Here is a 288358-nt window from a genome sequence, read left to right on the forward strand (position 1 = left end):
AACCCAAGAGATTTACTTCCAGCCTGAAATGCACATGGAGCCCATCCACAGGGTATGCATCTCATCCTACATGCATACAAATGCAACATTTCATGTCCTGAAGAAAGTAAGAGACGTACCTCAAAGTGGACATGGGGTATTCTCTGTTTGCCATTCAGGAATCAGACTCAGCCACCTTTCCAGCATTGCCCCTTGCAGCTGAGACCCATTCTGTTTTTGTCTGGGCTTAAGAGTCTGGGCAGCTCAATCTACTTTGAGCCTTGGTGTGCACATTTCTTTTTCCTATGCCCTTCCTCATTTCAGAGTAGAGAACTCCCTTCTCTGAAGTTGTCAATGCCATTTGGTCACTCATCAACTGCTGCAATACTCCTATAGAAGCAGGATCTACATAAAGAAATGCTCCTTTCAGTGAGACGCAAAAGCCATTAGCTGATGTTTAAAACACTACAGCTATAATAGAGCAACTGGAAGAGGGGAAAAAAAAGAATTAGCAAAGAAAAGCTAGACCTGTAGCAGCTTCACCAAAGAAGCTATCTCCTGACTAGTGGAAATAAAACACTGAGCCAGACACTGTGGGGTGGTGGTGGTTTTTTGGCTTTTTTTTTTTTTTTTTTTTTTTAAGGACAATTGCAAAGGCTTCTGGGAGCTTGCCAGGCTATAAAAACCTGGTGATTGCAAACTGAGGGCAGCTGAAGGAAGGGTGTAGAGGAGCTTTCTAATATGGGCTGTAAAAGTTATACTGCTAAAGTCTGCAATAGTGCAACCAGAGTAGAGGAAAAAGCTGAAGGGAGCCCAGGATAGAGTCTCATGCTAAAGGATAGTTCTACAAAGGGGACTTAGGCTCAGCATTGCAACATCCAACATTTGGCTGCCCTACTACCTCGTAGACTCCACAGCCCAAAGTTAGGTGCCATGTATAAGGCATGGGGGAGACCTAGGGGGCCTCAGAAAAGGATTCACAGATACCAGCAAGCTGATCAGGGAGCAATAGGAAATGCTGAGAAGAGGGGGGTGGCCTAAGTCACAGCCTTCAAAAAGACTTAGGCAACTAAATCTAGGTTGGAGCGAGGCACCTATTTGGTTTGGGAGTCAACCTTGTAAACCCTCTCTTAAGCCCATCCTTGCTGTGGCTGGTGCTGTTGCCTCCCCTTTAGCCCAGTGGTTGGTGCCCTCTCCTAGACTGTAGGAGAATGAGGTTCAATACTCCCCCTTCCTGATTGTAGCTGATGTAGGGCAGTGATTGGAATGTGCATTTCTTACCTCTCTGGAGTGTGCACTAGTTGTTGGGCTGTGGGGTATGCCAGTGGGACACAATCTCTCCTGTTGAAGCTGCTCCTCTTTGTACTGGGTCAGCTGAAGTGTGAGAATGTCTTTGCAGCTCAGGGGTTAGGGCATTCACTTGGGATGGAGGAGACACAAGTTCAAGTCCTTTTCCTATACATCAGATTACCAGCCCAGGTTCTGCAAGACAAAGAACCAACATGAGGTAACAGAGACATAACCCTGATAAAGCAATTTTAACTCTCTTATTGTGCCTGCAAAGCTAGCTTATGAGATAACTTTGAAGAGAAAAAATCAGGGGAAGAGTCTTGCATAATTTTGGGGCTTATCAGTGGGGTAAGATGGGACTTGAATGACACCGATGTTCATATTTCGTCATGTTTATATCATAACTTGGACCACCAAATTCAGAAATAAACAGAAAGATTAATTTATGTGTGTACTGTCCACTGCCAAGGTTGCTTAATTTGTGATAGCATCCTAGCTCTGATGACATAGCTCCTTGGGGTGGAGAGTAGCTCACTTGCCAAGATATGACTGATATCACCATCATCTGAACACACTCCTTGAGCTTTACTACTGGGAAATACTTAAATCCAAGAGGAAAAAAAACACTTCAGGGAGGAAGCCACCCATCACTCTGTATGTTTTTCCCCAAATGATTGAGTAAATTAAGTTAATGTGTAAAATAATAATAACAACAGTAGTTAATAATTTATGTTAATTTAATATGTTCCTGCCAAAATGCTAGGGGTGCACTACAACAGTATAAAAAGTAATATACTATAAGAAAAACATAATGAAATACCACCTGCTTTAAATACAAACACTTAGAAATTAATGGATTGGAAAGGAAGATAATAAATATAGGTCGTCAGCTGTGGTCATTCTGCAAACATACTTGAATAGAAAATTGTGTGTGTGTGTGTGTGTGTGTTTAAAGTGGGAAGGGAAGGGTGCAATTAGAGTAGAGAGAGTCTCATACTGGACTGCTCAATCTGTCAACCCCTAAACTATGAGTGGTGTTTGAGCATAGATATTCATCAGTACAAGGCTTAAATCTCAAATGTAGCCAAGACAAGCACCATTAAGGACTTTAACAGCCAATAATGAAGTTGGTCGATTGCTTTGTAAGACACCAACAAGAACACGGGATGGGTGTAAAATGACCATCCTAGCTCAGACCAGGGAGGAATCATTCCACTACAACCAGAGCAAGTAGCAAGCTTTTTTGTCCCTAGGGGTGTGTTGCTATGCAGGTCATTATGGGATAATTAAAGGTGCAGGTGACACAAACTGCACAACTCAAAAAATCCTGGGTACTGTGTCCAGTATATAATTTTCCATGGAAAGGGCAGAGTCAGAAAAGGATACTAAGATTCCTTTGTCATTTATTAAAAAAAAAAAAAATTAATGGAGATATCCTATCTCCTAGAACTGGAAGGGACCTTGAAAGGTCATTGAGTCCAGCCTCCTGCCTTCACTAGCAGGACCAAGTACTGATTTTGCCCCAGATCCCTAAGTGCCCCCCTCAAGGATTGAATTCACAACCCTGGGTTTAGCAGGCCAATGCTCAAACCACTGAGCTATCCCTCCCCCCATATTCTGATCATATGTGATAGCTAATAATATGTATGTGATTCATCAGCAGATCTCTAAGCATTTCACAATCTTTACTGTATTTATCCTCACAATACCCTTGTGAGGTAGGTAAGTATTATTATCCCCATTTCACAGATGGGAACTGAAGCAGAGAGACTAAGTGACTTGTCCACAGTCATCTTGTGTCAGAGTGGGGAATTCAACCCAGGTATCCCAAGTCTTAAGTTAATGTTCTAGGCACTAGGCAATCTTTCCTAGCCTATATTTAAAATCTGGAATGTGGTCTAGCATATCAGCAAACATTTCTAATATCCAGTGATGTAAGAAAATATGCAATGGGGTAGCCACAGAGTCAGGATTAAGCATAACGTCGTGATTTAAAAAAAAGCACTGACACCAAAATTGGGAGCAGCAGTTCAGTAAGCACACAAGGCAGCATCTAGCATGTTATCAGAGCAAGGAAATCTGCAACAAAGAACAAAATGGTGTCCCAGCATAGTAACGACGACAAGGTCTGCAAGTCCCAGTGCTCACAAAGACCACAACAGTAATCTTGGCGCAACACGACCAATCAGCAGCAGCTTACTTGCAGAATTCAACAGGAAACCCTTACATTTATCAACTCACCTCCCTCATCAGTAAATGTCAGTGCACCCATAGAAGTTAGCACAGTGTTAATTTATCAGCAAATCGAAAGCAGAATAAAAATACAACTTCTATCTTCTTTTGAGTCATTTGTTTCCTTCATCTTTTTTTTTTTTTTTTTACGCTCAGTGATAAAATGCAAAAGTTTATAGCTTGAAATACTATAAGGAAGAAAAAAAGAGACATTCACTGGATAAACTCCAACTAAATTCATATTTGGAAAGAGCATTTAGGCCCTGATCTTGCAATCGATCCAGTCAGGCAGACTTTTGCACCTACACAGTGCCGTATTAACTTCAGTGGTGCTCTATATGGGCACAGGTATCTGCCCATGAAGATCTGATTGCAGGATTGGGGCCTTGGTATTCTTATCTGAACACAGACAATGTAATACTTCTTATCTTGGGCTAAGAGGGCTGTCTCCAAAGCATTTGGGCCTGATTCTACCTCCCTTGTTTACACTGAGAAGCACTTTCATGAGTAGATCGAAACTCAACAGGATTTAAATGCTACTCAACATGAATATTCATCTCAGAATCAGACCCTAGATTTGGGAGGATTGCCCCCCCCCCCAGCCTTTATGTTTCCACTATCTAGTTTTCATTGATCAGTTTCTTAAATTGTATTTCCTTAAATGTGTGCTGATACAAATAAATCAGTGTAGTTCCATGGAAGTCAGATCATTCAGGATCTGGCCCTATCTGTTAAATATGTTCATACTTTAAAAGTAAATATAATTATAAATTGATCTGGTTTTGCACTCAAAACAAAAGAGATTAACTAAATTTAATAAAATAAAGAAAATTAATAATGCCTTGTATTTCTATAGTGATTTTCATCAGAGGATCTCAAAGTAGGTTAATTAAATATTAATTAATTACTCCTCTCAACATCCTTATGAGGTGGATAATATATAGGCAACACTTAATCCACCATTGAAATTCAGCCCATATGGATTGGTATGCAGAAGGTGATTAATAAGTGCATTAAAATACTGCAAAAGAGTTTAGAGCAGAGTGAAGAACACATATCTAAATGAATCTACAGGAGGTGGCATGCAGTGTAAGTACCACATGGTAATCAAGTAGTGTAATTAGGTCTTTAATAAACACAAGCGGTCAGAATGTTGGCTTTGCATCTCATCTGAAAAGCATCTGCCCTGGAGCCAATGCCCCTAACACTAGACTGGTTTAGTGTTAATACAAAGGGAAAGGTGTCCCCTGCAAAGTCACCAACACCACATCTTGCTGCAGCACATCTAGACATTCAGTAGAAGTCTCTTCTTCAAGATTGATCTGATCCTGCTTGTGAGACATGCTGGAATCATTGATATGCATAAGATGTTCTGAGAGATTCAGAACAAAAAGTGAAAGGAAAAAGAGAAGCACAACTTCATGGCTAAATATTCTTCATGAGCCAGAAGTCAAAATTGTTCTTGATGCTGGTTATTAATGGAATACTTTTATGTTATGGAAAATGGAGATACATTTATGTTATTCTTGTGTGTTTTAAGTGTTCTAAAAGAGGGCAGTGGTCTCTTTTGGTGTTTTACTTTATAATAATTTTAAAAAATCAAAAATATTTACATTAAAGTGCATAACTAATTCAGGACACCATTGCTGATTATTTAAATAGCATGACTGTTTTTCAGCACCCAGAAGAAAATCACCAAGACAATTCATTGCATCCTAGAAATCTAATGCAAACTCTGTCTGGAGAACATGTGAAATATGACATGCGAACATTTGCTCTGCTTGAGCATACTGTACTTCAAGTCAGACCTGTGCAGGAAACAAAGATCAGAGCACCATTCTGCATGCTTGTTACCTATGGGTCTTGCAAAAAATAAGAACCGACTGTCAAGAGTGAATCATCAAAGAGCAGATATAACTCAAACTGCTGTACTCAAATCATGCCTAAATAGTTTGCCTATGAGGGTAACATCAGACAGATAAAGAATGAACAGTTAGCTTCATTCAATCCAATTAAAAATGTTGTGTAGGACAGTAACTATACATAAAACAAAAGGTCCTGGTGATAAAGTTGTGCTCTTTAATAAAGACCATTGAGTCAATTAATGTTTACTTAAATACTTGTCAATTGAAGAAGGAGCTGAGAAAACGATCAACATAACCAAAAGCTTGTGACACCAATTTGCATCCAGTTCCAAGTGCATGTTTTATTTATTTTCAATCAGGACCAATCAGGAAAGAAAATAATCAATGAAGTCGCAGTCATGAGTGGTATTCAGCCATCTGGGGGCCCCAGTATCTCTCGGCCTGCATCGGAGGCAAGGGAAATTTTTTTTTCAAGAGCACGGAGGAGCTCCATATGGTTGAGATCAAAGGTGTTGCTGGGTGCATGGTTCTGCTTTATTGCCAGGCACTGCTGTTAATTAGAAAACAAGATCAGAGGCAGTATTAAAATCCAATTAAATTGATATGAACAGATTGCCAAGTGATGTTCACTAATGTATAATTGAGCACCATGCAAATTTCGGTGGCTGCCTTTTGTTTTTTCCCCCCTCACTCTGGAATGAATGATGAAGCTATGAAGTTTTTCCTCGTTGTAAAAGATAAACAAGTTAATGCACTGATCTAGGGGGTATTGCTTCAGTGATTGATGAAAATGAGAGTGGAATATTAAAGTGTGACTTTTGGGGGCTTCTTTTATAATTTTATTTTCTTCTTCAGTCTTTTCTTTTATTATTATTATTGTTGTATCCAAGAACATGCGCAGATTCCTCAGCATTCCATCATTTCTGATACAGGGAAAGTTCTTTTGTAGATGGAGATTTGATTTAAACAATTACAAAACCATGAATATTTCAAGTGACAGGCCTGCTACTGCTGGAAATTAACTTTTTCCAAGAACTATATGGACTGTATACAGTATATCTTTGTTTAGAAGCCTCAGCTTCTATTAAATGTAATTACTTCCCTATGCAGCTTTATATAGAGGGTGACTTCAAAACGAGGGCAGCAGCTATTAAATTTAATTACATTCCCCTGCGGCTAGCATAGTAAAGGTGCATGGTTAAGGTGCAGCTACTAAATGAAGGTAGCTGCTAAATAAAGATATACAATATTTATACTGTATATATTTCTCCTCTCTCTCTATTTAATATATGTGTAGTGTGTGTATATGTATGTATAATTTTCAGTACAGGTGCATAGTTAAATTAAATGCTAAATGAAGTGAGCTTCTCAACAAAGATATACTATATTTAAACTGTATATATCTAGCAATCTATTTCTATCTCTATAGATAACCCTAAATATTTTAACACCTAAAGATTTTGTGTCATAATGCACAGATCATTCAGAAATCATAGTATCATTCTTGAAAGGGCTAATCTTTTAGATTATAAAATTCATTAAAATCTTAAAGAAATTTTAAAAGTACTTTGGAAAATGCATCTTTGGAAAATACATAGACTATAATCACAGGTAACTGCAACCCCACAAATAAGTGGAAACTAACACCCTTGCTATACCCAAAGAATTAATATTGCGGTGAGTTAGCTAATCAATTATTTGTTAACTGATATGAAGGTACATTGAACTAAACGCTGGTTTTCACATGTGACTAAGGTAAAAATGCATAAAAGACAATATCTGATGTACTGTTTATGGGATGCCTGTGGAATTTTAGGAAACAGTTTAAATTCTCTTTAAAAGGAGAAAATATGTCCAATGAAATAATTCTTACATCTGAACAGTTAAACATTGAAATGTAACCTATTGCTAAATGTGTGCTTGCTTTGGGATGTGAAATGTTTTGTTTATCTATGCTCATCAGTGCAATGAGGACAACACAAGGAATGTTACAGCTGTAGGCAGAAGAAAACGTGGGCATTTATGAAACAGTTAGATTTTTCATCCTCTAGTGAGGGTTCCATTTTAGATAAACACCACAGAATGTTAAGCAGCCTCAAGATGCTGTCAATTCAGTCCCATCCCAATAGGTCACTTACCATTTATGACTCATTGTGATGCATCATATGTCCACATAAGTAACAAAATAGATTAGTGGTGGGTTTTGTGTAGCATCTTTCATAATAAAGGTAATTTAAAGTCCTTTACTAAGTAGCGCTAAATAATAAACACCGGAAATTCTGGTACAGAATAGGCAAATGGAATAGCCATTAACAACTGTTCCAATACAGCCTTAGATACTAAGGACCCAATCCTGCAGCCATTCAGGTCACTGGCACCCATACCTTTGACTATAATGATAGCAGGATTATGTCCCAGTTTTTCAAAAAGCAGCCTTCTGGGACCTGGACACTACTTGGTTTTCATGCACAAATGTCTTTTTTACATGCAAATAAGGGTGATTGTCACATGTTTAAAAAAAGGGTGGCTCATAATTGTGGGTCCAAACAAAGAAATGGAAGCCGATAGAAATGTATTGTTTAAAAAATTTTTTAATTAAAAAATTGCCTTTTAAAATATATATATATATATATATATATATTGGGCAGATAATTTTCCTTTATTTCAAAATGTTCTTAATTCTCCACCACAACAAAAATTAAATTGAATAAATGATATTTTGTTTTTGTTTTGCTTTCAGTTTTCAGGAGGGGTTTTCTTTTCTTTTCTCTGCTCTCTTTTCCAGCCAGAAAATGAAAAAAAAAGGGGGGGGGGAATAGAGTGGGAGGGAGAAAATGAGGAAAAAAGCAAAAAAGGGAAAAAAGTGAGAAACAATTATTTAAAAATTAATTTTTTCATCAAAAATACAAATCAGAATTTTTCATGAAACATTCTTACCATTTTTCAAAAAGCTCTGACAAAGACCACATTCACCCTTGTTGAAATTTTTGCTCTAAAATACACTTGTTTTATGGAGAAGGAGGATTTTGGTCAAAATGAGATCTTTCAGTCATACCACGTCCAATGCCTAAATTAAGCTAAAGGACTTTTGAGTTGATATCTAATCTAATCAACAATTTTTTCCTATAAATGACTGTATACGTCTAAGTCCTGATCCAGAATACATTACTATCTGTCGCACCAAGGCACAATGAAATACAAATACTGTATGACACCTGACATTTAAAGAAAGGTACAGTCCTTTCTGAGGATACCTTTCATCTGTTCTAAGTCTTTGGGGAAAAGACTGGTTATCATATGTTTGTACAGCTTCTTGCACAATGGGATCCTGATCCCCGATTGGGGGAAGAAGAATAGTCACTACTGGAAAATAAAGCAAAAACATGTTAGCCAGCATTGTTCTTCACATATTAACCCACAGTGATACATGAGATACCATGGTACGCACCTGTACCTCCAAAAGCGATGGCTGTTGCAGGTGTGACTGGATTCTGTAGTATCGCAGGTACCACACACTGCATTTTAAAATACGTGCAAATGATGATTTTTTAATAGTGACCACTGAATTTGATTAGCATGTAAAATTGGGAATAGAGAGACGATTTTAGGCACAAGCTGAGGGTGGGATAAAAGCAATATTCATAAGCAAAACAGCATGATAGTTTTTCTAATTCTCTTGCCTCTAGGAAGAGCAAGTAGATATCCTGTTGAATGAGGGCATGATTTACAGTCCACTGAAATTAATGGGAACCTTTCCATTGAGTTCAATGGGCTTTGGATCAGGCTCTAACTGTTCCTTTCCTAACAGCATTTTCTGCAGCCAGCAGGACTCATTTTACTTTTGCATGAAAGTACCTGTCTAGACTTGATTTCACTTTTCTGTTCACAAAGTAAGCATCAGCCACTAGTTCCTTGGCAACATTTAGCTTTACAGTACCTTCTTCCATATCTACAGGCAAACATACAGACTACATTTAAAAGGAAATGAAGTTCATTTCTTCATAGCTAGTCAACATTATAATTGGTGTAGTTATGTATCAGCTCTTTCTCACTTCCTTAGCGCAGCCCTTCCCTTTGAATTCTAAGCTTCATTATCTCCCCAATTTTACATATTGAATGACATGGATAATTTAATATTACGCTGTCAGGGACTCAGTGTAAAGTTTGCTTTTGAGAGAAGGCTAACTGCTGATATTCATAGCCGGAGCCCAGGTAGCTATCAGCAGAGTTCAAAATTGGTTGTGGTCTTGTGGCCTGAGGCCACGCTGGTAACTAATAGCAATTTTAAAATCATTAGTTTTTGCCTGTCGGGCCAGTAGTAAGTGTAACCATGATTATGGCCCAAAATCTAAGAGAAAGGCCTCCAGGCCCAGCTTTTTTGTTAGGATTACAGTTTTACTTACCTAAGCCAGTGTTATGTTATTACAATTTCTAAGCTGAGGTAAGCTTGATACAGCTAGGATAGTAGCAAAAGATTGACCTAAGCTTAGTGTGGCATCAATCATAAAGGTTGCCTGGAAGGACTTGAATTATAAATCATATGATAAGGGCAAGCCACCCAGGCTCACTCTGGTCAGTGCTCTATGGTCCAAAGGCTTTGGTCCAATTTTGACCTGCAGCACCAGTTTGGAAACTGAAATACAGTACAAGTATGACACTAGCTTTCTCTTCTGAGGCCAAATTGCTCAGTTAAATACCTGCCAGGTTATGTATTTTCCTACAAGGATGTGTTAAAATGTTCAGCTACAAGATAAAAGTTAAAAAAAAAAAAAAAAACTCCAAAGAGCTGGCCTTGTATACTGCGGGAATAATTTCACATCTTGAACTGAAAGTTTCAACATGTGTAGAAAGATTTTAGCAGACAGATTTGCTTTGGGGAAAATTTGATGAATATTGTGCTGCAGAAATAAACATCAAATGGAAATTTCCTTTGCCTTATATTTTAAGAATACTTTGAACAAACTTCTTCAAACACGGATTGGCCATCAGTAAATGGAGTGCCATATTTAGCTGGCAACTTCTATGACATTCAGATCCTAGCATCTGAACGATCTGGAACAGCAGATATATTTGCATTCATTTGGCTGGTAGTCAGCAAAATGCCAGGATATTAAAGGGTTTGATTTTAGTAGGCCTGGGAAAAAGTAGTGTGTTATAGGAACCAGATTGCGATACCCTCATTCATGTTGAAATAAATGGGGATAATAGCAGAATAAGGTACTGCTCATCAGGAGAAATACTATAAAAATCTGGCCCAGTAAACAAACTCCACAACAGGGAAGTGTGTGAGTATACGCATAGTGTGATTATATGTATATGTATAAAATATAGGTTAACAGTGTGTGTCTGTGTTCGTCCATGTGTATATGTTCACCCACTTTTATGTGTACAATAGAACCTCAACGGTACGAACATCTTAGGAATGGAGGTTGTTTGCACATCTGAAATGTTCGTAACTCTGAACAAAGAGTTGTTCTTTCAAAAGTTTACAACTGAAAATTGACTTACCACAGCTTTGAAACTTTACTATGCAGAAGAAAAATGCTGCTTTTAACCATCTTAATTTAAATGAAACAAGCACAGAAACAGTTTCCTTACCTTATCAAATCTTTTTTTAAAACTTTCCCTTTATATTTTTGTAGCTTAAGTTTAACACAATACTGTACTCTATTGCCCTTTTTTTTTTTTTTTTTTTTGTCTCTGCCACTGCCTGCTTGCGTACTTCTGGTTCCAAATGAGGTGTGTGGTTAACCGGTCAGTTCTTAACTTGTGTTTGTACCTTTAAGGTTCTACTGTTTATAAACCCTAATGGACAGAAATGTAAAGGAAAATTAAGTAAACTGGAAAAATGAAATAATAATGAAACTGCCTCAGCTGCAATGAATACACAAAAGGTTAAAATCATTAACAAGGAAGGTGCATAGAGGAACTTTATAATGAAAAGAGAGAAACTTAACTAGTTCTGTTTATGTAACCTATAACAATAAGCCACTTTTTTTTTCCAGTTGTCCCCTTTGTCAGGACTGGATCCAAACCTCACTGAAATCTTTCCATCAACTTAAATTGGAATTGGACTGGACCCATTCGGACTAAAAACAAAGGTCTAATTTTGTTCTCATCTATCATTTTCACATACCACAAGCAAATCTCAGTTTTGCTTTAAAAAGTTGCCAGTTGGGTGACATTTGGTTCAGTCCTAAAAAGTACAGCATTTGTCTGATCCTCATGACTTTAATTACCCATTGAAATGAATGAGACTGCTTGAAAAATTAAACTGGAGAACAGCAAAGCTGTGCTCTGATCAAAGTTAAGAACACAGGACATACTGGAATGTGTAAAATGGGAAAGTGAGAGAATGTGAGAATATTCTAAGGGTTGAATGAGGGGTTAATAAACATAATAGAAGAAGAAATTGCATTAATCTTATATTAAAAGTAATTGGAGTAAAAGAGATCTATTTGAAAGGGGCTGGGGTATTTTAGGTTGGAATGAGTTATTATTTATTAATAATAATAACAAATTAATAATAATTATTTAATACTCATTATAATATAAGGTCCAGAGACCCTGATCAGAATCCAGACCCTATCACACTAGGCTCTGTTGTGTGCTCAGAGCTGGACACAGTCCCTGCTCTATATATCTTGCAATCTAAGAAGATACAAAAGATGGAGGAGAAGAATGCAATCAAATATATGCAATGTTATATACTTATACACATGTGCTTTATATATAATATGGTTTAACATACATGTAAATAAATACTAATATATAGGACTTATACTGATAAGGTGTGATTTTCAAAAGCCTTCAGTGTTGAGCTAATTTGGCTCTTATTGACTTCAATAGGAACAGAGTAAGGTCCACTGAACACATTTGAAAATCCCACACATAGTATAGTAAAATAGAGTAGAATAAAATAATATAATACAAAAGCATAGTATTTCTAGTATAGTCCAATACTTATACAATAAATAACAATATACTTTTTTATATATATAAAATAGCTTTTTTTGAGAAAAGGTAGGAGTACATCTTTCAGACACTCATGGTAGAAGTCATCCTAAACTCATGGGATTCTGGCAATCAAACACGGGGCGGGAACCTAAAATGGAATGAGATTCCCATATTCAATATTAGATTCCAGTGTCACCCTTTGATCAATTATCTCCTGTGTTACTGTCCCAAATGGTGGTATCCTTGCAACTTTGTGTTGTTGGTGCAATTTAACAATTTTGGCTGGTAAAAAAGAATCAAAACATGCAAATATTGCATCAAATATTAACATTTACTGTAGGGTGGAAATAATGCAATCTTACTAAAGAGAGAGAGACGTGGCCTGTTGCCACTATCTCTCTTTCCTCCAGGGCTGCTCATTAACACCTATCTAAGGGCGGTAGAAGCTGAGGAAGCTTTCACAAACGTTAACTGCTGCGCACACATCTACTCAGAAATCCACCATTTATCAAGGAGCATTCACTTTCAGTAGCTGCTTTCTGGTTTTGCCCCTCTGCCTATCCCAACATACCACGGAGAGTAGCTACCTCCCAGCTCTGACCTCTGCCGCTTCCAACAAGCCACACTCCCAAACCTGCTGAGTTCTACCTCACCCCATTTTGGATGTACGTTGGAGAATCAGCCTGATCCAGCATGGTGGTGAACTCTACCCACTAGGTGCCAAACTCCCTTTGCCTTCCCAGAGGGCACTCAGGCTGGAATTTGCAAAGGAGCCTAAATAAGTTAGAAACTCAACCTTCACTCACTTTCAATTGAGTTTAGGTGCTCAACAGCCTCAGGCTCCTTTGAAAATACTGACCTCATCACCTAGCAGAAGCCGGCCCTAAGGGTTTGATCCAGCACTCGATGGAGTCAATGGAAAGACTCCATTCAGCTGGGTCAGGACCCAAGTGCCCAATAAAACAGCCCCCAATGATCAAATGATGCTTCTTGAATGAAAAGATTTTAGCTGCTTAAAGGATAAATAAAAATGAAACTGAACAAATTAACAGAAAAGGTGGAGGGCATCTTCTTTATCAGAAGCTTCAAAAAGTTCCCAACGTTATTCTTAGCAGTCGCACTATAAATTATTGACTTTTTGCATAATGTTAAGTTCTGTTACAATGTTGTTTACCCCTCCAGTTATCTGCTTTGAAAGTGTCTGAATCTGCTTATTGAAAATTAAATATAAATATCTATGTATTTTATATATTTATTAACAAACACACACACGAACATGTACAGTGTATTTGCATTGTTGCCTGGGAACCAAAAGCCTATTTTTAGTTAAGATCAGGTGATTTTAATTTATTTGAGTTGCCTCGCCTCTCCGTATTTTAAAGAGCATACACAGAGGCACCTGCATGCTTCCAGCATTTGATGTATCATTAAATATGCCTTCTTACATTTGGCACAGAAACCCTGATAAAGTTTCACCTTTTAACGAAATAAATGACTCAATTAACAAGATGAAAAACAGCAGTGTGGTGGCAGACCCTCTTGGTGGCAAAAAAAAAGGATAAAAAAGAATTATCCCAGCAGGGTGTTAATTCAGGGAGCGCCACAACACACAGCGGGTACCTGATTTGACTGACAGCCACCCAGCAAAGCTGACAGATTTGTCAGCTCGCTGACCGCTGGCTCGAGTCCCTCGCACCACCCTAGGGATAAATTGTTGCTCAAGAATGGCTGGGCAAGCAGTCACTTGTCTCTGTTAATTTAATTGATTTTTTTAAAAGTTGTTTTCATTTTTATCTGTTGCTATGTAAAAATGCTCTTTCCGGGAGCAGCAAATTTTTTGGCATCCGTAGATAGTGAACTTCCTCCCAATGCTGCAGTGCTACAATGGGCATTTTTAAAGAATGTGTAGATGTGAAGGCTGAACCAAATTCTCTCCGCTACCTTCATGTAGCCCCATTGATTTTGAGGAGGCTGAATGGATGTAATGTGGGCAGAATTAGGCCCACTGAATGGAAATATGATCTTGTGGCTAAGGTGTTGGGACTGGTATTCTGGAGAACTGGATTCCCAGCTCTGCCACAAGTTCCTTGTACTGGAGCCAGTATTGTTCAACATAGTCATCATTGATCTGGAAAAGCAGGTGAACAATGAAGTGGCAAAGTTTTCAGACAATACAAAATTATTCAGGTTAATTAAGTCCAAGGCAGACTGCAAGGAGTTCGAGGGAGCTGACAAAACTGGATGACTGGGCAACAAAACGGCAGATGAAATTCAATGCTGAAAAGTGCAAAGTAATGCACATGGGGAAAAATAATCCCAACTACACTATGCAATGATGAGTTCTAAATTAGCTGTTAACACCCAAGAAAGAGATCTGGGGTCACCATGGATAGTTCTCTGAAAACTTCCACTCAATACACAGCAGCAGTCAAAAAGGCTAACAATATGCTCGGAACCATTAGGAAAAGGATAGAAAATAAAACAGAAAATATCATAATGCCACGACTTAAATGTATGGTTCACCCATACCTTAAATACTGTGTTCATTTCTGCTCTCCCCATCTCAAAAAGGATACTGTGAAATTGGAAAAGGTTCAGAGAAGGGCAACAAAGATGATTAGTGGTATGGAACAGCTTCCATATAAGAAGAGACTAAAAAGATTTGGACTGTTCATATTAGAAAAGAGATGACTAAGGGGGAATGGTGGGGAAAAAGTAAAAAAAGTAAGTAAAGAAGTGTTATTTACATTTCAAACAATACAAAAACCAGAGGTCACCCAATGAAATTAATAGGCAGCAGGTTTACTGCAAACAAGATGAAGTACTTTTTCATACAGCACACAACTAACATGTGGAACTCATTGCCAGGGGATGTTGTGAAGGCCAAAACTATAACTGGGTTCAAAAAAGAACGGGACAAATTCATAGAGGATAGGTCCACAAATGGCTATTAGCCAAGATGGTTTAGGGTCACCGTGTTTGGGGTGACCCTAAATCTCTGACTACCAAAAGCTAGGAGTGGAAGACAGGCGTGGATCACTCCATAATCGCCCTATTCTGCACATTTCCCTGAAGCTCTGGTATGAGCCATTGTTGAAGATGGACCACAGTCTGACACAGTATGGCAGCTCTTATGTTCTTATGTTCCCTGTGTGACCCTGGGTGAGTCATTTATTCCCTCTGACCCTCAATTTGTCACCCATAGAATGGAGACAACAATACTTTCCTTCTCATACCTTTTGCTCTGTTAGATCGTAAATCTTAAGGTTTGGGACTAGAGCTATGCATTTTTAGGGGGCGAACAAATTATTTGTTATGAATGACCATGAACAGTCATTGGGCCAGGGGGAAAGAATGAGAATGATGATAGCCTGCAGCTTACAGGCACTAATGTTGGCACAGTGAGGCCAGAGCTGGGCAGAAATGGTACCACTGTGCCCTCTACTCCTGGGGAGGCCTCCTGGTAGTCCCCCCCTGAAGCTGCTTTGGAAATGAGCCACCCTGGGTAAATAAGCTTCATGTCCCCAGGCCCCATACACTCTGACCTGGACACCGAGAGACTGCAAGCCAAAAAATCCATTGTTCACCCAGTTCCACCCAGGTATTGCCTCTCGCTATGTGATTGTACAATGGAACCCCGATCTCAGTTGGGGACTCTAGCTGCTATCATAATACATTGGGGCATTATTATTATTTGTAACACATATACACTGTACTGGGCACATAGTGATCTTAGCTATACAGGTGTCTATCTGGAGTAACTTAATTGACGTCAGTGTCTGATCATATCATGGAGCTAGGGAACTATGTACATCCCAAAAATGATAGGAAAACAGTGGTTTTGTTACTAATTAAGAGCCCAGTTCTGCTACCTTTAAGTACCACCCCATGACCTGCAGTCACTATGCTGCTGTAAATAACCTAGCTGTTGATCACAAATTGTCATTGTAGGCACTATTCTGTAACCCTCACTCATATTCAGCACTTACTATTCTCATGCGTAACTGCTACTCAGTTTAAGCGTTGAGATTTAGACCTTTAATGTGTGACAAATTGAAATCTCCCATTTTCTCATAACTGTTGTAACTGGTCCTAGGGCCAGATTCTATTCTCTGTTACACCACTGTAAATCCCAGTCACCTACAGTACCAGTGCTGGAGATTTTCATATTAGCTGGAGTCATCAGTATGTGTTTGATCTGTATGTCCACTTCAGAGGGGACTGGATACGAGGGACTGATCAGAGAAGGGAGTGATATAGGGAGTGAATGTGTTTGCAGTTGACTGCCTGGTACTCTCTCTCCAGAAGACAACATGTGTGACATACTCTGTACAATTCCCAGCTTAGTCTAAGGAGGCAATCAGACAACAATTCAGTTTGATACTGGGGAGCTCTCTGTTGTAACTCCCACAGTGATTTCTGACTGGAGCAATACAGAGGTAGAGTCAGAGAGCAAGAAATTCCAGCTGCAGCTTGGACTGGTGGCACCAGACTTCCAGAAGGCTGGCAAGGAGGCACTTGAAGCCAGGCCCTCAACACAAACTGAACAATGGATATCCCTTTCCCTTGAAGCTGGAAGTCTTTCTGAAAGAAGCTTCCAACAGCACATTAACAAAGCATTATGGGTTCATTCAGAGTCAACTGGAATTTTTAATCAATGATGGTCCAGCAACTTCATGTTTTGAAGAATCTGTCAATAAATTGAAAATCCGGCCACGAAGTTATAGCCTCAATGGTAGAGGCAATGATCAGGGCATTGCATAAAATCAGTCTGTTGGCTGTCAGAATTTTTGAGGATAGGAGAGGGAAAATTGCCACAGATGTATTGGGCATGTGTTTGAGTGAGTCATGTACTCTTGGTGACACTTTTTTCAGCTATAAATGGTGTCTTCAAATGATACACAGCTTTTCCATGTGAGGTTGTATCATTAAGCACTGACAATACATCTGTTAACACTGAGTCTAGGAACTATAGTTTTACAAAATTATAAAGAGATATGGTATATAAAGCCATATATGTTCTTGACTGACACCATAGTACCTTTCACATTCTCTACAAAGCTATTAAGAAAAAACCATGTCACTTTTAGTAAGCCATTAGTATTCAATGTAGGAGACATGATGGATTTATTCTGATGCGTTAAATGCCATGAGACAAAAAAGAAGCGACTTAAATAATTTTGTGATGTATTTAGTTGTGTGAGACAATTACACCTATGTCTATGCGGCAGGAAAACATTAAAACACTACAATGCTGTAAAGTTCATTTAATTTCAAATGAAGATGCCTCTGGTCACTGGAGAAGGCCCCAAGACAGGTTCTCAGATACTACAAATGAAGAGTGCCAATTTATTTTCAATTACTCTTCTCACGTTGCTTCAGTCCAACCAGACTTTACTTGAAATTTTCCCACAAGACCTTGACAAGTTGAACAGCAGATTCTGACAACCCTACCCATGTTAGATAGCACTATACTCCACAAGTACCCTGTTCTATCGATCAATCTTGGGGTTTTATATTGCCACCCACCATGGTAGTATCTGAGCACTTTTCTCATAAAATCAGTAGGAATAGTGAAGTCCCTAGTGGTCTTCTTTGAGTGTTCCTATTAAAGTCATTGGGACTATTTGCTGAGTAAGTTGTTACTGAAACAGAATAAAGGTATCAAAACCTGGCATTCAGTGAGCAAACTTTTGTGATTGTTAGGCAGACATGTAGTTATTACTAAAATAGATTAGGTTTCTCAGAGTGACTTATCAAGAAATGCCTACCATAATAAATGGAGACTATATATTTATATTTCATAATTTCATAGAGTTTTAAGGCCAAAAGGGACCATTAGATCATCTAGTCTGACCTCCTGCCTATCACAGACTATTCATTTCCACCCAGATACCCTAAAGCCCAAATACTTTAATTAAACCAAAGTGTTTCAGTCCTCAGAAGACTAAACTGTGTGCCACAGGTAGAGAACAGGAGAGATCAAAGTGCCACCATTGCCCAAGGCAAGGAACTGATTAACGTAGTTTTTCCTTTTATTTATTTAATTTATTCATTCATTTATTTATTTGCACAACTCTAGCAAGGAGCACAACTCCCCATTTCCACAGAGGAGACAAGCGGTCTTTCCCTACACTTGGCTTACTCTTCCACATGTTCTCCTGTTCTCCTTAACTGTCCCATTCCTGTCCTGAAGCAAAGTCACTTCCACACCATTTCCTCCTAACCCCTGTGTGCCCCAAACAAGCCCATATTCCCACCCTCTCAAAGTATAGCACTCTGGTTCAAATTCCTTCTTTGGACAATACTACTCCCATTTCCTTAATTTAATTTTTTGTCTGGTATGAACAAGTTATGGGGAGTAGTATCAAAAATCTTCTGCCTCCTTCTCCATTGTCCGCAAAGTAAAAGCCTTTTCTTCAAGACAAGTAAATCATTTGTATTCTGGAGCAAATGTATTCTAATTTGCTTGAAAACCTCCTTTTAGCTACTATCAGGTTTTGAAACATGCCATCATCAATATATACTGAGAGAGAATCTGGTAACACTTTCTCATCTTCAGTACAGTACCTTCTCAAAAAGGTACACAGACATCTGCTGCTTCATATGCAGAGAGAATGATATTCTATAGGATGAGTTTAAGGACTATTTTAAATTTCACATTAGTATTGAAAATGAATCCAGAGATGAAATACAGAACAAGAAGAATGGAAAGCACTTATTTCCATGAATTATCAAGAAGATCATTCATTTCTAGCATTTTCCAGCATTTCCTATAATGTCTGGGAAGGGAGGATATTCAGAGGAAAAGCATGGCTCTTTTGCTCCTAACCTAGGTTTCTTATACTTTTTGTTATTTTCCTTGGTGGCAGTCTTCTTTGGAGCGAATCAAAAATAAGAGAGAATAAACAGACACAGACTGTAGTTAGCCTCTTCTCAGGGAGAACAAAGCAATGGGATGCAGACTCCAACTACTAAAATATCACAATCAGCATTTTACATTGACCTTTCCGTGTGTATAAGATGTTTGCTTGTGTTAATTATTAGCTATATATATATATATATGACGGGGACAATGCCACATGAAACAACATCAGTTCATCCCTCCCCTCCCTCCAGTAATCTCTTTTTGAAAGAAAACATGCACCCATTCAAGTTCTTCAATTATCAGTTCTACCTGCTTTGTACACACTTTCTACCAATCAGCCTCTGAATACCTGACACAGCACCTGTGATAAAATGAGGTGATGACAGAACATGGCTTGAGACAACAAAACATTATGCAAATACTGCGAAGAAATCTACATGCTATGCTTTTTGAAATAGAACATGCAGAAGCAAAAAGAGCTAGTCAGAGAACACACTGTCCAAGGTTGTCTGAGAATTTAGGATATCTTTACTTAAGTAAAAGCACAGAAAGCAGGTATTTGATTGTTGACCTTTGGCAGACATTTTTATCCTGACATCCCTATCAAGTAGATACTCTATCCAGATAAGTTCAGTAGTTAAAAGGGGACATGACTAACTACATCTATGGAGTGATATCCTGGCTTCGCTGAAGTCAATGGTAAAACTTCCATTGACTTCAAAAGAGCCAAGCTTACATCTAGGGAACCCAGAATGGCTCTGTGGGTATTCAGGTTTATAGTCCACTTGATTTTTTTTCCTGTCCAAATATCAACACAAATATTAGGCTTGATTCACCATTGTATTATTTCAGTTTTACACAGGAAATCGAAGGAATGGATTTACACTGAGGGCACGTCTTCACTACCCGCCGGATCGGCGGGTAGCAATCGGTCTATCGGGGATCGACTTATCGCGTCTAGTGAAGACGCGATAAAATCGATCCCTGATGGCTCTGCCGTCGACTCCAGAAATCCACCGCGGCAAGAGGCGGTAGCGGAGTCGACGGCGGCGCGGCAGCGGTCAACTTGCCACCGTCCTCACAGCCAGGTAAGTCGACCTAAAATACGCCACTTCAGCTACGCTATTCACGTAGTTGAAGTTGCGTATCTTAGGTCGACCCCCCGCTGTAGTGTAGACCTAGCCTCAGGTATAGCTGGAGTTACTCCACATTAAATAAGTCTCATTGCGTCTGCAATAAATGAATAATTTTAAAGTAAGATATTTTATCACTTTTCCTCTCTTTCTATAGTTCTATCTATAGTAACCAAATTCAGACCCCAGCAGGTAGAACTGGAACAAATGCAGGCTAACAGGCCTAAATCATCTCACTTCATTGAAACTGTGCCTTCTTACTACAGGACTGAATATGGTCCAGTGTGTGTATCTTGTATTTTTATTTTCTTCTTCCCCTCTATGAACTTCACTGAACAATCAGCTCAATGTTGTTTCATAATGCAAAATACTTCATACTTCAAGCTCTTGCCCTGATAATCCAATCAGGGTACAGAAACAACACCAGGTGACTTACGTGATCAATCACAACTAACCAAGACGGCTCAAATTTTGAATGTAAAATATCAAATGCTTGCAGTGAACCTTGGATAATCAATCCATAGATTGGGGGTGGGGGGGGGGGAATCACAAAAACATTGTGATTGGGTTGCAGAAACTCTACCAGCAGAAAAGAGGGTAAATTCATTGAGTAAATTATTTCCTGTTAATTATTTGCCAAGCTCTATTAGTATTAAAGTATTAAATAGTCTGGCTATTTTCTTACGATAAACCTGGAATGCTTCAGATATTTTGCCTTTCTAATTTGGCTAAAACTTGGTTTAAAGGCAATGTTAGGGGGCTTATTCCTTCACCCTCTCACTTCCCTGGTCCTTCTCACATGAACAGAGAGCAACAATACCCGAAGTCCGAAGGTGCAAACAATTTGATGTTTATTGGGGTGAACTTCCAGCAAGCATGATTCCAGTTTCCTTCCTCAGTGTCTCCCTTCCCAGCTCTGACACCACAGAGCCTTGCCTATGTCCCTGTTCCCATTCCCTGTTCCCTTTACTTCCTGATTGACTGCAGACTATATAGTAAAACTTGAGTTCTGCTTAGCTATACCTTAACCAATCATTTTACTGAAATTTAACCAATCCTAACATATTGTAACATGATTATTTAACCAATTATATCCCACCACCTTAATTGGTTTACACCCAACAAAATTAATTATACAGCAGACAGAAACAATCACAGAAACAGACAGAGATTATACAGACAAACAATAGAGAAGTGGAGACTACAGTGATGGAACAATACAGAAATGAGTATTTCACATCCCAGCTATTGATAAGTGAGTTCTTGCCAGACAGGATGCTATCAAACTAAGTTTCTTTTTACATCTTCTAGGCTCTTCCCTTTCTCTGGAGGTGATAGGAATATCAGGACAGGATTATATTCCTAACAGCCCAATAGCACCTTATTTCAATGTGACTAGTTTGGAATGTAAGGATGTGACCATACACTTCCCAGTTTATGGCTGCCTCTGCTGCTTAGCCGAAGGCCTTAGCCTAAGAACAGGGCTCAGACTGTCACAGTAAGAGAAGGCTCTTACACAGACAGACAGTGATTTTGATTCTTTCTTTTATACCTCTATAATTAGCTTAGTGATAAGAATACACCTAAATTCTTAAAGTATAGGCCTTTGCAGACAGGCCTGAATATCTATATCCTAACAGGCAATAGAATACACACCAGTATTTAGAAGAGTCCCACAGAAGCATGCTTAAGGATCTCATGCTCTCTTTCCACTTTGCCTGCAAGAGAAGAGAAAAAGGCAATGAACTTCAGCACATAGTTGCATAAAACCATGATTTATTAAATCACTTTTGCACTTTTGCTAAGGGAATAGTTTAAAGAAAAGAGGTCAGATGCACTACACGATTGATGAAATCTTTGAACACATATTGATACATTTTTATTACATTTTCAAACCCTCATCTGTGAATAATTCCTAATAATACAATAACTGGAGTAAATATAATTTGCTGTTCTTAACCATGGTAGATATCCTTTCCCTCTAAAGATCATCACCAAAGACCTATTTACATCCAATATACAATGCAAATGTACAGTAGATTGAATTTTATACACTGTTCTCTTTTCCGCTTTCATTTCTTAGAGCATTTCACGTCTGTATTTGACACTATCTGGACTAACACATTTTAGTCACATATGGAATCCCCAACAAACTTCCCTGACAATATAAATTGTTACTGCAAAATAGTATAATGATGTGTTAGACCTCTAACCCCCAAAAAACCTTCACTGCCTTATTCATTACTTAAATAAAAAGAAAAAGCCAAGTTAACTGTCAGGAGTTTTTTCTCAGAGCTGTAGAATTTCACAAGGAATTCAATCTACAGGGAAAATAGAGGATAGTTGGTCGCCAAGACAGGCCTGCCAGGAGAAAGTCTTTCTGCTGCTTCTGTTTGACACAGCTTGAGGCAAAGCAGGTTGTATAGGCCTTGACCCAGCAAGGTCATCATTTTGTGAGGAATTCTGAGGTCTGACATCTGCTGCCTGGCTTTGAGTAAAAACCAAGCCCTGTTAGCCAAAACAGAGGCCTGTGTAAAATAACCCCTCAGCAAGCATCCTAGACTTCAGTGAAAAGGTTAAATGGCCCTCTTTTTGTCTCGGTGTCCAGGCTTTTTAGTCCTTCCTCATCAGGTAGTACAGAAGTTCAGAACAAATCCATTCCCAGGACACAGAAAAAGCCCATCTTCTTTGAACTCCATGCCAATACTCCTTCACCTCATGTGAGACCTTCATTTAAGTTCTGGGCACTTTGCTATACAAATACAAAGGGAAGCACATATACACTAGCTTAAAGATGGACAAGCTTTATTCTAAAAATGTATTTGAAAGGGTTCCTTTTCTTTATACAGTTTTTAGGAAGAAAAAGTACTATGTTTGAATAAAGCAGGCGATGTACAGATACAGTTTAAAAATCATCAGAACCACACACTAGAACTGTGCTTGGAGCAGGGAACTGGGGGGAGGGGTCAAGTGAGCCAGGGAAAGATGGTTTTAAATCATCTTTGCACTCCCTCTGCCTGATTTTGAATTACACTGAAGCCATTTTACACCACTCTGGAAGCATAAAGGGACCTTAAAGAGGGCATGAATGGCCCCCTGAGAATATCCCCTTTACAAGAAGTCTCCCTGGTTAGTGCAGAATTGGTATAAGGACTCTGAAGTGGCATCAACATATGGGACAGAACCAGGGTGCTATGACTATTCTCAGCTTCCTAGGGCCAGGCCAGGAAATGCAGAGTGCGTGTTAAAGCAGCCCTGATGCTGATGTAATTTACACTGATGACTGGGCAAGCCCTGCACGATCCCAGAATACAGGGCGTGCAAAAGTGTCTCAATGCTACTTTGGCCCCTACCACTCCATCCTTGCCCCAAGGACAAGAACAGAGTAATTCAGTTCCATAGTAGTGGAGTAATCAAGGATCAAAATGGTCACATTTGTGGAGGAGATGGCAAAAAATGTTTTTACAACTTAGTGCAAAATGCTCAGCCTGGGCCTCCTTGTTAAAATATTCTGCCTTCTCTATATATGCCCACAATTGCCACCCTCACAACCATCACCATCTGCTGCAATAAGTCCCTTCCTGTATCCTCCATTACAGCCTACAGGTGAGTATGTCTGTACCCTCCATCCACTCCACCCGCCCCCCTCAGCCATGCCAGCAGAATACAAGGAAAGAGGAGAGGAGGTAGGGCCAAGTTACTGTTGCACGAAGTGGAAGTCCTATCACCAGTTTAGCCCCTCTCTCTTTTCTGGTGCTTGGAACCCAGTCCCCTACCAACTAGTCTGTGAAGATCATACCCCACGCTAGCCTGAGGCATCCACTCCACCTTTCCACAGACCTACCCACAGAACCATTGAAGATCCATTGACCAGCTAACCAATCATTTTGCAGGCAGACCACCTCCCTGCCACCAATTATGCTTCTGCTGTGAAGAATTTTTTTATTAAAAAACTAGAACAATATCAAATCAATATGGGATACATTATATGGAATACATGCTGGATAGCTAATAGGTCTAATAATGTAACTGTAAATGGGGAATATCATTGAGCAGGTGTGTTACTAGTGGGGTCCCCCAAGGACCACTATTTAACATTTTAATCAATGACCTGGAAGAAAACATAAAACCATCAGTGATAAAGTTTGCAGATGACACAAAAATTGGGGGTGTGATAAATAATGAAGAGGACACATCACTGATTTAGAGCACTCTGGATTGCTTGGTTAGCTGGCTATGCGTTTTAATATGACTAAATGTGATTATATATATTTAGGAAGAAAGAACATGGGCCATACTTACAGAATGGGGGAAGCAGTGACTCTGAAAAAGATTTGAGGGTCGTGGTGGATAATCAGCTGAATGTGAATTCCCAGCGCAATGCTGTGGCCAAAAGAGCAAATGAGATCCTTACATGCATAAACAGGAACATTTCGAATAGGAGTAGAGATATCATTTTACTTCTATATCTTGCACTAGTGTGCTGGAAAACTCTCCATTTCTGGTATTCACAGTTCAAGAAGGATGTTGATAAATTGGAGAGGGTTCAGAGAAGAGCCACAAGAATGATTAAAGGATTAAAAAACCCGCCTTATTGTGATAGACTGAGAGACTCAATCTATTTAGTTTAACAAAGAGAAGGTAAAGGGGTGACTTGATTACAATCTATAAGTACCTACATAGGGAACAAATATTTTATAATATGCTCTTCATTCTAGCAGTGAAAAGTATAGCACAATCCAATGATGGAAACAGAAATTAGACAAATTCTGACTGGAAATAAGGTGTAGCTTTTTAACAGTGAGAGTAATTAACCATTGCAACAATTTACCAAAAGTTATGGTGACGTCTCTATTACTGGCCATTTTTAAATCAAGATGAGATAATTTTTTTCTAAAAGTTATGCTCTAAGAATTTTTCAGGGAAATTCTATGGCCTGTGTTACACCAGTAATCAAACTAGATGACCACAATGGTCCCTTCTGGCTGTGGAATCTATGAGGAGCTGCCTGGTAAGATAGTGACCTAGAATACCTTCGGTGAAGTACAGGAGTTGGGATGCATAGTGGGTCAACAGGTAGTGGGCTGGAGGCTGAGGATTGGGATGGAAGGATTGATAGATTTCAGAAGCGAAAAGTGCCAGAGTGGAAGAATCTGGGGTGGAGGGAAGGAAAGTATGGAATTCAGTGGCACTGGTGGAGGCAAACCCTTTCCCCCGCAAAGTTTTTGCACTAGTTCAAAGTTCTATATGCCACAGAGCTCGGGGAGTTGGGGAGAGCACATGGCCCGATCACTTTTAAGCAGTGGTCCGTTACTAAATCAGCATGGCTGCTGCCAGAGAGGTCTGGAGTGTTGCTCTGTCTGTGCAGTTTGCAATGTCACTGGAATTTGACTTGGCCAGCCCTCTATACAGATTGAGGGGTGGGTGGGGTAAATCGAAGAGTGGCATTGCAACCTGGTGCATGGGGTCCTAATACCATTCAAATTTGGTTTGACTGCATCTCCGTCCAGATGGCGGGGAAGCCACACCAAATGGTGTTGCAACCAGGTGCACAGGGAGTCAGTTCCTATATGGGAAAGCCCAGGGGAGTCCTCCGAGAACGCGACTCCTGGTGGCACCAACTTATGCACTGTGTGGGTAAGAGAGAAGGAAGATTCTCCAGCTGAGGGAGACCCAGGATCCCTGTGGGAGGAGAGAAGGAGCAAACAGAGTCCAGAATGAGGTCCCTGTTCAGGGGAGAAGGAAGGGGGAAGGGCAGAAACTGGAATTTGCTCCCTAACCCCTCCCAAGAAATATCTGAAATGGTGCCACTGAATTGCTGGATATTTTTGTTCAGGGTGAAGAGAGGGAGGGAGAAAGAATCTCACACGGATCACTGACTGAAAAGTTCTGAGGAGCTCCATGTTAAAATGAATGAGACAAAGTGATATGGGATTGATGGGAATGATATTATTTAATTCTGGCCATCTTTATGGAGAGCCACCAAGAGACCTCACTCAAATATCTGAGCAAGAAGGGAAAGCATCTCCCTGCTAAACCACAGCAGCAGTTGTGAAATACAATCCCACGGCTTGTTATACCATATGACTTGAACTCACATCTCACCACTCTAGTAACAGACATACTACCTGCCAAGCCACACTAGGAGAGAGCAAGACATACAGAGAAAATGCAGAGGCTAAGGGATGACTTTTGACAATTCTGGGCTTCAGAGGGAGCTCTGCCTGAGGAAGGACTATGGGGCAAATTATGAAAAGTTTGCAGTGTGGGCAGTATATCGGGGGGTTTCTTCCTGTTGAGTGTCACACCCAAGAGTCTGTCACAGACACAGCGGTGTATTGGTCTACAAAGGACTGAGCATGTGTAGGGTAAAAAAAGAGAATAAGCATAAAAAGAGGAACAGAGAGAGGCTTCTCTTTGAGTTTCTTTGAATTTCTTTGAGTTCTGTGCTGTCCAGTATCAGGAATGTAGTGTTCACAATCTAATTCTTAAATTTTATGAATCACTATCAACTTGGATAGTTGAAGAGCTTAATATAAATAAGTTGTTCTGTAGACCGTGGGCCTGAGCTCTTATGGGGAATGTCTAGAATCTTCTACATCCCTTACAATATTTCAAGCATTGAGTCTACCATGTGCACTTAAACCCTCACCCTCCATCAGTTGCTTCCTATTTACTCTCAGATTTTTATTAACACAGAATATGCTTTTTGAATCATTAGTTTCAAAGAAGCAAAAGCTGGGAAGGAACTCAGCTTCCCTGCTTTTCAAGAACAGGACTTAAGAATGGCAAAATCTTTCACAATATTATTCTTGCACTGCAATAAAAGGCTCAGATGTAGTCAGGCAAACAGGTAAAAATCTATTCACCTGGTTCACTTTCAGGAAACCTTGCCAATCCAAATGGCAACTCATTCTGTCAACATATTAGCCATGCTGGCGACACAGGCCATGGAACAGTTCTTAAACTGCGATGACTTGATGTCACAAAACTTACGTCCAGGGGGGAAATGCAGTCATATTGCTGGATGCAGCAGAATTCCAAACCAAAGCAAATGCGTTCCAGCGGTCTTTCTTGGCCTAGCAAGGAGCTGCAGACCCTTAAGGTACCGTATCTGAGCCTGTGCCCCTTCTCCCAAGGTACAATCACTAATCTCAGTCTTCTTTTTTTTCCCAAGGATGCAACCTACTTACCTAGCACATAAAATGCAGAAACTCGTATTATCACAGTTCAGCTTTAGAGATTTACATTAGAATCAGAGAACCTTATTTTAGCACAATATATATGGTGAGCAATACAGTGAGAGAAGACTGGGTTTATTCCCCAGATAAGTCATTTATTTCTTACCTCAAAGAAAAATCCAATATCCTGAGATCAGATGCATATTGAAGCTTTGGTGGAAGAAAAAAAACTGACTTAGGCTGGATTAACGTGTTCAAATTGGACATTCACCATCTGTATTCTCTGCAGAGCTGACTTTGTACATATTGCATACAGTATACAAATGCATGAGCCTGGCTTTAACATTTTTCTCCAGGAGGCTATGGAACCATGAAATTATTTACCTAGCAAATAATTTATGAAAGCCTCATGTTTCTTTTCGTGTCAATGTTTTATTGTCTTATTGTTTAATGCATTTGTCAACTATGAATTTTAGAGATTCAGGCAATAAAATGGATGTATGCAGGAAGGCTGTATGCAAACAAACTCTTCTCACTAAAGTGGGAATTCATATTTTAAAGAGTTAAAACCTGAGAATAGAGAGTTCAGGAGATTGATAGGAATTACGGAGCCTTTTGCTTTTAGGTTACTGGTGTGTTTCTGGTCCCTGATCAGTGATAACTAAAAATCACTACCATCTTTTTTTGGGCGGAAGGTTTGTTAAATAGAGTGGGTCAAAACAACTATGCAACTAAAAAAAAATTTCCAAAAAGTTTCTGTTTTCCACAGAAAAATTTCAGTTTTCATCAAAAACATGAAAACCAAAACAGTTTTGGCTGAAACAAAAACATTTCCAGCCAAAAGCCAAAATTTTTCAGTTTTCATTTTTTCAATGACAAGTTGCCGTGTGGGTGAACAAAAAATTTCTGACCATTATAACGTTAAATGTTCTGTCAGGTCTCAGTCTAGTTTCTGAGAAATCATTACTGCAATTTGTATTCCTGTTGACAGTCTGAGTAGAGAGGCCATGGATTGAACTAGATTGGAAACTGAATTAATCTTTCATTTCTAGAGATGATCAGTCTCTTAAGGGCCAAACTGATGCTTGTTAGAGGGCTTTCCCTGCACCCCTCTCCCCTGGTTCTTGTCATGCAGACAGAAAGCAGAAGACCAGAAGTCCGAAGTGCAGCAAAGCCATGTTTATTTGGGTTAGTTCCAAGCAAGCATATCCATAGCTCTACATGCCAGCAGAGTCTGCCTCCTAGTCTTCCGTTCCCAGTTCAGGTGCCACAGAGTATTTACCATATGTCCCCCTTCCCAACTATGACGCCGCAGAGCCTTGCCTGTTCCCACCTCCTCTTTCTTAGCAGGCCCAAATATACCTGCAGTACACACCCCTTGTCCCACCCCTTACAACTTATGGTCATGTTCCGTTTTGGAGAGTTGTGAGTCTGGGGTCTTGGTCCCACCTCTTTTGTATCCCATGGGAGGGGTAAGAGGTGAGGTTGTGCTCTGGTCAAGGCCAGGCTTTTCTTTGGCTTTTAGTGTTTCTTATGCCTCTTGCCCCATTTCCCCTTGCTCCTCCTAACTGGTTGCTTGATCTTGGCTTAAGAGAAGAGCCAAGCAGCCTTTCAGTGTGTGCTCATATATTACACTCCCACCACGCCCCGTAACACTTTAACTGTTCCTATCTGTTCCTATTATACTAACAAACCCATCTGGCCAGGCAGAAACAACACACACAGTTTCTTTGCTCTTTGTTCACACACATTAGTATAAGATATAAGAGTATCAAAAAGTCAAACCCAAAATTCTATCCCAGGCTAACAAACAGGCCTATATACTAACAATGCTCACTGGTGTAAAGAAAAGAGGGTTGGGGGGGAGGTAAAGGGGTGTGTGTGTGTGTGAGAGAGAGAGAGAGAGAGAGCACACAGCTCTCTTAGTTTGCCCTCAATACAGTGGAATCTCAGAGCTACACACATTGGGAATAGGTTGTTTGTAACTCTGAAATGTTTGTAACACTGAACAAAACTTTCTGGTTGTTCTTTCAAAAGTTTACAACTGAACATTGACTTACTACAGCTTTGAAACTTTACTATGCAGAAGAAAATGCTGCTTTTAACCGTCTTAATTTAAATGAAATAAGCACAGGAACAATTTCCTTGTCAAATCTTTTTTTTTTCCAAAAACTTTCCCTTTATTGTTTTAGTAGTTTACATTTAACACAGTACTGTAGAGTATGTGCTGCTTCTTTTTTTGTCTCTGCTGCATGAAGAAAGTTCCAGATGGGATATGTAGTTGATGGATCAGTTTGTAACTCTGGTGTTCATAACTCTGAGGTTCTATTGTACTTCTTTCTGTGCTGGGATATTGAGAGCTGAAGCAGTTGTAGTTAAAGCTCATGTTCAGGGCCAGGGCTCAGGAAATGCTGGTTCTGCCAGACTTCCTGTATGATGTCAAATAAGTCACTTTAGCCTCTCTGTGCTTCTGTTCCCCATATGTAACCTGGGGGGTGGGGAGGAGAGGCCAGAATAGTGCCTACCTCCCTCACATGGATATTCAAATTTCCCAATTAGAAAAAGTTGAGAAAAATGTTTCAGAATTGTCAAAGTGAAACATTTCTAGCTAACTAGATGTTTAAAAATGCTAGGGGGAAAAAAAACCAAAAGATTGAAATGGAAACAAAGTGTTTCAAAATTAACAATACAAACATTTTGATTAACCTGAAATGGTCAAAAAATGGGTTTTGGTTTGTGAATATTTTGGGATTTTTGGCCTGATTTGAGATAGGAAAAAAACTGAAACTTTAAAAAATATTCACAGGACAGGAAAACTGTTTCCCACCTAGCTCTAGCCAGGATAGAGTTAACCACGAGTTCGCTTACCCAGAGGTCAGGTACTGAAGTTGCACTGTAAAATAAAGTACAAAAGTTAAGACTCAAATTCTTGACTTTAACCATCAAAAAAATATTTCTAACACATCAGCCAACCAAGTGCTGGCCTTGGGGAGCACTCCAGAATGAAATGGTTGTATGGGGTACCACGGACACGGAGAGGTGTAAACTCTCCCACCTCTAACCCCACAGGGGACAGCAGGAACTGTTCTCGCTCAGGAAAGCAGCAGCAGCTCTCGGGCCACCTAGCTATAGTAGGACATGACCTTAAAGGACTTTTCTTTTCTGGTCTTGAAAAAAAGCTTTGGAAGCTGGGGATGGAAAAGAGGAGATGCATGCTGGAATCCAAGCTGCAGGTGTTTCATTGAGGTCACTGTCTTGCTGTATCAATGCTAGTTACAGTCAGACCCCTGTGCTCAGTGCTTTAATTTATAAATAATTATCCGGGTGGGGAGAGAGGGAAGAGTATTTCAGCACATATGGCATGCCAAATCCCCTACTGTTTGGAGACCCCTACAATACATGGGTACAACAGGGCAGGAGAAGGGCTCTTTTGTCAGTTTAAGCTAGTCCCTTAAATTTGTTTTAATTGAGTTGTTTTGTATTTAATTATGCATCTGCTCTGTAATACACTTACAATAAATACTTCTAGTTATTGTTCCTAACAATCCCTTTCTTTCCAATATTGACTGCTCTAATTTACTTTTATGCAAACAGCCTAGTCAGATTTAATAAAATGTCTTAGTAGCATGTTTAATGACATCATTCCCCTTAGGGACAGTTGGGAAAATGACCTTCCATTTTACAAAAGAAGAGGATTAATTTTTATTGTCTGCCCCAGTTAATGCGTGTTTAGACATAAAGGACCGATCAATATGACGGAGAGTATAGTGATTTTACTCACAGTAGTTTCTAAAAGGACATTTCTTACTAATCCATTTTTATAAATCACTTTAAAGGCCTTATTGATCTTTAATTGGGAGTTACACCTAATCACTCTAGTGCAGTGTCTGACTAGCATGAGACACTGTTAACCCTTTCCACACAACTTTTTAAACGCAAATCCTGAGTGGACATTTGGTTCTGTTCTCCCCTTCCATACACACACTGTAACAGTCTTTAGTCTTAATGCTTTAAAACTCCAACCCAGATCATCCTACACCATGTGTAAAGTATTATGCAGAGAGTTACATTCAAGAATAATAATGAGATTGGTGTGACGCATGCATATCAAAAGGAGATCAGCTGCCATCACAGAGAAGGCCCCATCTCTTAGGGCTTTAAAAGCAGAATGGACAAATTATTAAGACACGCAATGTGGGGAGAGCACTCCTACAGTAACAGTAAGGAAGACTAGAAGACTGAATTCTTTTCCCTCTCTAGTTTCTATGAAACTCTGATCATCAGAGTGGTGACATCTCTCTTGTTCTTATTAAGAGTCAAGAAATGTATTAAAATGGTTGGTTGGCTTGTATGAACATGTTCAGCCTTACTAAAAAGGTGACATGAACTTTAGAAACTTGGGAGTTGATACTTGAAAATTTTGTGCCATCTGTACAGTAGTTAGAACTTAAAAAGTTAGGCCAACTGATTACAGTCCTACAAGCTGTCACTCCATCAATACAATTCAGTGTTGTTCTTTTCTACAGTGGCCTTGTCATTCCGGAATAATTGTGCTAAAATCAATGAAGTTAAAGGTCCTTGATCCTGATTGGAGCCTTTGGTTGCTACATTAATATAAACACTAAATAATAATAATTAATAATAGACAAGTGTAAATCTGATGAAAGTTAGAGGTGAAATAGACTTTTGAATATTAAATCCAATAGCCATCACTTGCAAAATACTGTAGCAATGCCTTTAGTCTCTCATCACTTGTGTATGTACCACTGAATGTCCAAGAAGCTCCGTGTGCATAGAAATAAGGGAAATTCTCTTTAGTATATTGCTTATTGTGTCTAGTGTTTTGTGAATGTTTTTTTTTTAAAGAACCGTAGAAGTTACAGACGAGATAGCAATGGATTGGAACCTATTTTTAATCTCTTCTTTCATTACACAAATGCAAAACATCATCATAAAATGCTAAACTTCCATGGTTACTGTACTCATACAGATCACCTTGTAATGGTCAGATTACTTTAGGAAATAATTAAGAAAATGTGTTCCTGGCATAGAAAACCTCAGTCAAATCAAACCCACAACTACAGTATTTTTCTATATTTACATTGTTATCAAGTCAGTGATATGAAATATGACCCTTTCTTAGGACAATCAAACATAAACTTGGGAGGAAGGATTAATAAGAAACTAATTAAGAAACTAATTAAGAGATAATAACTGTGATTAGATGTTTGGCTGCGTGTATATGTTCTCCCAGTATGCTTTCCCAGCTCTGCGCAGACAGTTGGCACAACAGACGTCAAGCAAACCGCCCAATGACCACAAGATCTGTTAAGGTACGAAGGCACCCAGCCAGGTTTATTGTCAACGAAGCATGGTAATAGCACCTGGCAGACTCTACGAGGATACTAAGATATGTAATCCCATGACAATGGATGCAGCTCAGTGAGTGGTGGGACTTTCCACTGCCCCCTAGGCTGGCCAAAGATACTCCCTTTATACCCTGATATAAACAAGTTACATACTGTCATCCTGACCTTATCTTTTAGGAAGGGTCAGTGTGTTTCTGTTATCCTTGGGGAATGTTTCTGTACCATCCTTGATATAGGGATGTTCTGGTACCATTTGATATCGGGGTGTGTTTGCGTGAGTACTCTGTACTTAGCACTTCTTAGGAATGTGTATTTCTGCAATATCAGCCCTGTTCTTGCCAGATTCTGTGAGCAGGTCCTGCCTCATACTAGACCTCTGATACAAGGGCTTATGTCTCAGGCTCTCTTCCTACTACAATTACTAAAGTTCTATGGGAAAAAGGAACCCATATTTCATCTACTCTGTTCCTCTAAGTCACCACAAAGTACACTTGTACAGAATCTTCTATTCATTTTAGAAGTACTACAGCAGGAGAAAGATTAACGGACCATACCTACCTAAGGCTTTTTTAAATAATGGAACCAACCTAATACTACAGTGTACTTTCAACAAGTTCTTTCAAACAGCTGCCAAAAGGGTAAATGGAAAAATCACAGCAAAAACCAATATTGGTAAAGATGGTTCTGATATTTCCAATGACTCACTGAGCAAACAATCCTGTAGTATGCACTCTGATCCCATTTCAGGTGAACACGGCCATATGCCAATAAAATCTACATAATGCAGTATGCAGATAAACGTGTGTAAAGGGAATATCTTCATCTCACTTACATAACACATCAGTTATTTCTCTGGTTTCTCTACTGCATTGTAATCAGGATTAGAGGGACTGGGCAGTTTTAGCCTTTGATTGCTACTGGAGGTATGTTTCTTTATTCTGCATTCTTTGCCATTTGGACTTACGCAGTCTGGCTCCACCCTTCTGTGCCAGCAAATGAAGACAAGCTGCTGCTTCCTCTTCCTCAAGATATATTTGGGGGGCTACTCAGCAGAAGTAGCTAACCAGGCATCTAAGTGCAAAATGGCTAATATGAAACAGGTTCTCACATGTGCAAAAAATTCCCAATGATCATTTGTTTCTCATTTTCTCTTTGGTGTTTGTTTGTTTGTTTGTTTGTTTAGAAGCAGATGGGGCACAACAAGACTGAGACAGCTCAGAGAGAGGTGTGGAGAACTAACAGAAATATATTTCATTCTGCAGTGCAGCCTCAAGTCCAGCTGTTCTCCAAAACTAAATGAGGACTGGACTACTTTTGCAAAGATAAAAACAAGAATGGGAGAGACTTGCCACCAGTCCAAGAAGCTTCCCTGGAGCTACAGTGTGATAAGGGGTACAGGCGATGTTTGGTGGTGACTGAAGAGAGTGGAATATTTGGTTCTGGATAGACTTCACTTGCTAAAAAGTTGATATGCAAGGGTGAAACATTTCTGGATGTGTTCAGTGAATTAAATGGGAGCTCTAGAAAAGGTTGGCTGGTTCTGGAATAGAAAAAGACATGGCCTGTTTCCAGTTGTATTTGTAAAATCCACTCCAGTCCAGAGGACAAGCACAAGACCTATGCGACACTTCAGTCCTACTTTAGCTCTCAAAGGTTTAAGCTGGATGTAAGTGGTGAATATCCCTTCTGTTGACCCCCTGGAAACAGATGAATTTCACCCTGAGGACACAAGCAGTTTGAAGATCAGGCCAGTTCTAGCTAGTTTCATGTTGCTGAAGGGTTTTGGGGATGGACTCCAAATAACGCAGAATGCTCAAAGGCTGCCCAACAGGGTGGGAAGTTAATAACTCTGTAAGATGGAAGGGTATGGAGGGTGACTGGTTCAGCAGATAACATACGACAAAACCAGGAGGTTTGCTCTTTTTGTTTGATGGCACTAAAGAAAGTTCACCTGTGTGGTGAGCACAACCAGTGACTGACACTTAAATAGTGTAATCAATAGCAGGATAGAAGAGGTAGGCTTTGCCTTCCCTGTTTTGAATAAGTTACAATCTTTACCTACTGAGAACAGCATCTCTTTTGTCATTTTTGCTTATGGTGGAAGCATGATTCACTGGCCAAAGGTGCCCCTCGTGGTGGGCACGGTGTAGCAGGCTCTATTCCTCTGGCACTGCTCCGGCCCTGCAATGGACTGCCTCTTCTATGACTCAGCCCTCCAGCCAGGTCAGGTTAAAGCTCACCCCTTCCCAAGCATCAATGTCCCATACAAACAGTGTCCATCAACAGAGCCCATCCTGGGTTCCTTTGCAGTCCCAGTCTTCTCACAGTGTGGCAAGCTCCCAGGCTTCCCACGCCACGTCCCTCTCTCCCCTCACCCCCAGCACCCTGCAACAGAACACAGAAAACCCCAAACAAACCAAACCCTGCTAAAGCAACCTCTACTTATCTGGGCGTGAGTTTTTAATCCCACCAGGTTCTCCCCAATCCCTGTTCCTGTTGCAGAACACTGACCCCCTGGAGCCTTGCCCCTTTCTCAGGGGGTCGGTGTTTCCCAGCAAAGCTAGCTCCGCTGCAATGGCTTTCCTGTTTTCCCATACCCAGAGTAAGGGAGATCTAGCCCTCTCCTTCCTGGGTCGCTCTCCTAGACCTCCCCTATAGCTTTCACTTCCTTCCTTTATAAAGAAGACCCAGCTCCTTCCCAACTGGTTCTAATAACAAATCAAGCCTGACACACCCTCCAGGTGCTTACTGAGTAAGCTGGGCTTACTGAGCTCTCAGATGCATGTTAACTCTTTGTTCACCTGTGTGGGGTTTACATCCCATCATACCTGTCCAGCCTCACTCCATAGGATAGGAAAAGCACCAAGAAACCTCGCTGCAAAGGGAGGACAGATACTGTTGCTTCTGCTGCAGACAGAGCTTCTGAGTTGGGTGAGAAGAAATGTGTCCAAGAGGAAGGCATGGAATGGAAATGCTCATTGTTGCCATCTGCTGGTAGAAAACAGCCTCACCTGAGTGTTCAGACTTCTCTAGAGAATAATGTTGAAATAAAATTGTTCAATAGCTTCCCAACTTTCTGTATTACTTACATTTAGTCGCTTACAAGTCTTTACTATTAATTATTATTATTGCACTTGGGGTTGTAGTTTGGTCATTACCATGTTGACTAGAGAGAGGTCTACAGGTGTTTTTTTTCTGTCCTAGACATTGAATTGTAAATAACTAAAAAGTAACATGAGGATACAGGAAAGCATCCTGGTCATTGTGGGTCAGTGTAACTGTAATACAATGGTGAAATATCATCTATATAATAAACATTAAATAATGAAATCTAGAGGACTAAATCCATTTCACAGCACCTTGATTATGAAGCAACATATCCTAATGCCCAGGGCTATCTTTCCCTTTGCCAGGGGTATCATTTCTGTTTAAGTAACTTATGAAATAGTTCATCTTTTAAACCCCTGTAAAAACAAGTGATATTGTCAAAATGACAAATGGATGCCATGTTCTTGTTTATTTAGCTTTCGTTTTATGTTACCTCAGGTTACTGGTCTCATAGTCCCTATGGGAATCAACCAAGTTCTTTTTCAAATGTCCTGCATGCATCTGCTTTATACCTCGATAGGAACAATCATCAGCTCTGACTATCGGCGAACCTGGTTAGTGATGGTTTATAAACCAAGAGAAAAGATAACATCCAGAGCTGAAACTGCAGTTCTGACAGTGGGGAGAAAATTAAAGCATAACAAAGGTGTTGGAGAGGAAGGACAGAGAGACAGAGAGAAAATGAGAGGGAGAGAGACGGAGAGTACCTGTGTGCATATATGTATAGAGAGGATTTCATGCTGATGAGCGAACATAATAATGAGCAGTATTTTGATCATTGATTGTCATTCTGTGGGATACAGAAAGTGTAGTTATGTCATTAGGTGGCAATCTATAATTAACTTATTCAAGTATCTGTGAAGGACACAATTGAACCAAGGACAGAAACAGCTATTCCACCCACATGTTCAAAAAAAAAAAAACCACCAAAAGTTATTGCTGCCTTTTATGACAGTCAGAAACTTCAGTGAAGATTGCTGGTATGTAGCTAGTATTCCATTACTGGCTAGGCCCCGACTGGACATTAGCCCTCATTAAAGGATCTACTGGGTAAACCTTTATTTCATTACATGAAATATTTAGTATATTACTAAAGAGAGCGAGTATGGTGACTAGGTAGTAAAAATACCTTTGCAGAGTGAAATCTTCCTTACTGTGAGAGCAGGGCTGGCTCCAGCTTTTTTGCCGCCCCAAGCGGGGAAGCAAAAAAAAAAAGATAAATCCAATCAGCGGCACTTCGGTGGGAGCTCAACCATGCCGCTTCATTCTTCAGCGGCAATTCAGCGGTGGGTCCTTCGCTCCCTCTCTTCCTCTTCAGTGGCACTTCGGCGGCAGCTCTCAGAGGAAGAGAGGGACTGAGGGACCCGCCGCCGAGTTGCCGCCAAAGACCCGGACATGCCGCCCCTTTCCATTGGCCGCCCCAAGCACCTGCTTCCTTCTCTGGTGCCTGGAGCCGGCCCTGTGTGAGAGTCATAAGTTGAAACCATTTTAGTGGTCTTAGCTTACCTTCTTGGGGAAGGCACTCAAAAAAAAAAAAGGAACAGAGTTAGATGGCAACATTCATAGTACTTTATACTTGCAATGTGGTGTAGATCCCCAGGATTATTTTATTCACTTTGTCAAAATGTATAATGTGGAACATGGACAGGAGACGGAAAGAAGCCTGTAGCTTGGTAACTTTGAACATCTAGAAATATACACATCATGCAGTAGTTCACTGACATGATGAAGCATTAATCTCCCTTCCCTACCCCCCTCCCTGCTTCTTTTTAAATCTTTGAGGATTTTAGGGGTGTTTTTAACTAACTACATTCCCAATTTCTGTTGAAGGATTTCCTCTTTTAACCAGTAGGAGAAGGGAAGTGAAAGTGAAGAAATTAGGGCCATATATTTTAGAAACCTTCACTGCAGTTTTGGGTACCCAAGACACCTTGTATCTAGTTTTCAGAGGTGCTGAGAGTCTGCATCTCCAACTGAAGTTAATAAGACAATGGGACTCATAATAGACTTGTAAGGTGCTGCCCTGTCACTAAAGGACTCCAATAAATAATTTCAACCTGGGCCAGATTCTCCATTCAGTTAGAGCAGTTTAGGCCAACCTGTACAAACCTTCCCCAATGCTAGCAGTTCCAACCAATGAAGGATTTCCCTTTACAGGGAAATCCTCAGGTGACATAGAGGCACTATAGCAGCTTGTAAACCAATCTCTCCTACCCTGTGTCTTGAGGGGAGTATCCAGGGGAAAGGAGGCATGACTGGAGTGTCCCTGAATCACCCACAATCCCAGCTGCCAGAATAGCCCACTGGGGCTATGAGCAGCCAGTATTCTTTAGAGCAGCTTGAAGGTTTATCTAATATGTGCCAGGAGCCTAATCCAGTGCTGAACCAGCTTTGCCCTCCTCCAGTCTTCTCCTGAATGCAGCTCAACTAGACCAAAGACTCTGTCCCACTGTTTCTAAGATCATAAAGTATCAAAATCAAAAGGCTGCTTCTGAAGCAACCCTGTAGTTATTTTGCAATTTAAACATCCTCATCAATTAAAGACAAAGTTTCAAATAGATAAATGTCTATCAGGGATGGTCTAGACAGTATTTGGTCCTGCCATGCGGGCAGGGGACTGGACTCGATGACCTCTCGAGGTCCCTTCCAGTCCTAGAATCTATGAATCTATGAAATCTATAAAATTCGGCTCAAATTTACACTGAAGTAAATTGGAATTATCCATTGATTTCAATAAAATTACTTCAGATCTGGATTAGGCTCCTGGCACATATTAGATCTACACCAGTGTCACTAAAAGCAAAATTTGGCCCCAATTATTACTCTTACAGCATCATTGACCTATGGGATTGTCAAAATGTGAATAAGAACAGAATTTAGCCCAAGCTATGAAATTAAGGATAGTAATTCCTATAGGGCATCTCTTGATTTTAGGGCAGTTAATTCCAAGTGACTCTCACTATTCTGGTACCATGAAATATGCGGTCAAGGAGAAGAGAGAGAAAATACATGAAAGAAAGAAAGAAAGAAAGAAAGAAAGAAAGAAAGAAAGAAAGAAAAGCTCACAACAAAGATCTCTAACATTACTAGTTAAAAACCAATTTCACTGTAAACTTTAATTCATCTACTAAATGTCAAGCACTGTAGGATATACCAGCAGTTTCCTTACCTCTCATGTTATTAATACATGCTTAGCTACAGTGGAAATTAGAAGGTCTGTAATAATACCCTTCCAAAAACACTTCAGATGAAAATTTCGGGTTGAAATTTACTGAGAATTCTATTACTGTAGTAACAAGTTATATAAAAGGCAAACGTTAGGATAGAAGCTTTTCATTTAGATCAGCTTATTTCTGACATTATATGCGAGCTAGATTTTTTAGGAGCGTTAGAGTCATTGAATTTGACCTGTATGCAATCCACAGCTAAAGAACACATTACCCAGGGGTTTCCTTTATTTTAAAACCATTTAATTTCCTTAATACCCAGAATCTTTGTATGGCACTTGCCATAAGCTTTGTCACATCAGTGCTTTGTCAAGCATAAGCCAAACAGTACTATGGGCATAGCTTCCTCTGAGGTACATACTTGTAACCCTGCATAGCTTAGTTTTTCTGAAAATGTAATTGAAAGTCATTTAAATTATACTACATTCATTACATTCTCCTGTCCAAAAATGGCATTGTAAGCTCTGCAGGCACAAAGCCAGGGATCGATGGGTGTGGGTGTGGGGGTATGTGTGTAGAGCATAGAAAATGGGTAGGGACAGAGGAAAAGGTATGGCTGGAATGTCATTTGTCTCTGTTTCTAACCTCTTTTCCTCACACAAAGCATTTTTGGACCAATTTGGCTGTATAATTTAAAGGTAACTGTCAGCTTTTAACCTATAACTTCAGGAGTTTCGAGACGAGAGCAAAAAGCACACTAGACAAGGACTGAATGGAGTGGTCAAGGAATAGGGAATATTAATCACAACATGAAAGCTCTGAGTCACTGACAGATGGCTCTAGAATAAGAGGAAAAATTCCTCTACCCAGCTGATAGGTAAACAACTCATTGTTTATAGTATCAAAGGGGTAGCCGTGTTAGTCTGGATCTGTAAAAGCAGCAAAGAGTCCTGTGGCACCTTATAGACTAACAGACTTATTGAAGCATGAGCTTTCATGGGTGAATACCCACTTCTTCGGATGCATGTAGTGGACATTTCCAGAGGCAAGACGGTGTCAAATTTGCAGATGAATTTAAAGGTAGCCATCCTGCAGCAAAAAAACTTCAGGACCAGACTTCAAAGAGAAACTGCTGAGCTTCAGTTCATCTGCAAATTTGACACCATCCGTTCAGGATTAAACAAAGACTGTGAATGGCTAACCAACTAGAAAAGCAGTTTCTCCTCCCTTGGTGTTCACACCTCAACTGCTAGAAGAGGTCCTCATCCTCCCTGATTGAACTAACCTCGTTATCTCTAGCCTGACTCACTCTTGCTTGCATATTTATACCTGCCTCTGGAAATTTCCACTACATGCATCCGAAGAAGTGGGTATTCACTCACAAAAGCTCATGCTCCAATACGTCTGTTAGTCTATAAGGTGCCACAGGACTCTTTGCTGCTTTTACATTGTTTATAATAATTCAGGCATGAGGAAACCAAAAGAGAGTTTCACAACCTTACTTTCAGCAAGGTAGCCTACCAAAAATCTTGTCTTACATCCCCAAAATAGAAATTCATGTAGGACTTGTAGGAGTTATCCTGATTCATGCAAGTGGTTTCAATGGTACTTGTGTGAATAGGTTTTACAGGATTCGGCCCTTGATTTCTTTTCTTTCAGATTGTTTTAAGGGGTTAGAAGATAGGTCAGTTGAATATCTCTCAAGGTTAAATACTTCAGATATAATGCAATGAAAATATATTAACATATTTTGTGCGTTACATGCATCTCTACACTCGTATTATTATATAGCAAAACTCACACTGATTTCAGCAAAGCTTAAAAGGTAAGGACTTCAAGGTTTCCCTTATTAAAAGCAAATAATAATAATAATAATTAATTCATCCTTCATCCCAAAAGATCTTGAATCTCCTTGCAAACATCACCATTTCTACATAACACCATAGTTGCATCAGCAGTTGGAGTGCTGCTACCTTTGGGCCATTACTTGACAACTGCTGCACAGAGGATTGTGTTCTCAGTTGCCCATGGTAACAAAAGTCCAACTCAGCCCACTAAATAAAATTGTTTTTAAATGTAAGATAAAAGTTGGAGATGGGAATATTGGGACAAACTGAATTTATTAAATTAAAGGAACTGTGTGAAGGGGTTTTCAAGGCTCCTGGTAAAGTCACAGGTTGGTTTGACAGCAGGCTGAAAGATTCTAGAAATAGGAGGAAAGGGTTATAGTTGAAATCACCAAAATATGTTTTGATTCATTCATTTTAATGGGATGAAGTTGACACCCCTTGCTGAGCAATGTTTATCTGGTGATCCCTGAAGAGAAGAATGGGACAGACAGACCATCTACTTGGACCCACAGTCCGCCATGACTGTTGGGCCTTAATCGTCATAATCCTGAAAGAGGTCCTGACCAGAACAAATCAGAGAAAGGAACCAGATGACATTACCATCTCCACTGGCTTCAGCTAAATCCTGAACACCAGGTGGGATGCGAGCCTTGAGTTCCTGCTGCCTCCTCCTCACTAATGTCTCACTTTCCTACCTCAACATATTTCCCCTCTGTCATGTCTTTCTTTTTTTGCCTTCTTTGTGATGAGAGCCTCTGGCCAAGACAACACCATCTTTTGTAACACAGTTGTGGGCCTGTGAACAGAGAGTCAACTAAAACACACAAACTTTAAACTGGTAAAAGTGTCCCAAGTCTCAGAGTGGCTGTTATGTCCATGTGCTATGTCTGTAGTTTCTGCAAGTAAAAGTAAGGCTTGGTCTACACTTGAAAGTTATGTCAGTGAGGGGTACAAAAAAATCACATCCCTGATCAACGTAGCTAAGCCCACATAACCCCCAGGGTAGATGCAGCTATGGCAATGAAAGAATGCTTCCATCAATATAGCTAATGTCATTTGGGGAAGTGGAGTTCCTGCACAGACAGAAAAACCCCTTCTGTCCCTTTAGGCTGCATCTCCACTACAGTGCTAAATTGGCAGCTATGCCAGAATAGTCTCTGTAATGCAGACATACCCTAAGTATCAGAGAGAGAAGCTGCATTTTTTAATCTTTGCTATTATTTTCTCTCCTTTTTTTGTGTTTGTTTTGTTTTGTCTTAAAGGAAACAGGATTGAACTCCAGCAATAGCAACAACAACAGCTCAAGGCCATTTAAAGTTACTTTTTCGGTTTTCCTCCAAAAATGACAGTTAATGCCATTAGAGCTGGCTAGAAGACAATATTTCCAATTTGTGAAGGATTTCAAAATTTGGCTTTGTTTCAAATTGGATCAAACCTCCAAAATTTCACCATTCTCCACAAAAAGTCAGAAAAATGTTGTTTTGGGTTAATCAAAATATTTTGTTTTGACACCATCAAAATGTTTTATTTCAATTTCAACTTTTTTATTTTAGAATATACAACATAAAATAAATAACATTCTAAATGAAAAGTTGTTTCAAAACAAAAAATCAAAACGTTTCATTCCAAAAATGTTGAAACATGATCAACACGTGTGGGGGGGGGGGGAGGTTGTTTTTCTCCAAAACAAAATTTCAGTAAAACTGGCACCATTTCGCAAAGTATTTCAATTTTGATGGAATTGCACTTTCTGTTGAAAAATGGATCCATCAAAGTTTAACTTTAAATGTTACCTTTAATACTATCTATAACATTGTGAAGAAGGGATTTTCTTCTGTAAAGCTATACAGCCAAAGGGATGGGAAATAGGGAAATTGTTAAAAATAAAGCCTTAATTCTTAATGTGACTTAATTCTTTAAGTCTCAAATGTTTTAGTTGATTTATTTCCTTTTCTGTGTCTTTAATAAAGGGTTTTATACATTTTTATGGTGGTTGTTACAATGGGAAATCAGCCATAATTTGACACAAAACCCCAAACTACACTTAAACTGACTGAGGTTGTAACAGTAAACAAAGGTTTTATTAACATCTTATCCCCTGTTGTGTCCAAGATACGCCCTCATTAACACAACAGAACCCAATAACATCACAAAACAATTAGGACAGAAAATGTTGAAAAATACTGTACTTTTTGAAATGGCAAGGGAAGAAGTGTAGCTTTTCTTTTATGGAGAATCCAATCCATCATTACTACTTTAAAAAAAGTCATGAATCTCTTGCCAAAATTATGGCTTTTCATTTTTTGTTTAAATCCTTTCACACCATTTGCAAGACAATCCCTCTGTTCCGCAAAGTAGTGGCATGTCATTCGAAAGTAGAATTGGAAAAATAATTGGTGTAATGACCATAACCTTGAAAACACTTATTCCTGAGTATAAAAAATGAGAAATGTACTGAAAATGAGGAAACATAAGTTACTGCTGGGCTGTGGTTGCAATAACTTATCTTTGCCAACCGTTTATGTGCAAAATTACTGGAGCATTTTCAATGATAGCATAAATTGTACAGCTACACTCTGAACAGTAACATTCATCTGAAAAAAATTACATTCATTCCCACAATGTAGTCATCTCCAATATACCTACACAGATGTATGTGTGAGTTAGGGTTAGAGTTCCTTATTATGGGGGAAGCAGCAGTGACTCTCATTTAGGATGTCCAACACTTTCCATTGTAAATATCTCCTGGCCATTGCATTGAAGGGCTGTAATGCTGCCATGGTTTGTAGCAGGACTGTGAAATTTGGCATGGTTTTAGCCCTTGGGGCAGGGAGATGCCTTTTGCTTGCCCCATACAGGTCTGTTTAAATTGTAAATTGGGTATTGTAGTTTTAAAAACTACCCACCTGCTGAAGTGAAAAAACAGATTGACAGAGCCAGACGAGTACCCAGAAGTCACCTCCTACAAGACAGGGCCAACAAAGAAAATAACAGAACACCACTAGCTGTCACCTTCAGCCCCCAACTAAAACCTCTCCAGCGCATCATCAGAGATCTACAACCTATCCTGAAAGATGATCCTTTACTCTCACAGATCTTGGGAGACAGACCTGTCCTCGCTTACAGACATCCCCCCAACCTAAAGCAAATACTCACCAGCAACCACACATCACTGAACAAAAACACTGACCCAGGAACCTATCCTTGTAACAAAGCCCGATGCCAACTCTGTCCACATATCTATTCAAGTGACATCATAATAGGGCCTAATCACATCAGCCATACCATCAGGGGCTCGTTCACCTGCACATCTACCAATGTGATATATGCCATCATGTGCCAGCAATGCCCCTCTGCCATGTACATTGGCCAAACCGGACAGTCTCTACGCAAAAGAATTAATGGACACAAATCTGACATCAGGAATCATAATACTCAAAAACCAGTGGGAGAACACTTTAACCTGTCTGGCCATTCTATGACAGACCTGCGGGTGGCTATCTTAAAACAGAAAAACTTCAAAAGCAGACTCCAACGAGAGACTGCTGAGCTGGAATTGATATGCAAACTAGACACAATCAACTCAGGATTAAATAAAGACTGGGAATGGCTGAGCCATTACAAACATTGAATCTATCTCTCCTTGTAAGTATTTTCACACTTGCTTCTTATCAAACTGTCTGTACTGAGCTATCTTGATTATCACTTCAAAAGTTTTTTTCTCTTATTTAATTGGCCTCTCAGAGTTGGTAAGACAACTCCCACCTGTTCATGCTCTCTATATGTGTGTATATATATCTCCTCAATATATGTTTCACTCACTATGCATCCGAAGAAGTGGGTTGTAGCCCACGAAAGCTTATGCTCTAATAAATTTGTTAGTCTCTAAGGTGCCACAAGTACTCCTGTTCTTTTTGCGGATACAGACTAACACGGCTGCTACTCTGAAAATAGTTTTTTGGTTGAGTAGAAAGTAAACTGGGCTGGGAACCAGGATATTGTGCTCTCAAACTTCTGCTAACTCATGCTAATATTTTTGTGCCCTTCTCATCTCTTTTTATTGAGCAAAGCCACCTGCCTCTCTGAGAGATTACACAAGCTGGAATGGAGCTCAGATCTCTATTATGGTAGACTCAAGTCTCCTACAGACCACAGACTATCCCACTGCACAATCTTGATTCATTCCCCGAGCAATGTCCATCCTTATGCATTAATGAGGAAAGGGCCTGTAGAAAAAATAATGTGACAGAGATAGCAATTTCCTGCAACATCGTTGAAAATGAAATTAAGTATATTTGGAGTCTATTGTATTAAATTCAATTATTATGGGCCTGGATGATCAAAGGATTATATTGAACAATGTGGCAGACCCAAATGATGTTTTGGGACTATGCATGCAAAGTGGATTTCCTGGGAGACATCTAGAGGCAGGTGAATGCAACTTTCTCACCCCTCATTATGCAAAAACCCAGACCTTTGAAGCTATGCGCTGAGGAGTAGGTCTTTGTTCACTGATCGCCCGTTACATGAGGCCAAAATCAAAAGCCCAAGCTGTATAAGAGAAAGACTGAACTATTCACACACATGCCTATTCTGAGCTAAGGTTATTATGAACTTATAACCACAGAAGAAACCCCTTAGCAGGGTTTGAAAGACTGATTCCTACCAGAGCCCTTGTTGGAGTTGTGGGGGTGATCTCCAATAAGCTTATTAGCATGAGTGTAGGTTGTTTTATGGTTTTTGAATATGTTTTCCCTGTAATGCTTTCACGATTAGAATAAAAGTGCTTGCTTATAAAGAGCTGCATAGTAAATTATGACTGCTGGCAAGTATAGTTGTTCATAGCCTTCAAAGAGAAAGTGCAGATACTGACCTGTTTAGGCAGTCTAGCTTGCTGGGAATGTCACAGTACAGGCAGGGAGCTGTGCGGCCTGGAAAAAAAGCCCATCAGGAGGGAGAGAGACATGAATCTTCACCCAAGAGAGGTGACAACTGATGAGCTAGGAGCCTAGAGTGGGTCCCCTTGGGGGACCATGGAGAAGGAATACAGCTAAAGTTGACCTGAACAGTGAGAAATAGCTCATGTAATTTATTTATTTTTAAAGATCATGTGATCATGTCATTAACGATTCTATTTTAATGCCTCTGCACAAGGGGCCAAATTTAAGTTGCATGGAAAACCTAAATATAGCATTTCCTAACTTCGGGATGCTAACTGCAACCTTAATACCATTCTTTTAATGTCTTTTTTGTATTTAATCCATTATATATACACTATATATTATATATGTGTATGTACAATTGTACACAAGTATTTGTGTCTAGCTACAGACTACATTTTGATATATATATATATATATCTAACATGCATACTAACATGCATACTTCAACTTTTGCCTTAGCCTAGATCTGATGTTTATATTTAACTCTAAATTTCTTGGAAAGAATTTGGATCAGATATAACATGGTGATCATATCCCTCTTGTGTCACCAGTGACTGAGTTGGTAATCAGATAATAACTCAAGTCCCTAATAACTCTTATAGAGACCAATCCAATGTCTGGCATTGGGATCAGACTCAGAATCAGGAAGAAGGCTTTAAAAACAGGGAATTTGGATCTGAAATGGAGAGAGAGAAAGCAGTTTATGGGCCCTGTCATGCAAACATTTATTCATATGATTGTTTATTCACACAAGTAGTTCTACTGTATGTGATGGAGACAACAGAACATTTAACTTTTCCATAGCCATCGGAATTTCTGGACATTTAATATCAAAATCTACAACACAATCATCAATTACAAACACAACTACAATACAGTCATGAGGTATATATGCTGTTGTGGAACCACAATACATCATCACGATTACCTACTGCTTTTTAATATATTGAATAAGCACATTACAGCTCATAAACCTAAAACCACACTGACTTTCATATTTATGGAGTGCATAGCCTTGGAAATTGAAGTCCAACAAAAGAAAACAATACTAAGAGAATATAGACATGATTTCAAATTAATGGAGTTACTGTGGACTTAGACCTGTTTAACTGAGATCAGATTTTGGTCCTGTACATTTTACAGAGATACTAGATTAATGACTACTAATGTCCCAGTAGTCAAGGGATTAACAGTTTCCACTGCACGCTCCTGTTTTCAGAGGTTAATATCTCAGCCTATAACAATTTGCTATGAACTGAGACTTGGCACCCAAGGTCTCAGCACAGGAGAAACTCATTTTTGCAAAATATGGTTTAAATCACTTGGATATATTTTGGGTTACAAGAGAGCAAAAAAACAGAGAAGGTTTGTGTTTTCACACTGGGTGTTTTATGGTCCTAAAAATTAAAAACTAGCTTTGATTTAAGGAATGCAATTTTGCATAATGTTGGCTATTTTCTCTGTGTTAAATGGCCATGCTAAATTCTGCCATTTCAAGTTCATGAACATCCCCCTCCCACTCCCAATTTTGGCTGACATTTGCTTGAGTTTATGGTTCAAATGAATGCAAGATTCATAGTGAAACTCAGCAGAAACCAACTATTTTTTCATGGTTTCACATCACACTTACAGCAAAACATCAAATTTCACAAGTTTCTATTCAAAACCATGATATTTATCTAAGGCTCCCTCAAAACCTAATCTGAGATCCTTCAAAATTTGAGCTGGCTTCCTCAAACTCACCTAAACCTTCTTAGTAGTATTAACATAATCTTAACCACAGCGGTGGGAGCAGTGCCTCTGTAACAAATTGTAGGAGGTTACATTTTTAACAGTCAAGGTACACTCTTAGTGAAACACTTACCAGTGAATGTACTCTGCTTAGCAGATGTTTCATTTTTTGCTTAGAAGAAATGAAGTTTATTTATCTTAGTTGTTCAGCTGTGCTCTTTAGGCCAAATTTTTGCATTCCTTACAGGGTCCTTACTGAGGCAAAACTGATACCTGTGTTAAATGGAGTATACTTGCTTGACTGGACTGCACAATGTGTATCAACGCTGTAGCTACCCTTTTACAACATGGATTCTTTAATTCCATTACAGTCTTCCATTCACATAATTATGGCTAAGTTTATGTTGCCACTACTTAAGAGATTTATTATTCAGCCTTAAAAATATGTTCTATCTGGAAACTTGGCCCAAGTGTTTGAAAATTAATTAACAAAATTCAAAAATACAAGAAGGTTATATCTTAAGTACATATAAACCCCATGCAATTTGAACTATCTGACTTTTTTTCATTCCAGAAATTCAAAAATAACTACTTTGTTGACTTTTAATATTCCTTATACAAAAAAAAATTCCTACAGAAGCAAAAAAGTAAAGTCACTTACTTGTTTTGCTAGTGTAAGGAGAAGAGTTGGGTCTTATTAGAGAGTAATGGACTTCTTATTAACACCGTGGGTAGCTGGGATAGGAAGGGAGCCCTACAAATTAGTTTATTTTGTATCTTCACATCCACATCCTTGCTCACTTTCTTAGTGGGCATGTTTAGTATACCAACTCAGTCTATGCACTTCTGCTGCTATGTAACACAATACATTGTTGTGGTCTGTGGAATCAAAATCTGACTTAAACTAATACATATTTTGACTTTTTTTAATCCCATAAAGAGTAAAGAAAATGTGGCTTTCCAAAATGATCATTCAGACCAAACTAAGAGGCTGGTCCTGCATCCCTTGTACACTCATAACTCCCATTGAAGTCAAAGAAGAATCAGGCCTTATATTTACCTGGGAGATCTAAAGAAACTTTTACCTCTTTAGGCAAATGTTTAATGCATCCAAAATGTACAATGTACAGCCAAGTCAGTGACCAAACCTTGGCAGGTGTCTATAAACAGGAGCAAAGCTTTCCCCCTCACTAATTTGCTGTATCCTACTGGAGGCCACCTTTAACAGACCAATCCAGAAATATTCTGTTACTTTTAAGTATATGAATAATTTGCATGGAGAGACCATATGTAGAGGCCTTTGCTTGGCTGGGGCAGCTACATAGGTTTACACGCTAAGACATGCAGAATAGAGCTGCATTGGAAATCATTTGTTCAGCCGAGGTACAGTAGGGGGAAAAGATTCAGGTCAATTGAAATGTTTTGTAACATTTTTTTAAAAATATATATTTTACTAAATTAGCCTAAATTTTAAAACAAAGCCATTTTGAAGTGAAAAAATGAATTTTCGATTTCAAAAAGGTCAAAATGGGACATTTCAACAATTTCATCATTTTTCTAAAAACGCTTTGAATTTAGAAATTTCTTGAAACTCAACCAGTTTCAGTTTCAACAAATCAACATTTTGTTGAAAAATTCCCCATCAGTTCTAATATAGTACATAGCCCATCCCCTTAATTGGACTCCATTATAACTCATCACGAAGGACTTGGACAGTGGCCTCTTTATTACATTTTTGAAAGAGGAATAACCTGAGCAGTGCACTTCCACCCTGTGTTCCACGGTTGGCTGTGGGTTTGGTTTTTTTGCATATGCCTATGTACGTCTTTAGTTACAATTTAATCCCATATGTTTAACCAAATAAATAATATACACCTGGAAATCACAGAGATGATTACAAACAGAAACTTGAGATTCAAACACCCTTGTACTTTTAGGGCCTTAGCTACACTAGGAAATAGTAGACACATATTTCACCGTTAGTGCAATTCCATTACTGCTCACAATAGTGGAAGCAATAGCATAGACCAGGTTGCACCACTTTCCCCACCATATCGCTTGAGCCCTGTCTAGCCTTTCATTTCCACCAATGCCAACACTGGCGGAGAATTATCAGCCAAATTTTGCTGATATAAATGCAACCTGTTAGTGCTAGAAATCTAAACTAGGATCTAGATATGAATTTTTCAAATGACCCATTTTTCTGTAATGGGTCAAACCAATATCCCATATCCAAACAATCCCACACTTGAGGATATTCAGCATCTAGAACTGGATCCAAGTGTTGTCTTGAGCTGACCACTGGTGAAGATGCCTCTTTCTAGGTTTAGCCTGTCCTGCATGTATTGCAAGTAATAATATTAGGCCAAATTCTAAAATCGTGACTCTTACCTCCATGGATTTTTCTTCTGAATAAGAGCTCAGTAAAAACCAGATAAGAACCTCAGGGTTTAGTCTGTGCATTTTAGAACCTCAGTGAATGCCTTCTCCTTGTTGTTTGTTACTTTTTTTTACCCTACTCTCAAAATATTAAAAATCAAGAATAGTCAGAAATGGGTCTAAAATAACGTAATTGTTGATGGACAATTAGGAATCAGATATATACTTCATATTTTTAAACCTTTTTTTTAAACAGCCATGCTTGTATGTTGTATCTCTTTGTTCCTTAAGGTCTTGTTAGAGTGCAGGCATAACATGCTAGCTAAAGCTGCAATACTGTGACTTGTACACCTGCATCTACATGGAGCCTAGCTGGCTTCAGTAGGGTTCTGCCTGGGTTCTGGGGTTTACCCTTGTGCAACATGTTGTGTTCACCTCTAATAGCTAATTAAGATAAGAGCCTATTACTGCCACTAACTGATGACATTACTCCTTCAGACCCTGAGACAGCAGAGTACTTGAGCACACATGTAATTTAATTTGAGTAGTCCCATCAAAGAGAACAGGACTATGTGTGCGCTTAAAGTTATGCATGTGCTGGATCAAGGTCTTTGTGATGAAGGCCCCAGTGCGTAAAATGGAAGAGGCCAGAAGGGGTTGCACACTTGGGGGGGGGGGAATTGTTTTAATTGAGCTGGGTTACTGCAGGGCACGTTTTAAGAACTGTCTTACCAAAGTTGCTGATCCCAAATTATGATATAGCAGCTAGCACATCCAGGACACTACTGTAATATAAATGGTAACCATTAATAGACGAGGTTGTCACTCTGCTCCGAACTCACACCATGAAGCATTCTGTTTTGCTTTCGCCCCGGAGGCAGAAATAAAGAGTGACGTATCCCACACGACTATGAATTCCTTGACTTTTCTCTCAGTCACATTAATACTATTAAAACATGTATACTTTTTTTTTTTTTGCCTTCTTTGGATTGTAACTTTGTTTTGTCTCCTTATTCTACCCCAATCCATTGTCTTCAATTATTACCCACGCCACGAACAATCACCAATGAAGCAGCAAAAATCCTGTGCAATTGTCTGGAAAGCGGCTGTAATCCCATAATGCTGCCAGTCTCTAAGCACAGTGTACTGGCTGCAACATGCAAGGTTATCGACAACGGTCTGAAAGAGCTCTAACTTGCATCTTACATTTACATTTACATTTTTTTTTAAAAAGCACATGAAGGAAAAGGTCAAAAATTAAGAAAGGTACCTGAGGGTATCCCACAGAGAGGAACCTGCACTGAACGTTAGGAGGTGTACACCTTCTTTTCTTGCTCTCTTTAAATCGTCATATAGCTGCATAGTGCACAAAACATTACTAGAGCAGATGACTTTTAAAGTATCTGTAGGAAAAATCTAAAAAAACCACCCCTACTATTCGATAAGTTAACATTCAAAATAACAAAAAAAGAAAAACGATTGTTATTAATAATCATTTAGATTTAAATAATAAAAAGATGCCTATACAAGGCACTCGGCATCGTAACACATCATCCCAAAAGAATTAAAATAATCATTCAGACAGGAAGCCAGTCAGCTAGCCACTTAAAGGTAACTTTCCCAATCCTTCATTACTCTGGGAAGCATACCCTAAGCCCTCTCAAAAAACTCTATCAAACATATGCAGCTTACTCAGACGATCACCAAATTTGTGATATTAGTAGTAGGCATAGTATTTAAAATCACTGTTTGTTTTTTAAATGACCCATTTCATGTAGAGAAAAAATATATTTACTGTGATGTTACTTGTATTTTAAACTCTTAAATGGTCTGCTTCTTTTTCAGATGGTAAACTCATCAGGGCACGGACTATCTTTATTTTCCTGTTCTGTACAACACTGAGCATTGTTGGTGCGAAGCAAATTATTAATAAAATGAATGTACTAATAACATTATGTATTTTGTAATATATTTGTAGGTTGACAATAGGTACAAGGAGGAGTAGAATTGCTTAGAAATTCTTTACTGGTCCTGTGACTTGAACAATGTAGTTTTTTCTGATGTTAATGTTCCAAAGAAAGATATGAAGCACATAGGAAGTCTCAATGTTTTTTAATTAAAGATCACAATTTTAAAAGACCTGCATAAGGAAAAATAAACAATTCTTTTGCATTTATTCTCTGAAAAACTACATATTTCAAGATGAAGATAGAAGAACCAGAACATATAGATAATTAGATTACAGTAGATTAGATAAGCATGAACAACAATAACAGTGATTAAACTTGAAACCACCATATCTAACTGCTGAGGAGAGTTATTTTTATTATCAATGATTTAGTAGCAGTTCTCAGACTTTAATTTAAATAGGGAAATGTGAATTTATTGGGGAAAAGTTTTATTAATATGACAATAATATATTTTTCTTGCTGGTTTTTAGCCAATGTGAAGCATATTTTGGATTTTGAAAAGGAATTAGAATCTCCAGATCAGCCTTTTAAGCTAGTTAAATATGGACCGTGGAGCTCTTACTAGTGTCTCTCCCACTCACTGCTGAATTGTAACAAATTAAGTTATGTTAATTGCCTTTTCCAGCCTTGCCAAATTTCTCCTTGTACCTGTCTCTTCTCCAGAAGAGTTCCAGGCATCAATTTTACTTGTATTTATAATTTTTTGCCACCCAACAGGCCCCAAAGAATTTAGCACCAGCCCTTTCAAAATGTTGAGCTGACTGGCTGGCTCGGAGGTAACATACCTTATATTGACCTCCCCACTTTCTAAATCTTCTGGAGATCACTCCTATTGGTTTAGCTGTAAATATTTTCTAGTTGCTATGAAAGTACCATAGCAAGATTTCGTTTCTTTTTTTCCATTGTGCATTTTAGACAGTTTATGCTTTCATTCTCAAAACAGATTTTATCCTAATAAAGGCTTTTATTACTATTATTCACCTGTCATTACACAGTATTAGACTATTATGTAGCATAGACTGACTTTCATAGTGAGAAACCTCCCTTTTGGTATAAAATGGAGGGGGGAAAGGAACCCAATATAAACAGAACAGTTCATTAAAAAATAGAGATGCAGCTTTAATTTTTTTAAGCATTGCCAAGGCTGCCACCTACGCTTTTTAAAAGTTTGTTATGAAAAGTCACTGGCATGAGGAAAAAGAAAAAAAATATGGGCATGAAACAGTCTCCAGTCACATTTTGATTGCCAGACGATTGACAAAATAATTTGTACCCGTCGATTTTCATGAAGGAAATTTTTACAATGGATTTGCCAAGCAGATTTTTAATTTTAATCAGTAATGAAAAAATGACAACATGGATCACAACAAGACATCAGCCGTTAAATGGGCTTTCGCAATTGCTGTCAGGACGACTCCATTAGGGAGCCGTACCTTTGTGGGCATCAATCACATTCTTCAAACTCTTGTACATCTTCGAGATTTAATTAGACAGTTAAGTTCTTTACTAGCAATTTGCAAAACTGTCATTTACTAAAAGTGCAAGACACTAAAAAAAAAGAAAGAGATTTCTTACAAGCCCTAAGAGAATGTTTATCTCATTCCTGGGAGAGGTTTTAAAGTTAACATTAACCCTCACTAAATGTCTGACCAGTGACTTTGAAGATTAATTCCTTCTGCAGACCAAAATCTAACAAAGCAGTGTCTCAGATGCAACTGTGAGCCTTAAATCATCATGTGACAGCAAAAAACTGCAGAAGAAGGTTGCATTTTTGTTCATGTATATTGCCTTTTGCAATTGTGTGTGTGTTTGTGTGTGTGTGTGTAGCACTGTTCAGCTTTCTAAAATAATTGATATACTTGGTTTGGAGACAGATAATGAACTTTCAAAGGTGTTTCCATTTAGGAGGTGTATGAAATCACCTGTTTTGTTTTACCCAGCACACTGCTCGCTAAAATCTGTAATTTGAATGTGGATGTCAGACAGGAAACTCTGAGGCTGACATTACTGCATGGTAAAGGATCTGTCCTACTAGTGCTCTGAACTCCTGAACTCTGCTGATGGTTGAGTAGCAGCTTCAACACAAGCAGCTAGACGCTGCACTTAGTTCTCTGTTGGCTTTGGATTTTCATCGAACATCTTTGAATTTCTTGGGGGGGGGGGGGGGCTGGGCTATTTCTTTTTTTACACTGTCTTTGCTTGCTTGCTTGCTTGGACACTTTGGGCCTGATTGGGCATTATTGAAATCAAGTGGAGTCTTTCCATTGCCTTCAACAGGTTTTGGATCTGTTTTTATTTTTAGCTAGCAAATATTCAAAGCTTTCACAGGACTTCAGATAAAAGCACTTAGTAATTGTTTTAGACAAATTGTACCTCTTTTCCTTACAAAGATTTCCAAAAATAAATACTGTAGTCTCCTTTAAATGAACTTTGGCATACTATTTAGCATATGCATATAATGCATATAAAAGGTGGATTGTGAAAAAGAGATTACTCACCAATGAAAAATGTGCCCTGGGCAAAGATGCACCGTACAGAGTTATTTTCAGGCTGAAGTTTCCTTGAAGTGATTTTTTTTCTCTTTGGTGGTGGTGGCAGTAGTGGAGTGAGGGAGTGGGAACTCTCAATATTCTTACAAGTCTTTGGCACACTGAAATAGTGCATCAAACTCCAGGCATTAGAAGAGTAGAGCTATTTATTAGTCACCACCAATCTGAACTGACATAGGAACATTTTCGTATTTTGCAATTACGCCCTCACAAAGATTACCTGTTCTCACCTGTACAAAATCCTTATTGCTTTACCAAAGGAGACAGATGACTGTGTCTCATTATTCAGGCAACATTAACTTTTTGCCTTCCCAAGCAACCACAATGATTATCATGACAATATCAGGACCCTTCTGGATGAATGTAAGACTCATTTCATGTAAGCAGGATGTGAAGCTTTATGCTTTGCACCTCTCCACCATGTAACAATGTGTTGGAGATGAGGAGAATGGATGGCACGTAACGTTATGAGGAAGTGGAGACAAAAACAAATGCAGCACAGCAATCTGTGAGTGAAAAACATTGGCCATGGGCTGCATTCATTAAAACAGCCTCTGGGAACTTTGGTATGTGGCCACCAGAACTTCCTTGGAGCACTATAAGCGAAATTACTCCCATATTCAGCACATGGCTTTTGAGTTAGGGCATATACATGCATTGTGTATCTACATTTACACTAGCATTCCTCGTAACAGCGCAGAGGCAATCAAAAAGGAGTAAATAGCAACAACGTGAAACGGTCCTTTTCATCTGCAATGAGCTTCCTAAACATTAGTTAGTTAATCCCTTCATCACCCATATGTGTAAGTATCAATATTAGTAATGTCAGTATTAATGATTTTACAAATGAGGATATTGAGGCAAATGGGAAAGTCTGCACCAGAGGTGGCATTAGTGCACAGGTCCTACTGGCTCCTAACCTGCGTTGATGTCGTTAGACCACACCCTTCTCGTAATTGCTTTACCTTTAAAAGGAAAAGGCTCTTTGTTTAAGAAGAAGGGGTTTTTACTATACAAATTTATTCTAACCATTTGAAAACTATTCTGACTGTACATTAAAACTCCAATCTCTCCCAATTACAGAGTCATATAGGGCCAAAATGTGGAGTCCTTTCCCATCCACAGAAGAGGTAGCTGTAATATGGCTGTAGGGAGCAGAGCCACCCAGCATTGCAGATAGCACTAGCAGCCCCTGAGAGGGCATAGCTGTGTGGGCTGGAGACATAGTCATGACCCTGCTCCCTGCCTATCTATGCTAGATGTACTTTCTTACTGATGAAGCAAGAGAAAGAATTATGATACTCAAAGACCTAATGCCTCTAGGCACCACCGCTTGAGCATTGTGCTTCCTCCCCCTTCCCAGTATACCACAGACTCCTCTCAGGCATATTTTTGCCTATTAAAGTTAGAGATGGAAAAGACCTATTAAGTCATCCAATCTATCTCCCTGAATGTGCATTGCTCAATAGCCTTACTCAAGTGCTACTCAGACAAAATTTCCAGTGACTCATAGGGCGTTTCATCTAAGTCTTATGTAAAGACTGCTGGATTTAGCCATATGATTGTTGGTCCAACACAATGCATGAAGAAATACCTCTAGTTACAGGAGATAAGCCAGCAAGCTAGAATGGGAAACCCCTAGGAGTATTCTGTGAATCAGTTCGCTCCGCTTATACAAAGGCTGCAGCAGAGACATTCCAAAGTCTAGCTGGCCACGCCTCTTCCCCAGTCACTACTGCCAATTTTTCACTCTATTGGCTCCCTGAAGAATCCCTAACAGATTGGAGGTTGCAGTCACAATCTGCCTCTGCGACCTTCCACCTTGGTGGACTTCCCATCCCCAACAGCATTTCTTCCTGTTTACCCCCAACAGAAGTCACCATAAAGCAGAGTGGATTTAAACCATTCATGTGTACAAAGCACTTTGAGATCTCCCTCAGTGCACAATATGAAATTTACATTTAGATCTATGCAAAGCCTGGTCCTTTCAGCCTCAAGCCCCTGAATATTTCCAATATCTAAATGTTTTATAGAGAGCTCACTCAGCCAGCAACAAAGCAGATTTGAGAGAAGATTATAGTCTCTATGAAAGATGCCCTTACAGCCTGAATGTGTCATTCCCTATTGATCTAAGAACCTCCCAAATTTCATAATGCAAAAATATTTGTGGCTATCCTGACGGGATGGAATGTTGCCTAGGACAAGGCCTTGGTTAAGAATTGCATCCATGGCTAAAAGCCTTGAGCTGATTGGAAAATAGGCCTGATCTGGAAATAATCCATTTAAAGAGATACTGTGAAAGTTGGTAAGGCCAAAATTTGCTTTAATTTCTTTTCTCATAGTGTCTCACCCAAAGCCCATTGAAGTCAACAGGTGTCTTTTCATTGACTTTAGTGGACTTTTGTTCAGGCCCATGTTCTTTTGAAGAATCTAAATAAATCTTTTTACATTTCATTTTTCCCAAGCCAACTATTTTCTTTTCTTAAAACATGCACAAATACACACTCCTGCTATAGTGCTGCTGCTTCTCCCAAGGGTGGCATCCCCAAAAAGATACAGGTTTAGCAGGAGAAGAGCCTAGCTATAAGGCCCTGGCAATCATGCTGACCAATATTATCTCATTGTTCACCTCTCACTCCCCCATCTGTCTATAGCCATCTGTCCCTTGTTTTGTGCTTACATTGTAAGCTCTTTAGAGCAGGAATTGTCCTTTCGTTCAGTGTTTGTACTGCGCCTAGCACAACAGGATCCTGGCTCCTTGTCTGGGGCTCCTAGCCACTATGGTAATATAAATAAAATAACAATAAAAATAACAAAGTGTGACAGAATTCACCATTTCTCATGTGTTCATCTGGAGTTTCAGGTTCATGTGAATCCAGAACTGTAAGTGAAACTGAGAGGTTTGAAGGACTTGTAAACAAACCCCTGGTTTGTGAGACAGACTCATCGGCTTTCCATTGAAGGACTAATACTGCAAGCAGTGCTGAAATATGGAAAAAAGGATGGGAAACAATGGATACAAAATAGACCCCTATCCTCAGTTGGTGTACATCAGCATAGCTGCATTAAAGTCAGTGGAGCTGTGCCATTTTATATCAACTAAGGATCTAGACCCTTATGTTTTCCTTGGATGTAGCAACATTTCATACAAAGAGCCATTCTGCTTGGTTTCTTTTCTGTATTCTTTTACCCTGATTATCTGACTAGCTACCAAAACAAATAAATGAAAATAACCCAACACCAATGTCTATTGTATCATATCCACAAAGGATCCTGTTATTACATATGCAGAAGTGGAACATCTAGAAAATAAAACACGAAGCAGTTTGAGTCTCTAAGGTCAATTACAACTGCTCTGATTTAAAAGGATTACAGTGAAGCAGGCTCTGTGCAATAATTTCCAGTCTAATTACAATTTAGAAAGAATCTTCATTGTTGTAAAAAATATTTAATGTGCCTTGGCATTTAGCAAATAATCTAAACCGATTTTTTTTTGTCACACAACATGATCACATACAATTCTCTGCGCTGTTTACAGTGAGCAAAATTACACTCACAGCCACCTAGTTAGATCGTTCTGAATTGGTAATCAAAAGTGATTCTGATTGTGCTGAATTTCAGTGCCTCCACGAGTGTGCCCTTACTAATCGCAGGCCACAAGAATATCTGCAAACTCCTAAGCTTTATGAATAAAAATCCAGGAAGACAGCGAGAATGACCAGTCTTTAGTAGGATTATTTGCTGTCTAATGGAGGTCAGCACCCCAATACAGTTTAACAATATAACAGGAATACACCTAAATGAATATGTCAGTTTTTACAGTATTAAATTATTTAGAAGTAATTACCCCAGCATGTAGATACTTTAAATGTAGATGTTATAAGTATGGGAAAATAATCCGCTTTGTTCATTCAAATTGATGGTTTGCTGACCACCTATAAAATTAGTGACAGTTGCCAGCATTTTACATTATGTGTGCAAGTAAGAGGTTGGTGCAGGTCATTTTTAGGTGTAGGAAATTTTAAAATAAAGTTTAGTGCTTATGAAGAATGTAGGCTTAATAGCAACACTAGGCTGAAGCAGTGCAATGGAGACTGAACGGACCCGCCCACACACACATCCACCACAACTCTCCAAAGGGACTCAGTCCTGACCTAGCAAGAGTGTAATTCAGTCTCCATGCCCAGGGTAATGATCCATTCTACATTGGCCTTGCTGCTGAGATTTCCAGTAAGGTTGCCAGTTATGATCATGGGTTTTGTGGTGTGTAGACACCTGTCTTGTAGAAAGATAGTCTGAAACTACCAGCTGTTTTGACATAGGACACTGATCAATCTAGGCTGGATTCAAACCAGTGATGTAGGGTAAAGTTCCATAGGCCATTGCCAGCACTCAGCCATCTTGGTCAACACCCCATATACTTGGTGGCAAGCTAAACCGAAATTCTGCAGCAAGGTCCCTGAATTTAGCAGTCAGCAAATTGAAAGGTTTGCAGCAACTTCATTTAATACTTTAAAACTGAAAATTTTAATGAATTAGATATAAAAATGAAAAATACAATCATTACAGTCGCCATGTTATTTTGATATTAAATTCCCAATTAGGGAAGGTATGTGAGGCAATTTTGGATTGTGCAATCAGCACACTTGCAGCTTGTTTGAGTTAAAAGGACCAGAGGTGAAATAGCGTGGACATTTAAACTCCTAGCTTTACATTACAGCATTGATAGCACATTGAAAAGAATTGCAGACTTCACATGTCTCAGTTAGTATTTCAGGCTGCCTGCAGATCCAGGAAGGCAACGCTGCCTCATTTTACACTAAACTCACATTTTCCAGGTTATCTTCACAAACATGAGGGCTAGAAACATGATTTTTTTTAAATGAACAGTTAGATTCTGCTGTGCAATTCTGAGGAGGGCTCTGTGATAAACAACGTAGCTGCAAAATTGCAGAATCCTGAGCTTTTAAAAATATATAAAAATAAAACTAAAAAAAGTAGATATGTTCTTTCATCAAACAAAGGAAGACTATTTGTTGGCAGACTGAGGTGGAGGCACGCATTGCATTACAAAATGGAAAATAAGGAACACTGATCTAGTCATTTTGCCATGTTAGCATAGTCCTCCTTTTACTCAATATCGTGATATTTGCCTGCTTTACAAAACTTCTGCATTGGGGCTGCAGATGCTTAAATTATCTATGAAGAGTTTATAACCCAAAGAGCTCCATTTCCTTTACTAAGACTGGGTACAGATTTCTCCATTTTTTTAAATAAAAAGCATTACAAAATAGATACCAGGCATTTTTGTTGTTATGACAATTTGGCATCTTCTGAGCAAATGTATTTACTTACTATATATACACATCTTCAAGCTGTCAAGTAATTGGACAACCACTGCCCTTTCCTCATGTTACAAGTTTGATTGAAATGGCATAGGCCAGATGCCCAGCTCTCTCACAGATTCTTTAATTAGAGGGTCTCCTGAACCTCCGAACCACTAGAATTTAAAAAAAAGAGCAATTAACACTTTTCTAGGGCCCCTTTCGTCCATCTGTCACAGCACAGGTGAAAAAAATATGATAATGGATCCTTTCTAAACAAAATGCTGGACTCTGTGTGTGCTCTCTTCCATTCAGTACATCAATAACATCCCCTCCTCCTCCTACCAGAAGAAAAGCCTCTAGGTTTTCTAATATGCTAACTACATAGTACATTGTCTTGGGGAGAAAATCATGTGAAAGCTACACAGACGGGCACAACATGTTTTTAATCACCCCTATTTCCATCAGGCAGGAAAGCCTCACAATTCTATAGCTCAGTTTGCCAGATACAAGGGCTTGACATGTGAGGGCATTCCATTCCCCACCCCCGCCCCCCCCAGCCACACTCAGTATCAAATAAGATCTGTTATCAGCCTTAGTTAGATCATAATGAAATAATTGCAGGACTCAACTGAGGGTGACTGCAGCGTAGCGAGATGAATTAATTTTCCCACCACGGCAGAGCATGTCAGATGTGGCCATGAGCAGGTCAATCCGTATTTTTTTTTTTTTTTTTTGTGAATGTGTGAAAGAAGTTGACTAGATTTCAGTACAAAATTGCAGAGGGTATTGGGATTGCTTATGAAGAAAAGATGGTGTTTGTGTCTCAATAATTCTGTAACATTTAAAAAGTAGACAAAAAAATAAAGTAAAATGGGAATAACTTACATGCGTAGGGGATGGAAAAAAATGCCAAAGCACTTTAGAAACTTCAACAGGGATCCACACCATACACAGTCAAATTCATGCCACAGAGAAGGCTGAATGTTTTTAATTAGGGCCCAGGGGCGAGGGCTAGAAAGTTAGAGGCATATGCTTCTCTTGATCTACAATGGAACTTCAACCCACATCAATGAGAGCTTTGCACAAAGATCAAATATGGCTCAAGGAGGCATTTTGGATCCAGACCAGCTTTATGGTTCAAGGTTTTGATGTGAGGCTAAATCAAGGCTAAATTTAGGGGTTATCAAAAAAATCCAGTTATTTTTCACAGGAAATTTTGGGGGGTTATTTTTTCAAAATTTCCTTTGAATGTTTTCGCTTGTTTTGTTTTTGATGGAAAACAAAAACTGAAGAAAAAAAAGTTTTAAAGCCAATATTGATTTAAAAATGGTTTCAATAAAATATTTTCAGTTTTCAAAAACTAAAAACTGAACTTTATCAAAATGCAATAATTTGTAATGTAAAATTTTAAGTTTACAGTTTGATTTTTCATGGAAAAATAATTTCAACCAAAATAAAAAAATTCCATGGAAAAATTTCTACTGGTGCTACTCCATGGCACCAAATTCTTATACTTTGTTCTCACAGTATTTATCTACACGTAGAATGGGAAATGAATACGGTATCTCCAATACTATGATGCAGCAATATTTGGTAAAGGTTAAATTTTTGAACAGCTGCTGCAGAAAAAAAATATCGTCTCTGCACTAAGCAGTCTAGAGCTAGTTAGCACTTTACAATCCGGGTATGATGGCTTGAAAAAAGTCATTTGAGCTGAGGGAGCCTCACAACTTTCTTCAACTCACAGAAATTCTATGCCAAAGTCCATTGTAGTCATGAAGACGAAATAATGCCTTGCCTCAAGAAATGGAAAATACTGGTGAAAAAGGTCACCAGCTATTGCAAACTATTAAAAGGGAAAAAAAGAAAACTATGGGGGTACCAGCAGAATCACAGGGTCGGGATGAGATTAGATACTTAACCATGGTGATTCTAACTCAACATGCACAGGATTGCAGTGATTACCAAAAATTGGAATTAGGAAGAAACTTTGCCTACCCTATACTATGGAAAGGACATTGGGGGTTTCCCCCCATTTTCCTCCTGAGTCTAGAACAAGGATGACCTCTTAGGATCAATTGGGTGATGCGTGCTGTATCAATTGCCTGTGAGTGGGAGATGGTGGCAGGACATAGTACCACTAGTGGTGTATTTTCCTTCCCATCTTCTCTTTCCTTGTTCCCATAGAAATTAGAGCACTGGAGAGGGTGCTTAGAAAGAAGAGGGCTTGGGGGTGGAACAGTATTCTGGCTTCTCTTATTTAGGGGAAAATGTGATTAGGTCAAATCAATGCATATTTTATTTTCTCTATTTATACAGGTTTTTACCAGTAAAAGTAAGTTTGAACCCAAAGCTGGAAGCTCTTAATTAGAGAGCAAGCAGACTCAAGTACCTAAAACATCCTTAATTATTCATCTATCATTTTTCTTTAGCAACATTCCCAGTCCAGTCACCTGAGAGGATCCAAACAGCCACTTAACCAGCTGGGATGAGGATAAGTGATAATCAGGCACCCTTGCCTCAATCCCCATCCTTAGTATCACGCATTGGGGATGCTCTTCTCATGTACATCCTCACTGGTAGCCCTACAGAGAGCAGGATCCTTCTTCACACTGGTAAGGGCTCTTCAGACTCCAGAAGTACGTTCAATCTGCACACTCCACAGCATACCAGTGAATCTTTAAATAAACTTTAAGATTAACATCCGTCGGTTTATTTCAGTCATAGACGGTTGGCTCATCGGGGTGCTGCCATTAAGTTTATTTTTTTCAGACACAGGACTATCCTTATCTATCTAATCACAGATCCTCCTCCTGGAACTAGGGTCTGATAATATTGAGGCACATCGGTAGAGAGAAAGATCAGGAAACAAGTCAGTCTGCATATGATATTCATTAACACGACTTTACCTTGTGAGCCAGGCTAGCATGAGAGGCACTGACAGCTCTCCCTTCATGAAGAAGGAGAGGAGGAAGAGAGGATAGTGAAGGAAACTCTTATCCTTCCTACCCCCCATATGGTACCAGGTCCTTCCCACTCTCTATCCACCATGTGATTTGACTCAGCCTAAGATGCTGGCTTCTTCCTGCTACACACTACTCCAGCTTTTCAGGGAGAACAGACAGCACAGTCTGAGGCAACATGTAGTGATGCCTCATGGAAAACACTGATTCAGACTATTTTTAGAGTCAGTTCTATCTCCTGTATATTTTCAGGTTGTTCTCTTCTATGTCTCATCATTTGAGAAGCCTATTAGCTCTGGTAGATTCTGTTAACCCTGGGGCCTGCCTCTCACTTCAATCTTCCAGGCATTGTGGGCCTCCCTCTCAGTGCATGTTGCTGACAGGGAAAGATACAAAGTGTCAGATTCTCATCCCTGACTCCCCCAGAAAGCTTCTGAGGACGCCCCCAGCAGCTCTATGACAGAACTGGGGATGGGGAGGTGTGGGACAGAAGTAGCAAGGTTTGGAGGGCATGGAATGCACAATGTGATCTGATCTCCAGCTGTCACAGCAGTCCCTGTTGGCATAACTCAAAGCAACCTCTAGGGTGCTTTAAATTACACGAAGGGCCATTTTCCCCCCGGGGCACTCCAGAATCAGGGGAGCAGAAAGGTGGCTGAGTCACCATTTCCTCCTGCTGTTCTCCATTGACTCTCTGGGCAAAGTTCAGTTCTTCTGGCTTGTTTTCCATTACTCCCACCTGCCACTCCCATGCCTGACCATAACAGAGAGAGACAGAGAGAGAGAAACCTTAAAAAGAGTAAAAATAAGACTATTCAGTTATAGTAACTCACTGGCAAAGGACAACACAGAAACATTGCTCTCTGTAGCTCTCCTTCTCCATAGTTTTATCATCCCACTCTTCCATCCTTCCCTCCCAGTGCCACGTTGTGATGTCTTACACATGATTCTCTCTGATTTAGACTGTAAGACCTTCTGGGCAGAGACTTTGTCTTCCAATGCAAAGTGCTTCTCTTCACAATATAGCTCAGTCTGTCTCCTTGTTACTTACCGTTCTCCCTCCTCTCTGACTAACTCAGCCTCTTAATTTTCTATCTGACATATAAATCCTCCCTTCAAAAATGATTTACATTGTTGGAGGGCTTGAAGCTACAGTAGCTGGAATGTGAAGTTTTCTATAAATGGCACGAATGCTGATTGCTAATACGTGTTAATTGGTAATATCTGTGTTCGGTAGGTTCCTGCACTATGTGCTATATCACATTAACTAGCTATGATCCCATGATACCAGATATTAACTATTTGTGGGAGAAGTTAGTGTTCCTCAAGAAAGTATCATTTGTTTAATTAGCCTTTATGAACTGTCTAAATCTGGGGAGTGAAGAGAGCATCCATCCAATGTGACAGGCTGTCAAAAACAGGCAAAGCAAGTATCGTCTCTCCTGTTGTAAATTCCCCTTGCAATCAGTCTCATTAGATAATAATCTGAACAATATCAAACTAAAGGGAATTCTGGACCTGATCCAAAGTCCACTGAAGGCAATGGGAGTATTTCCATTGACTTCTGCGGTCTTTGCAGCAGGTTCTCTGCTAGGATTAGGACATAATGTTGCCCCTTTGGCCCAATAGTTAGACAATAGTCAAGGCCATGTAAGGTTGTTTCGGTTAGGAAGAGAAATCCATGTTACTAGTCAGGTGTATTGTTTGGTGTAATCTGGTTTATTTACAGTCAGTTATGCACGGTCCTGTTTCCCTGTACACTGTAAGAACAAACAATTTCCATGCAGTTTCCTAGCTTAGAAATCTCAAAGCCACTCCCATGAGCTCTGTGCCCAGGAAGCTCTGTGCCTCTGCTTCCTCTCGGGGTCACGCTCACAACTGCTTCTCCAGGCTTCCTGCTAGTTTCTATTACTAACACACAGGAAAAAACGCTATCCTAGCCCCTGCATTTGCAACTAGGGAAACCTCTCAGCCCACATGACTTATCTCTGACCTGCCATGTGCAGCCCCTCCATTGTTTGCAGCTCCTTGCCTTTGATATAAAGGGGCTTGACTGTTTCTTCTGTTGAGCCCAACACAGAGTCCTTAGGACACCCATTGTCTTTAATGAGCTCTGCCCCTGTCTTTGGACCAAAGACTCTTGATGGTAGCCATTATTGCCTTTCAGCCTAACAGAGAGCCAAGGTGGGTGAGGAAATATCTTTTATTGGACCAACTTCTGTTGGTGTTAGCCTAACAGTAATTTAGAAGTGACCACAGGCAGCTTCTGTTTACTCCTTGTGATACCAACAGTCTAGCTTCTGCACAGCTTTTAGAGGGCTACGGATATATATGAACTTGGGCTATGTCTTCACAACCAAAATAGGCACGTTTTCACATTGAGATAACAAATGTGTGTTAGCTGGTTTGCTTTGAAATCCCCATGGAGACAAGACACAGAGAGTTTTTAACCACGATGTAGCTAGGCGAGGTCAACACTAAACCCCCTACCCACAGTTGAACTCACCTAGCTACATTGTGGTACACACTACAGAGCCTTGCCTGCACTGGAGTTTTACACACAGATTGCTCAAACACATTAATGATGGCTCTGTAAAAACATTCCTTTTTTGGAGTGAAAACATAGCCTTGGTCTGACTAAGCGGCCATCTCCACTCTAAGGGTGTCCGCCCACTCCCTTTGCCTCTTCTTCCCCCACCCTCCAGCACCATTAGCAGGTTGTATGCTAAGTCCTAGAAAAATACTGCAAAAATGTTCTTATAACAACTTATGGTTTAAATTAGGCGATTAAAAATGTGACGGGAACTCCTGAGATCAAGGACAGACTGGGGACTAGTAAACTTTATTCAGTGCAGGACTGAATTGCCAATTTGCAATGCCTGAGGCCATACCTAATTTGTTTAATATGCAGCAGCTACCTATGGGCTAGATTCTCTGCTGTGTCCAGATATGCAGGAAGCTGCCAGGGCTCTGGATACTGGTCAGTTATGGCAAACCAATTTTATGTTCCTCTCAGCCTTCAGTATAGTGTGTTTGTAGAAGGTAGACTTGCTGCTGGTGCTCCCCTTTGTGGCAGGGTATGGTGTAGCAGCACTGTCTTCTCTAGTTTGAGCTAGTGACACTACCACACCCTGCCAATGGTTGCTCCAGTCCTGTGGTCTCTCTTCTCATGACTCAGCCCTCCTGCCAGGTCATGTTTTAGTCCCATGCCTTCCAGGGTCACAGAAAACCCAAAAAATAACAGTCCAATTTCCTTACAAAAGGTCTTTATCCCTGACTTTGGGGGCTATGTTCCACACACCCTTCTCTCAGGATTCTCAGTCATCCTTATTCCCTTCTCAGGGTCCTCATGCCACCTTACCAGTGGCTGGTAGGGTAACTGAGGTCTACTCTCTGCCCTGGGTTCCAGTCCAAGGACTCTAGAACAGGCAGTCAAATTTTTGCAACCTTCTCCCTCAACTTCTTCCTACCAAGCCTGTCATCAGGCCTGTCCCACGGCCTCTCTAAATTCACCTTTCTTTCAGGGCCAGGACTCACAGGGCTCCCACCTTGAATTTCCCAATAAAGCCCAAAACAAAAATGCAAACTTAAACCCACTTCTACCCACCTCGGGCTTGACCTTTCTTCCCGCTCTGTACCTCAGCTGAATGCCTCCAGAGCCCTCCTCTTGATGTCCAGATCCTGCCCTATTATCTGGGCTTATCACCACGAAAGCCTGCTCCACCTCCGGTGGCTGCTTTGTATCTCTCCTGGCCTCCTGCTAGACTTTTTCACCTAGGAGAAGGTTCCAGGGCCAACTCTCCCCCTGGGCTTCCTCCTTGACCCTCTATACTATTTAGTCCCAGAGGATGAATGCAGAGTTCCATTCTTCCTGAAATCACCCTTGTGGTCCAGACATCCTGCCTTTATAGCAATCATCCATTTCCTCTCCCAGATGGGATTCATCTTTAATTGGTGCTGGCTCCCCCTCCAGGGGCAGCCAGGTGAGTTAATTGGCCTCTCAGGCCCACTTCAACCCTATTAAAGCCACGATGGGGTATATACCCTATTACAATGTTCTGCAAGTCCTGTAGATTAAAATTGTTTAATACCTGCTAAATGCTGTCTTTGAAGAGCTGTAAGCAGTGTTGTTGTAGCCATGTTCATCCCAGGTTATTAGAAAGACAAGGTTCTTTTAACAGAAGCTTGTCTCTCTCACCGGGAAAAATTGGTCCAATGAAGGGTATTACCTCCACCACCTCCTCTGTCTTTCAAAAGTCTTTTTTTGTGTCAGGTACAGCCACATTTGGTTAAATCTATCAACCTTTGCAAGGTATTAACATTTCATATAACTGCTGTTTGTGATAGAACTACAAAAGATGAAATAAAGGAAGATGAAACACTTGCTTTGCCATCATGAGTTAAGGTTCTGTGCTGCCATAAGTCCTATTTGCATAAAGATATTCTATACAGAGACTTCATATAGCTATGCTTGTCAGTCATCTTGCCACAGCTTTTTTGTGTAGTTCTACCTTCCATTCATTGTACTTACAATCAATATTGCCACCCTTAAAGCTATGAAAGCAACACACTTAGTTCCAAACTCTTTGTTTTTACTATTATACATACATATTTTCCATGTTCATTGAACTACCCCATATGCAATATATTTTTATAATGGTTTCCAATTAAATATCACTAGCTCAATCTTACCATCTAATTTTTTACTTAACTTCAAAGGCAATGAAGCAACTTCTACACCAAATTAATTACGTCTATTATCACTTAAAGAAATCCACTTAATTCTGTCAAGCCTGGCAAATGACATAAAAATGTTGGTTTGATAACATTAACATCAACAACTTAAACTGTATTTAAAATGGGAGGGAAAGTAGAAATAATTAATTGTGCAGCACAAATCTGCCCAATATGAAGTGCCGTGCACGTCTGGTTTTCCAATAAACGGATCTGTTTTCGTGGTCACATTATTCTTGATGTCACCGTACGTCAGGGTGTTGCAAAAGGAGCATAGTGAAAAATTAACAATGGGACAATATGAAAAGTTAAGTGAGCGGAGACAGGAGAATACCACCAAAAGTTAGGAAAACTAATGTGGGCCATTGAAGAGAAAGTGAGATTTTATCTTTGTGTCTAGAGGGAGCAGGAGTGGGCTGATTGAAAAGTATTATAATATTTTTTCCCTGTAAAAATGTGTTAATGGTGTTATTAAAAAAAATAAACAAAAGAGGGAGAAAACCAGGGGAAATAAATGGGGTATTGGCCGGTATTTACATGTTAAAAAATAAGAGAGAGAGAGATTCCCCGTCTGTAAAAATAGGGATAATAATACTGACCTCCTATGTAAAGTGTTTTGAGATCTGCTGATGAAAAGTGCCATATAGTAGCTAGGTTTTATTTATTTGTTTGTTTATGTAAACCAGGGACTCAGCCCAAATCAGGAGACCCTTACACTGCCCTGATGACACCAGGGCTCTGCTTGGGATAAGGGATATACCTGCACCAATGTGGCTGCAAGACTGAGGCCCAAATTACTTTTTCTTATATTACAAATTGGGGGGAAATAGGTGGTGGTATTCTCTTATCTGCGCTCATTACTCAAACTCCACTCACTAACGCTCTGCCCATCAATAGGCTCAGATAATACAGGAGTGGGCAGATGTCACCAGGATGAACACACAGAACAGGAGAGAAGCAAATCTCACCCATTGGAGAGTAGATAGCAAATTAAAGTAGCCCTCTCTTTGGTGGAAATCTGCAAGGGATGGTGATGATCTCAGACCTGCTGATTCTGATGATGCCTCTGCCAGCTGCCCACCTAATGCTGGTCAGCAGCACCCATGGTGATGGCTGGTGGCAAAAGCACTATCTGAGTGGAGGCCTTCATGCACAGTCTCACCAGCAGTGCTTTTGATTGTTGGTGCTGCAGGCTCTGATCAGCTTGTGACACACAATGGGAACAGATAGGAGCAGGGCCGGCTCCAGGCACCAGCTTACCAAGCAGGTGCTCGGGGCGGCCACTTCGGAGAGGGGCAGCACGTCCAGCCGTTCGGCGGCAATTCAGCGGACGGTCCCTCACTCCTGCTTGGAGCGAAGGACCTCCCGCCAAATTGCCGCCGCAGATCGTGATCGCGGCTTCTTTGTTGTTGTTGTTGTTTTTGTTTGGCTGCTTGGGGCGGCCAAAACCCTGGAGCCGGCCCTGGATAGGAGACAAGATAAGATCATGGTCAGAAGTGCACCACTACACCTTCTGGGTGCATTACAAGTGGCTGTACACCAATATAGCTCTACGCTAATCAAGAAACAAGGCCCAAATCCCACCTAAATCTGAGGCCTGATTCTGCAAATACTTACCAAGCATGCATCCAGATCCTCGCCTGGTGTCAATCCGCGTTACTTTCTTTACTTCAACTGAGCTATAGGGATTTACATCAGCTGGGGATCTGGAGCATAGTGTTGACTCCAGAGGGGCAGACCCATTAAAGTGAATGGGACTACCCCAGGTAGTAAGCGCTACTCCTGGTAGGAAGTATTTGCAGGATTTGGCTCCATTTATGTTTTTTCATCTTTCAGGCAATATGCAATCCTCCACCGATGTGCCCATACTTACTCATTTTTACCTTTATACCTTTCAGGAATATTTAAACCCAATGCAAATAGAACCCACCTGCTGAGTGTGTGTTACATCCCCCTCTCTGTGAGGGTTCCACAGAGGATATTAATCTGCTACAGCCCCAGTCTTGAGCTCAAGTTGTAGCACCTTCTGCTTCTAGCTCTGGAGGCCCCTGGTTCAAGCCCTGTATGTCAGCTAAGATCACAGCTATCACACAAATTTCTCTCTTCTCTATGTATTGTACATACCTGATCTCAAGTCCTTTTGAAGTCAATGGGAGTTTTTCCATTGGCTGCCTTAGTGCACGTACAATGAAAAGGAATATATCACTTAAACAATATGGGCCAGGCTTTCTCCCCCAGTTCCATCCCCTTTGCACTGCCTGAATGGCAGAAAGAGGATGCAGTCTGGCCACAACTGGCCCGTGGAGAATTCTCCTGGCAGAAGGGAATTCTCAAATAGCACAAAACTAGCAGAGCTAGCTCTTATGCCTACTGATCCCCATTCCCTTCCTGGCATGACAGTCATGATGTGGAAAGATGGGAAGGCATGCTGGGGGCAGAGAGGGTGAGAGAATGGGTTCTACTCTATCATGCCAGCTCCCCACTTGTGTATGTTCCCCTAGCTAGCTGTTGCAAATTAGATAACAAGAAGTTCTCTAGCTTATGTCACTGCAGCTGGAGAATCAGGGAGATTTGAATTCCAGATCCGAAGTCCACTCCTGGAAAATGCCCTGGAAGCAGCCCTTTCTGACTTGTTTGGGCAAATCCCATTTGTGCATGCAATGCAAATACAAAATGTTTCCAAAATTGGCCCTTGTAGATTTAAAATAATGCAATTGTTAGGAAGGGTACAGTGTGTCATACAGCTCTTTCCCAGCACCACAGTGCATTTCTGACCAGAGCATATTTTATCACAAAGTCCTAAATGGTATCAAAATTATTAATTCAGCCACCTCTAAACAAAGAAAAACAGATTCTGCAATAGGAAAAAGGTTGCCATATATAAATTGATGCATAAAACATTTCTCTTTCAGAAATAAGAGATGTTCTCTTCTTTCATCTGTTTTGAATTTGTTCATTTGGTTTTATTAATTTACAAGAGTTTTCTTTATCTAAGGAAAGAAATGTTGATGTTATCTCACTTTGTCCCTTCACAGTAAGGCCCCAATCCTGCAAGCAAGTACTTAGCTTTACACATATGAGTAGTCCATTAAAGTCAATGGCATTATACACATATGTAAACTTAAATATGTGATTAAGTCTTTGCAAGATTAAGGCCTAAGATATGTATCCACTGCAATTCTCTGAATAATCATGTTTGGTAAATAATTACTATCTTTCCTTATACTTAATCTATAACACTCACAAATATTATTATTTTTTAAATCAACTCAAAGCTATTAGAAGAGCTAAAGAGGCAGCGTCCAATCTGATTTCCAGTCTGCCAGGCATGCGGCCCTTCATTATAATAAATAATAATAATATTATTAAATAAAAGATAAGGACCACTGTCAAAAATTTCATCATCAAAAGCTGGAAAATCACATAGTGAATCCGTCAGTCATCCGTGGTGGACAGGGTCATGTAAATGAAAGGGAAAAGAATATACAGCATATAGGCTATGCTTACATGCTAATAAAAACCAGCCAGGCACAAACGTATATGCACAAGACTGAGTAATTTGTCACTCTGGACTATCATGGTTGCCCCCCTACTAGGGTGACCAGATGTCCCGATTTTATAGGGACAGTCCCGATTTTTGGGTCTTTTTCTTATATAGGCTTCTATTACCCCCCACCCCCGTCCCGATTTTTCACATTTGCTGTCTGGTCACCCTACCCCCTACCTACTGTGACAATGCCAGTGTTCAAAATAGTCAGAAAGGAGTTCACAGGAGCTATATGCAAGCACATGGAGCTGAGTTTAGGACCAGCTTCTGAATTCTAGTTTAAGTTCCTTGCTGTTTCACTAGAACAGGAAAATATAACATGATGCAAAACCTGAAAAACTGAAATAAAAAAGTTGAAGGGAAATTAATGTTGGAAAGAAACCTAGAAAATGAAGCAGAGAATTTGAAGGTGTTATTGAATCTATTCTGCTGCACTCACTCCTTCTTTTCCATATTTGCCTCTTCTGCACTTTGCTCCCCACCAGTGAAGCTCTGCAAGTGTCCCCAGGATTTCTCTGCCTCCCCATTATGTGCTGTCCCATCTCACACCTACAATGCAACATTACCCAGGTCCCCCTGCTTTTTCTCTTTCCCCTATGATCCATCTCCCAGCTCTGAGCTTCGGCTTGGTACGAGTTCCGTTACTTGTTTTCCTCACCTTCACACTTTGTGCACTGTGTACTGCTGAAATTTTCTAAATGCTCTGCATCACTTCAGCCTTTTGACCGCACTGTTTTAACTGAGCCTTCTCTCTTCAAATCTAATAGTTCAATATTGTGCAAGTGCTTATTTAAAAAAAATAGTTTGAATCCCTCTCCAAAGTTTACAGCCATCTACTCGATGCATAATCATTTCAAACACTGCAGCACTTCACATTTGGTTAAAACCACTTCAGTTTAGAAGTGATTAGAGGTTGAAGATTTGTAGTTTAAAATTTAAATTAAACTATTTAAAATTATTGGAGTACTTCACACATTTAAAGCAAATAATTTTTCTTTTTACATACAGATCAGGATTCTCAGTAGATGTCTGGCAGAGCTGAGACAGATAGTGTAAAATAATCAGGAACCAGGATTCAGATTTAAGGCTTTCAAACCACAATACCTGGTAAAAGAATGTTTGTTAAACATTTTCACAACATCAAGGACTGCAAAAATATCCATAAGACATGTAAAGAAAGAGATGCAGGAACGCATAATAATCGTGCATGGTTTAAGCTTTATGCTAAAATATTAACCCATAGATCATCTGTAGCCAAAGTCATAAATTTATAAAATGCACTGCCTACAGCAAGAAGCAAATAAACATCATGTAAACTTCACTTTAGTTTCACTTCAAACTTTCTGGAATTTAATGCTCAAGATAGGTAAGGCACGAGAACAATAAATCCTGCTTTCTGTCTTGGGTTTTATTCCGCCTCCCAACCCACACACACCCTTCTGTTGCCCTCCCAAAATTACACAATGCATCCCCACTATCAATAATGCTGTGAATTTACACTGCACAACCCCTTAGCTGTAGCTGCCCTGTAAACCAACCTGCTATCTATTTTTGTAGAAGTGCATCCTTCATTCTTCCGAAATCAATGTGTGTTTGAGTGCCAAACTGCAGACCACAGTTAAAACAAAACAAACAAAAGGAAACACAGTTAAAGGAAAAAGAGACCCCCACCTGCAATACCACACACACTCACACAAACATCACTAATAGCAGTAATGAACCGACGGCTGCTGTGTAGCATGGGCTTGTGTTTTTGGCCTGATAGATCTGACAAAGCAAGCTGAAAAATAAAATACTTCAGAGTCTACATCACTAATAAAAACAGGCAATTCCAAGTTTGAAATCAGTTGGGAGGGATAGGAGGCAAAAGCTCCTCAGATATATCAAAAACAAATCTTTGTTCCAGTTTTCCATCTCCCCAGGCAGGGTGCTCCACCCTATTAAAGAACAGGCAAGTCTGCAAAAACAGTCCAGGTTCATTCCTCCTGAAACCTTTTGTTGTTGTTCTTCCTCTGAATCAAGACATACCCTTCCCATTCTGCTCGTCTGAAACGTGTTTTGAGATGTCTTGGCTTTTTATTTAAATGACCATTATGTAGTAACTAGAAGCCTTTTTTTTTTTCTTGACAATGGAAGATTGAGAGGAGAAAAGGCAGCTTTCAGATAAATCTTTTACAAATTCCTTTAAAAAATCTGTTGCAAATTACCACCTGCAATCAATCTATCGATACTCTTCTGTCGTCCAAGACAGATGAAGAGCCGAATTCTCATTTACAATGAGTTTTCTTTACACTCCTTTGACCCTCTTTCAGGCATCTTTATGCTGCCAAAGTGGTGTAAAGGAACGGTAATGCAAATGAGAATCAGGCCCACAATATATAGCACAATGTTTTTCCATACCCATTCACAACATTTCCTGAAAAGGAAACTAGCTAAGGCAGAACCCAGCGAACTACACATCCCTCAAGTGATCATCACCAAACACACCGTGTTTCCCCAACAAATTCATCAGCCTCCACACACATCAATGACAGATTGTAATTTGGCCTTCGCTTCAAACCCCAGACCAGCTTCTTTGTAGATGGGAGTGTCCATTCAAAGCTAAACAAAACCGGAGAAACTTTTTCCAAGTATCTGTGTGCGTGATGTACACTCAGCACTTGCTATTCAAATCATTTATGATCTTTATATTAAAACGCCCTATTTGCCAAGTGCCTTGTTAAGCAGTGCTAGTCTTTGACACACACACTGAAATCTACCCCATATGTTAAAGTTATTGAACTGCAGTGAGCTTCCTGACAGCAGTGCTCTGCTAATGCTAGTTTTGATTCCCCTGACATTAATCTTGGTAGGGCTGAGATGCTGTTAATACTTACTTCCTAAGCGAGGTAACCCCTTCAAAGGCTGACACACACCACCTCGCCTTGTTCATCAAATATATAATCTTACTAAATGCTGTAATCTTAAATCCCAACCTAGAGTAACTAGCAGTGCTTACATTATCATTTTTCTTTAAAGTTCATCTAAAAGAAAAAAAAAACTATGATCTATTAAGAATTCCTGATTTCAAAGACTGCACAATCAGAATTTGGGACCAATATCTTCTAGATAAACCACAACAAACTGCTTATTAAGCTCTAACATTGACACAATCTAAGATTACTTGCTCCTTTCTCCCACTCCACCCACACACATGTGCACACAAACAAACACACACATGCAGCTTTCAAAGGGTCCCATTGAAATTTTAAAGCGTTCTGTCTAATTTTTTTCCCACTTGACAACTTTGCATCCACAAAACAAAACCAAAAAATTAAATAAATAAAAACGAGGGGACCGTGGCTACAGCAATGCAATGTAGGAGGAATTATAAAAATGGCCCTTCGTTGCCAGTGCTACTCAATGACAGCTCATTTTCTTGTGCCAATTGGAAGAACAAGATTAGAAGTGACTCTAATTCTTACCCAGACTTCAGGCCGGTGAAAGTCAAGTTAAAGAAGTAATGCTCTCAGTCTCTGGAGGGCAAGGGTACCAGTCACTTATTCCTTATGAACACTTGCTGACATGTGCACTAAGCATAATAATAATAATATTTATAAAGTGCTCCCCCGCCGAAGTGCTCGGGGCACTATGCAGTATCATCAAAGCAATTTAAAATGCATTTTAAAACATAGAAAATAATGGACCACCCTCTAATAATAATAATTTTTGTTTATAAAATCATGGCAAGAACACTGGCCTAGTGCAAGCCACTCCCATACAGTGCAGTGGAGAGATAAGGAGAAAGAAAGGAAGAAAGAATTCTCCTCCCTGGTTCTCGGTTCACAAATCTCATGGCCCCCTAATGCTTGTTGGTTTAAAAAATACATAACGTATTTTTAACATAAAAGACTATTTCCTGCAATTCCAATCATGGGTATATTAAAATGATGCTAGGACAATATAACTAACAAATTCCAGGCAGGTAATTAATTCCTATGTCTGTTCTGAACACTTGTTAGTCAATCTTAATGCTCTAATTTTCAAGACTTATTTTCCTAGCTTTTTCTACTCTATGTGAAATTTTGTATATAACGGTAATGTAGCAGTGGATTGGTTGGTTGGTTATTTTTTTATTTCCTTTCTCATTCTGTATGTTTGTGAAATTTCTAATTAACTTTTATTTAGGGATAAACAAAAAGAGTCTTTATAACTCTGTAAAGGCCAAAATTATCCCCGGTGTAGCTCTGTTAGTGTCAGCAGAGTTACATCAGGGAAAATATTGTCTCTATTTGTTTTAAAAAACACTATGATATATAACTATATTGCCATGTAGCTCTTGTGGTATAAGAGAGCTCTTTTACAAGTGGTATCAGTTAGAGAACTGGGAAGTTATACTAAGCATAATGCAACATAAGAAAACATTCTTATATCAGGGCAATACATAAGAAGGGCTATACTAGGTCACACCAATGGTTCATCTATCCCAGTATCCTGTCTTCCAATAGTGGCCAATGCCAGGACAGGCAACCATCGGGTGATCCATCCCCTGTCATCCACTCCCAGCTTCTGGCAGTCAAAGGCTAGGGACACCCAGTGCATGGGGTTGCATACCTGACCATCTTAGCTAAAAGCCATCAATGGACCTGTTCTCCATAAACTTATCTAATTCTTTTTTGAACTCCATTATTAGTTTTGACCTTCACAGAATCCCCTGGCAACGAGTTCCACTGGTTGATTGTACACTGTGTGAATAAGTACTTCCTTTTGTTTGTTTTAAACTTGCTGCCTATTAATTTCATTGGATGACCTCTGGTTCTTGTGTTATGTGAAAGAGTAATTAGCACTTCCCTATTCACTTTCTCCACACCATTCACGATTTTATAGACCTCTATCGTATTCCCCCTTAGTCGTCTCTTTTCCAAGCTGAAAAGGCCCAGTCTTTTTAATCTCTCCTCACATGGAAGCTGTACCATAGCCTTACTCAGCTTTGTTGCCCTTCTCTGTACCTTTTCCAATCCTAATATATCTTTTTTGAGATGGGGTGACCAGAACTGCATTCAGTATTCAAGGTGCATGTAGTTACTTACTATAAATCCTATATACTGTTGTTGATTTTAGGAAAAATTTTGGCCCGACACTCTATACAGGCAAATTCCTCCCTCCGCCAAACATATATATGTGCTGCAGTGACGTAATGTGTGGAAAGTTAAGCATGTGTGTAAGTCTTTGCAGGATCTCGGCCAAAAGTAACATTCTTTGTACAAACTATTCCTTCTCAAAATAGGAACTAGTTGCTCAGAGAGATGTTACAGATAGGCCAAAGCTAAATCAACATGGATCTGCACACAGCCTAGTGGGCCACACTCTACTGTGCCCCTTCATAGCACCCATAATAGACGCTTTGAGGGCTAGGCTCACCATATATTTCCGAGAGAGGCATCTTCTGCCATGTACCCTGTCAAGAGCATCAGTTTATGTGCTTTTCCTCCAGCATGTGTGTATGGGTCTGATTAGCCAGAATTGGCTTTTATCAGTACTAGTGATGGGCCAAAGGAATAATGTCCAGATCTGAATCCTGAACGAAGTTAGGGAAGCTAGAAGTTTGAGGCTGAACCAGAGCTAAGGTTTCGGTTTTGATTCGATGGTGTCAAATCCTCACAAGCTGTTCTCAGGAGATTTCATGCATTGTCAACTCTCCTTGTGAGTTTGCCTTGCATCCAAACTTGATTCAGAAAAACAGGCTTTTTATGGGTTTGGGTTTACCCCAAACTCAGAACCACTGAAAGCACAGGTAGGGTGGATTTCAGAGTTCTGATACCAATATATACTTGCCATAATACAGAAAGGATACATCTGAAGTCCTAATTTGGACCCATCTCTAATTAATATTGAAAGAATAATAGATGTTCGAAGATAGACACTTCTGCTGGGTCTCCGGGTGAGTTCCATGTTTTCTGTTCCATCTCAGTTTTTATATCTTTCCTATTGACATTGATTTAAAAAGCGGACTAAGGAGGTTTAGCCACACAAATGCCATTCTTGTCAATGGGAGCTGTGTGGCCAAATGCCCTAATTTGCTCTGTTAATCTCAACCCAAGTGTCTGAGCATCTGTTTATTTAGATTGTTAACTCCCCAGAGACGGGACTATGTCTTCTCCTGTGCTTTGGACAACCCTGAGCACATTCTCAGCACTTAACAAATACATATATAATGGTTTATGATTGAGTGATTGGCTGATTGATTGACTGATTGATTTAGCACCATTAACTGTACATATGCTATACAGCAGGCAAACTGTTCTGTTCAGGAATAGAACTGAAATTATTGTAATTAACTCACCACATATTTTAAAGCCTTTTTTCTATAAAGAGTGCACCTTTTCAATTAGTAGATCTACTTTGGTCCTTAAATTGTATTTTCCTCATTGAATTGCCTGGTTGTGTGCTCCCTTGCGCCTTTCATTGCTTATCATTATCATTCATTAATGTCTCGGTTGCTTTCTTTTGTCTGCTGCCCTTCTCCTGTTCACAACAAGTTTCTTTGCTAGTCAAATAAGTTATCCCACTTATTTTATAATGTCTTGGTTTAGGCTTTACAAAAATAAAACGAGGAGGAAACCATATCTTCAAATGGCTTATTATAATTCAGTATGACTGGCAAGTGTCATTTAAGAAAGATATACTGCATCTTTAATAAATTTAATCCATGTCTGATTACAGAGGAAGAAAGCTCTTTTTTAATCTTATAGGGTTGGAATATTGCAATAACTGTTCCATCTGATTTTAAAAATAAGATTTGCTAAAGGTCAGCGTATCTCCTGGCCACATACGCAGCAACATTGAAATTTCCTTGGCCAGGGAATAAAAAGATTCTATCATTAAAAATGAAAGCGCGAGGACATCTTGCAAGCCCATAGGGTTTTTAGAAAGAGGAGACATTTCGTTATCAACTAGCAATCATAAGATTTTTAAGCAATATCTCTAATCTGCTTCTCCCCCACCCCCCGCTCCCCACAACCCCCCTTTCCTTTTCACATCAAGGTCTTTTTATCTTCCAATTTTGCATCTAAAGATGAGGTGAATGCCATTAGCTCAATTCAACCTCAAGTGTAGTCAGATGTGCCTGTGATTTCTGAAAAGCACTGTCTAAGGTCACATTAAAATGTATAAGAGCTTTTCTATTCCTGAGAAGGGGGCTTATTATCCATCCATGGTGTAAGGGAGTAATGTCAGTGGCCACAGACTTGGGTGAAAACAAAAGAGATACCAAGGTTTCCGTCTTTTGTCAGTGAGCCTCTCTGGCTTCCTTTCATTGCTGTCTGAAGCCTTGCAGATAGTGCCACAGGCTGTAAACTTAGGCAGCTTTGGGGGAGAGAAAAACAAGTTCAACGGGTTTCTCCTTTTCTTAACCCTCAGCTTTCAATATTTAACCCTTTACATGAAAATTAAAAAAGAAAACATTGCTCCATGTTTAAATACATTTTTGTAATATTCATTTCAGTGCTGGAAAAGATTTGGACTTTAGTCATCCCGACCTTGATCCTGGAAAGACTCACGCTTGCATGCTTAACTTTGAGCATGAGTAGTCCCTTTGACTATTCACATTAGGGTGACCAAATGTCCCGTTTTTAAAGGGACAGTCTCTTTTTGGGGACTTTTTCTTATATAGGCGCCTACTACTCTCCACTCCCTGTCCCGTTTTTTAACAGTTGCTGTCTGGTAACCCTAATTCACATGCTTAAACTCAGTGCAGGATTGGGGCACCAGCAAGTACCAAAATAAACAGGGACTTAGAGTGCAGCTTTCACTTAACGTGTCATCGTGGGTAAGTGTTTGTCAAATTAATGGGCATAATGTACATATTTTTCTGCAGTTCAAATAAGGAGCCAGCCTTCACAGACAGCACAATTCAACAGTAAAAAAAAAAAATTTTAGCATTGACTGTTCTGTTTATCTTTGATTTAAAAAATTAGTAATGGTAGTAATGGAAAATCACTTAAACAATGGCCTGGTTAACTGACACAGCTTTCAAACGTATTCATATCTTATTTAAAAATGCATTTCAGGTGCTGGCTGTATATTTTAGACAAGGTTCCTGTCTCAGACCATTGTGAGGGAATATTATAGTTTTAAGAACATTTCCCTTCAGGGCCAAGTGCATGGCTGACTTACAGAAGTCTGATGTCTTTAAGAGACTTCAGGCATGCTCTTTCTACTGTACAACTCTGAACTGAACTCCCGTGACCTGGTACAGAAGATACGCTCTCCCAGTGATCACACTGCTGAAGTTGCAGGTAGGCCCTTTTCTGGTAAAGCAAGAGATTATTTTCACAACTTTAACAGCCACATGCCCTAAGGAATGGGCAAACCAAAAGAATGAGGCAGGGTTTTTTTGTTTGTTTGTTTTATTTTAAAACTAGGCTGCGGTTCATCTCACCGAAGCACATTAAACACAGTCTAATTTACGAAGGTTGGGCCAAATATATTTTTGGCATAAACTCTTTGAATGTTTCACCAGGAGTTAATCTAGTCCATAATTTTCCAGGCTGGTAAATTTTCTCATCTTGCAACTGTAATGCCAGTTAAGTGACTCACTGTGATGAGATAATGTATTGACCTAATTATCATTGTAAACAATGAAGTTACCATGCAATTGGTGTATCTTGAAATGGCACACAAATTGGAGGGATAATTCCTGTCACCGGTATGTGGATTGGATTTATTCAAAGGATAGCAGGTAGACATTTTGAATTTTGCAGGGTTGATAGTTTCTGGGATGCCAAATGTTCAACCCTTGTCTCTTAATTTGTGCACCCATTTTTGTACAGATGCCTGACGAGCCAGGAAAAGCAAGCGTGTGCCTGCTTGTAGCATACAAGCAACTATTTGCATCTGCAAGTACAAATTTGCATTTGCAACAAATACATGTGCAAAAGTGGGCTGCAAAACCAGAGAACTAGAGGCTGGTTGAAATGTGACCCTGGGCAGGCACGTCTCTATTTTTAGTAACTCTGTGGTTGATAACTGAATGTTGCTCTCTCTGGTGCCTCAACACTATGCCATTCGGATGCCATTACTGGAAATCACACACACACACACACACACATCTTCCTCTGCAGAGGAACTTCGGCTTGTTTGGGAACTGAAGGATGAGGTACATAAACTCAGGTAAGGTCAAAGGCGCTGTAGGCCAAGGGTTGGTTTTCACACCCCGTGTGCCAAATAGATCATATAAATCGCTTCCCTACTTGTCATTTATGTATTTTTGAATTGTAATGAATGGTTCTATCTTTCTTTGCCAAATTTCTATATTCATAGAAAGCTGGCATTTCACAAATATCAGAGTGCTGCTCTGTGAGCCAGGCTTCCAGAAATTCAGTAATCATCACTAGACCTTCCTGTTAAAACATGAAAACAGATAAATGCCATTTAGCTGTTAAGATTTAAAAATACCTTCTTGTTATTCCTTTGATAACCCTGTAACACAGTACATTTTTTGTGTTCCTCCACAACCTATGAACAATTCCTGAAGTGCTGGGGCTACCGTACTGTTTTGACGTTCTTAGAAAAATTCAGTTAGATGAATCAGACTGGGCTTTCAGGCTTCTGGTTCTTCTTTTTAATAGGAAACCTCATAAAAAAAGTGACTGCTCTGTTTTATGACAGCAATTCGACAGTAAATCATGTTTCTTTTAGTAAGCGAAGTCTGTCCAAAGTAGTACTATAGAACAGGCAGCGGTCCCTGAGATTTCCCTGACACAGTTTAGGAAGGCAACAAGCCAATCCCTGATATCAAAAAGGTTGAGAAACACTGCTATATAATATGGACATAGGATTACCATATGGGTATCTGCAGTAGATGAAATCATTTGTTTAATAGTCTTCTAATTTTATACCTCCCTTCTTCAGGGAAGAGAAGAGACCTCTTCAGAGATCCAGGGAAAAAAATCTAAGCTAAGATCAACCCAAGTGAACATTTCTGAGAGTTTTCTAGTGCTACGTACCAGTGGAAAAAGAGACTAAAACTAGAGACTAATCAGTGGCATAGAGAAAAAGGTTTTAGAAGCAAACAGCATTCAAATGTCTTCTGTGATGAGAGTGACTGTTTTGATTAGATGCTCTCCATTCAAATTGATGGGGTGACAACTTCTTAGTTTTAGAATTGCCTTGTTACATGGGCTTTAAATTAAGCTGAAAAGGAGAAAAGGAGATGTTATTGCTTAATGTGAAGAATAAAAAATGTACTCCTAACACACAAAATAAGAGAGAGGATGAAGTTCTGAAGTAGAAGATGAAGAAGAAGAAAAATGTTAAAGCCATATATCGTTCCTACAGGAATGGAAATTCTATGGGAAATAAGCAAGAACTAGAAGTTTAACTAAATAATGGAAACTATGAGCATAAGTGAAACCTTGTAAAATGATTATCCTAACCAGAATATCAGCATGGACGGGTAAAATTTATATAGAAGTCATAGAGAGGGAAGAGACAGAAGAGGCATTGCTTTGTACGTCAAAAGCCTCTACAATGCCAGAAAACTAGAATATGAAAATGGAGAGTGGGGTAGCGAAATTCTTGGATAAGGACAAAAGGAATGAAAATCAAAGAAGAATCAACAGGGGGCAACTGCTACAGATCACCAGAACTGGAGGAAAGCAAGAATAAATAATTCTTGGACCAACTCTCAAGACACTTATAACCACAGGATGCCCTCACCATGAGGGGATTTAAATTTCCCAGGTATTTGCTGTGGAGATAAAGCTAAATATATGCTAAATCAGAGAGGTTTTTAAACTGTGTGGGACACAACTTTCTGATCCAGAAAGGAGACATTCCAAGCACTGAAGAAGTAACTCTTATTGATAGGTTGGAATTGTGAGGAGAACAGTAAGGAAGCTTAGAACTAATGACCATGATCTTCTCACGTTCAGCAGAATGGGTTCCCAGCAAGCATCACACACAGAGCATCAGATTTTTAAGATGGCACATGCTGTGAAATACAATCATTTAAAACCCAATCCTACTGTCATTGAAAACTACTACTGAATTTCAATGTAAGCAGGAGTGGGACCTTAGCAAGAAAAGTGCAATTGTAAGATATGTTAAAATTCACTGGTATAGAAGAAGGCAGAGAAATCTCAAAGGATATCATAATGGCTTGTCTTTGATGGGGTGATGTGTGCATCAAGTTTTGGCTTATCCAAGGCACTGTTTGACCAATGGCTGGCTCTCTAGACAATATTAATATTTTTTTCATACAAGCCTGAAGGTAACCTGCTCAATGGAAGGACAGGAACAGAATGCATATTTCTTGAAGCATGATAGCAGATTGTTTAGAGTAGTATTCAAGCTTTTTTTATAAAGCTGACATCCTTTCTCCTTGAATCATTGGCCAAGGAACAGTGGCCGTCCATCCTGACATAGTCTCTTTATGAGGTGAAGGCCTAGTAACCAAGGTAGAATTGTATCTGTAACCTGCTGCAAAGAAGATAATATTTCTTATTAGAGTAAGAGTGATCATTTAATCAGTGATCAGCAAGGAACGATGTGGGAAGAGTCGCCATGGGTGTCCATCTTCCTTGGACGCAAAGAAAGCAAGTTTGCACAAGGTCCAATTGATCCCCACTATTTTTACTGCCCTTTCAACCTCTGCCCCCTTCATCCAAGGTTCTTAAGGTTATAGAGAAAAATCCCCCAGAGAGACTGATCAAAATATTGCTTTGAAATGGGCTGGTAGAGTTCCATGCAAAATCATGCTGAAGCTGATTAGGCAAGCAGCAAGAAAGCTAAGGTTGTTTCAAAATCAGATTGTGGCCATTGTTCTGGCAGCTGTATACCATTTTGCGGGAGTGAGAAAAAGCTAGAAAGTTGATTTTTTCTTATGTGGGACAAAGCCATATCCATTGCCCCATACCAATGCTCCTACACTGAGCAGAACTTGTCTGAGCGAGGCAATATGGACATGGTCTCTTGTATCATTGGACCAGCCCCCATACTTTTGTTTTAAAACCACACAGAGTATTTTTCCTAATATCTTTATTGTATGTAAAATATTTCACATGAATCCTGTCATTGCTTGCAATAGGCATAGGAAATATGATTGCATTCCAAAGGGTAGGGGCATTTATAAAGGTGACCCTGTTAAAATCTACTCATGCAGCATTTAGCTGTTGGATGGGGTGTAAGTTAATAGAGCAGGCTATAGAGAATAGTCAGGCTCCTAAAGAAAGAGCAGTCCTTTATAATTTAATCACCTATTGCCAAGTCTAGAAAGAAGAAATCTGCTTCTCGTCCCCTTGCATCAAGGGTAGAGACAGAAGGACAAATTTGGCAACTGGATGAATATTATCCTATTAAGTAATGCACTGGGATCGAGCACTATTTAATATCTCATTTAACTACTGAATTTGTAGTTCTGCAAAAGAACAGTGACTCTTTTGGGAGACACAGCGTCCATTTTACAGTGTTTGCCCCACCTCCAGAATTTCTTGCAGCCTGAAATCGAGTACTGCTTGCAGTGCACAGAATCTAAGAGCCAAATCTTCAGATTTCAATTTTTTACACAAGGCTCTGGCCCAAAATCTCTAGCACATGTTATAATTTAGTTTAGTTAATAAGGATGGAAATCATGTTACTATAATTATTTTGAAGTTCTGGCATTATTACCCAGGAAACACCTAGGAACAAGGAATGTTGCTCAAAGAACAAGCAAAACAAATTAAAACCTCAAATTCATTTGAGGAATTTTTCCAATATTGGCATCAATTTCTGGGCTATAGTAGATTTGAGGTGCTAAGTGTACTGGTGATTTTCAATTATACAATCAAATTTAATGGAAAATATTAATGTGATGATCTAAATTAAAACCTCTCCTACTGTGCTTTGAAAATATATTTCATATTCCAGAGCATCAAGAGCCCAGTACAAATATAGTATATTCCTGAGCTTATGGTTTACAAAAGTTAGCTTTTGCAGGTGGAAAAAAGAAAACGAGTAGGACCCAGAGCATCAACATACATTGCAGAATTTTGTGACATTGTACCAGAAAAGTATATGAACATATTTTAAATCAGGGGCTGATTTTGCAAGGTGCTCAATGCCTCTTGCAGGGTTCTGAGTGCTCTTAACTCCCACTGAAGTCCCACTAAATTCAGGGCACTCAGCACCTCGCTGGATTATCCTCAAGACAGCTTTGGATAAGCCTCATATTTAGTAGAGACAGCTCATGGTGTCTGACACCATCAGGTGGTCCAGAGACATCTATACGGAACACATCACAGGACACCGTCAATACCATGTTGAGTAATCAAGACCACCGACCAGGGAAATAACCCACTTCCTTCCCTGACGAACCAAGGGACGCACTCCACCCATGTACTTATTCGCAACACTGATACTGACTTGGACTCTTTATACATTCCATGGGTGGCGTACCTGAGTCTACTTATCCACTGATGCTTTAAAAACCCCCGCGCCCCAATCTGGGTCTATGCTGGTTATGTGATATGTATGTATCTCTTCATCCTTGTAACTGATACCTGTATTCCCTCATAACTCAAGCCGGACCCCAGATGTACAGTACCTTCCCTCTTAACTTGTGTATATTTAATTTTAAACATTAACTTTAATAAAAATTTTAAATCTAAGATGGAACCAATTCCTGGTTTCTGGAGATGAGGGAAATACACACTTCCATTTATTGGAAAGAGTACTCTGAAATACTATTTTAGTCTATGCAATATTCCAGTCTATGTATATGTACTTCAATATACAGTTTTCTAAATACAGAAAGTGAAATCCTGGCTCTACTGAAGTCAATGAGAGTTTTGCCATTGACTTCAATGGTGCCACGATTTCAGCCTATATATACAAATTTATTCCAGGCTCTACCACTGACCTACTGTATAACTAAGGGCATCTTTGGTGTTTCTGTTTCCCCTCCCACATTTTGTGCCTGTATAGTGCCTAACAGAATGGGGCCCTGGTTTCCGTTGTGGCCTCAAGGCATTACAGTAAATAATCATAGTAATAATATGATTCTACTGCAAGCCAAGATTTCCCAGCACTGGAATGAGAGCTATCATAGCACTATTAAATTAATGCTAGTTAGAAAGTTAATTTTAATAGATGAAACTGTTAATCATTTTCCCTTACACTAATTAGCACTATGGTAACCAAGTCAACCAAGTTATCGAGCAGTCTGACAGTGTGACAAAGTCTTTCTTGAGTTCCCTTTTAATATCAGAGATAATACTGATGATACAATAGATCCTACTGTTGCAGTCTTATAGGAACATGTGTCTGTTTCTACACACAGTACATTACACTAGAAGATGCAGTTGATGCTCCATGTGGCAATTACAGAGTTCAGCTGTACCACTTCGGTTGAATACTTGTATCATCTCCTAATTAAATGATTCCACTTCACAGGCCAGCCAGATATTCATTTGAGTTAGTAAATAAAGGACCTTACCAGTTTCCATCATCTTAGGCATCTTTGTTTTTTGCATGGTCCTTTTCCTTCTACATATATCATAAAGCCCAAAACATAAAATAGAAAACAATTTCAAAATTACTAGAGCAAATAACAAAATATTACAGAACTTTGTGTCTCTGTGACACATATACTTAAGAACTGCCCTTCAGGAATTAATTATAACCTTAATTAATTATACAGTAAATGCCTCTAACTTCAGATCAATGAAAGCCACAGCTCTACCCTGAAGATTAACACATTCTAGTATATACATCCAGCATAACTCCAGGAAGAGCAACAGTGTAGGAATCTAACAGAGCACGTCACAGATCCACCAGCTTCCTAGCTGAGTTGGTATATGTGCTGTCAAACCAAATACTAGTGTTGTTATGATTATGGCCCTACCAAATTCACTGTCCATTTTGGTTGATTTCACAGTCATAGGATTTTTAAAATCATAAATTTCATGATTTCAGCTATTTAAGTCTGAAAGTTTATGGTGTTATAATTGTAGAGGAGTTCAGGGGGGTCAGAGGTTATTGTAGGGGGGTTACAGTACTGCAACCCTTACTTCTGCACTGCTGCTGGCGGTGGCACTGCCTTCAGAGCTGGGCAGCTGGAGAGTGGAGGCTGCTGGCTGGGAGCCCAGCTCTGAAGGCAGAGCCACCACCAGCACAGAAGTAAGGATGGCATGGTATGGTATTACCATCCTTACTTCTGTGCTGCTGCTGGTGGGGCGCTGCCTTCAGAAGTGGGTGCCTGGCCAACAGCCGCCACTCTCTGGCTGCCCAGCTCTGAAGGCAGCGCAGAAGTAAGGGTGGCAATACTGCAACCCCCCTAAAATAACCTTGTGCCCCCCCCAGCAACTCCCTTTTGGGTCAGGACCCCCAATTTGAGAATCGCTGGTCTCCCCCGTGAAATCTGTATAGTATAGGGTAAAAGACCAGATTTCATGGGTGGAGATCAGATTTCACGGTCCATGACATATTTTCATGGCTGTGAATTTGGTAGGGCCCTAGTTATGATTTATCACCCTGGGAAACTTCAGCACTAATGCAGTTGGCTCCTCCAAAACATTAGCTTGAGATCTCATGTCCACTGCAACTACCTTGCACTTCTTCCAGACAATCTTGAAGCTACTCACACAGCAAAACATGCTGAACTAACTCACATAGCCAGATGAATTGACCTTCTGCTAAGAGACTGACCAAGTGGGGGTGGAGGATAATAATCATACGTTTGTCTTAGTCTAATCAACACTTCCTTCAAGAAATCTGGGGTGAAATCATGGCCATATTGCAGTCAACTGGAGTTTTGTCATTGATTTCAGCAGGGCCACCATTTCACCATGTCTTTTCCACATCCCTGGAGACTTATGGACTCAGTTTTCTTCTGGAGCACCTAGAGGAGAATGCTGTCCTGCCATGGAACCAACGTGTGTGCACAGTTTGGCAGAAAAGTACAACTATGTGCATTCTAACGGCTGATAGGCATTGCTATACTGCAGTTTGATGGGGACAGCTGACCAGTAGAACTTGGTGATAATATAAAAAAAATCCATAATATTTTCGTTGGCATACTCCCTACTACAAGTGTTATTTATTTTTGTTCTTATTAGTTTATAATATTTGTATGGGTATGTGTATAAATGTAATATATTTACACCTAAGAGACTAAATGAATTATGCCCATGATGACTTGTTATCTAATAATTTGATATTATACATGTCAAATATACAGTGAATGGAAAAGCATAAAGGGATCATAAATTTTAAATTATTATGAATCTATGAATCACTTTTAATATTCCATACTTGTAATATGTGACTTCCAGGTACTGTGGGAAATATGGTGGATCAAATTCATCCCTGGTGTAACATCTGGACTTCAATGGTGTTGAACCAAGGATGAATTTGTCCTAACAGCCTTAACACTACCCTCCTACGTCAAGGCACTGCATACTTTAAAGTTTGCTATTATCAAAATTCTCATATTAAAATGTGCCTCATGAACCATTTAAACTACATCTGTAATTTCACATTACAATTTTTATTGCGTAATCTGGGATTGTTAGCATCACTGCTTCCTCACAAACTTGAAGATCCTTATAATGAGGCTTTCCCAGTCTGCTTACAGTGGAGAGATGACACATTTCATTACAGACTGTTTCCCCTGAAGGAGAGCCATAAACATATGAGCGGCATGCAAGATTTACAAACTAAAGTCTACTAAAATGGTTTTCCAAGAGTAGAGATGATTAATACAAACCTTCAGAGATTTATTTATTGTGCAGCTTAGCCCTGCCAACTCCAGTCACTGAGCTGGAGGAGTGTGCATGTGCGCACACGTGCACACACACACACACACACTTGTGTTGCAACTTGCCCTTAAGTTTTCCCTTCCCTCTATTTAGCAATCATTATAGGAAATTAACCCTCCACTCCTTTCCTTCCCTGCACATTGTGATCCTATCTACAAATTCCTGTAGCTCTCAATATCTTCCTATGAAAGGAGGTTTCACCAACTCTGTACAGATCAAATGCAAACAGAAAGAAATGAAATTATGCCTGGATGCTCATTGTACAATGCAAGGACCGCTTTATTTTTAAGTTATGCAGATGACTCCTTCACAAAAGTAACAATGTCTAGGAACTTGGAAGAAGTAGCTGTGGTCCCAGTTGCTGTGACCTAAATAGAGTGCCTCTGTAATTGCCTTGAAAGAGGGTTGCCAAAACATCATTTTAGACTGTTCAAATGCATTTCACTGTGAAAGGATGGAAGTCTGAGGTGGCAAGCAAAGTACATTTTATTTCTCTGCAAATTGCAAAAGTAATAACAATAATTAGGATAATATCTTGCACATTTAAACAGTGTGCAATTGTCCATCCCAAAGGATCCCAAATAGACTTGTCTGAAGTTCACATTTTTTGTTCCACAGAATATCATGTCAACATCTGGCCATTTTGTTCCATGCAATATTATCCATCGTAGCAGCCCTACCCATATTTCACTATATGCAAATTTGGGGACATACATGGATTCGTGTATGGTTTGGATACTTCTCTTGTAAATCTTTTTCCTTTTAGTAGTTTTCATTTGGCCATGAAATTTTACATACCTCTAATCCAAATGTTAGAGATGTTGGGAAATTTTATTTTTTGCCACAAAAAAAATGTTGAAAAATTTGCAGAGGTTGAAGGGGAAAAAAAAACCCAAAATGATTGTGAATTTTCATTTTTGATGAAAATTTTGTTAAAAATGGACATTTCCTACCGCAATTGCCATTTTACACTGGAAAATCTTTTGGATGGAAATTTTTTCACCACCTTGATGTAACGAGCTGTACAAGGTGATTTAAGAATTAAACACCATAACTTTTTTATCTATCATAGAGATGCAGCCACCTGTGAGGTAAAAGTCATCAACAGTGTAGAACTGGAGTTGCTTGAAACACAAGGGGGGAAATCACAAATAAAATTTCAAAATATTTCCACATTTTTCATCAAAATTTACAATTCAAGTTTGATCAAAATTTGAAAAATTAAGACTAGCTTTCAGGTTGATCAAAAAAATGAGGACAAAAGTCTCAAAAATGTTCTCAAAATTTTCCTCATTTTTTTCAATCCATGTTTTAAAATTTAAAACATTAAACCCAATTCTACTGAGGATACGTCTATTTAGAACTTCAAGGCGGATTCACATTGTCAGAAAATAATTCCTTTAGTTGGAAGTTAGCCAGGATGCTGAGAAAAGCACACCTACTCTTGCAAAAAGTGATATGGTAAAGGGATAAGGGTCGTTATGGTCCAATTTATTAGCATAATGCTCATCCCAAACATCTGGGCAGATGCAGAGGGAAAAGTGGGGCAGGCATCCTCCTCCTGAGCTTGTAAAGTAGTTACCTCAGCTTAATGCCAGAAGCAGCCCTGCAGTCCTTTAATGTGCTCTCTTCAAGGGGATGGAGGCCAGTAAGACCAACTTGTCATAGCATCACACCTTCTGTCCTGGGCCCAGCTCCCACAACCCCTATCCCCACCCCACCTCCCAGCACCATGGATTCCATGTCCCTGTGTGACCCACCTCCCTTCCATCCAGTATACCCTTGCTCAGTGGAATCCCAGCAGTTCCTTTGGGGATTCTGGAGGAGGGGCCTGGACAATGACTCAGAGATTTATTCTTTTCAGTTTTTCTCTCATTTTGTGATCTTGTTCTGACCCTGATCCTGAGATGCAGCTGAGCTTCCCATAGTTGGGAAGGTGGGGGATACAAAGCCAAGGAGCCATTCATAACTTGGTCCAGTGAACAGAGCATTAGCTTTGTCATCAGGAGGCCTAAGTTCTGCTCCTGGCTCTGGCTCTGACCATGGGCATGTAATCTCCCTATGCATCAGTTTTCTTATCTATAAATTGAGATAATGGTACTTAGCTTCCTTCACAAAGTGCTTTGAGATTTATGGAATAAGAGGTAAGCAACTGAAATTGTGAGGGAATAATGGAGCCTCTGCCACATCCCCTGTGCCAGAAATAGGGAGGGCTGTGTCATACAAGTGTGTTTGGTCAGTTACATTTGCTTTAGGGCCACTTTGCCCCATCAATGTGGTGTACAGCTCTCTTAATCTGCCCAAGTGTTGTTATAAATAGTTTCCCCATATGGGACATTATGCTATGATAACAAGAAGGGACTCAAAGTATGAAAACTTGCATGTATATGACATTAATGAAGTGCAAAATAGCAAAAATAAATTATAATATTACTAGGCCAATGTCAATTATAAGCAAAATACCAAGGAAGAGTATACAGACTTTCAGCAAAAACAAATTAGTGACACTAACCCTGAGACAAACAATTCATAAACTAGACACACAATCAAAAAATAGTCATTTTACTTCTGGAAATAGATAAAAACAATTCAGTCTATACATTGCCTGCTTCTCAGAATACCCATTGCATTAAAAGAAAATATAATTCCATTGAGAAACCAGATAAACTGTGCGGTTGGATAGACCGAAGCAATTTAAACAAGGCACTAAAACAAGATCACTACCAAATGCCTACAACTGCAAAATACCGGTACTACCTGACTTGGAAAAAGCAAAAATATTATCAGTACCTGATGCCAAATGAAACTATTGGCAAGTGCTACTGTATAAGGAAAGCAGCTACCTCACCATATTCTGGACACACATACAGATACAGATGGTGGAGTATGCCATTTGGGATCAAAACTGCAGTGGAAGACTATGAGTGCTGCCAGCAAGATGTACTAACAAGATTCACAGGGATCAGCATTGTAACTGATGACATACTGATGTACAGATGCAGAGAGATATGGTAGAAGCTGTGGAAGATCAGGACCACATCATCTGTGTGCTAGAATGATTCAGGGAAATAAATCTAAAATTGAATAAAAACAAGATGAAATTGCAGTTGAATGAAGATGCCTTCATGGGATGCCTGCTGACCTCCCAAGAGCCAACTGATAGGTCTCAACATGTAACTATAAATGGGGAATCATCATCAAGCAGGTCTGTTTCCAGTGGGGTCTGGCAGGGATCAATTCTCGACCCTACGCTATTTAACATCTTTATCAATGACCTGGAAGAAAATATAAAATCATCACTGATAAAGTTTACAGATGACACAAAAATTGGGGGAGTGATAAATAACAAAGAGATCAGGTCTTTGAGATTGCTTGGTAAACTGTACACAAGCAAACAATATGCATTTTAATATGCCTAAATGTAGATGTATACACCTGGGAACAAAGAATATAGGCAATATTGACAGGATGGGTGACACTATCCTGGGAAGCAGTGACTCTGAAAAATATTTGGGGGGTTGTGGTGAATAATCAGCTGAACATGATCTCCCAACGTGATGCTTTGGCCAAATGAGCTAATACAATCCTGGGATGCATAAACAGGGGAATCTAGGGAAGGAGTAGAGAGGTTATTTTATCTCCATATTTGGCACTGGTGTGACTGTTGCTGGAATACGGTGTCCAGTTTTGGTGCTCACAATTCAAGAAGGAAGTTGATAAATTGGAGAGGGTTCAGAGAAAGTCTATGAGAATGATTAAAGGATTAGAAAACATGCTTTATAGTGACTGACTCAAGGAGCTCACTCTATTTAGCTTAATAAAGTGATGGGTATAGGGTGGCTTGATTACAGTCTATAAGTATCTACATGGGGAAAATATTTAATAATGGGCTCTTCAGTCTGGCAGAGAAAGGTATAACACGGTGCAATGGCTGGAAGTTGAAGATAGACCAGTTGAGACTGGAAATAAGGCTTAATTTTTTAACGGTGAGAGTAATTAACCATTGGAACAATGTACCCAGGATTGAAGTGGATTCTCAATCATTGACAATTTTTAAATCAAGACTGGATGTTTTACTAAAAGATCTGTTCTAGGAATTATTTGGGGGAAGTTCTATGGCCTGTGCAATACAGGCGGTCACAATGGTCCCTTTTGGCCTTAGAATCTATGAATCTATGACCTGGCCCAGACGGTAACAGCAATATAGCAAATGCCCACATCTAAAGATATAAAGTAAGTTCAGAGACTATTGGGATTTGTGAACAATCTGACAGAATTTCTTCCAAGCCCCTTTGATGTGTGCAAACCCCTGAACCAACTATTGGATGAAGACACAGTTTGGGGTTACTTCAACATGATGTAGCCATCACATATATCAAGGACCAACTACCCATCCTGAAATACTGTCATGGGCATGAAGAGGCAATCATAAAACATGATGCCAGTGAAATGAGGCTTGGGGCAAGACTCCTATAAAAGGGAAATATGGTAGCTTTAGGTCACCAATGGAACCAATGCACCAAATTGAAAAGGAATGTCTTGCAACAGTGTTCACATGTGAAAAATTTAACTAATATGTTCAAGGACTGGAAGCCATTTGAATAGAAAGTGACCATAAACTATTAGAGAGCATTTTTTAAAACCACTGGTAGAGAGGCACCAAAATGCCTTCAGTACATGCTACTGAAACTGCAGTGCTATAGTTTAGATGTACACTAAAAGAATGGGATTGTGATGTACATAGCTGACTTCTTCAGAGGAGTTTTGCATCTTGAAAATATATCAACAGAACCAGAATATGAGATCTTCAACCTGATAGAAATCCAGAAAACACAGAAAGATATAGAGAGCATCTACCAAGCCAGTTCTGTGCCACTTTCAAGCAGGGACTGGAAAAAAAATCAGAAAATAACCCATACAAGACAAAGATTTACAAATGCTCATATCCATCTTCCTGTCTGAATGGCCAGACACCAGGGGAGAAGTCCCACCTGCACCTCAAAAATACTGGCACTGTTGAGACAAGCTTACTATACAAGAGAGCATTATATTAAAAAGGCCGTTGAACAATAATGCCCAGATCAGTTAGAACAGAAACTCTCTCAAGAATACATTGGAACTATTTTAGAATAGAAGTATGTATCTAGAAAGCCAGAGACACCATACACTAGCCATACATGACCACGGATATTAGAGATCTGGTGAGAAGATGTAATACATGTGGGGAAATGCATGCCAAGCAGCAAAAAGAGACAATACAAGTACACAGCATCCCCATCTGACCTTGGATCAAAATACAAATGGACCTTTTCATCACAAACTACCTCATTACTATAGATTATTAAGACTTCTGGGAACTAGAGGAGCTGTCAGGCACTACTGCAGTGACCATTGCACACAAAGCAATGAATCATATCTAGAAAAGAGTGTGAACAGTGAGGTGGCAAAATATGCAGATGATACAAAAATACTTAGGATAGTTAAGTCCAAAGTTGACCATGAAGAGCTACAAAGGGATCTTACAAAACTGGGTGACTGTGCAACAAAATAGCAGATGAAATTCCATGTTGATAAGTGCAAGGTAGTGCACATTGGAAAACATAATCCCAATCTTAAATACAGAAATGATGGGGTCTAAATTAGCTGTTGCCACTCAAGAAAGAGATCTTGGAGTCATCATGTATAGTTCTTTGAAAAAAAGCTGCTCAATGTGCAGTCAAAAAAGCTAACAGACTGTTAGGAACCATTAGGAAAGGAATAGATAATAAAGCAGAAAATATCATAATGCGGATATATAAAGCCATGGTATGCCCACACTTTGAATACAGTATGCAGTTCTGGTTGTCCCATCTCAAAAAAGATACATTAGAATGGGAAAAGGTGCAGAAAGGGGCAATGAAAATGAGTAGGGGTATGGAACAGCTTCCATATAAAGGGACATTAAAAAGATTAGGACTGAGAAAAGACTTCCACTTCCACTTCAAAAGAGACAACTAAGGAGCAATATGAAAGAGGTCTATAAAATCATGACTGGTGTGGATAAAGTGAATAGGGAAGTGTTACTTACCCCTTCACATAACACAAGAACTAGGGGTCACCCAATGAAATTAATAGGCAGCGGTTTAAAACAAACAAAAGGAAGTACTTCTTCACACAATGCACAGCCAACCTGTGGATCTCATTGCCATGTGATGCTGTGAAGGCCAAAAGTATAAATGGGTTTAAAAAAGAATTAGATAAGTTTATGGAGGATAGATCTCTCAATGGCTCTTAGCTAAGATGGTCAGGGATGCTACCCTATGCTCTGGGTGTCCCTAAGCCTCCAACTATCAGACACAGGGATACTGGGCCAGATGGACCATTGATCTGACCCAATATGGCCATTCTTATGTTCAGCAGGCAAAGTATCCCAAATTGTGTAGTTTCAGACAATGGACACCAGTTTATTTGCAGTGAGTTTGTGCAATTTACCTAGGAATGGGAATTCAGTCATATCACATCATCACCACACCCAGCCAAACGGCAAAGGTAAATCAGCAGTTAAAATTGCTAAGACTATTACAGAATGATGAAAAAATCAAAGAAAATACCTGATAAGCCATTCTAGAATGGAGAAATACTCCCACAGAGGGTCTCAATAGCGGCCTGGTACAGGGCTTGATGTCAAGACACACATATACCTTGGTGCCTCTCACCTGAGCATTTCTACAACTGGCAGAGGGGGAAAGAGTAACAAACAAAAAGGCAGCGAGACAAACAAAGCCAAAACCTACAACAACCAACAAGCTAAAGATCTCTCAGATCTATAAACTGGAGACCCCATTAGGATCAAATCATTTCCTCAGGATAAATCATGCATTTAGAAGCAAGCTACATGTGTTGAGCAGATAAATCCTCATTCATATAACATAGGCTGGCATATATTTCACAAAACTCACAAATACATTGCCCATTAGGAACACAAGACATAAACATGGACATGGAAGATGGTAAGATTTGCACTCTGCTGAGACTTGATCCACAGGACATGGAAAGACCATAGGCCAATAAGCAACCAATAGCTATCGGAATAGACTCACAAAACACCACCACCCCACCAGAAGAACCAAGTGCCAGACAGTCTGCTTTCATCATGAGAAAGCCTTGCACTCGCTCCTACATCAAACCACCTGCAAGGCACACACAAGACTTCGTACAATATTATGTCATGAAAGAAAAATCCTTCCAAGCCCAGAGGAAAATACCTTGGTTCCCAAGAAGGTTAAGTGTTAGTTTAAAAAAAAACTAATAATAATCTGGCGTTAAGTAGCGTTAAGTTAATATATATGGTGAGATAGATTTTAAGGGAATGTAATAGAATGTTAAATATGTAAGCCGGTTACGGTATTCATGTTTAATTTTTCTATCTCAAATTTGACAAAAGGGTTGTTACGAAAGATGGCTTCCCAATAGGGAGCGTTATAGTATGACACTATGCTTATGTATCAGGTAATGTCTAGAAACTTAAGAGTACTCTCCTTTCAGGAAATGCTTGAAGAGAGAGGACAGTATATATGGAGGAAGAAATGAAGCCTGAATATTGTTCTGGCTTGTCTCTCTCTCATTTTAACACCAAGGACATCATTTCACTTTTAGTGTGCCTGCTTCAACTTATCCTATAACCTCTAACACTTACATTCACGGAGGAATAATTTCTAGGTATTGCCTCTTCTCATTTCTTCCTATGAGTACAGTAAGAGTGAAGTTACTAATGTCTTTCAAATGAAGTGACAACAACTGTGAAGGAGCAGGCATTGTCTGGGGTTCTGAAGAAACCCGTTACCTTTCACCTTATATGCTACTAGTTAGTGCCATGCTGACTTCATTTCTTTCTTTTTTTAAGTGTTTCACATTTTTCTTTAAAAGTTTCCTTGGCTTCTGAGGGGTTTTGTTTTGTTTTCCTTCTCCTCCTCCTTCATTTTGTTATTATCTACAGGGACAATGCACATCCTTTTATCCCATAGTTCTCGTTCACAATGATCCAATAGTTAAATCCTTCCATTTCTGATTATGCACAATGGACTAAGCCTTTTGATATTTTGAATCACTTTGACAAAGTGAGGGCCAAATCCTGCCTGGTGTGTGAACATATATGTTACACCCAAGGCCTGATCCTACAAGGTGCTTGTTGCAATATTGTGAGTTCTCCTAACACTCACTGAATTCCTACTGAATTGAAGGTTCCTCTCTAGGTGGACCCCATGGTAGCTTTTGATAGAACTTTTGCATTTTTGTCATTGCTGGGGAGGCAGTGGCCAAAGCCTTTGTCCCTGTAATAGGAGGATAGGAACTGGAGGAAGAAGGTCAGGTTGCAGATGGGACCTAGTTTGTTAGGCACCATGGGGATCAGGAATTTAAAATGAGTGCAGACTGCCCACTCTCCAACTGTAGTGCCTTAAAGCATTCATATAGCACAGCATATTTAATAAAGATCCCTTTCCTAGAACTCTACCTGCTATATCACTTATTACTAATGAAACAGTTCCCCCTCCCAGTACATTCATGCAGTAGTGGGCCAGGTTACTGTCTAAATCCTGAGAGTGATGGGAGGGAGGAGGGGGTGGCTGTCCCCAATGCCCACTAGTGTGCCATGATCTGCTTGCTAAGTGCCAGAGTCTGTGCACAATGTAATTGGCAGACAACGTTAGCCAGGATTATATGGTATTCACTTTCACAGCAGCAGCAAAGTGCACCTAGTAGCATGCATCACGGCTCTTTGCTCTTACACAGTTACTACCCTTACCTGCATGTCTGTGACCGTCACATAATTTGAATAACAAACTGGTGCCACAACAGCTTCTTTCATTCAAAGTGACATTTGCTCTGCTAGAATGCAGGGGTACTTCTCAGAAAACTTACCATTTCATGCAAGAGAGGTATACTTGTTCCAGGGGGCTAAATAGATTAAAAATAAATGTGTGGAAGACCCAAACCAAAGTAGCAAGGTAAACACAGTGAGCCAAATTCTGTTATGCATGACGTGAGGAGAGTGCCAGAATGACTGAGTGCAGGGCCTCTGATGCAGATACAGAGCAGTGAAATGGCAATGGTCATGTAGGGCAATGGATGGGCCAAGGGAGCCAGATGCGCACATCTGGAGATTGGAATTTGCCCCATCTCACCTACTGCATGCAGGACATCTGATTGACATACACTCAAATGGGAGCTGGCCATCTGCACCCACAGTCTGAATTTTGGTTCTGTTTCTTTAAAACAATTTCAATCTAGGGGAAAAATCAGATAAATAAGTTAAAGGAGTCCAGAAGCAGCTCTTATTCTAGCTAATAAGTCTGACAGGCACTTACGTTACAGATCATCCCAAACCTAGCTGACTGAGGCAATGCTGAAAGGGTGAAATTTTTTCACAGATTTTTCCAATGTATTTGTCAAAATCATCTTCATTTCAACAAGCACATCTCTCCTATATTCTCTTTAAAACTCAGTGGACCTGATTCTCAGCTGCTATAAATCAGTATCGCTCTACTGACGCTATGCTTGTCTGCTCAGGATCTCACAGACTCATAAACTTTAAGGCCAGAAAGGACCATTATGATCACCTTGTCTGACCTCCTGAATGCTGCAGGCCACAGAACCTAACCCATCCACTCTTGTAATAGACTCCCTAACCTCTGGCTGAGTTACTGAAGTCCTCAAATCATGATTTAAAGACTTCAAGTTACAGAGAATCCACCATTTACATTAGATCTGACCCAGTGTTTATTGTGGCAATTGCTCAGAAAATCCAAGTCTCCTTTATCCTTTGAGTTCTCCCACAGTTCCTCTTGCAGTGATGGAATCCTGAATTAAATGATGGATGTTGGGTTATTTTGGGTTTATTTTAATTTTTTGATGGATTTTTTTCAAACTCACTACGTTTGTTGCTCTTCTCCAAAACGAGTTCCATATTTCAGGAAGTATTTAAATTGATTATTATTATCCTTGTATTAGAATCTCATCTCCCACTGGTGAGCAGTCACACCGGTTGAAGAGAATATGCAGGCAACAGCTATCTACAGCTTTCCCTGCAGGGAAAATAACACTTGCTGGCTCAGCCTCACTATGTAAGCTAAAAACATGCCATCTCCTTTACATGATTACAGGCAGGATTTGAACTATGATAGTCTATGAGCAAATGTTGAGGAACTTGGGCCAACGGTTGCAAAACAGTTTTCCTGGAAATTAGCCAGCAGACCAGCAGTCAACTTAGGACAACAGCAAAACACATTATTTTAATAAAGCAAGGAATGCTATGACATGTCCAGAGGAATACATGTCTATACTAGCCACTTTGGTGATCCATGAACATTCCATGCAAGCCCAGTAAAATGACACTTGTTTACTCCCCCAACATCTTTACTTTCCACGGTAGCCTCATAAATGAATGCACGTATTGCAGGAAACTTCATTCTATTCTCTTTGTGTTCTTATACCATACTTATCATCATAGTATCTGAACACCTTCTGGTAGTGCATTAGGTGACTTGACTAAAATCTGTCACATGTTGTTCATTCTTTCATCCTTTTCCCCAGGGGAGAAGTGTGTAGTGGAGTTTCTTGCTTGGTAGGGTTTAGGATTTGAAACTTTTTGTATACACATGTTGCTATGTATTTATGTCAAAAAAGGCAAAGTCAAACAAATGTGCTTTGCACTTGCAGTGGAAGGTGGCATGGTTTATGGTGGTCCTCAATTCCTGGAAGACTTCCTTCCGCAGTCTCGGCCCAGTTCCCCCAAAGGTGCTGTCTCCTGCCCAAACAAGCATTACCCTCATTGTAGAAAGTTCCACTGAGCCAGAGGAGCAAACCTGTCATAACCCCTAAGTACTCACAATGTTATTTGTGTAAAATCAGCAATGTCTTTCCCCTGCCCCACACTGCAAAGCTAAGATGGACATTTGAATTTCCCCAGGGAGAATTCAGACTGAGTTTTGTTTCAGGACCATTTCTAATCAGGGTTCAATAGACCCTGTAAGTAACTACATTGAAGTCAGTGGGGTTACTCATGGTGCGTAAAGTTAGGATCATGCTTTGCTGCATCAGGACCAGAACACTATGTAAAATCCAGAGGGATGACATCTTAAAATTGTGAACACTAGGAAGCTGAGAGCCTGGGCTAAATTGTGGCATCTACTTGAGGGAAGGAGAGGGTGGGAAATAAGAAGTCAGACATACAGAAAATGAGGAGTGGTGTCCAAGTGCTTGTCCAGGATGCAATCAGAGAGGTTAGCAGGAGGGAAGGAGGACAGGTTTGAATATTCATCAGGGAAATTGCAGGTGGATTAAACAGTGGCTCCATGTGGGAGACTGAGCCAGTTGGGGAAAAAACGGGGATTGTGAAAATGCTGGTCATGACTGGAGATGAGATTATGAGGGAATATACCCATCTACCATAGGTATTTTAATGGTTAAAGAACAGACAGAGACAATCCATCATTTACAGGTACAGCACTGGAGCCTGTGGCTATATGGCATGAAGGCATCTTGGTTTGTTTTTGCTTTGCTTCTTTTCTATTCTTTTGCCAGTTACCCCAATTGACTAATACATTTGAAGATTCCGATGGCTGAGGCACCCAGTGTAGTGTTGCCAATGTATTATTATGAGAGCAGTTAAGTAAGAGAATTGGAGGAATAGTTGTTGTTTTTTAATTATCCTATTAATTCCTTTGTGGACCTCCTAGAATTTGAATCAAGAAAGCTGACAATTAAGACAATGAAAACAATGTCAGGCCATGGCAGTACAATACTGAATAAGATTTGTAGCATGCATATCAAGGTTTTTAATGTTATCAGAAGGGAAATTCTATCAAGAAATATAAAGTAACCTCATTTTCCTCATACACAAATTTTCCTTTAGAAATGCTAATGGGATAGCTGAAGATCTACAAAGAATATTTTCCTAGATCTGGACAAAACAGGGATAGTTTGATGATATAACACATGTTCCCCAAATAAGGACTCGGTCTAGTATCTTTTATAGCTGTTGCATTATCAGTGAAACCATCTGCCCTGCATTTTTCATTAGTACAGGTGCAAGCTCTTTGCTATACATTACTAGGAAGATCAGTTCAAAGCATCATATTTATGTTGTGCGGCAAAATGTGTGTAGATGTTGTTTGGACAGGGCAATAGGGGTTAATTGGAACCTTACCAGTTATATATTACAAACAAAACATTGACAATAAAACAAGAGACAGAAAATCAATATGGTGTCAGACAAATTAATTATCAATGGGGTATGGAGTTAAAAATAATGGAATGAGATCATCCACTTATTTTCAATGGACTGCATCTCTATGAGCCTCTTTTCAGTTTAGAAAATTCTCTGTAAGTCTCTGAAACTAGAATAATTACCTGTTCAATCAACATCCTTTCTGTTACCATCTTTGTGATGTAAACTCTCAAATTCACCTTGTCAATCCTGACCTCTAGTCCACTGTTCAGGCTCACTTCACCTCCTGTCTCTCCAGTGCCTCCTAGTGGGTGCCCCATTGCTTCCTTAAACTAAACATGCCAATAACTGAACTTCAAATATTTCCTCCAGATGCTTCTTCCCTTTCCAGTTTCCCCCTAAAGCTCACAGCTTTAACTCCCCGCTAACTGACTCTTCTCAAATCTGGGTTCTCACAACATTTTATTCTTTCTAAAAACTTTTCTCTCTGCCAAAAGCCTGGCTCACACCACAGTCTCTCTCACTGGACTACTATAATCCTCTTCTTCTCCAGCCTTCCTGAGTCTCCCCTCTCCTTCAGTCATCTATCCCATATTCAACAGCTAGAACAGACCTTTACTCTTGCTATGTATGTCACCCATCTCTTCAAGTCCCTTCACTGGATCCTTCTCTCTTTCTGCATAAAGTTCATAGTCTCCAGTCTTAAGGCTCTGCAAATCTAGAACTTGTCTCCCATTATTCCCTTCTGCATGCCCTACACGCTGACCGCACATCTCAAAGCCTGTGGGCTAGATTTCCAGCTGGAGTGGCACAACTATACACTGGCCCTTACTCCGGGCAACACGTAATGTCTCAAGGTCAGATGCACAGCTAGTGTAAATCAGCAGGGCTCCAACAATGTTGATTTAGATCAGGTGAGGATCTGATACTTAGTCTTGCCCTTAGGTATCATTGTGGCACATCACTGACATCAGTTTAAGAGCAGAATTCCCCACTGATTACACTGGGTAGACCTATTTAAAAACCAATGATACAAAATGATTTATGTTTTTAAAGTGGTGGGTCATTCACCATTTTGACAGACACATAATAACCAGATTCCTATAACATAACTGATGCCCAGCTCTCACCTATTCCTGCATGCCTGAACCCAATGTCTCAAAGGACCCCATGGAGAGATATGAAGAGGGTTTTGACCCCCTTGCATGGGCATGTAGAGTCCAAGTCACACTCTAGTCCCGTAAGATTTCCCTTCCCTGCTTTAAAATTGACTGAAATGTTCTACGCATAATGGCTTTGAATAAGGGAAATCAAATTAACAAGACCCAGATCCTCAGCTGGGATAAGTCAACATATTTCCATTAAAGTCAATGGAGCTATGCCAGTTGACACCAGGAAGTGGATTTGGCCCAAAGATTTTCATATTTATTTTCAAGAGCGAAGCCATTGTCCAGCAGATGTTTAGGGCATAAAACTCTGGCGAGGAAGCTATTACTTTGGCAGTCCTTTTTTTTTCCAGAATCCTCTCCTTATTCTACATTTTGACCAGATCTGTTTTAAATACAAAACATTATGTGTACATAATATTAAGGCTGTGATGCTAACTGGCAAAAGCCAGGAAATCGCAAGCTCAGACTAATCCCAATATCAGTGCCATGAATGAAGAAATAGCAGAGGTTTTGCAGACAGTTGCCAAGAGAGGCTGAAATGAAGATGCCAGATAAAAGCCAAGGTTGTATCTGAGGAAACAAGGAAAGTGCTACAGATAAGGAGTGAAATATAAAGAGATTTAAACATGAGAAACGAGGCAGATTTTTGTAAATCTGTATAAAGCTATAAAAGCAAAGATGAGAGAGGAAACCAGGAAGAACATATTGAACTTCTCAAGACAACAATGAACAAACAAAACAAAAACTTGAAAATACAATAGTCGGAAAAAAGCACAAGAAAGGGACATACCATTTTATTACAGTGCCAGAAAAATAATGGAACTGAATCAATGACATCATTAGAAAGACTGAAGAATTCTATGGAGAGTTAGAGTCCTGTGTTTAGTGCCAAAGGCCATCAAAAAAAGCACCTCTGAAATCACAACCGAATAAACTACATGGCCTACACCAAGCATCAGGAGCTGCCTTCCATGTTCTATAGAACATTCAATTGATAGTAGAGAACCTCTTCTGATGCATGTTTGGTGTCTTCTGTAAGAGGAGTTGTTGGTCCCAGTCCCCAAAGGAAGTTTGTCTATCTCACAAAAATCAGCACAGTTGGTACGAATTGGTTCGCTAAACAGACAGGACAAGAACTACCTCACGTAATGAAGAGAAACAGGGACTAAGATACCCTCCAGGGATGAATGAACATGGAAACTGCACTATGCTTTCATCCCTAACAATGGTCTCCCCAGGCCAGGGTTGAGGTACTTTGGTGAGCCGTGTGAGGAAGCATGTACTGCCTGGATTGTACCTACTCTATGGACAAATGGAAGGTGGCTTCATTTTTCAGAGCAGCCAATCTGGCATCTTCCAGTAAGTGCACTGACATTTTGGGTTTGTTTTTGTTTTGCTTTATGAGGGGGGTTGGGAGGGGGTCAGGATGAGAGGGAGGGAGGAGACTGGAAATGACTTGCTTAGTGCCAGATCGTTCTTGGCCCTTCTGCAAGTGTGCAATGAGGGGCTTAAGGAGTAGGAGGGAGGGAACTTGCACGGTCAGTATAAGGTCCAGGCAGGAGCACAGGGACAGCTTTGTCCTAATCCTTTGGGGGTGCATGGTGCCCTAATGGGGCATAGAGGGGCAAAGAGGAGGTGCAGGCCCACCATCCCACCCCTCTTCTACACTAACCCACAGAACAAGACCAGCATGCGGGTGAAGACTAAGCTACACCCCCTGAAGGGGTGTAGTAGCATACACATCCCTCATAATGTACCAAAAAGCTCAGTGAAGTATTTCCAAGCTACCCTAGGGCCAGGCAGCTCCACCCAGCCCCTTACTCTGGGCTGTGCCTAACAGATATGATCTAGCCTTAAGTCATTCACTAAGGAGCCAATGCTGCTATGCATATTCCTATTAAGTAGTTCTTGTCTCTGCAATCCCCACTGCATTACTCAGGATGCATACGGATGGCACAATCTGGCCCGACCTGCCCAATTTCCTTTTAAGAAGCAAAGCCAGTGTGGAATATTTCACAACAGGTGCTTTCTCACTCCACCCCATTACTTTTTAAAAGGCCAAATGGTGTGTTTGAAAGCAGATTATGTGAGCAAATTTGTTCCCAGACTAAGCGCTGGAGTGCCAAGCTTCCACCCGGAGAACACAACAACACTGGCACAGCCTTAATGATCGGATGCATTTATAGCGACAAAAAATGCTTGTAAATTCATAAACCCTCTACTAACCTTACCTGTAACACGCTCCTGCAAATTTTGCAGTAATTACTAATACTGTAGGTATGAACTGTAATTAGACAATTTGAAGCAGTAAAAACTTGCAACAGATTTTGGAGCTCTGCTGAGTTCACCAGCCAAAGAGCTGGCCTGTGATCTGTAGTTTACCAGTGACAAAGGAGAAACAAAGTATATTTCCTGTACTTTCCGTTAGCATTTGAGCAAACATTGTGTTTAATATTAGAAAGCAGTAGGCATGTGGTTGCTTAGGAATGAAAAACATTCCTGATGCCCTCTGATATGCACCAGGTTGCTGTGGGATGCTTTTGTGCATTCTACTTGAGCAGTTACTAGGGTCTGGAGTCCACAGGAACATGACATTGTAATCTTGGTCATGTTTTATTTATGGGGAACAGTGCAGCAGATAGGGTGTGTTAACAAACAAAGATGATTGCTTCAGGGGCACTCTCTCGTCCTGAGGTAATTAAGACAAAGTAGTTTCACTGGTTGGGGGATTCATACTGCAGACAACCTTTTCCTTGCTAAAATGATCTGCAGCAACCAGGCCAAAAGGGCTAAATCAAAAGCAACACGGGTAGTGTTTCATCTTTGGTTAAAGGTGCATCATTAAATGGAGCTGGCATAAATTATACTTCTTAAAAACCCATATAACATTAAAAACTACTGAATAGAAAATGTCAGCTTAGAGATGTGTGGATTTGAGGCTGAGGAAATATACAAAAGAGCTTTGCAGTGGCCCTACATCTCTTTTATAACCTAAATTTAAAATATTGTCTGTAACTAAAACAACCCTAAATTGCACTAGGCTGGCCCCTGCGAGGTGTTATACAGCCCATTGGCTTTCTGAAAAACCTAAACTACGAATCAAGCTCAGATGACAAAGAAGCTCCACATCTCAGGAAAAAAAAATACATCACTGAAAGGTCACGATTCATAGACAATAGGCTGTTCAAATGTGTTGGTTATTTGCAAAATACACAGCTGTGATCACTGCTGAGTGTTACTTGTCTGGTGACTTTACAATAGCATGGTAAAGACATAGTAGGTATTAACTTGGAAAATACACTAGGACAGCAGTTCTCAAACTGTGGGTTGAGTCCCCAAAGAGGGTCATGGGGTTGCCAGGGCTGGCATTAGACTTGCTGGGGCTCAGGGCAGAAAACAAAGCCCAAGCCCCACCACCCAGGGCTCAGGTTACAAGCTCCCTGGCCAGGGCTGAAGCTGCCGTTCGGCCTCGGCTTTGTCTTTGGCCCCTTCACCCAGGGCATCTGGGGTTCAGGCAGGCTCAGTCTTCGGTCCCCGCTCCTGGGGTCATGTAGTAATTTTTGTTATCAGAAGAGGATCGCAGTGCAACGAAGTTTGAGAACCGCTGTACAAGGATCATCTTCCTTCCATGTCCCTCTGATCCCCTCCCCCAACAGGCTCATCCCCTTTCATCACAGCAAGTTGAAGCTTCAAGGTGCCTCACAAATTGGCCTTTCCCTCTCTTTTGTCTCCCAGCTTGTCACCCCCCCCCCTGCACCTGCTCTGGTCTGTCAATAATGGCAGCTTCATGCCCCATTTTTCAGCCTCTTCCCCAACTGTCTCTATGCCATCTTTCACGCTGCCCTTATGTATAGAATATCCTCCCTGAATTAATCCATAAGATCTTCTCCTCCTTCAAATCCCTCTTCAAGACCAACCTTTGCTTTGATGCCTACAACACACCATCCAGCCAGTGATGGTTTGGTTCTGTGTCAGCAGGGCAGAGTGGATTTTAATTCCTGTTTTTAAAGTGATCTGGTATCTTAGGAAGCAAAACCTGCTTGTGCAATTGTGTGACCTTATTTGTGTTACACTTCTCCTTCCCCTCTTCCCTCCTCTTATTTATCATGCTCTTTTGTTGCATAGTCTCGAGTTAGACCATAAGCTCTTCGGGCAAGGAATGCCCCTTCCCATGAGTTTGTAGAGTGCTCAGCACAATGGGGCCAGCACTCAGACCTGTAGCTGCTACCACACTATAAACAGAATGAAACTCACCTATGATAATAAAGGGCTCAAGGTTGCCTTTGCTGCAGGCCCCATAGATCGGGTAGTGCATGGTTACCCTGCCCCAGGAGCAAACTGGAAAGGAGCTAGTATCTGAGAGAGCCACAGTCTGCCTCCAAGTTTCCTACCATGCTTTGTGGAGGGGTAGGATCCTATCTCAGCCCTAGATTTGGTGCAGCCTAATTTCCTGGTGCATCAGCACAGCTGTGCTGAATGCTGTGCTGAGGGCATGGAGACAAAGCTTTTCCCAATCCCCGCCCCTTCCCATCCACATTTGTGGGCAAGGGACAGAGCAGCCCCACAAAAGCTGCTTCCCTCCTTCCCTCACAGAATCCATGGTATGGGTAGCCAGGACAGGAGAGTAAGGTGATTCCCCTGCCAGGCCACAATCAGGTCCCAAATACAGATCTAAGGCCTGGTCTACACTACAACTTTAATTCGGATTTAGCTGCATTAATCCGAATTAACCCTTCACCCGTCCACACTACAGAGCCAGTTAATTCGAATTAAAGGGCACTTAAAATCGATTTCTGTACTCCACCTCGACGAGCGGAGTAGAGCCTAAATCGATTTTGTTAATTCGAATTAGGGTTAGTGTGGCCGCACACCACCGAATTAATGTGGTTAAAAATCGAATTAAGGTGCTTAGTGTGGCCGCGCACAATCGAATTTATACAACCTGTTTCCCAAATTCGAATTATCTAAATTCAGATTAATCCTGTAGTGTAGACATACCCTAATACTATACCTAGATTCATGGCTTTTGGCACAGAGAGGTACAAATTGCTCTTTCCTGCACCAGTGAGGCCCAGAGGCGATTCTCCCCCAGGGAAGGGCAGGCAATGCTTCCTGGGTCAGCCTCTCTAGGGGTTCAGCTTTCATTTCTGCCAGGGGCTCTCAGTAGATGCACTGAATCATATCAACCCCTTCCCCCTTTCAGACTGTGCTAGCCCCCTAACATTTCCCTGTGCAGAGGAGATGGCAGCAATCTAGTCCTGATAAACCTCCCCCTTCCCCAGCCCCATGGGGGATTTTCCATCATCAGGTCCCCTGGTTTACATCAGCAGAAGTCAGTGTAAAACAGCATTGATCTGTCCCCTGGTGTGTATGTGTATGCTGGAGGTTGAGTTAATAGAATGTGTTAAGGAAAAATGCGGAGGTGAGAGCAGGATAAATAGGATTGTAAGTGTTGGAGATGAAAAAGACCTATTAGATGATTAAGCCTGTTCCCCTGCCAGAGCAGGATATAGTCTCCTTATAGGGGATGTTTCAGATATGAAAGTGGGACTACATTTGAGCCTGTCCTAAAGACGCCATAATAAATAGAGAAAGTAGGCATATGTGTACAGAACGTGTGAGGCTGTAGGTGATGGCGTGGTAGCCAGGCTGGAGCAGAATGGCTGTGCCGTGCACTTGGCATCAGTCTGAAATGGTTAACAATAAACAAACAGGATTTGGCTGTCAGCACTTTTAAAGGAACAAACACAAAAGGTGACTGCTTTGGCTGCAGTGACTACGCAAAGGACTTGACCTGGCCCTGGAATTCTGGGCTAGTGTTGAGTTGAGCTGAGCTGAACTGAGCTCCTCTCCCAGGCTCACTCAGCTCCGCCCTTCAGACAATTTCCAAAGCAGGCAAGCCTTCTTAACTGACCTGCTGGCTCCCTATTGGTCAGTCTCTTCTTCTGGTCCTTCTAGGCCTCTGGAGGAGTAAGTCTTGTTGGTAGCCCAGCCTGAGCAGGTTTACCTTATTCAGAAGGTGTGTCAGAGCACCGACACCTCTAGTGGGGCAGAGAAGGCCTGATAGACCCAGTCACAGAAGACATGAAGGATTTATTTCCATGCACTTTGGATAATTTTCAATTCCTGTACACACCCTTCCCTGGAAGGTGAGGAAGGACTGTAGAATCTATGTAATGGCACATTATCCAGCACCGCCTCTCCCCACCTTGCTCATTAACACCCCCTACTCAATGCTGAGCATGATCTGCCATGCCACACGGGAGCAAGTAGCCACTGCACTAAATGCTGCTCTGACAATCTTAGGGTTTTATGCTGCTGCTCATCACAGTATCTGAGCATCAACAGAAATGGAATCTCTGACTTATCTTCCTTTTCAAGGTGAAATCTCTGCTTGGGTTATGAGGTGGTATTTTGTTTGTTTGTTTGTTTGGATTTTTTGGTTGGTTGATTTGTTTGCTTCAGATTGGAGCTTTTGGGGGGGGCTGTTTGGGTAGGGGGGGTGTCTGTGTTGTGAATGTAATTCCTGCTATAGGGGAAAGGCAATTTCAAAGAGGAAGGTTTTGCAGTGTTTCCTATAGATGACAAGACTCTGGATTCCCCTAATCCCCTCTTGAAGATTGTTTCATACTAGATGCTGTCTACTGAGCATGCTTGTCCCCAGCTCTCGTACAGTTTGCACAGCTATCCTGGTGATTCATAGATCGAAATTTGGTCTTTAATGTAGCTGGTGTTTGAGCCATTAATTGCTCTGTAAATTAGGACCCAGGCAATAAACTGGCATCTAAAACTGATTGGGAACCAGTAGAGGGACTTAAGCATGTGCTCACGGTGGCTTAGACCGTGGAAGAGGTGGGAAGCCACATTTTGTACTAGCGGGAACTGTACATTGTCTTCAGCTTCAGACATAGTAAATTACAATAAACCAGAGCGGAGGTGACAAATGTATCGCTGTGGCCAGGTCCACGTGCAGGAGGAAGGGATGAAGTTTCCTACTGAGATGTTTTGCTCTTCCTTACTCTAACCCATGCAGCAGAATGTTCCTTTGTCCTCTGTCAGGGACGTTCTGCATTTGGGAAGGTGGGGGCAGGATTTTCCCCTAAAACTTTCTGGACCTGAGGTCAAAATTAAGAATGCCCCTCAGATGACCTATTGGGACTAGTGAATTGTAAATTCTGTATGATTTTTGTCCCAAAATGCAATTCATCCTTTGGAACACATGGCATTCAATCTGCATTCACCCCGATGCTCACTTGAAAGGCCAGAATACCTGCAAGTCTGAGACAATTTTTAAATGAACTAAGCAAAAAAGACACACATCATCACAGCAAAATAAGGCAGACACAAAAGTATGAAAACATCCATTGTATTTAGAAACATGCCTGATACAGAGTGTTAGTGGGATGGTGTATGTGTGGGAGGACGTACTCTTAGGGCACGTCTAGACAGCCCACGACAGCGAGCCTCCCAGCCCGGGTTGACAGACTCAGGATAGCGGGGCTCATGCTAGCGCTCTAAAAATAGCTGTTTAGACAGCGTATTGAAGTCCCACCCTTGTCTTTTGGCTGGGTTTTGTTTTGCTAGATCTCTATTGAGATTTCAACTCTCTTAGGCTGGGATTTTCAAAGGAACCACAACGAGTTAGGCACCCAATTCCCATTGCAATTAAATGGGTGTTGGGCGTCTCAACTCTCTTTAGTCTCTTTTTAAAATCTCTGGTTTAAGTGCTAAATGTTTTTTTGGGGGAGGTCTTTCTTTTTTTATGGGTCATTCCTGTTTTGGAAGAAACTAAGATCAATTTTTGAATTGAATCAATCTTTTTGAATGTGACTGATGACACAGACCGTAGCCTTTATCCCATGTCCCAAGCATTTGCATTACAGCTAGGACATGCCCACTACGTGGTTTGGAAGAGGTGCAGTCTCCTCCCCAAAGAAGTGCTCTGCTTGTCCCAGTTGAGATATTGTGTTGCTGTCAACTTTCTGTTTTGAGCAGCAGTGCCTATCTGCCCTGTTTGCAATTACATTAGCTAACTGCCTCTTATCAATATTTGTATATTGAAAACCTCCTGATCTTGCTTGCTGCTGACAGTAATGGAACTACTTGCTTAAGTAAGGCAAGCAGCATTTGGTCCTCAGAGGGAGTAATATACACCTGATTTGCACCAGCTGATGATTAGGTCCTATATAAAATGCATCCTAGTGCATCATCTTTAGCGCTTGGGCCAGTGACCTTCCTTCCATGGAGAAATTCTTTGCCACCCCAGATACTTAGTCTTCAAAGAAACATTGGAGACAGCTGTTACTTGCACATCGGGATGAGCAGATCATTCTGATGGAGTTCGGACACCCATTTCTCATTGATCCAAGCTGTTCTGTCACTGTTTACTGATGAAGGCTGCTCATTGTGGCCTTGGTGTCTTGTGTGTTGAATATAGATGGCTTATGAAGTCAAGTGTACTTCTCCTTACATGCAGATAAACAGTATCCTATGCCTGGAATCCACATTCACATATCCCCATGTGGTTCATCTCTACTTGAGGCACTTGGAAAATTTAGAGTTTGAAAGCTCACTACACAGAATGCCTTGAATGTGCAGGAAGTACCTTAAATGAACTAGAATACAAACCATTGCTAGTAGACATAAGCTAAAGCAAAAGGACACTTTATATTTACATGTGTAGGTTGCTCCAGTAGTCTGTTGTGTGTGGAAAATGTAGTTCAGCTGTTCCTAAACTCCCTAGACCAGCATGGTGTGACAGTGTTGTAATGGCAGAGGGCCAGATTTTTAAAGGCATTTACGCTAACTTCCATTGAGATTAATGGGAATTTAGTTGCTTAAGTATCTTTAAAAAACTGGACCAGAACACCCAGACCCAAGGGTCTGGAGTGCCTCATCATAACAAAGAAAGTCCCCTCTAGGTGATTTACAGAGTGGCATTAACAAGCTTAGGAGAGAGCAAAGTCTGTTCTTGCTTGGCTAGAGGAAGAAATGACCAAGGTGCTGTGCTTAGAAAAACGTGATGGGGAAGAAAAACAAGTTGCCTTTGCATTCAAAAAATCACTCAGCATTTGAATTAAACGGTTGATGTGAAATCATGTCCTTGCATGCTGGTAACAAATAAAACACTATCCCCTGCATTTTTAGAGTGGGGATAGGCATGAGCCATGTGGCCAAGCCCTGCACATCAAGACAAGAACATACCTTTGGGTAAAAATTGCTTTGCAAATTATATTGGACTGAAATGACAGGAAAGCTACTTAATTCTGCAGTCTGATCATCCAGACGTATCACGGAAGTTCAAGGAGATAGACAAAATCTGCCTGACAAACCTAGCACTGATGATTCGCCGCTGCTCCTTTGAGAGCAAACCTATTTGAGAAGCTGGACTTAGCCTGACAAAACAATGTAAGGAAACTTCAGACTGTCTTCAGAAACTTTGAAGACTATTACACCAAATCAATCCTTTGGAACAATCCATACAGGTTTCTCTGTCAGGTATTAAAACATCCATAGATCTAGTTTGAGTAGCACGACATCTTAAACTAACTATAATTATTGGGTCATATCCTCCACTGGTGTAAATCAGGCTAACCCCATTGGATACAACAGAGCTCTGCTGATTTATGCCAGCTGAGGATCTAATCCATGTGTTTTGTCTGAAATGAAAGGATCAGTTTTCCATAACTTGCTTGAGAGTATAATGGAAATCAGAGATGGGAAAGACCTACAGTACTCCCAACCTTAAATGTTAAAAAACCATGAGGCAATTTAAAATACATTTTGAGTACTTTTTATTTGCCATCTGGTTTTTTAGCCTTTAGAATGCACTTGGGTCATTTTCATGCTTTTGTGCATAACCATAAGGGCTAAAATTTATTCTCTCAGATGTCTAAGGAGATTGGCCTCAAGTATTGATCTAGATCTGAACTTCCCCAAATGCTGAAGGGGTTTATATCTGGTGTAGTATTCAGTGCTTCTCTCTTCATGTAAAATTAAAAGAACACTGCTGAAATCTGGCTGAAAATTTAGATTTCTATTTTACGGTTTCATCCTGCACTACTGAAATCAATAGGAATTCTGCCATTGACTCTAAATAGAAGGCAATCAGGTCATTAGACACCAGTTCTGCAATTGGTCCCAAGTGGGCTCAGGGTTCCACCTGTGTATCTTTCATTGCAGGATCAGGACACTAAGTAGCAAAACTTTAAAGTATTTTATATCCATTGGAGATCTCTCTCTCTCTCTCTCTTTTTTCTCTCTCTCTCCCCACTGGGAGAGACAGAGTGGAAGTAAATGGGACTTAGGCGCCTAAGTGTTTCAGACCTAGATCCTGAAAGATATTTAGGTGTCTAACTGCCATTGGGCTTCAGTCACTTTGTAAATGGGACATAGACTCCTAAATCAGTTAGCTGTTTTTGAAAATTGTACCCACCATCTAACAGGCTTGATTCACCGGCCTGGTCTACACTACGACTTTAATTCGGATTTAGCTGCGTTAATCCGAATTAATCCTTAACCCGTCCACACAACGGAGCCAGTTACTTCGAATTAAAGGGCACTTAAAATCGATTTCTGTACTCCACCCCAACGAGCGGAGTAGCACCAAAATCGATTTTGTAAATTCGAATTAGGGGTAGTGTGGCCGCACACCACCGAATTACTGTGGTTAAAATTAATGGGATAGTGTGGCCGCACACCACCGAATTAATGTGGTTAAAAACCGAATTAATGTGCTTAGTGTGGCCGCGCACAATCGAATTTATACAATCTGTTTCCCAAATTCGAATTATCTAAATTCGAATTAATCTCGTAGTGTAGACGTACCCACCAATGCATCTGGTTACAAATCTCAGCTGAAAACTGGGGCTGTCAAGCGATTAAAAAAATTAATCACAATTAATCACACTATTAAACAATAAGAGAATACCATTTATTTAAATATTTTTGGATGTTTTCTACATTTTCAAATATATTGATTTCAGTTACAACACAGAATACAAATATTTATTTTTATTACAAATATTTGCACTGTAAAAACAAGAGAAATAGTATCTTTCACTTCACCTAATACAAGTACTGTAGTGCAATCTGTTTATCATGAATGTTGAACTTACAAATGTAGAATTAGGTACAAAAAATAACTGCATTCAAAAATAAAATAATGTAAAACTTTAGAGCCTACAAGTCCACTCAGTCCTACTTTTTGTTCAGCCAATCGCTTAGCAAACAAGTTTATTTACATTTGCAGGAGATAATGCTGCCCACTTCTTGTATACAATGTCTCCTGAAAGTGAACAGGTGTTCACATAGCACTGTTGTAGCCGGTGTCGCAAGATATTTACATGCTAGATGCAGTAAAGATTCATATGTCCCTTCATGCTTCAACCACCATTCCAGAGGACATGGGTCCATGCTGATGACGGGTTCTGCTCAATAATGATCCAAAGCAGTGCAGACCAACAGATGTTCATTTTCATCATCTGAGTCAGATGCCACCAGCAGAAGGTTGATTTCCTTTTTTGGTGGTTCAGCTTCTGTAGTTTCCGCATCTGAGTGTTGCTCTTTTAAGACTCCTGGAAGCATGCTCCACATCTAGTGCCTCTCAGATTTTGGAAGGCACTTCAGACTTTTAAACCTTGGGTCAAGTGCTGAAGCTATCTTTAGAAAGCTCACATTGGTACCTTCTTTGCATTTTGTCAAATCTGTAGTGAAAGTGTTCTTAAAATGAACAACATGTGCTTGGTCATCATCTGAGACTGCTATAACATGAAGTATATGGCAGAATGCGGGTAAAATAGCAGGAGACATACAATTCTCCTCCCCCCCCCCGAGTTCAGTCACAAATTTAACTAATGCATTATTTTTTAATGAGCATCATCAGCATAGAAGCATGTCCTCTGGAATGGTGGCCGAAGCATGAAGGGGCATACGAATGTTTAGCATACCTGGCATGTAAATACCTTGCTATGCTGACTACAAAAGTGCCATGCGAACACCTGTTCTCATGTCAGGTGACATTGTAAATAAGAAGTGGGCAGCATTATCTCCTGTAAATGTAAACAAACTTGTTTGTCTTAGCAAGTGGCTGAACAAGAAGTAGGACTGAGTGGATTTGTAGGCTTGAATGTTCTACATTGTTTTGTTTTTGAGTGCAGTTATGTAACAAAAAATATCCTCATTTGTAAGTTGCACTTTCATGATAGCAATTGCACTACAATACTTGTATGAGCTGAATTGAAAAAATATTTCTTTTATCGTTTTTACAGTGCAAATATTTGTAATAAAATGATAATATAAAGTGAGCACTGTATACTTTGTATTCTGTGTTGTAATTGAAATCAATATATTTGAAAATGCAGAAAAACATCCACAAATATTTAATACATTTCAATTGGTATTCCATTGTTTAACAGTGTGATTATGAATTATGATTAATTTTTTTAATTGCAATTTTTTGAGTTAATTGAGTGAGTTAACTGCAATTAATTGACAGCCTTACTGAAAACCATTTTCTACTTTGCTTATATCTCAACATCTCCCTCCCTCTACTCTTATTTTCCGATTTAACTCTGTCATTGTATTATTTCACTCTACAGATCATTTTGGGATAGTTTGCAAGAAAGATGCTTTGCTCAATAAAGCTACATTGTGTTGCATTTGTAATAAAAATTCAAGGCATTTTCTGCCAACCACAGACATCCTCACACTGGCAAAACTGCCATTGATATCAATATCGTCTTCCCCTGGCTCTGCTGGTGGGATTGCCCTTGGTTCACAATGGGAGGCATCATATGAAGAGTTTGCTCCCTTGGACCCTCTGCCTCACTCCAGAAATGCGTTTCCTCCCCAAGCCGTGGAGCTCTCACTAAATAGAGTTTGCTCTCTATGGTTTCCACAGTAGATAACCCACCCCACTGTGGTTTTTGTGCACCCACCTTCTTGTAAGTTGTTCCTCTGCATCACACAGCAGGGGAACTATGAGTTTCTAAATTTGGTAAAAGGTAAGGAAAAGAGGGTAATTTACATACACTTTTCACATCAACAAGAAAAGTAGTAGTGAAAGAGAAATATAACCCCCCCCCTTTTCCCCCAAAGGAATGAAATAGTTATAGACGCTTAATTATGTATTTTAATTACATGCATATTAGGAAAAAACTATTTATAGAATTATGTCTTTAAGAAAAGAACAGAAGGGCAGCATTGCTATGTGTTTTACGGCTGCCCCTGAATACCAGATCAGAGGTGTTCAGAAATCTCTACTTCCACTTCTTTTTATGGGGCTGAATTTTTGTGTTAATTTCAGTTTATGTGCTGGCCAGATGATGAGTGAGTTGTGCAAAATCCAAGAGTAAACAAAAGATGTTATAACCAGCAACTAAGTCTCATGGAAGAGCTTCCCCGTTGTAAGCTTGACATGTAAGTTTTACAGGAAGGAATGTTTTGCTTACACCACCACTGTGCCTTATACCTGCACCCTAGTGGGAATCCCAGTTGACAATGTTCAGCTGGATCCTGTTTCCAGCTGGTAACTAGGTTTTGGAGCTAAGAAATGGGGCTATTAGTCTACTGTTTCCTAACTTCTTCTTGCTGGGACTACTGTTTCTGCCAGTAGAAATCAACAGCTGAAGGATGTTGATGGTGTCCACAGGACAGTTCAGTAGGGATGGATTTACATCCTTACAATCGTTGTGCAAACTGGGGTTTCTATATGGGGTTTCAAATACATATATAGAGATTCACCACTGCATTATTCAGTTATAATCAATTTCAGTGCAGTTACAGCAGCATAAAATTGGGGAACACAGGAATGAACCAGGGCTACAATATGGGGACTAGAATTTGATCTCAGTTACACAACTGGAAATCAGGAGTAACTCAAGTGAACTCAGTATTTTAGATTTTCACCAGTGTACTAGAGATCTGAATCTGATTTTATATATTATATAAGCAAACACAAACACCACCACCCTACACACACAGTACAGCACAGGCTAAACTGATAAACAATAATTCTCAATGGTAAAACCTTTTATTTTAAAAGAGCACTGTATATATTTTTGAAGTTATTTTAATTGATTGCCACTGTGTGTAGATATATGTATCACTACACTGATTGCTTCCCTTCTCATTTTCATTAGCTTTGATGTGCTCTGATATACCAATGACTTCAACCGTAATCAGTGCTGTAGCTTGCCAGCTCCACATGAAAATATCTAAATGGTCTGAACTTGCTGCAGGAGATAGTCTCAAGCATCTAGGCGTGTACACACACACACACACACACACACACACACACACACACTCTAAATCCAAACACATGTCTAAGATGTGTGAAGAAAAGGAAATCTGTACTGAGTATTTCGTCTCTATGTAGCATACTTGCCCCTTGACCACCAATTGATTGGAAAGTATAATTAGAACTGTATTTTCCTGAAATAGTTTTCATCCCAAAGCCCTGATCCACCTATGCACTTAAAAATGTACATTACTTTGACCAACAGAGTAGTCCCATATTGTAACTTGTCATGATAAAACCTACAAGAAGAGTGACAGGGACAGAATAGGTTCACACTTTTTTTTTTTTTAACAATCATGTATTTTTAGAATTTAAATATGAAATGATGTTTTATCCTATTCTGCCTATAGTAACATCTAGGAAATGTATTGTAGGGAACAAGCTTGCATTTGGTAAGGGATGGACGATACGAACAAATGGGTTTTTTCCATCTCTAACATGTGTGATCCTTTCCAGGAAAGAATAGTCTGTCATCTGACAGAAAATGGAATACATGTTGTCATTGAATAACTAAAGGTCAGTGTTTAGCTGAGCTGGGAGAATAATTCATAGCAAATCAACCACTAGACAAATATTGCCTCTTTTTTTGTTTTACAAATTGATCAAATTTTCTTAAATGTATCTGTTATCCAGAATTATTTCCTGAATGATTTCTGCAACAAATTCTTGGTCTGTTCACAAATCTCTCATTGCAAGTGTTCAATCTTCAAGCTATTTTGACTGGACACATAGATCACATGTACATTTCTGTTCCCTGACTGGCCTTAGAATGCAATGCAACCCTTAGAATCCAACTGTATGGTGTGAATATTAGTTATTATATTTTCTGCTAATATTCTGCAATATGGCCCTAAAACTTATGTAAATTTCCTGCCAGTAAACTCACTGGCTCAGATTCTGATCTCACATATATTTATGTAAATCAGGAGTAAGCCTATTAAATCCATAAAGCTACACTGGTCTCAAATTAATATAAGTAAGAATCAGGCCCTTCAAAATTAAATTGGCTTTATAACCTCATGTTCCTTTATTACAGTAATGCTAAGAAAAAGGTAATTTAAAGGGATTCTGGAAAGAAAAATTGAGTTAAAAGATTTTTGTTTTTTAAGTTTAAAATACTTTTCAGTTCATCGCATATCAGACCTTGATTACTGGGGGCCTGATTCTGATTTCACAACAGTTTTACTAAACTGGTGTAACTCCACTGATTTCAATAGAGTACTTCCTGATTTATACCCATGCATAAGAAAAATCAGAATACGATCAAAGCTTGGTAAATACTGCAAAAACATTCCACAAATATTCATTTGAATTTGTGAACACATTTGCTTTGCTAGTATTTGTTGTTTCGCTTTTCATTAATAGTCTAACAAACGGGCCTAATTCTGATCTTTCATTCACACCAGCGAATCTGAGGAGTTGCTCTGTTTAAGTCAGTGAAGCTACAAAGTGGTATAAAACAGTAGTAAGTGAGATCAGAATCAGGCCTTATTGTTTAGGGAAAATGCACATTGAAATGAAAAATATATGAAACTTAAAAATAAAATATAGTGTCCTTTAAATGAATTCTTCTGTTGCAGAGTGCCTTTAAGATGTACCTTACTTGGCATTTTGGAAATTATAAGAGCATGAACATTAATCCAATTTAATTGTCAAAGAGCCTGATTCTCATCTCACACTACCATAACTGTTAGAATAGTTTAACTATTACATCAGTCTAGCCCCGATTCAGCAAAGCACATAAGCACACACATAACTTTAAGAGTCATAGATATTAAGGGCACAAGGGACCATCTGATCATCTGACCTCCTGTATATTACAGGCCATTAAATTTCACCCAGTTACACCTGTATTGAGCTCAGTAACCTGTGTTTGACCAAAGCATAATTTAAGCATGAGTAGTCCTATTGAAGACAAGGAGATTACTCACAAGCTTAGAAATATGGCACCTACTTACATATTTTGCTATATCAGGACCTAAGTGAGTTAAGAATCTGGCCATCAAAGCTTCACAAATAAATCTTGAATTGTCTAATAGCAGTTTTGTATACAATTATCCCAGTCAAGGTTTTCTTACAGTTGTTAAAAGTGTTGGCTTGATAGGGAAGAAGAGGGTGGTAGATTCTGTTGAGCTATAATTGTCTCCATCTTTACAATACTCTCCAAATTGAGCCTAATTCTGCCTTTAGATGCATATACGTAACTCCCCCTGCACTCAGTCAGAAGGGCAAATGTGTATCTAAAGGTAAATTTTGGTGTGTGTAAAATATTGCTTGGAAGCCCATATTGTGTGGGCCAAATTCTGCTCTCAGTTAAGTCAATGAATGGCATTACTCCATATTTACATCAGAGAACAGAGGCCCTGATCCAGCAAAGCCCCTAACAAACTTATACCGCTGGGACTGCTCACGTGCTGAAAGTGAAGTATATCCTTAAGTACTTTGCTGGGTGGGGGCTTGAGAGCAAAGTTCAGCTCAGAAAAAACAGAAACAATCACGCTTACCTTTTAGTACTTAAAGCTACTTGTTCCAGGACATTTTAAGTGTTTCAAACATTGCTCCAGCTTGCATTGCTTAAGGCTCCAATTCAGGAAAGCCCTTAAGCACATGCCTAACTTTAAGTATACACTTAAGTCTCATTGGCTTTAGTGGGATTTAAGCACATGCTTAAAGTTAAACAAGTGCTCAAGTGTCCTTTCTGAATAGGGATGCTTTCCTGAATCGATACCTAACTGAACTGATACAAAGATATTCCGTAAGTCTAATGAACCATAATGATCCTCAGTTTTTCAGGTCCTCCCAAATTTAAAATAAACAGGAAAGACAAGATTTGGAGATCAAGTCAAAAGTCCAATTTATTTTTATAACTTGAAACTGGAACAAACGTTGTTTTGAACGAGCGTACAAATGAAATGGTAGACACATGCTGAACTCAACATTGTGACAATAAGGGAAAAAAGAGGCCAAAAATCTTGTACAGAGAATAAAAGGAACAATAAATATTTCACTAAGCCATATTGAAATGACCTCCAGCCATCTCAACATTTTATCCATAATAAAAAAAAAGTGCTCTTGTTTTTTAAACAGAGCACAAATACCAAGCAATAATAAATAGTTCCAAACTTGTAGTAAAAGACAAAACCTCCAAGTAAACAACAAAAGCTCATACAATAAGTAATAGAAAAAGGTAATAAAAATATTTTGCCTTGCCGGTACAAATGCAAACAACTTAAATCAACATTACTTTGCTTTGCAGTTCTAAAATACAAAGAGCACCATAAAAATGAGTTTGCTTCTGATAAACAAAACCTTGGACTGTCTTGTACTCAGGACTGGGATGAAATGCTGATTTTTGACCCCTTTTTTTCATATAGATATTTTCCTTCCCAAAAACGAGATTACGGGCCCACTCCTGCTCCACAGAAGTCAACTGAAGTTTTGCTATTGACTTCAATGGAAACAGAAGCGGGCACTGGAAGTAATAAATTTCAACTTAATAAAATGTTAAACTGAATTGTGAATATAAATATGGCAGCATAATAGCTACTGTATGTCTATGTAATATTGTGCTTATGGCCTAGTAAAGTATGATTCTCCTAAACAGGAAGAAGAGGGTCTCCATTGTCACTACAGTCTGTAGAAACACATTCCTTGTGCTTTTTGGGTGACTTACCGTTGGTTTATGAATGATTTAAGTCACACGATTAGACAACTGCTGGTTTAACTACCTTAGTAAGAAACAATAGGACTAGTGGTGCTCCCAAGCAATTTGCTTTAAAATGAAAGTTGATTTTTTTTTTTCTTTCAAGGAACTGGTCTTAGACTGGAAACCTAGGATTCAATGCTGATCTTCATTAGACTGGTGTATATTCAGGGGGTACTCCACTGAATTCCATGAGGTTACTCCAGATTTACACCAGTGTAACAAAGATTAGCGTTTTCACTATAAAGTAGTATATGCCTTTAAGGGGCCAGATTCCGATCTCAGTTACACTGGTATAAATCAGGAGTAAATCTTATGAATTAATCCTGATTTACACCAGCGTAACTGAAATCAAAACTTTACCCAATAGGTAAATCTTAGGATAGGATGTAGTCAAGCAAGAAGGCAGCATCTGCAAGATAGCTGGGTCAAATTCTGCTCTCAGTTACAACCATGCCATCCCAATGGCTTCAACTGCATTGCCCAGATGAAAGAGAAGGAAGAATTTGGAATGGTGTTTTTTACCACCTTTTTCTGAAACAATGCAATTTCCTCCTTCTCTCCCACCTTAAAATATTCAATAGAATGTCATTGCCACTTCTGCTACTTGTCCCCATCCCGACCAAAAAAAGGGAGAGAGAGAATAGAAAAGAGAAATCAAAAGGCACAGAATTTCATCCCAGTCCCTCAAACATTCAGAAATTTATGGAATGTACAATTAGGAGTACAGCAGCAAAGCAGATAATAACATGGACTGGCAAGACCTGTACATGGAATAGGTCCTGTTCTGACAGGGAAAACAAGGGCTGTGCCTGGACCAATTTTACTTCAATCCAAATTACAATTGTACCAAGAGCAGGTCACTTTACCTATGTCAAAGCAGATGCAACAGCTCTCGCTTTTAAAGAATAAATTTACTTTATTCTGGAGGGCAGGAGTTAGGGGAGTGAGTGGGAGGCAGTGGTGGTAGAGAAGATGCTCTAAACAGCTAATCATTTGCAAGGGGGGAAAAATCTCCTCTCTCTCTCTCTCTAGAAGAGGAATCTGTGGAATGTTACTTCAAACATCTTTACAAAAACTGAATTTCCCTTAACATGAATAGGCAATAACCATCCAGCCTGGTTCACCCATACCTGGTAAAACCTTGATGCAAGGGGTCCAGGCAACTTTGACGATATTAGAGCCCTGTGGGAACAGCACTTTTTTTTGTAGGCCATTTCTGACAAAAAAAAAAATATACAACTAAAATCATTTGTGAACAAAATAAAATAAAATAAAATGAAAAAAGCACTTAATTATTTTGTTTTGTTTCTTTTACTTAAAGGTCGTCTAACAACCCCTCCCCCCCCTTTTTTTTTCCTGTACAATAAGGACTTAACATACAAATTTTTTTTTTTTTGCAATATTTTATCCTGCCAAATTAAAAAAATATATTATTGGCAGCCTGTTTGTTTGTTTTTATTTTTATTTCCAAATTCACTAACAAAAAGGTACATTAAATCCCTTTAAAAGGACAAGCGTACAGTTAAAAAATTACAAGCTTCAGTAAAAATACAGCGAGTGCCTACATCATATGAATCAACCAATATCAATATCCATTCCAGAAGGGAGGGGAGGGGGAAGAGAAAAATAGGTATAGGTCAGAAACGTGATTTTTTTCTGCAAAGCAATAACAATATTAAGCACTTTTTTCTACATACTTTTTCTACATGGTGTAGCAATCACCTTTTAATCCCCAAATACAAGTTTCTATACATTTTTTGAAATAAAAATTCAACACCCAAGGCAGAAAAAAATTTACTAAAACTCAAGACTTTACAGTTACAGTGACAAGAACAAATTTATAGACCCACCATTTAAATTTTACTGCAACATTTTCAAGGAAAAAAGAAAAGTTTTTTTTTTCTGGTTTTTTGTTTTTTTGTTTTTTCTTTCTGGTTTTGTAAAATGCCCAAGCATTCTCCATTATTACAAATACTGGTCCACTTTTACAGTAATCAAGAAATTTTAATATATATAATATATACTAAAACCCCGTCACCAAAAGAAAACAATATACACATGGCCATCATGGCATTTTTTTAATAACCTATTAAGCAAACTTTGAAAAAAAAAAAAAGATTGCTCAAACACACATACACACAATTTTTTTTACCCTTGTATGTATTCAATACTGTAAACGTATTTTAAGACAGAGTGCACTAAATTTAACTTTTAAAAAAAATTAGCCATTGTTCCTGAATTGTTTTTTCCTCATTCAATGATAACTTGTAATTTGTGTCATATGAGTTTTAATTCAGCAGTAAATCATTTCCATTCCATTTCCTAAGCAGCGTTGTCCTGAAAAAAAAAAAAGGCTGAGAATAATTCAGCTAATGGATGTCCGAAGTTGTGCTGGGTATGCATCTTCATTTGATTGGGTCTTATGGCATTTTCATGTCCACTATCTTCAACCAGTAATTTTTTTAAAGTAAATGTGGCTCTTTTTTTTCCCCTTAAAGAATGTACTTTTCTTGTTTTACTTTTTTAAAAGTCTTTTCATTTCACAAAAACGTTTTGCATTTGTCTCAAGAGACTCAGATAGGAAGATCAGTTTTCAAGGCACTCACGTCAAATTGAATGGCAGTAGAAAAACTGTCCAATAAATTATTTTTATTTTATTTTTCTTTATAGTGCCAGTATTGTGAATGCCATGCTTAGCAACACTGACACTTAATCTCAGCTGTTCCCTTACAGTTTAACCCACCTTTGGGCCAAGGAGAAGAATATGCTGTAATTTCTTGTTCAGAAGCCATTTTCTCTTAAACACAAACAAAAGTTTTAAAGTGCGGGTCAACATAATCAAAATGTCTAACCTTAATTGTCCACTCTTCGTTATTATTAGTCCTAATATGCTAAAAAATAAAACAATTGGAAAACAGAGCAGCTGCATTTTTTCCCTACAATGCTTTGCTCATATAGGGCCTGCTCCTGCTCCCAATTAAGTCAATGGGAAAACTCTCATTGACTTCAGTGGGAGCAGAATCAGCCCATTACACGTATAATGATTAATTTTTCCCCTTCCTCACAATAACATCGTTGTGCATTATATGAGATAATCCTGATATTTTCTACTCGCCATCCAAATATCTTATAAATTCTATTCTAGCGGATTGAGAAACTACCAATCAGCCCTAGTTACAACTGCCTTAATTACAGCGATTCTAGTTGCAGTATACTACTGAGCTAAGTTAGGGGTTTGTACATATATCCCAAACTCGTTTAGATTTGTGTGTGTGTGTGTGTGTGTGTGTGTGTGTGTGGTAAACTAAAAGAATGGCATTTCATTCATCCAAGGGTGGAGAAGGATGCTACAATACCTTAAAAGAGCTTTTATTACAACTGTGAGGATTCTTTCGGTTATTTTAATTACTGAACCTGGAACAAGTGACAAAATGGCGGCATCTCAGTACATATCATTAATAATGCTAAGAAACTATCTGATAATAATCCACAATTAAGAATGTTATTGCTTTGTTCAATGTAGCTGCCTTCAGAAAATACCTGCACCCATGTCTTTTTAGTTGACATAACTTTAATGTTGAAGTCTACACAGAAAAGGCCTCTATCTTTAGCGACATTGTCAGTGCTACATATCAGATCCAATTCCAAAAGAAAGTGCTAATTTTAAAGATTGTTATCCGCTGTACAATTTTATTTTCCCTAATCTCCACGGTTATTTTACAAAAAAGGAAGAAGAAGAAGAAAAGAAAGAATTCCGTTAAAATGTTGGCTTCTTCACAAGAAATTACACATGCTTAGCTTAAATTTCAACAAAGCAGCGGCCCCAAAATTATAATTTAAAAAGATATGCCTCTCCCCCTACAATGCAAGTAATCTCAGGCTACTACTGGGTAAAATTAAAAAGGGATACCCAACAAAATTTTAAAAGAAATTTAAACAGAAAGAATAAAAAAAAAGTACCTGCACATGCCAAAAAATTACAAAAACCCAATAAATACAGAAATTATTGCACAGTTAAAAGGCTCCACAATTTTACTGCCTTAATCAACCCTCAGGTTTAATAGAACTTTGTAGACACAGGTTATATTTAAGTGCCAAGGTCTGGCACCTACTATAGTTATGCTAAGTTATGTTTACGGAGGCAAGTTAGGTCAGCTTTTCTCAGTTGGCAATAGTTAAACTGTACAAATTAAATGTTACCTAGACCCCTGATTTAACCCAGTGGGGGTCTTAGCTTCTTTCTGCCTGCTCAATTTTGACGTCATTTGTCAGCAAATGTTCTCCATGCCACTTTTTCATGTGTTTCTCCAGGGTGCTGTAAACACTGAAGGGCATCTGACAAATGTCGCAGCGGTAGACCTCCTTCCCTATCTGGCCATGCGTTTTCATATGACGTGTCAGCTTACTGCTCTGGGCACATGCATAGTTGCAGAGCTCGCATTTGTAAGGCCGCTCTCCAGTGTGGCTCCGGCGGTGCACCGTTAAGTTGCTGCAGTTCTTAAAGACCTTGCCACAGTACTCGCATGTATCGCTCCTCCGCCCTTCCTTTGAACTGGGTCGACCGGGACCAGGTCCACTGATGTGGGGAGTGCTGCCTCCGCTCGCTGTCCCACTGCGCCCTGAGAGACCCCCATCCAGCATGTCACCTGGTGGAGTGGAGAAACGCAGGCTTCCGTTCTCTGAAGAATGCTCAGAAGAAGTTGCAAAGGGGGATTGTCGGGAGTCTGTGAATCCTAGAAACGGATCCTTCATGAAGTGCCTTGATGCTGCATACCCTACCAGCCACTGGGAGTAAACATTTTCAGAAGGTATTATTGTTGCTGGTGGTAAGTCCAAATCTTTCTCTATTTTTATTCTTTTAGAAGAGTTGTTTAAACTGGGGCTCGTGATAGGTGTTGGCTTGCGAGGGAACAAGCCTGGGAAGGGTTCTCCTGGGCCAAAGTTTCTTCCATTGACCGTCCCTTCCTCAGTGCGGTCAAGTTCTCCTGCCACTGAGTCTTCGTCGCCTGTGTCTCTCTGACAGAGGTCTCGAGGACACAGGTCTCGCTGATCAGAAGACCTTTTCATGAAGCTACTCCTCTTCTGTTTTTCAGCTAGCATGTCATTGTATTGCTGGATGGCACCGAGACTTACATTCTCTATAACTTTTCCAAGGACAAGGGATTTTTCATCTGGTAGCGATTTGGAACCGTTCTCTCGGTTACGACTTAGCTCTGAGTCCATGCTGAAGCTTGACTCTGGCCTGCTCTCATTTTCAAGCTCCTCTTCCTCCTCCTCTTCTTCTTCCTCTTCTTCATTGTCATGGCCCAGGGAGGGATCACTCTCATTCCTGAAATCCGTCTCACTGGATTTTAGTCCCTCTCCAGTGAGCTCACTTGTGCCTGGCTCAGGAGAACTTGTGGTGGAGAGTCCATCATCTGACCTGCCTGTCATGGAGCCAGATTTGTGCATATGTGTTTTCATATGACGTTTTAGCTTGCTGGCCTGGGAGCAAGCATGATCACAGAGTTGACATTTGTAGGGCTTTTCTCCTGTATGACTGCGTCGGTGCACGATAAGATTACTCTGGAACTTGAATGTTTTCCCACAGAATTCACAGGACTTACTCTTCGCCTGAGGCTGCGGCGGCGTAGTGCTGCTTGGGGGCATTGGTGGCAATGGCGGGGTGCTCAAAAAGGGTGATTTAGGGCTAGGCTGGAAAGGATTCAACAAGCGATGCATAGGGTTGGTGCGATTCGGTGAGACTGGAGGAGGGGTAGAATTGTTTCCTGCCAGTTCTCGAAGCCTTCTGGAGAAATCCATCGCTGGGGACTCAATTGCCATGGGGTTTAAACGCATAACTCTGTCAAAGGCACTGGGATGCTGGGCAACTAACCCCATTTCTTCGGCACTAAGGCGATGTGGATCCAGATGATGACGAGGCGGTGGGCTGAACAGTGGAGGTGTGTTGGGGAGCCGACCCTCACCAAAGCCAGGGTGATCACGTAGGATGGGGCCCGTCATCCGCAAAAGACTAAAAGGGTTGTTGTCTCCAAGGAAATTCATCAGCGGGGACTGTGCAACAGTCTCTGGTCCCAGAGGAGGAGGGATGGTGATGCGTGGAGTAAGGGAACTGTTTGAAGGGCTGGTTTCCAGGTAGATGCGGAATCCATGTGTGTTCTGGGCATGCTGAAGCAAGAACCAAGCGCTATTAAAAGGCTGCTTGCATGTTGTGCAAATATAGCTTGAAGGCTCATCTTTACCTAAAAAATAAAAAGAGAGAGAAAACACTCAAAAAATAATACAGTGGAGAATATTTAAATACCATTGGCATGTACTTTATTTTGTTAACAGATTTAGTTCTTGGAATTTCTGAAAGGGGGATTTAATTGCAATTTATTGATTGATATAAAATGTTGCCCAGCGTATTTACTCATCCAACATGTTTATTCACTGAATATGTATGATATACATGACACATACTTGCATTATGTGTATATCTTTATATACTATACCATATAAAACCTACTATATCATATAAAACCTTCATAAGGACTTTTTGGAGGAAGGGATAGCTCAGTCGTTTGAGCATTAGTCTACTAAACCCAGGGTTGTCAGTTCAATCCTTGAGGGGGCCACTTAGGAATCTGGGGCAAAAATCAGTACTTGGTCCTGTTAGTGAAGGCAGGGGGCTGGACTCAATGACCTTTCAGGGTCCCTTCCAGTTCTATGAGATAGGTATATCTCCATATATTTTTTCTATATATTTTATTTTTGGCATATAGGGATCAAACTCGCTTCACACATTTATTCCATGTAAAAATAATTGTTTAAAGGGATTTAATGCTATGTATAAAGTCAAAAGAAAATGTGATGTAGTAGGTAGATCTGTTTTATGGTACCTAAATAGGCTGTGGTATCACGTTCAGTCTTTAATTTTATATTTTTATACACTTTACTCAGCAGTCACCCCAGATCTTTGCTGTATTTAATTTATACATGCTTCAATCATGCTGTCCCCTAAATTTTTAAAGCAGTATGTGGGTATTTATCTGCACAAGTCCCATTAAAGTCAACAGGAGCTTGGAAAACGTATCCCTGTATAAACCACTTTGACATTCTCTTTGCCAAAACACCAAGAAGCCACTCAAGTGAAATATCCGGTAATCAAAGCTGACAGCACAGTTGCAATTAACAGTAACAAATGTCGGGCAGTGCTTGAACTGGATCCCAAGAATTTCTGAGCCTGAGCCTGCCCTCCATCGCAGAAATAGTAACCAGAGCCAAAAACATGGCTTTCTATTTGCCTTTCTAGCCTCCTTTGAACAACTGTATAAGGTGGGAAACATTCCTTTAACCCTGATTCAGTTTACATAAAAGACAGGTGTGGACAAGTCTGCACTACAGTCATAATTTTACTAGCTAAAATATTCCAACCCTGGACACAATATAAACTTTTTACTATCTTCAAAAAAGTGGTCTTTTCCCCTTTAGTGCTCCCGCAGCAGTCTAACACCTATAAATGCATAAACACACGTCAGCTTGAAAATCACGCTTCAGGACATTTTTTTAAAAGTGTCTCTTTGAAAGTAGCTACCTTTTATGGAAAAACTAAAATTGAATTCTTGGATTTCTTTCTGTGACTTAATATATTCTGAGCAGTGATGGACCTAAACCAGAGCCCTGACCCCAAATGCAATAAACTTTTTGAAGTTCAGAACCGGGACTGAGCTTCCTGTCTTTCCCTGTGCATAATGGACTGAACCAAATCCCAGCTCGCAACAACTGCACGAGTTTGGCTCTGGATCTAAATTTTACAACCCACTTCCAGTTGTAGGTATTAGGTTATGCAGAAGCCTGTTGCTCAACCATTATGCTTGAAAACAGAAGTGTTTATAGGTGAATCAACTGTACTATCAAAACTGCCTTTTTAAAGCTAAGTGACTCACAAGGTATGTCTACACTGCAATAAAGCACTCGTGGATGGCCTGTGTCAGCTGACTCTGGCTGTGGGGCTGTAAAATTGTAGTGTAGACATTCGGGCTCGGGTTGGAACCCAGGCTCTGGGACCCTCCCATATCATGTGGTCCCAGAGCCTGGGTTCCAGTCCGAGCCTGAACATCTACACTGCAATTTTATAGCCCCACAGCCCAAACCCAGCGAGCCTTAGTTAACAGACACGGGCCAGCTGCAGGTGTTTAACTGCAGTTTAGACATGCCTATGGGAACCAAGAAAACTTAAGCCAAAACACACCATGAGAAGAATAACTGCCACTGACTGTATTCCAGTGTTCTAAGCTTCCAGAAATGGCTGCTGACAGGAAACCTTAGACAGAGGGAGGATGGGGGATATCTATCTACCCATCTAGCTATCTGGCCTTATCACAGCATCTGAGTCCCTACAAAAAGGGAGAATAGAGAAAATTATATCTGATTCTACCACCTTGACTCACATAAATAGGCCTATTTTTAACTATATATTCAGTAGAATATTTTGGGGGAGTAGTTCCTTATACCACAAGCACTGCTACTGATTTTAATAGCCTATTCATGTGAGTCAAGGTGGTAGAATCAGGCCTTTTACAAAAAACAAACCTGACGTGGAATGCACTTTTGTTTGATTGACATGATCTTTTCCCACAGGTTCTTATTTTGCGATCGGAGGGGAGATAATTAGGAGTAATATGCTAAACTTTTGTGATTAATCTGTAACAATAGCTATTGTAAATAAAAGTGCGGGGGCTATATTCTCCTTTTAACATGCATACATAACTCCTATTGACATTAATAAGAGCTGCATGCACACACCAAATGGAGCAGATATAGTATCCTTTAAAATCTACTTAGCGATGAGGCAGTTATAGGGTTTTATGTCAACTCTGAAGTCGAAGCAACACTAAATGCTCCCATTATTACTTCAACTATTTAAATTTCTGTTTCTTATAGAAATATGATGAAAATGTCTAGACTTTTAACTTTTCTTGAACAGCAACATGTGTAGTATAAAAAGTGACAGAAATCACTGAAGCACACTGAAGTATATAACATATTCTGTCAAAAGCTTTTTTTAACAATATGTTTTACCTCAGCTCACCCTAGAATGGTTTTAATAAAGCCCTTTCTCAAGTGCGATCTAATAGCAAATGAAGTGCAGTGTCTTACAAGGTCATGTATCATCCAAATAAAGAGTGCTCTGCACCCTTCACCTTCATTTTATCCACTCTAATTAATCAATTTAATACCCACAGTTGTTCAATTCTTTCATTTTTAAAAGTCACACTGTGCATTATATTTTATTCTATTTTTAATTTTGTGCACGTGTGCACAAGCATGTGTGTGTGTATGTGTTCTTAAAAGCTTGCTCATCTAGTACAAGAACTGACAAAATCCAAACAAAACCAAAAAAAAATCAGCTGTAGGTTAAAAAAAAAAAGTTTACTTCAGAAAAGGCACATATGTAAGAAAAGGAATTCCTGGGCAGGCTGAGGATCAAGGCTAATCTAAAACTGAAATGGCTGATTAAAAAAATTAGCCTCAAAATGGCAGCTGGCTAGGAGCTTGCTACTACATGTTATATGAAGCTCAGATGTTTTGTTTTGTTCTCCAAAACTTCACCTCTGTGAAATTCAAGTGAGGAAAGTTCCTTCTCCCCGACTCCTTTTTAGTTTTCTTTCAAACAGAGCAAATTAGTGTTTATTGCTGAGACAAGATTTATGAGATACCAGTCATAACAGAAACAGTATTCTTTCTTTTTGTTTTATTTAGCTTTTATGCCCCTAAACACTTCTGTTCAGGAGACCCCTACACAATGGCAAAACTGACTGCAGGCTACCTGGCTACCAGGGCTCTGACAGCTTTTTCTTTTCTTTTTTTTTTTTCTTTTTTAATACTTTCACAACCCTCAAAGGCTCTCCCTAGATGCCTCTTTTTAAAAAAATAAAATAAAATGTTCATTTCCATATTATCACTTCATGGTTATCTTGCCTAGAAGTTGCCCTGAGCAGTGTAGATGCTCACTTTTAAGTACAGAACAATGTCAAAAAGTCTTTGAAGATCCACTCCGAACATTTTTATAGTCTAAAACTTGCTAAATATTTTAAACATGCCCAAGAACAGTCATGTATTTCTCAAAAATGATTCTTATATTTAATAATGCAGTGCACCTACACTGTAAAACTCTTTGTTATAAGGCTACTTTTGATATATGGCACAGTCTCTTGCCCACTTCACTGAAGTTAAATAACCACTTTATAACAACTAGCTACAGTGGCTATGCCATGCACTCTTTGGGTACGTCTATACTTACCCGCTGGTTCGGCAGCAAGCAATCGAACTTCTGGGTTCGATTTATCGCGTCTTGTCTGGACGAGATAAATCGAATCCAGAAGTGCTCGCCGTCGACTCCGGTACTCCTGCTCGGCGAGAGGAGTACGCGGAGTCGACGGGGGAGCCTGCCTGCCACGTCTGGACCGCAGTAAGTTCGAACTAAGGTATGTCGACTTCAGCTACGTTATTCACGTAGCTGAAGTTGCATATCTTAGTTCGAATTGGGGGGTTAGTGTAGACCAGCCCTTTATCTCTTAAGCACATGCTTAGTTTTAAGCCACATGAGTAATCCCACTGAAGTCAATGACATTTAAGCATATGTTTAACTGCTTTGTTGAACAGGCATGGGATTACTCATGTGCTTAAAGTTAAGCATATGCCAGTTGCTTTATTGAATGGGGCCTGAATGAACACATTTAAAGAATGTGGGCATGATTCTATCATCTTTAAGCAGACAAAATTTCTGATTTCAATGGCTTTTGGGGGAGCAAAGGAGGGTTTGAGTTTATTTTATTATCGTTATTAATTGGTGGGTATTTATTTATGATAAGATGACCAGTCCTCATACTGTAATTTATATAGTGGGAAGAGAACCCAGAGCATAGGATGGGCATCTACAGAAAGTAACATGACCGGGGACATATGTTTACAGATTCACAGATATATAGATTTTAAGGCCAAAAGGGACTGCTATGATCATCCAGTCTGACCTCATGCATAAAGCAGGCCATGGAGTTCAGTGCTAGTCCAACAATTTATGGTTGAACTAGATCATATCTTTTAGAAGGACAGCCAATTTTGATTTAAAGACTCCAAGTGATGCAGAATCTACCAATTCCCTTGGTAGTCTGTTCCAAATGTTGATTATCCCCTCTATTAAAAAATTGTATCTTATTTCCAGTTTGAACTTTGCTAAGTTCAATTTCCAGCCACTGCCTTTGTCTGTTAGATTAAAGACCTCTCTAGTATCAGATATCCCCTCCCCTGAGTAGGTAATTATAGACTGTGAATTTATTGAACACTTCTGTCTTTTCTGCATAGAATAGCTAAAGGTGGTCTTTGCCAGAAATATTAACATTTGTTCCCTCCCTTGCTATGTGATTGATTAAGTTTCATTCAAAATGTCAAAACAATAACAAGACTTTTTTTTCTTTTTAATAAATGGTACAAAACAAAGCTAAATTCAGCTTCCTCTCCCCCTGCCCACCCATAAAATTCTGGTTGTATGTTGGGCACCTAGCAGACAGGTTGGTGGAGTAAATTCCACCCAACCGAACTTCTGCTTAATGCCCAGCTCAATGCTAGAGCAACTAGATTTTGTGGGTCAGCTGCTCCAATGCATATGCATAATCATGGACCCCCCGACCGGCACTCTGCAGGCCTGTTTGTGACCAAGGCACAACTCTGTTTTGTGATGCAGAGGCCCTCCCCTTGCAATCAGTTCACACCCTCCCTTTGTAGGCTCAACCTTGAGCCTTCAGCAGCAGAGGTGAATTTCCCCCTAAACGCTGTAAGATATTCGGTGCCATATTAAACAATAATCATAGTGTGACCAAAACTTGAGAGAATTCATTGTTTTCTGTTTGGGCTACAGAGACATTCTCTGCCTTACGAACCCTCTTCTGAGCAGGACTGAATAATTCCATTAGCTGTAACAAGAGAATAAACTCCCCTCTTTAATCAGACACGCATGACCCTCACTAGGACCGTGGCATACACAAAGTTGGGTCCATATAACTACTGCCATTCTTTACCTCTAGCAATACATTCTAGATAATGTTTCTGGTATGCTTTACAAAGTTATGACGTAAGGAATTTTAATACTGCTTTACTGCAGCTTTAGAAGTTCAGGAAAAGTAGAAACTTGCAAGCTTTAAAGAAAGGACCCCATTAACTGTAACACTCAGGAACAGACATGTATCCCGTTCCTACAATCATTCCACCAGTGTTACTCTTGCCCTCTTCCACTTGATTTTTTAATGAGCATTTAAATAATTACTCCTTCTTATTATGCTGGTTACTCTAATAATACCTATAAAGGTAGCGTAGATTCTCAATAAAAACACACCTTTAATTGAATTATTAATAAATTAAAACGCCATAATTGAAAGCACTGGTTTAACAAGTCTCCTCATAAGACCAGCTGACATTAAAGAGAAGGACATTAAAAAGATTTAGTGTTTCATGGTGAACAAGATCTATGGGTACATAACATTTGACAGCACATCGAGGCTGGGACCAAATCCTTCCCAGGAATCCACAGTGGGAATCTCTCTTGCATCGCCCACATGCCAGCTCTATGGAGCATTCCAAAGAGATCTGTGATATGGATCCAAGAGCACAATTTTGCCCCTAGTGTCTTTTCTCCCAGAAATGGTTTCACAAACTGTGCCGTTAATTGAGCTCTCCAAAGCAAGCTAGAATATTTATCTACTTACTTCTTTGACCTTATCGCCATAATATGTGAGCACCTCACAAACATTAATGAATTTCTTCCCACAATATCCCTGTGAGGTAGGGAAGTATTTTAATCTCTGTTTTACAGAAGGGCAACTGAGGCACTGGGAGGTTTTTTTAATGTCCGAGATGTGGTGTGTGGGAAAGCCAAGACTTGGACCTAGATCTCCAATTCCAAAGCATCGCCAACCCAGTGCTTTAACCTGAACCCCAAACGAAGACTGAACCACTGACTTTTACATTTCTTTAATAATAGCTCAGTTTGATGCCAGTGAAAGCTGACGAAATGACACAACCCCTAAATCTTCGGTCCATCCAAAGACGACTAGTAGAGTGCACACTTCCCTACATAAGCCAGCCAATGTCAGCCTTGTTCTGAAGTGATGGCTCATTGGGTGTTACTAGACAATAGTCTTCATGTCCATTCAAATCTTGCAATGTCTATTGATCACTGATGTGTCCTGTGAAAATGACACTCGTCTATTGAAAACAGGATTAAGACTACCAATGCATTTCACACAGACCACAAATCAGCCATCAGATGGCAAAAAATGTTGGCCTCTTTTGACTTAGGTAGAATGTCTCCAGACCTGATTATTACTTTCCTGAACCACTCAGTTCCCAACTCAGATAAATATTCATTCCCTCTCCTGACTGCCGACTAACCTACCTGCTTTGCTAAAATCCACCTCAGAGCACATCAGATTTAGCATTCTCCTGAGCCAGTAGCTGTCTTCAATCATGGGAGACCTTGGATTAAGAGGAGGAGGATATGGATTCTGGGATGTCACTGTCACAGGGTAGCCTCAACACCTGGGGGGATGGGGGCTTGAAGAGATTACACTGGCTGGCCTTGATAAATCCACTGCACGTAGGGATTTAAATAGGTGCCTGCTGGAAGGAATTGAAGGTAAAGGCGAAAGAGAGCAGGAATGAGTGTCCAAGGAGCCTGCTGGAATCTGGGGAAGGGGAATTTTGGAATGAGGTCAGGTGACGGGAAGAATTGGGGATGGAGAAGGATCAGATTAATTTGGAAGGTGGGAGGGGAAATAATGGGAATGTGTGTAGAAAGAGGGCAAGGGCAGTTTGCTCTCCATCCCCATCCATCACAGTCTCGTTACTTCAACTTCACTCCACACTTACCCTCCAACCTTCTATATCCTTGTCCTGTCCTCACCTCCCTTCCCTTCCATATCCCCTCTCCCTTCACTTGTCTTTTTCTTTCCATTAGTTTCTACCATCCTACTTAAATCCCTCGTTCTAAAAAAAAATGGAACTAACATGACATTTGCTGCTATGACATTGTTCACTCTGCTTGTGCATATTATACTCCTTTTTCCCATCCAGCATCTGTCTTGCCTAGTTTACTACTCTGTGTACAGCGCCTAGCACAACAGGGCCCCATTATTCGTTGGTCCTTAGGCACTGCCCTAATAAACATGATTAATAATAATAATTGCTCTGCTGTGACTGGAAAGGCTTCAGATAAGCTTTCATACTTTCTGAGTATTTCTCCAACTCTGTCAAGGCTTCCCCTTCTCCAACATAGCCTTTAATTAATAAGAAAATACTCAGAAGAGAATTTGTTTCTCCCAGGTGGAAAATTTACAATAGCACTAACTGATTTCATGACTTATTGCTCCAATATACTAATATTTTTATGTATAGCCAAATCCTTGCCACACTGAAACCAGTGGCAAAATATTGTCTTCAGCAGGGTTAAGAGCTGGTCCACAAATAGGGACAACTCTTTATGCTCATTGAAGTCAACTGGAGTTCTCCATTGATTTCAAAAGGCATTGGGTCAGGCCCACACTGAGCAAATGTTCAGCGAGACACCAAAGCATAAGTATTGCAATCAATAATAAACATTATCTTCTTGCCAAATACACTCTTTTACCCAACACAGGGAAAAACAAAAAGACCAACTGCCAATCATGCACCTTAGCTGTCACTTTGGGCCAAGTTATGCTCAGATACCCATGTGCATCTCCTGCTGAAGTCAATAGGAACAGAGTGCATGAATCCTAGGGAGAACTAGTGATGTAAAGCTTACTGTACACTAGCGTACACTGAGCCAGTATCCGCTTTCGATTACAGGGATATAAATCCAAAGTAATTATATTTACCTCCATCACAGAGGCTAAGTTACACCGGCATAACACAGATGAGAATCTGGCCCAGAGTGAACAAACGAACAGCGTTGTTGATTTTATTCATTTAACTTTTTTCCCCAAAAACTGTTGAATATGTTTGATGAAATTTAACACTCATAAAAAAATCAGTGGCTAACAGCTCAGACTAGAGCCATGTGTAATATGGGTTGGTGCAAGTTGTTTCTTGGTAGATATAGACAAATCTCTGCTAGAGACAGGGCTGCGTGTCCAACAACTCATTTTCAGTTGTGCCCTAATCAAACTTCAAGCTTGCACACCCAGGGGCCAGTACACTAAGCCATTAGCTGTACATTGCAGCTTAATTTTTATCACAGCACATTATAGCAGTGTTGTACATCCAGATCTCCAATTTCAAAAGTGACCTGTGATTTTGGAAGCCTCAGTTTCTGGGTGCACACCTTGGAGGGGCCTGAGGTTCACAGAAGGTGGATGCTCAGCACTTTTAAGAGAAAGAAACACTTTCCCCCTCCGATGTAGTGGGGAAAAAAGAAAACATGCATAGCAAAAACTGGACCTCATAATACTATGTTCCCTGAATGGAAATCACTGCATAAAATAGAAGAGGAGAGCACGTTAGTCATCTCTGGACACATTCTTCTAATTGGTGTTAAACTCTAAAATACAAAGCAATTTATAAAAGAGAGAAAGGGAGAGGTGCGAAAGGTAAGGAGAGGACAGGAAAATCAATAGTGAGAGATCAATAGTGAATGAGCTAACTTTTAAATTAGCCCTTTGTGATACAACAGTTTCAACTGACTCCATATACACAGCATCTAAATAGATTTGCTTCTTTTAGGTAGGTTCTATGAACCTTATACACCGGTTAGCAGAGAGTGGATGGATGGATGGATGCATTAGAAACGTGGCCTATAAAATAGTGAAAATCATCAGTACCTTAATATTGGGTGGAAAAATGTACCCATTAGTGAGATGAAAAGGCTATTGGACGTATCTATGGTATGGCGGTTTATATATAGGATCCCATTTATAGCATTCATGAAAAAACACTGTACTTCTCAAGGACATTTTTAGGGCTTTTCTTTGCATAAGGCATTCAAATACATTTGAAATAATGTCAGTCTTTTCTACAACATATGAAATATGCCAGCAGCTTCCCTTTAAATCTGTTTCCTATACAGTAGCTTTGTTGGAAAACTGGCAAGCGCCTTTTTTTTTTTTTTTTTGCCCAACAGACTTTTCTGAGGTGCCATTTTCTGATCTTTCAGGCAGCAATTGTGAGGCCAGAAACCTGAACAGGAACTTGAAGGGAGACATAAAGGAAATTGTCCATGTCATTTAATGGAAAAATAAAGAGTAAATTAGGAGACAATAAAATAAGCCAAAGGGTGAAAACAAATTTTACATTTTTTTTCTTTCAGTGCTTGTGTCTGTTTTATTGCAACTATCTCTTTAGGGTATTAGGTATCTATTCATAGCTAGTAAATGAAATAGCACTTTTGTTTTAATTCATTACTTCTTTAACAAATGCTAACTCCCATCTCTGCTTCTTTAAATCCACAAAATTTCCATGTTCAATCCTAAGAAGTATTATAAGGGCTGTAAATCTTGTTTTAATGGAATGTACATTTAGCTATGAGGAGATAATTGACGTTATGGAGAGCCTAGATGCTGAATTATATAGGTTATCTAATACAAAGGGGACTCATTACTGAAGCACTACAAACAAGTAGTAATATATGTATATTGTTCTGAGTGGCGTTATAGCAAAAGTGTTCAGGTCTACAGGGATTTATAAAACACAAGAAAACAGCAGACATGCACTTGTAAATTTGTCTCATTTGTCTCTGAAGTTAAAGGTTATTCCCTTGATCTGAATTTGTAATAAAAACATGCTAGACTAAGGTTTGTAGAGAATGTTTGAATATGTAAATTGTGTATAATGATAGGCAATTATAGGGTAAAAACTGGACCTTATGAATGTTACAGAATTGCATGAAGCATCAAAGTATTTTCCTTCAGATGAAATATTTATCTTTTGTGCATGCTATAAGCACTTTTTCAAAGGTATTCAGCAACCTATTTGAGTGGAGAGTTAACAAAAATCAAACCACTACAACAGACTAAGACTGTGGGCTTAAGCACAGGAGAAACCTTGGCTTTTACAAAATATACATAATAAATCTCTTGAACTAATGGTTCCGGAGATGTATCCTCAAGGACAAGTTCCACTGATTTTCACTCGCTTAGATGAAAGCTGGTCAGATGTTTCTGGATATATTTTTTTTTAAAGAGGATGTGTGTGGGGGTAAGAATTTGAATTTCCTTGGACTGATTGAACTAAGTCCCTTTTTTTTTTTAGTTGATGGCTGTACTCTTAAAAATAAAAAGGGATGATGCATCAAGATAAGAAGGAGTAAAGCAGAGAGATGATATTGCGGTTTATGCTGCTGAAAATAAGGTTTTCTCCTTCTCCGAGCATGACAGTCTGTTCAGGTTAACCAACTGCAGTGTTAGAATAACTCCAGCCGACTTGTCACAGAGTACAAAAGTCATCAGCAACTGAATGTTCTTTTCTGCACCGCAATTAAGACGAATCAATACGACGTGCCACAAATGGTATTTTACTCTCAATAAGAACTCGGGCTGAGTTTATTCAGAATATTTTAGCGCTTCCCCAGGGGATTTTGGTCCGACGCAGATGGCAAATAAAGTACTCAGCCTAGGGCTAGAGCACATTATGCTAATTCTAATGTCAGATGTACTTTAATATACAGCTCTATTTAATCACCCCATTATTTCACATTTCCATATGAAAAACCTGCGGCACTTCTGCAGAGCTTTCACTGTGTGACAATGCCAGCTTCCTTCAACTAGCTCACTGCAAAATAGAAAAGAAGACTGGTCATTCTCGCCAGTCAAAATGTTACAGTTTCAAAGTTTCAGTATTCCTGAATTTAAAGTGGATCTTCTAGTGTGATTAGCAAGCCACTCTGTTAGGATGCTGATATATGCAAAATGCTAAGGAGGTGTCTTTTTAAAAAAAATGAGACTAGCCCTCCCTCTAACCCCCCCCCCACACGTGCGTGTGTTACACCCCCCAAATCCACTTGGGAAAAAAATAAATCTGTCATAGTGCACCAATATTCACAATGCTGTCACCAACAAAAACGCTAACATTCTCGAGTTCATAGCTTCAGTTATTTAAAAGAATTGACATGACTGGCACAGCTGCCAACCTACAGATGTCTCTGAATAAAACCCTCCTCGTGTATTGGTAATTTTTACTATATCAAACTGCTCTGACTAGAATTAGAAACCACATACCTTCAGCTCAGATCACAGGCCAAATTCTCTTCTAATTTACCCTCATGCAACCCTATTGACTTAAATGGGAGTGTGCCAGGACAGAACCGTAACCCGGGCAGGATGACCGGGGTAGCCACCAAGGGCGTAAAGCCACGGGGGCAGAAAAAACGTGGTGGAAAAATGATGGGAAAAAAACAGTAGGGGGCACAAATATGCTTGCCCACAGGTTTTGAAGGTGAAATAGTTAAATGAAATCTTTGGTTTTATATTGGAAAGGATTAGTGCACACCCTTCACTATTTGGTGATTTTTTCATAACAATATATGGACTAGTTGTGTAGCAGTGGAAGGTGATACTGGGAATTGTGCCCACAACTTCCCATTCCTCAGTCCTTACTCTTGACCTCAGCAAGTCTACTGGGGCCCTCTCCATGAATGATACTTAACTCGGGTTTTCAATATGGAAGGGACACAAGTGAAATGAGATCCATAGTCTCAACTGTCTATAGCACCAAACCATCCCCCAGGGTTGGAAGAACTGGGGCTCTGTACAAAAAGGAGGCCCAGTTCAGGAAGGTCAGAAAGGGGATCCAGGTCAGAACTGAATTACATTGATGTGCTGTCTGTCAGCTTCCCACTCTTGTGATAAACCCACCCAAACATTTAGGGGGGGGAAGCTCTGTTTTTTTCTTCTCTTCTACAACCATCCAATCTACATGCCTTGAAAATTGTTCAGCAATGCATGCACAAGCCAGCACCTGGGGCCAGACCTCACCTGGTTCCACTGTTATGAGTCAAGGTTTAAAGATGCAGAACACTATTGCTGTGACTGGATATGGCATATGTCACACAAATTAAATGTTCTAATTTGAACACAGTGGGTAGCAATCCTTATATTCATGGTTGGAACGATGACTTTTTAATCTTCATTTTTCTCACTGTGAACACGGTTGCAATACTCCCAAAGGGGGGGATGATGAAAAGCACAAGGAACTAGAAGGGCCTCCTTAGCCTTTTCTATTATCCTTTCAAACATGTGGGGTCTGATCCTGCAGTCTATACCCTGCCCATTCACTCCAGAGGAAGTTTTGCCCAAGTAAGGATTTCAGGATCGAGCTGTCTAGTGGTAGAAAGTTTATTTTGTGAGCTTTGCCAGGTAAACTTGGATAAATTAATGTTTGTTAAGAATAAAAATACTACCCTAAATTCAATTAGTTAATTTCAAAGGGCCAAAAAAATTGTTTATTTTTAAGGGCCTGATCCACTGTCCACTAAAGTCAATGAGAGTCTTTCCATTGATTCAATGGGCTTTGGATTAGGCTTTTTGCTTACTGGGATTTGCTATTCTCAGGCCATCGTTTTCAATGCAGGGGTAAATCTGGCCTGCTGCATGGCAGTTAGTTAAGAATACAGGACCTAGTTCATCCCAGCAAAAAGCTCAAAGACGTCAGTTGACATTACACTAAGGGTTCATTTGGATCATCTCTGTTAAGTACTTTTTGTTTCTTCAGTAAATGCACACATTGAAAAACAGGAAATGCACTAGCTGAATATCAGTCCCTGACAAATTTTGCTGTCTTTTTTTTACTACACTATAATGGGGGGGGAGAGGGGCTTGAAAGGAGAAAAAGTGCTCTCCAGGTCTCTCTTATTTCTTTTGCCCAGTTTAGATAAATTGACTCCACTTTTAAGTGCCATTATTAAGACTTCTTTGCAGGAACTGTAGCTGAGGCTAGCAAAACAGTTTAAAAAAGAAGAACACATACATTATTTATTCTTGGCAATAAACAAACTTGTGGAATCCCAGTCAATTTCCATCATTATGGAAATTATTTGAATGCCAGAATGCCTACGGTCGCATCTTATAGTAAAGTTGATCCGATAAGATTCTAAGTCCTCTAAAGGAAAAGCCCAGGCTGAATGAACAGAGAAGCAGAATGAGGAGAAACATGAGAAGTATAAATATTAAGGGGAAAATGCTATAAAATACTACAAACTACAAAAAGGTTCAGCCACAGAGGCAGGGATTTTGGGGGCTGCTCTAGATCAGGCAGTTTAGATGTGATCTATGTGAGCGTAGCTGCAAAAGATTAATAGACGAATATATTTCCTGAAGTGCAAAGATAAAAAATACAATTTCTGCTCCTTAAAACTGCTGTTTTATGCTGTTACAACACTGCAGAAAAAAATGCCCATTCAGGCTTAAAAAAAACCTCCAAACCCTACAAACGTCATATTTTATTTCTATACAATCCAGATTGATCACCTAAGAGAATCACAATTAAAGAATGCTAAGTATCCCAAACCCTCTGAGAATGTGCTGCCTAAAAATATTTTTAGAACAATCACTGTAGTAATTCTTCTTAGTTGTAGAAACATTCCAAATCAGAAAGTCAATTTTTCCTCTATTTGCAGAAGTGTGCTGGTTTTCACTGGAAAGGCGCCTGTGTTTTGTTTGGCTGCTGTTCATATACTGCCTTGGCAGGATTTCCTTGGATAGCTTACAGTGAATATTGCTCTTGCACACAGTAGCACTCCCATTTTAACTGTCCCAGCCACACGTTCTCTAATAACACACGGAGAGCTGCAAAATCCCTGTAAGCATAGTGCTTTAAAGCAACACCAGAAAGGGAGGGGGAGGAATTTCTGCCCCTTCAAAACTGAGCACTGCAAATGGAGGATGGTCTCTTTAAAAACAACTAATGTGAATTATGTCTAAGGTGCAGTTTTTCTGGAAAACAATGAGAGAGAGAGAGAGAGAGAGACAACAACTCAGTGAAAAGGCCTGATTCTGCTGATTCACCAAAGTCAATAAAAGTTGGGTATGCTCAGCAACTTCAAGGATCAGGCACTAAGACTGATCTTCTTCTGACAGCACAGACCATACAGTGATCCCTGATATCTCCTAGCCTGCTATAGAGCTGATGTCCAATCCTGCATTCCTTGCGCAACCAACATTTCCACTGACCTGAGGGAGATTTGGGGGCACCAGGGAAGCAGAACCAAGCTGTTGAAAGCAAATGGGCATAAAATGTAAAAGAGGAAGAAATCTACATCACTGAAAGATCAGTAAGAAACTCAACCACTATATTTCCACCTAAGGTTGGAAGAAGGAAAAACAAAAGAACAAAAAAACAAGCAGGGATTCTGAATGCACTTTATGAATAGAACTGACTTGTTAGGGAACAGCTGCAGTCCTATACAACTTTCCAACTTGCTGTATTTGCTGCCTTGCTGTTGGAGATTGACAGCAATTTGCATCACCATACATTTAATCTCTTGTAAGGTAAATTGATTAATTTGGGCAAGGAAAGATGTCACTCAAAGGACAAATTTCCAGGTACAAAACTGTATGGCATCTAGACACCTAATATTATTTCTGGCTTTAAAAACTCCCCCTCCAGCAGCACTGCCTCCACTGCACTCCTCTCTCTCTATCCCTCTCTCTCTCTCATTCTCTCTGTTGTTTACAAAGGTTTCATTATGTTTTCAACTAATCAGAAAGGCCTGCTAATACACAATTAACATGTGATTATAAAAAAATAGCTTCCAGAAGAAAGAAAAGTAATTAAGTAGAGAATGCTCTTCAATAAGTGCTTGCTTTAACCCATTGTCAGAACACGATCTAGGTTAGTCCACAATGGATGGAACAGATGCCAAGGGCAGAATGTTAAAAGCAAATAAAAAAAGGACATTATTTTCTTTGGGAATAATAACCATCAACTCCACAAAAATGAACATCGAATTTCAGTTGTTTCTCTCTGACCTCCTCCTCTTTCCTGAAGTGTCTTTTATTGTTTCATTTAATTTAATTTAAAAAATGGTATTATTTATTATACCTGGACTTCCAGGGTGACAGGAAACCAAATAACAGTCAGAACCATAAAAAGGGCTTAATGTATTGGGTTTTTCAAAAATGTGATTTAGGCCTAATCCCCACCCAGCTTTCCACAAGCCAAACTCCCAGCAAAGTCAATGGGAATTTTGCCTGCGTAAGGACAGTAAGATTGGACCCTCTGTGGCTTGTGCTGTGATACATCCACATCTGTAGCACTGATATAGTTAAAAGAACTGCAGTATTTCTGTTGCTAACCTTGCTTTGCAGGGGTTGACAACGCATCTATCTGCAGTGTCCTTAGCCCAACACACGCCACACAGGTTCACAGCTTGGAGCCATGGGGTTTTGGGGTTTTTTTTTAATTTTTATTTTAACAAAATTTCATCTGAATAGGTTCAGGCATTTTTGATCTAGAGATTGTCAAAACACATCCAAATGTATCTTGTGTTCCTGATGCTTTCTGCCGACTTCCACAGCAAAAATGGTTCCCTTTGGAAAAATATAAATTCCTCTGGATGTTTGTCCTTGAAGTGGCGCATTTGGTGTATATTTTATTCCTGCTTTTTCCCCCAAATGCATTTTGAAACAAATGAGACAAGTATTGGTATGTATGCAGCCTGTGTGGTACTCAGTATCTCTCACCTCGTACTGAGCATCCCTCTGTTGCTATTGAAATCAGGGGTTCATAGGACCAGGCTCTTGCTTAAGTCAAAACTAAGCCTATGCAATAGCAGCTCCAGTTCCTTAATTTTTTTGCTGTGTGTTTATATTCCAAACTCCATGTCACATCCAGAGGATTTTTTCTACTCCAAATCCCATTAGTTTCATTGGCACGTTAGGTAATAAGATTTGCATGGTAAAAATTCCATTTATATTAGATCGGGTCTAAAGGACTCACCAGCCTGATATGATTGTCAGGGGAAAGAGAGGATTTGTCTACACACAAATATGCACTAGTTTAATGAAACGTGTTTAGTTAAACCAGTGCAAATCCCTGTGTGGACACATCAACTTAAAACTGGTTCTGTCTCTATAGCTTGTCACGGGGCTAACTTAACCAGTGCAAGCCAGGTTTGCATTGATTTAAGAGTGTCCACACACAAAGGCCTGGTCTACACTGGGGGGGGGCGGGGGATCGATCTAAGTTATGCAACTTCAGCTACGTGAATAACATAGCTGAAGTCGACGTACTTAGATCAACTTACCATGGTGTCTTCACTGCGGTGAGTCGACTGCTGCTGCTCCCCCGTCGACTCTGCCTGCGCCTCTCGCGGTGGTGGAGTACAGTAGTCGACGGGAGAGCGCTCAGGGGTTGATTTATTGCGTCTAGACTAGACGCGATAAATCGATCCCCGCTGGATCAATCGCTGCCCGCCGATCCGGCAGGTAGTGTAGACATACCAATAGTTGCACTAAATCAGTTGAAATACATCTTTAGTTAAACCAATGCAACTTTGTGTGTAGGCCAGACCTGAGTATTTCATTCATTTCCACTGACAAAGTTACTATGAGATATAATGGAATCATTGGCCAAATTCTCAAGCCCTACTCAGGGCAGGATTGAAATCAATGAGATTCTGCTATGCTCATTCATGTTGCCTTCAATGAGAGTGTTTGTGCAGTTAAGAACTATTCAACATAAGAAAAGGCGTCAGAATCAGAGTACTATATTATTCAAAGTACAGGTGACAGGATCAGACCCTCCGTTTCTACCAAGAACTTACTCAGGCAAATCTACTGAATTCTATGGGAATTTTGTCAGAGTAAGAAAAGACTTGAGGATTTGGCCCACAGAAATTAGAAATGGAAAAAGCCTATTTACATAGTTTTGTCCAGCCCTTTGCCCCTGAAAGATACTGTGTGGCTTCTGGAGCTCTTCCCTGACTAGTTTTAAATGTCCCGAGCAATGGAGCTTTTGTCACCACCCATTGAGAGGGAGTTGATCAGAATTTTTGTTTGTTCAAAAATTGTCGAAACTTGAATTTTTTCAACCACCTCTACTTGGGAGAATCGTCCAAATCCTAATGTAAGTCATGGTTTAATATTGAGCCTAAATTTCTCATTTCTTAGTTTTATCCTTTACTCATGGTTATGAGCCCCATTCAGGAAAGCACTTAAGCATATGCTGAACTTGAAGCATGTGGTTTAATCCCATTGACTTTAAGTGCCCTTTCTGAATAGCAAGGGCTTCCTGAACTGGGGCTTTTATGCCCTTGGACCACCCTCAGATGTTCTTCTCCAGCAATGCTATTGGCAGAACGCTCCTCAAATGCTTGTATCATATTCCCATCCACCCTCCCCATAGCCACTTTATAGTAATACTACTTGTATATACATACTTCGTTCTTTTTATCTTTCCTAGTGAATCAAGCCCTCCAGCCCTTTAATCAATTTTGCTGTTGTTCTCTGAATTCCCTCCCATTTACCAACATCTTTCCAGGATCAAGATGCTCAGAATTATACACTATGTTGAATCACTATTATTTTTTCAAACTCACTTTAAACAAAGCCCAAAGAGAATGAAATGCTGAAATAATGTTTAAAGTAACACCATGGATCAGATTCAGATCTCAGTAACATTTACCATGGTGTAACTGAGAGCAGACTCTGGCCCAAAGTGTGTAACTAAGGCTGACAGAAGCATGTAAATTCAGAGGTAGGAGTACTGTCCATAACTCAACCCCTTTGTTCCTGGATCAAGTAGTGATCAAGAGAGATCACTCTTTTAAGACCCTTGAAACAGCTAGACACAACAGAGTGAAGGGAGGATTAAGTGGCAGCCTTGACTCTGGATTGCCTTGCCATTGTCAGTTTGAACCAATTGCTTAACTCTACATGATCCTACAGCAAGAAGTTATTTTCCATCTAAGACGCAATAGCACAGCAGAGTCACAAAGATAAAACGAATGGACGTAAGAGGCAGGCAGCTGCAAGAAGAACCCGGAAGCAAGCAGGAACCAGGCCTAAGTGTGAAAAACATGCCTTTTTTAACCACAAAGCTTGGCTAGGTGACAACTGTGGAAGGTGACGTGGTAAGTACCCACAAGTATCTGAATGGGGTAGATAGCAAGGATGGTAAGGAATTGTTTTGAGTGATCCAAGGGGGCACAACTAGAAGTAATGGGCTAAAATTGTGCCAAAGACAGGACAGGCTGATTATCAGGAAAATATTTCCTAACAGTAAGGTCTATAAACCTCCCAAGGGAACTGATGAAATTCCTATCACTTGTGTCATTTAAAACAAAACTGGGGGGGAAAGTACTTAAGAATACACTGTAGGCAACAATCTTACACTGGCAGAAGGTGGGCAGCATAATTCCATAGGTATTTTCCATCTTCGTACTTATGGACCTGATTCACAAACTTAAGCATGTGCCTAAGATTAAGCACCAGAGTAATCCCATTGAACCCATTAGAGTCAATGGAACTATTCACCTGTTTAAAGTTAAGAACATGCTTAAGTACTTTGCTGAATGAGGTCTCTGAACAACACTGTGCCTTTTAGGCAAAGCCCAGAGCAAAGGGCAGAGCAGAGCTACTTTGTCTCAGGGGCACTCCAGGGGTGAAATCACAGCTTCACTGAAGTCAATGGGAGAGCCTTTATGGTACTATATAAATGCTGCTTACCAGTAACAATCAATAGGAGCTCAGGAGAGAAATGAAAATAGTGCATTCTTCACTTGAGCCAGACATCCCTTCTCTCCAACATATAAGCACAGACTTACTATTTGGTATTTTGACAATTTTTTGTATTTTTAAATCAAATAAGCTGATTCACATAAACTGATGATTATGAAGTTTAAAAATATACCTACTATATAAAATCAACTGGCATACATTTTTCTCAAGGCAGGTGTTCTATAACTCACAGATTTACTGAATTATTCCATTTCATATCTGCAGGCAATGTAATTTCTTACCTGTAAATTTGGTTACAGTGATTTGGATCCATCCACAGTGGATGTGAGGAGGTTTTTTGTTCACTGGGCCAAAATTTATCCCTGATGTAACTTCAGGTGGATTAATCTGGCGCACTGTCTACTTATACTGATCTGTGCACCCATGGACTCTGCTCTTCACAAGGAATCCATTCTCAATAATGCAGTAGAACAATCCAGTGTCTCCAAGGGCCTCATCCAACACCAATTGAAGTAAATGAAAATATTCCCACTGACTTCACTGGGCTTTAGATCAGGCCCCTGATGTGTAAGTAAATCTGGGTCTCAGAAGCTAAGTTTACAGCTAAGTCACTCCCCTTTTTGTGGACTATATGGACTAATCCTGATGATGAACACTCCAAGGTAAGAGCCAAACACTAAAACTCAATGTAATGTTGGGAGAAATAATGGACTAATTTCTGGGTTACAGAAATTGGAAAATGCCACCCCTAAGCCAACCCCTCTGCCCAGGAGGTGGACAAGATCACCTAGATCTAATAGTCTTTAATTCTAAAATGATAAGAAATCTCTTCCACTTTGTAGGCCTCTTAATGCATGCACAAATATTCTCAATGTACTCTGGCACTCATATTTGAGGGAAGAAACTAGTTTTCATGCAGAAAACTACCTTGTCTTCCTGAAAACTATAATGGGACTGTGGCATGAAAGATCCCCTAATTCTCCAGCCCTCTAAGGAGAAATAAAAGTAGTCTTGTATCTTTTCATCAAATCAAAGAGGACTTAAACCAAAGTGGTCAATCCTAGTTCAGTCAACTGCCCTGACCTCCCTTTAAGATTCTGAGAGTCTTCTCACATCTTCTTCACAGTATAAAAGCTCTGAAAGCCAAACGATATAACCAGTGAAAGCTGGAGCTGCATTTCACACAATTCCATCCCTTCATGTCTGGGTTCTACCTACTGTTTGGGTCAACAGTAGGAGCTGGAAGCTGGCTGATACAATTAAAGTTCTCTTGCTGCCCTGCCAAAGACCTTGCATCCTCATCTAGGACATTCCTTTAGAGGGGAAAAGCAGTCCTGTATGATGCTGAAACACATCAGAAGAGAGTTGAGACAGAAAATTGCATGAAAATTGTGTAACATGATTGGCTGGTTTTGCCTGAGTGAAAAAATGATCACGGGGCGAACAGAGAATCCAAAAGACACAGAGGTGAGATTTCAAATTTGTCTAGGGAATTTGGATACCTGATTCCCATTTAAATTAATGGAAGTTGGGGAGCACACTATGTAGTTTTCTGAGAAAAGTGCATGGAAATCCAAGTGGATGGAGCAGATTTCAAGCACAAATCTATAACAAACATATTCCGTTCAGGGTTTCCTACATAATTTTAAGCAAAATGTCATTCCCACCCCGCCCATTACACAACTACTACTTTATTTTACTTCCTGTAATCAGGGTCTTTCTGGGTGCCTTTTGTTTATTTTACTTCCACCCCAGTTGGCATCATAAGCAGAATGGACCAAATTCTGCCCTGGTCTAAACCAACTGTAGGTTTACACCAGGGATAAATTTAGCCCTCCATTTACAATAGGATTTGTGAAATGGTGGCACGAGGAAATAACAGTTTTCGATGGTTGTAAGGATGCAGGTGGCAGTTATATGGTGATTATTATATATTCTACCCCCTTGTAATGGACAGGCAGAAGTCAAACTTGTGCACTTTAAGTACTAAAAGGTTTACAAATGGGCCTCTTCCTTTAATGTAAATAGTCTCCTCTATTTTTTAAGATTCATCTGTTGTATAGTGTTCTGAGCAAACAAGCACTCTTCAATTGCCACCTCGTGCATCTGCAATGCATAGTACAGTTCTTCCCCGATAAATATCTGGAAAGAAGCAGGAAAACAATTAAAACTAGAAGGTAATAAATGATGAAGAAGCCTATGAACAGAGTTCTGGCCCACTTCCCAGTCTTCATTCATGCGTCAAAAAATCCCATAGCTCTGAGTCTTTGAGAGGGCAGCTGGGCAGTAGGGGTGTCCACAGTAATATAAATGGGAATTAGATATGATCAAATGTGCTCATTGCATTTTCAACAGCACATGTAATCTTCTCCCCCCACACCTCCCGCCCTTTTACCAGAATACATGACAAATGATTCTGTAACCAAGCAACCGGACAGATGAAGAGTTTCAAAGTTCCAGCACATGACAGCTTAGCTTATTATCATTTGGGTGATCAGGATCTGACTAGAGGGGCCATACCCATTTTCTGAGTTAAATCCATTCACACACACACTGAGAGCCCTGGCTCATGCTCTAAGCCTAATTCAACCCTGGCAGGTTTGCATGGGATGCAAAGGTAGAATTTGATTCTCTGTCCTTAAAACCTATATTCATTATCTTTGTTGTTCCCTGACATATACAGGTGCGTGACATCCACTAGTGACGTAGAGTTGTACCCACTTGCCAGTCAGCTCCATGGCAGCAATGGAACCGCCCCAGGTATCCCCAACAATTTGCTAGTTAGCACTTATATTAGAAGTGCCTGGGAATGTTCAGAGTATTTAGCATAGCTCACTCCCCCGCCAATATTTGTTTGCACAATATAGGAACATGATTTATAAAGATTGAGTATCCTAAAACATCTTAAAACAACTACATCTCTTCCAATGGCCTGTTCTAACTGTAACAGCCCTCTCCACTGGGGATTGACTGTGAGATGACTGAGCTTGATGCCACTACGAGCACCCTTGTTTTCAACTCAAGACACATAACTCCCCCAGAGGTCAATTATCTCACAGTATAGTCCCCAGGAGCAGGGACTGCTTAAGAGATCCTCTGCTAGCAAAGTATATAGTTATCCCATACTGGTATGTGTTTACAAAATCTTTTTATTGGTCAAACTATGTATATATATATATATATATACATAGTTTATATATATGGAGAGAGAGAAATATATTGCGTGTGTGTTTATTTTGTGTCTCTTTCAATATAAGTACTTATGTGGCCCTCATAACTGTAACATTTGTGTATGTATATGTAGAAAAATTATAAAACATTTTAATACGCAAATTTAGATAGATAGATAGATAGATAGATATCTAAGACCACAAAAGGTTTCATTCTTACTAATTTGGATCAATAAAGCCAAATTGACTAAATGAGCTTTGAAATACAGACCAGTGTCTATTCCGCTGTTTGAATTCTGAGTTATATTAAACATTCTAAAATCCATGACTACCCAGACAATATGAAGTCAGCATTAACATATTACATTTAGTAGTTAATTGGCCACCATAGTAGAAAAATGCTAATAACACAACTAGAAACTGTGAGGTTGGAGTGAAGTGAAATTCTCTGGCTGATCACTGAAATGGGGGGAGGGCAGGCAGCGAGGGGAATCTGCATTGGTACATCTCTGTTCAACTATAAGGGATCAACAGAATGTGTTGTTATCCTAAAAAAAGTTATACTTCGAGTCAAAGACAACTAATGCTCACAGGAAAGCCCTGACAAGGCACTTTAAACTCAGAGGGCCTAATCCCAAACTGGCAGCGGTGACTTCAGCTCCCATGGAAGTCTCTGGACCATATTCTTTGCTGATGTAACCAGAGGGTTAAATCACATATCAGACATAGCTGGATGAGAAAGTGGGTGTAAGTGGCCTAGTTTTCACGAAGCTGGCATACTAGGTTGTGCAGAATGAGTGCAGATTACACATCAAAAGGGGAAAGCAGCTAACTGCAGAATGTCAGCTAAACCTTTATCTTACACCATCTTCTTGGTTGCTATTCCATATGAACTCTCCTCCAGCCTCCTCAGCATTTAAGTTACCTTCATTTTCCATGCCCAAGTGAATGACAAAACTCTCCAAGTTATGCTACTTTAACACTTACACCAGTTTTTGATGTTTGACACCACTGGTAGTTCTTATCTTAGCATGTGGCCCACAGAGTAACAGTAATTGTTCGTAAGATACCTATAGTGCACAGGCTTCCAAATTGCAGCCCCAGCAAAGTCAATGGGAGACTGGTCAGTGACTTTGGTGGGACCAAGATGTTGCTCAAAATAAAGACAATGAGAGAAATTAGGGAAATTATATCAGGAGTGTGCATTGCTTGGGGTTTTTAAAGCAAACTCATATCCCTATTCCTTTTAAAAGTCAGCATATGAACTACGTAAAACTCCAATAAATAAATATAATGCAGGAAATGAGAAGACAGCACAACTGAGGTTCATCATCATGGTATCTAGTATGGGTTTTGTGGTCACAATTAAGTAGATTCAATGGTGTTTAGCAGGGACCATCTATTGGGTGCACTGATTCGTGTTTGAAAAAGTTAGCAATCATACCTGTGTGCATAATTGCTATTAATATTATTAAGAACAAGCTCTCCATCACAGTTAGAATTATTGTAGCCACAAGTAATGCAGATATGCTGGAGAAATTTCAACAGCTTATCAGCCTTTCAAATAGTAATTGTCCCCATAACACGTAACGCATTGATTACCCTTTGTCACAGCAGATAATAATAATTTTAAAAATCTTGTGAACTATGGCAAGTGAAGTAGGCTAGTTCCTAGTGGAGTCCAGTTGGATAAATAGCAATGGGATGGCAAGAAAACAAGAGGGAGATATACAAAGCAACCAGAGTTTGCAAGAACAATGAACAAAATATAAATCACAGCACAAATGACAAAACTGTGTCAAGTTTTCATCCTTATTCAAGCTAAAGGCCTGAATAATTTGCTGCAATATAAAGAGAGGATTTAATGAAACATTATGGCTCGAAAGGATGACATGAGTAGGATGCTTGCTAGATTATACTGTACATTTAGCACACAGGCTATAGTAAAGGGCAGTGCATAGGCTCCTAGGGATGGAGGAGTAATTTGCAACATTTCTTTATAGGGTGCACAATACTTCCTTTCTCCTTGACTTCCACCCTGCACAGCCACCAACTCCCCTGACCAGTGGACAAGTCAGAGCCATGACTCCCCTTCCCCCCCACTCCTCACCCAGTTGCTCCCAGGGAAAACATCTATGCTCCCCAAAACCACTGTAGCTTTGGCAGCTTTAATGTGAACTGCATGGAGAAGACGTTGCTCCCCTCCTACTTCCCTGCCAGGTTGTGTTAGATGAAGGCCCAATCTATCCCTACAAGACCAATTCTGCCACCTCTACTGATGCTGTGTAATAGTTTACTCCACAAGCAGTCCCACAGATATCAGTGGGACTATTCATAAAGAAAGGAACTACTCAGCATCAGCCAAGGTGATGGCATCAGGCCCTATAGGAACTGCTCTCCTCATTCAACACGAATCACTCAAACTTTTAATCTGATAAATCATGTCCAAAAAATTTCCTATTCTGGCTTTGAATATATGCAACTTGCTTGCCCTGTGTTTACTATTGTTTTTCCCATTCAATTTACAAACAACTCTGTCTCCCTAAGTGTACCATGAAGCCCTGTGCACTGCATACTGAACACCACTGGCCCATCAATTTAGCATGACACAAATTCGCTCAGTGGAATGATGTTTTGCACTGGGCTATTGTCCACAAACCATTATTTGTCGAAAAACAAACAAAAGGAGAACATCGCAGATACTTTTACATGATACTTTCCTGGTTCCTGAAAATGTGAGATAATGAATAAAAATGTTCATTACAGAATTATTCACTTTTCTCCATGATTCACGTCCCGGTAATTACCGTGACCAGCCTAATAAAAACTGCTACAAAACGAAGGTCAACTAGCAGTTAGAAGTGTTCATTTTCATTTCAATGTATTCATCTCTGGCTCCTAATGGCCTCATTTTCTCCTATGCTCTTTAATAAATACCACTGAATTACAGGTTAAATAGCTAAATTAAATTATTGCAATTACAGCGTGCAGAGCACTGAAACTGGTTTACCTTTCCCAGTTCAATTAGAGGGGAAGTTTCAACAGCTTGAGAATCCTGATTGCTGTCAATATACTGAATCGCTTGGAATCTATACTGAAGCACCAGATATTTGGTAGCAGACCCAGTATTTTTTTTTTTACAACCCTCTCTCCTGCTTCCAGGAGAATGACTGGAGCACTCTCAGCTGAAATAAAATCAGACAACCAAAGTGTTTTTTTGGAAAGCAACCACAAAGCATAATTGATTTTTGACTGAAAAGAAGGAAGCCTTGAAGTGATGGGGGCTCGTGCAGAGTAAAAGAAAAGACAATCTTCCTCTTCTAAATAGGGAGGAAAGTACATTTTAATAAATATGAATGCTTAACCTGCCACCGGCCTGCAATTATTTTACATGTACAAATTAAAGAAGTTCTTCATTATTTAAATATATTCCAGCGTTTGTTGATGTTGCCCCCTCCATAGGCTTAATTATTTAACAGCCCTTATAAGAATGAATATCTTAATAATAAGGACAGTTGGAAGAGAAATTCAAAAAAAAAAAGAAAGATTTTGTTTCCAAAAGATCCCATGGCATGTGGTTATATTTGTTGTGGAAGAGCTCCCCCTTACTTTTTCATTTTTGTGTGTTAACAGAAACACCAAAAAATATATCAAGGATGGGGGATTCTTTTCTGCAACGATAACAACACACGAGGCACATGCACTTCAAATTCAATTAGACCCGTACCAGAATATTTCAACTTCTTGTCGTTTTTAACATCGGGGGAGAGAAAGTGTGTTTGGCTTGCACCAAATCAAGCCACATATTCCACATTGCACTTTAATGGAGAAATGATACTGTCACTGTGGGAAAACTAAGGAGAGAGACTGCTCTGCTCAATCATTCACAGCTTTTTATCATTTTTTCTTATGATGCCTTCGGGCAGCAGGGAGGAGAGGAGCTGCTTTGTGCCAAGTCTGGGAGACATTTTAAAGTATCCCTAAAGCCGAAGTGAAAATTAGTCACAAAGGAAGTCAGCAATGTTCACAAAATTATGTACTTTTATTATCTCGGCCCTAATAGGACACTCAGCTCCATGGGTGTACTTCCCACTGAAGTCAACAGGGTGCAAGTCAGAGCAGAATATGGCCGACAGTGTGCAGCTGAGAAAAGAATTACCTCTCAAAGTCATTCAAGCAGAGGAAACTGGTCGGGATACTGTTGTGAGGCTTGAGTCCGCCCTTTCACACAGAGGATTTCAAATTATTGCCAGATCCTTGGAAATGTGAGGTCAAGGCAGTGGAGCATGGACAAGATTCTGCCATTTGGTTTTCTTGGAGCCGTGTATGTGAAGGTGGCTGAGAAGATCGTTTACAGATCGCAACATTGTCACCTATGGACTACTTCAATGTTTGTTCTCTGTAGTGTGGCCCTTGCTGGATCCCTATTTAATTTTTTCCACAAGTTTTAAATTACAACTACTGATGAACTTCGTAACGTACAGAGTGAAAGAGAGAAGACAGACCTGGGGGGTTGTAGTTTTTAAATTTTTATTTCAAATTGTGTTATCTAGGGAGAACCAGATCTACAATTATATAATTTAAATTTTGGGGCTGGGTCTCAAGTTCTGAACTTACTATATAACAATAATGATGACAATTGATGACTGTACTTCTGTAGCACCATCTACAGTATCCAAGGCTCTAGAAGCACTTTACAAACACTAATGAATTAAGCTTCATGCAACCTCACTGAAGTCCCATCAAGAACAGAAGATATGAGGAACAGCTAACCACAGTCCCCTCTTTCTTCCCCCTCCAACCCCAAAAAGTAGAAGGATAGGAAAGAATATTACCAGGAACTCCTTGAAGACAACAAATCCTAAGTAAGAAATCCAGGGGCTAAGTGGGGGTGAGGGAGAGCTAGGAGGGATGAAGAGGTCTGAAGTTCTAAATTTATCAGACTTGAACCTCCAGGCAAACCTGAAGGGTCTGGTTCACCATCAACCCCTCATGAACCTGAGAGCAGAGTTTGCTCTGCGTACACCATTGTGAATGGAACCCTGCAGGGTTTGAACAGTTCTAGCCAAAAGTGCAGCAATGGAAATAAAATGAGTGTGTGTTTTGTGAGAGCTGACAAATGAAGTTACATCTCTCCAACAGACAAGTGCATTCATTCTACAAGGTATGTTTCCACTATTTCCCTCCCAGGTCTGAGAGGGCATCCTTAGCAGCTCAGGGCTGAATGGCCCATGTTCTGGACTTTCAGATCCTATTTGGAATCTGGCTAAAATGTGCAGGACATGGGGGAGGTAAATGGCATGTTTTTCTTGTTTTCAGCACATTAAAAAGGCTATTTCAGGGCAATTGTATCACCCAAGCAATACAATCTTCATACATTTCTAGCTTTTATTACGTTCTATTGTACACAAAGATCCTGATGTGTGTGTTTAAATGAATGGTTTTATTTAAAGGTGAACTTGAAAGCTCCTTACTAGAGCTGATCGGAACATGTTTGATGCAATTTCATTGTTGCCAAAGCTAAAATGTCTTTCAGAGACATTGGTTTGAAGATTTTGTGAGCAGGAAAGAGGCTTTCGCACTCTGTGGTTGGGGCACTGACCTGGGATGTGGGAAACACAGGTAAGGTTCAAATCCCTGCTTTGACTCCTTCGTTGTGTTCTGGGATGAAAAACTCTGCTCAAATTTCCAAAAGTTGCTGTGAAACAAAAATACTGTCCCTCCAGTCCCCTCTCCTCCTTACCCACTAGGACCAAAGTCCCGGCGTGAAATCCTGACCCAAATGAAATCAAAGGGATTGGTTTCAGTGGGCCCAAAATTGCACCCCTGGCTTCTGTGTTTCTCTGCAGCAGTCAATTCCATCATGAACACCTGAACCAATGGAAGGAGCTGAATTCCTGGTTTATGTGCTAGCGGTGACATCAAATGTTGCAGGGGAAACCCGAATCTTGAACTCAGGCATTGGCAAGTAACTAGAAGAGGAAATATTTTGCAAATGACTTGTTGTTGTTTTTTTAATCTTTGCATTTGCATTGTTCAAACCTTCACAGATATTGCGTTAGTGATGTGAGATCTTAAAACTATTTTATCTAAATAAAAAAAATTCAGATCACCTTCAATTATTTGTTCTAATGTTTAGTACTGAGGAGGCAAATAACTAAGGAATAGTGCTTGGATGTCTGTCGCTACTGCTGCCTTTAGGAGGAGTTACATATACATTTCCATGGGACAGTTCACAAGACTAAAAGATCTTAACTGATCACTGATTTGTAATTTGGCCCCAACGCTTTTAGTAGCAGAGAAGATGACTGGTTTAAGATGGATGAACATGAGGAATGCCTGGAGCCACAGATTCAAATCCAGATCAATTTGAGTCACCCCCTGCTCTTTCAGAGGAAGATAACTTTATTCTTGACTGGGGGTTCAGATGATGTATTTAAAAAATCAGGTATGATTGTGCTCTGTGTAGACACAAGCTCCCATGGCATCTTTCAGAATGAATGGGGTTCGCCCAGATGTCCTTAGCCAAAATTGCATCTCCTCTCACTGGACTGTGTACAGTGCTGTGTAAAATATTGGCCTCCACCCCAGTGGTAGCTACATTTCAGTAGTGTGGCATATTTACATTTGGTGAAGTGCTTTAGGATAAAAGGTGCACTGACAAGGTATAATATTACCTTAAATCATATTATAAGTACATTCTACAAGTGCCAAGCATGAGTACCAGGGGGTAATTTCAAGAGCAATTTGGCAATTGTTTTTTGTTTGTTTGTTGAGAAGGGCAATGGGAATAAAAATAATAATCACAATACCTAACTTATATAGTGCTTTTCATCAGTAGATTTTTATATGTGTACGCACCTTCCTTCCTCTGCACTGAATTAAAAAAAATGTTTTTCTAACCCTTGGATATCTTTGATGACTTTGGGCTACATCAAGTTTTGCTTCCATACTCCATTTTTGCAGGCAACTGGGAATGGTTAAAATAAGACCCAGCAGGAGCCCCCAAAACTTGAATTGATTAAACCTTTTCTTGAAGCTAAAATGATTTTTCCTCCTAAACCTCCAAACTTTCAGGGCCTGGCCAGGGTCAGACATGGAAATATTGAGATACTATGAGAAAACTCTCTCTACCTCTACTGGTACCAGAAAATAGAAGAAAGCTCACCTACAATTTTAAGCTCAATTCTGCAGAGTTGACAGTTCAGGCAATTTGGATAAACTTTGACTGTAAACTCTTTAGGGAAGATATTGTGTCTTCTACTGTTGTTTGAACAGTCTCCAGCACAACAGGGTACTTACCCTGACTGGGGTCTACAGTATGGCCACTATATAAATAATGAGCAATAAGGACTAATCATGGCATGCTTCTCCAAACTAGACTGTTTTTCTGAACCATTCAAATTTCCCACCATTATGATGTCCAATTTCCCCCAGCTGGAAGTCAAAAGGGAAGGTATATCAGTACTTTAATAGAAGTACATGATAAACGGGGGAAAAGAAAATCTGTATTTCTAACATTCTTAGACTTTTTCTCGCTACAAACCAAATACAGAACAAAGAACTTGGAAACACACCAGAACACATGACCCAATGTTTGGATTATTTGGTTATTTATTTCGGAGCATGGATCATCCCTTTCCAGTGCGCTTCCCAGGATGGGGACATCAGCATTACAGATCACCCATTTCTGAGTAACAAGTGCTGTGGTTGAATTGCCACTCCCTATTTCTTCAAGGCAAAGAGAGTAGGCAGTCTCAACAGACTACAAACAAACCCTGACTGAGTGCAGGTGAAAGAGTGCCCACATTGCCTGATCCTGAAGGTGTGGTGAAGGCTAGAGAGCATCAGGGACAGTTGTTACTTTAGGGCAGTCAGATGCAATTATGGATTGGAAGAGTAGCATGGAAGTGAGTGATAGTCACCAAGTGAGTGGAAAGGCCCATGGGAAATAAGCCCAAATATTAGTAAGGATAAGTCAGTGGCTAGGTTACTAGGTTTATGCATTACGCAAAGGTCCTGATTTTGCAACCCTTACTCAAGATGAGTAACATTACTCATAGTTCCCTCAATGCAACTAATCACTTCAAAAAGTGTTACCCACTGTGGGATAAGTATTGCAGAATTGGGTTGGAACCTCTTTCTCAGTTCTGCACAGAAACACCACACAAAGCAATAGTTCTGGATTACTGATCTCTCAACAATCACTGGGATACACACCATGGATCCAACCCATAGAGGCTGCTTCCCCAACAAGTGCAAGTTCACTAGTTCTAAGTGTCAGCAAGGCAAAACTAGCTCTACTTAAACCTTTAATGGCCTTTTTTACTGACTCATTTAGTCAGTCAGAATAAAAGCTGAATGGATCCCATGATTTGACTATAAACGACGCTAGAAACACATCTGTAGAACATAATGTTATTTATTTCCTTTTTTTTAACCCGCTGAAGCAGAAATTGTTGTATCTCACACACATGCTGGCACAGGAACAGTTTCTGCTTCTGTATATTTTGCCATGTGTGTAGTTTACTACAGAGAGAGAGGTGGTCTGATCAGAGGCCTGCAAGCTGGGAATTCTTCAGTTCTGTGCCCAGCTCTGCTATTTACTAAGTCTGTGCCTCTGAGCAAGTCACTTACATCAGTCTTCACCTCTCTTTCCCCGCCTGTAAAATGGTGATAAACCTACTTACCCATCTCACCAGGGTGTTGTGAGGGTTGATTATACAGAATCAGCAAAGATGACCTGCCTGTATATTTTCACAAAAGTTGTGAGGTTTTAAAGAGACATGATCCCGTTTCTGAGCAGCCGAAAGATCACATTTCAAAGATGAAAAGAATAAAGAAATGGAGCAAACACAAACCACTATCCCCCCCCCACCCTGCACTTAATTTCAAAAGAATTCACAGACCAACAGGATGCTGATTATTTATGAATACTAAACCAGTCCAATATACATGTATAATACACTGGTCTGGGGTGCTTTCCAAACTAACAAAAATCACACCACGCATTACCAAAAATATTTACTAATGAAATGACTAAGAAGAACGGGTGAACTACACTCTGTGGCTGCCAGAGAGGCAACACATTACTGGGAAGTATTATTCTTGTTAGGGAGCCTGATAATGTTTTCTGCTCTTTATGCCTCATGTTTCTTCGGGAATACAACACCAATCCGCTCTGGTAATTAGCATTTCTCAATCTCAGTTTACTACATAGGGGAGGGGGGGAATTGCTCCTTGAAGCAGCAATCTCCCTGAGGGAAAGGCATCAAGAGCAAAAAAAAAAAAAAAACCAATAGCAACAGAGGGAGGGACATAGAACAAGTTTGTCCAACGGAGCCTAATGCACATGCTGCCAAAGAAATGGCGTCAACTGACAGAAGCTGTAAAAAGAAGTACAGCAGAGCCCTCTCCGTCTCACTGCTCAGGACGGCTGTCATTATGGACAGAGATGTAAGGGAGCACAGAGGAGAGGAATGGGGGAAAGGCAGAGAATGAAATTAAAACACTGAACAGAATCTGCTCCACCAAAAAAAAAAAAAAAAAGTGAAGTTTGCTGAACTACAAATGGATTAGGGGCCTGATCCAAAGCCCAGTGAAATCAATGGAAGTCTTTCTGACCATTTCAGTGGGCTTTGGATCATGCCCTAAGAGTTACTTTTTTCACCATTTCAATCACGCTTTGTATCCCGTATACACTGTTGTTAGCAACACTTTTTGCATCCAAATCTCAAAGCACTTTATGAATATTAGTTCATTCTGTTCTATACGCTGCTCTCACTGCCGCAGCATCTGAGCATCTCGAATTAAGCCTCACGACACTTCCTGTGAGACAGGTGTTATTACCTTGCACTTTCCCCACTATAGCTGTACAAACGGAGAGACACGGAGGTGAAATGACTTGGCCAAGCTCATGCAGGGAATGTGTAGCAGAAATGAGAAGAGAACCCAATTCCACTTCCAGTTCTGTCTCTCCGCTGCAAAAATGTCTCTCTCATAATGACTAATTCAAGCTTATTGTTTACACCCACTTCAATCAGAAAGTGCTCGGGGCTCCTTGGGACAAAAGGTGCTCAGATAAATGCGTATTGTTTTTATTATTATTATAATTCACAAATAGAGATGTCACAGTAGTTGCAGAACAAGTTTTGGGTGACTGCCCCTGCTGAGGCTCACATGTCTTCTAGGCATCTATCCATGCTGTTATATAGTATTAAGGTGTAGATAGGGAAAACCATCTACCTACTCAGCACTGTGTTTAAGTGGCCTGCCAATTCCAGCTAATCACCAAGTTATTTACTTGCAGTTTATTAGGCCGAAACTGCCACTAGCCGTTGGCAGCCTCAACTATTTCCACCTTGCTTTCCTGGGGTCTCTTAAAGGACTGCTGTAATAAAAAAGCCATTTCTTCCACGTTTAGAAGCTAGAATTAACAAAGAAAACCCAGTGCAATGTCAAGCCAAATTCTGGTCTCAGTTACAACCGTGTAACCCCACTGATTTCCAATGAACTTCATTTGCAAGGTGATTGTGCTGTTATATCTGAGAGCAGAATCTGATCCACTGTTGTCACAAAGAGGGGACTAACAGCTGTAATTCTTTTATGCTTGTGAAGATTATAAAACAATAGTCAGACAAATATCAATCCCAATCAGTCTCATCAATAACCTACAGTCTTGTTTCTATGACATCCAATAAAGCACAGAAAGAGCAGTATCTACAAACTAACTATATTCTCCATGTCTGTCTTAAGTACTTAGATGACCTCCATCACCGCAGTATCTGGGTACCTCACAATCTGTAATGTATTTATTGAAACCGCCCTCCTGTGGGGTAGGGAAGTGCTATTATCTCCATTTTAAGATGGGTAACTGAGGCATAAACTCTACATGACTTTCCCAAGGTCACACAGGAAACATGTGGAGGCACAGGGACCTTAATCTGGGTCTCCCAAGTCCTAGGGAATAGGGAATACAATGCAGAAACCATACATCCGTTTTTTAACACCTTCCATTATTCACCAATTAAAGTCAGGGCCAAATTCTCAAATCCATCCATGATAGTTCTTGGTGCAGTTATTCTGCTCTCACTAAATACCTGGTTTGGGTCTTCCATTGGGGTCCTCTGGAAAGGAGAGTTTTCCTCCTCCCAGCTTTAAAGGACAGTGGCTGGTTTGCTAAGGCTGCCTTTCCCACGGATTGGGTCTCAGGGTGTACTGCTTTTCTGGGTGTCTGATCCCATTGTCATCCTCTTCCAAACTCGCTGATATGACGTATGACGAGAACAGAATGTAAGAGTCATGATTCACCATACAAATCTAAGAACAGAATTCTGCCCTTAGCAGATTCCCAGTGAAGACAAGATTTGAGCTTTCTGATGCTAAACCATTAATTCTGGATATACTATGTGCTTATATACAGTTCTCGATGCCTCCACACCAGTCACACTGCCACCAGTGTGGAGTTCCAGCATTCACTGAGGGTCATATACACTGTTCATAGGAAAGCCTTGTAGAGCAATAAAACAAGAGATGGAACAAAAAGATTCTGATTTATTAGTACACTGGTACCCAGTCAACTGACCACATTCAGGAACTGTATGCAAACCAGCAATGGGCCCTGCACTGCAAAATCCAGATCCAAATTTGAAAATCCAAACAAGGAACTCCCCAAAGATTGTTTGTGTCTGGTGATTTGGTTTGGCCCAACAGAACAGTGAGCAGCTGCCAAACTCAAAGAGGTAATTTTCTTTCATAGAATCATAGAATCAGAGATTAGGGTTGGAAGAGACCTCAGGAGGTCATCTTGTCCAACCCCCTGCTCAAAGCAGGACCAACCCCAACTAAATCATCTTCATCTAAATCATCTAAATCTCCATGCTCCTACTATAGTGACCTGAGAGCATCTCACTTGGATTCCAAACCAGACAACCAAGCACAATACTGCCCTTAAGAGAATCCACCCAGTGCAGTGGACACTATGCCAGGACTCTGACAGTAAAATTCCGGTCCCATTAAAGTCAGTGGGAGTTTTGCTATTGACTTTGATGCGGCCAAGATTTCACCCTGGACGTTTAGTGAGCACTCCTCCCATACAATGCAGACATAACCCGTAAAGTTCAGACATGTAACTCACTATTGAGTCTCACGAGTAGTAATTGTGTTCACAACATCCACAGTTGAATGTATTTCCATGTCAAGAAAGGAGAGCTTAGAAGAGGGAGAAAGGGAAAAGAGGACAGAGGGGAGATGAAAAGAAATTTTTGTTTTAAACTAATAGGAAGCTATTATTAGACAGTGGAAGGCCTAGCATTTATTTTAGTCCACTTTAAGCCTGGGGTATATTGGTGGGGGACAGCTGAGATTACAGCATAGTTGAGTGGAATTAAGTGGCACATAATGGCCGGGGACAAACTGAAAGGGTGAATTTTGTCCCCAGAAGGGGTGGTAACCCTAACTCCACATGGTAAGAATGCAGCTCTGCTGTTCTTTGCTGCTCAGTTCCTTACAACTACAAGAGTTACAAGAAACAAAGGTATTTTTAAAAAATACAGTTAAGTAACATTAATATTACAACACAAACAAAGGCAAAAGAAATCTCTCCACTGCTCTCACATACCTGGAAATAGACTTACATTGCCATGCGTATACAAGGTAAATGGAAGGTCACCATGGAAGTCTTGTTCATTTTTTGCAACTTTTATGCTGCTGCAGCAGCACAGAAGCTGGTAGAGGATGAGCTTTGAAGAGGCTAATACCCACACTGTCCTTAAGGCTCTCTCTCTGCCCGTCTCTTTTTCTCCCTCATGCACACATGTGAACCCCCCCACCCCCACACACACAGACAATAGCCTGCCATGCATTTAACTTTTTATTTTTGGCGATTTGTAATATAGCTTTTCAACTAAATGCATTATATAAATGATGATTTAATCTAAAATATAAATGTAAAGCCCATTTCAAGAATAAATTCCAAATTGCTAATTATCTATTAAATTAGACTTTTTTTCAGTCACCCTCTAGAACAGTTTAACAGCACATCACATATCCTTTTACTGTGACTTTAAAAAACAAATCCTGTCTGCTCTTTGTGAACACTGGTGACCCTACCAGTTTTCAAAAGCCTCTGCCCTTTTGTTCTTGGCCAAAATTTCTCCTCCCTCACCCTGAGATATACATGGCTGATACCTCAGAGAAGAGAATCTGCCGTGTATATAATTTATAAAGCTGAGATACTCTTGAAGTGAAAAGTATTACAGAATAGGTACTGTCTGTAGTTATTGCTATATAAAATCTGTCTCTTTCTGCACGTGTTGTGTGTGTGTGCGCACGCGCAAGTCAAAGCTGGTTGGATACTATAAAAAATTGTCCTGGAATCTGCCTCTTTTCACAAATTTGCATGCAATCAAGTTTTACTAGCAAATTGCAAAATCACAGGCACATTCATTTGTAGAAACCAACTTTGAGATGTGCATGACTTCCTGTGCGAAAAGTGCTTGTGCACTTGTCCAACCCACCAGTAAAATCCCAACAACATGAGCCCAATTTCCCGTGAGTTCTCACGGCTTGCATTGACTTAAACCTGAGGACTGAGCACCTCTGAAAATCAGGCTCTGTGTGACTCATCTGACTTTTGACAACTAACCAGCCCAGCTCAACTGATGAATACTGAAGATCAAATCCTCACACAGAACTATTTGCAATCAATCCAGGGAGGTTTTTTTTAAAATGACAAAGTCTGTCAAGTACTTCTGAATGACAATCTGAGGATATTCGTTTACAGCTCGCGCTAAAGTCCCTCGATAAACTGTTTGTTGTTATCTGGTCGCTCAGCTTTTAATGTGTATGTGTTTGTGACTATGAACTGTATTTGGCATCTAACATCTATCTATTGATAGATAGCTATATCTCAGCAGCCTGCTCTGTGAGCCTCTGCAGACAAGGAATGGGGAGCACACTTTCATCAAACTAGCATCTGTTTTCAATTCTCATTTATGGATGTGGAATCCTTTCAACTGGACATTAATCATTCTCAACAGCAGCAATTAGATACTTGAGACACATCAGAACAAATTAAATTAGCCCTATTTATTAAAAAAAAAAATCCTAAGAAAGTGAATAAAAAAGGCAATAGACCATCCTGTGTGTAGCAACACAAAAAGAAAATTAAGACATTGAATCTCAGGAGTCTGAAAATTTTCAGGTGCTATTTTCAAAGCCTGAACTGTAATCAAATAGCAGAGGGGTTCTATTGCAGAATGCCTGGTGGATTATTTTAGCAATAAGGTATAATTGAAAGGATTAACTTGAATGTAATGTTTCCCTTCCAAAAATTCCAGGAATGCTGAAATGACTCTCATCTGCACTGGTATGACTCATGTTCTTAATACTGGAACTTAATTTTTACTTCTGAGGAATTCAGGTTTAGGGAAACATTGCCTCAGAAATACTCGTTCAATTGACAAAGGAACATCTCTCTTTTAGTGTGGTTAAACCCTAGGAGTCACATCTTTGGAGAATCTGGCTTGGCTTAGATTCAGGTAATGGACACCAACAAGAGAGGATCTGCTTTTATTAGAATGGAAAAATCAAGCAGGATAGATCACAGTAATGAATTCAAACTTCTTCAAGCAGGCCAGACAATATGACTTCCTACTGCTGTGTTTGTCTTGTCTGATATAGCAGGCTACTGTCAGCAGGTAACATGGGAGACCCCACCCTGCTCCCTTGGAAATAAACATCTAAACTTTCACGATTTCAACAGGAACAGGATGGTGCCCAATTCAATCCAGTGTCAGGCATGACGTTGCTTGCCAGTCACGATGAGCTAATAAAAAACTCATAAATGAAATCTGCTGATTTTTTAACCAGGAAAAACACAATCGATATATTTTTAAGGAAAAGTTACAGAAAGAGGGACATTTCTGGGCTAAGATAAGCTACGATTATGAGCTCCTATTACCTGTACTAATATGTACCTCAACAACTCTTAGTTGCCTTTACATTGGAGGCCAAATCTTATGCACCCAAGCCATTCCACTATAGACAGTGGGAATGCTTATGAGTTCTGCATCATTTGGTCCTCTATGGGCAAAACTACCCTCACAGATCCACCCAGTGGATCATGATTCTGACCTCCTGTTCCCATTTGGAAAGTGCACGTATCTGGAAAGTTTTACCCAGCGGAGCACAATATTGGAGGAAAACCCATGTGCTATGCGAGTCTGGAAATGGAATTTTGCCCTCTCCTATAAAGAAATTTGCTGACGCTGAAGTCTTCTTTCTTATGAGTGCCCACATAGAGCTGGGCTTGCGCAGGGAGGGGAGAATATACCCTTTTGAATTAAGCAGTCCATCCTCTCCTCTTCCTTAAGTATCTACCAGTCCAGTCACCTCCCATAACAATTCTTTCCTCCTGCTTTCCCAGCTCGGCGTACACCTGTCTGTAATAACAACTGGAATAAGATTTGGGGTTAGCCCATCTAATATTTATTGCTCCCTTGTTTATTTCTTCATAAATAAAAATCATTGGTATCTGCACACAAGTCCAGCACTGTCTCTGGTAATTCTTAAAAGCCCCAAATTGAAAATAGCCTCAAGTTATGAAGAATTAAAGCAATACTATCCAAAAGGCCAGCATGTGAGCAGACGTATCTAGGGATTGCCACTGCAACATACAGAATTCACGTATGGTTTTATGTTTAAAATTCCCTGTATTGGAGAAACTGTATCAGCTAGTTAGATGTAGCTATAAATAGAATTGCCTACTGACATTAATCACAATAATTTGGCAACATGACTACCAGGGAAATTATGAAAGGGACAGGTAACTTGCAAAGCAGAGCCCAAATCCATTCCAACCATTCATCAGCAGGGGGAAAATGTTTTCCCCATATACTGCAACCTCATGAGAGTATGTGGTACTGGAGTCCGTATTTTTTTTCTTTTGGTTAAATGTGACTTTAAAAAATATTAATCTGTTTCTTCGTTTAATTTCATCTGTACCATCGGCCAAGAGAAATACACTAATTTATAAGTTGAAGTGAGCCTTGAGATAATGTCACCCACCATTCATCCAAATTTGTCACTAGCATCCCATTAAAGCTGTAATTATTTTTTAATTAAAACTAAGGAAACTGGCATGCGTGTGCCTACTTTATACATCTGTTATGGGTTAAAATAGCTTTTAAAAAATGTTTTTTTAGACCGCAGTCTTTTGTGGCCATGGCCTATGCCAAAGAAAACGCAAGCTTGCTTATTTTCTCCATGGGGCGCAACAGCGCCTGTGTGTGCCTGAACAGATTCGACTGGCCGTGAAAAGAATTCTAAATAAAACACAAACATGGAATTTGGCAACGCCACAGAAGCAAGCTTAAGACTAATTCCAGCATGCGGACGGCTCTCACACAGCAAGTCTGGCTCCACTATAAATGAAACCAGGCTCTGTAAAATATCCAGTAAAGTTTGAGTTCAGATTTAAAGGGACAGTGCTCTTATTCCAGTTTAAAAAAAAATCTTATTAAAGAAGCTCATGCTGGCTCAATAAATCTGCATGTTGTGAGCTGTGTTTTCTTTCAGCTGATACTTCCATTTAAAAAAAATTAAAATAATTTCACTTTGGGATTGACTTTTGTAGAGGAGGTTCTGAAAAATATGTTTAAAAATAATGCGGGGAGGGTAAATAAAGAGAAATTTTCCTAAGGTGAAAGAAATCAAAGAAAGTGAAGGGAATAATTATTTTTAAAAATATTAAAATAGGTCCCCAAAATAGGAAATTCCAGAATAAAAATTAGGTGTGGATTAAGTGTGTGGGTCATTCACCACAAGTCAAGCAGGCCACTGACAGAAGAGCTTGTTCTAATTACATATCAAAGCAACCAAAATATTGACTCATGATGAGCTGTTGGGGAGGAGGGGTGTCTGTCTGTCTGTCTGTGCGCAAAATGTTCCAGCATTCCCAAGAGAACTACAGAGGAGCAGGGTGTGTGGTGCTATCCCCAGGGGAATACAATTACATGGGCAACCTTCCTCTAACAATCTCAGTAGACCAAACTGTTTAACCAGAGATAACAGGAATCTCTGAAGAAAAGGGGGGGCTGGAGAAAAAGAGCTACCAACAATATAAACAAGACAAAAGATGTATTTGGTTTTGCCAATTCTGGTGTAATAAAAAAAAAAATCATTGATTATCATCTTAGAGGGATGTGCAATGGTCCTGGCAAACTTACTGGGAAAGGACAGAGAAAATTATACAAGGCAGCCTTCAACCCGACATTAAAAGGCAATGGCTTTTTTCCCAGTACATCTTCATTTTCCCTCAAAGGTTTGGATGACGCTATGTTGTACCATTCTATAATCACAAAAAAACTACCCTCCACTGCCCATTCCCAACCCGGATCATCTGCCTGCTCCTTGAAAAGCAGACTTGCTGGCCAGTGGCCACTGAATGTTTCAAGAGATTGTGCTTTTAAGAATGTATTGACTTTATCCTAATGATCTTTGACAATGATGGTGAAGAGGCGGAATAAGAGAGCTCTATTGCCTCTCATTTCAATAGCATCTTTTACCCTACCTGTTATGGCAAAGCCCTGCAGAATGTATAAGGATGAAGCCAGTAAGTTTCTACAGAAATTTAATAGGGTTCTATCAAAATTATTCTACAAACCTACTGAATGTAATAGAAAATTATATCCATGCTATAGGGCTTTTATAACCATACTACAGAATTTTATAACAGGGATATTATTTTAATTAAATGAAAAGGTTTAAAAAATTTATAGAATGGGTTTATTTTCTATTAAATTCTATAGGACTTCTGCATAAGGGTAAAGTTACTTATTTTAATGTTGTTCTCACTATAGGCAAAACCACAAATATCCTGTTCCCAGTTCAATCAACGGTACACATATTTTAATAAGGGATTTGGATTAATTAATCTGTAAACACTCAGACCTAATTTTTAGACACCCTTTAAATGTTAAACAGTGCTAGGTCATAATACGTGCATTTATTCGCTCCCTGTTCTACTGGAGGGAGGAAAAAAAACAGAAAGACCTTTTAGAAGATGTGAACTAAAATAACAGTAGTTCTTTTAAAGATGGATTATATGTAAGCAGGTTTACTGCTATTTTAAGATCCTATTCAGTTCTGTTAATTTTTATTTCTTACATAACTTATTGTTAATATTTTTTAAATGACAGATCCTTCCTAACCATATACTGGTTCTCATTTAAAGCTATATACTTTCCTGGGCTGCACAGGCGAAATTCACAGCTCGCATAAACGGGTGTAACACCACTGAAGTTGATGGAAGTGAAAAGCACCTCTCAGGAAGACACACTCACAGGACTAAGTACCACATGTGCTCCCCCTGTTGTCAACAAGAATTCCACACACAGACTGATGGCACTGTATGATCATTGTTCTGCCTGGCTCATGGAAGCTACTGCATGGCTCAGTGTTAGTGCATGAAAGTGGGTACTCAAAAATTACCCAAAATCCTCCTGAAGCTGAATGACATAGAGGCTTACTGAAACCCAGGAAATAAACAAAAGCCACGGGTATGCTTTTGTGAGCACTGAATCATCTTTGGAGTGTTTTATAAAAATAGGTTAAAGGAACAGCTCTATGCTAAAATGGACCATTGTGTTCTGAAAGAATTATAACCGCTCAAAGCAAGCAATTCAAGACACAAAGAAAACAAAATAATCTGTCAATATTATGAAAATTAAAGAGTCAACCACCCATACAGAAGGAGTAGGATTGAAGGACAAAAAGACAAAGGGCCCAATGCCGCTCCCCTTACACTCCACCAGGATCGTTTATGTGAGTAATCAAGTAGGATATGGCCCAAAATAAGGAAGTGGTGTTCAAACAAACCTAAAAGATGCAGGTGTGTTGTATACATTGAGTTCTCTCTATCCATGGATTCCTTAGGTTCTTATTAGCAAAGAATAATTTTAAAAGTACAATTTTATGTAAAGATTCCAAATACCCGTGTCTCGTCAGATACTCACTCAGCGCCTGCATTAACCTCATTCCAAAAGTCCCAGGACCTCTGACTGTTACAGCTGAATTCATAAAAAATGTAAGCCTTCTCTATGTGGGATTTTTGCCTGTTTCTTTCCAAGTACACATTTTACTGATTCATTAGACCTTCCTTCCCCAATCCTTGCTATGGTGAATGGCCTTGTCTTTAGTACCAAGGACACTGGTTAAAAAAACCAAAACAAAACAAGAACAACAACAACATCCACAGGGCAGAAAGAAGAGGATTACATAAGGGACATGCCACACTCCAGTGCACTAGATACACTTATATGTTACAAAAATGTATGGAAACGACAGAGCAAATAAAGAAGAAAACGAAAATGTATGCTCCAAATATGTAAGCAGTCATTTACCTATCAAAAGAAGTGCCATGGGTACCTCAGTAAGTTCCTTTGACTTCAATGGAGTTATGCTGTGGTACTGCAGTGGGGAATCTGGCACAGTTCCTCTAAAAAACTAAAAGGTTCACAAAGAAATGTACACTTACCAATGCTTTTCACACTGCCAAACGCGCAGGCTTGATAACATCTAAATGATATTTCATAGATTAGACTACTTGCCCTTGATTGTGAGAGATATGTCTACATGCAGGACACTAATCCTCCTCACTGAGTCTGAAAAGCCTAGTTAGCACATTTCCTCACACACACACATCAAATCGAAAGTGCCAAGAAAAGCAATGACAGAAACCATTTCTGAAGGGACAGAATAACTCAGTGCTACACATGCCAGGTGAAGCAATGCAAGCAAACGGTTTGGCATATGCTACATACAAATGAATGGGATTTTACTGAGGGAAATAAAGAATAATTGCAAACATCTACGTATTGTGTGTCTGTGTGTCTAAAAATCTCAGTGCTAAAAAAAACACCAAAAAAACCAAACCCTGTGCACTGCACAGCCAAAAGGCAAGCCCAGTGATTGCAGAGAGGCAGTGCGAATCCTAATTTGGTCCTTCATTTCCGAACAGATTATTGTTTCACACAAGCCTTCCCCTCTTCATGTTTTTAATATTTTTTATGAAGTGTTTACGAAGAGACTGGCTGCATTTAGGGAAAGAGTGGAGAGGCAGGTAGAAGGTAGTGCGATCAAACGGTTGATCTTACAGCACAAATTATCCGCGGTAGTTACCCTGTTGCTCCTGCTGCAAAATAAAGTGGATCCCTTCTTCTTTGTTGAGTAAGAAAGTGCACAATATTTCAACTAGGAAAATGTGTCTGCTCTTGCTACTGGCAGTGGAGGTGTTTCCTGATATGATTTCTGTGTGCAGCTATGTATTCATCTAAGCTCCACCTACATTCCTATTAGCGGGGGCGTCCTCTTTTTATTTTGGGTCTCCTGAAAAGTATGGCATGAGCCCCAATTTGCAGAGAAAAAAAGCAAAAGTGTAAATGGGTTTGTTTGTGAGTGGGTCCTTTGTCAGAGCAGCAGCAACTCCCCCATGAACGGTGCTGCTTCCTAATCCTTCTACTTACTCTCATTCAAACTGACGTTGCTTCCAAATATGAAAGGATTCAAGAGAAGAAATTTGGGGTTTATTTTTATTGTGACCAATGAAATGCCACAAGAAAGCACTCTTTTAAAAAAAAGGGGGTCTGAAGGAACTCAAATGCGTCTCCTTTAGTTTCTTTTAACCTCACATCCCACTTTGCCTTTTTCAATAGGCTTCTCACTTGATACTGACAAGCTGTGGTCAGGATTTAACAAAGACCGGTCACTAAAAAATACAAATCCACCAAATTTACTGCTTACCCTAATGGTGTTTACCTGCTCTGAAAACATTTTTTCCTAAACAAGCCATCGTTTACCATACACTGAGCCCCTCAGTAATGGGAAATTCATCCATTCCCATAAATAAATTAAAAAACACCTCCATCTATCTTGTTCCAATATTTTTAAATTTAATCATGGCTGGTTAATAATTAGCCCTTCCCCACTCACTCACACACACACACATACATACACACACCCTTTAAAAATGCAAAAATCTAGCCCTCTATTTTAATATTTCTGATGTCGGTGACCGGTGTCAGCTCTCCCCATACAGTAACTGCTTTAAAGCGCTGCATATAGCACTGCATTAAAAATTAATTACACATGCTATTTTATTGATAGTGCATAATGTAATGAGCACCAGCTGTGCTAAACATCCAAACTCCTTTTTAAGACAGCTATAAAAAAAGAAAGAAACTGCACTTCCAAATGCTTCTCCTGTCAGAGGAGAAAAACAGCAACATCTTGTATGGATTTGAAACAGAATTCTTTGATTTAGCTCTACATTTGGAACGTTTGAAGAATTCAGACTCTCGGGCTTGGCGTAGTGGTATGCAATCCAGTTAACTCTCTAAATGTTGGAGTCATTGTCTCTACTGTAGGCAATGTTTCCTTGAACCCCTTTGTCTTGAGACTACTGGATCCAGTTCCACCCGTTAATATTGCAATTAAGCACCTTTCTTTTTCCTTGGATGTCTCAAAATTGCAGGCATCTAGTTTTAAGCAAACTTTAAATACCCCTTTTGCCCTGCTGGTTCTTAACTTTACATAATTAGGACTTACTAAGTTATACTGATAGGATGTCTTTCTAGAACAAAGCCTAAGCCTCACTTATATTGCCAGCACTGCTGCCCTGTGAAGCGCCCTAATTTTAGCTGCCTCTGTGCTGCCTTATAGTCTCCTGTTCGTCTCTTGATAAACATACCATGTATTAAAAATGATGAGGTCTAGTTTGTGGCTGGATATGAGATAGATGGATAGATAGATCATACTTTAAACACTGTGCATGAAGTAAATTCTTCAAAATGCATTACATATTTCATTAAAATAAGTAAATAAATATAAGTAATCAGTGACTAATAGAGACGTCTCTTCTGAGCACAAATTTTAGTCAATTCTACTCTAGCGTGAATCATTTTTTTTCACAGTATAATGAGAAGAAACATTTGCAAATGATTTTAATGTAGCTGTAGCTCTTTGTCTGCATTCTCACACACACACACACACACACACACACACACACACACTGCCCAACTCCTCTTTCTCCTCTCCAAAAAAAGGGAGGGAAGTGGATCTGAAATCTAATTTGGATGGATTTTTTTTTTCAGATTCCACTGAGTAAGAGGGGGAGGAGTAACATATCAGCCATCGTCCTGGGACTTGATGAGTGAGGAGGCTTTTGCAGGATGAGTTTGCATTCTCCATTCTGATTATTGTTTTGTTTTCCATTGATCTTCCAGTGTTAATAAAACCCAGTCTGATATGAAACAAAAGCTTGCTTCTTGTTCTAGTATGAAATGTGCAGAACACATACCATATCATTAACATAAAAGTTTTTGAAATAATATTGCTTTCTAGACAGACTGTATTAATTGCATCAAGCTTTTTACAGCAGGGTGGTCTTTTCTAGCGTTCCTCATTGGCTGACTCATGTTATAAACCAACACAAAATGAATAGTGTGATATAACTAAAGGAGGAAAAATATTCTACTGTTAAAACCTATTATTTACTTACAGGTATTTCTTTTAACTTTATTGTCACTTTAACCCGTGCCAAGAAAACACCAGACTAGTTAAATAATACAGTAAGCAAAATTTTAGTAGCAAAATAAATTGATGTTAACTTTACAAGATTATTGGGTAATTATTAGACTGTCTTAATAACTAATATGGCCAATTCCTTGAATTAAAGGAAAATTGTTCTTACCATGTGATCTAGGGCCCCATGGCTCCTCTGTGTTAGATCTTGAACCTCACAGTCCTGCCCATTAATCACTGCTGTCAATGCCCACTTGCTGTTTTTAAATATGCAACTGAAGTATTACAATAGCTTTCTGCCTCCTTATAGATATGTCTGTGTGGGAAGGAAGCTGTTTCACTGATTGATTAGATATATGTATGTTAGATAGATTTAATTATTTTTATATATGTATATAAAACCCATGCTCACAGGGCCAGTGCCAATGGATTTAGATCAAGCCCATATGAATACAAGTATAATGGGTAAATTAAAGACGAATGTTGTTTCAATGTACATTGCAATGTACCAACTGCAATTCCATTTATTGCGCCTTTGGATTGTACCATCTTCAGGGCAGAGACTTTTTATGTTTGTACAGTATGTCATAAAATGCCATGTACTCTTGGGCTGAGATTTTCATAGCCCATTTCTCTTTTATTTTAATGGGAATTGAGCATCCAGGTTTCGTAGGCCGCTTTGAAAATCTCAGCCTCAATGTACAATATTAATAAATCAGATCTTGAAAAAGCAGCCTGTATTTATAGTGAAGATGTATTGTGAAAAATGGCTTCAGTGAAAGTTTTCCAGTGTGTCTGTATACACAAACATACATATAATTTTACATATAATTATGTCACTCAATAATCGTTTGCTTGTCTTTGTTATGTATTTTACAGTTAAGCTAAGCTGTCAGAATTAATTTAAACAAAATAAAAAGAAGATTTAAAAAAGCACTCTGATCTGGCAAGACACAAAGCAAAGTGAATTTTGTGCCCATTTATATTTTAGATCCAAGCTATACAACCCCGTGAATTTCATGACTCTGTTCCAACTTCTAATTAAATAGGCACTAAAAACGTTTAAAACAAGAGAGCCCAATTCAACAGACAGAAGCTTCTGAGGGACAAAAGACACTGAAACAGTGATATGTGTAGATATTAAAATAATAATATTTTAATATGTAGGCTCTAACTTGCTAATTCTACATCCTGTGTTTACTTATACACAAAGAAATTAACAAAAGCATAACAGAATATGCAAAAAGCAACCAAAAAGTGGCCTAGCACACACCACAGCAGAACTTCCATGGCATCCATTTGTTGTGGTTATTATTGACTACACTGAATATTATCAGCATCAAAATTTCTAAAGAGCACAAACAGCCCAAGATGATGCAGGATGAATTCCCATTTGCACAACTTAACAGTGTGTTGTATACAAGACAAATCATATCCAGGACCAAATTTTCAACAGCAGCTTTGACATGTGGGCGCCCATATGCAGGTTGTTGCCGCCACAAATTGCACAGACTCCTAAGGACCTGATTTGTGAGTGACAATCAGAGATACTAGGTGCCCACAGATGCACCTGCAATTGCTTGCCCTCAGATTTAGAGAGGTTGAGGCTACACTGAAAAATGTGAGGTCCTTACTAAGCATTTAAGCAAGAGCTGAAAAATAAAAAAGGGAAGAAATGGAGGGGGGAGGAGAGAGGAGGGTAATGTTAATGGCTTTTGTTCAAAGAATGAAACAATTCCTCAGAAACAGGAACAAGCCTGACAGAATAAAGAGCTAATCGAGTCAGGGACACAAGCAGATCCCTAAAGCTGGAGTAAGTGACTCTCCAGTGTAAATGATTATATGAAGAGGAAAGAAAACAACATTGAGATCATCACTGGTATTATTATACAGCCAACACAAAGAGGTTCTTTTTGTTTCATTTCCACAAAACATTTTGGGTGTAAAAAAGACCTTGTTCTATGTTCTCAACGTTATACGTGGAAGACAATAAAGGGTTAAGTAGATATGAGTCTCCTTTCCAAGGGGAGAAAATGTTTCTTTCAAGCAGAACTTGACCAACTACTGTCATAAACACTTAGCATGTGCTTTGATATAACCTATTCTCTAAGTGCCATAGACTGTAGCAGTAATTATAGGAAGCCATGATAACAGGTCTATCTCCCCACAAAGCTGGCATCACTCTTTTAGCAAATAGATCATTCCAAACACTAGCAGCGCTCAACTATAAAATGAAAGTACGTAAAATAGAAAAGCCTTGTGTTCCAACGTGCTGTAATGAGTTAGTCCTTCCTTCCTTTTCTATTTTTAGTTTTACTTTCTTCTCTCGCCATTAACTGTCTATGTTTGTTTTAGAAGCAATAGGGAATAAGAGTATCAGTTCATTGTTACAACTACCTACATATCAAAGACACCCGGGTCTATTCTATATCAAAAAAAAAGAGAGGGGAACAGAAAATATGAGCTTGCCTCCAGTATGTTTTACTGGTTACGGGGGGAAAACTGCCTACCTTCACACACTGTGTTAGTGGTTTATAAGGGCTTGATTATATTAGTTTTATGGCAATGTCAATCCACTGAAGCCAATGAAGTGAAGCCAGATTAACAGAGTGGAGAATCAACCCCATTGAGAAAGCAACCTGCTTATAGGGAACTTGGATATAGTGCAACTTCACGTATCGCTGGCAGACATTATTTGAATTCTTTGCATTGTGCAACGTCATGCTGGATATAAAGAGTTTGTGCTTAGAGAAAAGTTGGTGTATGAAAACTGACTGCACTGTGGGCCCAATCCAGCACCCACTGAAGTCAACTTGAGTCTTTCTGTGGACTTCAAGCTTTGGATCAGGTTCTAGGAGGTTCTGTTGTGTATTTTTAAACCTCCTCTTGAGAATTCTTCATCCTTCAAGACTCAAGGTTTAAAATACTGTACTTGCAAAACTTTCGATCTCTGTTCATCACATTAAATCTGAAGTTCCTAATTTTCTCCCTCAGCCCCCGTATCCCCCAGTGAAAGACCGCAGACATTTAAGGAAATACAATCAGGTATTTTCCAAAGAAACTGAATCATAGGGACCCTGTCTTGATATATAGTCACTGTTATACTGTGGTAGGGTTCTATCTGCACATGCTACAATGAAAAACTGTATGCGAACAAGCTTATGCTGGCCCTCCCAAGAGGTCATCAGGGCCAACTCTTTAAGGCTTTACTCACTTCTCACTCTGCTAAGTCCTTCCTGACTGTCCAAATTCTGCAGTCCATATGCAGTATTTACTCAGCATTATTCTGTGAAACTCCGACTAAGTTTGCCCAAATAGGGACTGCAGAATTTGGCACACATGGGAGTTTTGCTTGTGTAAGCACTTTAGGATTTTGCCTTAGCTGAATTTTCTTTTAGGCCCTTCCCATTTTCACCTCTAACCCCTTAAATTCACTACAGGCCTGATCCCTCAACTAAGCTGCACTCAGAACACCCATTGATTTCAAAGAGATCCCTGTGTCTGAAATGGCAGGGTCAAGCATCAACTCTTTAGTCAGTCACATGTCAGGGACCTCCCTGGCTACCTGGGTTTCACTAATCCACATCGCCTTTCCTTCATGGCAGTGACAAGAGTCAGGGTTTAAAAAATGAAGACAAAAAAAAAGTTAATGAGGAACATTTTCTCAAAAGCCGTGGAGAAAAGTGCATGGAGCACATACATCCTGCATGCACATGGACTTTGAGGAAAGCCCTTAATACAAATGATTAGGAAAAAAAGACCTCAGATGTTAAATGTTATCCAATTAAGCTTAAAATAAACAGCCCAGAGAGATGAAATCTTGATACCAGGGTATCACATTATGTGAGGATTCTCAGACATTTGCTCACAATGTGGCATAAACAGACCAGCAGTGGCTGGCGGTGACATCTGAAAGTGGGTAGATGGGGGGGGGAAGGAATGGACTCACACCCCTTTTCCCACTCCCCGTCCTCAGTGATGAAGGAATGTTTACGTTTTCACTGCCTCCCCCACACAACCCAGCGAAGACCACTCTCCCACAGTAACGATGACATCACTTGGCAGCACTACTGACCTTCAGATAGCAAAAAAAAAAAGTTTCTATTACCTGACAACTGACAATGACATCCAAATGTGCCTGAAGTCTCAGTCTGAGTCTCAGTCTGAGTCCCGCCAACTGAGACTGCACGGGCACCACAGCAGGGCAGGCTAAGGCAGGGCGGGAGAGAGGCCAGTGCGCGGAGAGGTGACGTGATCACTGATGTGTGAGGGTGGGAGGAGGCAGCTATGGGAGCCCCCAGCAGCTTTGCAGGCCTGGACGGCCCTGGAGAAAAAACAATAGAAAAAACTGTCAGTCGGATCTAAGTTTGAAGGGACAGAGGAGGCATCATCAGGGAAAACAGGAGGGGTGGAGGGCAACTAGGCCTAACTCGCTACATATTTTTATTTAACTAATTTATATGTCAGGCTGAGACTGGTGTGGCTCGTTGGAAAGCCAGGGAGGAGAAGACAGGCCGGGGGGATGGGCAGGCAAGAGACCTGAAGAACTACAAAACCACAGATTGCTACAGGCAATTTTCTGGAAGCAAACTCAGACTGGAGGGGCCCAAGGGAGGGGGACATGGAAAGGGGATGAGGTGGCCGGTGAGGGAAGCTAGAGAAGGTCAAAGATGGTGTAGATGAGAACTGGAGGCAGTTACCAGACCCACCAGCACGTGCTTAGGGACTGAATCAAAAGGGGGATTCTTGTTTTATGGCGTGTTAATGCATTTAACTGACACAAAACTGGGTAGGCTTTCTGCCGAGCTGCTGCTGAAACAGGATCAACCCACCAGCGCAGACAAAGTGCAGCGACTTACAGATCAAATGGCTTCACATAGGTGCCAGAAATCAAGCTCCCAGAATAAAGCATTCATGGGCCACTGTGCTTCCTTCCCATTTGAGCTGCAGCCAGTTACGCATTTTGCATGCCCCATTTGTGTATTCTGTTTCCCTATCAAGCCTATAAAGAATGCAACAACCTTTTTCCTAATAGCTGAAAAATAATATTGTAGCCTCAAACTGTGTTATTTATTTTTAACGCAGCTAGAAATCTTCTGCTATTTAAGCTGTGTTTAGAATCCTCTCCTGCTTCTCTGGAAACCCTCTCTTCTCCAGGCACTAGTCAGAAAGGAGCCTATGACTTAAAAAAGAAAATATAAATCTTAAAATATGTGTATACACACACATACCTATGCACAAATGCACATGCAGACTCACACACACACACAATATTGTAAATCAGCACAATTCCACTGAAGTCAATGGAACTACACAAATGTATTTCAACAGAAGATCTGGCACTATATGTTTATTTAAAGCCATGACTTTTATTTAATTACTCAACAAGGAGTTGTAACTAATCCAGGGTAGCTTCTAAATAAAGCTATGTGGTGCAGTGGTCACCGTTCAAAAGCTGGCATTTGCCAACAATTACCTCATAGTGGTACCTCGGAAACCACAGGTTTTCCCCTACATTTAGATCAGGAAATAAGTGTGTTAATTGTGGGGTATCTTTTGGCAAACGCTGTTGCTATTTTGTTTTAATGGTGACAACTCTGTCTGTGCATGCATGTGCGTGCATAAACATATACAAACCTGGGCATCAAGAACTATTTTGCCATAAGCCCTATGACATTAGAAGCAGCATGTTATAATGCATCCTCTCCATCTCAAGAGTCCCAGTTCGAAAACTATGGCTACATGTTGATCTGACAGTTACACATGTGAGGCAAATAGGGATACTTCATCCTTGGCACAGCATCCAGAGCGTTAGTCTGCAAGGACTGCATTTGATTTTGTCGTTTATCTTAAATGGCTAAGAGACCACCAGTGCAAAACATTTGTGTGAAGCTTTTGCCAAAACCACAAGTGAAGAATCTAAATTCCCTGTGTAAATACTTGAGCTCCAAGCATCAAGGATAAAATTTGTGCTCTTTTGCAAGGACTGCTTTTAAATAGAAGCCATCTCTGTGGCTCATGGGGCATTTTTTTTTGAACTGTTTGATCTCACTGCAAATGCTTCAAAAACAGGTAAAGATAACCATTAACTGGACTGTATCTGTACTACATTCTGAGTATGACTGTGTGCCAGGCAAAAAGAAACAGATGTCAGATGTATACATATAGAGGTCACTTCATTGTAATTTTAAAGTACAATAATAAGAGAAGTATTTTTATAGAGCAATAAAGACCTAAGAATGGGGGAAGGCATCCTAAAGCTATTGAATAATTGCACTTTTATTTTTAAAAAATAGTATAATGAATTAGGTTGGCACTCTGCTGGCTTGGTTCAGCCACCTGGTTACTGGGGAACTTGTGTGTTGTGGGAAGAGTTGTGAGTTTGATATCTGAGTACACATGGTGGCTATTGGGCATTAATATTCAAAATTATACAGCAACCAGTGTCAGATCTCCAACTAGCCATGTGCGGCACCACAATGTTTGCACCATAATGTTTCTAAGAGACAGACTGGGACATACAGAAGGAGTACAGGTCTCGTGTACTCCAGTCACTTACACCTTTCAACAGAACCAAAGCATACAATGGAGTCTAGGGGTGGCCAAAGTTCTGCCTAGGGGCCTACAGAATTCTATACTACCTGTGGGTGAACTTAGCTTTAATACGGAGGTGAGGCCTGCAAGGAGCACAGATCCCAGCATGCAGCATGACCCAAATATCGGGATCAAAATGAAGCACAGTAGTCTTTCCTAAAATCTCAATGGACCACAACTCTCTGTTCAGGTTCAGGGTGGCTGCAAGCTGCTCCATTTAGCCACAGCCCTCAGGATCATAAAAAGATGCAATACAGCCCTCAGGTCCAAATTCTAGTCCAAGGTGTCCTGCTCTAGTCAGGGAACGAAACGAAGTATCAAAAAGGACACTCCTAACAGGGGAAAAGGCAAAAGTGGGGCAAAGAGCAGGAAAAGAAGGGAGAAGCAATAAACAATAAAACACAACCCTGGCAGGTCTTAAATGCCACAACCGCATGGATTGGTGCTGTGAGAGAGGAAAACTCCCAGGGCTTACATACCAGCACAAGGCCATGCCTTCCTCTGTCAGCAGTTACAGACCCGGTGCCTTCTTTTTTCTCATTTCTCCCTTCATTTTTAATAACTTTCTGACGCATCTGAGGGTCAGACAAGGTGGCACCTTGGCAAATGCAAAGTGCCTGGAAAATAAACTCGCAGAGAAACCTCATCCACTGGGTTCAAGGGAAGTGGCCAGAGAAAATTAGGGCATTTTTTTAAACAAACAGAGCTTCCTTCTGGTTGTACAAATTGCAGCGCTGGTGCCCAGCAGCACCCCAATAAGGGTGTGTACATTAAGGATGTGTCTGGGTTTTGCACATCCAACCCATTTTCAGTGGGTACCAGGCAGCCCTAGCCCAAAGAGTGTTTTAAAGATGAAAACAAAGGTAGGGTAACTCCTCATCAGTTTAACTACTTTAAGTATAGACATATGCAAGAAAAGCAGAAATCTGCCCTTTTAAGACAGTGATGTGAGATACTGATCATTCTCAACTCAGCCACAAGTTACGGGTCTCGATGCAGGAATCACTGGCTTGAATTCTATGGCCAGTGTTATCCAGGAGCTCAGACTGGATGATCAAAATGGTCCCTTCTGGCCTTAAAAATCTATGAACTCCCTCCTAATTCAAAAGATCAGATACTCAGCATTTACCCATTCTCTACTTCAGCAAATCTCCCAGAGATAAATTCTGCTCCCAATCACACTACTATAATTCTGGAGTAGCCCCAATGAATGGCTTGGAGTTACTCTGGATTGACACCAGCGTAACTAAGAGCTAGAACTGTCTCATTCATCACAGCAAGATTATGCCAGAATAGGGACAGAGTGGAAACAAAGTAAAGACGTCCAGAATGGCCCAATCACACTAACGTGTAGGTTTGCAGGCTCTGGGACTAAAATTTGACAAGTGCCCAGTCCATAACTGGCCTGTCAAACTGTGTCCATGCTTCTTCACATCCAAGTTTTGTACACATAAAAAACTCAAACCAGGATGAGGAAATCACATTTACACATGAAAATCAGATACTCAGAAATCTAGACGCCCAGCCTGCACAGTCTGGGCTCAAGGAAGCCTGGATGTAAAGAAAAGGTGGGTGCAATTTTAGAAGCTACTTTAGAAAAATTGATCTAATTGTTTTAGTGTATTTTATATCTATCTATCTATATGATAGATAGATAGATAGATAGATAGATAGATAGATAGATAGATAGATGTTTGAGGCCTAGATATTTGAAGCCTAATTCTCCTCTGCAGTCAGTATGGGAGAATCACTCACCTGCACTGCAGATCTCTATTGCATATTTTCTACTCATTCTGCATGTGTAGCTCCCATTGATGTCAATGGGAGTTTTGCAGGTAGAATAGTGTGAAGCAGGCCTAGAGAGATCACAGTCTGGATAAAAGATGTCCGATCCATATGGGAGAGGAGACATTTTTCCTTACACTTTAAAAAGGCTCTATATTGCATATACATCACAGCATTTTTGTTCCCCACTATTTTTACACTTACAAAGAAGAATTACTACAGATAATTTTCCCAGGTATCTGGCTGGTGCGTCTTGCCCACATGTTCAGGGTTTAACTGATCACCATATTTGGGGTGAGGAAGGAATTTTCCCCAAGGTCAGATTGGCAGAGACCCTGGAGGGTTTTCGCCTTCCTTTGCAGCATGGGGCAGGTTTAAATTAGTGTAAGTGGTGGATTCTCTGTAACTTCAAGTTTTTTTATCATGATTTGAGGATTTCAGTAACTCAGCCAGAGGTTAGGGGTCTATTACAGGAGCGGGCGGTTGAGGTTCTGTGGCCTGCCATGTGCAGGAAGTCAGACTAGATAATCATGATGGTCCCTTCTGACCTTTGAGTCTAAGAAATTAAGATAAATTAAATATAATCCCCCAAAATTGAAATGAGTGTAAGGATCTTGCTGACAATGATAAAACCCTGGAAAGTCACAATCCAAGCATAAATGTTATCCTTTCATTGTCCTTCTCACCTTGCCTAGGCATGGCTGGACATACTGTATTGTATATGAAAAAAAAACAATCCTCTCAGACACATCTACAGAACAGTACCTAAGCACAACAGAGTGATACAAGGGTGGAATTGTAGCCTACCCTTGGAACGTAATGTATCAGAGTTTTTAAGACAGACACCAGATTAAGAGAGATCTTGTTTTATGTATTATATTGTGACCAATGTGCATGTATATATGTGTGTATTTTTGTATTCCTTTCTCGGTGTATTGTGTTTGCCTGTATGTGTGTGTGTGTGTGTACATTTGTTTAAGCCTCTCTTCCAAGTGCGTGCGTGCCTTTGTATGTACATACTTGCTTCTCTGCCCACGTGTCCAGGTAGACAGCTAGATAGGCAGACAGACAGATTCAGTTACATTATATAAAATAGCTCTTAAAATAATGGCAGATGTCAGTCCCAAGCAGGAAATTCAGGCTATAGGTTGCAAACCCATCCTTGCACCATCCCATTGTGTTCAGGTACACTCCTGCAGCTATTTCTGAGAAGTCTGGTATTCTGTATTTACCGTGCTGCAGCCATGAGCCAGACACATCCGACAGCGCAATGAGCATCTATTTGATAATCTCTCCCGCTGATCTGAAAGCCTTTCCTAAAACGAATTGTTTCATCTATGTTACATATTACAATACGAACCTTTTCCACCTACTATTATAATCTCTTCACCATGGATTTTCTCTCTCACACACATACACACACACAGAGATGTCAAAGACAGGCACACATATGCATAGTGGCACACACACAGGCATAGGGACACACACAGGCACACGGAAGCAAGCACACACACACCGAGTACGTACAGTACTGAGTTTTTCATAGAGGCTCTAACCTTTTTCAGTGGTAACACACATACCATGGCATGTACACACAGAGAGGCAAATACCCCTTTCTCACACACACAGAGGAGCATATGCAGATACACACATAAAACATGTACATGCATGCGTGCACACACACACACACACACACACACAGAGGCATGATCACACACAAACACTCAGAGGTACGGACACCCCAGTGATGACACCTTACAACCCAAAGCGCACACAACTATTTGTGATTTTTCAGACTCACACACTGCCTGATTTATATTGTTCTTTCTCCAGCTAAACTTTATCTACAAATATGAAATGCAATGTTGTAAGGAAGGGGTGTTCTGCTTGGCGTTTCGGTTTTTTTTTTTTGGCAAACGAGGCTTCCCTTTGAATAGATATGTTTCTTTATCCCAAGGATTCCAACTGATAATGCATAAATGAGTCATAGAAGAACTGCGACGTTGTGAGCATGAAGAAGAAAGAGTGTGAGTGAGGGACACTGGCACAGAAACTTGACAGTACCCTAACTCCCCCTCTTTCTCTCCCCCCCCCATGCCAAGACATTAATTCTCACAAGTCGGAGAAAATTACTATGCATGAATGCAAAAAGCATGATCAGGAGTAATTAACATGGCTTCATATGCAAATTTTATTAATGCAGAAGTACAAAGTCATTATGCAAATGAAACTTACGTCAACTCTCTTGACAAATATTCATCTCTAAAGCTCAAGTTTCTCCCTTCTAATTTTTTTTTTATTTTATTTTTTTAGGTAAAACAGAAAAAAGTGACGAGGACTGTTTGACAAGTTTGCAAAGTTGTTTTTCAACCAGAGAAATTTATTCTTGCACTGTTGATATTTTTTTGTTGTTGTTGTTGGCAGGTACACGACAGCTCATAGAGAAGGGAAGGGGAGAGGTGGGGGGCAGGGGGAGGGAGAAAGCTACCAGCAGCAGGCAGCCAATCAAAACGCCAGCGGCTGTAATGAGCGCGATTGATGACTGTTTGGCTTTACTGCAGGGTAATGAACTAGAATCCAGTCTGAGGAGGAAAAAAATATGAATATTCATGAAGCTGTGCTCCTGCCTTTGATGATTAAAGAAATTTTTAATATTCAAATAAGCGCTTGCCAAGTGATTAACAAAGAACAAGCACGCAGGAATATGGAAATGGAGCTGTGGAAGATTTGGGAGTCACAGTCTGTGCAGCAAAGACAGCACAAAATTTCATAAACAAGATAGGCAGATAACCCAATTCAAATTCAAGCAAATAAAGAAAAAAAATCAAATCCAGTTTCTTTTCATTGGTTCAACATTGTACCAGCCACTTTATTTTAAATTATAAGGGGGAAAACAACTATATAGTAAGACTGGGGGGGGAGAAATAGCCCCATAATTAAATGTACTGTTTGCTTATTAAGTGCGAGTCATTTTTGTCAAACCTACCCTGGAAAAGGTTGGGAGTTTCCTGGTTACAAATTGAAAAGAAAATACAGAATAACTCCCCTGTCTGTTCTGGGGCATTGCTTTTTAGGTGTCTGTTGTTGCATAGTTCTCAGCACCTACAAAAATGTTGAAAGCCCTCAACGTATTGTATGTGACTCAGGCAGGAGTCGAGGGTGCTTTGCACTAAGCAGACCAAGCCCTGTAGTAGTATGTGTGGTCCCTACGCTACAAAGTCCATCCTTGGATGTGGCCATAGTCTGGAAACAAAAAAACGTACCAGGTAAGGAGTAGTGCGCATCCTTGGGAGCCCGGTGGCAAAGAGGAGTTCAAGAACGTCCCAATCAACTGATTAGTTGGTAGGAAATGTGCATGCAACATTCTCCAAGTGAGAAAGGGACTCCCCTCCCGACAGGGTTTCTGAACAATGCTACAAAAATCCAGCAGTTTTACAAAATGTCTGGTAAGTTCAGGCTCTCACACTTTAATAGCTCCACTAAGGATTCACACTGAAGCACATAACAGCAGTATTAGCTGCCAAAATCATTTTGCAGTTAAAATACATCTAATTAACAGCAGACAACATCCACTGTTTTGAAATTTCCAATACCAGATAAGTTGAGTGCCACCTTAACTGAGCACCAGATAGCTGAGCTCTAACTGCTGCTCAAGGGACCAAGGCATGTAGGTCATCATTCCGTGGGTCTCTCTTAAGACAGCGGAAATCGGACTCACCTTCTTTGTTATTAGATCCCAGGGCTGCACAGGACTGTTTGGCTTTTCTGCAGATTTTTACAATCTGGTTAATTATTCCCATATTTTAAAATCTAAAAAACATATTCTAGGAATCATTAAAGAATTATCTGATTTCTTCAGAATGTATCATTTCAATGCTATTTTTTTTAAAAAGAACAAGGATGAAGCCACAAATTGCATAAAATCGCCACAGACGAAGCCTTTCTAAAAAGGCAGAATGGATCTGATGGGATTTTCTCCCATAGCTGATCCATTTTTAGAAAGACAAAAAAATATCTATTATTTAAGCACTGTAAAGGGGAAAAAAGCCTAAATGTAAATAAAGTTAAGATTAAACATCATCATTCAGGAAATGCAAAGTTATAGCTGAGACTTTGTCTTCTGAACAATGCCAAGCTCTTCCTAACATGCCCTGTTGTGTCTAAGCATTTGTAGGAGTCTGAAGTATTACGTTACATAACATATATGCTGCAGTGGTTAAGCACAACAGAGCTGGTTAGAAAGAGTGAATGTGACCTCAGCTTTATACTTCCTGACTTTTGTTAGTTTATGTCAGATCCTTAACACAATGTAAACATTGTCTTTTGTCTATGCAATTCCTTGGTTTTGTTTTAATAGTAGTATTTTTTTAAAAAATGCCATGGAAGCAACTAACAGCTCACACAATCAGTTCCTTTGCAGCTCTGTCTTTGGAGATTTTATGCTCTATCATAAGAACACATATTTATATGTAAGGTAAAGATTTACTTAAGCTGTCTTTAAAAGGCATCCTATTTACTCACTTCTAGACAGAAAATGATCTTTCAGTGGATCAGCTGAATACACATTCAGTACAAGGAGTCAAAGTGAAAAGTATGAGGGTCACGTTTTTATAAATCACTCTCTAAATTTAAGGGCCCCAAATTCTGCATGCAAGTTGTAGGGTCCTAGTAGTAGTCAGATGCTATAATAAAATAAATAATAATAATAGTAATACAAATAATAATAATAATAATAAACAACTTTAATTTCACTAATGCCTTCCATACAGGGCTCTGGAAGCACTTTACAAACATAAATAAACTGAGCTTAAAACACCCCACGTGAGGTTTACTAAAGGCCTAAATATCCGTTTTGTGCATGCAATTCCTCTTTGTGAGTACATCTCTTATGTTTTTGATCATCCATATAATTGTGTGTCCTATTTTGGGTTTTCATGTTTAAAGAGTAGGATGAGGATATTTTTACTTACCCGACAAACCATCTGAATTTTCACAGATGACCCCTAATATCCCTGAAGATTGCTTATCGAGTGCCAAACCCTGCCCTTTAGAAGACAGGTATGTTCATTTTTATTTGTCCCACTATTTGGCAACAACTGATGTCACAGTGAGTATTTTGTATGCCACTCATCAGTATCCATATAAAACACACTCTGGATCTCATGCAGGGGCTCCTGTTACCTGGTCAATAGACCTGGCTAGAGAACCAGGTCGAAGACTTTACATTCTACTTTGTCTACCCACAGCTGGGTCACTGAACCAAACCTGCTCGTTTATCTTTGTTATTTTTTTAATCACTCACAGTTAAAATGCAAAATAATTAAGAAATATTTGCTATTTTAAATTCCCCCCCCCCATTAAATGTATGAAAAGAATTACTCACCAAAACCCAAAGCTATTATGGTCCAAATTAAACCATGCTCTCTCCTCCTCAAGACAAAAGTGTTTGCATCATTGGTAGCTGCCTACATTTCTATAAGGGTGTATTAAATATCAGGGAGTGACAGGAGGAAGGGAAGGGAGGGTAAGTGAGGGCAGAATCAGGCCTAAAGTGTCTAGCATTAACAAACAGGACATCTAAACCATTTCTCATTTGAGCTAGTGTGGTCTAGTAAAGCAAGCATTGGACTGGGAGTCAGGATAGTGGGGATCTACTCCCAGTTCTACCACTAACCTCCTGTGACCTTGGGCAAGTCACTTCACCTCTCTCTGCTTCTGTTTCCCCTCCCATCCTTTGTCTGTCTTGTCTATTCAGACTGTAACCTCTTCAGGGTCTCTTACTACGTGCACGTACAGTGTCTAGCACAATGGCGCCCTGATCTCAGCTGGCGCCTCTAGGTGCTACTGAAATAAAGTAATAAATAATAATAATCACTCCGATTGTGGAAGTTTTTAAAAAAAAAAAAAAATACAGGATTGACAATAAACAGTGCATGAATTTTCCCCTGATTTCATTCCCCGGCTCTCATAATTAAATCCTGAGGAGTTTCAATGGTTATACAAATCCTTGTGGGGATTTACATTTTTAGTCCTGAATATTCAGCAAATATTCTTGATATAATCATAATTAAAACATATAATCACCCCAATAGGTGATCAGAGCAATTTAACAGATCCTTGAATTAATGGAGGGAATTAGGGGGGTGAAATCAGGGCTGCATGTGGGCAAAGATACACACACACACGATAGATAGATAGATAGATAGATCTTATTTTAAGATGCAAAAATGAAGGGAAATGAGTAAGCAGGGCAGGAACCTGGACTAACCAGTGGTCAATTATGCTGACCATTTGGCTTCTGAACTTCTCCATTTGGAACCAAATTTTGTTCTCAACTGCTCATATTTCAATGCACACAAGCATCCTCATGCAGAATTTGGCCCTTAGAGAAGAAAGCAGAAGGAATTTGCGGCTTGGACAAGTTCCTCCCCCCAACTGCCCCTAAATTTGTCCCCATACCATTCTCCTCACCCCTTTTTTCCTTTCTCCTCTACCCCCCTCTTTTTCATCTGTCCCCCACAAATCACCCCTCACCAATGAAAAAACCTGGTGGCAGAATTAGACTGTAGTGGAGCTTAAGCAGCTCTCTGGTCTCAAAAGTGGTTTTCTTATTATGGTGAATCTCAGGAGACCTAAGGAATGAGAAATGTGGTGGTGTGAAACGCACAGAGAGCGCGAGACCAAGGAGAAAGGAAGGCTGGAGAGAGAAGGGAGAGGCGAAGAGAGGACCAACAAAAGAATAAAGGGAATGAACAAGAGCAGAAAGTTATGGTAGTCTGTCTCTTTTTTCTGTCCCCTCCTCCTTTCTTTTCCTTCTTTTTGTCTTAAAAGAAACCAAGGGAATGTAATGTTTTACCCTTTGATGCAATGTTAAAGCCAAGAATGGGCATAAATGAAATGGAAATGTTAAGGTGCTCATGGCTGAGATGGAACTTTCTGCTCTGAATGGGATGTAAATCAATGAAGTGCTGTTTGTCAGAGGCTACAGACTTTTTGAAACACTAGCTCTGAGAGCTGCCCCTATTCAGCTCAGCAGCTGTTAACTCTGAAGACTAATGACAACCATTTAAATATCAACAATGTCAACTGTTTCACTGTTAACTCAAGAAAGTGGAGGGAGGATGATCAGCTCATATCACTGTATGCAGAGCACATGCACAAGAAGATCTGTGCTATCTTCTGTAAGGGATATCTACAGGGGCTGCAACTTAGCAGGGCTTGGTTTGTGAGCAAAGTTTGTGAGAGTACCACATATTTCTTTTTCCAGTCTCCTGCTGATAGTCTCCTGCTGATAGCAATGTTAACTTATCCAGTATTTATAATGTGAGCATTAAGCTATACGTTTTATAGCCCTTCTAGTCGTCAAAAATTGCATACACGTACAATGTGGATGAGTTAATTATACTACTAGCAATTTCACTTTTGCTTTTCCTGACTTTTTACATACAAATTTGTAACCACAATTTTCCCCCCGTGTATATAGTGCTATTCACAATCACCCTGACATTTCACATAAGCAAACTAAAACAGCAGAGTGGCAAGTAGTTAGGGGGGAAATATTCAATATAGATTTAAAAAATAAGGGTGGACTTTGATTTCTTTCCGGGGAGAAAACTCCACTAGTGAGGACTTAAAATGTGCCAAAGTTTGATACCTTGAATGTACAAATGAAGTGGGTAAAGTGACCAACAGCAAATTTGACACAATCCACAAAGCTATAAGAGTCCTGAGGATTTTAAAAGTCAAAAGCTTAATTCTCAATTCAATGGTCAGCCAACAAATCTGAATAAATAACAAAATGATTCATGAATAGAAAGTATTGATACATGAATAGAAAATTAACCAAGCAGATTGGTTTTGATTAGCCATCTAAGGTGGACAAAAAAAGCAGGAAAAGGGTATTATAGGAATTTTAAAAGGTGAAATAATTGAGGAATGAATCAAATTTTATTTGCAAAAGGAAGCCACGTGTTACAAATTTTGGACCCAATCCTGGTGTTATATAAATTAATCAATTATAGTTTTGCCCAGTGCTTCAATCAGAGCAGCAGCAGGCTCTTTAGGAATGTTGACTAGATGAAGACCGGATGATCAAATTCCATCTGGGAAGGTAAAAGACTAGCACAATCAAGAAACAACCCCTTGTTCCTCACAACCAGGGCAGAAGGATAACAGAAAATTCAGCCTCAAGAAAGCGAGAACCATTTGACCACAGGACATCCCGCTGTAATTATATTCTCTTTGGGCCTGATTCTACCTCATTTACTCATACTGAGTAGTATCTTACTCCGCAAGTAGTCTCACTGTGAGTACAGCCAAAGCAGGCCCTTTCTTAGTATGTCTGTCTGAAACTGAAGCCAAACTGATTTACTGAATCAAAAAGGATGTTTAAAAAAATAAAACCAAGTTGAGAACAAGACAGAAGTACTGCACCATCAGAGGGCAAGCAAAAGACAACCATTTTAGCCATGTTCAACATAAGGAAGTTATAGTCAATTCATCTTTATTATCCTAGTAAAATAAATGCCAGTGGATTTTTTTGTTTTGTTTTTGATGGAAGTGTCTATACACTCAAACTGGAGCTCACTGCTTTATATCACACTGTAACAAAATCTTTCTATGGCCTCTTAGGTTTCAAGCCAAATTTCTGAAATGTCACTCACTAAAAAAATTGAATCGCCCTGTAATTAGTTTCAACAAAGTAGTCCTTTTAACCCTGATTTTCTGGATGTAGATGGCATTTCAATATACATATTGTGAACCTTTCCTTAAAGGATGAGTGGGATCAAGACTGCGAAATCACAAACAGTGTTCTGATGTATCACTCAAAACAACTTCTTGATTTTTCTGTAATAGAATTCAATCCATTTTCCAGTCTTAGCAGGTGATCAGGCAAAATGTGTATGCATATCAGAACTGGTAAAACAAAGTAACACCTTAGAGCACTAATTTGATAAAGACTGTTATAACCCGTTAACACTAGTATCATTATTCCTTATGATTTAATATTCTACTGACTGGCTGTAAGAGAGGTTTCTGTTCTGCTGAGGTTTATACCACTGTTTAATGTAATTAAACAAACTGGCAGCAAAAGCCTCCATGGAAATATCATTTTGATCGCAGAGTATTCCCACCAGAAATTTAAAGGAATCATAACATACAAACTTTGATTCTGTTTTATTTTTCCTCCCGTTCTGAAACTGATCAGGCATTTCTGGACTTAGTAAAGCAAAGGAAGAAATTAATTTGGCTTCTCAGGACATGTGGTTGTTTACAGTAATAATCTATTGCGAATAATAAGCTCAGTTAAGGTGTAAGAACAAAGCCTGAGTTAACAGGCTCTGTGCAGGGAACTGAGTTGGGACTGGGGATATGGAATTCACCATCTCCCAGCAATGGACGGGGCACAGCCATTGACTTCAGCTTGCTCCCAGTATCACCCCTATTCTGCACCAACCTGTTCAGAGTTACTATGCAGCATGCACCAAAAGAATGTGCAGGAAATGGACGCCCCTCGGAGTGGCCACTCACCTTATGCTCTCACCCCAAAAAGCTCGCCAGGTAGAAAGGGCCTAAAAGGAGCCTCCACCCTGAGGTGAATATACAATGATGGATTTTTAGGTACGCCACAGAAATTCCTATTTTCGTCGAGGGCCTGATCCCTCTCCCACTGAAATCGAAGGTAAAATTTCCACAGGCTCCCATGGGGGAAGGGACAGACCCGTCCAGTGTGACCAAAGAATCTCATTTGAGGCCTTGGCAGGAAGGAAAGGAGTATTTTTCTAGTTTTTCAATCAAACTGAGGGTAGGTCTACACTTAACACAGCTGCACCACTGTAGTGCTTCAGTGAAGACACTATTACGCTGATGGGAGCGCTTCTCCCAACAGCGTAGTTAATCCACCATCCTTGAGAGGCAGTAGCTATGTTGACAGGAGAAGCTCTCCCGTCAATACAGCACTGTCTATACCAGGGTTAGGTCAGTATAACTGCATCGCTCGGGGGTGTGGATCTTTCACACCCCTGAACAACATAATTATACCAACATACGTTTTGTAGCAGAGACCTAGCCTAAGTAAACTCACAAGGGCGCTGACTCATGTGAAGCTCCCATTGGTTTCAACAGTAACTTTGCTGGCATAAAGGACTGCAGGATAATGCCCTACAGTTAAAATAATCTCAATTCCAAATCAGTGGGAGTTTTGCCTGCATCGATTATGCAGCATTGGGCCCACAGTCTGGAGACATAGGCATGTTTGGGCATCTCTACAGGACGTAGTTCACCGACTACAACGGAGCAGAGCCACGGATGAATATGGCCCTGTATGTCTTTGTGGAAAAGGGACTTTCCTTCCACTTCTAGGGTGTGAGGCCAGGCCCCATCCTGCAGTCTGTATGCAGGATGGGGCCTGTCAAAATCAGTGGGAGTGTTGCCTAAGTAAAGACAGACTGCAGGATCAAGCCTGCCATTTGGAATCCAAAAGGACATGGAATGGCAGTCCCCATCATAAACCTAACAGGCACAATAACAAAAAGAAAAACAACCCGCTTTCTTCACAACAGCAGGGCATTTGAGGAGAGGATGGAGTCAAAACTCAGTTAAAATAAAGGCTTAGTCACTTTTTCCTCACATCTGAGGGTATCTGGAGGAGAAAAAAACACTGAAATGATATCCATACCTATTCTGATGGGGGACAGGGAATGACTAAGAGAAGAGAAAAATGTCTGGTTCCTATTACTGCTATCTCCAGTCCTTCCTCCTTCACAATCACAAATAGTTTGCTTTTTAAAAAAAAAAAAAAGCTTCTGTAATATATCTTCTGATTTTCTTAAATTGATCTCACAAACTGCTAGTATCTAGTTACATCTCCCCATACTGCAGGTTTTAATACCCATATTCTACATCCTAATTTCTTTGGGCGGGAGGTAGCTCAGTGTCACTGGGGAAAAAAAAGTCACTGGGTTTTGCAATCCAGCAGCTTACTTGGCAGAGCAAACTGCTGGTTGGCATAATCCACTCCTTTGACAAAACTACTATTTCTGGGCACTCACTCAAAAACAGGTAGGAAGCAAATGCTGAGAAATAAGGAAGTAAAAACAGCCAATAGATTTTTCACTACCAAGAACGCCAAGAGTAAACATGATTTATTTAGCTGTGTTTAACGTGTCTCTTCTGCACTAGACTGCAGAAATCTGCTTGCATTTAAAGAAGGAAGGGAGGGGGGGCGGTTGTGGAGGAATAAAAAGGGAATCCATTACAGAGCTTCGCTAGTACTTTCTGAATTGTTCAGTCACACAGTTTTATTGAGTACAAGTATTTTCTAACCCAAAATATATTCATGTGTCAGAAGAAAGCAGCACTAATCTGCTGTTAATTAACAAGCTGCTGCTAACAAAAGATGAAGGACCCAATTCATACAAACAATATTTACGTGGGCGTCGCACGATTTTACCACAGATCTTTTCTTCTTTTTTTTTTCCTTTCTCCCTTAGCACGTGAATTGTGGGTATCTACAGTGCAGGAATCCTGACTCAAGCTTTGGACCAGTGTACGTGGTTGAGGTGAGAATCCCATCCTGCACCTGCTGAACTTAATGGCTAGATTCCCAATGTTTTCAATAGAAGCAGGATCTAGCCCACGGCTACAAGAAAAATTATTGTGTATGGGCAAAGTATTCCTTTTTTCTTTGACTGCAGAGGTGCCGAGTGAAAATTTACTTAGATCCTTATTCAATTACGTAGCAGCAACCATCTTTTGGCTTTGAGCCTACAGCAGCAACAATGCTGTGCCACTGAGAAGTGACACATCAAGCCCCCTCCAGCATTAACCCTATACATGTAACCAGCGGAGGGGCTGAAAGGGGAGGAAGGAGAGAAAGGGTCTTAAACTTCAGTCTGTGATTTCACCTGTGTTCACATGTGCTGGGGAGGTGTGTGTGTGGAGGGGGGAATGTTATGTTTTCACAATAACAGCACTAAAACCTGGAGGGATATGGTCTTGCTGCTCAAAATAGCAAAACATGCAGAGAGGTCTAGCAGTGTGAGCACAGAACTGAAGGCCAGGAACTCCGGAGGTCTAATCCTGTCTTTGACACCCACTGCCTTCTGTGGCTTTGGACATGTCACTTTCGGTATTGAGTACCTGCAGCTCCCACTGAATTTCACTCCATGTGGGGGCACCTCTGAACGTCAAGCCATTACCATCTTTCGGTCTCGTCTATAAAATGGGGATGCAAATATTTTCCTCACACAGGCATCATGATTTGTTGATGTTTCTAAAGAGATGGAAGGGAAGAAGCACCATAAACTCTGGTGCTCGCTAGATGTTTACAGAAACATCCCACCCTTGCTCCATGGACCAGGGACAGCTCTAGTGCAGAGAAAGGACCAATGGCCTCCGGTGTTTTAAAGCATAAAGCCATGTAATCCTGCTCTGAGCTTAAACTGCTGGGGGTTGTATGGAGACTTCTACACTAGAGCTTCCATCACTGCTACCACTGGTGGAACTGCCTGGGTCGTAGCCACAGTGCAGAAAATCGGCAAATATATCCTATTGGCTGCAAGTGCTAAACAGTGATATTCAAGAATGATTTTCAAAGTGCAAAAGTTCCTACCTAATTGCATACTGGGGAAGGTATTTCTGCTATGAAGGTGCTCTGCATATTAGTTACCATTTCACCCAGAAGAGTCACATTGTTCTCCCCAATAAAAAACAATCTTTTCTGGGAAATACGCATCTCTTGCCCTGCAGGCTTTACCTCTTTAACCCTAATTCCCTAGAACACTCCTTTCTCTTTGTTAAATTCACCATGGATCAGCCAGCTCATTTGCTGGGTATCCTAGCCACACCCCATCTACAGCAGGCCCCTCCCACTTCCTGGGCTGCACAGGCGGCCTCTAGCCTTTGCTAGACTACAACCCCCAACTCCTCCAGGCAGACTTTTTGCTGGTAGGGCCCAGAGCCTGTGTTTGCACAGGCAGAAGCATGTGAGGGAGAACAGCACTGAATATACATTAGTACATGCTGTTGCACAAATCTATCCCCCTCTTTGCATACACAGCATCTCTGGAGGGCAAACCATCTTTGCCACTTCATCAAATCAGTTCAAGGGAATCTAGAGCAGCATTTATAATGGAGCAGAGTTCTGAGTCCTCTCCTCATTCCCTCTGTGAAATGCCAAAAATTTTAAACACCAATAAATGTATTATTTTAAAGTCCGAGTTACCATTTTAAGAAGATTTTCAGAAGAGCTAACTAGCAGAGATTAGATAGATAGATAGATAGATAGATAGATAGTTTGCATTTCTCCCCTAAATAATACAACATTCCAGATGAGCAGTGGAGACAATGGGAATCCGTTCCCAAGTATCCCTAGAGAGGCACTGAAAAAAACAGAGGAGGGACAGAATGCAAGATTGTATAATACCACCCCCACGTAACTAATGCTATAGTTCTCGATCCCTTTGAACAAATCGGAACCTTTGATGACAGCTGTACAGGCTGCAACAATATAAGCACTTAGATGACAAACACTAACCCTTCAAACATAAACAAGTGTCCTTGTTCATGACCTCTTATAACCATTTCTGTGCATTTTTTCCCCAATGAATATTTTTAGTGAATTTTAAGGGTCTGATCCAGAGCTCCTGAGATTGAAGTCCACAGGGAAGATCCAGCAAGGACAGCATCAGGTCAGACTTCCTCTGCCAACGTACCCTGACTTAGAGGGAACACTGATGGATAATTTTTGGTGGTAAATAAATCCCAGTAAATAAACCAGATCCTGTACAGTATCAGTGAAATCACATAATGCCTCTCTTTCAAGAAAAATTCCCCATACAATTAGGCACCTTTGATCAACTTGAAAATCTAAAATAAAGCACATCTCCCTAAACGATGAACGCTGCAAAAATGGGGTAGGGTTTCTGCGGTGGAGGCTGGGGGAAGGGAGGTGGGGGAAGGGAGGTTGGTTAAGTGATTTATCTTTTTCTGCAAAGAAGCCCTGTACCATAAACATTAATCAAACACTATATTCTGCCTTTTAGTCTCGAACAATTATGAGTACAGTTTTGTGATCTTTAGCCATATTTACTGATATTCAAAGGCAGATTCTATCTTGTTAGATTGTTATAAATGGGACCCCAGGGAATCAGCACACAGGCTGAGACAGATGTGAAAGCTTTCTTAGAGTTTGTGTGTGTTTGACTTTCCAGTGCTGAAATTATAAATGTTTTATAAAGAAAAAAAAGCCATCTTCAGATTTCTCTGCCAGGTCATTAAAGAGAGCAGTCCTTAGACTAAAAAAAGTTCAGTTTTGCCGAACTTTAGATTTTTAAGGTTAACTGTTTGTTAATACATTTTCAAGTGTGGTTTACATGTGCTTGCCATTTGTAAACTTAAAAGTTTTAAGAGACAGACAGACACAGAAAAGGTCTCTGGTTATACCCCATAAAAATAAAAATAAAAAAACACAAATTCTACCTTGTTCTCTCTTAGTTAAATGCATTGTGTCTGGTCCAGACCTGCTTCACAATATCATAAAATAGAGACATGCTTCCGACACTAGACTTAAGAAGCTGTCACATTAAAGGTAAACTTTTAATCTGCTATAGGCAGTGTACCTTTTTATTTCCTAAGGAACAGCTTTTGAGAAATGTTTAAACAAGAAATTAAGAGCTTCATTGTAAGGATGCATACAGGGGATTCAGAAACTACTGTTTTGGGGTTGGGGGAGGGGTTGGGGGGTTCTTTAAGGACTTTTGAGTTCCTTAAATAACTATTTTAAAGTAGACTTTTTTTTCCTTCGTACCTGGAGGTAATAAAGGCCCACAACAAAATGACCACCTACACTCCATTTTATTTCTGATTAATGTAAAAGATAAAAAGAAGTGAAAAACAGGTATGAATTTCCAGCCATTCATACTGGTCTTTTATTTTCTTGGGATACTTTTAAGAACTTAATCGTGTCACAATTCGCAACATATTAGTCCTCGGATATTTGTAATAGCCCTACAGGTTTTTCCCAAGGGCGCTTAAACATGGCGGCCCCGCTACACCTTCCTTATCTACCCCTATGCATTTCCCACACACAGTCCACTTGGGCTGAAAATACGAACGCAGGCCAGAAATCCTGCAAACACTTAATGGACGTGCTTAGCTTTATGCACAAGTAATCCCAGTGAATTCAATGACGCTGATCACATTCAGAAAGCTAAGTGCATGCTAAGGATGAAATTGAGGCCCCACTGGAGCTGATGGCAAAGCTCCCATTGACTTCACGAGGGTCAGGTTTTCACACTAACGTCGTTGCAGGATTGGGGCCATAACCATTTTAAGCTACCTTTCTGCAGTTGTCCTTCTGTTGCTGCTGTTTTGACCTATGCCCCTTTCCCACCTCGAGGCCCCTCTTTAAGACCCCACCATGCAGGAAACCGCTCGCTGTGACAGGAAACATCCTTTGCAGGTAAAGCTGAAAGAAACTATTTCACCCCCCTGCATGCGTCTGAATAAACTAATTAAAACATGGGAACTTTGGGTCCAAATGCTGCCAAGAAGCAATCGTTAATGGGAGTTGATGTGAAAGGAGAAGCCCCAGACACTTACAACTAGCTGTGGTAAAATAAGAGGCGGCAGAGAATTTTGTTTTTTTAATTTAAAGACATTGTTGCACAACTCAGCCCTCAAGTGGTTAAAACAACGAAGCAGAGAAGGGGGAATCGCTGCTGAAAAGGGGGGAGGGGGAAGCAGCAGCAGCCACCGCTTGCTGCCTAGGAAGCAATGCAGCAGCGCTGTGAAGAGGAGGCAAAAGTGAGCAAACCAGCTGAACTGCTTGCAGAATTAATCAGTAACAAAGAGGCTGGAGCGGTTGGCGGGCTTCAGCCCTTGAACCTGGACTCTGCTCTATAAATTTCAACTTGGAATGGCTCTTTACTGGATGAAAGACAGGTTGGCACTGGGCCAAGTCTAGCTACCACCATGGGGCGGGGGAGGGCAGAAAGAAAAAGAAAATCTTACTCAGGAAACTTTGCTTCAGTTTCAAACTCTTTTTATGAGCTAGTAACAGGGCACTCTAGAAAATGGGAGGAGGGGTTAAGAGGGAAAAAATTAGCAGAGAGTCTTTTTAATAAATAAAACAAAACAAGTACATGCTAAATTCTAATCTGGATTTGTCTGCGCAGAATAATAGCAGCTATAATAGAATACTTCAGGATTCCTAGCCAATAATTCGAATAGCAACTTTTACAGTTATATTAGCCAGCTACGGGTTTGACTCTGAAAATAATAAATGTCTTAAAAGGAGACTGGCAGTTTAATCCCTGTTTGCTGTCTTACTGTATCCGCTCCTCCCCCATCACCCCGCCCTGTTTAAATGACCAGTAAAAAACATCGGCTTGGTGTAAAAACCAGATGAGTCATTTATTAAATAACAACATTTATTCTTTTTTCAAATGTTCCAAAGGGAAGTACATAGAGAGAGAGCAAGCTGGAACGCTCCATCCGCCAGCCGCCCTTGTGCATTGCAAAGGCAGTTTTCTTCACGAATACCTTTCCACTCTGGTGTTTATAGAATGAGAACAGACAAGGAGTGGGTTGGGGAAGAGGGTGGCGAGGAGAAGGGGGGGAAGCTGTCAAAGTGGAAAGAAAGAAGGCGAACATCTATTCAGAGGCCAGACACACTGACCAAGGTCAGCTGCAGAGACACAGCCCCCTTGCAGCAGCTGTGCAATTATGCCCAAATTATGCATGGCACTGAGCTTCCAAGAACCAGCATGGCGAGGTTGGACAGGAGGATCTAGGACAGCAGGAATGAGGTGTCTAATGATTTTAATTGCTCTGCAAGTTTCTAAAGGCTAGATTAGATGCTCTCTAGCTAGAAAAGGGTCTGATGCTCCACACTGTTTGCAAGAATAAATGCAGATAAAAGACCCTAATGAGAGACTGGAGAGAGAGAGAGCGGTATGGTAAGTGCCACCCGTGATCAAAAGGTGAAAGAAAATATCAAAATAAAATGCAGTACAATCAGCTGAGAGGGGCGAATGATTTCTTCACAAAAACCAGCTGCTAAAGTAAATTAGCTTAATTACTGGGGGGGGAAATCTTCTTTTTGCTAATGTATTCTTATGAAAGTGCTTGGTCCTGTAATCTTGTCAAGGATGCAATAGATAGAGATACCCTGCTCTTGCAAAGAGGACAAGGATCAACAGCTTGGTCTTTTCCATCTGTGACTTTCATGACCCTGCTGAAAGACCAACAAGCAGCGTGTCCCCACTTTCTCGCTCAAGAAATACACTAACGAGCACAAGAACACAATACTGAAGGTCCTGAGATGTTGGACTCAACAGTGGTTAGTGCTGAGCTTGCTCGAATATTCTGCAAAGGCAAACATGCAAAATGCAAAAAGAAAAAAATAGCAACCACCAAGAAACCACTTCACATCTGCCATTAAGATTATTAAATTTCTTACAAGTGGCGTCTCCTCCCAACTTCCTCACCCACCCAGAGCCCTCCAACATGCCAACTGAGAGCAAGAATGCTTTGCTTCTGCTGCAACCACATTTATTCCTGTTAAGGGGTTAACGATTCGTTTCCACTACTTCTCTCGAGAAAACCTACAATGAAAACATTGGCTCACGAAAGCGTTCTCACTGCCAGAATGCCACAGCGCGAGTGAAAAGTCCGTTTTGTTTTCATTACATCTCTGGGATTTCCGGCTTAGCTCCTGAGCTTAGACACTAAGTCCCCAGATACCCCACCCACTTTTTCTAAAGATTTATACAGCACAGCCCACCAATTACCAAGGTGGGAGGGAATGGGGACAAGAAGTGATTCTAAAGACGGATGCTTTTGCTGAAATCAACGTGTCCGTCTCTCAAACTGCGAACTACCCAGTTTCTCTGGAGCTCTGGATTTATTTCCAGCTTTGTCAATTAAGCAACACCATTTCACATATATGACTTTTTTTTCTTCTGCTTCTTGCTCTCCCTGCCCCCAACTCCCTACTCTCGTCTACATGTTCACAGGTCTGAAATTCAACCTAAAATCAATGCCCTCTGAGTGATAGGAGATGACATGACAGAGAAATCTAAGTCTTTCTAGTACAAAATGTATGATTATTTCATGATTTTTAGCTACAATAGAAAAATGTTCCAATCTCAGACTCCCTGGGAAAGGGCAACCTGTGTCACAGCTGATTTGGTCCCAGTGTGTTTAGGCAGCATAGGTTCAAACATGGACCGAGAAATCACTACAGTCTTCCACAAGACATGATGGGAGCCTACTCTTGTGGTACAGCAGTCCTGTCCCGCAAAGGCAAAGGAGCATCTATTTTTATTTACTTATTTATCGTAAAACCATAACCGTGGCTTTTATTGATCATCCATCATTCTCCAACAATCCAATAATTTGTACTCGCAGGCTGGCTTTTCTACAATACAAGGTGTGCATGTAAATGTCCTTTCCAACTAGGGTTTCAGCGCAGCCTCTAAATCCTCAGCAAACTCACTCCTACAGTCAATACTCCACTAATCATACAAAGTATTTTTATTATTATTTTCCATGCAGTAACAAACGCCATAGCAGGTTTTTATAATTACTGGGCGTGTCTTTATTTTGCAATGGACTGTTTTTTTGCAAGAACATCAGGAAAATGACTTATGATTGGATGACCAGCACTTGTTCATCTTTTGCCATCATATTGTCATTAAAAATCTATCAACCTGTCAGTAGTAATAATTATCAGACATGCTCACTCATCTCACACACATGCCCTATATAACTGCAACAGAGGTCCCAATGAAGGCAGAGAAACATTTTAATGGGGGAGATTTTGATTTTGCTTAGTCCTGGCAAATCAGGAGTCATTCCACTGAAATCAAAAGAGTAATACCAGTGTAAAGCTGATGTAAAAGAGGGGGATTCAAACCCACTTCTTTTTAAAAAAAGTGCAAATACTGCTCTGACACCAGCATCACAGAGGATTTACTCGAGATTTATATCGGTATCAGAACAGAATTTGACCTCCAGTACTGTACGACCTTCTTCCAACTTGAAAAAAAAAATCACATTTCTGTCTGAAAAAGTTTTACCTAGTATTGTCGCAAGATGACTGTAACTGAAAGAGATTAGAGGGAAAAATTATATTTGTTCCTATTTTTTCAGTTTTTTACTTTGTGCATTTGACAGCATGCTGGGCTTGAATCACTGCTCCGTTATCCCACTCAGTTCAGTGTAACATCACTGGTTTCAACGGAGTTACCCTGTTGTGAAAGTGGAGTAATGCAGTGATGTACCTGCCCTTTGTGAGTAATCATTTTCACTATTCCTCCTGACCAGTCAGTCAGACAGCCACTTTCCCCTGTTGTTTGTGTGGGTCTATCATGATGCAACAGGAGACAAAAACATTTATGAAATATAAGAAAATGTGATTATAAAACCACAAAAATTGGCAGGGAGAATCTGAGGTGGGTGTTTTACCTGAAATTACTTTTATTTATTTTGTCTAGATTTCAAATTGATAGACAGCAGCATCCTTTTTAAAAAAATGTTTCTTCCAAAATATCTAAATAGCAAAATTTCAGCCACTTTGGGAGAAATATTGCACCATCCAGGCTAAATCCTTCTCATCTTTCTCAGCAGTAGCCCCTACTGAAATCAAGAGTTGTCGACAGAGTAAGGAGAGCAGGATTTGGCTTTCTTGTTTGCTTTGATAGGATGGACTACTGGCAAAAACACAAGATAAAGTGCCACTGAAACCCCTGACACCGAGCACAATTCACGGGGCAGAGGGTGTCTAGTCTGTCCATGGGATAGTTGAAAAACAACCACCAAAGACTACATCAGAAGTGTCAAACGGGTGCGAAGAAGTTCAAGAAAGGAGAAAAGAAAAGGTTTCATAATAAGCGGGTTTCTCACCTTTAACTCTTCCCAGGATTCCTACACTTGCTGTTGTGCCTTTGCAGGACACTTTGTATACTGACAAATAAACGAGAGCCGTTATTTCTGTGATTATCTGTGCTGGATCTCTGTGTATGTATCTTCTCAAACACCTGCCCAAAGCACTATGCCTATAGTGATGCCATACAACTGCACATGTGTGTGTCTAGCTAAGTGTTAGATGTGTATCTGTATGTGTAGTTCTTTGCAGGTTTAGGATTAAGAGGCACTAGGTTAATATTTTTATTTTTCACCCATGTTTTCCCCTTTCCTGGTCCAGTTCTAAGTCCACCTTTCACTCTCTGTGCCCCTCTCATCACCCGGTCTCTGACCCTCAACACAAGTTATAGCGCACTCCTACCCTATAAGCACTACCATGACTGTGGTTACCAGCCATAAGCTTTCCCGTTGCAGCCTATTCCACTTCAATAGCAGAACGTAGCTCAAGAGCATCTCTAAACTTCCCCCTTTAGCTTTCCTGTCCCCTCCAGGGACAACTTCTGCATTGTGTTTAGAAGTGGAAACTCATCCATCAGGAGAGTTACAATTCCTGACTAAGCCAATGGCAGTGGAAACTGAACCAGGCAAAGGTTTTATACTATTGAGCAGCTAACCTGCTAAAGAGGAACCAATAAGAAATCTATTCTAGGAACACAAGACTTGCCATACTGGATCAGATCCAAGGTCCATCTAACCCAGTGCCCTGTCTCTGACAGTGGCCACCACCAGACTGCAGAGGAAAGTGTAAGAACCCCACAACAGGCAGATGTGGGATAATCTGCCCTCTCACATAGGTCTGATTCTGGTCTCTCACAGTTAGAAATTGGTTTAAACCCTTAATGCTGTAGTATATTTCTTCAGTTGCTACTGGAGAAATTCCCCTCCCAGAATTAGTGTGTACAGCTTACAGATGAGTGGAACCACAGTTATGGCACTGAAGAGAGCCAGGAATAATGCAGGCAGGCACTGTGCAATTGTTCTCACTTTGCTGTACGAATGTACCTCAGGACTGATTTTCTCTTCTTCATTCTGGACTAGAGAGACTCCTCAACATGCTTTATTTTGCACTCATTTGGTGATGTGCACAAACAAGGATGAGATCATCCAACTCGTTTTTCCCCTTGTGACCCAAGTCAGAGCCTCCACCGAGGTCTCCGGAGGCAAAAGACTTGTTCTTTAAACCATTGCAACACTGCACCCGCTGCTCTCATCAGGTTTGGGGCTGATACGCCTGGGGTGTTTTGTTGTTTCTTGGGGGGGGGGTTCTGTTTTCCAATGTTAGATATGCAAATTAGCAAAATATATTGATAAACGTCTGATAAAATCACAGCGCCTGATTCTGGTCTCACAGCAGGGTAGATCAAGGTAACTCCAGTGACATCATTGGAGTTACACCAGGGGAAAATGGCAAAAATGAGAGGAGAATCAAGCCCGTAATGTTTTCTCTAGAGGCCTAAGGAAAAGGCTCCTACAGTAAGCTGGTTTTCTTAGGCCCTCATATCATTTATTTTCGGAAGCCTTTTCTTCCTGTTTAACACTGTTTCTAGCCATCTCCTTTCCTTGCTCTGATAAATTATCCATGCTACAGCTACTGTATTGAAGAGCTACTGGTGGTGGGATCAGGTGCCACAGCAGACTTCCTAAAGAGAAGATCAGCCAATGCTGACTGGTTTCCAGCGCCGTATGCCAGCTCAGTGTTGCTCAGACCACCTGTTCCCAACCTGTCTGACATCACGGGCGATCAAACTAGGATTTCTCAGCTTGCATTTTCCTTTGCTGGTGTACTAAGGCATGGTGACGGCTGGCTGAGTCCTATAGTTAATATGGGTGCATGGGCCCATAATGGTACATTGTAAGTAAATGTCTCAGACTAGACAGCAATAATAATTAGCTGTCATGATTTGAAAAAAGGATAATCCATGCCATTGAGTTAACAATCACTCACACAACACACATGGATTTAACTAATCTTAATTTGGAGAAAAATAACAATTCTAAATATATCAAATAGCCTATTTCATGGCAACCTGCGGCAGTGTTTATCTCTGGCTTCCAGCACATGCCGGTTATTTAGTTTCTCTACAGGCAGTTTTACCATTTAAAAGCCTGAAATGCACATTCATGGAGCAGGGGTTGCAGTTAAATCCCACATTTGACAGGGAGGGTTTTGGTTTTTTTTCACCTTACACATCTAGTTCGAGTCCATAATGGATGGAACCCAGTACTGGTAGCCTCACCTGGATGGACAAGGAATTCAAATTAACTCCTACTCCCAGCACTGTCTTTGCAGAAATTAACTCCACTGTCCTAATGAATTTCTGCTGTTGTTTTGGACACCCTGCTTGGAAATGTATGGCTCCTGGTCTACACTTGTGAACTAGAGACAAAGACCACAGAACCTATCCAAGGAAGGCAAGACAAGCTACAAAACACCACTGTATTTCTCGTACTTCTTCTAAAACAACTGACATTTATAAAATACATGCAGTGATTGACAACTCCTAGCTAATTCACTGGCCTGGCTTCATTTTGTTGTGGAACAATCTGAAGCATCTGTTAATACAGTGCTTTCTGCAGGAGAGCGAGAACGGGTTTCCAAACAGGTTAGCCAGTTTAAAATAAAATTTTTTTTTGCAGAATAAACCGCCTGTAGTCAAGTCATGTCTTTACATTGGCCATGTAACATTCAAAAGCATATCTTATAGACAGCTTTCGTGATAACAAAAAGAAAGCTCTTTGATCAAACAAAGTTCGGCCTAGCAAATTACAAGTTAAGAGAACACTACAGACTTCAATATCAAAAGGTCTTTAAAATCTAATCCTGATTCAAGAGACAAAGTTACAGCAGTCCAAAAGTTCTGGATTTGTGTTATACACACACACACACACACACATGCACACACACACACACTCTCCTGCAGATCCTCAGGATCCACTTGTCTCTTGTTAGCTATGCAAGTACTGTAAAGCCACCAGTGATGTGGTCAAGTAGGATTCATTGAGCATATTAAGTGGAGTCACACCTGGCTTCAGATGAAGGCTGTGAAGAAAGGAAGAACGAAAGAAAGCTATCCATCGGTCTATCAAAGAAAGAAGAACTTGGCTAAATCATGGAATGTTAAAGAACAAAATTCAGGGCTTCGGCAGGTTGAGGCCGTGAATCCAGCTGGAAATTTGCAATATGGAACCTTGTAACCCAACCATTCCAAAAAAGAAAAAATCTCACAACTACGGAGCACCCTGAATTGGAATTAAAGTTTTACAATGTGCTGCCTCCCGGCACTCCGGAGGAAACACCCACGCACGCAGAGAGTAAGAGGGTTCTGTGGCTCAGCCAAGCTCGGTGCTTGACTTACCTTGGCTACGCTCAGCCACGGAGGGCTGTAATGTCGTGCAGCTTAAGTCACGCAGCAGAAGGCCACACAAATCATTTCGACTGAACAAGAAGGTCTACGAAAACAACACGGGATCAAGGAGAGTAGCTGAAACCTATTTGAGGGCAGCAGCGGTGGCAGCATATTTCAGGGAGCCGGAGTGGCGAGTGGGTGATTTCTGGTTTCTCTCTTCAAATATAAAGACTCAATTATCTTTGAACAGCTTGCTTTACACATGAATTGACACGTTTATTTTACAATAAATAACTGAAAGTTATCTATGTTTCCTTTACTGTTAATCTACACAAAGAAATAATAAACAGAGCTTGTCTACAAAAATGCAACTACTGCAGTCCTCAGAATTCAATTAAGCTAAAATAATTAATGCTTCCGCCATAATAAATTACTTTATACATTTGAGCCACTGAAGTTTTTATTCTTTAATCTTTTCCTTTTTATTTAATAAAAAAAAAAGTTTGTTTCAAAGTGTGTGTGGAGGGGGGTTGGTTAAGAGGGGAAAAAAAGGAGCATGATTTGCTGTTAAAATGTAATGGTCTCCTTTAGCTGACACAGCATGTAGAGTGTTTTGTGCCTTTGATTAAAATAGCATTTTAAATGCTTTGAACAAACATATCTCCCCATACTTCTAAGGGATTATTTTACATATTTCTTGGTGGAATAAAAAAATCCATTCTTCCTGTCACAGTGCAGAAGGGCTAAGAATATCTTTCGTCACATATAAAGTAAAAATACTGTAGGCTGCTGCATTATTACCAAAAAAATAAAAAAAAAACTAAAGGGAGGGGGCTGGGGTAGGGGAAAGCTGCCTTAGAGATTAAGTTTCCCTTTTATGAAATCGTATTTAGCCTCTTTTTTTAACAAATCTAACAACAATGCTCTACAGCCTCTCACTGGGAAATACCTTTAATGTTAAATGCAGATTCTGATTTTCTTGGCTAATGCAGAAAGCCTTTCTATTGAAATATAAATAAGGGTCCTGGTATATCCCACTAAAGCCTTTCCAGTGAATGACTTCTGTGGGTTTTTCATGGCTACCCTCCATGGCTGTAATGTGAGGCTTTTATCCTACCACTGAAAACTATCCTCTGCTATTAAAAAAAATAGAAGGACACCACCTTTTTATCTGAGAGTTCAGTTCCTAATTGAGAAAGCATTATTACTGCAGTATTTAGTGGTGAGTCCCTATCTGAGTGCAGTGCAGAGAAAATCCCAATCAATCTATAAACCCCTTTTATTTTTGTAAATTCAGAATATCCCATACACATTTCCATTTGATCTTCAGGTTAGTGTGAAAGAGATAAGGAGCTCTGGATTGGCTTGCTTCTTTTTTTTTTATTATTCCTTTTACTTATGTGTGAGCATTTTTTCCCTCTGCAAATCTTCGATGTGGCAGTGCCCTGGCTGCCCTGAGTCTGGCCCAAAGAATAGCCAAAGCATCATGAAATGGTGCACTAGGTTCTGGTCTGGGATTGGCCAACGGTGTGTTTTAACTATGGATTACATTCGGGCATGACGTTTGGCAACGTCAGAAAAGACTCTAGGCCCAATCCTGTCAGGCACTATGCACCTCCTCCAAGGTGCCAAATGCCTTCAACTCCCACGGAGGTCGATGGTTGTTGAGAGTGCTCAGCACCTTGCAATATGGGTTCAGTGGCTGCAAAATCAGGTGCCAAGTGCACACTTTGAGCTCTCTCTTGCTCCCATCAAAGTCAATGCCTGAATCGACTGATTTCAATGGGATCTGGCCCTTTAATAAGGTATTAAACCACAAAGAAGCCCTATCTGCCAGGAAATGCATTCACAAGGCCCTCTTGGAATCATGGGAAACGGGTGGGAGAACTACCATAGTGCAACCTGCTCATGATGCTGCCACTTCTGATGCCCAAAAAGCTGCCACCTTCACATGCTCCACTTCAAAAGCTAATGCACTCTTGTGAGGAAATGGGGTGAGAGCATGTTCTGACTAATCACATTCCAATGGGAAAGACAGAAAAGTACCTGCTCAAGATCTAACTTGGGGGCTAAGTGCATTAATTGAGGGGAAGACGTGTGTCTGTTACAGTGCCTAGCTACAGAGCCTGGCTCTTCAGATCATCTGATAGAGACTCATGTGTTTAGCTTTGGAGGTTCCCCGATTCGCTCTCCAGTGTCAGCCAAGATAGCAGCTATCACAGGGCGGGCGGCATAGCACATACCAGCAGTGGTTACATACTTCCTCTCAACAGAGGAAGCTCATCTGGAGCATCTGATGCCCACACTAGTTCAAATCCCACTTATGTAACAGCAGACACTAGGGCTTGAACCAGCAGCCTCCACTGCTAACAGCATAAGTCTTTGTAGCTCAAACTAAACAGACAACCGCTATATCTAGCGGATGTAACCGACACACATTTTCTGTCGCTCAAGCCCCGCTGAGGACACGTAATACTCACTGACCACTGGGGTTGCGCTGTGGTCACTAGCAGAGAAGGGATACTGGGCCAGCGGATCTGATCCAGTATGGCAATTCCTATGGAAGCCAGCATACTGAAAGCAATAACTACATCCTGTTGCTCTTCGGGACTGGATGTAGAAAGTGGACTCCACCAAGAAGACAAGTTTGACTCAAGATCCCATGCTCTGATAGTACAGGAAACCCGCAAACTAAGAGAGAGAGCAAGTCACATAACTGTCATAAGCAGTGTGTGCTTAGTAACCGAGGAAAGCATAGGTGCAGAGCAAAGGAACGCACTATATACTTGATGATATAGAAAAGCTTTTCCGTGGCGTGTACGCTGCAGAAAAGGTTTCTGAACAGCTCATCCAGGTGGATACAGTCCCCTGTAATGTCCTGTCAGTGAGACCACTGGGTGATCTGCTGAATAAGTGCTGGCCTTGGGGCAGCTTTAACCTACCCATCCAATTTCTCCAAGAAATCCAAGCATTTTAGAAAAGAAAATGCCTGTAATCTGCTCTCCCAGGCCAGCGCCTGCTTGTCTCTACTTTCAAAAACTCCTTTTGGGGCATGCTTTTGAATAGCTCCCTTCCTTTCTGCCTAAATCTATGAAAATCCAGGATTTACAGGGCATCGGTAAACACAGCCCCATCAACATGTCATTTGGATAATGAGACTGAAATTCACCCCATTGCAGAGGGAGTGAGGAAGGCCCTATACACCAGGTAAGCCCCACTTTATTCCTCAGGACCAAATCCTCCTGCCATTAAAATCAATGGGAATATTGCCAATGATTTCAATGGCATCGGGATTTGGCCCTTTCCGCAGGCTTTAAGTGTTGCATAAGGCCTCTGCACTGGGATGAATGTCCCGAGTGTGTAATGTTCTGTTGTCTTTCTGGGCCAGCGGAACTATTTGCCTTCCGACTTGGGGAAGACACCACCAAAATGGCCTCTCTGACCCTGGGCCTTGAACTTTATTTGTGTGTACAGGCTGTACCTACAGCTATCCCAGAAGACCAACTTCAAACACTGAAAACAGTCGTGTCTCACTGACAGCTGGCCCTTCACAGAAAGGTATTGCCATATTAAAAAATTGGTCAATATTATTTCTGCAGCCCTGACTAGTGAGGTTGCTCCAGGCAAATGGCTCTATAAAGACCTGCTATTGAAGACTTCGTTTCATAGCACTTTCTAGAGGGCTTGCTTTAAAAGATTACCTAGGTAGTTGATTGAGTGTAAAACATGCTGTACCTGCAATGTTCTCCTGCTTGGGGCAAATTCCTTTTGTAGGCGTGAGAAGACGGTCTTCTTCATCGGGTGTGACTTGGATCCCGATTTCCACTGGCTCTGACACTTTCCTGAGCTCGGAGCGGGAGGAGGGGGGAGGGCTGCTCTTATCCAGGCTCTTTTCATAGCAGACACCACCAGTGCCATTGCACTGTTTCTTCTTGTGCTCTATAAAAACCAAGATGTCTCCCAGGGGGAAGTTCATCTGACACTGTCCACAGGTTAACAAATCGGGGTCTGTCCCACCTGGGGCGATGCTGATGCCACCCGGCTCCGCTATTGCCAGGCTCTCATCTTCGTCGGCAAGCACCGTTTCCACATGGTCAGCCTCTGCTTTACATGGACAAGAAGAAAGAGGGAAAGGGGGTGGGGAGGAGAGAGAGATTGGTTTGAATGTTCATAGAATCTGAATGATGCACCATGAGGTCAGCCAAAACAGCCTGATTGTATCTTTCTTTTCTTTTCCATGTCTTCCTCCCCTCCCCATAATGATTTCAATACATTTTGCAACCAAGACTGTCTGTGAAACAAAATGATAGACTGACCTGGCCTAGCTTTCCTGACAGCTCCTTCTAACTGCTGCCAGCACTGCAATAATATCAGCAAAGAGCCATTTTGCAATGCTCAAGTTTCGTTCTGAAAGGGTTACTTTTTTGTCCCATCTTCTCATTCCTACTGCATCTCCCTGCCAACCAGCACAGACCCACTCCAGCAATCCTTATACACTCAAAACTCTCACATGACTACCATGGGTGTTTTGGGTGCTTTGAGGAATGCACGGTTGGGCTCTCTATAGCACACACTTATCCAAACACATAGACAGCAGCAAGGCCAAGTGGCAGCCAAATAGCACTAGTTACATTAACCTACTCAAGTGAGTAAGGTGATATGGCCTGTGGTGAGAAGTCAGGGACTTTTCAAAAGCCTATGCAGAGAGAGAGAGAGAGAGAGAGACTTATTTCCATGTAGGAATATTAGCTGGACTTTAAATTTTCTGCTCATTATTCTACTACCAAATTTCGGTATGGTTCTACAGCTGATAGAACATTTTCTTATTAAGTTGATAGAGAATTAAAGTGTGTGGGTTTCAAATAATTACCTTAAAACCTTCAGCCTCAGAAAATATTTCTTTATCCGATCACCCAAGTCAGTTTCGAAGGCACATGTAATTTCTATTAGTTTCATAATCGATCACTAAGTATTCTAAGCTAATTAATACATCTAAAATAATTGTAGTTCACAAGCCTCTTCTAGAGCAAAATGTTTTGTTTTGTTTTGTTTGTTCTACAGCCGAACTGACAAAACTCACAAACCTTAGTCTTTACTCAGGCAAAAATCTCCATTGACTTTTACCTGAGGGAGTTTTACCTAAGAAAGGAGTACAGGATTTGGCCCAAACAGTACATAGAGAACTAGCAGTATGTAAATCAACAAGTAGAGAGACAACACTATTGAATCTGGAGTAGGGAATAGTAGGGAGAAAGTTCTACATTAGCATCAGTGCTTTGTTTTTCAGTTTCCTGGAGAAGGGAAGGCGTGCAAATCTCTCAAAGCAGTGGGTAAACAGCATGTCGTAATATAGAATTGGATCCTCCTCCCTTGAAGTCAATGGGAGTTTTGCCCAGATATATAGCAAACTGCAGAAAAAGTATACAAAAAGGGATGGAGAAATGGGAGAAATATGCTTTATATCTAGGAAGTTACTAAACATTCTGAGCCACAGAAAAAGTTTAGAGGAGGCTTCTTCCCTGCCTTCCCCTTACAAGATAAATTGCTGATTAGTACCTCCACCAGCTGTATCGCAAGTTGCATCAGGATTCACTACCAGCTTAGAGCAGTGGTTCTCAACCAGGGTAGGGCACATTAACTCATCTAGATATTTCCCTAGTTTTTCAACAGGCTACATAAAAATCACTAGCGAAGTCAGTACAAACTAAAATTTCATACAGTGACTTTTTATACTGCTCTATATACTATATACTGAAATGTTAGTACAATATTTATATTCCAATTGATTTACTTTAGGATTATGGTAAAAATGAGAAAGTAAGCAATTTTTCAGTAATAGTGTGCTGTGACACTTTTGTATTTTTATGACTGATTTTGTAAGCAAGTAGTTTTTAAATAAGGTGTAACTTGGGGGTACGCAAGAAAATCAGACTCCTGAAAGGGGTACAGTAGTCTGAAAAGGTTGAAAGCCACTGGCTTAGAGGATGCAAAGTGAGAAAAAATACTATGCTTCATATATCTACGGTAATAAGAATAGGACTAGCATCCTATGAAACAAATGTCTGAGCAAGTCACATCCTATCGACGGAAGATATATACTGTAGGGCTTTGAATTTACTAACTTATAACAAAATAAATCTACAAGGTAACTAAACTCTAGGCATAATACACCTTCTGAAAACGATTAATTACTTTCCCCCCCTTAATCTAAGTTTAAAAGGAGTTTGAAGACAATGCTACATAATTAATTTACCAATTTATTTTCTGAAAAGATGCTATGCCATAGTGAATATGTAATCATAACCCTGTGCTGAACAAAGATTGCTGGGGAGAGAGTGAATTTCTGTGAACAGTGTGTCAGAATGCAAAAGGTAATTATTTAGTGCTTCTGTTCCCATTAATGATCTAACATTGAGCAATATTGTTTATATTGAAGAAAGATTGCACCTTTAATTACCAATTGCATATACATAATTTTAGAGCCAAACGAAAAGGACTGTGAAAAAGGTCTTTAAGAAATATGTGCACCATTTCTGGCTAGAATTCTTATTAAGTGGGAGCAGAGTGTCAAAATATTAAAACACAGACAAACTAAACGGAGATGGGACAAAGACCTGCAAAAGACAAAATAAAAATGAGAACTGAATTGAACTAAGGAAAAGTGGTAGGGAGGGGGGGAAATGCCTGTTACCAGGTTCATATAACATCACTGTTCAGCCTTCAGATTAAATATGTCTCTCAAATTACAAAGGTTTAACTCTGGTATATGTTACTGATAAATAAAAACACATATGGATCTCAACTTTATTATCTTTTTGATGTATAGGATTTTTTTCCCCTGCTGTTTCAGAAAATGTAGCAAAACTGCTTCATTTGATAAGGGTTCTGACTATGCCCGGGTGGAAAAGATGAAGTATCTTTTTGTTGTTAGCTGCTAAAATTGTTCAAAATTCCTTCTTTTCAATTCTACAGTTAATCTGAATATTAGTTACGTCCACATATGTCTGTTCATTTATACTCTCTCTTTTTCCAAGGATTCTGCACTAGTATTTTTTAAAATAACATCTGGTATTCTTTCGTATTTTGGCAGTCTTCACATTACAGAAAATCAGCTTTTCATTTTCTGGGTGCACTAAGCCCTTGTGATCGGTAGTAATTGGGTTCCAAAGTATTCAATAATTTTCACGCCACTGTATTTTTGATTTTAGTTTAACAAATCATCCAGAACAAGATCGGTCTGATAGCTATCAATCCAAAGCGATGTAAGATACACACACGGCTTTCTATGGGGCCTGGAAATGGTCATAAAATAATGTCTGGCAAAACACTGACTATATCTTCAAATGCATTTTATCCATATCAATTTGCATATTAATTTTTTACTCAGAAAAGAACAAAAAAGCTCCCTCTCAACAAAGATAAGCCACTAAAAACCTACATTCAAATAGCATTACAGGACAGACATAAACTCACAAAGGTAAGGACAGAAAAGGCTAAACATCCAGCCTTAACTCATGTGCCAAGCTTGGATAACAACATAAGTTAAGTCCTCCGCCATTTAAGATCCCTGCAGTTTCAACTGGGCACTTTAGGCCAGACTCTGAACAAAAACTCTGACTCTGCTTGTGGGTTTAAAATGAGATGCTCATTATTTGAACTTTGCTTTCTGTGGTTTCATTTCTGTTGCTGGGCTGCTGGGTTTCACCATTACTTAGTTTTTTTTCTAATTATTATTTATTGAAAACAGAATGTTAAAAAGGAGGAAAAGCTGAACCACAAAAAAAAGAAAGGAACTAAAAAACACCGGCTGCCCTCACATGGAAAAGGGCAAAGTGAAAACTAGTTGCTTCCAGCCAGGTGGGTTAAGGTGTGCCCAGCCTCTCACCACACCCCGATGCATTCGCTAAGTAACCCGTCAGTAATCGCTCACAGGGAATATTGCGATCCATGGAGCAGAGATGGTGTCCAAAGTGGGAACCCTCTGAAACTGGTGTCATTCAATGGTTTCATGTGAATGTATTTAAACAATGTTCATTCACAGCACTGTATTTGTCAGACTCCTAGCGGCATCTCTAAGCACTGTTACTATCTATCGCACCAATCTGCATTAAAAATAAAGTGCTTTTTCATCCAAGACTGTAACGGCTCTATCACAATACTGACATTACAATTCTTAGCCTGGTGGCACCATAACAGCATTTATGCACATGTGTATATTATCCAACACACCATATTAAAATTACTACACCTGCAATGGTTTCTGACTTTCAGATGCTTCAAACTCATTCATAATACCAAGACAGTTTCAGCTACTACACCTTGGGCCTGATCCAAAGGCTGTGGAACTCAATTTAAAGACTCCCACTGGGTTTTGGATGAGTCCTATAATAGGGAGTGTTACATTTCTTTCTATATTTTAGTTGTATTTAAGTACTAAAAATACAAAAGAACCCAAAAGCAATAAACTGCCCTCTTTCTTATTTTCCCTCCCTTATCGTACAGCATAAAATATAAGAAATGTTAATATATTTTATTTTGTTTAAAGAAGTGGGAGAGAAAAAACTGATCGCAGAACAAGGTCCTGCATGTCAAATTTCTTCTCCATGAACCGTTTCTACAGCTGAGTAGCAAATCCATAAAAGCAGAGGTTGATGGAAACACTGCCACAGCCTTCACTATGGAGGCGCTAGCGGGTGCCCCAATTGCCATGGGTACTGTGAGATCCGTTACCATGTAAATCTTCCACAGTCCCAGATGAGCAGAGCTCAGATTAACCAGATCTGACTGCGACTTGTAATGATGAACTGATAAATCTTGCGGCATTTGCCAGCTGCACCCCATCTACAGGGACATTCTACCTCCAAGGGTATGGCAAACGCTCCCTCCTGCCTATGCCCCATGTACGTGGAGTTACCAGCTGCATGATCCATGTGACAGTCACTGCACTGAAACACAGGAAACTCTACAGTGCCTTGAAACCAAATCCCTGCTTTTAATGTTTTACCCGTCGTCCTGGTAAAAAGGCACAAAGGAAAGACTGGGCCCTCAGGGAAGTGGATTTCAACCTAGGGTCCGCAGACTATGTCTAAGAGATCCGAGAAAGGTAGTCATAACCATCGAACAGTGGTTCACCACTTGTGGACCACGGACCCCTGGGAGTCCGCAGACTATGTCTAAGCTTTCCAAAGGGATCCGCACCTCCCTTCGACATTTTTTAGAGGTCCGCAAATGAAAAAAGGTTGAAAACCACTGCCTTAAGGTGTTACCCACAAACTAGACTTTAGAATGATGTCCCACTGACAACACCTGCATGTCACACTTATTGTAATATTGAATTATTGAAATAGCACAGACAACACACGCTGTGGCTAGGTTATCGGAAGCACCCAGTGTCATGATTTTACCTGCTTACAACTAATACTTTGGAAACCAAAGGCTTCATCTCCTCACCACCCAAAGTCTAGCAATAACCTGCATACAGATTCTTTTCATCTTCACAGCTGTGAATTGCAGTGTTTAGATATTGTATTATGTCTAAATTGCACCAACATCACACTCAGCAGCACTGGCCGGTTTTAGCTGCCATCAATATTTAATTTTTCTGATCCACATGATTAAAAATCAATTCTTCATAAAAAGAAAGCTGGGGATGGATTAGTAAAGAGAAAAACAGCAGTAACGGGGAATAAAGCTCTACCGACAGAGAGACTCATATTTTTGTATTACTTTTAAGTGAACCTCATGCCTGTGAAAAGTGCATGATGACAGCCCAAGAGATTCAGATTCCCCACTTATCCACAGAACAGCACAGGCAGCAGCTGTATGAGCTTCCCCAAGCTGTCTGGCCAATGTGCCTCAACCTTGACCTGTGGGGACAATCTGTGGGTGTAGAGGACAGTTTAGTCTCTTTGGCCCATTCAGTCTGCTAAGACAGTCACACAAGCATGTCAATTAGTTCCAACTGTGGTAGAGAGGGGCGTTTTTTGCTATGATGTGAACACCTGTCCACTAGGTACTGGACAGAGATCACGGCTTCACATAGCCCACTGCACAGCCTTCAGATGTTAATGATTTTCGATCACTAGACAGCACAGGGACTAGTATGCGGGGAGAGGAGAGGGGAATAACCCATTTAGATCTAATGCATTAGCAAACAGAACACACAGCTGTGAGTTTCAGGGCTCTTCTGCAACACAGTACATCAAACACCTATTTCAGAAGTATCCTGAACCTCTCAGAGCGCAGTTTAACCCTCAGTCCACACCTGAGACAGAACAAACCTCTCTGCCACTGCAGAAAATGCAATAAGGATTACAGTATAAGAAAAATGCAAATGGAAATGAAATAGTAATAACAATGTAAATACCAAACAAAACAAAAGCCAGGCATATCCAAATGTGTACTTGAATCTTGGGCATTTCTCAGATGTAATTTAATCAGAAGCTACACACACACAATGTTACAGAAAGGGGTGATGTATGCTTTCCTAAATAAACTAGATGCTCTTGAAAAAAAAATAAAGATTTACTGCTATTGAGAGCCTAAAATGCATCGGTTCTTTTATAGACCACAAAAGCTGTAAATCTTCACAGATAAAACAGGGATTGTGATGATGTGATATAAAAGCATTCTTTGTTCCCAAGTGAATAGATTTGTTTTATTTAAAACTAAACACACATACAAAAAAGATACTGGATACACAAAAAGAAAAGAAAAAAAACTGTACTGAGGTACAATCTTTTAACTGTATTGGAAAAGAATCCCTGAATTACAGACGCTTAACAAAATATTTAAAAAGCATGATGGAAATTAGGTATTTTGTTTCTCGTGTGGATTTAAACACACAGCTATATTGTTTTTTAAAATTTCAGTCTCCAAAGAGGTTGTGTTCTGAATGAGGCATAAATCACTGTTACTCGTATACAACTTTCTCGAGCCATTTTTTTGACTTTCATTGAAGCATATTCATTATAACATTCAATTAATTTATGGCTTATGCCAGTGGCTTAGTGGAAGGGGTCATAAAAAAGTTAAGTAAACTAGTGATTTTTTTTCCTCCCCCTTAACTTTGGATTCCCTTTTTATAATGTGCTGTCTAGTACTGAGTCTCTGGAAAGTACCCTGGTCACATAACAGCACACACACAAATTATCAGCTGCTTCAGACAAAAAAAACTGAATTTCTTCCATTGAGGCAACTACACAAAAGACTTGCATATGTCAAAAATACAGAACTCAGTCCCTGTGAATGCCATACCATTAATCAAATCCCCGATCTGGTGTCACTTTTGCCAGTAAAATGATGGTATTCTTCTAACCCCCTCCATTGGCGCGTGCCTGCGATGCGTGAAGTGCGTCCCTCTGCTTTAATTTGTTTTCGAATAGCCTGCTTTAGGCATTTTTTATATATTCCTTGGGGAAAGCTGCTGCTGCGTAGAGCTCTAGTGAGGGGATACGGTATAGGCTAGGCAACAGCTTTTTAGGGAGGAAAGCAGTGAGCAAATTTAACTGATGTTTAGAAGCTGTAACTTACTCTGAATACACAACTGCCTTTGAGGGTGCAAAGGAACAGTGCGTAGTGTGCAGCCTGCATAGACACATTTTATGAAAGTAAATAAACATGAAAGAGGAAGGTGCTGTGGTAGCAGCAGCTGAATGAATCATACATTTATCAATGCTTCACGCTGTTATTGATGTCTTTTTCCCCCCTCATTACAAAGATATATATAAATCTATCTGCATATAACAGCGGTACACACTTCGCAAGGCGCTTTTCTGGCACCCGTAACTTTACTATGCATCATGATTCAGCCCCACAAGGCAGCTTACTTTTCCTCTAGCCTTCTCTGAGGCTACCTGACTCTTAACCTTGAAAGACCAAATTCTACAGACAATTCTAACTCAATGTGTTGGGCGCGGAGAACCAAAGAAGACTGCTGCGCTGCAGAACAACCACCAAAAGAAGAAAATGTTCAGCGGAAGTGGAGAGCCATTTTGGTTGTAGTAAGTCTCTTCAGCGAGACTTTTTAAAACGTGTTTCAATCTCAGGGGGTTTCTACCCAACTATAATGTATGGGGGAGGGGAGGTATTATGTCTCTTAGTCAAAATTTACAGTCGTGGAATTGAAGCAAAGCCACAATCAGCAAAGTTTGAGGTTTCTGCAGAAAAGGTTTTCCCATAGCTGGAGAATGTTAGCATCATCAGGGTTTGAGCCACTGTGCTCTTCATCTTCCAGGTCTGTCAAATGAGCTGGCTGCTGTCTATATGCTTCCAACTAGCTCAATTCAAACATTAAATGAAGTAGAGAAATCATCAGATAAATTGCTGGCCCTCTGTACTCAAGAGTGAAGGCTTTTTCTACAGTTGATGACAGCCCTGATCTTTTGTCTGACCTAATTTATTTCTCTTTCAGGTTAGAATAAAACACTCTTTCCTGTCACGGGATAACCTCCACCCACATATTGTGCCCTAAAATAAGAATAAGTCATTGCTATGTTAACAAAACTATAACTTGATGAATTTCTCGGACTTGGTGAGGTAAACATTATATCCTAACATCCAGTGATCAAAGCTTTCTATGTGTATGCCATTAAATTATACGTTTGGGCAAGAAAGTGTCCCACTAAAGTCTATCAACAATGCACAGGCAAACTAAATCAGTGAATGGTAGAAGCCTGTATATTAGCCTATCGCTCATTCCACGGAAAGTTTTACACGTTGTATATGATTTGTGTTTATTTCTTTAGGGAAAGACGTATTTTTATTTACAGGAACTGCGGCCTGTATGTTAAAAGGAGACAAGGATCAAAAGCAATACAAGCTATCCAAAATTTGATACAATCGAGTGGGATTTCAAGCTTTCTGAAATGTAAGCACATACAATTGTATGAATGTGCATGTTCATTTTTAGTGTACACAATCTTCTTCTCTATCTAATATTTGCTGTATGTTTATACATACGCTGGAAGCAGATAAATAGATGCACGTCTTTTTACGATGAATCCATACCTATGGCTATCATCAGCTTTATCTGACAACAACAAACTGAGAATTTAAAAATTATATGTTGATGATAAAAGACACGGTTAAAAACTAATTTTAATTAAAAACTTCTAACTGCAGGAGTCCGTTAATCGGTCATGATTTGTTTAAAAATAGATTTATCTAACTTGCAATCCCACTCATCTAGATCTTTGCATGAAAATCAATACTTCAACTTTACACTTAAAATATTTTGCAGCAACATAAACTGCCTCAGATACAGCTATTATTTCCCAAGCTATTGTATCCCACCCACCAGTACTACAGTACTGGATGATTCAAACCATAATCTACTATGATACAGACTATGAGCTCCCCCTAGTTGTCAACACATGTCACTTAAAGCCAGAGGGCACAATTGAGACTGGCAATTCAACTAAAAGCCAGCAAAGTTTATTTTGGAAAGTATTTTATATCAACAAACAATCCACAGCGCAAAGCAATCTAGATAGGAAATGTGAAAGGGAAATAAATGCCTTGTACAAAGCATTTTTAAACAAAAAGCAAACTCAGTTCTGATAAAAACAACAGAATAGGTGTCAATGGAAGTCAGTCATTGATATCTATAATTTGTACTATTTTACCTAGCACACACTCATCTAAGTCATAATTATTGTCAAATATGCCACTAGACATCCCTTTGTTCAACATAGCAAGATACATTTTGCACTAGACAAGGATTCAACAAACATTACTATTAAACACAGCCACATAGGAAAATCTTAGACTTGTTTGCTAAATGTTTAAATAAGCTTGACAAAATATTCTCTGTATTTGTCTACCAACGAAACAACGTGAAACGCTTTCTTATCCATCGTACAGCTATTTAAATCACTAAGCAAATCAAGCAAAAACTAGGAAGCAATACAGATTCATAATACACAGCCACAACGTGTTGACTTTTTAAAATATGCTATTTTTTAAAGCCAGGAAGGCTATGAAAATGAGCTGCTTTTATCTCATGAGTAAATTACAAATAAATTTAAATAAAATGCATCCCAGAGACTGATAAAGAACACATCTTTTGTATTGCCTTACTTAAAGCTGTCATGTAACATGTCTTTAAAAAACACATTATGCTTTTGTATGCACAGCCATGCGTGTATTAAGAAAAACGCAGCCATCTCCAAAAATCATTTCCTAGCTAATTCTTTAGTAATATCTTACATTCTCAATGTGTAACACTAGGAGAAATTGTTTTCTTTGAAGGCGAAAAGCGCATTAATTGCAGCAAATCTAAATGCATTTTAAGTGGAGTTCTTTGCACTTAGAAGCAATTTGCAAAACTTTTATGTACTAGAAATGTTATTAGTTTTTTCTTTTACTTAAATTACTTTGTACATATATGAATTGATAGGGTAAATTATTAATCTTCTTAGGGAACCTGTTGACCAGTTATGAAAGAAATCTCACTGGGGAACTCTAGTTCTCTATCTGGAATTTTATCATTTTACTGTGCTTTTTTCCTCCATATTTTCTACTGTTTTATTAATTTTGCTTATTTTGCCTTATTCTGCAAAACTGGTAGAAGCAGGCTTTTTACATGGATTCTCTTTCACATTTCCTTCAACTCCAAAAAATAATTCTAGTTTTAAAACACATTTCTCTAGTTTAAAAAATTGGTAAATTGGAAAATAAGCAATTTTAATCAAACCAAAATAATCTTTCTTGGTATGGAGCAGTTCTACAGCATATCATCATCTCTTCTGTATAAGACCTTTTTTCACTTTGTCTATAAATTTAACTAGCTCAGGTACAAGTTTTTGTCTCTATCACTGGATAAAGGTCCAGACTTTTGTTTTAAATTTCTTTTCTCTTTTTTGCATTGCAAGTATATCTATTGCAACACTGTATGAGGAACCTAGAGTGAGGCAAATAGGCCACTCAATTTTGCAGATTATAAATAATAATAATTGTTCCAGTTTTGGAATAAACAAATATATTATATATATATATATATATATATATTGCAGCCTGCATGCTTGGTTCACATTCACTATCTAAATGTTTCTTTGAACACCAACATGAAACCCAATAAATATCAGTGGAACAGAGTCAGAAAACCTTTTTTTTTTTGCACCTTGCACAGGACTCCTATCCACCCTGCAAAGCATTTCTCCTGACAGATGCCAAAAAGGCAGAGGTAAACATCAAATATATGCATCTCAGGAAACAATATCAAATTCATTCTGGGTTGTTGTTTTGGTTATTAGTTTAGGCTTTTTTTCCCCCAGCTACTCTCCAAACTCTCCTTTTCACAGGACAGACACTGGCTCTTTAATAATGAATTAAAGCCTCCTGAAAACTGGTAGGACTACTCCTGTCTGGCAAAACACCCTTCTGAAAGTCTGCAGCTTAGGCTCAGGGTATGTGTGCTAAAATGCCCGCATTTCCTGCTTTCCCCCTCTCCCCCCCAATTGATACCTTTATTTTTTTCTGCCACTATGCAGTATGCATCCTGATTTCTCCGCCAGCTTCCTCAGGATGGAGAGAGAGATAAATACAAGAGGGGAGGGAGGGAAACTGCATGCAGCTTTGCCTTCCATTCCTCGCAGGCTCCCCTCCAAACCCATTGTGCCCGCTGCTTCTTGGAACCCTTATTAATGATTCCCTGTCTCATTATATCCTTTCAAATAAGGCGATATGAAAACAAGATGAAATTGAAGAGCGAACCTACCTGGCTCCCCTCCCTCCCAAAAAAAATATGTTTCTCCCTTTTAAACAAATTCAAACGTGCGCAACAAACCAGATTATCCACAATCCACGGCCCCTTTCAAAACCAAGTATCTCCTTGCAAATGAGACAGAAAATAAGTAGTAGAAATTGCAATTGATGATGCAGATGTTTTTAAAAATCAACAATCACCCTCCCCCCCACACACACACACACACACAAAAAAGGAAAAGGAAAATGCAATTTCCAAACCAGATTTTTTTTAAAAAATAATGCAAATAACAAAAGGATGGGAGAAGAGTCACCTTTTTTTAAATGGGCATGCAAATCTGGTTGCAAAATAACAATGAATTAAAAACACCCCCGCCCAAAAAAGAGTCAAATATCAGATGCATCTTCATTTTGTTGCACCAGGTGCTGGTTGGGGGGAAAAATGGAAGTAAAAAAACGAAGTAACCAGATGAGCTAAAAAAAATAAGAAACTGAAATTTCAGAAGGCAAACGCCACCCAAGATATCTAATAAAAAAAGTATTTCCAACAAATTCTTACAAACAAAATTTATCAGCTGTAACAAAGGAGAGATCGCAACCACCAAATGCTCCTGGCAGATGGCTTCTATTCTTGGTTTTCAGGGGAGGGGAGACTCTCGTATATATTTATTTATTTATTTATTTAAATTTTTTAAAATATAACATAAATATTCGGATTTGCAGCGTTTGAGACTCAGCCCTTGGCTTGCTCCATGCGCAACACTCCTTTAAAAGCAAGTTCGGGACTTATTTTGTTGTTGTTGCTGTTTGCTTGTTATTTGGCTACATTTTTTCCCCCACATCAGATGGTGGGATTTCGGAGAGCCATGCAAGGGAAAAACCTGCCTGCAATCTTCATTGCACCTAGAAGAGGTTTGATTTTTACTGCACTAAAATTGTGCATGGCGAATTAGGGAAATAAACGCTAAAAACAGGGGTGGGAGGGGAGGGAACGTGCACAGAGAAGGTGCAATTGCAGCCGCTTCTGTAACGCGCGCGCACACACACACACACACACACACACACACAACTGCACTGTCCCCCGGATCTTCGTAGAGATGTTACATCTTATTACCTTCTCTTTCTTTTACAATGGGCGCTTTTGCAAAGTGCAGCTCCCACTCCTGCCCGGGCTTTTTTGGGGGGGGGGGTTCCCAGCGTGGATCTAAGGCTCCTGCCTAGTTGCTTTATTGTGATTGTGATTATTAGTAGTATTAGTATTATTTGCTGCAGCTGATGCCTCGTGGGGTAATTCTCCCCACCCCCACCCCCTTGCAAACTGGGTCCTGGCTCGCAGCGGAACACGCCAGCCCACTCGCTGCCATGCCTGGGTCGGTGGCCGGTGGAGGGGCAGGAGCCCCCTCCCGTGCCTTGGCACCTGGGCAGGTCCTTCCGTAGGGGGCTAGGGGAGGGCAGCCGCCTTCCCAGCTACCTGGAGCCTGACAAGCGTTCCGGGCTCCCGCTGCCGCTGCTCTCCCTCTCCGACTTCGCCTCCCCCCCCCCCCCCCCCCAGGGCCGCCCGGGCCCTCGCCCCCCCCCCAGCCGGCGATCTTCCCCAATCCCCCTGCCCGCATGGTGCCGGGGACGGTCCCGGCTTCGCCTCCTTTCCTCCCGGAGCGCGCTGGCCGAGAGGGGCTCCCCGGCGACAGCTCCCTCTCCGTGGGTCCCCCCCCTCCTCCACTCCGTCCTCCCGCCGCTCTCCTCCACTGCCCGCCTTTCCCCCCCGGCTCCCCTTCCCCGCATTTCCCCCGGCCGGCTGTCACCCCGCCGCGTGTGCTCGCCAACTTTCCCCGGCTCTTCCCACTGCAGCCAGCACGCGCGCTTTGCAAACCAAAACACCGAGACCCCACCGCCAGCTCCTTCCCCGGCCCCTTCTCTGCCCCACGCCGCCTGCCGCCTCCCTCCCGCGCCGCCACAGCCTGCAAATTCACTGCAAACTTTGGTTTTCTCGAGTCCCCCCTCCTCCTATCCACATACACCCTCCTCCCTTTAATTCCCTTCTCTCCCCCCCACTTCTCTCTCTGGCTCTAAAGTGACTTACTAGACTTGGCTTTTCCTGGACTTTTCCCCCCTTTTGAGCCTTGATTTCTGATCGTTCTTGTTTCAAGTTCAAACTTACGTGTGATAATCTCTCTTTGTGACAAGTGCTGCGGGTTTCCCTGCTTGCGACGGGACATTGCCCTGGCATTTACACTGGCATCGCCCGGAGAGCTGTACTGGGTTGGGGGGGATGTGTGGGGGGGCGGATCTTCCTCCTCTTTTTTTCGTTCACTCTTTCGTCGTCTTCTTTATTGATTTCTTCTTCTTTTTAAAAAATAAAATAAAATGGAGACAAGAAAACCCCTCTTTTTTTGTTGTTCTGGTGCACCAGGTGGGATATCCCCCTGAATTAAAAAAACATCATCATCAGGAAAGGCTCTTTCTTTTTTTTCTCTCTCTCTCTCTCTCTCACTGTCTTTTCTCCACTGCTTCTGTCACTTGGACTTCCAAATCTCTTCTTGAACTTAGGAGGATTTGCACCAACAGTGACACTTTTTCTCTCTCTCTCCAGAGTGCTTGGCAAATTGGCAAGTGCACTTCTTCCACCAGGAGGGTAAAAAAATCAGGATTTTTTTTTTAAAGTACAGAATGGGGATTGCCCACACACAAAAAAATGCCCCCAAAAATATTTTTTTCAGAAATTGACCCTTGCTGGGTTTTTTTAAAGGGGTAGCCAAAACTGTGTCTCCTCTTTCCCAGTTCAAGTGGCACTGCTTTGCCCTAGTGCTTTTGGATTGCCAATGCCTCTGCACCACTTTGCACTGCTCCCCCTCGCCTGGCACTGGGACTGGAAGGAAGGAAGCCCCCAGTGCAGCTGGGTTGGTGCTGGCTATTACTATTATATATTGCAATGTGAAGATGGCGGAGTCCTGGTTCTCTGGGAGCGCTCTGTCTCTCTATGGCTGGGGCTGCCTCTGTACAATGGGATAAAATTCAAGTTCAAGTGCGGACGTGACGTTTAATCTGCACTAGAGACAAAAAGACCCAGAGAGTAGGAGCACTGGGGGCGACTAGCGGTGGCTTTTTAACATTGTACCCTGCAAGAGAACAAGAAACACACACACACACACACACACACACACAAACTAAAGCACATGCATGGATCGGGAGCAGCTCCGGGCTTTGTGCATTGCCTCCTTCACCGGCACTCCGAGTGCCAGCGAAATAATAATGATCAATAATCACCATAGTGATAAATAATAATCATGCAAACTAAACTAAACTTCCCCCTACCCTGTTTTAAGTGTCCTGTCCGTGCTGAGACCAGCTCTAGCGGGTCGTTCACCCCGGCCGGGGACTCACTAGGGGAGTGACTTGGGGATCTCCCTGGGGCAAAGTGCCTCGATTGGACTTAAATCGGCCAGGGGATTATGCCAGGCAGCGTGGCACCGCCGCCCGGGCTAAGAGAGGTCAGGATCGGAGTGGACAGCTCAGGGCGACGCAGGCAGCGGGACTGAGGCGGGGGTCCTGGCAGAGTGATCGCTCCGCTCTGTTATTAATGATGGCATAGGAGCTCCATGGTCCGGGCTTGACTCTGGGTCTTGCTTCGTTGTGGTCCATTTCTAGGATCACTGGCGAGAAGGGCTGGGGCGGGCTTCTCTTTCCTTCAGACGGCACCCCAGGTACTCGGCTGCAGGCACATCCCCAGTGTATTTCAAACAGTTTTGCACTAACACAAATATCTGTGTGGGCTGGGGAAAGATTTTTCTCTCCCTAATCTATGAGTGATGCTACCGGGAGACTCTTTTTGTGTCTCTCACACACGCACACCTCTTCGACCTTTGGTGGTGGTGATGGTGGTTGTTCGTGTAAAAATTCCTGACAGGGAAGATCTTTGTGTGAGTTAGTGGCACTCACCCAAGACCGGGAGAATCCAGAGGCATTTAGATCACGGCGGAACAAGACACTGCATGTACTTTTCATTCGATTTCACAGGCAGGTAAATGCCCGGCTGAGTGCGCTTCTAACTTTAAGATTCTTGGAAACAAAACTTTCCTTTCCCCGCCCTCTCCTTCTTCCCACCCCCCTGTATTTTCCCCCCCCCCCCCCCCCCGAAAAGCAAACTGTTCTTTCCGAAGTGCTTTTCAGCACTAGGTCTGGACAGAGCGAGGGAAGTGTGGGGGGGGGAGGACTTTGAAGCCAGATATGGGGGCTGCAGTGAAATCCAATAAAAATCATCAGCCTTCACCCTGAACACGCTGGGCAAGACATTCCGCATTCATGTCATTCGCTTTCTACGTTGAATTAATATTTCTGTGTGTGAAGTCGCAGGGGAGCCTTGGGGGACCAAAATTCATCTCCGTGCCCTTAATCTGCTTTGAGCAGAATTTGGCTAACCAGCTATACTCGCCTCCTCCAGCAACTGTCGGGAAATCTGCTTCCCCCTACAGAGAGCGAGACCCTCTCAGATGTGTGAGTTCTACTTCGTCAGCCCCACTCTCTCCATAGACCCTGGTTCTGACCTGGGGATTTCACATGGGGAAAGCCAAGGAAATCCCACCACCAGGCCTGGGGATGGGTTTTGTTGGCGGGCACAGGGCCAACCTCGCCATGTCCTCTTCTCCCTGCTCAGCCATCGTTCTCCCTTAATAGTAACTATGGCAAAGCCAGTTCAGCTCCTAGCACGCTGCCTAGATTCTTCCTGGCGTTTGTTTGTTTTGCTTAACAGGGTCCTACAAAGAAAATGAACAGTGTGGTGGTAACACAACTCGCAGCAGCTGGGCGGGAATTCAGAGATCCGCGGCTGCTTTTAACACACACACCCCAACACACACGGAGCCCTGTCAAAAAGTTGTGCAAACAATCGGGTGAGAAAAGGGGGGCACAGCAAGGGCCAGAGGTGGAGAAAGGTCCGAGGTAGCCTACAGCTGGAGGGAGGAGAGGAAAAACGCCTTCCGCGGAACCTGGGCTGGGGGAGCAGCAATGTCCCCTCCCGTGCCTTTCAGGGGATCTTTTGCTGAACCATTCTTCCTGCAGCTCCACCCCCGTTTTACCTAAAGCTTGAAAAGCACCAGCCCCACCTGGTGTCAACATGATGGATGCCACAGGGGTCGGTTGTAGCCTTTCCAGGAATGCAGCTGAAAGTCCAAAGAAAATACAAAAAAGAAAAAGAAAAAAAAAGTTTAAAATATTTCTACCGACTCTCTCTCTCTCTCTCTCTCTCTCTCTCTCTCTCACACACACACACACACACACACACATACTGCACTTCATGCATTTCTAGATACTTGAGTCATATTTCTACAGCCATTTCCTATAAGGGTTCGCTTTCATTCATTCCAAGAAGAGTTTCTGTCTGTCTTTATGTCTTTCTTTCTTTCTCGGTCCCTCCATGCTCCCCACCCCCCATTTTCTTGCACTTTGCTTGGCGTGGCAAACAGGCTTTGTGTGTGTGACTCTCATACAAAATGTGTCTCGCGATTCTGGGGGAGGCATTTGCAAACCCACTGGCTGCTCCTGGTTTAAAGGTGCAGCGCGAATGGCCTTACTGGCAGCCAGGGGAGCGGGGTGGGTGCAAAGTCCATCTCGCATTACTTTGGCCGGTTTCAAATCGTTGCAGGAACCTGCACGTACCTGAAGCAACCCTTATCAGGAAGTTCCTGGGCATCATTTGTTGATTCACCACTGTCTTACAGTGGGCATTCAAATCAAAGATAAGGACACATAAATGATTGACCATGCTGCGTTCCCTTATTGCCTTTAATGGTTCAGCCTGGGGTGGACGCGGTCTTTCTCCCTTTGAAGTGCGATCAGGTCTAGTGTAAGAGCTGGCATTGCCTTACACGTAGCTTATCTGAACCATTTTTTTTAAAGCCTGCCTTCTCTTCCTCCTCCTTCTAAAATATATCCCAATACGGGGGGGAAATTCCAAGTGATTTTTCAGTCTCCTCTTTTCTCCCCTGTCTGGCACTTGTGATCATTAGCACTGAAAGCTGTTAATGTCTTGTCTCACAGCTCCCCCTTTAGTCTCTTTGCTCTCCCTGTCTCGCGTTCAAAGCCAGATCAATAGCAGTCTCTTTCTAACCTTGACCTATCCCTCGACCCCGCCTCCATCTGCAGCTGGCCCACTGTTTTGTTTTCCCACTCTGTCGATATCCAAGTCACAATCGGTGACAGCAGACAAACAAGAGGGGCTTGCTTCTCTCTGGGGGCTAGCTGAACTCCCCCCCCCCATTTCCCCCTCCCCCAGGCGGCCAGCCACAATAGCGCTATGGTCAGAGGATTTCTGTCCCACTGATTATTTTACTGCTTTGTCCAAGTTCCTTTTCTGTTCTCTCTCTCCCCCCATCGCACTGTTTTAACACATAACAAAAACACACACGCGAACATTAAAGCTAGAAAAGGCAGCTTGCCACTTAACAAAAAGGAACAAGAAAAATAATTTAAAAAAAGAAGCGCTGCCTTTGTACAGGCTTTACAGATTTTAGTTTCTTTATTTTGAAGGGGAAACAAAGCAAAACAAAAACCCTGCCCCAACGTGCTGAGCATTCTGTTCATACTATAACACGGATCATAACAAATCACTCTCACCCAGTAACATCTTCCTTAAGGGAAAACAAACCAATACAGTTTTAAATATTCGATTTTATTCTATATGCAACAAGGCATGGCGAGTCAAGAGCTTTCGGCACGCAGACGTGGTTTAGCTCCTGAGTCCCCTGGCCTCCCGCCCCCACTTTTTTTAAGCATGTGATGTCTTCTGCTGAAATTTGGCGTGGGTATAAATAACTGTAACTTCAATGTAAAAGAGGAACTCCCAATATTCTTGCAAGAGGATGAGATGAATCTGTCACTTGGACGCATTTTAAATCCGTCTCCACGCTCTCCCTTTTGGCCAAACAACTTTTCAGCTGAATAAGAATTTCTGCAACAGAGTCTATCTGATGTGACTTTAGGTTTCTTCACATGCTTCACTCGAAAAGCTCGTGCCAAGTTAGAAGTACATGTTTTTTTACAGAGATCTGGGCAAAGTGGGCGAGAAATCAACCTTAGCTTAAACAAGTCTACTCGTTCCTGTTCCCTTTGAATCTTTAAGTGGTGGTGTTTGTGAACAGGAGTATAAACACAGGGCATTGGTCCGATCGGCTTAGTTATCCGCTCTGCCTTGCGAGGAGATATAGAAACACAGGATCTAACCAGATCATATTTACATACATATTAATAAAGCTCCCGTGGTGGCAGTTCTGCCTTCACATATTGTACAAGTATCTCCATGAGCTCTCATTTCAGATCCATTACAGAAAAAGATAAAAAGAGGTCTTTGGGGTTTCCTTGTATATTTATCTGCAATGATTTTACATAATTTCTGAAAATTATATAGTTGTAGCACCAAATTTGTGGGTGATATAATAACTCAAAATGTGTAATTTTTTTTGTAGCAAATCACTTTGTAGCAGTAAACGGGGCTGCAAAACATCAATCAGAGGAACAGTTTGGTGGCTCTCTTTCATTTGTGGCTTTGATAGCCACTAATATGAGACAGGGAGAGAGCATCGCTAAGACACCTTATTTTCTTTGTCATGAGTGAGGTAGGATGAGCCTTAAATGAGAACACTGGCGTATTTCAGACTGTCAGTCAAATGAAAGCTGAGGGGGATAACGCATTATCTGCTACCACTCCCCAGACCTCTTGACAGAGCCACAAGGGATGCAAAGTTCGCTCTTTCTTTAGACTTCGGGTTGTCCCACTTTTTGTCTCTGTCACTTGCTGACGTCTTCGGGACCGGATTTGGGAAGCAACATCCCGGCAACATTGACACCCCCAACGCTTATCCCCAGTGCTCTGCTCCTTGGGAATCTTCTGCCTTTCCAGCTGAATCCTGTGCCTCCATCCTCGTTCCAAACATTCACTGAGTGACAGCTGAAATATGGGGGCCTGATCGTGCCCCCCTCCCGCATCAAGGAGGAGGGGGGAAGCCACACAACCCCAAACAAACCTCCAACAAAGAAAAACCCACCCATCTAAGTCTGGAGCAGACGGGAGCGTTGCTTTAAGTCAGGCATGCAGGATCGGGCCCTCCGCGTCTGTGGAAGACAGGTCCCTGCAAACACAACGGCAGCCTGTTTGTATCTTGGACCCAAGCACTAAATGGTCGAGGCTGCCCCCCGTGAGGGCAGTGTCAAAACTTCCATTGACTTCAAAGGGGGTAGGATATTTGTGACCCGAGCGCCTCTCTTGCTAACCAGAAGGCAGCTCCTTTTCTGTCTCTCCTACTTAGGGTTTTTGTTTGTGTGTTTGCTTTTTTCTGTACCACTTTCCAGGCAAAAGCAAGACAATCGGATGAACTACAGGGAGTGGGGGGGGCACTTTATCAACCCCCTCCCTCCAGTGACTCAGTGCGTGAATCACGAGAAGATGCCACTTGGGTTCTTTCATGTCATGAAATAAACACCCGGGTTTCCGAATCTAACTGAAACCCAAAGAAGAGGGGGACCGGTAAAGTTCTCCATTGTTGTTGGGGGGGTGGGAGAGGGCCTTTATCAGCAGGGCTGGCGTGCTCGCTATTGCTAATGAATGCAAGGCAGGGATTGCTGCTTGTGTCTTTGCAAAACGCTGCGCTTTAAGTGCCATGGATGGCTCCATGGAATAGACCGAGGACAGATACGCTGTGAGGTCCCGCTGCTGGCACAACTGTGCGAAAAGTTGGGACGCTATTAGAGACGGGCTGGTATCTTCCTGGTGAGAGCCCGTTTGAAAAAGTTGTTCCATGATGTAACTATATCGAACATTATCTCGGGACTCAATTTGCATGGGGAGAGGGAGGGGGAAATCACTCCTCAATCCAGCACTGACAAATCCTGAAATTTGGGAAACAGAGCGATGATCCTGTCGTCCTCTGCTTTCTAATGTTGGTTTCAATCAGCTTCCCCCAGCCATGATTTCACGGGGATTTAAACTCCTTGGAATTGTTTGAAATAACAAAGGCCTCTAGGATATCGATGTGGCAATAAAATCTTCCACTTAAACTTATGGCAGAAAACATTTCAGCCTGTCTCTCAAGGATCATGAAAATATGAATCTGGACATCACAAAAGAAAGACATCTCGTTTGTCTTTCTCCTATTCTCTAAAATCTCCCTGCTTTGTGGTCTTTAAATAGGGCAGATTTATGGTAATTCTTTTATCTTTTTTTTTAAACTTGGACAACTGAACTCAAACTGGCAAATTCATCAGCCTCTAGATTTAGTATAAACATCTGCAGCTTCATTATTCCTATCAACAATTAGGGATAGGAATATCAACAATTAAAATTGAGGATGTCTGGCCTGGGAGTGATTGTATATTGCACCCAAACTGCACATTCTTGTTGGTAAGGAGTGGAGCGATGTAGGAAACATCGATGCGTTTAACACTTTAACATAGAGTTTGTGTTTCTTAATTGAAACTGATCAAATAATAGTACTTCCTTTCACAACCAAAAAGCAGGCATTTTTCATGCTAATAGGAAGTGGTAGGAAAATATTTTAGGAAAATAAGGAGCAGTGTCTGGGATTGGCTGTCACCATTTTTTTCATGTGGTGCTGGATTCTGATCTCCCTTTACTGCAGTTTTCCACCTGGGTAACTCCATTGACTTACCAGAGTCCCTGCTGATTTCTGGATCAGGTCTATGGCTTTTCTGGTTCCAGTTTTACAATGTCCCCAAACACATTGCTTTTGCTTCCTGCTTGTGGTCTGCAGGTCAATGCCATAATGATAGATCCCATGTTCCCCTCACCTCAGCTGACACTTTGAAATGTAATTTAGGATAATTAGGCAACCTCCATGCCTGATGGACCAGAGGTTTGATAATACCATGGTAAAAGGCCACAGTGATGCAAAGCTTTTACAGAACAGCAACTGAAGTCTTTTTTGAGCCAACTGTTCCACCTGGACCACACTACAAATTATTGTTTTCAATTACCACCTGTGTACTCCTTCCCATGCATCGTATTGATGTAAAATTACAACAACACTAGTATAAATAAGTTATGCTGTGGTAGTAAAATGGAAGAAATTTTGTTGTAGCAATTATGTTCAGCAAGATGACAAAATAAATTTCCAGTGCTGTGCTTGCAGTAACCTGGGGAATTTAAACCTCATAATTTCCATTCATTTCAGATAATTTGGAGTAATTTCTATATGTAATAACTCTGTAATGAAAAACACAGCGGTACTGAAGTGATTTCAACTCTGTTTTTTTTCCTATGGTATACATGGCACAAAATAAATAATAAAAATAATATTTCCTTTTGTATGTGTTGAGTAATTCTCTCAGCAAAATCATAAACTAATACCAGGACTAAATCTCTATCCATGAAATGAAAAATAAATTGAGTTAAAGAAAGTGAAAAAGTATGAAAGGCCTTGGATGTTTTATTGTGACTTTATTAAATTGTATTGTCTCTATGCTCTATTGTATCCCCCAGGGTTACTGTTCCAGGGAAGGGCATAGAGATAGATGGGTACGTGTCCCTAGATCAAAAGGAGAGATGGTTGGAGCAAATATTTCTGAACATATTTAATTCAACACTTTAGTTTGTAAAAATAGAAACTGGAAATTAAAAGCGAGAGGTGCAAGCATGTAAAGGACAAAATAAATAAGTTGTTTGAGGCCATTGATTTGCATTAGTGTTGAATGGTAAATTACTTGGAAGACTGTAAACATGTGCATTCACTGAATAAGTTCCAACACATAGGATTCACCTTTAATTAAAGACAAGAGAGACATTATTGAAGAGCGGGGTCTGTGTCCTACCTGCAGTCATGACACAAGGCAATTATTACATAGTTAATATGAAACCATATGTGTTACTTTGTGGCAAGTACATAATAATTCCACTGGAAATAACAGTAATAAGACATAATATTATTATTGTGTACTTATATATCACTCTCCTCTCCAAGTGTTTTACAAGTGTGGTTATGGATTGAAATACTTGCTTTTCAGGTGAGAAAAATGAGGCATAAAGAGAGTAAGTAACCTGGGCAAGGCCACATAGCTAGTCTGTGGCAGAATTGTGATTATTTAGGCTAGTACTATTTAGGCCAAGTCCTGTATGCTAATCCAGTGGCTCTCAACCTTTCCAGACTACTGTGCCCCTTCAGGAGTCTGATTTCTCTTGCGTATCCCCAAGTTTCACCTCACTAAAAAACTACTTGGTTACAAAATCAGACATAAAAATACAAAAGTGTCACAGCACATTAATACTGAAAAACTGCTTACTGTCTCATTTTTACCATATAATTATAAAATAACTCAATTGGAATATAAATATTGTGCTCTCATTTCATTGTATAATATATAGAGTAGTATAAATAAGTCATTATATGTATGAAATTTTAGTTTGTTTATGTAGCCTGTTATAAAACTAGGCAAATATCTAGAAGAGTTGATGTACCCCTTGAAAGACCTCTGAATACCCTCATGGGTATATGTACCCCTGGTTGAGAACCACTGCTCTAATCAATAATCCTATTTCTCAGTGGCATCATGATGAGCCTTCCTTTTAAACAATGGCAGTTGAATTGCTGTTTTATTGCCCGATATTATGCAATTAATTTTTATCTCCACTATCATTATATCTCCTATTATGAACAATACAGTCAGGATCTATGAATGGGCAAACTGGTTGACAAGCAATAAGAGCTGGCTTAAACTTCAACCCTGCCATGAGGGAAGTGAATGAGAACATTCTCAATGACACAAGCTGATTCAGGTACGTTCTCCCAAGCTACACACACGCCCTGCACCCAAGGTCTGTTCTTCCTTCAGCTTATTCTGTTTTTGCTGGTGACCATTGTGAGGTCTCATCTGGTCTGGAAGGCTCTGCTTGGCCAATTGCTGTCTTTACATCTGCCTCCATTGCCATTACTGCAGGTCAGGGCACTACCACTTATGTCGATGTAACTTACATCACTCAGGGATGTGAAAAAGACACCTCCCTGAGCGACTGAAGTTACCGTGGCCTAAGGGCTGTCCACGCAAGTGATATGTCAGCAGGAGACACTCCCGCCAACATACCTTCCGCCTCTTGAGGAGGTGGAGTAATTATGCCAATGGGAGAACACTCTCCTGTTAGCATAGCGCATCTTCACCAGACGTGCTTACAGCGACACAGCTGCATCAGTGCAGCTGTTCTGATGTAGTGCTGTAGTGTAGACTTGCCCTTAGAAATCCTTTGGTCTGAGGATGCCCTGGTCCAGCCTCCTGGACTACTGAAACTTTTTGCGAGGACCTTCCAATGGCCCTGAGAGAATATCAAGAAACTAGAGGAATCAGAGGGTCAGATCAGACTTGGTTGTGAGAGAGACAGAGAGAATGGAAAGGGTGGGGGGGCTGAGACTGACAATGTGGACTTTTAAGTCCAAGCCAGTGGGGTTAGACAGGAAACCAACCACAGTTAGGGGAAAGAGGAAGGAAACAGGTTTGGGGCTCAGTGGGGTAGCAATTGTGTGAAGGAAAAGAGCAGTATAAAGAAGTGTCTGAGGCCTTGTCTTCACTGCTAAAAGAATGTCTATTTTTTACCTCAGGGTAACTAACACATGTGAGCCATCCTGAGGTAAAAACACAGTGAAGACCAGGCACTATAGTTTTACCCTGAGGTAAATTCACCAAGGTCAACACCTGGAGGGGATAGAGGTCTGCTTATCTCATAGTAAAACTAAAGTGCCTGTCTTCACTGAATTTTTATATCAGGATAGCTCATGTGTGTTAGTTACCCCTATAGTAAAAATGTACCTTTTTAGCTGTGCAGATAAGGCCTAAAAGTGTTGGCAAGAAGAATGTGATGTGTGAGATGGAGAGTCAGACAACTGCAGAAAGTTTGGATACGTGCATGCATTTGGACTGGCTTGTTGAAGATGGGTGAATACCTCAATATTCAGATATCTTAGGGACTTACATGGCCCCCATTACCATGGTATTTGATCACCTCACCATCTTTTAATGATTTATCCTCACAACACCCCAGTGAAGTAGGGAAGGGCTATTATCCCCGTTCTACAGCTGAGGAAATGAAGCACAAAGAGACTAAATAACATGTGCTAGGTCATACAGGATATTTGTTATGGAGCAGAGATTTGAACCCCCATCTCCTAAGTCTCTGATTTTCAAGATATATGGGTTCAAGTTCCCTACTCTTCAGTAGATATGGAGGAATATTTGAATCTGGAAACACTTATGGCAGGAAACATAAGGTAGGCAGGGGGTCAGCCACAGTGCAATAGCACACAGCAGTTGGTTTTAAAAATAAAATTCGCATCACCAGCCCCTATACAAAATAAATGGGAATGAAAACTAAGTTCTAAAGTTAAAGGTAAGTAGGGGTCAACAGCAGCATGTAATGAATGGCAGGGAGCTGAAAAATGCAGATCCATTCATCAAAAGCAGCCTTTAAAAGCATACACCCAAAACAAACTTTTGGTCCGAGTTTAAGGGCTGCTTTTGAATGGTAGGTAGATTTTGTGTGATGCTATTGCAGCTACGGAGACCAGGAAACCTCTGCGAGAGGCGATGACCATTGCAGCAAGTGCCAGGGTTAGGTTTTCAAATCTTTTTTTTAAAACAATACAATTTTTTTTAAAAACTGACCCCAATCCCAACTCCCCCAAAATTCAAAATCAATCCCCCAAATGGGAGGAAACCAAAGAGTTTTTTTAGTATAAATCACCCTAAGATTGGACCCATATTTTTCCCAAATATAATTTTTAAATGAGTATATTAATAACCCTAGGCAAATGAACAATTGTCCCACAACGCTCCCAAACCAATGAGTGGCTCTCTCCGTGATACCCATAAATGCTTCTCTTCTCCTCACAAATGGAAACATCCTCCTAGTGTCTGCTGTTAACTGCCATTTGGAGCCCAACTCTGCAAACACTACGTCTTCAGTGCAAAAAAGTGCATCTTGATGTAAAATCCCAGTGAAGACAGGCACCATAGTTTTTACCTCAGTGTAGCTACAGATGAGTTCAATGCTGTACCCCCCACATGGGGTTTACCTCAACTAGCTACACTGAAGTAAAATCTACAGTGCCCTTTGTCTCCATTAGCTTGAGTGAGCTGCCATGATATAAAAATAATCCCTTCTGAGGTGAAGACAAAAGCATGAGTAACTTTACATACGTGGGTAGTCGCACTGTGGGATCCCTTGGGCATAAAATCACTCGTGTTGGGAGAATTGTGGCCTTTAATGTAAACTCCTCAGGGCAAGGACCATGTTTTCCTTTAGGTACAGTGCTGAGCATGCTGTCAATGCTTACCCTATATATGAATTCACAACATAACAACACAATAATGCTAACAACATTCCTCCACCCCACTCCCACCAATTAAGTGCATAATGAACATGCGTGAGAGACGAAAGCAGCAGGGGAGGCCTGGCGTGACACATTAAACTGTATCTCCGGTCTGCCTCCTCCTCCACCTCTTTCTTTTCCTCCCCCTCGCCATGTGGCATCCTACTCTCCTGCTGCTCTCCTGCTACGCCTCTGCATCCCCTCTGATGAGGCACAGTACTGTAGCAGCAGGAGCAGTAGGAGCAGCATTAGAGCCTGCCAGTCCCTGCCTAATAATCCCCCCATGATGCAGTCCTTTCAGGTCAAGACCAAGGAGAGCTCTTTCTTCTCCCACTGCTGTGGTGCTGATTGTCACACAGCTAACGGGAGAGGTGATGGCACTGAGTCTGCAGCCTTTTTTGTAACTGGTGGAGGAGGTGGACACAGGCTTTAGGCAGCTGATGGATGTTCCACACCAGAGGTATATTATCCCCTCGAGCTCCACCTACTCTGGAAAAGTGCTGCTGCTGCCATGCCTTTCATTTATCCAGCAGTCTGGAAGGAAATGTTTCAAAACTTCTCAAGGATGTGCTTATGGTAGGGCTTGGAAGTATCAGTCACTCCACCACTGATAGACAGAGCTCCATGCACACTTTCAGAGCTCACTGGAGTACTTAACTATTCTGCAGCTGCTACCAGCCCATTCCCACCCTTCTTCCACTTCTCCAGCAGCTTTCTCAGTTCTCCAGCCAATGCCACCACCAATATCATTACACCAGCTCGACATATGGTGACATGCCTAAACCTTGCCCAGTTTGACAGGCTAGTAGTCAGTAATGATGCTATGGCAGCATCTGTTGCTTTGCTCATACCCTCATTTTCATGGTCACCAGGTTTTATAGCTGGATTCAGCCACTCGCTGGTTGTGGGGTGATGTAACTTCTCTGTTCTTCTGTTTACCTGTTATGCAGGAGGAACTGCAACACCAGTGCACCAAGAGGTGGGCATCCCTCTGGACCTCAAATAACAAAATTCAAGGCCAGCAGCAGCAACAGCATGTATAACAATAGTAGCAGCTCCAACACATCGAGAGACTTCAGAACTCGAAGCCGAGGTAGAGTATGTCCCTGCTGTTTGTTACTGTGATGACTGATGTACTGATGCACTGACTTTTTTAAGGGTGAAAAAATTGTGTCTCTCTGGACTGAAACAATAATAACTCTGGACCTAGGGGAATAAAAGTTCAAAGACAGCAGTATCATCCCTTACAAAAGCATCTGCTGCACACTAGCTTTCCACAGACCAGGCACAAATGCACCACTCCCATATGATAGCCCCTAGCTCTCAAAAGTACACATCAGCACTTTCAATGAGACTATAAGCCATGCCCTTGGGCTAGCCACTGTTTCAGTGTTACCAACTCTCAGGATTATATTGAAAGTCTTGTGATATTTGGTAGTTTTCTGAAAGCTCCAGCTCCCAGATTCATGTGATTACATGTTAATCTCAGTTTTAATTAAAATAAAGTTAAGTTTCTAGCAGAGAAAAGCTTGAGAAAGTCACCCAAGTGCATCCTTAAGGCTCAGCAACAGGAAGGAAAAAAAAAAAAAAGAATCCAACTTTTATTATTTTAAAAAAATCTCATGATTTTTAATCCAATCCCATGATTTTGGGCAGCCAAATTCACGATTTTTGAGCGCTCACAGTTGCCAGTACCACAGTTTGCTTGCTTGACATGCTTCAGCTTGTCATTTAGCATAATAACACTGCAAAAATGAGCCACCAGCCATTGTCACAGCAGGCAGCCGAGCTTAGGGCTTTGGCTGACAAAGAGCAGCCACCATGCCATTGTGGGCTGAGTCATGCCTGGCAATGTGCAGGTGCACAATGAGGAAGGGAGGGCACAAAAAGCTTCCTCTGCAGGAGCCAGGCACAACAGCAGTCCCTGAGTGCAAGGACTGCTCCAAGCTAGTGCCAGCTTCCCTGGAGGGCAGGATATAATGAAGGTGTGACACGTAGGAGTGCTGGCAGAAGGCTAACATTTTATTTACTGACCCCAATCACATGATACTGGTCAGGGTTACGGAAGGTAGGTGTAGGGATTAGATATGGCACAGCCTATCCCTTCCTCTCTTCACTAGCTGTGATAGCTGGCACTGCACAGCGTGGCGTACATGCTTTGTCCATAGCAGTATTTATGTCCACCAGTATTATGGACTGGAATGCTCTCCTGTGACTCTGAGGGAAGCTACTAAGATTTAACCCCACATTGGCACGGGCATATTCCCACATGCATAGGATCTTGATTTTTTCCTGATTAATATTGGGAAACATTTAGGTGCCTCGAGGAGACTAATTTTGTAGCTCTCTGGGACACTGAGCATCCAGACTGCATGTTCCTAGAGCTGATTCAATTCGAACCTTTCAGTTTTCTGAGATTGGCCCATTGCCCTCAAACATTACAAATTTCTAGATTTCCAGGCCAGAAGGGATAGTTATGATTTGACAACCTACATAACAAAGCCAAAGAACCTCACCCAATAAGGTTCATCAAGTCCATAACTTCTGTTTGAACTCTAGCATATCTTTTAGGAAAATATCCAGTCTTGACTGAGGCCCAGCTCCTCAAAGTATTCAGGCAGCTCACCGCTGCCCCACTGCCCATTGGAAATCAATGGGAATTAGATGCCTAAATACCTTTGAGGATCTAGGCCTTAACGGGTATGTCTACACAGCATCTGGGAGCAAGGCTCCTAGCCCGGGTCCCCAGACTTGTGTCAGCAGGGCTTGCACTAGTCTTCTACACTAGTCTTCTACTAGCTGTCTAGATGTTGTTGCTCAGGCTCTGAAGCCTGGGGAGAGTGGGGACTTCAGAGCGTGAGCTATGCAACTTTTAAGTATATACTTTATATTTTACATCAAAACACCCTCTACACTGCTATTTTTAGCATGCTAGCCCAAGTGCTGCTAGCCCAAGTGTGTGGCCCCCGGGCTGGTGGCTCACTCTCAGATGCTGTTCAGACATATCCATCTGCAGGTGATGGAGAATCCACCACTTTACTGGGTAAGTTGTTTCAGTAGTTAGTTACCCTCACTGTTAAAAATTTACACCTTATTTCTAGTCTGAATTTGTCTAGCTTCAGCCTCCAGCAACTGGAGCTCATAATGCCTGAGATTAAAGAGCTGTCTACTGTTAGAAAACTCTTCCCCATTTAGGTACTTTTAGATCGTGAGCAAAATACCTCTTAATCTTCTCTTTGATAAGGTAATTGAGATTGATTGAGCCTCTTCATCCAAAGCAGGTTTTCCAGACTTCAGATCGTTCTTGTAGCTCTTTTCTGAACCCTTTCCAACACTTATGTACATTTTAAACCGCTCGAGTTCTGAGGATAAATCAGAGTGAGACACATGCTCAAAAAAAGTCGAACCAAGGCAGCCCTCTAGAAATCAGCCAATCAGTTATGGCTATGTTGAGCAGCCATCCAGGAGGGTTAGTTTTATTTATATATTTATAAAAGGCGGAGCAGGAGAAGGACTTTCAAATGACTTGGAACCAGCAAGTTGTGCTATAACTCATCTGCACAACCACATGATTTTATTGCTGTTGCCCTTGTCTCTGCTCTCCCTTCTCTCCTTTTGGTGCATTCACTTTTTGCACCTTGCTTCAAATTAGATTGTATGCTCTTTGGGGCAGGGACTCTGTACCCAATTTTTAAATACATTTAGGTCCCCAAAGATGCAGATTGGTGCCTAGGAGGATTTTCAGAAGCACCTAGGTACCAAACTCCTATTGAAATCAGCAGGAGTTCAGCAGCTAGGTGCTTTTGAAAAGCCCAGTGACAGTCTATCTGCATCTTTCGGTCTTAAATACCTTTGAAAATCTGACCCAAGTAGCTAAGTGGCTAGAGCACTGGACCGGGACTCAAGAGAACTGGGTTCCAGTGCTTGGTGACCTTGGGCAAGTCACTGCACTGCTCTGTGCCTCAGTTTCCTATTTGCTAAATGGGAAAAATTATACTTACCTCCTTTGTAAAGAGCTTTGAGATCTACACCTGCAAAGTGTATGTGAGAGTCAGTGTTTTTAATAGTAGCCATCATCATCATCCAGTGTAATGTCTGTAAGGTCTCTGGGAGAGGGATTGTCTTCTTATTTCTTGCTTGTACAATACCTAGTGGAATAGAGCCCTGATCCCTGGTTGAGGACCATAGACACTACCAAAATATAAATAATAATAATAATAATAATAATAATAATAATAAATCAAAGAGAATGAAAGGGCATATTTTATCAACTATTGTTGCTTATATGTGTTAACTTGATTAAAGTTTCAAAATGTATCTACAATAAAATATGCCACTTTTAAGTATATACTTTATATTTTACATATTACACCTCTACCTCGATATAACGCTGTCCTCGGGAGCCAAAAAATCTTACCGCATTATAGGTGAAACTGCATTATATTGAACTTGCTTTGATCCACTGGAGTGCGCAGCCCTGCCCCTCCGGAGCACTGCTTTCCTGCGTTATATCCGAATTCGTGTTATCAGGTCACATTATATCGAGGTAGCGGTGTATATGTTGGAATAAAAAGACAGGCACAGTTAGTAGTGTTTTACAGTTAGTGTTATCTTTACGTTCATACATTTATCATGAAAAATGTCTCTCTTACAATCTCTGCCCATTGTTATTTTTGAAGGTAATTACTGTATACAGCTTTCATTTGAGATTTTTTGTAAAGCAAAGTCAATTGAGAAGGACATTTTATACAGGCAAAGATTCGTTATTGGTTTTCACCAACAAAAGAAACAACTGATTACTTTCAAATTTTTTACCAGAAGTGAGGAGACCTCAGTTTATTACATTAATGTTGGTTGCTATTTCACCAATAATTAATGTATGTGTAAGTAGCTACAGATAGCTGTATACACTGAAACTGCACAGTTAAAGAAATTCAGTGGGCCACAGTCTGGCCTCATTTGCACTGGTGTAAGTGGAATTGCTCCAGATTTAAATTGGTGCAACAGGTTTTAGAATCCAGCCCATAATCTGTAATAAGAAATGTACAAACACGTGGCTACATGCCAGCTTGTAGGCATAGAAGGCAAACCACAAATTTAGCCATCTATTTAAAATATAGGTTAAGGGAATAACTTCTGATGATTATATACATTAAGTGCATAAGGCCTATTGCGAAATATACATTGCACTTTATAAAACAATAACATAGAGGCTCTGGGCCTGATTCTCCACTACCCGCCTGTCCAAAGTGAGTGTAAAATACTACCAAGTCAGTACAGTAGTGTTTGACATTAGCTCTTCACACAGCTTGCACAGGTGTTAAATGACTAAGCAAGGCAGCTGAGAATGAGGCCTTCTCTGGTTATGATGCAAGGGTCAGAAATTGTATGGGCAAGTTTCTCCAGCCCATTCTAGCTCCTTTTTGTTGCTGTGGTCGTGCAAAGGAACAGAAATTGGCCAGATCTCCTCAGCATGCATAGAGCTGGCTTGACTGGCTGCTTCACCCACAAGTGGTGAGGAGGATAACCTTGTGGCAAAGCACTGTGCTCTGGCTACCCCGGCTGGCAGATGGCTCTGGGATGCTCTAGTATATGATGGGGCTGGGGTGCTCATAGAACTGGCCCTAGAATCAAAGAGCTGCTGTTGGCTTCTTTGTGCCCTTGGTCCACTCATTAGCTATGCTGGACACAATGGGGAATGGGGAGGGTACTGTCTTTATTTCACAGTGGGAGAATGCTGCCTAAGCACAGTCTGTTGACCCCAGTGCTTGCTCCTCAGTGCTGCCACTTCTGATACCCAGGGTACTGTCACCTCAGCCCCCACTTTTGTTGATGCAGCACCCACGTTGGGATCGCTGGAAAAGGGACACGTTCCGAATCATCATGCCACAACATGAAGGAGACCTTGTTCATTTCCCCGGTGCGTGACAGAACTGCTAGCTCCACTCACCAAAGAGTAGCAATTGTTACAGGCTAGAAAAGAAGGGAGCTTGGGAAAACGGGGAGGAAATATGGGAGGAACATGATTTTGCGCTGTTTTCCTGGAAGAGGGGCAAAGGGGAACTCAGCCACTAGAGGAAAGTAAAAGTTTATTTGTATTGCCTCTATAAATACTATGGGCCTGATTCTTCAGCTTATCGCTCTGGTTTTGTGTCAGTGCAACTTCACTGACTTCAGCGCCCTTATACCAGTATAAGACCAGCATAAGGGAGTAAAGAATCCAGCCATACATTTTTAAAAATAGATGACAAAAAAGTAGATGAATGAAAAGCCCTGCTTCCCTGGTGTTAATGGAAAGTCTCTATGTGTTTAATACTGTGGGAAAAAAATTGTCCAAGAGCAATTGAACCAAATGTAAATATTGCCCCCTACTAGCACTGCCAAGATCAATGAGAAGCTGGATTATCTGCCTCATAAGCGCTCACCATTTAAGTTAGATCAGTGCCAGGGGCTGGTTTAACATAGGCACCTGATTTTCTAGCACTTTTCTTTTATGATTTTTTATTTCTTTTTACCGAATGTCGTGCTCATGAAAGGCATCAGACTGAGAGCTCTTGAGACCAAAGTCCTCTAGTTATCCACAGACTGGCTGCAGTAGCACTGCATCACCAGTTGCCCTCACCTTTATTCTGGAAGGCCAAACACTGGGAAATTCATTCTGTCTCAATGTCTGCTCGACTGTTGGCCAGTGAAGTGCTATTGAAAATTTCGCAATTCAAAATAAATAGATTGCAGAAGGCAACAAAACTCGTTCTTCATTATTATTGTAAACTAGGTATATGTTTGCATGATGAATAGTTTGGGGAATACTATAAAAAAGAGTCAGCGAACATTCTTTCATACATAAAATGTGAGTGATGGCACTCACATGTCTTTTTATTCATTTCCCACAAACATTTGTAAGAGACATTCTTTTCTGTTCATTCCAAGAACATTCCCAGAAAGTGAAAATCTTGCAACCGTTACTCTGTATGTTGTGCTCCAATCCAGCAGAGCAATTAAGCATGTGCTTAACTTTAAGCACGAGTCATCCCATTGACGTAAGCGCTTTGCTAGATCAAAGATATATTTCTCCTATCCAAGTTATTTGTCTTTGCTGAATGATTCATTTTTGGACAGCTTCTTATTGATTGATTGTAAACCACCAAAGTCAGTACTAGAAAATGAGGCTCAGTGCTGCAGTGCCTCCATGGGGGTGCTTCATTGATTTGCATAAGTGCATCACTGGGTGTATGTCAGAACAAAATTCAACCCTCCTTTTTTAGAAAAAAACCCTTGCAAGGCCCAGACATCTCCAACTTTGTCACAGATCTAGTAACATTGGAGGAGCAGCTTTGGATGGATGAAGTGATGCTAAAGCTTTTTAAAAGCTGTATTGTGTTTTACGTGAAACTGAAAACGGTTAGTATGTTGTGAGTTTATCTTTGTGGTGTGACTTTTTGTCCAGTTTAATCAAATTCCGCACACCTCCTGTTGTTTTGCAAAGTTTGCTGGCCTGTGATGTTTGCTGGCCCGTGATGTTAGTTGGGCAAGTCTTTACAAAACAGGGTCAATTTTCAAAGAGGAATGTACACTAGCAAAAGCTGCAAGTATACCTAACATGATATGAGAAAAAGATTTCCATTTCCTTTGCCTTTTTGCAAAGAGCTCGATCCTCCAGGTGCTGAGCAACGCTTATGGGATACTCAGCACCCTGCACTGCAGTGGCTACCCAATCTTGGTCTCCCCACAAAAAGAACACGTTAAGGGGATTTGCTAAAAATCCACAAAGAAACTGGACACAGGCCGTTTGCAAAAAAAAGTATTTCTCACCATTGAGCACGAGTGTCCTTCTTCCATAACAGTGAAGAAAAGAGTATGACATTGGCAAGATTAAAAGAACCAGATAGCTATAGCACAACTAAAGAAGTGATTATAGTTATAATAATGTAGTGAGCCAGCTAGTAGGTATGCATACCAGTGCACTCTGCTCTGAATCAGAACTGCTTAATGGTGATAGATGTACTATGGTATGCCCTTTAGCCCAAGTAGTATGGCCTTGTGCCTTTGGAACTAGGGTGACCAGATGTCCTGATTTTATAGGGACAGTCCCGATATTTGGGGCTTTTTCTTATATAGGCTCCTATTATCCCCCACCCCCATCCTGATTTTTCAGACTTGCTGTCTGGTCACCCTATTTGGAACACAAGAAGCTGAGAACTGGCCCCATTGTTATTGCAGTATAGCAACAACTGCAAAGACCTATGTGACCATGTACCTGTTGCAATAGTTTATATTTTTAGTGCCTTTCATCCAAAAGGTTTAATGTCCATCAGTAAAGGGATTAGGTAGATAGATGTCCAAGGAAGTGGAAATGAACCTTTGGGGGATTATGGCATATTCTGACTGACCGGTTCTAAAAGCAGAGAGCTGCTTTAAGTGTCCACTTTAGCCTAGGAAGGCAAGTTTTGACAAGTGTGCAGTTCTGAGCACAGTTTCACTGCTAGAAACTTTGCAGATGCTCATTGAAAAAGACATGACACTGGTGCCTTTTAACCACAGACAACTTTTTGGGAAAGTTTATTCTCACTGCCTTCAATTATGCATTTGCTTTTTCTCCTTTTAGTCAGCCCACTTTGTATTTCCCAACTTGGAACATAATCTGACATTAAAAGACTCCATCCACTGCTCAGGTTTCCCCAGGTCACAGAAGAGTATCTTTCTGCCCCTTAATGATAGTGGAATCATGCCTGTTTGTTAAATATAACAGCTAGCAATCTAATGAATCATTTGCATTCAGACAGACATTCAGGGCTTAATATACAGTGCACGTCAAGATAGTCATTACACATTTTCAAAGGTAGGAGTGGGGAGATTGTTTTGTCTTTCTTCACTCTTAATTCTGACAATTGCAAATATGCTGCAGGCTTCTCAGTTCAAAAGCACCATCACACCATCATGGCTAACTCTTAGTGCACAGAACAAATGAGATCTCTTGGGTGACCACTACAGCATTCTGGAGTGGAGCGTATTTCATATTTTGTCAGTGTTGCGGTGAAAGCAAAAAAATCTTTCAAAACATCCTTCATGTATATATTCAGACTCTTGATATTTTCATTCTGCACTTTAAGAGCATAAGATCATTGGAGACCCTTGTTCTAAGAAGGATCATGGAAATACATTGTCAAACTCTTTTAAAATGTTCCCTCAGATATTTGATCTTATGAGGCAGCTGGGCTTTCAGCGGTTGTGAGTTACTTAGTTAGCTACCACTGTTAGAATTTGTTGCAGCTCAGCCTCTTGGAATAATTCTTGTCAAAGAATCATTATGGATTAGGCCAGCCTTAAAAGGTTAATTTATATACAACTGCTGGAGCTTGTATTGACCCATCTTACACTGGCCTAGAGCACTGAAGGTTTTATTGCCACTCTGTATAAACAAAAGTTCCAGATAACTGCATATCATTGACAAGATGCACTTAACTCTTTCAGGAGTAGGGAAGGACTTAGAAGAGGGTTCTGTCACTGAGGGAGTGAGGAGCAGTTGGATAGGAAAAGAGTATGATTACAAACCCAAATCTCTTTGCTTTTAGTTCCCAACTATACTACAAAGAGCTAGTATGTCTTGCAACCCAGTTACAACACAGTAGCACCTAACATGGTTTATACATAACAAACACAGGCATGCTCAAAGTCATCATCATTATCCAGGAATATGGTTAAAACAAGTCTGAACCATGTCTACCATGTGGCTTTTAGGATAGATAGGGTCAAAATGTGTTTTAACCATGACCTCAAATCTTCGACAGCCTGGGAAAAGTTCAAAGTTTTAGCCTGATTGAGAAAGACAGTTAAAACATAGTTCAGTCTTGTCTACACTACAAACCAAACTGTGTCTCAATTGTCTACATAGTGTGGTCTTGGAGATGTGATTCAGTTGTGTTTTAATTGGGTTCCCAAATCATGCTAACGAGTTGGTAAAATGTAAGGTGTTTTCATGCAACTGGAACATATAGTTTAATCTCACCTATACTACAAGGTAAAACAATCTTTACTGTATCAGGTGCTAGCTACAGTGTTGTAAATAGGTCCCACAGCACAGTAATATTTGGATATTGTGAACAGGGCCTCTGACATCTTGATTTACTGTACAGTGGAATTAGGAAAAATCAGATGCTTGCCTAGCCAATAACGCTCACTCCATATGCAGTGATACAGTCTCTTATGCTCTACTTGACTAATGTATGATCTTTCTGGCCTGAAAATTGTCTGGTGTTTAGGTGACATTAGAAATTGTAGCCACTGAATTCATCATCATCATCAACTCTGATGATCTAGATGGTCCCTTGCTACAAATTAGAGATTTGTCGAAAACCACAAAGTTTAAATTCTGATCAGGACTCCTACAAAGCCAGGGAGTCTTTAGATGCAGAGATTTGGTTCAAGCCTTTATCTAGGTCAAATGTTGGGATACTCTACAGGACATGCATGGAAGCTGTGTGTGGGAGAGAAAATTTAGATTCTGCCCACGTAGGACCTGGAAGGAAAACGGCACCAGAAAATTGATTTTTTTTTTGTACCCTCATCTCTTTTTTAAAGCCAAAGCTGTAATGCACCAGTACTTGAGTGTTTGTGTCCTGCTGCACTTTACTCCATGGAGTATGTTAAGGGACCTTCAGCACATTGAACATAGGCTTTTGCTTTTGGAGTGCCATTTTAAAGTTATATGAAATTTAGGCCATAGGATTTAGTTAGGAATGTGAACTTTTCATTGAACCTTGAATAAGAGTCACATGTGAGTCTGAATCAAATTTCTTGGGTTGATTTATGGTGTCCAGTAGAAACAATGAAAAGCTCTGTGGTTTTACGTGGTTTTGAATCAGTCAGACAAAACTGGATGGTTTTTGACTGAATTTTGCTCTAGGTTTGTGAAACACACAGAAAGAGAAAGACTCACATGGACTGCAGCTTAGTCCAGATGCATATGTTTTAAATTAATTAAACCTTTAACTGCTGAATAAACCACAAATGTACAAGGGCTTTATTGAAAAAAATGTGGTGAATTGCACTGTACATAACAGGTCTTGTACTGACAGTACTGCAGTAGAAGTTTCCTATTTAGCCACAGAACAGGCAGCAGAAAGTTCCCTACATATCCCCATCAATAGGCCTTAACCCTTACCTGGAGGATAACTCCACCTCCATTCTTAGATAGTTATGGGCTTGCCTACTGAGTCTTCTACCCAGGGTTTTAACTTTGGCACTGATTTTTGTGGAAATTTGGCTAGTGGACCTGAAATAGCCCACCACTTCATCTTACACAGGGAAACCAAAGAGTTATCACATGGTAACACACTTCACTAAATATCCTGAATTTGAATGGGCCGCTGAGAGGTGAAAGACTCCACAGTTCATTACCCTAAACCATCTAGTCCCACTATATTAAATCACATCTTTTTACTGAAAGGATGTTAGCCCTTCACATTGGCTGGTCTGGAATTTGGGACTGAACAGAAATTGCAAGTGCCTCCTATTGGAGGCACGAACCCCTTGCTCTCTCTGATGAATAGAGGGTATTCCCATTAATTTCAGTGGGCCCACTCGTATGAGGAACTTTCACTCATGTGAGCGAAGGATTCACAAGCTGGCCTCTAAGAATTTTTTTAAACTTAAAAACTGGGTAAATCCTCAAAATGATGACTCACTCCAGAAAGACTATTAAGACTAGGAATGCTGCTGTATTCCAGGATCGTTTCTTCCCAAAAAATTGTCATGACAACATATTATTAATAACTAAACCTGCTGTTTTTTAACTCCATGGCACCAAGATGCTAGAAACTACTTACAAGAGGAAACAAACAAAAAAATCTGTTTACCAACTGTGTCTAGTTAGTCAGGGACTTGGATGGCTCAGCATATTGGCAATGTGGCTTTGTAATACCTTTCAGATCTAGGTTATTGGTTCAAATACAGGTCAGGCTGGTAGCTATCCACCTCTGATGGCTATGTGCAATGAATAGGTGTTGATCTTAGGCCTTTTCTACACTAGGATGTCACCCATCAGTGTAGCTGCAGTGGTGTAAACCCCTGGAGTAGCCATGATTTTCATAAGGGCAACTCTCCATGGTTTTAAGCAGGGGCAAACTGCACCAGTGGGATTCTCAGTCTGGCCTGGCTTCACTAAGGCAGTTGTTCTCAACCACTGCATGCAGGGGTCTTTCAGCAGGGTACATCAACTCATCTAGATATTTACTTAGTTTTACAGCAGGCTACATAAAAAACACCAGAGAAGTTAGTACAAACTAAAATTTCATACAATGACTTGTTTATACTGCTCTATATATTCTATACACTGAAATGCAAGCACAATATTTATATTCCAGTTGAGTTATTTTATAATTATATGGTAAATGACATAGTAAGCAGTTTTTCAGTATTAGTGTGCGGTGACACTTTTGTATTTTTATGACTGATTGTGTAAGCAAGTAGCTTTTAAGTGAGGTGAAACTTGAGGGTACGCAAGAGAAATCAGACTCCTGAAAGGGGTACAGTAGTTTGGAAAGGTTGAGAGCCACTGGCTTAGAGCACAGGACTTGGCTTAAATAGGCCTGGCCTAAATAATCACAATTCTGCCACAGACTAGCTATGTGGCCTTGCCCAGGTTACATACTCTCTTTATACCTCATTTTCCTCACCTATAATGCAAGTATTTCAATCCTTAATCACACTTGTAACACATTTGGAGAGGAGAGTGATATATGAGTACACCGAAATATTATGTCTTATTACTGTTATTTCCAGTGGAATTACTATGTACTTGTCACAAAGTAACACATATAGTTTCATGTTAACTAGGTAATAATTGCCTTGTGTCATGACTGTAGGTAGGACACAGACCCCGCTCTTCAGTAATGTCTCTCTTCTCTTTAATTAAGGGTGAATCCCTTGTGTTGGAAGGTTGAGGAGCAGAGCTATTATGGTGGCTGGCCAGCAATGACTACAATCCCACATGGAGAGAAAGCCTTAGTCCACTATCTCCTGCATCAGAATCTATGTCCCAGAAGCCTCAGCAGAGAGTCTAAGGCTTGAGTGGGAAGATATTCTCTTACCCCTAAAGGCAGCCTTTTAAAAATAGGAGTGAAGCATGTTTGCAGGGTTGTAAGGGTCAGTTTGCCCTGCCACTGTCCAAGCTGCACCCATTTTGTGGCTGAATATAGGACTTCAGCCTGCAGGTCTAGCACAAGCTACACATTCAGTTAGAAAGCTTCTTCTGAAAAATAAATGTTACTCTAAAAATTTTTCAGTCTGCAGCAAAGCGAGTAACTGGGTGTGTGTCTATTGAAACTCTGAGTCATTTCTCAAGTCCACTCAGCACCAAGTCATTTGAGTTCTAACGGACAAAGGAACAGTTGGCCAGGTTGGCTGCCCTGAAGTCCATGCTGATGATAAAAGAGCGGGGCCTATGCTCGTGGTCATGGCCGAGAGAGAAATGACTGTCCCCCCCCCCCCCCCCCTTTGCTATTAATAAAAAGGGTTAAAGTTTTAATTCACACCCTTGTTACTTTTGCTGCTACAGGATGTTGAACAAAATTGGATACATATTCCTTTCAGTCAACCCAAGTTATAATTATTGGTCAAAAGTCACAATGCCAGGCACATTTATTGCCAGTTATCTCAGTAATCTTTAACCCTCCATGGCAAAAGAGCTCAAATGAGAAATAGAAAACAAACAAAGGTTGGGCATTAAAACATAATGACTCAACTGAACCTGAGCTGGGTTAGCCAGATACTTTCTATTCTTTTGCTTTTAATGTCCCCAAGCCTGTGGAAATTTGCAAAGCAAGATGAACACTGTACATTTCATGTATCAGAGGGGTAGCCGTGTTAGTCTGGATCTGTAAAAAGCAACAAAGAGTCCTGTGGCACCTTATAACAGATGTATTTCATGTCCTGGTACTGGACTCAATTCAGTGCTGATTACATTCGCATAGGAACATCTGTAAAAGCTAGTCAGGCTTTGTTGCTTTCGAGTTCATGGGTCAGCGCTATGAAAAAAGAGTCATGTGCTGTAGTGTGACATTTTCACATGTTGTTTCAGAGTCAGGTTTGAATTTAAGCAGTTCCTAGTGAACAAGTTATCAGCTGTTTGTTTTGCAGTGAGAGAATAGTTAGTTCAAACAGGATGCAGAAAGTTCTGAAAAGGGGCTGGAGGTATGTCTGTATCACTATTTAGCATGCTGTAGGGTGAACAGATACATCATCTGGTTTTAAGTGCACTAAGGCACACAAGTGTGTCCAGTCAAAGATCATTTAACCATACAAAGTGAACCATGATGTGTCACTGGTAGAAGCAGAAATATACAGCATTTAATTCAGGAGGAAGAATGAGCTTGTGGTTAAGACAGTAGCTGGGAAGTGAGAAGATCTGGGTTCTAGCTCTGACAGTGATTTCCTGTTTGACCTTGTGCAAGCCACTTACCCGTCCTGTTAATCTTTGCAAAGTGAGGTGAGATCGCTGACTGAAAGGCACAATAAGGGCACAGCATTATTGTTATGAATTTCTGTTGTCCCAGAATGTCTGTGAGCAAAATACTGAAAGAAAAGTGGCATGATACACCATGGTTTCATTTCACATGGATTCATGTGATTTTGATTTACACCCCCATGTTCTCGTTTGAGTTTTGGGGTTCAAACAACCCAATTTGGGCCCTGACTCAACAAGAAAATCAATGGGATTACTTGGATACTCCAAGTTAGGTGCTTAAAAACCTTGCTGAATTGGGTTCTAAATTTCTAATTTTGCAAGAACTGGTCGTTTTCCTGGAATTAATCACCTTGCTTCACCTGGTTTTGTGTTGACCCATGAGGAGCGGTAAAGTTAGCAGGGTTTTGATCCAAAGCTCTATATCTATCTAGCATCTAAATATGGTGGAAATCATTCTTTTTAGAAACTCAGATAGATAGATAGATAGATAGATAGATAGATAGATAGATAGTCTTACAAACCTTTTGACAAGCATGGGCTAAGTTTCAAGTTTGTAATGAAACCTGAAGCTCAGCAAGTATCTTGTGATTTTAGGCTCTGCTATGAACATTTTGCACAGCTCTAGCTAAAAGGATCTTACCTGCTATGCTGCACTCTGTGCCCTGTGTGCAGTGCATTTGTCATTGTGCAGAACAGAGGGGAGTGCAGATCAAAGGCAGCACAGAAGGATGGGCCCAGCAGCAGCTGAGGATCAAGGTGCCCCTTAAAGTTTTTGTGTTTTGCTGTTGTTGTTAATAAGTTTTTTAGAGAAGGGTAGAGGAGTCCATGGCCCTGTAATATGTACTGTGTTCCCAAAACTTATTACAGTCTTCTCTGCCCTTTGACCAACATGCCATGTCTAATGCCTCAGTGCCACTGAAGAGGCACATTTGTGATCCTCACATACATATAGTAGGGGAATCAATCTGATTCCTCTTGGGATCAGCCCCTGCATGTCCAAGCTGGAAACCCATTTCCAGACCAAACTCTGTGCTGCAAGAAAAGAAGGCCTTGGAATAATTTCTTCTGCCCTGTTTGCATGCAGGTATCTGCAGGCCATCAGGAGAATCAGGAGACGGACCTGCAAATCTTCCTAACAATAGAATGTTGCCTTTAGCTATATGTGGGTCTCTCTCTCTCTCTCTCTCTCTCTCTCTCTCTCTCACACACACACACACACACACACCTCTTCGAGTCTTACTGTGCATAGAATAGTGCTAGTTCCCGCTTAATTCATACACTCAGCATTTGGCATTGTTTGTAAGTCTATCATTATCTTTGTTCATAGTGACATCAAAAGCCTTCCTTCTCATGTGTATCTGTGAGCGCAGTGGAACTTCTCTATCAATCAATCAAGCGGGCAAGCAATCAATCAACTTACAAAGATTTGAAGCTGCTATGTGGAGCAAGACGGTGTGTCAAGAAAATACCTGGGTTCTAATTAGGAATGGGTATTATTCTAATTTTGCTGACTTGTTCTGTGCTTTGTAGGACCTGGGGAAGCACTTTGTCATTAACATGTCAATAGAGCAATACGAATGAGGCTGGAGGGAAATATCATAGTCCAGAGCCACAGTGTCAGCCATCGTCTTTGATGCATTCTTTACTTGGGTACACAGTTTAAGTATGTAGGCGATCAAAGAAATATCATATACAATAGAACCTCTCTTACACCAATGACAGGGTGGCCCATTGCGAATGACTGAATTTTATGAATTAGTGACAATGACAAGGTGATTGTATCACAAAAGCTAATGGGCCAGATTAGGCGTCAGATAAACCAATGCAAAGACAGAATAATCACAATGAAGACAATGGAGTTATACTATATTTATATTGATATAATTCAGATAAGGGTCTCATCCACTTTCATGTTCATTTATTTTGATTAGTTTGAATTATTTATGCTAACACTTCATGCTGTACTAGTAAATGTACTGCAGTCTAGTTCCAAATGAGTGAACATTTAGTAAGAAGGGATCCTACTGCAGTGTTAATGCTATTAAATCTTTGGTGAGAAGTGGGAAGAGGCCACTACTATCTGTGTGAAAATTATGGGGTGAGTGAATTAGCACATTGTAGAATAATAAAGTTCCACTGCCGGAATGGGAGTAACAGATGAAAATTCCTTTTTATATTTGTTAACATTTGCAAACATAAAAAATTACTTGTTCATTTTCTCAGAATGATATTTATGAATATTACTAAAAATAATTAAAACATCTATGATCTCTATAAAAATGCATCTGTATACATTTGAGGTTAAAAGAATTCACTTTTAGACCATTCCAATGATATTTTTTCTTTCCTATCAATTTCCCTACTGTAGCAATGACAATGAAAAAAGCAAGAGAATATCAGAAATAAAAGCTTGGTTTATTATATGACATGGATAAGCAGAATGTGTGTGCTCAGTAAATAATGACTTTTTATTCTTACGTGGTTGCATAACAAGGATAAGTTTAAGGAAGAGCAGTTCTGTACATGAGATTTAGAAAACTCATAATGCATGAATGAACTGCTGCCATCTTCTGACTTTTCTGAGATCTGCAAATTAAAGAGACAATTTTCTACTGTAATCAGTGCCCTGGGGAAAATCAGCATAATGTTCTTACTTGGTGGCACAGAGATTTTTTTTTTTTTTTATATAATCTCATTCTTAAAGATGCTGCAGCTCTTCCATTGACATATATAACAGACCTAAACATAGGGCATAGATAACTACACTGAATTCATATCACCTAGGGAAGCAGATGAACATTTTCTGAATAGATGTTCTTATTCACAAAATTTAGGATGTAATTCTAACTTCAACTACCCTGTGGACAACCCCACTGAAATCACTGGGGCAGCACATGCATATAATGGAGAGTGAGGACCTGGCTCTTAAAATTGGAAGCTATATTGAGATTCTGACATCAAACAAAAGAGAAAATTCTAAATGAAGCCTCTCACTTTTAGAAACGGGCCGAAATTAAAACCCTGGATCAGAAGAGTCTTGAACTTGTTAGACAGTGTTTGAAATATGAATTTGGATCCAAATTTTACACATAACAGGCCAAGCCAAAATCCCACTTCCGAACATTCTCAGCCTTGGGGTGTTTGAAATTCATAGCTGAATTTTGCAGCTTAAGCCCATCTCTGGTACCTGTATGAAATTTTTCAGATGTCTTATTTGCACTCAGACACCATAAACCTGGGTTGGATTTAAAACTTGGTATAGATGTAGTCCTGTTTATCGTGCTATCAATGTCTCTGTCAGGGTTCTTATATCATCATCCATCATTATAGTATTTGAGTGCTTTACTAAGTTGGACAAACATTGGTTAAGAAATAAAGAAGTTCTGAATTATTTAAAGTAATCTATGGCACTATGCACAGTTACTTAGAATTTCTTTGACCATTTCTGCAGTCCCTACTCAGGCAAGACTGTTGTGGGAGCTTTGCCTGAAGAAGGTCTGTGGTACTGGGTCCTGAGTGTGGCTATTCAGACATTCTAGTGGGAGGGTGTTGTGAAAATGGCCTTTACAACCAAATTTTCAAAAGAGTTTGCCAGGGCTAGGTTTTGAGTGTGCAGCACCCCACGATTGGAGCTAGGCTTTTCAATCATTCTCAGCACCCAACAGCTCCTACTGGGTCTCAAAAGAGCTCCACACCTAACATGCCGAGCAATTCTGAACATCTTGCCACTTATTTTGGGGCCTACATGGCTGAGCTCACTTGAAAATCTGACCCTAATTTTGCAGGCTGAGCCCTTTTGAAAACTCTGGTCATAATAATGCCCATTCTAGGAGTGCGAGTCCCTCTGCTGGAATGTCTGATCCACTGAACCACCTGATCGAATGAAGCAAATGAGAGAGCACATAAGCTGTAAGAGGCGACCATCCACGTCACATCCTAGGTTGGAAAAGCAGAAGAGGGGCAGGGCAGGGGACAGGGCAAGGGTGTTCAGTTTTGTGTGAATAGGAAGTTGGCAACCCTATACATGTACAGAAGGAAGATGGACTAGAAAATCTAATAGACCTCTTTCATTTTGGTGACCTTGAAGAATAATAACAAAAGGACATATTGTGGCCGGCTTGCATGGCCATGCCAGGGAGTAAGGGGGCATAAGATGCTCTCTTAATCCTTCTCGGCTACCCAAAAGTGCAGGTAGCAGCCTTCAATGGCGCTACTATATGCACCCTGTCCTGCACAAGTGGGTGGGACAGAACTGGACAGGAAGTGAATAGAGTCTTGGCTCTGCCTCCCAGTTTGCTAAATAGGGCACTGGGGGAAGTACAGTGTGCTAGGTATAGGTCTGGGAAAGAGTAGCAGGAAACCATGAGGCAGACTGTGAGCTTACAAGGTTTGCCACAATAATGTTGCCCCTTGCTCACGCACAGTGGCAAAGACAAATCTTTGCTCCTTCCAGCACCTGTCTGTGTAACTCACCATTTTATTTGCCTACACACCTCACTTGTGCTAAACACAAGCAGAGCCCTATTCATCATGCCTTTATTCAGGTGGTTAAAAGCCTCTTGAGGCACAGTTACCCTCTCTCACCCTGGCAACCTGCACACACTATTTACAGCTCAACTGTGCCAGTCCTGCTGCCAGTTGTTACAGTGCCAACACACTTCCCTTCTAATGTTGCAGAGGGCCATGAGACTGGAAGGCTTCTGCCTGTGTGCTGAACTGGTGTTGGCTTATATAGCATATTTAATGTCCAAAGGCCAGCTGTGTGCTGTTCCAGCCCTGAAATCTCTAGCTCGTGAATAAAATGAATGAAATGGCAAGTACAGTTCTATGAGCATCTTTTATTTAGTCACCTCAGGCTGCACAGGTGTGCTTGGAGCTGTTTGGAAGTTAGCTATACTCAGCACATGGCTAAATGATGTGGCGCCATTTCATTTCTGAAGTACCCAACAAGAAAAAAGGGAAAGAGACCACATAGGGTCAGGCTGAAAGTCTGTTTCAAAAGGACTTATTCAGATAGATCATTGACTTTGTGGCGTATGAGATGCTGACCATGTGTGGTAATTAAAGACATCTCAGTGCTTTCCCCTGGTATTATTAGCCCTGGTGTCCTGGCTAAATTCCAATGTGGACAATTCCATTCCGCATAGTTCAATTCTTCCTGCACTTTCCAAATGGATTTAGTATTTTCTACTTCCTGTCCTAAACTGTTGTGTAGCATTGCTGCATGCACTATTTATCACCTGCCATTAAACATATTCCATATGCCAGTTTCTCTTTGTCTTCACTATTTGGAATGGTTCTCCAATCAACTTACTAGGGTTTCCATGTTATCTCGGGTTGGGGAGAGGGGTTTCTACCATGTTATAAGCTCTATCCCCCTGAGAAGTTTGATATTATTAGGTTACGCTGCTGCACATGAAAGTGATGATTTTTCCCTATGTTACATTTTCTTTTCCTATGTTGTGTCATTAATCTGAAGATCTAACTTTTGGTTTGGCATCCTCCCAGTAATGTACATTATACTTTGCTTGTCTCTGAGACTTCAGAAAGTAGCTTCTTGCTTGATGAAGAAAATTTAGGTTCCCTAGGGCCTCCTTGAAATTTGCTCTCCACCTGCCCAAGGAGTTTACACTTTGCTGATATTTCCTTCATTTATTCATTAACAAAGAAAAGAGAAACCAACATATCTTAGACAGAAAGAATATTAAGAGGTTTTTAGTTCCAACTTAACCAGTATTTAGTGGAAGTTATTTTGAAACATGTCCATTATATTAACAAGAATCTACTTACCTCAAGAAATTTGGCAGAAGCTTTGGTGTTTTACAAATTAAGGATCATCCTTCACAGAGAAATAAAGGTTTGTCTGCCGTTGTACAACCTGATGTATTAAATCAATCTTAGGACCTTATGCCGTTCATTGCCCTAGTCTTTGAGCAGCTAACAATCTTTGATTAATTTATCCTCACAATGCCTAGGTGTGGTAGAGAAATGCTATTATCTCCATTTTACAGATGAGGAAGTGAGACTAAGTGACTTGCCCATGGTCACACAGGAAAACTGTAGCCAATAGGAAATAGAACCTAGGTGCTTTAAGTCCCAGACTCTAACCACTGAACCAGGTGTTCTCTGTTATAAGTTACCCTCTTTGTCTATAACTAATCTATCTCTGGCTGCACCCTCCCAACTACTGACCTTTGAGCCAGCAGCTGGTATGCTATTTGAGCTCTTCACAAGTATTTAAAAATAGAAATAACACCAATAGCCACACCAGGTAAACAGGGTTGAGCCTGGTCAGTGATTCGTTGAGAACCCTTCAGGGAAAACCTGGGAGTGCAGAAGGTGGTGATTCCATAGATGTCTCCCTTCTCTCCGATTATTAAGTTTGCCTGACACTTTCCATTATAAGACCCTGTTTCCAGTTGCGTATAAGCTTGTCAAACTTTAACCATTTGGGCTGGAATTACTGAAAAATTTCAACCCAAAATGGTTCAGCTGTTCAGGGTTAAGAAGAATGCATTGTTTTGCCTATATTAAAAATTCTGGTGACTTTTTCTTGGAGACATTCTAGTGTATTCTAGGGACTTGAAATTTTGTGGGGGAGTGGTCTTTGTGCCTGGGTTGTGCCTTTTGCTGTCCCTGTGAAAATCCACCCAAATTTAGCCAAGGTATAAGCCTTTGGAAAAATTGCAGTTTGCTCATGCTCAGTAAAGAAGTCTTAGATTTTAGCAGCTAAATTCTCTAAAGAGTCCATCCACACTAAGCATGCTGTAATCTGGGTCTGAGCAGAACTTTCCTGCAATTGCAACTCTGGGCTGCTGCAGACCAGGCCAGGGCCAGGGCTAGGCACCTGAACTAAAAGCAGGGAGCCTGTCTCTCTGGTGCATTCAATGGCCCCTGCTTGGTCCAGGCAGCATGGGAGAGGGAGGTGCATGATACAAAAGCAGAGGAGATGGAAGCTGTTCCTGCAGGGAGGAGAGAATTGATTGGGACAAGGATCCAGGAAGGCAGGGGAGAAACTGAGAGTTGAGGTAGGGGTGGAGACTGGGACTGGTGGGGCATGGCGACTGGGAGCCAGGGAGGGGAATGTGGAGGGAACTGGGATCCAGTAGATGGGGACAAGACTGAGATTGGATAAGGATCTTGGGGGAGCCTAGGATTAGCTGGGCAAGGAAACTTGGACTGAGAACCAGTGGGCAGAGGGGGGGCCAGGTTTGTGGAAGGGGGCTAAGAGGGACTGGTTGGGCAGAGAGACTTGGACAAAAGGCCAGCAGGGGACACAGAGATTGGATAAGGAGCCCTTGGAGGGAAATTAGGACTGGGAGGCAGTAGGGATGGGGAACATGGACTGGGGTGGGGGACGGGAGCAACTTGAGGCCAGGGTTGGAGGGAGAGACAGACTGCATGAGGAGTGGAACAGAACTGGGGCTGGGAGAGGAAACTGGGGACAAGGAGCTGGCAACAACTGGGATAACTGGGAATGGCTGGGCAAGGAGATGGAGATTAGAAGTGTGTGTGGGGGGTAGACTGTTACCCCAAAAATGGATTTTGGGATGCTGCTATAATAGCCTGCCTATACCCCCCTTAGTCTGTTCTTCCTGAGGAATAAATTCCTAGGGTTGTTAAGGAAACACTAAAGGAAACGGATATAACCTTCCAGTAAAGTAATTTGCACAGGCAATGTCCCTTTTCAAAACAAAGTACGTTTTATTAATGTAACTAGTAATTCCTAATACAATGTATCCTAAAAATACTAAACAAAACACAAAATCCCTGAGACACAATCCCTTATTGCTAGTTAAAGAGCATTCAAACTACAATATCATATAGTTTAAATGATTCTAAGCAAAGCGATTTGTTACATGTGGTCACTTTGTAACAAATCACTGACAGCAGTTTTTAAATTTGCTTTAAAGTTTACATAGATATGTTGCAATTAATAACAGAATTTTATGCATTCTTATAAACACACACACACACATACACACATGCTAACCCTATATATTAGCCTACATTATACCTATACTATGCTATAATTAATGAATAACAGGTTTACTTTATATATTCTTTGGTATCACTTTTAAATTCTTCAGTATTTTTCTTTAGTTGCTGTTGCTGTTCAGTTCCTGGTCAGTCAGCTTTGCACTGGGTTTCTCTTTCTCTCTCTCTCTGTCTCTGCAGCAGCTTTTCTGACTTCTTTTCAGCAGCTTTTCTTTGGCTCTTCTTGCTGGCTTTCGTCTTCTCCCGATCGCCTCTCTCTCTCTCACTACTCAGGCTCAGGCGCCGAAACTGTCTGCTAGCAGCTGGCCTTTTATGCTACATTGTACCTCTCTTCTAATATATCTTTCTGTTTTTAGAAGCAATTACCTCACTCGCACATGCCCAGTATTAACCATTACTTCAGAGTTCTTATTGACAGCTCTGACTTTTAAAACTAGTTGTGACCAGTATGAGTGGGCTCTGACCAACTAGCTGCTCAGTTAACGGACCTCTCTGTCACCCCCTTATTGCACATGCTCATTGTTGTCATTTACCTCAGAGCTGTGATTCTGTTGATCCACACTCACACATACTTGGCTCTTTGACAGGGGTTTCCAGTGAGCATTTTTAGGGTTCGCAGCATCCATTTCAGGGTGGAGTGACTTTTGCTTATTCAGAATAAAGATCAGAAAAACAAAGTGGAGACTAGAGAATTTCTCTAGTAATATGACTAGGATGGAGAGTCAGGAGTCCTAGTCTGATCAGGATGAGAAGTTAAAAAAACATTATTAAGGTTGGAAAGTCAAGCACTCCAAAGTTAAGAAATATCATAATTAAGTTTGCCTGTACAACCTCAATTTGGTCCCCCTCATGTGTATGCATTATGATCAGGGCTGCAGACTTGTCACAACATTCTGTATCAAAACTCAGGGTAAATTTAGTAAAAGTCACGGGTTACTAAATTTACTATGACTGTGCCCTGATTTTTGTTAAAACATGCATTCCTCCTCACCCGCCCAGAGTAGCACCAACCACCCGCAGCAGCACCCTCTACCCTGACCATAACAGCCCTAATCCCAGTCTGGTGTGCCAGAGAGCTCTGGGGGCTGGGGAGGAGATGTAGAGCGAGCTCATCAAGCACTCACCTTGCAACAGCAGCTCCTGCAGCTCTTGTGTCCTCTGGGGATGGGCCCAGTGCCCCACCTTGGGCATTGCAACCTGGTGCTGCTCAAGTTTGGCCCATCCTCCTATCCCAGTCATGATGGCAGATCGGGTGGGTCAAACCTGAGTAGTGCTGTGATGCGGTACCTCAAGTCACAATGCTCAGAGCATGGAGCCAGGCCCAGCCCCGGAACAGCCACTTCTGAGAGCCAGTCATGGACACAGAAAACAGGCACAGACTAATGGGAAAATCATGCTATTTGTGATAGTACCACTCTATTTGGCACTGGTTAGGCCTCAGCTGGAGTACTGTGCACAATTTTTGTCACAATGTCTAGAAAGGATGTAGAAAAACTGGAAACGATCCAGAGCCAAGTGACAAAGATGATCAAAGGGATGGAATGCAGGCCATTTGAGCAAAGACTGAAGGAACTGGGTATGTTTAGTTTGAAAAAGAGGAGATTAAGAGGGGATATGATAGCAGTCTTCAAATACTTGAAAGGCTGCCATAAAAAAGATGGAAAAAAGTTGTTCTCTTTTGCCACAGAGGACAGGACAAGAGGCAATGGGCTCAAACTACAGCATAGCAGATTTCAATTAAATCTGAGGCAAAACTTCCTAACTGTAAGAACAGTAGGACAATGGAGCAGACTGGCTAAGGAGGTTGTGGAGGTTCATTGGAGGTTTCCAAAAGGAGGCTGAATAACCATCAGTCTTGGATGGTTTAGACACAAACAAATCCTGTATCTTGGCAGGAGGTTAGACGAGATGACACTTGCAGTCTCTTCTAACCCTATGGTTCTGTGATTCTTGCTGTAACTTCCAACACGGTACCAGACCACTTCACGGTGCCTCTATTCAACATATCTTCATTTTCATGTGTCATGCTATTTTCAAGCCTAGTCCACTGTCTGATTATGGGATATTATTTTTTTAATACATGCCTCTGCATTCCATAGCTGATGTCTCTTTCTCCAACTCCCACACTCTAAAACCATAGTTGCATTCAGGTGGTTGACATTCCTTATGGAATAGTTTGTTTCCTCAGAATATCCTTGTAATAATTGACTCTCCTTATGGAATTTACATAGAAGTCCAGCAGAGACAGACTGACTAACATTTTATTTTAATGAATTGGGTGGTCTATAATTTGATTCAAATGTTAAATGCTAATGAAGGTATAGAGCATGTGTATTCTTCCAAGTGCAGAAATATTTCACTCCAGTTGGCTTGAACCCACAGGATGCAATATTGACTTTAGAAGTGTGTCAAGTCAGATTTTTTTTCTTACCTACAAAATCCAGAGGAATTTAGGCTTCGCCAGGTCTACTTTCCATGGGAGTTAATAGGTTCTTTTCCTTTACCTCTTTCTTGAGTCCACAAAGCTTGCATTTCAGCTTGGAAATAGTTTTGTAGTTACTACCTGTGTGGAAATATAATAGTGCCACACAAATGTATGCAGCCCACCCCCACAGAGTTAATGCTTTGCATATAGGGCCTGATCCAAAGCCCACTGAAGATAATGGGAGTCTTTCTATTAACTCTTCTATTCTGTTCTTATGCCACCCTCCTCACTGTAGTATCTGAACACCTTCCAGTGGTGTGTTAAGTGACGTGACTACCCATCTGTCACATGTGGTTCTTATCCTCTCCCCAGGGGGAGAACTGTCTGTGCAGTGGAATGCTTTGGTTTTGGTTTAAATGTACATGCTGCCCCTGTATTTATGTTAGAGAAGGCAAGATTGAAGACGTGTCCCTTGCACTTGGAGTGGAAAGTGGTGAGGTTTGTGGTGGTCCTTAACTCCTGGGGCAGTGCATTCCCCAGTCGTGGACCAGCCTGCTGAAGAAACTCTGTCTCCTGCACAGGCAATCTTTACCCTTATGACAGAAAGATCCGTTGTGCCTGAGGCATGGAGTTGCCTTCATCCTGGAGTGTTAGGTGATCTTTTAGATATCCTGGGCTGAGGCCACTGAGTGCCTTGAAAATAAGGACTGAGACGTTGATCTTGACTCCATATTCTATGAGATGCCAGTGCTGAGAGAGGAGGACAGGCTTGCTATGCTCGGGGTAGCCCATGTTGCTGAAAAGATGTGCTGCACAGTTCTGTGATCATTTTCATCTACTTCACTGGGCTTTGGGCCAGGCTCAGACTGCATACGTGTTGCACATTATATATGTATTTCTAGAAGGATGGGAAGGAGACTGTAAGCAACAGGAGTGGCAACCCAAAGTCAGCAGATTAACCTGTGCTTATGTAGCTTTGCCTTGAATATGCATAGGCTTTTGCTATCCTACTGGTGGGCAGAATTACCCTGACCTGTGACCCCAAACAACTTGTGAAAAGAAGCAATAGGACTGAAATGGTTACAATGGTTACGAAGTTTATGCACAAGGGAAACCATTAAGGCATAACTTTTCTCTTATGTGTTATGTGAGAATCATTCCTCCCCAGCAGTGCCCTATGAAATATGGAAACAATAACTTTAAAAGAAAGCAATGTTTTTTTATTGCAGCCTCATGTGTTTCCTTGTTTAAATCCAAAGAAAAGAGATTGCATTTATGATTTCCACAGAGATATTTCTTGCAGATATAAAGGCATTAGGACAAGACTGACCTCTCCAGAGATAAACCTTCTGGTTTCTTTCCCCACTGCAGAACCAGGGGCTTCTGACTGCTATTAGGCATGGGCTCAAGCCATAAAATGTGGAAATGAATTTCAAAAGATGCAAAAGATGAAAAATTCAAGGGTGCTCATTCCTAGCACAAGATACTGCATAAGTGCTGACCTGAAACTTTGGTCAAAAGTCAAACTATAGCTAAGCAAAACTATATTTAGGGTAAAAAGGAAAAATCAGATAATATCACTCTCCCCTCAATTATTTTTTATTTTCATGGGCCTCTGTTCTTCCTGATCCTCGCCAGCAACAGAAGTGATGGAATTGTAACCTGATCCCTTACCTGTGCTCTAAAATCCTGTGAAAAAAGGCTGCTCTTACCATACATCTGACATGAAAAATGCAGAAAATGTCTGAAACCTTGTTCTCAGGATATTTTCAGCTTCATTCTGCAGCCCCCAGTACTGCAGAGTGAAGTGATTTGGATAGCCCAAATCACCATTTGAAGTTTTCAGTACTTATCTGAACTGAACCTCCAGGTCTTTTGAGATTTATCATTAGCTTTAGGCAGCACTTCTTCACGTTTAGGCAGTGTTAGCTTAGTCTGTCTCCCACCCCCTTTAACAGAGGATCAACCTGTCAGGGGCTGGTTTGCCTTAAGAGATCCTTTGATAGTTACTTGTTAGACCTGTTACCATTGACTTATTGACAGCAACTCCACTTCCTGATTATTGCCATGCAGGAAATATAAACTTGTCGTTAGATATCTATCAAGAGTGATCTGGATTTATCTGTGATGAGCAAGTTACAACTAACACATATGTTCATACATATAATTGTAATTTTTCTATGAAAACTTTCTTTGCCCTTTATTCCTATAGAATAGGAACCCTATCTTTTGACAAATATCTCAGATATCTGAGGCTAATCTTTAAGAGTCCTAAGGCTTGGGCTTTCTGAATTGGACAGGAATTTACTAAGGAATATATCAGAAGAGTTTACAGTCAGCCTGTGACTTCCAAAGAATCATGCTTTAAAAGCAAAACTGTTATTTAATGGTACCATACTTTATTCACGCCTGCAAGGCCTCCGTTCTTCTTGCTGCACTACATTCATTCTTACATGCTAGATTCCATGCCCACAGCCCAACTCTGTGTATTTTTATGGGGAACACTGCAAACCAACGCTCCTGTAGATAGCTGCACACTTGTGATGGGATTATTTCACTTGTGAAAAGACAGTATATTAAGTCCATTGCAGGATTCTTGAGATATGCCAAGTGTACCGCTTTTCTGTAAAGCTGATGAAAAACGATACCTTGATGTGCTGACTTGGAATCTTTCCCCAAAACTTGACAGTTTACACTTCAGAAATGTTGGTAAAAATTTCTCCTTTGGTGTAACTCAACTGGAGCAAATTCTATGGTCAGCTACATACCTGTAAACGTGGAGTTATTCTATTGTATGCAATGGATTTACTCAGGATTTACACAGTGCAACTCACCAGGCCCAGTGTAGTAACACCAGGGGATGAATATGATCCAGTGACATATATGATTGTGTCTGGCCAAAGGAGAGTACAATTGCCATTGTTCTTCCATTTAAACTCTCCAGCTCACAATCTACAAGGTGAACATACTCATCACTCAAGATGGAAGCATCACATTCTCAGGTGTAGCTTCATTCAGTCCCCTTACAAAGGAACTAAATGGCTTAAGCTGAAGCCAACCGGGAGCTGCCATATAACAACATCTAGCTTTTTTCTAATGCTTTTCATCCGTGGATCTTAAAGCAATTTACAAAGGAGGTCAGTATCATTGCCCCATTTTATACATGAGGAAACTGAGGCACAAAGAGAGGATGTGACTTACTCAATGTCACCCAGTGGCAGACCCCAGGTATTGAACCTGCATCTCCTTTATGACACTCAAGTACTTTACACCCAAGTCACACTGGGAGGCAAGCTTGTAAAGCAAGCAAGAGTTATACAAAGTGAAATGGTTTTCATTTGCATGGGGTTTGACAAATTTTTTCAGGGAGGCAGGTGGGGATTGGTGCATATGTGTCCCTGAATTTCAATTTGAGTTTCAGGCTCAAACCCCATTCCCCCCCCCCAAAAAACACCCCTTCAGAAACCAACCAAACAAATGGAATTATCTGGCTTTCCAGTCGCTTGGGCCTGATCCTGCAAGTCTATCGACTCAGGCAGTCATTGCTTTTAGAGACTCAGCCGGTATGAATTGTCATAGCTTCAATGGAGCAATGACAAATTTACACCACCTGAGGATCTCCCCCACCCCCTTCCAATATGCCTTATCTGGTTGTTACAGAAGATCTAGGCTCCCTCTATCCACCTGATTTATGATAAGACAGACACATCCAGGCACCAATTTGCAGAGGCAGCAGTTTTGTTTTTACTCTCCTTAGTTACTCTCCTGTTTGTTTTCATTTAATTGAAATCTAATGCTCCTTGCTGTATCTTCCCACCATTTTCTGATGGAACACATTAGGCCAAACTCAGGCCTGGGATAGCAGGGGCAATGCCATTGTCTTCAGCTGAGATGCCATTCCCATTTGCCCTGCATCTTGATTTGATGCAGTTGTGTTTTTACTTTCACAGACGGGGATGACATGGTATAATGCTGTATGCCCTTCTTGGTTCCTACTGCTCCTCTTTCCATTACATTCCATGCTGCTAAGACGTTCATGATACTTTTCCAGAGCTAGCATCTAATTTTGGTGACCTTCCCAGGTACCTTGCACTGAGGTAACTGAACTTCTCTTAGGTTTTCTTGTGGCTTAGGATACTGCCAGACTATCTGGACTGCTTTCTTTTCTTCGATGCCCTTGTCCTATGCCTTCCTTTTAATTCTGAGGAGTTTACACCTGATTATGTATCACACCAACATTTCATCAGAGCAAGACTGTGCTGTGGTGATGTATTGCACTAACACATCATCAGTCAGCCATTGCAATAATGAGGCATTAGCGTAATATGCCTCAGGATGGAGATGTGCTGATGATGTATTTTCAAAAAGATGGAGTCCCAGAGAAAAGGAAGAGTCTGGACCCAATTCAGTATGAATACAAGAGAAAAGCACGCCCCAAGCAGCATATGATATGAAGCTGACTCTGGCACTGGGGTAAGAATGATGACTTTACATCACTCACTCTGCCCCTAATCCTTTTTTCTTTTTAATCTTTCACTTTTTTCCTGCTTGCTTCTTTTTCTCCTCCTCTAGCAAGCATTCTTTTCTCTTTTTTAAAAACTCTTTGTTCCTCTTTCTTTTCTTCTTTCCTTTGTTCACTGGTTACTCTCATGGCCACTGGCTTATTCATATATTTTCATCTCATGCTCTGACCTTGTGCTGTGCTGTATAACTTAATATTATCCCACTAGAAACTTTTTTTCCTCTCTGAGTGAGATAATAATAAGTTGACCTGTAAGAGCAGTGGAAAAAAATCTTCAGGCCATCGAGGTAGTGACATTAAAAATCATCACAACCCTTAAGTGATGGGGGTGGGGTGGGGGGAAATCTTGAGGGATCCTTCCTTGGCAGTAGCAGCAAATGTGGGAGGAGGATTGGCCACCCCTGGGATTTCTCATAGCCTTCAGCTCCTGGAATATGAGAAGTGTGTTAACCCATTCGCACAGCTAACAATATTAAAACAACAAAGAGCACTCAATCACACACTGCTTGTCATCACTCATTTAGGAAAATGTAAACTTTCTAATGAGCATTTCAACTAGTAAAGGCTACAAAAGTAATGATACTATTAGCTCTCTGCCTCTGATAACCAGACATTCCGTTCAAAGAAACTTTTCTGCAGTGTTTAGACCTAGACGACGGAAGATGGAAAGATATTATACCGAGACCAAACAAATAAAATTGGCTTCAGTCTCGTCTGGAATTCAGGCTATACATGGAACTCTGTTAATGCCCTCAGTCTAGTACTAACATGTTAACATCTAACTCAAGAAGACACTACAGATGAATTCCTGGAATTTGATCTTGTAACACTTGAGAATGTATATTCTATGAAGAAACAGTATTTCAGAGTTCTTTAAGGCTACATATTTTTATCTTTAATGGCTAAGTATTTCAGAACAAATATGGACAATGAAAACTAGAGAAGACTGTATAGTATTTTAACACAGTATTTGCAATTTTTATTCTTGAAGTATCCTTTTGTCATCTATTGGGAAGATAAATATTACTTATTAGTACTGCAGTAGTCTGAAAGGCTCCATTCAGGGCTCGAGACATCATTGTGCAAGGCTCAGTACATACATAGAATGACAAGATAATCCCTGACCCCAAAATGCTTAATAACTGCACACTGAATGGTGATATTTTTTCTTCTTCTTCTTCTTCTTCTTCTTTTTTTTTTTTTTAAGATCTTGGTGAAAGTGCAGGGGCTGATAAGTCCTCTGTTTATTCACAGAACATGGACACCTCAGCCATAGCTCAGTAATAAGCTGAATGGAACATATCAAGGTTTGAGAAGTTAGTTGATTTCCATGACTGTTAAATCTTTGGCATCTCTGCAAGACGGTCAAACAAGGGTGCCAGCAGTGATGGAATGAGGTTTTTTAATGATGTGGACACACGTAGGAACTGGACTGAACCCAGTTACATAGGAGGCCATGGTAATTTCCAACCAGGGTTTGAAATCTGTGACCTATGATTTTCCTCTCTTAGCTGTTCTCAGACTACGGTCAATAGTTTACCACTTAGAGCTGTTGCCAGCAGTGCCTGAGACCAGTCCAATGTGGCTCAAAAAACCACTACGAGATGGTTTGAAATATGGAAAAACAACCTCACAGTGAGAGACTTAATAAATTCAATCTATTTAGTTTATTCAAGAGAAGATTAAGAGGTAACTTGTTGATGGTCTATAAGTACCTAAATTAGGAGATGACTTCTGATAGTAGCAGACAAATCCATAATGAGATTCTATAGCTGGATTCTCAATCTAGACAAATTCAGCCTAGATGTAAGGTGCTATATTTTAGGAAATTAACCACTTGAACAAGGTACCAAAGGATGGGGTGGATTCGTCATCACTTTAAGTCTTTAAATCAAGATTAGCTATCTTTATGAATGACATGTTGCAGAAGTTATGAGCTTGATGAAGGAATTACTGGATGGAATTTGATGGCCTATGAAAACAGGAGACAAGCCAGCCACCAAGCAGCATCTGGTATGAAGCTAATGTTGGTATTGGGGTGAGAATGCTGACTATGTAGGAGGTCAGACTAGAATATCATAATGGTCCGTTCTGGCCTTAAAATTTTGGATCTATAACAATCACTGGTCCATGGAGCCCTTCCTGGTGGTCAGCATATTGAAGCATATTAAAAATCAAGCACCTGGTATTTGGCAGGGAAGATCGTCCAAATTCGATCAAACTGTCTACAGAATGGACATGTTGGAGAACTATTGCTCTATCTCAGTGCCAATTCCATGAACTGTCCAGTCACTCTTAAGAGTCTAAATTATAGAAACATAGTAGTTAAGAGACAGAAAAGATGTATGCAATCACTTAGTCCATCTCTCTGCCAATGTAGAATACTCCTTTTCAGTACACTCACCTTCACTGCCCATTATATACAACTGTATCCAGAGGAAAAAAGTTCTAAAAACAGGTGAATATGAAAGTCCTTGGAAAAAGTGCCTCACTGAGGAGGATTTTTTTTAAACAAGAATTGTTTATTTGTACAATAGAAACAAATGAATCCATTTGCATATCTTCAAATTAATTTTAATGTATATAGTTTAGGTTGGGAAACTGGTATTATTGACAATCTTCATAATTGTTCCCATGCATTTCATTTCAAAGCCAACATCAGCTAATTAATCCTCACAATCATCCTGTGAGGGCCGCAAGTATGTGTTTTTATTCCCATTTCACAGATGGTGAAACTGAGGCAAAGAGGTTAGTTGACTTGACAAAAGTCACAGAAAGTAAGAATGTGGTAGGCAGAATTAAGTAATTAGAACTCCAGAGTTCCTGGCTGCCAGTTGTGTTTTCAGATCTCTAGATCTCATTTTATTGATAAAACCAGTTGTTTCAGTTACAAACATCGGAATGGCCACACTAGGTCACACCAATGGTGCATCTAGCCCAATATCCTGTCTTCCGATGCTTTTGAGAAAATTAACAGAACAGGGCAATTTATTGAGTGATCCATATCCTGTTATCCAGCCACCTTCTGGCAGTCAGAGGTTTTGGACACCCAGAGCATTGAGTGGTGTCCCTGACCATCTTGACTAATAGCCATTGATGGACCTATCCTCCATGAAATTATCTAATTCTTTTTTGAACCCAGTTATACTTTGGCCTTCACAACATACTCTGGAAATGAGTTCCACAGGTTGGCTGTGCATTGTGTGAAGAAGTACTTTCTTATGTTTGTTCTAAACCTGCTGCCTATTAATTTCAATGAGTGACCCCGGATTCTTGGGTTATGTGAAAGGGTAAATGACACTGCCTTATTCATTTTCTCCACACCACTAATGATTTTATAGACCTCTATCATATCCCCTCTTAGTCGTCTCTTTTCTAAACTGAACAGTCCCAGTCTTTTTAATCTCTCCTCATACGGAAGCTGTTCCATTCCCCTAGACATTTTTGTTGCCCTTCTCTGTACATTTTACATTTCCAATATAACCTTTTTGAGATGGGGAGACCAGATCTGCATATAGTATTCAAGGTGTGGGCATACCATAGATTTATATAGTGGCATTTTATTTTCTGTCTTATCTATCCCTTTCCTAATGGTTCCTAACATACTGTTGGCTTTTTTGATTGCTGCCAAACATTGAGCAAATGTTTACAGAACTATCCACAATGGCTCCAAGATCAATTTCTTGAGTGGTAACAGCTAATTTAGACCCCATCATTTTGAATGTATAGTTGGGATTATTTTTTTCCAATTTGCATTACTTTGCATTTATCAGCACTGAATTTCATCTGCCATTTTGTTGTCCAGTCACCCAGTTTAGTGAGGTCCTTTGTAATGCTTCACAGTCTGCTTTGGACTTAACTATGCTGAGTAATTTTGTGTCATCTGCAAATTTTGCCACCCAAGTGTTTGCTCCTTTTTCCATATAACTTCTGAATATGTTGAACAGTGCTGGTCCAATACAGATCCTTGGGGGGAAACCTGCTATTTACCTCTCTCCACTGTAAAAATTGACCATTTATTCCTACCCTTTGATTCCTATCTTTTAACCAGTTACTGATCCATGAGAGGACCTTCCCTCTTATCCTATGATTGCCTATTTTGCTTAAGAGCCCTTGGTGAAGGACCGTGTCAAAGGCTTTCTGAAAGTCCCAGTACACTATATTCACTGGATCACCTTTGTTCACATGTTTGTTGACACCCCCAAAGAATTCTAATATGATTTCTCTTTACAAAAGCTCAACATATAGTGTTCATTTATATGTCTGAGAATTTGGTTCTTTATTTAAAGTTTCAACAAATTTGCCTGGTGCTGAAGTTAGGCTCATTGGCCTGTAATTGCCCAGATCACCTCCGGAGCCTTTTTTAAATTCAGCATTTCATTAACTATCCACCACTTATCTGGTCAGAGGCTGATTTAAGCAATAGATTACATACTATCGTTAGTGGCTCTGAATAGATTACATACTATCATTAGTGGTTCTGCAATTTCATATTTGAGTTCCTTCAGAACTCTTGGGTGAATACCATCTGATCCTGCTGACTTATTATTGTTTAATTTATCAATTTGTTTCAAAACCTCCTCTAATGACACCTCAATCTGGGACAGTTCCTCAGTTTTCTCACCTAAAGAGAATGGCTCAGGTGTGGGAAGCTCCCTCACATCCTCTGCAGTGGAGACCAGTGCAAAGAATTCATTTTGCTTCTCTGCAATGGCCTTGTGTTCTTTGAGTGCTCCTTTAGCACCTTGATCATCCGGTGGCCTCACTGATTCTTTGGCAGGCTTCCTGTTTCTGATGTACTTAAAAAAAAATTGCTTTTAGTTTTTGTGTTATTTGCTGGTTGCTCTTGAAATTCTTATTTGGCCTGCCTAATTATACTTTCACACTTGACTTGCCAGAGTTTATGCTCCTTTCTATTTTCTGCAGTAGGATTTGACTTCCAATTTTTAAAAGATACCTTTTTGTTCCCAGCCACCTCTTTTATTCTGTTGTTTAGCCATGGTGGCATTTTTTTGGTCTGCTTACTGTTCTTTTTATTTGAGGTATACATATAGTTTGGACCTCTATTATGGTGTTTTTAAAAAGTTTTCATGCAGCTTGCAGGCATTTTACCCTTGTGAGTGTTCCTTTTACTTTCCATTTAACTAGGTTCCTCATTTTTGTGTTGTTCCCCTTTTTGAAGTTAAATGCTATTATGGGGGTTTCTTTGGTATATTCTTCCCTACAGGGATTTAAAATTTAATTACGTTATGATCACTATTATGGAGAGGCTCAGCTATATTCACCTCTTGGACCAGATTCTGTGTGCCACTTAAGACTAAATTAAGAATTGCCTCTCCGTTGTGGGTTCCAGGACTAGTTGCTCCAAGAAGCAGTCATTAATGGTGTCTAGAAATTTTATCTTTGCATCCAGGGCCGGCTCCAGGCACCAACGAAGGAAGCAGGTGCTTGGGGTGGCCAATGGAATGGGGCAGCACGTGCGGGTCTTTGGCGGCAATTCGGTGGCGGGTCCCTCAGGGAGCGAAGGATCTGCTGCCGAATTGCCGCCTAAGGCTTAAGCAGCGCGATTGAGCTGCCGCCGAAGTGCCGCCGATCGGCTTTATCTTTTTTTTTATTTTTATTTTTTCCGCTTCGCCACTTGGGGCGGCAAAAAAGCTGGAGCTGGCCCTGTTTGCATCCCGTCCTGAGAAGCAGTAAATAGAGATAATTGAACTCCCCCATTATTACTGGGTTTTCTGTTTTGTGGCCTCTCTAATCTCCCTGAGCATTTCACAATCACCATCATTGGTCAGGTGGTTAATAGTATATCCCTATTGTTATATGTAAATCCTTACTTAATTTGTGATATTGTGGAAATTTCAGATCCTGCAATATTAGGCTTCCACCACACTTTTGACAGTGGGAACTCCCGGTCACCCCAGGACCGGCAGCAGGAGACCTCGCTCTCAGCCCCGGGCGGCTGACATGGAAAATCACGGAAAAGTAATAATGGACATTATTACCACAAATAATAAGGTCCATTATTACTTTTCCGTGATTTTCCATGGCTTGTCCACAACTCAGCTGCATTTTTTTGAGAATCAGTCTGTGATTCAAGTAGGGCCTTAGTTATACACTTATTATTCAAGCATGGAATTTCTATCCATGTCGTTTCTATGGTACTGTTTGATTCATTTAATATTTTTACTATATTTGACTCTAAGCTTTCTTTCACATATAGTACCACTCCCCCACCAGCATAACCTACTCTGACATTCCTTTGTATTTTGTACCTTGGTATTATCATGTCCCATTTATTATTATCATTCCACCAAGTTTGTGATGCCTATTATATCAATTTCCTCACTTAATACCAGGCACTCAAGTCCACCCATCTTAGTATTTAGAATTCTTACATTTACATACAAGCACTTATAAAATTTGTCAGTATTTAGTTGTGTTCCTTCATGTGATGTAATAATTGAATCAGACATTATTTTTATTTGACTGTTTCTCTTCAGCTCCTACCTGTACTTTATCAACTTCTATCCTCTCCACTTTAGTAGGATATAAAGTATCCCCATTAATAAATCCTCCCCTCAGGGATGTGTCTATCTGAGCTCTGTGCTCCTCTGCACCTGCTGGCTTTCCCCCAGCCCTTAGTTTAAAAACTCCTCTATGACCTTTTTAATTTTACATGCCATCCATTTTGGTTTAGGTGGGGCCCATTCTTCCTGTATAGGCTCCTCCTTTCCCAAAAGGTTTCCCAGTTTCTAAACACTTAAAAATCCCTCCTCCCAATACGATCGTCTCATCCACACATTGAGACCCTGCAGTTCTGCCTGTCTAACTGGCCTTGTGCATGGAACTGGAAGCATTTCAGAGAAGGGTACCATGGAGGTTCTGGGCTTTAATGTCTTACTTAGCAGCCTAAATTTGGCTGCCAGGACTTTCTTCTACGTTTCCCTATGTCATTGGCACCTACATGTACCATGACCACCAAATGCTTCCCAGCACTGAACATAACTCTGTCTAAATGTCTTGAAAGGTCCACAACCTTTGCTCCCATCAGGAATTCACCATGCAGTTCTCCTGGTCATCATAAACCCAACTATCTGTATTTCTAATAATCAAATTCCCCATTAATATTACCTGGCTCTTCCTAATAATAAGGGTCGTCCCCCCAGGAGAGGTATCCTCAATACGAGAGGATACCATGACATCATCTGGAAGGATGATTCTCCTACCCAGACACTTAAATTCTGAGAAATCGTCTAATTATCAGTATGAATGATTAAGATTCTTTGATGTCCTTGTGACAGTGTACCCCATAAGGCTTTATGGGGGGGGGGGTGCTTATAAATGTATGTATGACATAACTGGAATATATTTTGTGCTGCCTGTGCCATGTAACATATCTCCGTAAAGGTTATGGTCTACTATATCTATTCATCCTATTTGTACACATATATCATTTTCTACTTGAGGTTAAGAATATGGACTGTATACTTGCTTGGTTTCTAAGTAAGCTTTGTGAGGCATTTGGTCAGTTTCTTTAGGAAGGAATTCGCAAGGTTAAGTACCTAATCAGGAAGCACTTGGGGAACAATGCATCTTGGAATGCTCCAATACACATAAGAAGTCTTCCTGGAGATATACAAGATACCATGTGGGCAATGGCTTCAGCCTGTAAAGACTGAGTCATGCAGGGACATGTGACTTGCCCAGGTGACTCCAGAACTCCATCTTGGAGCTGGACTTTGCATAGGAGTGAGGAGGGGGGTCTCCACCCACAAAGTCTATTTAAACCCGTGGGAGACCCCTCCATTTTGTCTTCAGCTGGCTAAAGAAGGAGCCTCTCCACCCCCCGGAATACTGGAAGGAAACTGGAACAAAGGACAGTAACTACAGGGGATGTGAGTGATTGCTGGACCCAGGCTAAAAGGAGGATCTTATCTGTATTCAGTGTTTGATTAGACATAGATTTGCGCATTTTATTTTATTTTGCTTGGTGACTTACTTTGTTCTGTCTGTTACTACTTGGAACCACTTAAATCCTATTTTCTGTATTTAATAAAATCACTTTTTTCGTATTAATTAACTCAGAGTATGTATTAATACCTGGGGAACAAACAACTGTGCATATCTCTCTATCAGTGTTATAGAGGGTGAACAATTTATGAGTTTGCCCTGCATAAGCTTTATACAGGGTAAAACAGATTTATTTGGGTTTAGACCCCATTGGGAGTTGGGCATCTGAGTGCTAAAGACAAGCACACTTCTGTGAGCTGTTTTCAGGTAAACCTGCAGCCTTGGGGCAAGTAATTCAGACCCTGGGTCTGTGTTGGAGCAGACGGGAGTGTCTGGCTCAGCAAGATAGGGTGCTGGAGTCCTGAGCTGGCAGGGAAAATAGGAGCAGGGGTAGTATTGGCACATCAGTTGGCAGCTCCCAAGGGGATTTCTGTGATCCAACCCGTCACAGTCCTCTTGCCATCAGCTATTATTCGTTGCTCTACCAATCAGTTAGAGGTCACTAAAAATGTGTATACCCTTAGGCACTCATGCCCTGATCCTGCAACCACTTATGCACTTAAAGCAGGTGAGGATCAGAACCTTATAATTCTTAGGCGAGGCTCTGCCTTGTACAATACACATTACAATATATAGCTAAGGGATAATCTCTATTGCAGGGGTCAGCAACCTTTCAGAAGTGGTGTGCCGAATCTTCATTTATTCACTCTAATTTAAGGTTTCGCGTGCCAGTAATACATTTTAACATTTTTAGAAGGTCTCTTTCTATAAGTCTATAATATATAACTAAACTATTGTTGTATGTAAAGTAAATAAGGTTTTTAAAATATTTAAGAAGTTTCATTTAAAATTAAATTAAAATGCAGAGCTCCTCCAGACTGGTGGCCAGGACCCAGGCAGTGTGAGTGCCACTGAAAATCAGCTTGCGTGCCGCCTTTGGCATGCGTGCCATAGGTTGCCTACCCTGCTCTATTGCTTTGTAGCATCCAAAGTCCTAATTGACTGGTGAGATTGATTAACACATGAAGCAAAGCTGAGGTCTTTAATAAATCTCAAAAGTCATTTATTGAGAGTATATGACAAAGCTATAAAGGTTATTGCAAATATATCACATAGTAACATTAAAAATATAACTGTCTCCCCTCGCATGGGTTTCAATATACTTTTTTGTCTGTTTATAAGAAATAAAAAATAATAATTCAATGGGTACAAAATAAAAGGATGTGTTTAAGACTTTGGATCCACTCAGCATAAGGCAATAATCAAGACTGAACTGAAACTCAAGAGTCCCAAGAGCTATTCCTACAGCCCATTGCTGGAAAAGTCACCGGGATCATATTTTTCCGATATTTACCCTATTTCCAAATATGATATTCTTGAGTTAGGCCTCTTATCTGCTCCATTTTTCACTAGACTTTTTTTTCATTCTCTCTACCTCATCTTTGCTCCTTTTTCACAGTTTCCTTAAGTGGAACATTAACCCAGTAACATATGAGATCAAGTAGAACTTTCATGCCTATGATTTTCAAATAGTTTCAGAATAAGACTAAATGAGTTTATCAATCCCCAGTGAAAATAATAAACAGGCAGCACTGCAAAGTTAGTTCCTAGTGCCAGTGTAGCTGGTCATCACACCAACAATAATGGATTTACCCCCCCACAACTCTTCTGAGAGGTTAGGTGGTATTACTATATCCATTTTACAGATGGGAAAACTGAGGCATGGATAATCCTGAGACTTGTGCATGGTCACACAGAAAATTTGCAGCAAATCCAGATCTCTTGAGTCCCAGTCCAATATCTGAACCACAAGACCATCCTTCCATTCATTGATGTGGCTATATACCAGCTATTGACATTTAGAAGCATTTGTTGGCTGCATGTTGTTGGCAGTGAATCAATATGATCAAAGGGCCATAAGAAGGAAGGTGTTCTATGAGCAAACACGTGGCCCAACACTTGGGGGCTGGAATGAGGGACCAAATTAATGACTGCCAAAAAGCCACTGGCTAATATGAGAGGAGAACCTTTGGGGGTTAGAGTAGATGACCCTTGCAGTCCCTTCTAATCCTATGATTCTGTTATTCTGTTGTGGTTTCAGGGGTCCATAGCGAAGTCTCCTGAAACAAAGAGGGGGAGGGGCCAAGAAGAAAGTGGATGGATTATATGGTCTTAATGACAGAGGTCCCCCTCTCCTGTCCATTGGCTCTCAGCACCTGAAGAGCGTGGCTGTGCAGCTAGTCGTGATAAATCAGGGCCAACTGCGCAACGTAGAAGGCTAAGGAAAAGAGCATTTCAGATGCTACATCTGATCATCCACGTTCTGTTGTGCAGAAGTGTTGTTACGAGGAAAAGTGTAGAAATTAGAGACAGGAAAGTCTATCAGGTCATCTCGTCCATCTCCCTTTCAACAAGAGAGGCTCTGAAAGAAGAGAAGAAAAGGTAGGAATTACATGAAATAAGTTCCAGAGGCATTAACAGTCAGTAGAAGTAATATGAGTCAATAAGTAAAATTAAGGTAATGGTCATTAATTTGCCATTTAGGTATTGGTGTGTATATGTCAAGATATTAATGCCAGGCAGGTTCTAATATTTCCTGGCCATGTCCATAGTAAAAGTCATAGAGTCCTCATTCAATAGGATAATGAGGCAGTTAATGGAGGATCTAGCTACCTGATCTGTATTTTTAAGCATTTAAACAGAATAGCTCTAATATGGTAATGAAAGTTGGTATCCAGCAAAAAAAAAAAAAAAAAAAAAAAGACATTTCTTTACAGGACAAAGAGGTGACAGTGGTTCTTCCAAGCTCATGCCATGCTTAAGAGTGGCAGCGAACAAAGAAGAGAGAATGTATCACAAGGAATATTGCATTTCTGGAACTTTTATCAAGACTCAGACCCCAGTTACCCAGGCTGAAGTTAAGGGAAGAATTCTATTCTATTCTTTATCATGATTATTTAGTGTAGGCAGCCGTGGTCAATCAGTATATATTAAAGATTAGTGGGCTTGACCCTTAGTTTGACAGCATGGGGCTGCAACAGGCTGGCAGTGTTTGCCTGAAATGTTCCATCCTGATAGCAGGTGTTGATCCTACTGGAGAATGTTAAGTGGATTCTGCTGAGTTACTGAGGCCAATGGTAGTTCATTACACCCACCCAGATATAAGGGAGCAGCTCTCTAAAGAGCGAGAACGTAAGATGCAGGCTGAGCAACACACTCTTACCAGATACATTATGATGTGACCATGGCCTTCAGTGATGATCTGTACTCCCTACACTGGTTCTAAGAGGGCTGAATTAGCCCAGGTGGGCCCAAACAGCCAATTAAGCAGCAAAAGAGGGAGACATAGGCTGAGTGGCGAGCCTTGATTAGAGAGAAACTCCCCAGAAGCAGAGATGGGCTGAGCTAGTATAAACCCAAGAAGCTGGCAACAGAAAAGGTGGCTGTGAGGAAGTTTGTGATCACTCTCTGTTTAGTAGCGAGGGAAGGAGAGAACCCAGGGAAAGAGTAGGGCACTTAGTTCCCTGCTGTATAGTAGATTGTACATTCCTCCCTGCCTGATGACCATCGGTCACAGAAAGCTGCTCCAATCCCATGTACATGTATTCAGCATTTTTTCAAATAAAAAAATATGTATTTGGCCTGATCATTCCAAGCTCTTTAAATACACATCATTTAAAACAATAGCACTTCTCTGGTACATCTGCCGATCCAAACTCAGATCCTCTGACTCTGTTTTTCTTCCCTCTGAACCCCTTCTTCCAAAAGGTGAATCGCTATAGCATCCCTGCACATCTCATTATCTGCTGGCCTTCTAGCACTATGCTGCAGTAGAGGTGCAGTCTCTTGGGGTTCTTGCTTTCTGAGATGATGGGGCTGGGCCATCAAATAGAAGCAATGCTATAGGCTGCAGTTTCTAGGGAGAGGGTGCATTGCTGGCCACCTGCTTCTGCCAAAAACAATTAATTGAGCATGAATGAACTTAACCTAGAGTAGAGAGAAGGGAAGCCCCCAAAATAGGGAATGTGGTAAGACAAGACCTAGAACCCCTCTCTGCATTTGCGTCTCGGTTCAGATGAGGACAAGACTCCCACATTTAAATTTCTGGAGCGCAGATCCCCTGTACAAATGTAAAAAGCCTATTAAAAATAAGCAACATCCTCCTATTTGTTCCAAGGGACATTTAGCTCGCCCAAGGATTTTTGGTTCGAAACTGAAAAAATTACACTCAATATTTTTCCTGAGAAATATTATATTTGCCACACACCTGAAAGGGTTAATGAGAAACCTTGTTTCATGCCCCGACTTTGTCTTCCCTTCCCGGCCGCCCCCCCGCCATATTCTTCCTTCCCGTGCTGAATCCATTTGCAAATGATATCACTTGTCTGCATATTGTCACTAGCTGCCTGCCCATCCATTTATCAAGTGTCTGCAGCTCAGTGCAGACTTGCCCTGTCCTCCCTGCTCCATTGTTTCTCTTGACCCAGGGGAAGGTGTGTGTGTGAAGTGGGGAGGGGAAGAGGGGTCTCTCCCACAGCAACACGTACCATGGTCATGGGCAAAGACAGGATGGGGCAGGGAGAGAATGCAGCTGAGAAGACGCAATTATACCAGAAGACTGACAGCTCTCTCCCTCCCCCTCTGGCACTGACAGATGACCTTGCAGGGACAGCAGCCCTCGGTCTCCCCACAGACATTAGCTGATATAATGGGCTAGACCGGACATGCCATATTAAGAATGCAGGAGGCTAGGTGAATCACCCCTGCTTAGTGAAAATAAACTTCACCATTTACTTGCATAATAGGTTTCTCATCAAACTTGTACACTTGTTTCTCAGTAACCCTACAGCAAAATGATCATGGAATTTGAACACAACATTTACCAAGTCCTAATGAATAACATAATTATCACTTTATGCAAAACAGAGCTCATTTGCATCTGTGAATATTTAACTATTAAAAACAACGCTTTGATCTTGAATAAAAATATGTATATCACATAATCATAGCCTTATGGAACATGAAATCTACAATGTTTTTACCTTATAGTTTCACTACACTTGGGTTTTCTGTTTGAACCTTCTCCGTAGGGACTCTATCTAAAGAGCGCCTTCCCTGAGGATGTCCACTGGGGTCTCTCTGCAGCTGTCATCATGGTTGGGTGCATTGGGCCAACCATCCAGCTCACTCCATCTCTGATCATGGCAACCTTCCTTCATTTCACCTGCTTTTCCTTTCTCTTGTCCACTTTGTTTGCACAGTGAATGCTGGTCCCTCTGGGCATGATGCCCAGGTTGGCTGAGTTTTAGTTCATTATGTACAGCGTCCCAGATAGTGCCGTGAGATGGGTGCTTTATAAATTAATTACAAAATAAATAAATAAATCTGACTCCTCTGCATATGTAAATTATGCCACAGTGAGATGTATTTCTCTATTAGGCAGTGAAATATGGCAGCAGATGACATAGCATAGGCCTTTAAGGGGATAATTTCATGTTTTAAAGCTATGAGCCAGATCCACTAGTACAGCCTGGTCATTCCGGTGATGCAAACCAGATGGAGCTTACTGGTAAATTTGGCCCCTATATAATGAAAATGGAAATCTAGGGGGTGGTGAAGTAATGGGGGTATTGTCATTCTTTTCACATGCTGACTCTTCTCTCTATTCTGTGTCTCGTGCTTTGTATCATTCACACTAACAATTATGTTTTAAGAAATCCTATATTTATAAATATAACCTCCAATCCATTTTACCAATAACATCTTGTGTTAATGAATCAAGTACATTAATAACAACAACAAGCATCTTGTTTGCTTCACAGGCATTCATGGATTAGGGCCCCAAGTCAGCACATTTAAGCACGTGCCTTGCTTTAAACACAAGAGGAGTACCACTGACATCAGTAAAGCTACTCTTGTGCTTAAAATTATGCATGTGCAGCAGTACTTTGTTGAACCGGGAAATCGCCCCTCTGAAGTGGGTATGGTAAAGATTCCATGGAGAAACTGAGGTACTGAGGTTCAGAGGTGTTAAGGCCTACTTTTTTCAACTTGTGTGCTTAGTGGTAGACATTGAAATCTCTGGGTGGCCCCTAAATAAAAGTGGACGGATTTTCAGAAGTGCTGACCACCCACTATTCCCAATTACTATAATGGGAGTTATGGGCTCTTAGGACCTCTGAAAATTAGGTTACTTCTAAGCAGGGGCCTATATATGGATTTAAGCACCTCCTTCAGGTGCCAACTCTTTGATTATAAACTCTTTGGGAAAGGGACTTTGTCTCCTTCTATGTAATATACAGCACAAAGCACACCAAGAGCTCCATAAATCAGACTTTGTCAGATCACTGAAATGATGTCAATGACTTGGAGAGGGAGTGGCCAAGGCACTGCCACAGGAATAGGGCAGTAAAAAAGTTTGCCTTGTGATCAAGGTGCCATGTGCCTGCATATGTACATGTGCTAGAGGTGGGTCCAAAACAAACGCCTGAACCAAACCGCTCTGAAATCTGGGTTGCTTGGAATTCAGATGCAGACCTGAACTTTGCAGTTCAGGCCCTGTCTAGCAAATGCATGTTCCAGACAAATAAAACATTCAGCAAATAGTTCACACTGAATGGGGGCAATGCTTCTCTGCTGTCCTAGCCCATTTGATTTATTCTGACAGAGGTAAAATTAAAATATGTTCATCCACAAAATAAAAGGCATCAACTCTAACCGCAGCTGTCTGGTGCCCTATCCAAATACAAAATGATATTTCGTTTGTTTCCAAATAACCTATCAAATAACAACAGAAAACTGCATTCTTTAAATCAGTGAATCCACAGCTATGCCTGCGGATTCCCTTTCAATCCTGTAGGACAGCATGCCTCTTCTCTAGTGCTTTTGTCCACTGGAATTGATATTCTGTTTGCAGAAAGGCTCCCTGATCTTTGCATCTTTACAAGTTATTTATTGCTTTTCCTGCACTAAAGGTAACATGGTATGTTCAGCTGTTGACCCAAGAACAGAGGAATGAAAAAGAGTAAAAAGACTTAAAGGAAATCCTAATAATTTTTACAACAGAACTTGGCTTTACATCAAGCACTGGAAGATGATTTTCTTCAAATCAATGAATGTCTCTTAGGGTATGTCTACACTACGAGAGTAGTTCGATTTTACTTAAATCGAATTAGTGGAACCGATATTACAAAGTGGAACGTGTGCATCCACACTACGAACAGTAATTCAACTTTGTGAGTCCATACTAACAGGGCAAGTGTTGACATTGGAAGCAGTGCACTGTGGCCAGCTATCCCACAGTTCCCGCAGTCACCGCTGCCCATTGGAATTCTGGGTCGAGCTCCCAATGCCTGCTGGGGAAAAAAATGTGTTGAGGGTGGTTTTGGGTAACTGTCATCATTCAACCGTCACTCCCGCCCTCCCTCCCTGAAAGCGCCGGCGGGCAATCAGTTCGTGCACTTTTCTGGTGAGTGACAGCGCGGACGCCACAGCACTGCGAGCATGGAGCCCGCTGCGACCATCGCTGCAGTTATGGCCGTTGTCAACACCTCGCACCTTATCATCCACCTTTTTCAGAGGCAGATGCTGAGAAATCGGGTGAGGAGGCTACGGCAGCGCGGTGAGGACATTAAGTCTGAGAGTGGCACAGACCTCTCGCAAAGCACGGGACCCCGCGCCGTGGACATCATGGTGGCAATGGGTCATGTTGAGGCTGTGGAACGGCGATTCTGGGCCCGGGAAACAAGCACGGACTGGTGGGACCGCATAGTGCTGCAGGTCTGGGATGAATCACAGTGGCTGCGAAACTTTCGCATGCGTAAGGGAACTTTCCTTGAACTTTGTGAGTTGCTGTCCCCTGCCCTGAAGCGCAAGGACACCCGGATGCAAGCAGCCCTGACTGTCCAGAAGCGAGTGGCCATAGCCCTCTGGAAGCTTGCAACGCCAGACAGCTACTGGTCAGTCGTGAATCACTTTGGCGTGGGCAAATCTACCGTGGGGGTTGCAGTGATGCAAGTAGCCAACGCAATCGTTGAGCTACTGCTCTCAAAGGTAGTGACCCTGGGAAACATGCAGGTCATCATAGATGGCTTCGCCGCAATGGGATTCCCAAACTGCGGTGGGGCTATAGATGGAACTCACATCCCTATCCTGGGACCGGAGCACCAGGCCAGCCAGTACATTAACAGAAAGGGCTACTTTTCAATGGTGCTGCAACCACTGGTGGACCATAGGGGACGTTTTACCAACATCAACGTTGGATGGCCGGGCAAGGTTCATGACGCTCGTGTTTTCAGGAACTCTGGTCTGTTTAGATGGCTGCAGGAAGGTATTTACTTCCCGGACCACAAAATAACTGTTGGGGATGTGGAGATGCCTATAGTGATCCTCGGGGACCCAGCCTACCCGCTAATGCCCTGGCTCATGAAGCCCAATACAGGCGCCCTGGACAGTGAAAAAGAACTCTTCAACTACCGGCTGAGCAAGTGCAAAATGGTGGTGGAGTGTGCTTTTGGACGTCTCAAGGGGAGATGGAGAAGCTTACTGACTCGCTCTGATCTCAGCGAAACCAATATCCCCATTGTTATTGCAGCTTGCTGTGTGCTCCACAATCTCTGTGAGAGCAAGGGGGAGACGTTTATGGCGGGGTGGGAGGTTGAGGCACATCGCCTGGCTGCTGATTATGCCCAGCCAGACAGCTGGGCGATTAGAAGAGCCCAGCGGGACGCGCTGTGCATCCGGGAGGCTTTGAAAGCTAGGTTCCACAGTGAGCAGGGTAACCTGTGACTATTAAGTTTGTTTAAAGAGAAGCTGAACCTGCCCCCGTTTCTTTACCCAGTTAATGTTGACTATCCTCTCCAGTTACATACCCCCTTCACCCCGTTTCCCCCCTTCGAACACACCTTAAAAAATAAAATAAATGGAACTTTGTTCATTAACACCGTTTTCTTTATTAAGGGTTTCGTGGTAAAGGGTTGAAACTGGGACGCAGACTGTGGTGTGGAGCGGGTGTAGTGATGGAAAGGACGCTTCTAAACTCGAGGAATGACAGTTTCCTGCTCCTAGAGCGGTCCGCAGTGGTGGACTGGTTGTTCCAATGTAGCCTGCCACCCCTCCTTTTCGGGACTCTGTGTGTGGGGGCTATGTGACTTTGTGGCGGGGGAGGATGGTTACAGATCCCCTGCTGTGTGGCTCTGTCATCCAGGCTAAGGACCGGTGCATAAGATCTATAACCGCCCTCCCCCGCCACAAACTCACATAGCCCCCCCACACAGAACATGAAAACCACCTCCCAGACTGACCAGGGTGCCTAGTGACTGCAATGTGTGTGTGACCTGCTGCTGAACCTGCCCCCGTGTCTGTACCCTGGTAAAGGTGACTGTCCTCTCCAATTACCAACCCCCTTTCCCCCCTTCAGACACGCTCTCCTCTAAAAGAACCTGACAGAAACAGTAATTAACAGAAACGTATTTTTTATTAACAACTACACAGTTAGGGGATGACACTGGGACGGGGGCTTGAGGTGCTTTTGGAGTGAAGGAAAGGACTTATCAAAACTTTGGGAGTGAGAGCCGTCTGGTACTTGAGCAGTCTGCAGGGGTGGAGTGACTGTTTTCACGGCCCCTGCCGCCCCTCCTTCTTGGGACTTTGGGTGAGGGGGGGATGGGACTTTGTGGCGGGGGAGGGCGGTTAGAGATAGACTGCAGCGGGGCTCTGTTCTCCTGCCTCCGGTCCTGTAGAACATCTACAAGGCGCCGGAGCGTGTCCGTTTGCTCCCTCATTAGTCCAAGCAGCGTTTGAGTCGCCTGCTGGTCTTCCTGCTACCACCTGCCCTCCCGTTCACTGTGTGATCGCTGGTATTGCGACACGCTCTCCCTCCACTGGGTCTGCTGTGCCGCCTCGGCTCGGGAGCAGCCCATAAGTTCGGAGAACATCTCGTCCCGTGTCCTTCTCTTACGGTGCCTAATCTGCGCCAGCCTCTGGGAGGGGGATGCCGGGGTAGGTCAGGAGACACTCGCAGCTGTGGGATGGGAAAAAGGGAGTGAATTCCTCACAAAGATACATTTTTGTGAACAATGAACATAGTCTTTCTCTGTGAACAAGACCATGCACAGCACCTATCACATGTGCACTCAGGACAAGGTCGAATTTTCGGCCTTCCCATTCACTGCCTGGGGTCTTGGAGTACAGATCACAGAAGCGGGGCAGGACAGCGGAATTCGGGTAGCAGGCGGACATGGTAAGCCATAGACTTTCGGCTGCTGAAAGCTCAATTTATAGCAGTGCCCTCCTTTCACGTTCAAAGCAATGCCCCTAGTGTTGGCCAGTTCCTGCTGCCGGCAATCCGGCCAGCATGAACTCTGCCCCTGTCCCAACCCCCTCACGGCTGTCCCCGGGAAAGATCCCTGTATGCTGCCCCTGTCCCGCCTCCACCGCGTGGCTGTAAACCGCTGGTTACACTTATGTAAAGGAACAGGCAATCAGTCCCAATACTAACATTCCCCTAATTTAAAGCAGGTCACCGTGAGTGATATGGGAGGGATAGCTCAGTGGTTTGAGCATTGGCCTGCTAAACCCAGGGTTGTGAGTTCAATCCTTGAGGGGGCCACTTAAGGATCTGGGGCAAATCAGTACTTGGTCCTGGTAGTGAAGGCAGGGGGCTGGACTCAATGACCTTCAAGGTCCCTTCCAGTTCTAGGAGATAGGATATCTCCATTTAAAAAAAAAAAATATCACTCTGATGAGGATTTCGGACACCGAGAAAGACCGCATGCTGCATGAATGCCAGCAAAAACTAGGGCCGTATGCGGCCATGCTGTGCGAGGCACTGATCCCAGAGTACCTGCTGATAGCCTGGCGCGGAAAAGTTTCCTACCATGGAGGACGCAATAAGGCCGCTCTCCCCAGGAACCTGATGCAAAGGCTTTCAAATTACCTCCAGGAGAGCTTCGTGGAGATGTCCCAGGAGGATTTCAGTTCTATCCCCTAATTTTCCAGTAGCTGCACTGGCAAGGACTAAAAAGTTAAGCGCCTAGAGCAAAGTAATCATGAAAAACCCATTGTTAATCTTCCATTCCTGTTCTGTTCCAAATAAATGTTTACATGTTTAAAACACTTACCGACTGATCCTTCCCCTGATTCAGGGTCACGGTTAACGCCTTGGGAGGGTTGGTAGGGGATCTCCGTGAGGGTGATGAAGAGATCCTGGCTGTCGGGGAAATCAGCGTTGTAAGCGCTGTCAACTGCCTCGTCCTCCTCATCTCCTTCCTCATCTTCCCTGTCCGCGAACATCTCCGAGGAAGCGGCCGTCAACAATACCCCATCGTCAGAGTCCACAGTCACTGGTGGGGTAGTGGTGGCGGCCGCACCTAGAATGCAATGCAGTGCCTCGTAGAAACGGCATGTCTGGGGTTGGGATCCGGAGCATCCGTTTGCTGCTTTGGTCTTCTGGTAGCCTTGTCTCGGGTCTTGATTTTCACGCGGCACTGCGTTGCATCCCGGCTGTATCCTCTCTCCGTCATGGCTTTGGAGATCTTCTCGTAGATCTTCGCATTCCGTTTTTTTGATCGCAGCTCCGAAAGCACGGACTTATCACCCCACACAGCGATCAGATCCAAGACTTCCCGATCAGTCCATGCTGGGGCCCTCTTTCTATTCTGCGATTGCATGGTCACCTCTGCTGGAGAGCTCTGCATAATTGCCAGTGCTGCTGAGCTCGCCACGATGTCCAAACAGGAAGTGAGATTCAAACTGGCCAGACAGGAAAAGGAATTCAAATTTTCCAGTGCCATTTCCTGTGTGGCTGGTCAGAGCATCCGAGCTCAGACTGCTGTCCAGAGCGTCAACAGAGTGGTGCACTGTGGGATAGCTCCCGGAGCTATTAGCGTCGAATTCCATCCACACCTACCCAAATTCGACATGGCCATGTCGAATTTAGCGCTACTCCCCTCGTCGGGGAGGAGTACAGAAATCGATTTAAAGAGACCTCTATGTCGAACTAAATAGGTTCGTTGTGTGGACGGGTGCAGGGTTAATTCGATTTAACGCTGCTAAATTCGACATAATCTCCTAGTGTAGACCAGGCCTTAGCGTGTATAAATCTGTGCTAAGCTGTCATCTTTCAACAAAGTTATGCTTAAGAGTTTACAGAAAACACCACTAGACTACTAGTGCTACTTCTATATTTTTGATAGAGTAGCCAAAATCATTAAACCTATTTTGAGTGGCTGACTATTGTGGCTACCTGGAAGATACAAAGCTTGTAGTCCTGGTGCATTTTTTTCCAAAATCACTTTGTTAGGCTACTTCCGTATTTATATTTTATAAGAGTGCACTGAGAGTGAAGGGGGAGATGACAACGTAAAATTTATGCATGAGCATATTGATTCAAAACATAGTAAATGAGTGTGGCAAATGGAAGGAGTGTTTGATGCTGACACCCATTTATCAAAAATTATAAAACAAGGAGACCCAGATGTTACAATTGTAGGAATGTTAAAAATTTCATCATTTGCTTTCCAGACAAGAAAAGCCATGGAAGGTCAGGCCAAACATACTTTGGTTTCATGCTGAGCAGGAACTGTTCAGAACCTTTCTTTTTTAATGTGCAGTATCCATTACCAATGGATGTCAGAGATTCTCTTATATATGGACCATTTAATGTTTTTACTTAAAGGTGGAAAAATATCCATGGCAAAGTACCAACATATGTATTTAGAGGGAAAGATGGAGCTATGTATACAGGCGATCAGGCTTTTATTTTGACCAGCTAATAACAGTAAATTAAGTTTTATTCAGCTGTCTTCTAGTCCCAGAGTCGGAGCATTGTATTAAAAAAATTAGAAACTTTTGTATGACGTGTATGAAAAAAGTTCTGGAGTCCTCTACTTAAGGAGGGTGAGCAAGCCAACCCTGTTTTCAGCTAGGAGTGAATGTATTTGTACAGTGCTGCATTTATGTGTGCATAAATTGTATAGTGTCTGGTTCTTTGTCTGTGCACTGCCTAGCCTGGGGCTGTGGTCCAGGGCTGGGGCTTCTAGGTGTTACTGCAACACATATAAATAATAATAAGTAAGGATAAGATTTTGTCATGGAACTCATGGATTCCGTGCCTTTCAGAGACCTCTGTGATATTTTCCACTTCAGCCCCATGCCCCGGGGCAGCGGGGCCAGAGCTGTCAGCAGCCGGGAGGGCCCTGGAGCTCTGAGCCACTGGCCCCGGAGCTCTGAGCTGTTGCAGGCAGTGGGGGCCCCACAGCTGTCAGCAGCCACCATGGGTGGTGGGGGCTGGAGCTGTCATTCCCCCCCTCCCAGCAGTCAGCCCCGCCTTCCTTATTTTTATTAAAAGTCACAGATAGGTCACGGGCTTCCGTGAATTTTTGTTTATTGCCCAAGACCCGTCCACGACTTTTACTAAAAATAACTGCGACAAAACCTTAAGCTTAATAATAAATGAAGTGCAAGATATTAGACAGTGGAGAACCATTTTGATTGTTTGCAAAGTGCTCCCTACACATAGCAAGGTCTTGAAAACTTGCCAGGTTTGCTCAAAATGGGGCACACCAAGGAGCAGTGTGCAGGACTTAGGTGGCAGTGCGCAAGCCCAGCAGCAGAAATTTAGGCACTTAAGGGTAGGAACATAGGTGCTTAGAGACATTAGGTGCCTACAGGATTAGGTGAGAGCTTAGTGGGGGTTTTAAGTGTAAACCTTCTGCCCTTCTGAGCTGGCAGAAACAAGGGCCGGGTTCAGTATCTAGGGGTTCTGTTTCAATAACGCAATGCAAAACCGGCTCGAGCCCCCACCCAGTGACCTGGGAAAATTACATACCACCCCCTGGGCTCCTCTAGGAGGCAATACTTCCCCTCTCGCAAGCACGGAGTCTGAGTGTAGCAAAAGCTTTTTAATAAAGGAGGGAAACAATGCAGCATTATGTTGGGGAAACACCACAAACAGGATTCATAACACAAACCATGAACAAAAGACCCACCTCCAAATAAGTTTGGCAGTGTCCTTTTCCCCTCAGGGTCTTAAGTCCAATCACCCCAAAGTCCAACAACCCCAAAGCCTCTGTCCCTGGTCAGTACCACCCCAGAGTTCAAAAATTTATCTGCAGAGTTTTACCCCCCCCCAGCCTGGGCGGAAATGGGGGGGGGCCACATGGGATGTTAAGGGGCACCTTACGTGGTCCGAGGCCGACTGCCCCACCTCTCCGTGGAGTTCTGCTGCAGCCTTTACCACGAATGGCTCCGCTCTACCAGCCGCGCCGCTCCGCTCCTCCAGCCATCCCCGCAAACTGCTCCTCGTTCCGTGGGCCGCTCCAACCGTCCCACAAACTGCTCGGCTCTGCCAGCTGCTTAGCAATATATCTTCAGGCTCCCCCACTGGTTAACACAGCACTCAGTGATCTCAGCTCAGCAATTTTAGCTCTTTTAGTGATTTCAGCTTGTAGTAGGGGAGCCCCAGTGCTGGTGCACCATTGGCCCAAAGTGAATTCAGTTCAGCAACTTCTAGCTAGACTCCTAATGGAAGCAAACTTAGCTCTGCTATTCAACAGTGGAGAGAAGGGGGGATAGTGCAATTGGTGTTCCAGGCCCTCAAAAGGGGCCCATACCACCAGGTACACATACCTGTCCCCAACCTCTCCCAATTCACTGGGTTTTGTAACCCATGCCCCTTGTCTAGCGAGTGCTACTTAGTTACTGGTGAGTCCCTGTCATAACTATAAAGGGAAGGGTAACAGCTCTCTGTGTACAGAGACTCCAAATCCTTTTACCTGTAAAGGGTTAAGAAGCTCGGGTAACCTGGCTGACACCTGACCCGAAGGACCAATAAGGGGGCAAGATACTTTCAAATCTTGGGGGGGGAAAGGCTTTTGTGTGTGCTCTTTGTTTTAAGGGGTGGTTCGCTCTTGGGACTGAGAGGGACCAGACATCAATCCAGGTTCTCCCCATCTTTCTAAACAAGTCTCTCCTATTTCAAACTAGTAAGTAAAAGACAGGCAAGGCGTCTTAGATTTACTTTGTTTTCTCAACTTGTAAATGTACCTTTTTACCAGAGTGTGTATCTTTGTTTGCTGTACTTTGAACCTAAGACAGAGGGGGGTCCTCTGAGCTCTTTAAGTTTGATTACCCTGTAAAGTTATTCTCCATACTGATTTTACAGAGATGATTTTTACCTTTTTCTTTAATTAAAAGCCTTCTTTTTTAAGAACCAGATTGATTTCTCCTTGTTTTAAGATCCAAGGGGGTTTGGATCTGTATTCACCAGGAGTTGGTGAAAGGAGGGTGGGAGGAAGGAGGGGGGATGGTTAATTTCTCCTTGTTTTAAGATCCAAGGGGGTTTGGGTCTGTGTTCACCAGGGAATTGGTGAAAGGTTTCTCAAGACTTCCCAGGGAGGGAATTCTTGTGATGGTGGCAGCGGACCAAAGCTAAGCTGGTAGATAAGCTTAGAAGTTTTCATGCAGGCCCCTACATTTGAACCCTAAAGTTCAAAGTGGGGATACAGCCTTGACATGGTGGCAGAGGTGGGATCGTTTAAACCCAAAAGCCAGTAAGAGATTTTTTTTTTTCTCCTTCTAGCTGCTTGGAGAGCAGAGCTGAAGGTAGATGCATATCTTATCTCTCCTTGCCTGAAGGCAGAGGTGTTAAGTTTTTTTAACGAGGTCCTTTGTTAAGAGAAGGGTTCAAAGGGAGCAAACTTTGAACTGGTAAAGGTAATTTACAGGCTGAATTGTTTTTTTTTTTTCTTTTTACATCCTCGGGAGTAGCTTGTTAGAAAGTCTCTGTTAACTCAGCAGCAGCCAGAGCTAAGTACATCCCAGTCTCAGTCAACTGCAGAGGGTGTGACCCAGCACAAGAAAACAGGAAAATGACTGCCAAAGAAGTAACTAACAAAATAGAACTGGCCAGACTAGAAGCAGAAGAAAACGAGAGAAAACATCAGAGACTGCTTGAAATTAAAAAAACTCGAGGCAGAGCAGCATGAAAGAGAAGAAAAAGCCAAACAGGAGGCCCATGAAAGAGAAGAAAAAGCCAAACAGGAGGCCCATGAAAGAGAAGAAAAAGCCAAACAGGAGGCCCATGAAAGAGAGATGGAACTGGAAGCAGCAAGGACTAGGCAGGATGCAGCAGACCATCCTAACAACTCCTCTCCAGGTACCACTTCCCATCCCAGGAAATTCCCCACCTACAAGGCAGGCGATGATACTGAGGCCTTCTTAGAAAATTTTGAAAGGGCCTGCCTTGGATACAACATCCCTCTAACCCAGTACATGGTAGAGCTGAGACCGCAGCTCAGTGGACCCTTAGCAAAGGTGGCGGCTGAAATGCCTAAGGAACACATGAACAGTTATGAACTTTTTAAAAACAAGGCCAGAATCAGAATGGGGCTAACACCTGAGCATGCCCGTCGGCGGTTCAGAGCCCTAAGGTGGAAACCAGATGTGTCATTTACCCGGCATGCCTACCACATTCAAAAAAATTGGGATGCCTGGATATCAGGAGCAAATGTTAAATCTACGGAAGAGTTGCCCTTCCTATTGCAAATGGAGCAGTTTTTAGAGGGTGTTCCTGAGGAAATAGAAAGGTACATCCTAGATGGGAAGCCCAAAACTGTAACCGAGGCGGGGGAGATTGGAGCCAAATGGGTGGAGGTGACAGAAAAGAAAAAAGCTAGTAGCAGTTGGAGCGAATATCAGAAGGGGCAAGCCGAAACAAAACCTTATCACCGGGGACAACCCAAGGCCCCACCCACATCCCAAGGGAAACCCCAGACGCCTTCTCACCCCACCCCACCAGTCTCCACCAACCAACATCGCCCCGGTGATACCTTAGCAGGGCGATGTTTTAAATGTAATGAACTGGGGCATATAAAGGCTCACTGCCCCAAGAACCCCAACCGATTACAGTTCATTACACCCCAGTCACACCAAAGATCCCCAGACCCAGATGCCTCTCTCATACCCTCGGAGCGAAGGGAAACCTTGAGAGTGGGCGGAAAGAAGGTTATCGCTTGGAGGGATACTGGGGCACAAGTGTCAACTATCCACCAATCCCTAGTGGACCCCAAACTCATCAACCCGGAGGCTACAGTGACAATTCAACCCTTCGTGTCACAGTCTGTAACCTTGCCTACAGCCCAGTTGCATGTCCAGTACAAGGGCTGGGCAGGAATGTGGACTTTTGCAGTCTATGACAATTATCCCATCCCCATGCTGCTGGGGGAAGACTTGGCCAACCATGTGAAGCTAGCCAAGAGGGTGGGAATAGTCACCCACAGCCAGGCTAAGCAAGCTTCCACCCCCATCCCTGTTCCTGAGCCGTCCACCAGGGCCCCGTCTGTGTTACCGGAGACCCAAACACAGGTGGTGGAACCGGATCCCCTGCCAACGACTGCAACAGCCGTAGTGGATCCAATCCCAGAGACCCAGCCAAAGCCAGTCCCGGAACCGGAACTGACAACGCAACCAGCACCAGAACCATTGCCAGCACTGAGTCCAGCGCTTGCAAACCCGTCTACAACTCCAATGCCAGAGGGCACTAGCGAGCCTGAACTGGCGGAAGTAGCAGATAACCCTACCCAGGAGGCTCAGCCAGAGCCTGAAATACCACATAGTGCACCAGAGGACAGCGGTTCACAGTCAATGGAAACAGCCCCAGCACCTGCATCGCTTCCAGAGGGACCAAGCCCCAGTCCACAGTCCAAGGAGGAACTGATGTCTCCAGCATCAAGAGAACAGTTCCAGGCCGAGCAGGAAGCAGATGACAGCCTTCAGAAAGCTTGGACGGCGGCGCGGAGCACCCCACCGCCTCTCAGCTCTTCTAACCGATCCTGGTTTGTTGTAGAAAAAGGACTTTTATACAAGGAGACTCTTTCTGGTGGGCACCAGGAAGACTGGCATCCTCAAAGACAGTTGGTAGTTCCCACTAAGTATCGGGTAAAGCTCTTGAGCTTAGCCCATGATCATCCCAGTGGCCATTCTGGGGTGAACAGAACCAAAGACCGGTTGGGGAAGTCCTTCCACTGGGAGGGAATGGGCAAGGACGTTGCTAATTATGTCCGGTCTTGTGAGGTGTGCCAACGAGTGGGAAAGCCCCAAGACCAGGTTAAAGCCCCTCTCCAGCCACTACCCATAATTGAGGTCCCATTTCAGCGAGTAGCTGTGGATATTCTGGGTCCTTTCCCAAGGAAGACACCCAGAGGAAAGCAGTACGTACTGACTTTCATGGATTTTGCTACCCGATGGCCGGAAGCTGTACCCTTAAGCAACACCAAGGCTAAAAGTGTGTGCCAGGCATTAGCAGACATTTTTGCCAGGGTAGGGTGGCCCTCCGACATCCTTACAGATTCGGGAACTAATTTCCTGGCAGGGAAAATGAAAAACCTGTGGGAAGCTCATGGGGTGAATCACTTGGTTGCCACCCCTCATCACCATCAAACCAATGGTCTAGTGGAGAGGTTTAACGGAACTTTGGGGGCCATGATAC

General features: G+C 40.9%; 1 protein-coding gene across 4 annotated transcripts; it reads right to left on the reverse strand.

The window, feature by feature from the left end:
* Window positions 1–123448: 123448 nt before the first annotated feature.
* Window positions 123449–220348, reverse strand: BCL11B (BAF chromatin remodeling complex subunit BCL11B). 4 transcript variants are annotated; one of them, XM_024202579.2, is made up of 4 exons: window positions 220254–220348; window positions 206126–206491; window positions 174841–175056; window positions 123449–125541 (listed from the first exon to the last, which is right to left on the reverse strand). In XM_024202579.2, the coding sequence occupies exons 1-4, from the start codon at window positions 220309–220311 to the stop codon at window positions 123530–123532; spliced, it is 2652 nt and encodes an 883-aa protein (XP_024058347.1). In that variant the 5' UTR covers window positions 220312–220348; the 3' UTR covers window positions 123449–123529. The 4 variants fall into 4 exon arrangements, with proteins under 4 accessions (XP_024058347.1, XP_024058348.1, XP_024058349.1 ...); XM_024202580.2 differs by having other exon boundaries at window positions 206126–206494; XM_024202581.2 differs by lacking the exon at window positions 174841–175056.
* Between the last annotated feature and the right edge of the window lie 68010 nt (window positions 220349–288358).

The sequence above is a fragment of the Terrapene carolina genome, unplaced genomic scaffold (genome assembly GCF_002925995.2).
Source record: "Terrapene carolina triunguis isolate 2854851 unplaced genomic scaffold, T_m_triunguis-2.0 Scaffold96, whole genome shotgun sequence".
Taxonomy (NCBI): Eukaryota; Metazoa; Chordata; order Testudines; family Emydidae; genus Terrapene; species Terrapene triunguis.

Coding starts and splice junctions, on each gene's coding strand:
- BCL11B (XM_024202580.2), bottom strand. CDS start 220,311: ATGTCCCGTCGCAAGCAGGGAAACCCGCAGCACTTGTCACAAAGAGAG. Junction 175,057..206,125: donor CAAGCAGGAGAACATTGCAG/GTACAGCATGTT, acceptor TTTTTTCTCCAG/GGCCGTCCAGGCCTGCAAAG. Junction 125,542..174,840: donor ATGTCATTGTCAGTTGTCAG/GTAATAGAAACT, acceptor TTTATTTTTTAG/GTAAAGATGAGCCTTCAAGC.